The following is a 288,358-nucleotide window of genomic DNA, read 5'->3' on the forward strand; positions in this document are numbered from 1 at the left end:
AGTTAATGGGTCAGCATGGACCAGTGTCTCTGTAGCTGTTTTGAACAGGTTCAAATGTCCACTAACTGATGTACCACATTGATTGATTTGTGTATGTTGAACCATCCTTGCATCCCAGGGATGCATCTTATTTGGTCATGGCGTATGATGCTTTTAATGTGCTTTAAATTTGGCTTCCTCATATTGTTTTTGAGGGTTTTTGCATTCATTTTCATCAGGGATATTGGCCTATCATTTTCTTTCCTTAGGTATCCTTGTCTGATTTTTGTATCAGGTCAATGCTGGCCTCACAAATGAGTTTGGGAGTGTTCCCTCTTTTGTTTTTTGGAAGAGTTTGAGAAAGATTGGTATTATCTTCTTTAAATGTTTGGTAGACTTCACTAGTAAAGTCATCTTGTCCTGGATTTTTGTTTGTTGGGAGGTTTTTGATTACTGATTCAGTCTCCTTACTAGTAATCAGTCTGTTCAGATTTTCTGTTTCTTCATGATTCAGTCTTGGTAGATTGTACGTTTCTAGGAATTTATATATTTCTTCTAGGTTGTCCAATTAGTTGGCATATAATTGTATAATAGTATTCTCTAATGATCTCTATTTCTGCAGTCAGTTGTAACATCTCCTCTTTCATTTCAGATTTTATTTATTTCAGTCCTCTCATTTTCACTTGGTGAGTCTATCTAAAGGTTTGTCTATTTTGTTTATCTTTTCAAAACATCAGCTTAGTTTCATTGATCTTTTCTATGGTGTCTTTTAACTCACCTATTTTGACCATGGAATTACTGATATACTTGGATTAATAGTTACTATATTTGTTTTCCATTTGTTGTCCTTGTTTATTTCTTTTTTTTCTTCTTCCCTTTTTGTCTTCTCTGTTTAATTGGAGTGTTTTGTGTGATTCCTCTTTCTCTCCTCTCTTAGCATGACAATTATATTTATTTTCTTTAAAAAAAAGGTAGTGGCCACCATAAAATTTGCAATACACATTTACAACTAACCTAAACTTATGTTCAAGTAACCCTGTATGCCTTCACAATTAGTGAAGCACCTTATAACAAGAGTTTTCCCAATTCCTCCCTCCCATCCCTGTAACATCACTGTCATTCACTTCACTTATCCACAAGCTGTAATCACCCAATACATTGTTGCTGTTATTATTTTGAAAAACAGGTATCTATTCAGAATAATGAAAATTTTATTTTACTTTCATTTTTTTTTCTTCTCTGATATTCTTTCTTTCTTTGTGTAGATCTGAGTTTCTGATCTGTACCTTTTTTTTTTCTCTCTCTCTGAAGAACTTATTTTAGCATTTTTTGCAAAGTGGGTCTACTGGTGAAATAATTTCTCAATTTTTGTCTGAGAAAGTTTTAATTCTCCATGTGTGAAGGATAATTCCATTGAATACAGAATTCGAGTTTCGGTAGGGTGTTTTTCTTTCAACCCTTTAAAAACTTTATTCTCTTCTTGCTTGCATGGAAAGTCTGATATAATTCTTATTCCTATTCCTCTCTATATAGAGTATTTTTATTGTCTTCCTCCTTTCAATAATATCTCTCTGCCTTTGGTTTTCTGCAATTTGAATATAATATGCCTAGCTGTAGAAATTTTGGTATTTATCATGTCTGGTGTTCCATGATTTCCTGCATCTATAGTTTTGGGTATGTCAATAATTTTGGAAAATTCTCAACCATTCATATATTTCTTCTCCTTTCTCTCTTCTCCTTCTGGTATATAACACTTCTTTACTATTTTGTCCCAGTCTTTTTATTATTTTTTCCATTTGTATTTTATTTTGCAAAGTTTTTGTTGACCTGTCTTCCAGATCACTGATTTTCTTTTTTTTTTTTTTTTTTCGTTAGGGCCTATATCGTGAACTGATGAACCCATCAAAGACATTATTTGTTTCTGTTACTGCATTTTTTTATTTCTAGCATTTTTTTCTTTTTTCTTTTTTTTTGGTTAGAGTTTCCATCTCTCTGTTAACATTATCTATTTGCTCTTAAATGTAATGTTGTATACTTTTTCTATTAGAATACTAACATACTAATCATAGCTATTTTAAATTATCTATTTGATAATTCCGAAACCTGCATTATATCTGAGTCTGATTCTGATGACTGTTTTGTCTCTTAAGACTGTGTTATTTTTATTGTCTTTGGCATATATTATAATTTTGTTTTGAAAGCAGTATATAATGTATCTGGTAATAGGATGAGGCAATCAAGCTTTTAGTGTGGGGTTATATGTTAATCTGGAAAGCAGCTGCCTGCTAATATTTGCTGTGGGGTAGGTGCTAGAGCCTTCAGTTTCCTCTGATTTCTTTGTTGTTGTTGTTTTCCTCTTCTCTGTTGTCCCTTGGGCTTCCCAAGGAAACTCTCTCTTAAATAGAGTCTGTGTCTTGCAACTCTCTCATTCATAATCTACTATTGTTATACCAGAGTCCTGTCGATATGGATCTAAGGTGCTATAGAGGGGAAGCAGTCTATAATTCTATGATTAAATCTCAGGTTTTTTCAGTGGGCCTGGGTCCCTGAGCTATGATACTCAGAAGTATATTTGAGCTTTATTTTTTTTCTCCCATGGTGTGAGACAGGAAGGCTATAGAGGGCAGGAGTTGTCTAATTGCCCTTCCCCCTGATCAGACAGGGCAGGCCTTGAGGGGCAGGCCTCATTATGGAAAAGGCTCCAGGCATATTTCAAAATGGTTACTTTTCCCCTCCCTCTGGTGGAAGCACAAGGGAATTTTTCTCCCATCCTTACCATGAGAGCATGGTGGAGTTCTTGGATATAAAACCCACAAAAAAGTGTTCCCTGCACCCTAAGTTTGGGCCTCCAGGAGTTTTTAAATCCCAAGCTAATCCACGTTTACTCTCCATCAATTCGTCAATTACCCTGACAGTATTTTTACCAGTTACTGGCTCAAGTGGCTTCTGTGTCCAGTAAGCTCATCTGAGCTGTGATTTTCTGTATTCTCCTCTCTTTCTCGGGTTTTTTTTTTTTTTTTTGGGGGGGGAGGGGTGGCTGGTGGCAGTTTCCCTCTGACCTCAATCCTCTGAGGAATCTAAGAAAAGTTATTGGTTGTTAGTTTGTTCAGCTTTTTTGTTGTGAAGATTCACCTGGTAACTTCCAAGTTTCTTACATATTTGAACTGAGCACAACATTTCTTAATTCCTAAGATTGTTGAGAAAATTTGATGTCACGATGTGTATAAAATGCGTAGCACAGTACCGATCAAATGGCAAATAATAATAATTATAATAGTAGCTAATCACTTTCAAAAGTACTTTACATGTATTAACTCAATTAATTCTCACTACAAACCTATAATGTAGGCAAAAAAAATTATTATTCCCATTATACAGTTGTGGAAACTGAGAGCTTTTATACTTGATCGAGGATTCTAAACTGAAGTCAGCCTCCAGGACATAGTGTGCCGTAATCAATCCCTCCAATCCAGCCCCACTTTCACCAGATCCTGCCTTGTCCTGACCAGTTAGCCGCCTGCTTCTCTACACATCTCATGGCTGAAGTCCAGCTACTGCAGCCACATCTCCTTGACTCTATGCAGCCCCTCAGTGGATGACTCTGGAGCCACTCAATTGATTTAAGTCACTAGCCTTTCTCTATCCACCCACCGGGCATGTCTGTCTCGTAGTCTGTCTCACCCCAGATTGATATTTCAAGTTCCCACCCTGACCTCACTCAGGTTATAGACAGAACATTTAAAGGAAGACATTTAAAATACGAGTTGTGGATTAACAAAAAATGTATGTTAACAGGAACACACACACACACACACACACACACACACACACACACACACACTTTGTAACAAAGTCTACAAATGGTCCTCAGAGATCTTATTCTACCAAGGGGATTACCAGACATTTGAAGATACTGCTCAGTCACAGTTTTCCTGGGACGAGAAATGATAGAACATGAATAAAGACAAACAGGTAAATTAATCTGACATAGCATTCAATTAAGAATCTCAATGTTCCTGGCCAGTTAAAGCCTGATCTCTCCACAAAGAGAAGGCACACTTGTTCAGGGAGAGAAATTTGGTGAGGGTGAGAAACGACAAGGCCTCTCCAAGACCTGGTGCTCTGGACATGAAGACCTAATAGATTCAGCAAAAACGGCATTTTCTTGCTTTTCTCCTTGTAGATAGCACATACTTTCTATGAATTAATCTTTTATGGGAACTAAAGTTGAGGAACTCCATTTGTAGTCACACCATACCTTTGTCACCTCTCTCTGCTGCAAATTGTCTTCAGGGAGAGTTCTGGAAAAAAAAAAGAAACAGAACAAAAACAACAACAACCTTGATTTCCCATCAATATCTCACCCATTGATCTAAACAGGCCTTTATGAGGGATCAATTTACATCAGGAGCTCAGTATTCTAGTATTGCTGTTCATTAGAATTCATTAACAGCTAAAATCAATTTCCATTCTGTGTATTTTACTGCCCTGAAATCATCTGCCCAGCATAGCTTTCTTACAAGTTTGGTTCAATTTAATACCTACTATTCCATTTTTTCGCTAACAAAAAGGATCAATGTCTGACCAGTGGTATATAGTGGTAAATACTGGTAAATATTTTACAACTCACCAAAAGAAAAAAAAAAAGAAGAAGAAGAAAAGTGATTTGTAGCAATTGGCAGTTTGTATAGTATAAATTCTGCCACCATGGCCAATTTCAAGCTACCAACGTGACATCACCAAAAGTGGAGTGGGGAAGAGATGCACAGTAGCACACCATTACACACCATGCACACATGTACACAACCTCAAGAGCATACATAGTAATAAGTTGTGGGAAAATAATTTTGGACAATAATTTTGTAGTGATAAGTTTTGAGTATGTCTAACACTTATTTTAATATAATTCATTTAATTGTACGTTTATATCATTTAAATTTTAATAATGGCTGAGATTAGCAATTAGCTCACAACATTCCTAAAAACCACATAACACTCAGCAAACTAGTTTGAGTGGGTACCAGCATGCTCTTCTCTTGAAAGGCAATGTGGTGAAAGAATGCAGCAAGCGTTGCAGTAAGTAAAAAGGCCCTGGATTTTAGCTAAGAGACCGTAGGTGACCTGCTTAACTTTTCTAGCTTTAGTGGCTACAGTAGGCAATCTCTCCAAATGCATTCTATTCAAGCTACAGGGAGGGCTCTGATTTACAGGTTTCCACTGCTCCCTCAAAGAACTCTATTCTGTGGCTCATTGTACTTTACACGTGTAGATTCCTTTCTACCCAAACACACATTTTAAAAATTGAATAATGATTTTCAGTAACAATAATAGGCAACGTTTATTGAGAATATATATGGACCAGGACTATATTAACTTATTAATTCCGCACAACTCAATAAGATGGACACTTTGAGTATAACCACTTCAAAGATGAGTAAATGAATACACTGAGAGGTTAAATACATTGCTACAAGTCTGATTCCCTGGCCCCTTTGCATTTAATCATTGCACTCTTCATAAGTAAGAACATTCCATTATGGAGGGGGCATTTCTAGGACTATTTGGAGTTATGATTTCTAAAGGAAAACCTGGTAAGACAAGAAGTGTGTCTCTGGGAGCAGATATGCTGGAGCAATGTCCTATTATTTCCAGGGCAAAATTTTTTTAAAGGCATAGATTTTCAAAAGGCCCCTTCCGTTTTTGTTGTTGTTGTTGTTTTTTCAATCTAATACATATAACAGTTCCTGGCAAAGAAAATAATTCTTTATTAATTTTTTTTTAAAATACAGCCTTACTATACAATGAGAAAGATGGCAGAATTCAGTAATACAACTTCTATAAACAAATTAGATATTCCCTTAACCCCCAATAAAATGTTATAAGAAAAAAACAATTACTGTGAGAATAACTCCATTTCAATCATCTGGTTCTTCTGAACAGGGAGAGTATATGCACATGAGTCTGAGAACAAGACAGAGAACTGTTGTTATCTTGATATATTACAACATGTGAAAATAATTGCTTTTACTGTGGTGAATACTCATATCACACACAACACAACTTCAGGGTAAAATTCTTGTCTGTGTTCCATAGAATAATTTGACTCCAACATTCAACTCTCCTTATAAGAACAAAACTGACTAGACATTCTAAGACTGAATAAATTTTGCGTAAAATTTTCCAAACCAACTCAGTGATGAAAACTCATACACAAGAAGAATATGGAGTTAGTTTATTTATTTCCATAATGCGCATGAACATGTGATTTAAGGTTTTTTTAAAAAAAGATAAAGTATGTGTACTCTCTATGCTAGTTATTCTCTATATTCCCCTGAAACGTGTCCCTCACCCTGCATTCTCTGCTCTGTGTCCAGGAGGCTGGCCTCTGTTATCTCCCAGGCCCCTCTGCCCACTGGCTTCAGGTTGGTTTGGGCCAATGGGAGGAAATGACAGGAGGTCGGAAGACGGAGAAAAGAGATGTAACAGGGATTTTATGTCCCTGCCTAGCTGTGGTTCTGCAGGACTTCAATATTCTGAAGCCATAGATCCTGTCACGCAGCCCCTCTAACCCTTTTACCTCCTGGCCCCTTCAGACCTACCTGTAGAAACAGATTCCACTCTTGCCAACCTCTCAGGGGTCCAACATCCCTTCTTAGTTCCTTTAACGCTAACCACACCTCTATAAACAGGCCCTTCATTAACCTCATATAGTTAAACACTTTTCATATGCCATCTGTTCCCTGCCCAGCTATTCATGGAAACACCACACTTCAAAGAAATTAAATATGCATATCAAAAACGCATTAAATGATGGGTTTGATGATTTGTTATATATGATAACTTGTCACTGTGTGTGTGTGTGTGTGTGTGCGCGCGCGCGCGCGCGCGCACGTGCACATATATATATTTTCTCCTGTCCGAGAGAGAGTAAGTCCTGAGTTACTTGATTCAGGTAAAACTGACTTAAAACAACTTTTTAGGAGACATACCTGTTGCAAAAATTGAGGTATTCTGGAAATATAAATTGTAGTTAAATGCTGAATAAAAGAAATGTTTAAAGATGCATCTTGGTCTCTAGCCATGGTTTTGGCTACTAGGTAGTGAAAACCAACAGAGCCCAGAAAAAAATAAGACCCATTTATTCCAAGTTGTACAACTTGATTTCACAGTTTCCCATTAACACTTCTAAGAATTCTATTTTGCTGCCTTTTGCACTTTTTACCTATAGATTCCTTTTCAGTCCAACACAAATGAAATGAATTAATAATAATTATCAATAATAATAATAAATAATACCTAACATTTATTGAGCCAAACAGTACATAGGGCATATACACCAAAAATTGGTTGATGTTTATCTGAAATTCAAATTTAAGTAGGTGTCCTGCTTTTTAAATGTTGTTTTATTTTGATTTTGCTAAATCTGGCAACTTTACACACGTGTGAGGGGCTGCCACATTGGACAACACAGATATAGAATATTTCCATCATTATAGAAAATTCTATCAGCGTTTTATTCTAGATTATTATGAGCTCAGTTTACATTATGCGCTTTTTGTGAATAAAAACCAAAAAAATCCTATGCATATCATCTGGTTATCTGCAGGGCAATACATTTTGATAAAAACAACATTTGAGTAGTTGAAATCCTGAATAATTACATTTGCTTTATTTGTTTTGGGGTAAAGTAAATAGAAACTGAGCCCTTTGATCACCAGCTTTCAAGTTAGCACCTTTGGGAGCTGGATAGTCACTTTGCCCAATAATTAACCCTTTGAGATAGTTTTCGTTTCAATATCACCCAAGGCATTGTTTTTTTTGTTTGTTTGTTTTTAATTGTTGCAAAATACAATCTCTATACAGAAATGTGTATAATACATTATTTGTATAGTTTCAAAAATAATTATAAGTCTTGACATTCCTTCGTGATGTGTGTTAGAGGCTGGTTACTCTCATAGGATCATTCCAATTTCTTCCCTAAGACAGTTTTCCAAATCTGGCCAGAAATATTTTTCATGTTTTAAACCCCCCCTTACTCAGCATCTGGTAAATATGTTGTTAGAATCCTCGATAGATTATTTAGAAACTAAAAGAATAGATTGTATGAAAGCAAGGTATTAAGAAAATTGACCTCTTTTTCTTTAATAAAAGTGGGACATACAGGACCCTTTCAGCCCAATCGATGCCATTAATTAGTTATTGGAGCAAATGAATGATTCTCTTTACCTGTTCTCCTCCAAATTTAGGAGGAACTAATCTAGTCAATTAACCTTTAGCATCATGGATTTGAAGCAATTTGGAAGAAGACTATTTTTCATTTCCCTGGGCTATTCTTTTGTCCCATGTAGTTTAAGAGAAAACTCTATCCAAGACATTCCAACAAATCCAGAAGGAAAAATCCTGATTCCTCTGAGGCTTGAGAAGTGAGAATCACACACGAAGGCCGTGGGCCTTTATTTCTGGAGGGAGACAGCTGGAGCACGCTTTCTCTGAGGGGCTAAGAGCATCTTGTTCTTTATTCGGCTTCTCTGATCAGACCTTCGGTTGGGCATCAGTTTACCCATTGGTAAATGGAGTTGAATAATATATACTTACCACTCCATAGTAAATGAATATTGAAGATCTTTGGCTAAAGAGGGCTATGAATATGTAAAAGCACTGTGAATACAAATCAAGAATTCATGACTTAGTAAAAGCTCAATATGTTGATAAATCTTGAATTTTTGCAAATGCTGAGATGTTTCACTTTTATTCAGAATATATAATAGTTAGGGATTGAGGTTTAGCCAGAGAGGCTTTATGCAAAGGACACATATGTAACTACATAAAGTAAAAAAACTGTACATCTGGCATGTAGGGGAAAATTAGAGGCACCAATCAGTCAAAAGTTCTGACTAACGGTTTTTCAAAGCTTTTGGTAGCTCTCTTGTTTCTTGTCTTGGCCTCTCTACTAAAGCCTAGACGGGGGAAAGAAAGGTGGAGATTTTTCTCAGGCAAAGCTCCATTGTTTGTCCAACGTCCACTGCAGCAGAGAAGTAGCTCGGCCTCCCTCCCACCCATGTGCAGCCCAAACGGCCTAGGAGAGCTCTCTGCTCACAAATCACGAGAAGTTGTTAGGTGTGACATTCTGATGTCAGGGGAGCAAGTACTGAAATGGGACACATACAGGCAAATGGATTTCGCATGAATGTGAGCAGAGGCACTCGGGCCTATCCTGCACTGTGGTGCTAATTAGGAAAAAAGGGTCTCTTTCTCTGGACAGAAGCAGACTCCTCACCATGGCATATGATTTGGTGAGCCTCCACTTGCCTCTTTACCTGGACACAGAACACCTGTGCTGTGAACAACCTCCACAGTCACATGAGGCAGCCCCAGATATGAACTTGGGGGAGTTCTTTGGTCTCTTCAGAAGGATGGTTTTGTCTGTGTGAAGGAATTTTATTAGGTTTAATTTTTTAATGACTTGCTCCTAAAAGCCCTGTATGCTCCAAACTCAGCTCTGGGTAATTTCAGGTGTCATCTCTTTCCCATTTAGAAGTATAGGGTTAATTCAGTAGTTAGAAGTACACATAAAAGTTGACTCGGAGCTTCCTAGTAGCCAGGGCAAAAAAAGCAACTTGAGAAGTTCAATTGTTATCCTTATCAGAAAAAGAAAATAACATACCCATTCCACTGAGGAGACAACAATCTTTTTTCAGTTTCAGCTCTAAAAGAAATTTCTTGCGTGGAATTTCACTTGGGAGCCCCTGAGAGGCATTAGAGGCAACAGCTGCCTCAACAGTTTAATATCAAATGTTATGGCAAGGTCTCTGTGGCAGTGGTTTTTTGTGAAAACCCTTGATAACAGCAAGTCAGTTCTGAGAAGGCTGAGCTAATTTGGGCTTAAATGTGACTCTTCTGCAGCTTGATTTAATCAAAAGATAGAACTTAGAGTATCTGAAGCAGTAAATTTCCAGCCTATTCCTCAGACCAGCAGCTTTCAAATGTCATCTGCACTTACTTCTAGGTTATGACAGAATTTTCATTGCTCCCCCAGAGAAAGGAGGAAAAGAAGAGCAAAGCATGTCCATTTCATTGCAGATTGGTTAACTTTCCTCACGTGGATAGGACCATGCTTCTTTCTGAGATTATGCCCTCCCGACTTTGGGAGCGATTAAAGGTAATAATGGTGGAGCAGATGGTAGTTTTATATTTTGTATTGTTTGTTGAATGTCTTTATTTGCCAATATGAACTTAACTCTATTCTCCCCCAAGTCTGAGGGATGGCTATTACTGGTCCATGAAGTCCCAACGTCTGTCAAGAGGACCATGGACTATCTTCCCAAAATAGGATTTCTAAAAGTAGCTGATAGTTGAAAGTCCTAGTTGCTGACGAGAGCTTGCCACAAGTGTGCCTACTCCATGCTGGTGACAAAGATGTCACAGTCTCCACACTATTCCCAGTGCCATAGTACTCACAACCACCAGAACTGGGTCTCAAGACCACCTGCAGAAAGCAGCTTTGGGTATGTGCAAGAGCTAATACACATAATTGGTTGAAACCCCATTGCTCTCTGTTGGAGTCTGGAGGCTTTCAAGGCAGTGTTATGTGATCTGTCTTCAATGTAGAGAAGGTTCTCTTGTGTTTTGACCATTCTTCTGATATTTAGCACCCCAACTTGATGCATGCCCACTGTGGAATTAGTGCTCCCAGATGGTCTAATGAGTTGGCCTGCCATCGGGAAATAATTAGTGGTGTCCAGAATACAGGAGAACAAAGAATGATTGATAGAGGTGATTTCACCCTTGATTAAGGTCACAGAGTCACACTTAGAGGAGGAAGATGTCGGGGACAAGTATGATTTGAAGTCACTCCGTGTGTCTGCTAATAAAAGCAGGCAGCAGTACCTTGGAGAACAATGACCTTCCCTTCCCATCCATAGTGGATCGAAGTTGTTCCACCTCGGGCTGTAATATATTGGGGTTTACATGTTACCTGCCCACTGACATATTTTTCTTGAAGGCAAAAGCCATGACTTCCACAAACACTTCTACCTTGTAAAAAAATCAAACACTGCTATTTGCGACAACATGAATGGACCCAGAGGGTATTTTGCTAAATGAAATAAGTCAGACAGAGAAAGATACATACTGTATGATTCCACTTACATGTGGAATATAAAAAGGCAAAACAAAACAGAAACAGACTCATAGATACAGAGAACAAGTTGATGTTTGCCAAAGGGTAAGTGGGTTAGAGGGGTGGAAATAAAAATGAAAAAATAACCAAACAGTTTGTACCAGGCACCATCCTTGGTAATGATATGGAGATAAAGATAATGAGGGGAAACTACCATTTACAGGCAGGCACTGTGCTTTAGATGTTGGAACCATGATTGTTACACACAAAATAACTGTAAGTTAGGTATTATTTTTCTCTTTTTACAGATGTGGAAACTGAGATCCACATTAAACAATAGCCCAAAGTCATAGAAAAGTAAGAAGTGGAGTGCTCGGGATTCAAACCAGATCTTTCTGATTTCAACCAAACACCATGTTGTTTGCATAATACACAGTCTCTTTCTGCAAAGAGTTCACAGTCTAGTTATCCCATAGCTATCGGCCTTTGGGCCCTGAGCACCTCTGACTATGTCTCCTATGCTTGGAGAATTCCCCACCTACGAATCCATATTTCCCCAAGACCGAAGAAAGAAATTCACTTTCCCAACCTCCCTTACATATGACTTAGGCTCCTCCAATCAGTCACACCCAAGTGAGAAAGGGAGTGAAATGGGAAAAATGTGCCATGTGTATTCCATTCTGTGAAGGGCAATCGCAGAGCCATTCAGCCTTTAGAGGCAGCAGACGTGGAGGCTCTACATGTGGCACCCATGCCCAGGACCAAGGGACGAAACCCTGATGCCTGTGCCCCACATGGCAGCAGTGTGGGCTACACCAGAACAGACTTGGAACATTGACCCTAAACTCTAAACCTGGTCTTCTGACTCTCCCATAAATTCTCTGAGCACTCTGATATCTTTTAGTAAATATCTTGTTCTGCTTAACTGGCTAGAGTTAGTTCTATTGTTTTCAATAAAGATCCTAACTTTGTTTTCCTCATGGTGACTTCAATACTAGACACTTCATAATTTTGGCTTGTTGGTTGATGAACTAGAAAATGATTAAATAGCATAATTAAAAATAAGCTTTCAAGGGGTGGCCGGATGGCTCAGTTTGTTAGGCTCTCAACAACAGGGTTGCCGGCTCAATTCTATTGTAGGATGGTGGGCTGCACCCTCCTCCCCCAACTAGATTGGAAACTGCAACTGGACTTGGAGCTGAGCTGCACCCTCCACAACTAGACTGAAGGACAACGACTTGACTTGGAGCTGTTGGGTCCTGGAAAAACACACTGTTCCACAATAAAAGAAAAAAAAAAAAAGTCCTGGAAATACACACTGTTCCCCTTCCCTAATAAAATCTTTAAAAAAAAATTCACACACACACACACACACACACACACACAAATAAGCTTTCAAGCCCCTTTACCATCCTGGTCACCCTGAATACACCTTCATTTACCAGTATTTTTTTTCTAAAACATGTCATCCAGAACTGACAATAATGCTGTAATGTGGCATGATTAAAGAGGATAGGCTAATCACTCGCCGTGATCCAAACTGTATATCTCTATTCAGGCAGTCTGGAATGACATAAGTCCCTTGGTAGCTACAGCACAGGATTAGTAAGAGAAACCTAACAACTTATGGGATTCAGTGGTCAAAATCCAAGGTTAGCCCAAATGTGAGAGGTAGTTACTAGAAGAGCCAATGCACTCTTCGGTAGCATCAGTAATATTAGGTTGCTACAAAAGTAATTGCGGTTTTTGCAATTTTTTTTTTTTAACCTTTTAAACCGCAATTACTTTTGCACCAACCTAATAGTTCAGGGACAGCAGGGCTGAACAAAGATGGAATGGGCTGAGTTCCAAAGTCATAAGCTCCTAGGCATGGAGGGACAAAGAGAGCATGGCCTCCAGCCAAGGAGGCCTGCAACCTGAACAGGGATTTCTGCTTTGAATAAGACGATGTGCTAGACAACAAAACTCTGCGCTTCAGTGATTCTATCTTCCAAGAAGGCACAGCACCACAGACTAGGAAATACACAAATGTGGGCTTACGAATATCAGCCTTGGAGGTTCTGAGCCACAGGTACCTTGGTTAGGCATTAAAGAAATATTCAGATGAAGTTCATCTCTATAAAGTAATTTAAATCCTTAATTCTAGCTGAAGTTAGGAAAATTGAAAAATCCAACCAGAGGAAAACTGCTATGAAATTTACCCCCACTTAAATTTTTATTGGTTTTTAGGGAAAAAAAACACACAACAAAACAAAAACAGGCTTTGTGACCTCCTGCTGTTTTCACTGGGATGAGAGAACTGAGAAATAAACACAAACATGAAAAATAAGTAAATTATAGATTATGTCAGAAGCCGTGAAAAATAAATAAAGTAGGGTAGGGTAAAAGGATCCAGAAAGCAGGGGTAGGGTCTGTTTACAACTTTAAGTAAGGGAGTCAGAGAAGTTCTCATTGAGGAGGTGACATTTGAGCAAATTGGAGGAAACTGAGCAAGCAATGTGGCTATTATCTGGTGGGGAGAGCTTTCCCGGCCCAGCGAAGAGGTAGAAGAGCAAGTACCTTCAGGCAAAAGTGGGCCTGTGTACTCTGGGGACAGCAAGGAGGCTAAGGTGGCTGGAGCTCAGGAAGCATGAGGAGAACAGAACGGAAGGAGGTGAGAGAGTCAGAGAGATGATGGTCAGAGAGTCGCAGGTAAGAGATGACGGGGGCTCTGACCCGCTGGTAGCAGTACCAAAGGTGAGAGGTTGTAAGACTGTGAATATGTTTTGAAGGTAGAGCCAAAAGGACTCTGCTGAGAGAGTGTATTTAGTGTGTTGAAGAATAAAAAATAAATTCAAGGTTTTAGGTCCAAGCAACTGGAAGACTGGAGTTACCATCAGCTGGGTGGAGCCAATTTGGGGAAGAAGATAAGGTCATTTCTGTACGTGTGACGTGTGCCATCCAAAGGCAGGTGAACTGTAGGCACTAGGACTTAACAGTTTGGAGATCTGGACAAGATCTAGGCTGCAGCTAGAAATTGGAGTGCTGTCACCATATGGGTGCCTTTAGCGTCATGGTGATGGGTCAGGAAGGAGGGAAGCTCCAGGAGAAGGAGGACGGGCGAAGGGACCCTGCAGCACTCTGAGCACCAAGGCACTGGAAAGAACAGAAAGCATCAACGAAACATACTGAAAACGAGCAGCAATGAAGTCGGAGAAAGACAAGGGAGTGTGGTGCCATTCGTGTTTAAACATCTAATTTTGAAGACTTCAGAAGGCTACTGAAACTCTCATTCATTTTCTTTCTCATTAGGAAAGAAAACCATGTTATAGCTCATGACAGGAGGAAAGAACGGAGGGAGGGAAGACAAGAGATTATGATAAGAGAGAATGGAAAAAAGAGAGGAAGGAAAGAGGGACAAAAGCAGAACTATAGCATAATAGCCCTTTAGGCACAAATGCTTTAAAAAGTGAAAACAACTTTTAAAAAATCAGACTTAATCCTGCTTTAAAACGCACCTGAATTATGTTAAGTCATTTATAGCATTTTATTATATCCTGGTTCTCTTTTTCTCTTGGAAGGAAGGAAGAAAGCATTGTTCTAGATGCTTCTACCTAGTTGTTTTATTTAATCATGACAATTCTGGGATATGTGAATTATTAGCCCCATTCTATGGATAATGAAACTGGGGATCTGAAAAATAACTTAAACTGCAAACCTGATAATAAAGACTAGGATAGCTCACTGCCTCCTTACAACTCACTTGAGACAGACTAAAGCAATACAGAATTTTCCCTTTACCTTTATTTCAGGTAGAGGAGGGTTCCTAGGACTACACAGTCTAATGTGGCTACTACTGAGCTTCCCGGGATTCCCTTAGCCTCTGCTGTTTTTTGTCAAAATGGGATTGTGCTTATTAATGGATCGTGAATAAATCATAGTTCTCTTTAGTTGATCATTGCTCTGCACTATTTATTAAAATGTTTATAGGATATTCTTGTAATTATTTCTCCATATGTGAAGGTAACACTTCAAACCTGTTAAAGTGTCACCAAAGAAGTGACTTCTAGATTCTTCTGGGACAGTTTTACTAGCAGAGCATGGTGTTTTGTAAAATATGTTTTTCCGTCAAAAGTTCATCAGAAATGTCATACTCAGACAAGATTATGAAAAAGTGTGTTAAGTCAAAAGGTCATCTCACATAAACGATGTTGACCAATAAGTTGATGTTCAGCTCAGACAGCCTTTCTAGAACATTCTATGACATAAAAAGAGGTGGTGTGATACTGCAGAGAAAATGCAAACTTGGGAATCATGCAGACCTGGCTCTACTATTTCTCAGCCATACTGAGTTGACAGGGTTCTAAATCACTGAATCTTTCATTCTTCGTTTCTCTCTCTGACTCAGAATACTAGTCCAGACATGCTCATCCGGAGGAAACATTGTCACACTATCCCCACAGAGCCCATGTCACCTCCACCTGCCCACCCCTGCCCTCTGCATGGACAAATACGAAGACTCCACAGCTTCCCACTGAGCAACCATAGCAACCACAATGTCCCAAGTCCTGTAACAGTCCTGTGATGGCAGAATATCCTGGGAGCTATGTGAACGTGGAAGGATTTGGAACCACACTGGCAGAGCAGATCAGGAAGGGCTTCTTGGAAGAAGTGATGCTTTGACTGATCCTTAAAGTTATCCAGGAAAAAAACTCAGAGTGGGGAGAAGGAAGAGGTGCAAGGTAGGAGGAGTAGCATGAGGACAAATGTGCCTTTTCACTTATCCTCTTCTCATCTATTATTTTCAATCTCTGTCTTGATACTTTCTCTGGCAGAGGCTGTTAGTAGCCTACTAAATATCCACTCTCCCCTTCTCTCTGGAAATAATGGAACAGCTATAAACATTTACCAGTCTCCTTTGCATTCAGGTGTAGGGTTTGAAGAAGTCTCCATAAAAGAAAGGAAGTATGCCATTCTTTACTTTTCCTTCCATCCTGGTGTTTGGAAGGTGGGTGTGATGGCGAGAGCTCCAGCAATCATCTTGAACCAAGGAAGAGGGAACATAAGAACACAGGCAAAAGTGGAGCTGGGAGCCGGAAGGAGTGTGAGTCCCTGAAAACTTCATGATGCCAGCTTAGCTCAGCAAGTCCTTTTATGTAAGAAACAAGTAAACTCTTACCTTGTCTGGGTCATTATTATTATTTTTTTCTATTATATGCAGCCAATCCTTGGTGATCTATCTTTCAAGACCATTCTAGCTCACAAATAATTATCATTTCCTTCTCTAAATTTATAGCAAATGTTTGCACCACTCACTAAACAAATAAATCACTGTCTGCAGACAACCACTGTATAGCTACTTCACGTTTCCTGGATTTACATTATACCTTTCCAACAAATTATAAGCTCCTTGAGGGGAGAGCATCAAGTCATATATTTTTCCCTGTCACCTCAGTTCCTAGCAAATTATCTGGCATAGAGTCATGTTTAATAAATGTTTACTGTCTGATTATGCCATGATTGCACTTTAGAAAAAGTGTGGGGACTTTTAAATCTTTAAAACTCCTCAGAAAGGGAAATAAAAGTATAGAGGTATCTCTTCTAAGGGGGGAAGAAAAAGATAGAACTCAACCCACAGCATGATGGCTCTGAGATGCCATAATATGATTTAATGTATAGTCAAGAAATCTATTACTTTGCTTTCTTGAAAATACTAGTTGATAGCACAGAGAGCACCTTCTACGCTGAAGCCAACCCATCTGTGAACAGTCTCCCACTTTTGAGTTTGTCACCACTGATGCAGTTTGACCCCTAAAAACACAACCTCTTGCATGTGGAAGCTATTTGTGCTAAAAGTTAGATTATCTCACACATGCTTTCCTTCCATGGCTTTATCCCAAACACAAATTTCATTTACATTTGCATAAGTAACCTGTTTCACCCTGTACTGAGCCTATAATTTTTCTTTAAAAGGCTTCAGCACTCTGCGCTTTGGAGCTGTCTCCTTTTCTGCAAACACTGTTTCTGCAAACTGTCCTTAAAACATATCTACATGGTCCAAGAGAAGGAAAAAAGGCCAAGTGAAACTGAGGAAAAAAGGAAAAAAAATTATATCTCTATATCAAATGAGTGCAAAAAAAAAAAAGAAAAAAGAAAAAAAATAAACACAGGAAAGACAATTTACAATATCAAAAGAAAACAAAATCACTTTTTAATTGACTTTTTCTTTGCCAATTCTGAAGCTAAGCACTTGCTCCTTCCTTATTAACTTTAGTCTTTGAGCAATTTTTTCCATTGTAAGCACTTTCTAAAAAATCATTTTCACACATTTCTCAGATACATTAATCCTTTCGGCATTCCTCTATGCACACATTATGGTACCCCAGCTTTAAATATAAAAGACTTTTATTATGTCCATTAACCATGGACATATGTGCTCCAAAAGTTTCCTGACACGCAGTCATTTGTGGTTTTTTAATTATAAACAGAGAATATTCACTAAAAAAATAAAGAAGCAGTCCCATAAATACATCTTTATACATTTGAATTTTGCTTGTATACGACAAAACATTTGGATAAATGACTCTCTTGGTTGCCAGCTCCAGGATGTGAGCATACATGCATTTATAAACACACAGAGATGCACATACATTCAAGTGGACAATTAAATCCATGCATCATACAGGACTCAAACAGCTGTAATTTCAAGTACCTCTGTCTTATTTCTAAAACAAGGGATTGGGTTTTCCCTACACTCACCAGGTCTCACTCTACATGAAAAACAAAACGGGAAAGAAGGCAACGTCCAGTAAAATACGTGACAAACAACGTCATATTTATTGAATGCGTTTTATTTTAACAACCAAAAAATTCTAACAGCCTAACAATGCACATAAGTTAAAAATTAATTATCACTTAGTGATAACAAAGATAGTTGATTTACATGGAAAAAAGAACATTTACAATATGTTAATCCTTATTCACATTGTTGATACCGCAATAAAACACAATTTTTTTCATTTCACAAAAAAAAGAAAAAAAGGCGGGAAATTGTGCTTTGTCAAGAGGCACTACAAGAGAAAGTTTCTTCTTCCAAATAGATATTATATGACAGATATTGAATAAATAGACATATATGCATTGTAATTCGCAAAGATCTGGCAAGACCACAGGCTAAAATGCCCACAGATTCACTTAGAACCACTGCAAACTTGGCAGTGAAATTAAAAAATAAAAGGCAAGACTTAGCATTGAAAAATACCTAATAAATTTTTGGTTGAAGTGTAAAAGATACCAAATGCGGATGCCATCGACAGATGAACCACCTTGTAAGAGCTTGGCAAAATCAGTTTCCATTTCGTGTACAGAATGACCTTCAGCAACAGTGTAAGAAGACAATTTGGAAAAGAGTAACTCGGAGATCAGGAAGCAGCAACCATGGACTTTCTGATTAAAGCTGCAGCATACTACAGAAATAGGAAGGCTGGGCCCAGGGCGTAACTGCAAACAACCATCCTTTTGCAAAGGTATATGATGCTCATGTCAAGATAATGTTTTAAACATCATTATTTGAAAAAGTACAGGAAAATGTCCCTTTAAAAACTCCAGAGGTTACTGAGCAGCTAGAATTAGCTTGTATTGCAACATGTCTTCTCCCTGTATATTGTAAGTTCTGAGTTAATATCTACACATAGAGGTTTTTTTTTTTAACTCCTACCTTTTATACCTTTCAAATATATAAATAGTATTAACAGTTATATTACAATGTTTGTGTAGTAAACAGAAAATAACTTTCAAAGTGATATTGCATGAGGTCTTTGACAAGGTTGCATGAGAGCACAACTCAAAACATATCCAACCGTGTGGAACTTTGTGATGGCCACGTTGCAGCACGGTTAGGTTCACCAGGCCAGTCCTGAAGATGAGGTCTCCTCTTGCAATTACTGTAAGTAGAAGTGAAAAGTAATGTGACTGGTGTTTCTGATGGGAAGCTAAAGGACACTGGGAGAACTATAGTAGATTGCAGCTTTAATGCTCATTCCACTAAACAGCCAGTCAGCATTAGTTCTGCTTTACGGACGGTAATTGCTATGTAGGTAACTGGGAAAACGTTTCCGTTGGTGACGAGTAGGTGATTCCACTGCAATTGCTTCACTTACTCTATTGCCTGGAGCTGCACAATGGTTCAAAAACAGGTTCTGGTTAGGGCTGCCATACCAGGGAAGGGCTGAGGCTTGTGAGAGCAGGGATCGACAATGTTTGGTTAGGTGGATGGAATGTGTACGAAGAAGAGGAAGCCCAAAGTGAAACAGAAATGAGAAACGTCTTTTGGGAAATGGAAGGATGAAGATTTATTTGAGAGGGAGCCCCTTTAACTGGGCAGCAACTTCTTTTCTAACTTAACATTACATTGAACTATTTTCTATTTTAAAAAAAAAAAGAAAAGAAAAGAAAACAGCAACAACAAACAACTTCTAAATGAGCAGGCTTATTAATTTTAAGATTTGAAGCCACGAGCAGGTAAATAAATTTCACAACAAAATGTGGCTCATACTATGAATTCCATATGTCCAACATCAAAATGTCATTTTATCAAGACTGCACTAGTGTACAAGTGTTCTCAGTACTGAATTTCAGTTTTACTCACTTGGAATTCCACAGAAATACATCTGTTAACTACAGTAATGACAAGTTGAATAACGGAACAGAGCGAGTCATTTTAAATGTGCATTGTGTCTTTAAGAGTAATTTGACTTGTATCATTTAAGGTGCCCTGATTTTTTTCACTTTACTTTCTTCTTCTTTCTTTCTTTCTTTTTTTTTTTCTTTTTTTGGCAGTGTTGATTTATTTTGTTAAATACATACCTCAAAAATTACCTATCAAGCTGCCAGATAGGAAGCCATAGAACAAAAAAAAAAAAAAAAAAATCAGGGACAAACACAGAAAATAAATAGGAATTCAAAAATAGTCACCCCACCCTGAGAGCAGGCCGCAGTTTATCAAAAAGCCAAAGCGACTCACTGTGAAGTGGTTTTTTTAATACATAAACAAGTCTCTTCTTTAAGAACTCATTTCACAGTCTATTCTTTCCGATGTAAAGTTCTCTGTCCCATGCAATTTTAATATATATATGTAAATATATAGATATATACATATACATATACACACACACTTGTAGCTTCCTTCATTTATTTTATAGGTTTTTCCATCCTGGAACTTGCCTGCTGTCTCTCCCATAAGTGCGAGGATAAGGAAGGCCTTCGCTCCTGTGATTATCAGTTCTATGACCCAGTCAACTGCAAAAGTGTAACACTTCAGTGTCTTTGCCAAGGCGATCTCTGATTCGGAAATACTGAACTTATTCAGTCTACAGGTGTATCCTGTGCAACAAAGAAATGTCAAAAAAGGTAAGAAAAACAAAACAGACCAAAAAAAAAAAAGACAAAAATAAAATAAAGCCAAAAAAAGACATATTTTAAGAAACTAAAACAGAAAATCCTTGGACCGATGTATTGCTTTGCCTGGTAGGAGTTCACATTATCTCTGGTCAATCTCAGCAGGCGCAGCCTTGCCTTTTTCTGCACTTTCCTCCTCAGCTTCCACTTTGTACATCTCCTCCGAGCCTTCCTCGCTGTCGTTCTCCTCGGACTCCGTCAGCAGCTCCTCGTCCTTATACTCTGCCACATCCACTGCCGAGCCCAGGTGTTCCTTGAGCTTCCCATGATGCTTCACGTGGTACCGCTGGTTCTGGAAGAACTTGATGATGGTGTGTTTGGGGAGATCCAGCTGGGCAGAAAGGGTGTGAATAGCTTCCTGATCGGGGTACAGGCCCACATCATGAATAAAACTTTGGAGGATCCCCAGGGCTTCCAAGGAGATCTTTGTGCGAGACCGGGGCTTTTTGGCACAACTGTCTTCAGTTGGAGGAGGTGGGGGAGGTGCTTCTTCTCTGGGAGGGGAACTCTCCTTGGTTGGCTGAGACTGCTGTCTATGAAGAACCTGATAATTAAAATTAAAAATACATATATTAACGTTTGACTCGCGATTTTACCTTTCCAAAGCCATTGTCCCTCTGAAATATGTGGTGTCTATCCAGTATTGGAATAAGGCGATACTCATTCGTAAACTCAGGTCTTGAGAAAACTTAAAAGTATTACTGGAGATTTAGAGAATCTTATCTACAAAACAGGAGGTGAATAATAGTAATGTTTGCTAATATTTATATTCTGAGGCACAAAGAAGTTAGTCATTTGTTGCCCAAGGTCATTTGAATTTAAGCAATCTGGCTCCAGACTCTTCCTTGCTGTTAACCAGAATGATATGCCTGTCACTTCTCTGAACGCGAATGAAAAGCAACTGGAACCAGAGGGAAAGTGCAGGCTCTACAATTAGAACTCACAAGTTCAAGTCCAGACCCTTCCGCTTAGGTGGGTGTCCTTGTGCAAGACACTAAGTATCTTTAAGCCTCAATTTTATCATCTACAAAAGAAGGATAAGACACTAACTTCCTAAAGATGTTGTAAGAATTCAATGGTATAACATATGCAAAGAATAGTGCTTACCTTAGAGGTTGACAAACTTTTTCAGGAAAGGGCTGGATAGTAAATATTTTAGTCTTTGCAGGGCCATACAGTGTCTGTTGAATGACTCAACTCTATCTTTGTAGCATGAAAGCAGCCATGGGTAATACGTAAACAAATGAACATGGCTATGTTCCAATAAAACTTTATTTACAAAAACAGGTGGAAGACTGAATTTGGCCCATGGGCCAGAGTCTGTCCACCCCTCGCTCAGGGTAAACACCCAATAAGTGACAGTCATTATTATCAGCCTCACAATTGCTCTTAGCGGGTAAAAAGCAATACTTGGTATTTGAGCCAGAAAAATCAATCCTTCATAAAATTAGACACTTTTCTTTATTTTCTGTTCACTCTGATTTTGATCCTTATGATTTTTTTAATATAAAAACTTCCATATTAATCTGAAGGTAAAACTTTTTCTTAAATTATGAATTTTAAATGATTGTTTTATATTCATATTGATGGACCTTCTCAATATCACTATAAACTATTAAAACTGTTTTGCACACACTTCCTAATTTCTGATTTTTTTAAACCCTTAATGTCAAGGTATTCTAGTTGCTATAATAAATTTAAATGTCTCTTTTATCTCTACCTATTCCCCACTTATGAAAAAAAATAAACTCTAGGCAAACTTATTCTTGATCTTCATAATTGCTTCTTCAGCATCGTCTCTCTGCATGAAATAATTTCCCATTTTAATATTTATTTATGAACCGTCTTCAATTTGACAAAAGAAAAAAAGAACAGAGGAGAACAGGACAACCTGTCTGGGCTCTCATCAGAGGCGTACGTGAGAAGGGCTTCGTGGAGAGGGCAGAGGGCGCATGGATCCCCGGAGGAAGCTCCGCGGCTGCTCACACCTCACAGCAGCTGCATGTTACGTAACTACAAGGCAAACATGCTGGGCCCCACTAACAAGTGTTACGTCAACTGTAAAGGCAAAGACCACATTTCCTCTACACAGATTGTACCTAACTTCCAGAATCACCCCAAGACCTTTAAAAACAGTGAGTTCACTTTTAAAAAACACATATTTCTCCTCTTACCATTCTCTCCTATTTTTATAACATCTTTTTCGTGTTAGAGTAACAAATAAAACATTTTCTAGTGTTCAGGGATAAATCAGTCCAATCGGTGCAGAAGAAAACACATCTAGTTACATTAAAGCATCACGGGTCCGACCATCCCTACCACCATCACCATCACCACCACACATGACCCATATGGTCCATTTTCTTTTCTAGCTATAAAACACTAACATCAAAGCAAGCATTTAAGAAAAAAAATATCTGCCATCTATCCTAGTCTTAAGGACCATCTGATGAAAAAATAATTTCTCACCAATGTGAAAATGCCAGTCTCTTATACAATTTAATAAGTATTAGGGCAGATGAAATTGTTACCTAAGTAATGTAATGATAGAAGAGGATGAAACTTTTCAAATAATAATTAATAATCAAGTAGTAAAAATGATAAAAATGATAATCAAATGCAAATAAGAATATCAATCATAATAAGATGACGGCTGGTAGCAGAAAGAAATCTGAAACAGAGCACCATAAAACTGTGGCATGAAAGGTACATGTGATGTTGACCAATTAAAATGAATGTTCTTGGCTTTTTCTTTATCACTTTCAACTAAGGGTAAGCTTGTGCGGTCTGCCATGATAAGCTGGCATCAGCATAAAAGTGAGAGCTCCATTACTTCAACACGATAATTATAGCCAGCAGGAAAAGTGGGGTTGCACGGTGGGCCTGCCCTGCTCCTGGCAGCTTTGATGGCAGGAAGATATTTGCTCTGAGGTCAAACTCTGGGCAGCCTGAGCATTGTAATACACGGATCTCTATGTCAACAAGTGAGGATTTTGTTTTCTGGTGAGAGAGACAGAGAGAGAGACTGAAATTATGTATGGAATACATACTCAAAGATCATATATTGAAGCACGAGTACCCCCTATTAGAGCAATTATGTTAATTGGAAGACAAAAGAGAATTAAAATGCCCCATTTTCTAAATTATGCTTGCCTTCTGTAGTAAAAGTCAGCATAACGATTCCATTTAATTAAATAATTAGATTGGTTCTTTAGGGGTTTTCCATTGTGCATTGGTTAGATTTAAAGAGATTTTCCAAAACTACACTTTGAAGTTACTATAATCTTTCTGCATGACAGGGTTTATTCTTCTCCTTAAGGCCAACCAGTTGGTTACATTCCCTCCCTTCTTCTTTAGAACCTAGTAGTAGTAACACGTGCATATGGGGAAGCCACACGTGAAATAGAAAAACAACAATAATTAATAATAGCCGTCACTTATTGAGCACTTACTCTGTGCCAGGCAGTTCTAAGACCTTTAAATGGATTCACTTTTTAATCTTCGCAGTTCCTCCTGAAGGTGCTATTTGGATCAAGAACAATCTGGAAACATGGAGCATCTCAGGAAAACTGTTTAAATTGGATATTAAAAACACAGGAAGCTGTCGGTCTGAGAAAGCAGGTTTCCAAGGAACAGTGATATCCCATTATAGAAGAGAAAGATGTTTCTCAGAAAAGTAACAGCAATAGAAATAATCTACAAAGTGAAATGTCTTGTTTCTGGTCAGACAATATTCTATGGTGAGTTGGGCAGCATGGCAAAATTTATATGATGAAGGTTAAGTGCTATTTCTAGCATCTTCGAGCAGATAAGGAAAGAAGAGTCAAATAGAGAATGACAGGATAAGCAGGTCTCAGGAGAAATTATCTTACAAGTGACCACAAAGGCCTGCCTGAGGGTCTTCTGTTACACTGACACATTTCTTTGTCTATAATCCCCTTTCAAACACAATATGCATGAACCTCAGATGAAAAGACTCCCCAAATTATCTATCCCAACTATCTTCATTCCCTTCAAATGTTCTAATGACTCCAAGCAGAGTTGTTTATTGTCTCTGGACACTTTTTAGCAAAAAGAACTGCATAAATTTCCTCACTAGCCAATTGCAGTAACTCACTATTATGACAATCAAAGAATTCTTTATGTTGCGTAGTGGTGTAAGTACTCTGAGCACAAGGAGATACAGCCTAATGCTGACAAGATGGTCTTTCTGAGACAAGGAGATCAATCCAAACTCTCTCTTAAAATCTTCCCATCTAAACGGCGGGAACTTTTTCTTCATTTTCTCACATCTTGACTAAATAATGTCAACTCTTTTAGCCTCTTCTTCATAGGACAGGTTTCTGAACTCCCACTTAACTGAATTATAGTTTTTCTACCTAAATTTCTAAGATGTTCAAACTTCCTTGTTATTGATCTAGAATAAATCTAGTCTGGCCTCTGAGCCAAGCAAGTGCCCCAAGTAACTCAAGTGTGAGGCCATGTCATTGGTTCCCACTGGATGGACATAGAAGTGGCCCTGTTCCTCAGCTCATTTGACCATTCAGGCATATATTTCTAGCTGATGTTTTTTTCAATCACAAAATTTTTCAATTGCTTCAACAAGACAGAGAACATCCTGCCAACTGAATAGAGATATGCTCTTTCCCAACAAGTTCTTCACACACCTGGAGTATTGTTTTCTGGGATTTTTAAATGAAGTTTAGTGAAGCATCTTCCCAGACATTTATGTAAAATTGTCCAAGTCCACAGACTTTTCAGTCTCATCCTTTTTCACCCTTTTTCAAAATGGGTCCAGTCGTTGACCTTTTCTATTCCTAAGGTCTATCATCTTTCACGTGATTTTCTCAAATAACAGAATATATTATTCTGTAAAGATAATCACCCATCCTTTTACTCTTGACTTTTGCAAACTGAAGCCTGATAATTCATCCTAGCCCTATTTCGGTTTGGAATTTTCTCCATCACAATTGAACTTAAATTAATCTAGTGAATAATTCAGTTCTGATATTTTCTACAAACAGAGTTTTAAAAGGTTTATTTAAAAATCTCTTTTTCATAGCTTCCATTAATTGATTTTTCAATACAACAATTAGGGTTCATAGCACTGAAATGTTTAAGTAGCTTCAATAATAATAATGGTAATAATAATAATTAGTAGTAGTAATAATAGGTAGTAGCATTCATGGTAAAGCTTATTATGAGCCAAAAAATGGCCTCCATGCGATATAGTTTATTATTTTCATAGTATTCCTGGAGGCAGGTATTTTTACCCTATTTTATGATGAGAAAACTGGAGTTCAGAGAGTATAGGTAAAATGTTTGAGTCTGCAAAGCATGTAAGTAGCAGAACTGGGATTCTAAAACCTATCTGTCTGTTTTTAAATCCCATACCCTTAAACATTATGTTCTCCTGCCTCCTATGAGCAAGTCCACATAGGAAAATTGAACAGTCTTAGAGCAGAGGTTACAGACCATAAATAAAATATCAGGTAGTAATAAATACTATAAGTAAAAACAGAGCCATGCAGAAAGAAGAAAAGTGGGAAGTTATTTTAGATACGGTGACTCAGGGATGGCTCCCTAAGCAGGTGGCCTTTGAGCAGAGGCCAGAAGGAAATGAGGACCACACCATGGAGAAGAGCCTTCCAGACAAAGGAAACAGCAAGCAAAAATGCTGGGAGCTAGGAATATCCTTGGTATATTTGAAGAACTTCAAAGAAAGGAACACGTGAGAGCTGTGCCACCCAATACAGCAACTAGTAGCCACGTGTGTCTATCTACATTTAGCATTCAAGCCATTAAAACTACAGAAGAAAAACCTTGGTTCCGCAGTCCCATTAACCATATTTCAAGTGCTGGATAACTGCCCTGTGCAATACCATATTGCACAGCACAGACACAGCACATTTTGATCGTCACCGCAAGTTGTGCAGGTCAGCCCTGTGCTGGAGAGAAATGCCACCTGAGAGGTAGCCAGGGCCAGAGCATGTAGGCCTTTGGCATTCTCCTGTCAGGGTGACGGAAAGTCCTCACAATGAATTACAATCATAACATGAGTAGGATGTGAAAGTGCCACTATTACTAGAGAGAAGACAAAATATTCTTATGTCCACATGCTAAGTGAGAAAGACTCGGCTTGTAATATGTTACTGGACTTTCAATGGAATATCACCAATAGCAACACTATCATAGAAACAACCAGAAAGGTGCACTGGCACTTCTATCCTCAAGAAAATGGTTAATTTATATTTAGGGGATAGCTACCCTCTTCATCGGAGGCGCTTAACATGTCTCAAAAGAATTAAACATTTAGAGATAAAGACACGTGTGCTCCAATGTTCACTGCAGCTTTGTTTACGGTGGCCAAGACATGGAAACAACCAAAATATCCTTCGATAGATGAATGGATAAAGAAGTTGTGGTATATATACACAATGGAATACTATTCGGCGGTAAGAAAAGATGATATAGGAACATTTGTGACAACATGGATGGATCTTGAGAGTGTAATGCTGAGCGAAATAAGTCAGACAGAAAAAGCAGAGAACCATGTGATTTCACTGATATGTGGTATATAAACCAAAAACAACAAAAGAACAAGACAAACAAATGAGAAACAGAAAGTCATAGACACAGACAATAGTTTAGTGGTTACCAGAGGGTAAGGGGGTTGGGGGGTGGGAGATGAAGGTAAGGGGGATCAAATATATGGTGATGGAAGGAGAACTGACTCTGGGTGATGAACACACAATGGGATTTATAGATGATGTAATACAGAATTGTACACCTGAAATCTATGTAATTTTACTAACAATTGTCACCCCAATAAATTTAATAAAAGAAAAGAAAAAGAATTATGTTTAAAACCTTGGGGGTTAAAAGAGTAAAAAAGGAAGTATCCATTTATCAAATATTTATGGAGTGTCTATAATAATTGGACCTATTGCTTGACAAGGCTTTCTAATAAGGAGTCCCATCTCCACCAATTAAGTGTTGATGAATAGGTAATAGGTAATGGGTAGGGCATAAACAAATAGATAGTGAAAAGTCGACTAAGTTCCTTCTTATTTATTTGCTGACATCTCTTTAGGCTAAAATATGACATGCATGTATATAAATGGACACGAAGATGGTGACAAAGAAATAAACATAAATATATTCAAAAGAGACATCAACTTCATAATAAAACCCAAGACCCCCCCCTTGCCCAGTGACAAAGCACAATCATAACATGAACATGTTTCTCTGCCTTCAAAACGGTAATTTTTGAAAACGAGGACAAAATGGGTACCATGACAAAAGTTGACTAAGAAAGATAAAGCAGCTCTTCTTAAACTTCTCAGTGTTCAAATAGATTTTGAAGACCTCAATGAAAACCAGCTGGGAGCCATGTGTAAAATATAATGGTTTTTGCCTGCAGGGAAGGAAGTGAGATCTTGAATGATTAAGTTTAGAAAAGTATATAATTCACTATATCATTATGGGGTGAACTGAATTACTTATAATAAGCCAAGATTTTGTGGTCTTTTTATAGAGAGAAAATGAGAAATTATTAAGGAGGTGACTATAGAGGGTGGCTGATCAGTGTGGTGGTAACAGGTTAAAACAAAACTTGCTGAGGGGCCGCTTCCACCTCTGTGACGAGCCTCACCCAGCGGAGCGAGCCTCACTCACCCAGAGCTGCAGGCCGTCAGCGGTAATGCCCATCGACAGGAGATGGGGACACAAAGATGACGTTTTTGTCAGCGTTTATTTGGAGTTAGTATCAGAATTCCTTTGACTTGTTTAATTTTACCTAATCTATGACACCAAAATATTAAACAGTTGATCGAAAAGAGGAAACCATTCTTCCACTAAAAGTTGGAAGAGGAATATATTTAACAGGAATATATTGAACCACTGGGTTAAAAACCCTGTGCATAACTCAATTAGACTTTGTTAAATAAGTGACTATATAAATGCTGCTATTTTTAAAATAGACTATGTATAAAATATCGTATAACTGGGATATTTGTCTTAAATTTCAATAACCTAGTTCTACATCCTAATATTCCGTTTTTTTTCAAAATCAGCATTTAAGACTATTAATTCTGGCTCCAAATTCAATGGGGAGAACTTAGCATTAATTATTATTCATGTAAATTTTACATATCTATCTCACCTACAGTATGTGCTACATACATATTGGCACACCATGTGCCTGGCACAAAGTAAATGCTCACTTCATCTATTGTCTGCTGCACTAAATTAATTCCATATTCGCTCTTCTTTATTCTTGTTCTGCACAACTTATTATTTTTCTGGTTACTGTCCCTTTTCAGCAAAACTATTTTTTAAAAGTAAAGAAACTTTACTCATTATAGACACTTATATCTAGTGGATATATGAGAGCAAATATAGTATATTTATACTTTTTACCATTTCTTGTGTTAAAAGAAATTCCAGGGCACTGTTATAATCCATAAGATGACACTGTATAGAAATTGTGAGCAAGAATTTTGGGGTCACAAAGTCCTGGTTTTGAATCCAGTCCTTACCCCCAAAAGCACATCTAGTTACTGATCTTGTGGCTCTGAGCAAGTTACTTTCTCCGAGCTGCAGTGTTTGTTATTCTGTAACATCTTCTGTGTAGTAATATGAGGATTAAGTGAGATAGTGCATGCTAAAAACTTAGCAGAGTTCTTGTCATAAGGTTTCCGTAAGTAGTTACTATCATTAAAAATTACACATACATTATGAGAAGAAATTACACGTGCATTATAAGAAGAAATTACACATGCATGATGATTTGCCTCTTGACTTTATCGCTCAAAGACATTTTCACAGGCAAAACATATTCTCCAAGATACACAGCTCAGCACTATTTCTAACTTCAAATGATGTTACTTGAGTTGGCTCTTATGGTTGTAATTTCACATCCTAACATTATAAGACTTATTAAAACCCATGGTTTAGTTTTGTTGCTTTTTTTGGATTATACAGTATCCTAAGGTCAAAATTCAGGAAATCTGTTATTAAAAAAAAAAAAAAAAAAAAAAAAAGTTCCATGAAGTGATGACAAATTGCAGACTACAGGTGTTAGATTACATTTTGACTCCAGGCACATTTAATATAAGTTGGTCTCCTTTTACAATTGCTCTTAGCACATACAGCTATAGAAAGGGGATCTAAAAAATAATAATAACAAAAGGAGAGCGAGAATAAGAAAAAAAAAAAAGAGCGGTGCTCAATAAAAGAAGACCATGTCAAGAGAAATCAATACAAACAAGCAAAATGGTAGGAAGTCTGACATGGAAATATGTGTTCAATTTCATCCAGCCTTAGTCTGAGTTTCCTTTAATATTGTAACCAAGATGCTATTGGAACATTGTGTATGTTTTTAATGCAGTTTAATAATTGGTTCTCAAAATAAACACTTTGGTCAAAGATAAAAGCATAAAAACACTGTGACACAATAATCTGTTAAAATAAACTTGGGTGTTGGAGGAAGCACAGTTCTTAAAGCAGCCTTTGGCTTATATCATTTCCTCTTTGGTAACAAATTGAGAACAACTTATACCAACAACTTTGGTATGGTTTGGGGGAGGGGGAAGGAAGTGTTGCAGTCATTAATCTGACTATTGGGAGGGGCCAGAATCTGAAAATACTGAAGAGGTAGCTGAGTGAGCTGCTTCTGTAACATAAGGAGATGAGCTGACACTGTAAATTAAGCAGAGTCAAGACCAGTAACTATATCTTAATCAAAAAGACACCGTACAGCTTAAAAAACAATCATCTCTCCTGTTAGGACGTAAGAGAGGTAAAACATGATCATATATTGAATCTAATGGCAATTACACCTTCCCTTCATTAGTATCGTGGAAAACATGACCAAAACCATTCTATACACAGGACAGACAGAATCCATGAGATGACTCAGCAAGAGCAGACACTTAGGACGGTCCAGGCCATGACTATACATCCTTCTGCCTGGGACAAACCATCTCCCAGGCCACCCATCCCAATTCCATTTGCCTGACACCCATGAGCATTTATTTCATCCTTTTCCCCATGCATCTCCACCAGCCTTCACGATCTTTTCTCAAAACATAAAACTTAGCCTAAAAATTAACAGAGAAGGCCTATATTTTGAAGACCAGATTCACGGTACAAGTAACACTAGAGTGTCTTTAAAGAAATTACATTTGTGTTACAATGAGTAAAGAATAGCATGGACATAACCAGGGCTGACAGTTACCTCTGGGATTATGATTTTTAAATGAGGGCAAGATTTGTTTCATTGGTATAATCAAGAAAAGAGTGACTTTTGCATCAGCATGAATGAAAGAAAAAGCTCTAAGTCAAGTTTAAGATAACCAGGGTAACTAAACAAAGAGGGTAAAAGGTTAGATGACTTGAAAACCTGGAATTCATAGTATATTAAAAGAACCAACCTGGAGATTCATAATATCACATCAATAGCAAAAGGCCAAGAGAGAAAGGTGTGCAAAGGGTTCAGGATAAGAATGATCCATTAGAATTCTTAAATAGTTAATCCAGTTGGCTAAATAATTCTCAAGTACAGTAAAAATGGGACCCAAATGAAAACAACTTCATCAAATATCAGTGATATACAACCCAATGAGTTCTTAAAAACTGATTAAAGATAAGCTTAAAAGAATTGAAGACAGAGACTATTCCAGATAAATATATTTCATCCAATAAGTTTAACTGGAGGAGAATTTTTATTCTTTTTAAGCAAGAACATGTTAAGTTAAATGGAAGTAGAGAATAGATCCATTTTTATAAGAACAGACATTATGTAGCCAGCCAAGAACTGTGTCAATGAAGATTTAAATAATGATTCCTAAGATAAAACACTAGAGTTAGAATTCAAACCACTTCCAAATCTCTTAGTATTTATAAACCCAGTGATAAAAATAATAACTTGAAAATACCTATTTGGTAAAGAATGACCTAGAAACAAGGATAATATGGGGGAAAAGAACTATGTATACTTTAAGTCATAGGATCTCAATAAATTATATAAACTTCATTGAAATAAAGCAATACTCTTCCGATTTACACACAGATTATCTAATGTGACTTTGTAGTCAAATATCTATAATTATTTAAATCCTATAATTAGGATATTATCAAAACAACAACAAACTAATCTCCCAATGTCAATGAGTACTATCGCATTTATTCTTCAGAGGAGGAAATAAATACATGAAATTTAGCTCTGGCCCCAAAAATCGCAAACCATGGAGAGTAACATGTAACAAACATGTCCCTACTGCTATTTGCTGGTAAATGGAGAAAAATGCAAAAATATGTTCTGTTTAAATTTAAACTTTGAACACAAATTCATTTTTGTGAGAATAAACATTTTCCAATTAAAATGTAAAAATAACACTAAAAATGACAAGATACTATTCAGTGTTTTAAGCTTAGGGTTAAAAGACAAAGAATTTGGGAAAAGTTAGAATACATTATGGAGAGAAGTTCCTCTCCCAAATGTTAATCCCACTTTTAAAAAGCACATGCCCAATTTTGTCAAAATTTGTTACCACATAAAAAGAGACAGACTTCCTGACAAAAACTCAGCCAGAACTCAGTTTAAGATTAAAAATCCCCATAATTGTGATGGTACTAGTGACATTGTAGTTGTGTTGTTTTCCAGCTTCTCAAAGAAGGTTTAAATTATTTAAGGAAAAAGGGTGTTTGGATTACATTCTTTACTTGGAGGGTGGGGGGAAAAGAAAGAAGGTGATCCATGTGTTTGAGGCCTCACATGGGACTATTTTGAATCCCATGATAGGTCACATTTTCTGTATAATTTTTACAGTTTGGTCACTCAGAAGTCAGAACAATCTGACAGTTATGGTTAGTGAAAATATTAGATGTTCACCAATAAAATACTACCTCAGCATATTTTTTGCTTTCTGGATGTAACCACTTAATAACAGGACTTGAGAAAACTGCACTGTGTGAATCAAACACATAAAAGTACAAATATTCCTTTTATAGAAAGCAAATCTTAAGCAGTGCATTATAATCAACCATTCTGGTAAAAGACAAACTATCTGGTATTACTACACCGCTGACATATTATGGTTTATTACAACCTAAAGTCCAAACTGGGTAAACAAAGTCCAATGATCAAAGAAGGGTTTTTCTCCTCAGACTGTGAGGTAGAGGCCATTGATCTCTAGGGAGTGGCAGCAAAAATTCCTTCTTGCTTCAGCCATGACAAGGTGTTCAATGAGAGCTCATCAAACACAGCCTATAGTTTTCAACTTCATTTAATTTCATCAGAAACTGGCTTCCTTGGTATCATTTTCTCTCATGAGAAAAAGACTATGGAAAAATAAAATGATGTGAGGTAAAACTTCCCCAAGGCTAATTCTAGAGTGTTCTTTTAAATTCTAAGCCACTTGTGATTCATGGTAAAGATACTGGTTTTACATCGTCTATATTAACAATCTCACTAACTGAGACCAGGTATGGGCAAGCTTTTGCTTCTGAACTTTGTGGCAAGTGCACCTGATGAGAGCTGGAAAGCAGACAGGGCCGGACTCTCTTACTTAGACTCTGGTTTCCTCAAGAAAATGAATCTCCTCCCAGGGTACCAGGGATAGTCCGTGGGAAGAGAAATTCTCAGTTCCCAATTCCCCGGGGCAAAGTAACTGGATTGGCGATTCCTTTCCCACACGAAAGATTCCCCTCTCCAAGCTGCAGATGAAGCACTGTATTCCCATGAGGCCGGTCATGCCGCATCCTTATCTACTCAGATTCACAAAGCAAGTCCAATTTGGTCTCCATGCCCTGTCGCCTTGGCTTTTCTAAGCATAGTTGCTTACCCTGTGTAGGTCGTCCTCGGAAACGAACTGTCAAGTCATTATACTTTCAAATGTGAATTTGCTTAGGGGTGGATTTAATTTAATAGCTGAAAAGTCAGCACACAACAAACCTACGTACAGATGACATTAGCAGGGAAGTCATCATTACCGCTCTCAGTTAGTGCTCCGAGATGTTCTCAGCCAGGTTGCCCCAGTCAGGATCTGAGTGCTCGCTGACGCCTTCCCCTCACCCCGTCAACCCCAAAGGCTGCTAATTATTCCTTGTAAACAGTTCTTGGGTTCATTTTCCCCTTTTCACATGGACTCCCTTCCCTGTTATTCAGACCTTTACAATCTCTTGCCTGAATCACTACAACTTCCTCCCAGTAGGCCTCCTGCCATGGCCAACGGAGCGTCTTGCCAAAGGCCTTGGAAGTGGCCTGATGTTGGGTCAAGGTCTCTTGGGCTTCCAAAGGGCTCCGTGACCTGTCTCAGCGTACGCCCCTGCCGCTGTCCATGCTCCCCAAACCCTGCCTTTCAGGCTGTGCTCTAAGGACTCTAGAACTGTAGCCCCCACTTCTCTACTTCTGTACCCTTGCCACCACTGTCCCCGTTCCCTGGGAAACTCCTCTAATGAGGAATTCTGTAAGGGACCCTGAGCAGCACTACTGCCTGGGGGCCTCTGGGTCCTCCTCCCACCAGGTTTTGGGTACGTGTGTCCGTCTTTTGTGCTTTTCTTTCTCTATCCTCACTTACACGCTGTATTAGAGTCATCTATCCCCATACCTGCCTCTCCACAAATCTGTAAGCTCCTTAGGGGTAGACTCTGTGAGACATTCATCACCACACACTCAGCACTTAGCACAGGGTCCATAAGGCACTGTGTTCTGAGCGAATATTTAAAACTTAAAATTTACCCTAAAATGTCAAGTCTACTTCTGGACTGCTAACAGCCATATTATATAGACCAAAAGTCTTCTTAAAATGAAAAACATGTCTAGTAGCTCTAAGGGGGGGACGGGGGGGGGGAATGGCAAGCTCACCTAGGCATCATTAAAATATATACTTATTACCAAACTAAGTGAATGACAGTGGTTTGTAAGAACTTCTTGGATTCACACATACACTTTGTATAGGCTAATACCATGCAGCGACTCTTGCAGTTCTTTAATTCCCCCCAAATTGTCTGACTGAAAATCACTGACATTCAGAGACATACGTTTGGGCTGTTACTGCTCTCAGGGATAAAAATGAACATATTCATCAGTTTGCTTTACTCTTCCCCTCCCCAATCTGCAGAAATATTTCTACTAGCAACAGAACTCAAAAAGGCCTACAGCAGTTTCTATCACAAGGAAAGCTGCTGGAGGCAAAACAACAAATAACAATGAGAGAATCCATATAAGACAAAGAAAGGGAACCTCTAAAAAGAAGAATGTATAAAAACGAGATGTATATGCTTAAAAATGCATCACATGTAGCACAATAAAAGCCTGAGACAGTAATGGCTCTCAACCGAGTGAAATTTGAAAGAAGGTGGCCTATTTACACAATGCTATGGAAAGCACTGTAGATTTTTTCCAAAACACATACCATATGCTAAAATAATTATTCTTGGAGTAGAATGAATGATGTTCTTCATGTGTGAACAACCAGAAAAGAAAGAAAAGTAACAAAATTACTTCCAAGTATCTATTTTTGCCCCCATCCCCCTTTGATTCAACCTCTGTAGTCTCAATACCACAAGACCCAAAATGAGTACAGCAAATGGTTCAAAGTGAGGGCCAGAACCTTCCTTTGCTGCTTCTTATTTGCCTTTGTAGCATAGTTAGATTTTATCAAAATTTGTTTTTAGAAATATTCAGCTAAAACTAAATCATGGAAGTATAGAAAATCTAGAAACTAAATATAAACCATTTCATTTATTCTTATAGAGACCAAAAAGCATTTTGGCATTAAAGAACATTTTTGTTCTATGTTGCAGTGCTTTTAAGGTATTATATAATTACCCTTACTGAGAGTATAATTTTTAGCTTTCTCAAGGTCTCTGTTGGAATTATAACTCCAGACTGAGCAAAGAATTCTATCAAAACTCTATTATCATATTAAAACACTTGATCATGTGTTCCCTCAAGATTCCCAACTTTCTATTTCTGAGAAGAGAACAGATTTAATGAGATATTTTCAAAGTTGAGCTGGTAAAGGGAATATTTGTGAAAAGCACTGCCAAAAAGACAATTCATTTGGTAGACACAGAAAAGGCAAAATGCACCACATATACTGGAGCAATGGGTATTAAATAGTCATCTCTGAATAAACTCTACAAATCAATATGGTCCTTGTGGTCTAAACTAAAGATGACACTGCCTAAAGGAAATCTCTAAGGTCAACCAGCAATTAACTGAAAGGTTTTGATTGAAAATGCTATTGACTGCTTTTATATCAGACAGCTCTTGCTTATTATACTTCATGGGCTAAGTAGGTGCCAAGACATTAAACTGTCAATAATCTATTAATACTCAACTGTTACGCGCACTCCCCCTGAATCTGCAGGGAAAGGTATTCAAGCCAAGCGCCTGCTTCACTAATGCAAATGCCCCAATATGGAAATCATATCTTTATTACCTCCCAGCTTAAATGCCTAGGAGTGTTGACAGACTATAAGAAGAATATGCAGATAATAAATGCTTATTCAGATGAGTTAAACTAATATTTGTTTTTTAAGAAGTTGTTGAAGGGATGGGGAACATGTACTAGAATCTGACTTTCTTTCTAAGCCATATTTAACAGTTTCTAAATTGAATGTAATAAACACTTTACAAAGAGAAATGAGAAGTTATTTAAAGTGGGCTCATAGGTCCCTGCCACTCAGCATGTGGAAAGCAGTTATATGTTGGGGCCGTAGGGCGGGGGAGGGACTTTTAATGAATTTAATAGAGAAAAGCACTTTAATTAAATGCTGTCAGAGTGGATTGTATTAATGACTGTACACAGAAGAATTTCAAGCGAGCCAAGTTTATTTAGCAAATAGAAACTGGGCTTTCAAAGCCTGCGAGTATTTATGTTTCCGCAGTTGCAGTACATCTAGAAGATGATGATGGTGCCAAGTGAAACCATTGAGTTATTAGATATTGTTTTATTTATTGTGTATTATTAAAGTTTCAAAAGCCTCAGGGGCATTCATTTCATTTTCAAAATGAACTACTACACCTGATCAGAAAGGGTTAAGAGAATATTGCCCCCCACTGTTCTGTGCCCTACAATTCTGAAGCTTCTGAGTGGCTAACGGGAATGACCTTTTGGGGGTTCATCCAGTCAGAATTCACTTCATTGCATAGTGGTGGCAAAGAAATCAATGACAGTATTTCTTCTATGACTTTTTCTTCAGTTTTTTCTTTTCAGTGATTTGCCACTAAACATAATTCATTCTATTACACGTAGCAATAAGCTGAAAAATAACCAAAGCTCCTAGAAATCTCCATGAAAATTTGGTGGCCATAACTTTCTTAATGAAAAACATGAGTAGCACAAAATTCTACAAAGGAAAAGGTATCGAATGTTTGATGTGGGGCAAAGAGAAAAAAAGGGGTCTTCCTCAGTATCCTCTATTCAGAGGCTGACCACAGAAGAAACCTATTATTAATGATAATATTTTAAAAACAAACAAAGAAAACATGAGCCTTAATGCATGAAAGCTGAAAAGATTGAAAAGCTGGTCTGGCTGGAAAATACTATGTGTGTGTCAAAATGATTTTCTCTACCGTTTGTAAAAATGTAATTATCTATGATATGCTATTATCCACGATATGCTACAAGGGTGAGGGATTTCAAGTAAATGCATTGGAAGCTGAGGATTCGCTTTTGGTCTTCTGTCCCTGACACCACCATGTCTGTGAGGTCACAAACCACTGCCATGATTTACCACATCCTTCTTGCAGTTATATATACACTCCTGCAGTCTGTCTTTAGATTTTAATTCAAAACATGAGGAAGGGGGAGGAGGGAAATGTAAAGATGGAAGAATAACACAAAACACAAAACCCAGCACCTATTTCCTTTCAAGAACGGCGTAATGATCACAAATGGAGACTTTCAACTCTCTAAATAAATAATCTAATTTTTAATCCTCCCCTCCATCCAAGTTATTTATTAATATCATATGTTTGATCTGTGTCTTTGTAGTTCTGGAACTTATAAGCAACTCTGCTTTCCCCATCTGTGCCAAGATGTTTCAGACTAGTCTTTGAAATGCTACAAATGCAGATGAATATGACATAAAATAGGAACTGATTACATGCACATTCTATATGTGAGTAATGGCAACACAGAACACAGATGACATTACATGTTCACATAGTGTACTGTACAACTCTGCTTCACATATGCAAATACATAGAGATCATGCAAGTACAGCATACCCATCTCTAGTATATCTGTTCTAGGAGCTCAAAATAAAGTGGTTGATTTCTCGCAAATAAAGTGATAAGAAAACGTCTTCTCCCTGGTATATCAGCAGTTCTAATATGAAGTTATAGCAAAGAATCGTCCATTGATAGAACATACCGATGCATCTGATCCAGATTGTTTTACAAGCCAAAGAATCTGTCAATTTGCTTCTCTCCTTTCATTACTAAGGAAGTGACTGTATTAACTTACTACACACACTGTTTAACTATTTTAGCTCTATCTTGTTGGGAGGCTTTTATTTTATCTGAAGCATAAACTCAAAGATTTCTCTCAAAAGTGTACCCCCTAAATTATACCTCCATGGAACTATTTGACATTTGTCTACCATGATTTCTTTCCATTCTTCTGTCACCACACTTTTGAGTACACTTTTGACATGAATTGTCAAAAAACTGAAATGAGAAAAATGGTATTTAAAAAATAATTTGCATGTAGATATTGCACTTCTACAGTAAAGTACATGCTCACTTTAGCGCATTCTGTTCATTTAGATCATAATAGAAATAGAAAGACCTTTCCATACCCACATATATTTATCTTTAAGAGTTCACATCATAGATTTTAGCTTCCTAGATTTAGAGCACTTTTTAAGAAAATAACTGACTCCTCATTTTGAAGTGCATTGTCTTGGTTCAGCTTATTATATTTAAGAAAGAAACTCTGTTAAAATAACATGTTTTCCATTTTCTACCTAGAGTCCTTAAATCTGTTGGGTATTTTGCACTAGAAAATCACAGACTATAGACTCATTATGCTACTTGGTTCTGATTCTGCAAAATGAATCTAACCAGATACTCAAGTTAGCCTTGTATATTACATACAGAAAGAAATTACACAGAGTACTTTGAACATGAAGAAATAAATTCAAAGTAAAGGAAGCCATGTAAGGGACAGAGTAGAAACTACTGTTTGAATAAACTATTTTTGATATCTAGATGACCAAGTGAGCTGTAATACCATTCAGCCATTCAGTTCTAGAAACACCTGACCTTTCTCTTATACAAAGGTTTTCAGCATGTTTTGTTTATGAAAAATAAATACATGGATACCCACAAAGCTTCAAAAACAAAAGTTAACTGTAATCTATTCAGTGTTATGCTGGTAAATGTTAAACAACTGGCTCTCTAGAGAAAAAAGCCCTAATTGGATCATTTGCCAATTTCTGTAGAGTGAATAATCCCACCATGGCCAGTTCTATTCTATATAAGCCTGTACAAAAAGAGGTCTGCATAAAAAGCCTGTATAAAAACAGGCTTTTCAAATTCCTGAAAACTTAAAATGGGTTCCTGCAAGCTGGTCTAAGCTCACTGCAGCATGCCCTGAGTCTGCTGTAGAAAGTGATACAACACCCGTCCTCTGCTTCCCAGACTTGCTCACTGGAAATCCTGTGCCTGGTCTAATTTACCTGTCAGTTTCCCAGCTCCAAAGTGATGAGGATGACCCTGACGTGATATATAATTCCATAAAAGATTCCATATCAAAAGGGGAAAGGTTATATGATTTGTAGTGAATTAGATCTCGAAACAACTTGTGAGGAAACTGAACTTGTGACCTTAGAACTGTCAAATCTATCTAGTTTGCTTGATCTCCCATTTCTAGGGTTAAACTGAGTAATAATAAAATAAATGAATTTCAGAACTTTGGCAGTTTTCCTTTAATTGAAAGTGTGCTTTTCTATCATTACAAGGGGAAGTTCCAGACTTCAACTTAATAAAAATCAGCAGTAGTTTTCAGCTACATTAGATTTCCACACTAAACAGAAACAGCTGAGGAGCCACAGTAGGTAGGTTTGGCTACGATAGTCTAAAACTCAGTGGCTGGCTTTCCCTTGCAATTGTCCTAGCTATCAATCATAAGACAATCAACTGAATCTCTCTGAGCCCATGTAAGGTGTGCATAATCTTTTATTTTGTTGCTAATTTGTTTTTCCAAAATGAATTTGAACCTCCCAGGAGCAACATGTTTTTGGGTTTTTTTTCACTTTGTTTTTCACATTTTCATTAAAATATTCAGATGAGAATCAGAAATAGATGAACCAACTCACAGAAATGAGTATTTCAGATAAAAAGAGACTCTGGGATCACCTAACCCATGTTTTAGCAGTTTACAAAAACAGTGGGAAAAAACTAAGGAATAAAACCCCTCATCCAAAGTCACATGCCCAGTCCTGTGACCCCAATCAATGTCACTTGCAAGGACCTTTTCTTTACTATATCATCATTTTTCCCATTTGGTTAAAAGTTCATTGAAAATAGAAAGTAATTTTTACTTTTTACAAGATGCTCTAGTTCCTGAAATGCAGATTAGAAAGTCTTGGCAAGAGGTGGCGGGGTAGGGGGGTGGAGGGGTGGTAAACACAGAAAAATTTTAAATATTTGGGAACTTTTTACTTTAATAATGTCATACTACACTTAGATTTAAGCAAATTTCAGTCATCTATTTTAAATGTGCTATAAAAATTATAATCAGAAGGACCTGCTTTCAAAAGAAGCATTTATGGTTTGTAGTTTTGGATTTTTTTTTACCATTATGTAAGCAAGACGTCACAATTTTTCAAAATTAAAATCAAATGGTTATATTTATCATCAGTTTCTTAATCCTGCGGCTCTCAATCATGGAGCCATGACTCATACATTTATTGTAAAATGCACTTCAAATAATTTGTTACCATCAATAGCAAAATTTGTATTTATTTTTTCTGTTTTGTTTTGTTTTTCGTAAATTGGAGCTGATTCTATATCCCCTCTACAATGACACTATTCATACATACTTCCACTCCTGTTTATTTGCATTTGTGGGAGGGAAAGAGGTAGAATTCCAGGTGGCAAGGCCAGGAATTGAATCACTTACACAAAAACCACCCATTATTATTTTCAGTGTGAATGACCCATTAAAGAGTGTTGTAGGATCTTAGCAAACTCTGAATCTTGGCTCAACCTATCACTACTCAGTCTATTCTGCAAAAGTCTGTGTTCACTTCCCTGGTGGCCTCTACGCAACTCAAGACCAGAGAAAATTTCTTTCCTCTTGTTTGAGTCCATCAGAGGCTGGTATAGAGCTGGTGATGTGGCGGATGCTTATTTAATACTGGACCAAAGAAATTCAAATGTTGTCACTGCATGACATCTTGACAACTTTGTGGATTCTAATGCACTGTGAGAGGAACACCATGAGTCCCAGAGACTAACCAGAAGCTGAGGGGTCTTTTTGCTTTTTCAAGCTAAAAACATTAAAAAAAAAAAATACTAACCCACTTTTGTCATATCTAATGCATTTTATTATGCTCTGAAGGGATTTTATCCAGGGCTAAGAAGAAAAATTCTCACTTTTAAATAAAGTATAATGACTTTTAAAAGAGCTCGGAAATGTAGAAAGATCAAATGAAACTAGACAGCTTTGAATTTCTCAATCTGTCTCAAAACAATCGTACAACATGCACCCAGTAGAGGCAAGGCTAGTTATAAAATTACATGCAGACACCATCCATGGTTCAACTGTGAAACTTTTTGAGTAAAATCAGTTACTTTATCCTTAATATTAATACTAATAATGCTCAGACTCTACTATCATTTCTCAGGTGCCTTCCATGCAATCACCTTCTCATGTAAGCCTCAGCCCTATAGGTCTGGGATTACTATCACTATTTCCAAAAAATTGAAGTGTCCTCTGCAAGACCAGAGAGCTGTAATTCTAGTGGTGGCCTTAGAATGCAAAGCCATGTATTCTGAAGGTCTAGCACTCTTTCCCTGTTATCCACGCTCCTCCTCTGCCACACTCCTTTCCTGCCACAACACTTATGTCCGAACCATTGTTCCAACCTACTCGGATAAGCTCTTTGACAATTTACATCACTAATGTTGAAAAAGGAAGGAAGGGAAGTTAAAAGAAATCTAATTTTCATTTGCATATATTACTTTTTATTAAAATAGCTTTGAATCAGGCAATCTAAAATCTTATACAAATGGCTGTATTAGTATGTATTTGTGGATGGAGTTTGTCAGTTCCACCAGGTTCCTAGCAAGTAGCCTCTAAATCTCAGAAGGGCAACTAAGACTGAGCTTTCCAAGCTACCCTCATGCCCTGTTTCAGCTGCAACCCTCTCTCAGATTTATGAAATTGTTTGAGTGATTAGGCCTGAATCAAAGTGTGTGCAACCAGCACCCATGCTCTGACCCAACAGTCAAATGATGAGAACTTCACTGCTGTGGAAAGCCCTTCTCTGCAGATGTGCATTTCTGTTTCTTCTGCAAAGACAATAAATACTTTTCAAGTCGACAATTACCCATGAATGAGAAGCACTCTGATAGAAAATTTAAGAAGAAAATGTGAAATGGGCTCGCATGGTCCTAGGCCATGAGTTTTTCTGCCACAACAGCTCATTAGTAAAAGAAACTAGTTCACACAGCCTCCAAGGGCCACAGCTTTACCACCACATGCCCAAATGAGCCAGGTGGTTCTGTTCAAGGGTCGGGTCAAGTACCAGCAATAAATTAGCCCATAACCCCAGTGTCAAATAACAAGGTTGCTACTTGGAGAAGTCATCCTGGGTGTGGAGAATGAACATGACCAGGATAAAAAAAAAAAGTAATGTCTGTCTGTGTGGTCAGAGAAAAATTAGGAGGGGAAGAGACATACTTATTATCTATCTGTTTGCCATCAAAAATGTCTTTTAAAATGCCACTCAATCACTAATATGTCTATATATCTATATATGTATATATCTATATCTGTCTATCTATCTATCTATCTATCTATCTATCTATCTATCTATCTATCTATCTATCTATCTATCCATCCATCTATCTACCTATCTATCTATGCGATTCTTTGTAGAGCTATGTAAATCTCTTGAGACTTTATAGAATAGATTCAGAAGGTCTGTTTGCTTTGGTACCTTCAAATAGACATGCTTTTATTTTGTTTAAGATAATATTATCTCAGAGAAGCTCCACATGTTTTAAAGCTATTATCCAGTATACTCTGGAAACAGCTAGAAAAAAAAATGAAGCAAAGAGACGTCACCCAAGGTCAGGATCAGAAAAAGAAATAGAACTTATGGATTCCACTAACTCATAGTTTGAATTCTAGATTAAGGCAAGGTACCCAGAGAGAAAATGGAAGTTTATTTTAAAATGCAGTTAAGGCAGAAACTGCTCAAAATATGTGTGAAATTCTTTCTCTTTTATTCACTGTTATACACGTAGTAGTGCCTAGAATAATACCTGGCAAATGGAGGGAGTTCAACAAATATTTGTTTAATAAATAAGTAAAAATGTGGGAATAAAAATGGCCAGTCTTCTCAATCATGTCTGTAACCTGAGGCCTGAAAACAGTTTTCTCAATCAATTTTAATCATTTTCACCAAAAGTCAGACTTTGCTAGACATCTAGTAAGTATATTTCCTTCTCACAGATGAAACGTGGCAAGACCCTTGGTTAAAACAATGACACATCAATATCCACAACTCCCTTGATTTTAGTATAAGTTTATTGTTGTTTTTTTGTGGGTTAGGGAGAAGAAAGAATGCATTCTAATTCACTTTCTTTCTCTATGTTGCCTCACTCACAATTTGCTCCCTATTGCTCATATTTAATCAGTTTGCACCTTCACAAAATGTATTAGCCATGGCCCTCTGTTCTTTAACGGTACAAAAAGTATTTCAGATCATTGACAAGGAAGAAAGGAGGGCAGGAGAGAGGGACAGAAGGAAAGAAAGGGGGACAACTCAGCTTTGCGTTCAGAAGTATTATGTTATGTATGTTTAATCTTCCTATCAGAACATCAAGAAAAGGCCAAGGTGCTATAGACTTTATATTATACCTGGTTTCATTTGATCACCAGGAGGAAAGTAATACAACAATGTGTATAAGAAGTACCCTGCTGTCTCAAAACTTTAAAAAATAGACATAGAGAAAGATCGTTTTATATTAGTGATTTCACTAACGTCCGAGCACTGGAGAATGAAGAGACGTGCATCAGTAAGCAGTGTTTGTATAATATTATGGAAATGACACAGCTAACCCCGATTCTTCCCTTTCCCAATTGAGCGGCGTTGGACAAAGTACCTTCCATTCATTTTGAGGATCTACAAATCAAGGAGTGCATCAGTAATCCATAGTGTGAGCTGAAGAGATTGCACTGCCTCTCAGAAATGCAAAATATCAAAATTAGACTATTACTTAAAGAAACACAGCAATTGTGGAAGAGTAAGCTACTCAAGAAACCAAGGTTCTGTAGGTTCCCACGGGGCAGGAAAACACTGGGAGAAGTGCAACCCAGCTGTCTGACACATCATTTCCAACCAGTAGCTAAGCCTGGATGTTTAATTTGGAAAGTGGTGTGCTCTGAAGGTTCAGTCACTCTTACAGAGAACTCAGCTTGGCAAAAACACTAGAACAACCCCATGAAGAATGAGAAGCAGAAAGTGAACTCCAATTATTCAAATGATTAGCCTAGTAAAATGAGGAGCCTGCTTTAAAGAAATACATAAGCAGACCCAGAACAGATTACTATAAAATTCTAAGTTTCTTTCTATCAGTATCAATAGCATAGTACCTGAAAACATGGAAGGACATGGTAAGTGTTTTAAAAAATGCAGTAAAATAAAAAGGCATAAAACTTTGAATACACATGGAATTTAAAATCGCCCCAGGCATGTTGTCTACTGCTTGGTTTCCTATTGCTTATTTGTCCATGTTGCTTTACATAAAATATCATATAAATCTCCCTTCATATGAGAATTTTATATCAGACTTCTTAATCATACCCACAACCATGTATCCTGCTATGTGCAGGGTCCTAGGAGCCCTAAGTGCAGGGCACCACGTGGCCCTAACTTCCCAGCCCAAGGGCACCCCATTCACAAGTTACCCTCAGGTTGTCTACAGCCACTTAGCTTTCTGCTTCTCATTCTTCTTGAGATTATTCTAGCATTTTGCAAACAGAACTCTACCTTTAAAAGGTAGTGTTTTCCAAATTAAGCGTTCACATGACTGGTTGGATATTAAATGTAAAGAAAGTTTCTCTCCAGGGGAATAATAAGGTCAGCCAGTCAATTTCCCTCTTATAAGAAATTAAAGTAGTAAATATGGAGTGGGCACCAAAGCTGGATTTGATAAAGTCACAGAGATAAGTCATGAGGTAAGGCAGAGGTCATGGGTAGGCCAAGGTTTTGAGGAGGCAGAATTATAATTCAGAGAAACTATGAGTAGTAAGCAGAAGTTATAAGGTAGACAAAGGGATAAAGATCAGACGATGGTGAGAAGAAAAACTGGATAGTAGAAAGAAGCGGACATGGGTTAGAGGTATGTTATGTCCAAGACAGCAATGGAGCGGATGAATGCATGACCTGTAGCTGCTGAATTCCCAGTTCCAGGTTAAGAGCAACCTAACCATCTTCATAGACCTACACCTGAATCTTCATGAAGTTCTATCACCTTCAACTTCCTTTACTATATCGCCAATAATTCAGCCAAAATTTCTTCAGTTGGACATTCTTTGCCAGAATGTCTTGTAAAAGAAAACTTTAAGAAACTTTTACATTTCAAAAGTAGGCAAGCAACTTGCCTAAATCTCTAGGAAAAAAATGAAACCATAGCTAATGTCTAATCTATTGGCTACCAACTGCAATGAGGTTCTCAGCTTTCTGACATAATTGCTGAAACATGTTCTCTATACTTGAGAACAAGGTCAACCCAAAACAGAAATGTCCGTTTCCTAGAAGAAAAAGAATGGCTACAAATGATCTCCAAGTCTTCCCTATATTCCCAAATGACAAATTAAAAAGTTTGGACATGTTGAAAAGCTAACTGGTAACATGGAAATGAAGAATAATTGCAAGCAGGATAACATAATATTAATAGGAAAGAAAAAAAAATAATGTGGCTTCTTATGATGGTCGGAGACTCCCAAAGTTTTGCCAAGTGAAGACCTACTTATACCGAACTGCTGCAATATTTCGTTAAAAATGGCAAGTGTTCATTAGCATCTCTCCTCAGCACTAGAGGAAGGTTTCAAAACTCTGGAGCCACAATCAGACAGCAGCTTTGCACAAGAGCTTGGAATGAATCCAAGGTGGAAAAAATTCTAGTAACTGGGTTAGAGAATTTGCAAACATCCTTAATTGATTAATTAAACAGCTTATTTATTTCTTTTCTTAGAATTTGTCCTTTTGGAAGCAAATTCACAAATCAAGATATCGCTACAGCTGAAGTAGAATGGCATGATCTAACTCTTAGGGCTTAACGATAGATTTCAAGTACCCTTAAACATTAGCAATGAGAGTCAAATTCTAAAGCTATCTCAGAAAACCTTGACGAAAGTGACAATTTCAGTCACATCAGTTCTTTGACATTACATCCAGGGTATAGGTTTCAAAGTATTAAGTAACCTGCAAAAAAGAAAGCTCACAAAACTAGATCTATTCAGCAGAATGATTAAAAATTGAATTAGGCACACAAACAGATTTACATAATACAGACAGCTGATAGCAGGTATTCGGGGAATGCTGGTCGCTATACACCAGTGTTCTTTTCAGCACACAAGTCAGACTCTGAAGGTAGACAAATGAGGATTTATGGTCTCACTTCGGGCAGGTTACTTAACTTTTCCAAGCTTCAGTTATTCATATGTCAAAGTAGTTGTTAAAACAACAACAACAACAACAACGACCCCTCACCCTCGGTGTTTCACAAGGTTGGAAAAGAATAAGACGTGTAAATATGTCACGTTTCGTAAGCCTGGATCCCAAAAGGTTAGCTGCTGCCGGTGGAAATCACCATCATTATCACCATTACCATTACTACTGGAATTTGTATAGGAAAAGCTTAGAATCAGCCTCAGCGATAACTATTATTTTTTTTTAACCTTACACTGTTGGCAATGAACGGTATGTCTACTGGCAATGAACAGACTGTCTTAGCCCCAGCACTGGTGACATTGTAGGCCAGATAAGTCTTTGTTTGGGAGGCTGTCCTGTGTACTTTGGGATATTTGGCAACATTCATGGCTACTGGTCAGATAGCAGCAGCATCTCCCAGTTACAACAACCAAAAATATCTCTAGAGACTGCCAAATATCCCCTGGGGGGGAGGGGCAAAGTCACCCCTGGTTGAGAACCACTGGTTGCTGACAAGGAACCCATGACAAGGACTCGGTGACTTAGAAAACGCTGAGAATCCCGCATGGGCAGCAAGCCAGACGAGCTGAGTTACACTGCCGGTGTCGGCTGTCACCCCACCAGGTCTCACATTCTTACTCAACGTACGGCATGGAATTTTAAAACAAGTACTTGTCAGGAAACCACACAGCAGCAAGCTCAGAATTCCTGGACTTACAAAATAACCCATGGAAACACTGTGGTGGAAATATAATAAAGCAATAAAGCACAAACTACACAGACATGAACAATTTGGCAAATGCTCCCCAATCAGCCCCACTCAGTGACCTAGTCATAGCATGAGCAAACATCCTTTCTCCTCCAGTGCATCGAGAGAGAAGTGTGGTCGGAGGAAAGACTGGGTGCCAAAAACGCCCGCGTTTTCATTCAGCTGACGATTCTGGCTTCAGGCAAGGCTCAACGTCTCCGCTCCAGTTTTTCCGATTGTAAAATGGAGTTGGTAACAATGAATAGTCTGACCTAACAAGTTTTTTATTCTAAGTTGAGGATATTCATTCATAGAGGGCCTCAGGACCTAATAACCACTAGGGAGAAAATCACTACAACCACAAGAAATAATTTTGTCTCCCAACTTTTGGCATGAAAGATGGAACTGGTTTCATCTTTTTCATGGAACGTTTTAGTTTGCCTTACCATGTCATCTCACCTATGTTGGTCTCCTTTGTGCTATATTTACATGGACTAAAAACATTATGTATATTCGTATTTCATATTATTATCCCCCGAGGGAGCCTATTTAGGGATTTTTTTTTCCTAATCATCTATCCCTGCTTCACGAAATTTTAATCTCAGAGATATACTGAATATCTCCCTTTAGAGGATCCCAACCCATTGTAAATTGAAGATTTTTATGTTGCCTAAGAACCAATTTCCTCCCACTGGGGCAATATTGCCCCTACTGAGGACGCATGGTACAGAGGGATCTACTTTACAAAGTGTTTTCAGAGCCTGGAAAGTCACCTTCTACACAGCAGGGACTTAAATGGGGGTTTCTAAAGAGACTTAGAATACTGAATATAAAAGTGGAGAAACAGTAATTCAGTATGACATCAAAGCTACACATCTCCTGGAGAGATCTGAATTCCTGAGGAAGGACCACCTCACACTTCCAGGACTCCCCAAGGCTCTGGGGCTGACAATACTCCTCAGTGGCCCCAAGCCCAACCTGGCCTCAACTCGCTTCATCTCTGAAGGGAAATAGCATCAAGCGTGCACTTCTTGGTAGCATGCGAAGGATACTGAGAGGCATTAGGATTATAAAAAGCAATGGCACAAAATGGCTACCATGAAAGCAATGACAACCAAGGGGCCTCGGATATAGAGCTGGAGTCACAGGAGCAAGGTGGCCTTACAGGGCCAGAGTGACATGACAGCATGACAAGAGTAAGTCCTAAATGAACAAAGTGAATGGGATGTGCGTGCATGTACACAGAGTGTGGGTGCTGAGGGTTGTGTAGCAGGACAGTGGGTGTGTGCCCTGCATAGAAGGTATCAGCTCCAGCCACGTGGCCCAATGGATCAGGTCTTCTGATTTTTTGAATTGTTATGTGAAATCCAGATTTTATGTGAAACCTCCTGATTTTTAAATGTGGGTTTAAATTTTTAAAACCCTCTGTGGGCTTAAAAACAGAAACACATCTGCAGGCAATATAAGCCTATCAATTAGTAAACTATTTGCAAGCAAACAGCAAGAAAAACGTCCTCTCTTCTGTGAGGAGAGAGCTCTGACTCTAAGGGACCTCACAACATCACAGAAAGCACGGAAGGGCAGGAGGGGATGCATCAAAGTCCTTTTTTATCCAGTACCTCTGTGGTGTCCTAATTCAACACACCAACCTGGTGGGTAATTGTGCACAAAGGTCACTGCTTCATATCCTTACCATTGAAGAAAAATTGGGAATAGTGTGCCCCAACTACTGAAAGAAATTTCAGTGGCACTCTTCTAGGACCACAGTGAGGCAGACTTCTGCATGCCTTTTAATATACTACGGATATCAGGAGCTCTTAATAATCACTGATTTCACCTATGCTTAACAATTTAATAATGGTGCATTTTCTGCCTAATTAGACAAGACATAATTTCATAAAACAGTACTACGCTACACATTCCTAAAAAGATGTAAACAATTATATCTCCTTAAAATGGCAGTTGGTATAGGGACCCAAGTGAATTCCAACCCTGAGTCCAATGGCTTAACTTTTAGGCAATTCAGGCCTTTTTTAGTAGTTTGGGATCTTGTTGAATATAGTCCTTCCCAAATCACAGAGGCTCTGCCAACTATACTCTCCAGTCTCAGGAGTTTGGGTTACTTTCCTTCATTTTTCATGTGATGAGATAATAGATAATTAATCCAAAGCTTTGTATTTTGCTGACAAACAAAATGCAGCATTCAAAGCCGTGTCAGTCAGAGACAGGCACAACGTAAAAGAAAAAGTGACCTATTTAAAGAGTTTCACAGGAGTGATGGGCTCAAGGTCAATGGCTGAGGCAAAGTCAGTGTCGAGAAAATTGCCTTATGGGTAAACTCTTTAGCTAAGATCTGAGTGATAGGAATAACCGTTTATAAAACAAGAGAATCCTCTTAGTGATATCAGAAGTTAATGTTAATAGCCACAAAGTACTTAAAACTGAAAAGGAAAATTACAGACTGACTCTTTCTTAGCCATCAAATATTGTTAGCATGCTCTAGTTTTGACATACTATCACAAAAGGTAATAAAAACTCATAAATCAATTAGCTGTCTGCTTCTAAGATTTACTTTACTAAAATCAGTCAGATAAATGACAAAATAGTATATTAAACATCCTTTAGCTACCTAAACATGGGGACCTCATCAAGATGAGAACTGAACAAAAAAATGAAGACAGGAATGTATAGGAGCCATCATGCAAATGAAGGGAAGTCCTTGGTTATAATGGAAAACAGGTTTCAGTATTTTTATCTCAAACTTCTCTAAATTTCCAACTTTCAAATAAAAAAATAGAACAAAAATAGGATGTTATTAATGTCAAGAATCAATTAGTTTTTCACTCCTGTTCTACTTCTACTTTGCCTGGATTAAACTAAGATGGACCCTGAACAAAAAGTCCAAAGTCAATGGTTTTCCCTGAAACTAGTCCTTGGCCTTGAGTAGGTTCAACATAGAAGCTTTAACCAGTTCGCATCAACATGAGAAAAACAAAGGTGATGGTGCGTTTTTCCTATGACTGAATTCATACAGTGCAAGATCTTTTGTCTTAGGCCATCTTTTTCATTTTTTGTTATTAAAAGATATTTTATTTTATGAAATATATGGATAATAAATGAGAGCTTCCCTTGAATTTTTCGTATAAATCTATATTCCAAAATGAAAAGTTGGTGTCTATATTGGGCCCCTCTTTAATTTTAATTTCTACTAAATCTCAAAATCTGAAAACCACTACTCTGTGTGGCTCAGCATGTCGATCTAAATATTTATAGGGAGGTGCTCCGGGGTTTGGGTGAGGCCCCAGCCAGGAAAGGGCAAAGAGAGGTTGGGGGACAGTGGGTCCAGAAGGTAAGCCCTGGGGCTCAGCTCTGGGCAATGACTCACCCTGAGCACCACTTCAGAGCAGGAGAGTGGGCTCTGCCACTTATTAGCCCTGTGTCCTTATCACCCACCCACTCAGAGTTCACTGTGGATAGCGTAAGAAACTGCCTGTAGGTGCTTCTAGCTCTATTAACTCTTGCGTCTAATCATTTGGACAATTCACTCTATGACTTTGGAAACTGACCAATGAAAACATGAAAGCACTGACTGAGACATCAATATTTGGATGAAAAGTGATGCAAGGAACCAATTCATTTCTGGCTCCTCCCCCAGGTGGAGGAGCAAAGGAAAGGTGACAGGAAACCTCAGGATAGAGCATTTCCCTGCGTCCTTCACCACCTCTCCTATGACATGTTGGTCAAGAAACTGCGCCCCACACTTCTTTCATTCTCCTCATCTTATCTTCCATTCTCCCCACACACAGGCACACGTACCTGCACTCCCTCCTCAATTTTCCTCTTCTTGCTACACCAAAGGACATTCAGAGACTTTAAAGGGTCCTCTTTGGTGGCAGCTGGAATTTGTGGTACTAGGCAGTAGGACAAACATCATAACCCCCCAAAATAATCTGTGGGCAAATTTCTGAGGGGTGTAACCATGGAAACCCTAGTTAATAGTTCTTCCTGAAAATAACTGATTTTATACTACAGCAAGAGTCAGTACTTACACTCAATTACTTTTAGGAAGAAATATTCCTCTCAAAGGTAGCAAAAACTAAGCAAACAAAACACGGAACCCAAATAAATTATTACAATTAAATAAAAGCTATTACAATTTCTCTCAAAGCTTCAGTTGAGTTCAGTGGTATTTTCTGGCTCATGTGGATATTTCTTTCCTTCAGCCTAAACAAATATTCCTTGAGGAATTTTGAATCAATTCATTGGCTACTTCAGAGTTTTTTTCTTTAGAAAACTGACTGATGGGAACTATGAATTATGCTTCCTGCTTGGGTGATTTAATTCTGCTCAAGTGCTCTGGCTTCACAATCCCCCAAGTTAAACGCCCTCAGAAAAGGAGCTGCCTTTGGATTCAACTTCTCACTTTTCTCTGAGTGAGCATGTGTGCTCACACACACAGTCCCACTATGTCCTCAGGGACATGGCACCTTCCTATGGGAATGGGTGTGGTGTGGCCCCTGGACCCTCCACATTTGCTAGCATGGACAGCCCTGCCCAGACTGGGAGGAGCGGGGGCTGACCTGCACTGGCTCGGGAGGAAGCTGGACCACATGCTGCATGCGCTCGCTGTGGTGATGCCTCGACTCCTCCTCGTAGATCACATCCCTCTCATGCTGGGGAAGGTTCAGGAAGCGACGGATGGTGCAGAGGTTCTCCCAGAGAGTGCGGTTTTCTGGGCTGGGATTCTCCTTCCAGCGAAGCAGTTCGCACAGCCAGCCCTAAAGAGAGAGCGAGAAGGTCCCTTGAGTTAACCTGCAGAGTACAGAGCGGCAGAGGATGGCTGGCCTGCAGACAAGTGCCATCCCACTTTCTCATATTTTTCCGTCAAAATTGTTCCCACCAACCTGGGAAGATACTGAAACAGACTGGCAACTATGAAAACCAACCAATGACCACGTAGGTGATTTACACCAATGCTTGAGAATCTTCACTCTTGTAAATTATCTTATCAACCTTCCTATCCAATATATTCTTAATTATAGTTCCTTTGTAAAAGATACTCAGGCAAGATTATAGTTACCCAGTTCTCAGAAAAAAAGTAAATTCATGTTGGTCTGCTGCAATTTTTGTAATTACCCCATTGGATAGTATTCCATCCCAAGAAAAGAGTGAAAATGAACAAATATATATCACAGAACGGCAAATTCTAAAGAAGAAAACATGTCTAAGTGCCAATAGCATGAATTCTGTAGGGAGAAAATAGTCTTACAATTATCAATAATTCCACAAAATAGAAACAACAACCTTAGCTGGAATGAAAAACAATGTACATTTGCTCCATCTCTAACGCCTTGGGCTCTAGGCCCTCCTAACCATCACCTTCCCACCACAGCCACACCTGCAGGAAGGGAGGTAGCTGGTCAGGTGGGTTACACCTGCAAATGTCTGCCTCCCAACTCTGGCATCCGGATGCTCTCTTGCTCACAACTGCACGAGAAAGAAAATGCAATGCAAATAATGATGGATTATATGAAAATAATACAGAGGATGCTGTCAACGTCGCTCACTGACTCATGTCAAAATATTTTACCCAGTAGCTTTCTAACGCATCATTTCCAAGCTACATCGCTAATTTTAAAAACAAGAACTGTCCCACATCATGTCTCTTGCAAAAGAGTTAAGAATTTTTCTGAAAAAGGTGCATAAGTAAACACAAATGACTTTGTTAAAGATAAGCCCCAAACCTCAATACAGTTCTATAGCATAACGTGTAAGCGCATGAAAGTTCCTGACACGCATTATAAAAACCCCATATAATATCAAGCCGTTGTTTGTCTAACTCTCCACTGTATCTTCTGCTTTACCCCAAAAAAGGCAAGATTTGATTATCTCCGCTGCATCAGCCAAGACAGCAACACCAGCTGTTCTCATTGTGCAGCCTCTTCCTCACGGCCTCCATGTTAATAACCTGATCATTCCATTTTCTCCTTCAAATGCCGGCTGCAGCACCGCAAAGAGACAAAAACCCAGGCCCATCTGCAGCAGCTGTAGGCACTGAACTGTGAAGCCACTGGGGATTTATAAACTAATCTGTAACACAACACTGCCTTGTTTTTACAAGTGAGAGGCCACATTTGCTCAGACCTGATCTTTTCTTGCAATAAACTGGGAGCTGGGGAGAGTTAGAGGGTTAGGAAGAATGAAAGCAAGATATCTAATCATTTGCTTGGAAATATTTTTCCAAGTATTTTCATATATATTTATTTTAATTTCAACTCAACTGACAGAGAGGTGATGGTTGATTTTGAAGGTGCAACATAGAGGAAGATTGAAGACAATTTTTTTTTTATTCCTACCAGAAAATAAATTGTATTTTTAAAAATCTCCTAGTCCCAAAGTGTTTCCTCAAGGGTTTCTTTGTACAAAGGAAAGAATTCTTGAAATGGAAAATAAACCATCTGTGGAAAAAATAAGCTTCTATTTCTCTGTCTTTTCACAGATCTGAATAAGTCTCCAACTGAACGCTTTCAAACAGGTATGTTTAACATCTCCCAGGGGAGGCTACAGCATGGCGACCAATCCTTTAACAGAAAATAAAAACAAAAACCTACATCTGTGAAAAGATGAAGTTCTGAGATACCCAGACCTTAAGGAGGACAACACCTGCTGTTCTGCTTGAGGAGTGAAATGCATTGTGGGAAGCCACAGCTTGAAAGGAGACAGGTGACAGCTGAGTGGTATCTCCACTTATGATACTTGGAATGTCTCACACAACATTCATTGGCGCATTTGATTTATATGCACTGTTATAATCTGCACTCATTACAATCACTTAGAACAAACTACAGGCCTCGTTATGGACTGTGTGCTGTCTGCCATCAGTCTTTAAGAAGTGTAGTGCTCAATTTGCCCACTGACATGCAAGGTCCTGACCTTGAAGCTATTAGGGAGCAGATTAGACACAAGTGTGATCATGTGTGCAGACATAAGCAAACCAAATTAATTTCTGGCACAGGGAGGTAGCCAACAAGACCCCGTTCTTAGGGCACCAGAGAACTTCCTCAAATCCCTGATGGAGCTGAGCTAATAGCATGTTTAAGGGAACCCGGTTTTGAAGATAAAGCACATTCATGGTATTTAGAGGGTTATTAATCTAGTTTCCCCACAAAGTGTTTGCTTGGCTGATCAGATTAAGGGATGGAGCCTTCAACAGCGCACCCCCACCACAGCAGGCCCCAAGAAATCTGTGATACTTCACAGCCTTGGACATATTGCACCATGTGTACCCAGCTGCTTCAATAATTAGCTTATGAATGTATCAGCTGGTTCTGTGATTTTTATAAATAATAACTAACCTACAGAGCAGAAAGATTGTCAAGAGCCTTACACCAGCACAAAATTGCAAGGTGCTCTAACTCTAACTTGCTCTTCTACTAAATGCGGATATTCCCTACTAGTGGAGCTCCTATAATAATGCGTTTTTATAAACATTTATTTTGCATTTGAAATGGCAATGTATTTCTGTCAGTTTTCTTCATGGCAGCCATGATTTTCTTTCTTCTCACTGACTCACTGCTCATCCCACCTATTTTATGCTTACCTTCCGGAAATCTATTCTTCCACCTCACTTCCCATCTCACCCTCCATCTTTTTACTCACATCATCCTTCCACCAGTCCATTTGGGATGCTTAGCTCTGTTTTCACAATCGGTCTCTTATTAGCTTGCCTGGTGGCTAATGAATGCGAGAAAGTGCCACGCTGTTGCATGAACACACATGGTATGTAATTGTGAGTGAACCCATCACAGAAGAGATGAAGAGTCCCCACATTGGGATTTTTTTCATTTATATAATTTTTGCATGCCATCCAAGAAAGTTTTGCAGTATCAGGCAAAAAAAAAAAAAAAGTGTAAATGTCAAATAAAACAGTGACAGATGACAGTATTCTCTATTGAATAGCACTGTTTCTGTCATGCATGTTCAATGGGAACTCATGAATTATTAATAAACAAATCTCCTTTTTCTGTTAAAAATCTCAAGTAGGTTTTCTGTTGTTGTTCCCTATGTGTTTTGCGGAGCATTCCAGGAGAATTATTTTCATTTCAGAAATGCTGATACAGAAGTTCATCTGATTTCCAGCCGTGGCCAACTCTGGGAGGGGTATATATTGCTCAGAACTGTGGGGTAAATACCTCTCTGTGATTTCGTTTTCAGTCTGGTTTTAAGTTTTGACCAAAAGTTGGCTGTATATTCATATAGTCAGTTTAGCTTTTTCAGTATGGTAAAACTGAGGCTAAATGAACTGTAAGTGTTTGAGCACAGCTAGGAAGCACAGAGAACATTCAACTTGGATCCCTGAAACCTAACTACTAAGTTCCTCCTCTGACATTAAATAATTGGATGACCTTTAAGCAAGTGGTTACCCTCTTGGAACTTCTGGAAACTTAACTGTAAAAGGAGGGGTTTACAAAAGATGGTCTTTAAGTTCCCTCCCAGCTCTACATTCCATGATCTGTTACCTTGTCATTTGTCAGAAACAGCAGATAATAATTAGCCTTTAAAGTTAAAGTACAAAGAAAAAACACCTTGACCAAGTGATCAAGGTCAACATCAATAGCATGACCCCTGTGATATGATGCACTGTGAAGGGCACAACATATAATCTGAGGTAGACTTACCAAAAATGCATAACCTCATTTAGAATCATGAAAAACCCAAATAGAGATGATTGACAAAACAACAAATCAGTACTCTTCAAAAATGACGAGGTGATTTCAAAAAGGAAGGAAGGAAGGAAGGAAGGAAGGAAGGAAGGAAGGAAGGAAGGAAGGAAGAAAGGAAGGACTGAGGAATGGTTTACAGGCTACAGAAAACTAAGGAGAAATAATAACAAAATGCAATGAGGTTCCTGGATGGGATCCTGACAAAGAAAATGAATATTAGTGGAAAAACTACTGAAATTAAGATACAGTTTTGTTTAGTTAATAGTATTAAAACAACGTTAATTTCCTGTTTTGGATAACTGCATTACGATGTTGTAAACTGTTAATATTAGGAGAAGCTAAGTGAGGGATACATGGAAACAACTATTTTACAACATTTTTTGTGAGTCTAAAATTTGTTCAAACTGTTTTTTAAATATGGAGAATACCTGGAACTTACATAGGAAAATATAGTTGGAGCCTAAGTGTAATGATGCCAAGGAATTTATGATGAAAACTCTTTTACCATCAAAATATGACCCAGACAAGGAATATAATTTTAAAGGCTGCGTCCTCACAATCAATGGTTAAAGAGTTCCCAAGCATTCAGTACATATGCAAATAATATCTACTAACATCTAATTTAAGCATCTCGCCACCCTCTTAAACAAATATATTTCCCTCAGTAGAAAAAACAAGTCTGATCACCCTTTCCAACTATGCAGCTGAGGCAACACTCACACCAAACAAGATATAGTTTGTTTACAATCCACATGTTCCTGAAAAGTTGCATGTCAATCTAAATTTACAAAGCAAATCATGTTGTAAATGTATTAGGATCCACACTACTTGAAGAAACGTGCCATCGTTTCTTTTTGGGGTATGAAGAATAACACCATAGTTTATATTTTAGTAAGGTGGTCGTCTTAGTATATACCTAAGTGAGACAACGCCAGTTCCCAATTCAAAAGCATTACAAGAGGCAACAATAAGAACCACAATTTGCTCCTGTTTTTCCTTCAGGGTCTCATCTCCCACCAATTCCCCTACTGACTTTGTGTTCCAGCCACGGTGAGCTCCTCAGTCCCTGAATATGCTTGGTATAGGCCCATCGCCATGCATGAACTGTGAGGAATGTAGTTTTGTGATTTCTCTTTGAGAGTGGCTGTTAAGTTTGAACCAAAGGTTGGCTGAATACTCATATAGTCAGTTTAGCTTTTTAGTATGGAAAAACTGAGGTGGAGTGAATTACAAGTGTTTGGGCACAGCTAGTATTCCTCACATTACTCCCTTGGCTGGAATGTCTCATACTCAACTCTCTGTGCCCCATGAGGAGCTGTACTTCAAAGTTCAGCTGACATAATCTCACTTGATCTCCTATATGAATTGGTTGTTCACTCTCGCATAACCCCAAAGCATTTTGCTTATACTCTTTCACAATTTTACGATTACTGTTGCCATGTCTGCATCCCCATCAAAACAGTCAGCTTCTTGATGGGGGTGGAGGAAAAGTGTTGGTGTCTCATTCATTTTAGCATTTTCAGAGGAGAGTGTAGGTTCTTGGCCATAAAAAAAAAAAAAAAGCTCAATGGACGATTGTTAGATTGAACTGAAATTATTAGAGTGCACAGAAATTAGTCTAGAGGAATGTTTACAGCCTCCAATTCAAAGAGTTATAGCTGGAGAAAAGCATTACTTTTCAAAAGTAATCCTGTTCTGAGGTTTGTTGTCACATATCTAAAGCATGGATATGATAAAAACAAAAAAAATGGGGTGAGCCAAATTTACCCCTTATATAAATTTAAACAGTGATAGAATTCTCACAGAACATTAATTCAGTTTATAATTTGTGTTGAGCACCCCTCTACTGTGTGCCATCCAATGTGTTGGGGTGTTACATGTATCATTTAATTTCATTATTACTTCTTACTTAAGAGGTTGAGGTCACCAGTAAGGAAGTGTAATTATGATAATGAAGCTCAGGAAACATCATCCTAGGAAATATCATCCTAGGAAATATGACATATAAGGTGGACCTTGAAAGATAAAGATGGATTTCACCAGGTGGGGAGAGGAAGTGATTGGAAGCATATTATAAGCAGAGATAACATTAGGAGCAGATGCAGAGAATTATAAAATTGTAACATCAGGGAAATACGAAGCAACTTTGTGGGGCTAAAGTACAGTATATAAATGGAGGTGGGGTCAGATTATAAATAGTATCATGCAAAGAAATTGCATCTTATTCCTATTGGCCCTGGGAGTTATGGAAGGCTTTTGAATGATATGACAAAATTAATTTTTCTTTCTTTTTTCCTTCCTCTCTCCCTCCCTCCGTCCTCCTTCCCTTCCTGACAAAAAATCTTTAGAGAAAACACTATGATAAAGTCCAGAACACCAGAGACCTACAATGGCCTGGGAGCAGTAAAGTACCTACTTCATAAACTTCGTCCTCTAGGAGTTTTCATTCTAAAAAAAAAAAATGGCATATATCATAAGCACCAAACTACATCAATTATTTTTTTAAATCTGTTCTCATCATTTTAACTATTTTTTCCTGTGTTTGTGTGTGTTCTTTTTATTGTTGATATTAGAGTAATTTAAAGCTCTCCTGGATTAAAATGAATGAGGAAGGGCAATATCTGTTGCATTTATAAAAAGTTTTAAAGGTTTAAAAATTTCAAGTAGTCAATAAATGAGTTACATATTCTTCAAAATACATACCAAAGGCTGAGAATTTTCAAAGGGCCAAAGAGGTCTTTCCCAAAACAATAATACATTCCAGTGTCTGGGTTTCAATCCCAGCTCCAAAATTTATGGTTAAGTGATGGGGGAGGGGAGGCAAATGGGAAGACTGGGGCTCCTGTCCATGGTACTGAAACGTCACCGGGTACCAAGTTCCTTGCTTTCCTACCCCAGGGCACTAGTAATGACTTCAATTTCCCCATGTTTTTTCATTTTAAAAAAATTAAATTCTATGTTTGTGACAAATTGCCTAGTTTTATAATATTTCAGAACAAATACAAACCAGGACTTGCTCAGCAACAAACACAGGTTCACAGCCTGCTCCGATCTCCAACAGAAAAGATGGAGTAAATAACTGTTCCCAGTAAGTAGGGCTGTACTTGCCTTGTCACAGGCATTACTGTTCCCCCGATGTGTCCAACACAGAGCTGACGAGGGAATTCAATCTACCAATAGGAAATAGCCCCCACTCCCTTTGCCCCTCTAGGAACTCCAATGAATGAATAAGTCGGCAAATGAACAGTTCTTCAGGAGAATGACTCAAGGCTTCTTGCAACAGAAATGTAAAAGGCCATTTGCCTACCCACATCTTCAATACAGAAAATGTCAGCATATGTAACCAAAAGGAAATGTTTTCTGAGCGTCTCAAAAGAAAAATTCATATTATTAATCACAGACAGTTCGCTTTCTAAACGGAAGCACATAAAGTCCCCAAACAAACTTTTGTAACTGTGAAAGGATTTCTCTTCAGCTGGTTGAGACTCTTCTGAAGTGTGAAATGAGCCAGATAATATTCAGCTCTTGTTTCTTAGTCACCAAATTCTCTTTTCATGAATCCAATAAGTGTCTATTAAAATAAATAACCCCCCTAATGATTCAAGATAACCTAATCAAGAAAACTGAAATGGGTAAGAGGCTAACTGCAAGGGAGACTTGTCCAGGGCTTCAATGAATCCCTGACAAGGAGGTCAGCTAAACCTGAAAAAAGATTTGAGCTGAGCATTTGGTTACAGTTCAAGGTTAATTATTTTATACCTTGAATGTGGTAAGTAAAAATGATCTGCTTCTTTTTTTATTTTTCAAAATTGTACACTAAGTTCCAAACTGTATTTTCATGGGGACCAATTTACAGCTGTCTCCGGGCATGTCTCTCACATTTCTATGGATGTGTTTGTAAAGATTGAATCTGTAATTGAGAGTAATGAAAATTTTATTTCAGAACAACGCCTTAACCTCTGTTATAAGAGGGCTCAAATCAAGAGGGAATTCGTAAAATCCTGTTGCCTTCCTTATCATAGATATATGGGCTACACATAGCTATCTAATAGTATGGAAATTTGATATGGCTTTATATAAACATGTATGCACATAAATACATGCATATATGGGAACATGCACCTGAAAAAGCTGCCCATATTTGTCAAGAAGATGAATGAATCTAGAACCTTGTACTTCTCCACTTAAAATACTAGAAAGATATTAACAACAAAAGTACCAATTAACCAACCAATTAACAACAGAAAGTACCAACCAATTAACAACAAAAATATCAAGCAGAAAACAACGGAAATATTTCCAGTCCCTGACTTTCGGTCCAAATTCCAGCCTACCTATGACACAATATTATACATTGTGCAAACTGCCTGAAAAACTTATAAGTGCAGGGGGGAAAAACAAACACAGCAGAAATCTAGGAATGATGCTTTTTTGAAAGATCAAGGCTGGGACGAGGGTGAGACAAGCAAACAACTAGTGCACAAAATATAAGGAGTGTGGCTGTGAAGGTGTGTGGCTCCTCGTCCTTTGCAGCTACGACCCAGCTTGCCTCACCCTGGTCTTGGCCCTGCGAAGGGTGATGATTAAACAGTCAAAGTGGCAGGAAACATTCATAGGCACCAACATTCTCCAACTGTAAGAATCCTGCTTTAACGCGATATCCTCCTCTCAAGAGAGCTGGGCGAGTTCGTACAGGTGGCTTAATACATGAGCCTGACTTGCTCCAGAGTCACATCCAAGTTTCTAAAGGTGCCATGTCATAAACAGGCAAAATAATGCAACTCAAGATTTCTACAGTAAAGATGTGCTTACAACCAATACATAAACTTTAGTAATGACTAAATGGATCTGCCATTTTAAGACCTGCATGTGAACTCTGTGATTAATCTCTGTTGATACCTAATTAAGGGCTCCCATAAAAGCCAGCTTTAGGGCATGAAACCTTAACATAACTAATTGTGGGCGTGGTAAAAAAATAACTCAATTCCTCACTATAAGTTGATATAAAAACCAAGGCCTTGAGGGAATTTCTGCTGATAATCTCTCACTAGAATCTAATCCTTCAAGACTATGCTGAGAGAAAAAGGAAGAGCATGAAGGGCTCAGCTTGACAGTTAAACAGCATTGTGTTGACTGCCTATTTAGTTTAGCTTTTGGGGAATGCTGAGAAACCTAATTTCTTCACTAGTTGGCATATTATTTTTTTCAAATGGTAATTATAGTGCGAATATATTAGTTTTTTAAATCCAAATTTGGTGAACGGCAACCGTAGTGTACATGACCCAGTTGACAAGAGTAGAAACTCCTTGATAGGCTGTCAAATGATTGTGTTCCAAAGAAACCTGCCCAGCACAAAGGGGCAGCTACTCAGGCAAGGCTGCATGCCTCTTTTAAGCCCGCTTTACATGCTGAATCCAAAATGGCAAAAGCAAAATCATTAGGAGTAGGACTGAGACCCCAACTCATTTTACATGGAGCATCATATGGCCAGTACTTCCTGTTAATCTTTTACTCCAGAGAGATGGGGCAGCCAAAGATCTACTTCCAATAGCCTCAGCTATCCCAGACCCAATAAAGCCATCTCCATAAAGTAATCTTAATAATGTAAGACAGATGTCAAACCACTTTCGTGCAAAGGGGCAAACCTTTGATCCTTGTGTAATATTCGCTAAAGGCTAAAAAACTAAATAATGAGACTAAAGATAATATTTCACACTTTGCAAATTCACTCATCTATATGAAAAGTTAGCCTTACAAAAAGAACTGTAGTTTTAGCTTGTCTTGTAATTATGTGTTGTACAGTATGATCTCAGTGAGGATATAAACATGCATTGTGCACCCATATACACACACACATTAGAAGGAAAGACTCTAAAATGTTAATATAAATTATCTCTGGGTTGCAGAATTATGGGGGACTCATCTTTTCACATTTATACTTTTCTTCATTTTCCGAATTTTCTAAAGTGAGGATGTTATTACTTACTCATAAAAGAGAAGTTATTTATTTTTGAAAAACAGGTAGACCTAAATTGTGCCTGGGACATTTTTAAGAAGAGATGCAAAAGCAAAGACTAATGTCATAACCCATGACTGAAAGAAGAGAATATGTTAGCACATATACAGAATGTGGTATAAACTGCAATAGTGAAGAGCCGTACAAGGAAGAATAAAGCAAACCAAATAATATACCCATTATTTTATTTTCTGTAAAGTTATCTGTCTTTCCTTTAGTTTTGCTTTTTTGAAAGGACCTACCACAGAGACCTGTATATTTTAAATTTGTTTAGCCTATTAAGCAAATTAGATCATCTGTAAAAAGAGATTTTTATGATAAAGCAATCTGTCCATAAAATCTGAACTTGTAATCTACATCTAAAGCACAAGTAGCCTTCTAGTTAAGAATTCAATTTAAGTCAGTAGGTGAAAACATGGAATACAGTTGTTTTTTGTTTTGGGTGAGGAGGTTTGTAAACACACAGCAATAAGAAATAGAAGTCAGTACACAGAATCTACTTGATGCTAATAATGTACGTGAAACATAGAACATACTGAAACCCCATCACCATGGAGAGCACAGCTTCTATAGGGAAATGATTTCAGAATTCTGTACTGCAGGCCAGAAACTCATCTTCCCCGGCTGCAGTGGGATCACGGCTGTGCTTCCCTCTTTCACTTCTGTACATAGTAGGAGGAAGGACTTTCCTATCCCTGATCCCAGTGGGAGCTCCTATAGCTTGTGGGCCTAGGAAAGTGTGTGGCAGGGAGGGCAACTCCACGATTAGCAGAGGTCTTTAAATATTGGTGGCGAAAAGGACACCCTTATGTCATCTCTTCTAACATCGTTATGGGTCCCTGTCTACTCCCAGGTCACTCCCTTTCTTTTATACCAGCAGCCTCTGGAGGTGCCCCTTTTATTACCACCCTCTGAGGGGGATTGTCTATTTCTCCTTTTTGCAGTGACTCAGCTTTTTTCTACCTCCCCAACGTAGAAAGCAAGCAACCACTATCCTACCTGCTGCCCCCAAAACAAACCCAGTGCCCTTCTGAAGTTTTCGTTCATGTGTTTGTTTTTACTTTTTAATGGAGGCAAAGGAGAACAGAGATTAAAATAAAATAAGCCCCTTCACATCCCTCTACCCAAACCTAGCAGGAAAAGACAGTCACATGGGTGGAGTTGAGTCCTTGGGTATACAAATAATAAAGAAGGGCTCACTCTCCTTTGAAAAGAAAACCAACTTCAGATCATCCTCAACATTCTATGAGCAGAACCACCGTAGGCTAGAAAAAAGGAGACAGGGGCAGCACATGAGATGAATAGCCAACTGGTGCCCAGGGAAAGGGGTAGCTGATGGCAAGGGGAAGAACTGCAGCTGAAGAAGCTGTTACAAAGCACATGGCCAGCGCTGGGGGACTGCAGAGAGAGGGCCCACTGCTCACGGCGCTTCCTCCCTCTCGATTTCCACTTTACAGATCACATGTGAGTGATTAAGCTGCAACTGGGGAGGGAGGGGGAGAGCAACCCTACAGAAGGTAAACAGAGAAGGGAGATTGTAAAAAGCTATCAAGGGACATGGAGTTCCTGCGGCCACTCGGACGGCACGCTGGCGTGTTCATTCCCCGGTGGCCCTCTGTATCTAAGGGTCATACTGAAGTTATGCAGAAAATGTCCTATGTGCCTTTACATTACGGCTTTTCTTAAGGATCCCCACTCTTAGGTTACAGACAACATTCACTGACCCTAGTGCATCCTATCCCGTGAAGACCAACCATCTGAATATTCTGCAGAGATAATCCTCAGAATTCACACACACCTAAAATTGATCCTTAATTGAAATCGAAGAGAAAGTGAAAGGTAAAACGTGCATAAGTATAACTTTCCTTCTAATTTTTTCCTTCTGCTTTTCCTTCTTTGACTTTTCTCCCATGAAGAGGCAAGTCAGACAGGAGACGGTCAGTAGAACTGGATGACAGACTGGCCATGCATAATAAAGCAGCTGGAGTTTACCTGAAGGAAGACACGGTCTACAACCCTACAAATGCATGCTGAGGTAACCCACCAAGGAAACACACACACACACACACACACACTTTTCAGGAATACATTTCCACCAACAGGCCCACACGCAAAACTGCCAAAGTTTGTCACCTTTTCAACTCCTTTTCTGAATCCTTCCTCCATTGTGTCCCTAAACATCTATAGCCTGCAAGGAACATCTTGGTTAATCATCCTGAATCTCTGTAAATTTTTTCTTGTTCTTACTTCTCATTCAAAGCTTGCCTAACACACAGGCAGTGTTAGGTGTTATTCTTAATAGCTGATGACAGCAGTTGAGACCGAGGAGTGACTGAGGTTTAATAGAGGGTTCATTTCTAGTTTAAGAGACATTTTAAATGGAAGGGAGGAGTGGGAATGTATATTTGAACTGGGCCTTCAAGGTTCCAAGCCTACCCCAGTTCACAAGAGTTCCTAATTAAAGGTTCTCTTGAACTCACCTCCAAGACAATGGAGAGCCCTCATTTGTTTCCTCAGCCACTCCAAGAACTTCTTACCCGTCCAAAGAAACAAAACGGAGGAAGGAAAGGAAATGCAGGAGAGGAGGGGGAAAGCTTTATCCTCTCAGTCCTCACAATCCAATGAAGAATGTGTGACGACTTCCCATGGCAGTTTGGAAAGGCCAAGCACTTTGGCCAAAGTCTCACTATTAGTCATATACATACACCTTATGAATTAGCACCAAATACACGTGCAAGGTTGCAAATCACGTGATTGATTTCATGAAATATGCTTTTCATGAAGTGAGTGCTGGTACTTACAAAATGGAGTGAATAACTTACGTAAAATTGCCTTTGATACTAGTAGCTAAGTTCATTTTGTTTGGCAGTACCATTTTTAAAAACCTTGCACCTGATTTGCCAATCCCGACAGCTATTTACAATACAGTTCCCAATTCATAAATAAGAATGAGACCATTGTCCCAAAGGAGAAAAAAAAAAGAAAAATTTCAAAGCACCTTATTCGTACCTAGGTTCAATCGCACCTTCAACATGTAAATCCCCAGTACTACATTTCCCTCCAGGTTCTACAAAATCAGGGCTACTAAGTTCTTCAGGAGGCATCAAAAATTTGGAGAGCTAAGCTTGGGCCAACTGGCAAGCGCAGCTTTCAATCAACCACCTGAATTATTTTTGGAGGCTGGAGGCAGCACCGTTTCCAGCAGCCACGGTGCCAAGTAGGTAAATAGGAAGATTACAGGCATTTTGAATCAAGTTCTGACTGTGGTCTTCAGTTTTTCTTGAAAGCTTCTTATTTAAAAAAGGACTGAGTGAAACTTTGATATTTACATCGAGTCACAACTAAGGGGCAGGTTTGCAAAATCAATTGTGTAGCTTTTATACTCACTGCACATTTACCACATATGTCCTTTATTACACAGTGGAAAACCATTAAATGCACAGTAGTTTTGCCAAGTGGCATTATGCATTTAACAGCTTTATTCGTTTAACAGCTCCAACTCTCATTATATTTTGCCATGTGCTACATGGGATTTTATGCATTTAACAGTTTAGGAAAGCTCCATGGTGTTTTCTTTTCATGTATTTCAGGCTATGGTTGGACATCAAACTGCATTTCAATTATTTCATTGATGAGAGATAATAAGAATAATCTAGAAAAACTACTACATTGAAATTGAAAAGAGAAACAAATACTTCAACCGTCTTCAAAGTTCCTTGATATTCTACTCTTTTCCCTTTATCAACATCTGAAAAATAACTTAAGTCAGAATACTGTCAAACTACAGGTGAAAAAGGCTAATCCCAAAACTATCTAATTAGTCTAAATATAGCATTTAACTATATATCATTTTTAAAACTTAATTTTTATTGAAAACCTTCCTGCTTAATGGAGATACAATATCCAGTAAATCCTTTCTTTATGGTTAGGGAGATGATGAACCATTGGACCATTTGACCACTGACATATGTAGGGATGAAAACAGAGGAAATCAAGCTCAGAACCCAAGGACTCTCAAAACAATGCTTCCACCAACTTTACTTTCCTCCACCCTGCATTAGGTAATTGTTTCTCTCAGGGATAAATAAGTAGGCCCCTCAACATAACCCATTCTGGAATAGGGTGGTAGTTGTCTCTTTAAAGGAATTGAAACAGATAGTAGATCCCATCAACTGTTGCTGCTTTCAGAAATAAAAAACCTAAGCATCTGTCTACCCTTTTCCCGGGAGCATTCCATTCCCCACAATCCCAGCACTTTGAAAAACTGCACTGGATAAGCTTCTGTGTTTTTCTAGGTACGTATTAAAGATTTTAGCACTCACTCTGGACTCCCCCACGTGTGTTTTCTCCTGGAAAAACAACGGTATTCTATACATAAAAGAAACACCTGACATCACAAGGTGTCTCTGTGGCTGGGGCAAAGTGGTTATTATAACAAAGTCAGCCATTCCCCTGGAAGGAATAAGAGAGGCGATGAGACCTGGCTAAAATATGGTCTCAGAAAGATGCTGTTTCATACATACTAAGTTTTGTGCAAATACCAAAACAATAAAAATACGTAAAGAGAGAGAAAGGATACACGGCAGTGTTTAGAATTAGGAGACAAATCATTCAAGGCTGATTCCTTTTCAAAAAATTCTTTGAAAGAAAAAAAGAAAGAGTCTGGGTTTTGAATTAGCCACTATTTTGAACTCCAATGGGAATACAGGCAAACCATAGAGCAAAAGGTGGAACATGACAGGTTCCCTCGGGATTATTATTGTTATTATTATTATGGGAACAGATGTATTTTTATTGGTGGGAGGAGAACAGTCTAATTCCAGCTCTTGCTTTCACTCTTTTAAAAACCACTCACCTGACTTTTATTTGCAGCCACTTTGGCAAACAGGGCTTGAGACACCTTGGCCCTTTTCATCTCCTGTTGGATCTCGTCATAAATGGCAGCTGTGATGTTGACGTTGGCGCCGTCCACCTTAATGGGGAGGTCTGTTGTCGGTGTCGAGGTTTTGGCCTACCAAGAGACCATGAAAATAATAATTTAAAAAGTGCTGCATTCAGCCCAGCCATCTGTGCAGAAATTATCAAAGGATTTCAGTCAGCTGATGCCAAAGAGCATTAGCTACAGAGGGACACTTCCTGTCCATTATTCTAATCAGGTTAATTGTGATTGGAAATAATTGCAGTGCATTCCTATAGGACATGCAGAGTCCTGTAAACCATATTCCCTCTCTCACGGTATCCTAGACAGTTCCCAGATAGGATGGCTACCCCGTAACTATAAGCCACCACCTAATTGCAAAACAAGCATGCAGAACACACACACCTTGGAGGACGAGCCAATTCTTCCAGAAAAAAAACGAGTAAATGGGTAGAGGTCTCTAAATAATAAATTATTACTCAATTTAATGCACTCCCCTGAGTCTCTCTCATCCTTTATTAAAGCTTTACGTATGTCATTCGAGTATGTATGGCGTCCCATCATTATCATCATTATGCTACCCAGACAGTCACCTCATTTCACCTAGGAAATCAGTGGAAATGAAACAAAATTTCATTTCATAAAGCGAGGCTTCAGAAAGCCTTCACCGTGCTGTTTTCATTTTCTTAAACTCATATTGTGGTTTTATGTATTCTGCCGTGCTCGTTTTAATTGAATGATTTCCCATCAGCTCCAGAGACAAATGAAGGACAATATGGAAGGTGTCTGCACTTCTTGGGGTTACGATAACCCTAAAACGTTTGCATCTACTTGATCCAAAAGACTGACAGAGCATTTGCTCTGGTGTGTAATGAGATGGGGCTGGACAGAGGGAGAGGGGGAGAGGGAGGCAGGGAGAGAGGGAGGGAGGGAAAGAGGGGGGGGGGGAGAGAGAGAGAGAGAGAGACCCCACACTCACCCCACCCCAAACCAAGGCGTTTGTCCCCGAATCACTACTGTCCCTCTGTGGATGCCCTGAGCTGTTCCCCCACTGGACCAAGCAGTACACAGGTTTGGGGAAAGACATGGCATGTAGTCTGGGCACTGCGGCATCACTGTCAGTGCTGCCGTGAAGCTGGAATTAATGTCCGAAGCTTCCACGAAAGCTTTGATGCCTAAGCACACTCAGTGCCTTTGCCGTTCTCCTTTGACCTCCCTATCTCTCTTTTCTAACGATTGCAAAGAAATAAGAATCATTTATCATTTTTATGTGCCAGGCATTCTAGAAAGTGTTTTACTTTTGTTATCTCATTTCATTCTTTTAAGAACCCAATGAGTTAAATGAGTTAGACATTATTATTTTTTGTTTTCCAGATAAAGACAACTGAAAATAAAAGAGGATACTTCACTTGCTGGAAAGACATGTAGCAGCAAGTAAGACAACCATAATCTGAACTCGAGTCTTTCAGGCTCCAAAGCCTGGGCTGGGAACCACTGTGCTAACCTGCCTCCAAAAGCTCCAGTTGACACCAGTGCTATTTTTACAGGTATCTTCTAGACCCCAAGTTTGGAGCCTTCTCATAACAATCCAATTCTGTCGTTTTTTGTGTGTGTGTGTGTTTTGTTTTGTTTTGTTTTGTTTCCCAAAAAAACTCCTTTTTCTTCTCAAAATTTCTAGGTAACCCACAATACTTTTCCTAGGTGCATGTTTTAGCATATTATTTCTGCCTTTCTCAACTCAGGTTTCTTATTAGCCGCACTGACGATCTCACCTTATCTGGCTGATCTAATTTTTTCTAGAACCCTGGGGCTAAAATGAAAGCCCTCAAGGCACTAAACTATATGGTTAGGAGCCCAGATCTTGGAATCAGAGTAACCAGAGTTCACATCCTAGCTCTCCCACTCATCCATGTGACGTTACACCAGGAATGTAACCCATCTAAACCTCAGTTTTCTGTACAATGTGGACAACAATGCAAAATGGTGAAGATCCAATTCATGCAAAATACTCATAATACCTGATACACAGTAACTGGTCAATAAATGATCGTTCTTAACCTTGTATTGTTGTTTGGTTATTATTAAGTGCATCAAGGAATACTGGCCAATTGAAGGATTATGAGAAGAGACCGTGGCGGTTTAATTTGAAATTTGCAATTTCTTCAATTTGTTCTAAACCAATAATAAAATGCTGACAGGGTCTGGAAAATAATCTCCATGTACCTATTTAAGGCTGCCCGTGTGCCTGAGATTACTGACTCTAACTAAAAGGCTGAGTCAGTGGGGACCCCTCTAACATTTCTCATAATGAAAGCTTTACTGTACTATGGATCTTTACTATTGAGATATATCTATAAAGAATTTTGAGTGAGTAGGTAATCATGAAATGTTTTAAAAGACTTTAATAACTTCCTCTTTCTCGATGTTTAGCCAATAGAAAAAGGAGAATGTTCCAGAGAATGTAAAATGCCAGTGCCATGACTGTATTCTCAAAAACATTTTGAGGAAAACATTTTATATTTATTTTCAGAAATCTCAAAACTGTGAAGTTATATGATTAATTTCCCTGTTATACTTGCCCGAAATGGCACGTTTATCTAGGAATTTTCTAGATGGGATTTTCAGTTATTGCAAAAATCAAAATACTAACCCTGTGTGGCCTTGTAACTTGGTCTGGTTCTGAAAGCTATCAGGACTTTGAAAAGATGCTTAAGATATAATCTTGCTAGAAAAATAATACAAAGGAGCAGAAAAGAAAATACACAGACCTGTGTGATTTTCTAACAAGAGTTGTTTGAACAGTTATGAAGTATGGCTGGACTCTAACGGTTTAATGGACTTAAAAAGTGGCAAAAATAATGGTAAATTTAATAGAAGTAAATATTAATGCAAATTAACAACTCACCCAACTCAATAGCTCAATATGTATGCCCCAAAAATTGAAAAAAAAGAAAAATCCAATAAAAAGGCTTGGTTACACTCGTCCAAAGTAAGCAATCAAGAGACTTATTTTTGGTTTAACAGTAACTAAAACTCATAATTCACTAAAGACTAAAGTGTAAGTATCACAATTTGGCAGTGCATCATAGAAAATGATCTTCAATTAAAAATCTATTGCAGAGTGCAAAATTATAAAGTTAAGATGTGTGAAAAAAAATGGATGTATTTGAAAAAGCTCAAATATTTCTACTAGAATAAAATTTTGCTTCTATGCTTAATCAGTTTCTTGGAACGTACCAAAAACCACACTCATAAAAAATCAAAACTATAGTATCTAAGCAAAAAACCCTTTGGTTTCAAAGTACCCATTTTTCTGATTTGTACAAATGTGTATCAGTTAAACATTTTGAAAACCATCACTCCGAGGGAACTTGCAACCATCCTAGCAACAGTAAATGAGGCGGCTTTATCATAGATACACTGTGTAGTAAAAGTTTAGGAGAAATAGGCAGTAAGCTAGAAACGAATGGGCTCTGATCTGAATTGGAAATGACTCTTGAGTGACTTCAGCCTTTGACCCTTCAAAGGCAGAATCTTTGAAGCACACAGCAGTACTAGATGTCTGCGTTTGCAGGAGAAACTGAGCACAGAATGCATTTAAATTGTGGCGAAAGGGGAAAGCTGAGTCATAGAGTCCTGGGGGGAGATCACCCTAGGAAGCAAAATAATGAAGCCTTAACTTTCCACTACCATTTTCCAAGGGATCACTGAATGGTCTCCTAGGCATTCTGATCTAGCTGCTGCGTGTGCACGCTTCCGTCACACACAGCCTTCTCCCCCATTTTGTCTTTCTCAGATTGCATAAAGCAGAGTTAGGGCCACTCTATCTGTCCCCTGCCCCCAACTACCTTACCGCCACCCAAATAAATATACACTGAAGTAAAAGCAGTGTGCCTGCTATGCAAACTCAGCTTCAACACAAATCCCCTCACGCCTTCTTTGATAACTAAGCAGCTGTATAGCCTACCCCTCCACCCACTCCTACTCTCCTGCCATGTGAGGAAGAATGGTACTTTCTGTTCCTAAAGGGACAGAAATGGCATATGATACAGTACAGAAGAACTACTCTGATATGGTCAGAGTTTCATATCCTCTGACCAACATGTTCAGTGGATTCAGAAATCCTTGAATTATGTCTCTTAGTGTTCGAGGGAGAACACAGTGTCAGTGAAAGCAAGATGTTTCCAAGGCAGAGTGACAAGTCAGTGGAGCAGACATCTCACCTGAGGGGTTCGGGAGGAACTGGGGCTGCTGGAGGCCGATGAGACCATGCTCACATTGGGGTTCATGCTCCGTTCCCTCTCGTCCTGGTATATGCGATCCCGCTCCACTTCCGGCAGATTGAGGAAATTCTGCATGGCCCTCAGGTTTACCAAAAGAGACTGAGAGGCTGTCCGAGGGTCTTCTTCCTTACGCAGAATCTCAGACAACAATCCCTGATTAAATGGAAGACAAATAATAGGCCACGTCACATCTGCAGGCGTGTGTGGTTTCCGTCTTCCTCCCCTCTCCCCCTTTGTTTGGTGTAACCAGCTGGCTGTGATGCCAAGAGCCTCAGTCTAATTCCTGAGTGTTCTCCAGCAGGAAGGTTTGGTGGGAATGTGCTTGCCTTCCGGGGTCTGTGCCTTATTTTGGGCCGTTCTGTTCTGACACTTTATCATCACTAGAATAATCATTGGTATACAGAGATGCCAGCTAGCAAGGTAGGCGCCCGGGAAGAATTGTGAAGCTGCAATTACCACCAGGTGCCTCCTACAAGTATTTCAGGAACTGTTAGAACTCTCTCTGCTTGAAACTGGGAACACTTGGCAGTCCTGCACAGCTTTAAAAATCTGCCAAGTTTGGTAAATTTAGTTCCGACATTTAAACAGCATGGGAGATTTACATCGACTTAAAAAAAAAAGTTTGGCTGAATTTCTATGTGACCGGCCACTGTTTTCAATATAGATGTTTCTTATGGAAAAAAATAAAAAAGAATCATTAAAGGAATGGAAATATAGTCACACCCGGTGAGGGGCCAGAGCACACATCGGAGAATGCCATGATAGGCTCAGATACTTTCTGATGTGGGATTTATCCAAATAGAAAGCTTTAGATAGGAAATTAGTGTTTTCATGTTCTCTGATGACAGAAATCACAAAGAAAGGGAAAAAGTTGACAAGTCTAGAGAAAAGTGGTATAGACTTATAAAAGGGGCTGGGGACCAGAGCTGGAACACTGTAGTACTTGGAGCAAAAGCAGATCCATTGCCATTCTGCACACTTGTTTGATTATCACACAGAGGTACCTCTTGACATTCCCAACCAACATTCCTTCTCAGGGATCAAGGCCTGGGATCACCCATGAGTAAGAGCTGAGATGCTAACCTCTGTATCTTAGAACAGATGGGGCAACCCCAATCATGAAAAGTAGCCAAGGACTTTTCCACTGAGGGGAATATTCATGCAAAGTAAACATCAGATTTGTACTATTTGGCTTAAATATAAAAAGACATTGGATTCAAGAGAAATAGACCATCTCTGGTGAGCCAGAAATCCTTCGGGTAAGGTAGGCGACCTTTGAAAGGAAAGCAATGCGTTACAAAATAGTGAAGCAAATGGCACTTATGGGAATGTGCACCCACAGTTATCAGCCCTCCAAGAAGGCAGTCACCACCCAGAACATGGAAGATAACTGTACAGAAAGGAACTAACAAGAGGTATGCCATCAGGTAGTTCTGCAACTTGGCTGTCATGTTACTTTGATTAGTCTCTACAAATGAGAATAAAATATGCCATTCAATGAAGCTAGAAGAAATGTTAACAAGTGTGTGTGCGTGTGTGTGCGTGCATGTGCGTGTGTGTGCAAGCTCAAGGAGAGGACATGGTGGGATGTGTATGTGAAATTACCTTACTGGTAAAACGATTCTAAGAAAATCCCAATTTCTTATCATGCTTTTGGAAGCAACAAGTGAGACATTTGTCTTCCAAAAAATCTTATGCAGTCTAAGTACTGATTCTCTTTCTAAAATTAAAAGTCAGTTCTGCCTTAAGTTATCCTACTTCCATGAGCACTAAGCAACCTGAAATATTAATAATGGATTTGTTTCTAATATAAAAATCTCCAAATTAATGTGTGGAGAAGCAAGAGGGATGCAGATGTAAAAATCAATACTAATTTCCAATACCAATAAGACACAAAGGTTGATATTTTCTGAGCTTTCATTAATGATGAACTCTGCTCACAAAGGATGAGTTGGTCTCTTCTTCCTCTACCTCTTGCTCTCTCATAAGTACTTTATGCATTTTAATAAATCTCAGACTCCCAAATTTGGAGGAGTTTTAGGATCTGCATAAATATAGGTATATTCTTTATGGTAGTTATTATGATTATACTTAAATTTGTAAACTTCTTCTGTTTCTGTGAAATTATTTTCACAAGTTGTAGAGGGCAGTATGGCTAAGAGTTTGAATACAAAGTAGTGAAATAACAAAAACAGTTGTTCTAATAGACCCAGTTCGAATCTGTAGGTTCATTCATTCCTTATCAATAATAATAGTAACATATACATCACTCTGAAGCATAGAGTAGTTTTGTTTTTTGTTTGCTTGGTTTACTTTTTTTTTTCCACATTGAAATTGTGTGGAATTCCTTCCACTGCATTTTCTGTGTGTTGGACAACCTTACAGAGAAATGAATCCATCTCTAGGAAAAATCAAGACAAAGCATTCTTGCAAATAGCTGCCCATCAGCATCATTTCTGAAGTGAAGGAGACACAATATTTGTATTTTAAAGGGCTGGTGGAACATACTATTGCTTCTGTTTCATTTGCCTAACTGAAGATAAAGTCTCAGACCAACACGTTGGGCAGCACTGCCTCCATGTATTGTCCCGGAGAGTGAGAACACTGTTCCAAATTATTTACTTGAGGACTCATCCATGTAGCCGTGGTCCCAAAGCAGATTCTTTTCACCTCAGACATTTTCAACAAGTGACTGACTGGTGGGCACAAGAGGTGCCTTCATTGAGCCTTTTTAATTTTGGTTATTGATATGCTTTTAACTATTTAAACTGGGATTTTTAAAAATAGAGTCCAAATTCGGCAGGCTCATAAATGTAAAGGGAGTTTACTTACTTAGTTGAAAATCATCATGGGGGAAGAAAATCTATGGCATAACTTACATACACCACAAATCAACCCCATCTAATTATCAAGATAAGCAAATATTTATCATATTGAAACTGTCTTGAACAGAACATAAATTAATAATTTATCTCACATAAATATTTCTAAAGTCTTTGCCACTATATTGTCTGGCACTTAATTATCAATCAGTCAGGCAGCAGGTGTCACTTGAACATTTCCATTACATAGCCTGAGATATAGAGAATGTGACATGGCACCTGGGCACTGAAAAAAATAAAAGTACTTTTATGAATAGAAAGGTCATGAATATTGAGAATGTGAAAAATGGAAGGAAATTAATAAATTAACCAGGATATTGCTTATTCAACTTTCACATCAGTAATCATCTTAAAACATATTGCAAGTATTGAGTAAAATGGTCATTAAGAATTTTCCTCATCGTAGGCAACAGAGCCTTCTCAAGAGAGAGATTAAAACAATTCCCTCCTCGGTGTGAGCTGAGGTTATGTAAGACCAGGAAACGTGTTGACTGAAAAGGAGTAGAGCGAAGAGCTGCACAGGATGGAAGGACACCGTGCAGAAATAGCTCTCAGGTCATAAGTTGCTGAAAAAAGAAGGGAGTAGGGAAAAAAGAACCTCAAATTGGCCTTCTCCCTAGCCTTTTAATGAAGGATCTTGTAAGCTTCATATTATTTCCAGAACCAGCAAAGAGTATATGAGGTTGGCAGAAAATTCCACAAAAGTGAAATAATTCAAAATGCAAAACAAGAGGTAATATTATAATGCCATCTTGCTTGGTTGCTAATATAGGTTATGTCCACAGACAAACAGTCAGGCTAATTTTTAAAATAAAATAAAAAATTGGCATCTTTATTATTTCTACTATTTAAAATAATATTAATCTGCAACAAAGTAAATGACCTTACAGATTTCTGAATTTGCAATTTCTGTTGATGAGCTTTCTCATGGATGTTATTATGATTTCTTCAACAATTCACATAGTTTGCCCCAAATGGTTAGTGTGTAAAATACATGCTGGTATTCAGAAATATTTGGGAAACATTGCTATGACCGCCTCTATAATATTTACTACTAAATTTCTGCACTAGCCCTAAGGCTTTGTCTGGGATGGGTGGGCAAACTGCCTTTGATGGGCCTTTAATCCTTTAAGAAAGCAATAAGAGAACCCAAACCTAGACAACATTTAAGGAACACTGAGCTGGAGCCCCTCAGGTGTCTCCAGGCCACTCAGGGGCTGACAGCAATAGTTCAAGTCATTACTGACTAGACTTTAACAGATATCCATTCTTCATAGCACTCACACCTTTGATAATTCTCTAGGATTAGGCTGTATCTCCCATTGAATATCTAGAGAAGCCCCGAATTCAATATACAGACCTATTACCAAAGAATGACAGGTCAGTGTCTTCATTCATTTCTAATTTATGACTTAGTACAAAGCTCAGAAAGGAATGAGAAGATTAATTAAGACACACATTCTGCTGCCAAGGAGTTTCCTATATGATAGTTTATAGAAACACAAGGTAAAAGATGACAAGTGTCATAAATTCCAGCTAGAACTAGTGCTATCTCAGTTCAAAAGAAGATGAAAGTATTGCCAACTGCAGGACTCAGGGAAAATGTCTTAGAAGGGGTGGTACTTAACTTGGCTGGGATTTGAAATATACATAGTACATGAATACAGAGATAATGGAGAGACGCGGCAAAGGGGGAGGGTGAGTGAGGGATTGGGCAGTATTAGACATTTGAAGAAAAAGAAAGAACGTGACTAATCCAGAATGACAAGAGAAGCTTCTGTTTCATTAAAAGCTAAAAGAGAGAGAGAGAGAGAGAGAGAGAGAGAGAGAGAGAGAGAGAGAGAGAATTTAAAAACTGATAAAGTGGTAGGAGACATTCTAAAGTGAAAATAATGAAGTCCATGTTAATATAATTTTGAACTACTGGAGTATACACAAACTAGCAAACATTACCCCCAAAATGAAGTGATATTAGATAATCTGTTCAGCCTTTTTGTCACCTGCAACAAATTAGGCTTTCAATATGCAAAACATCTTCCTTCCAGAAAAACAAATGATCATGATTCCATTTAATTGTAATTTAATGAGGCATAATTTATTTTTTAAAGTGATATACACCAGGTGTGTACTGAGGAAACTGGCCCAGCCAAACCCCAGTGCTTTTCTTTGGAAAAAAAAATCCTCAAACTAGCCAGAGACTGTTTTCATTCCTATAACTTACATTTGTTTGTGGTAGTTGAAGTTGAATGTATAAAGGGTAACTTGCAGTGTTCACATATTTATTGTAACATACCTTTACCTTTAAAGTAACTCAACCCACCAAAATACTCATTTATCATATAATATAACTAGTTTGAAGGTTGCATTCCAATCTAAACAAAGGGAGATATTAGAATGTCATATAAATCCCAAAGATAGCTTATGCGATTGCTATACTAAAAGTAAAACTGTACGTTTGACACTTTTCTAGAAACATTTAGACTGTGCATTTTAGAGAAAATAAGCCCTATCCCCTCATAATATATTTTAATTATTAATTGTTGGATGTATGCACAAAGTACATAAGCTATTTAATGACAGTCCTCTTTGGAAATCAAGTTACATCTCCTTAAGGCTGTATGAATTGAAACATATTTACTATGTAGTGGTAAGTCTGGGGCAGAAAATATACTGTTTTAGTTCATAATTATATATCACTTTAAACAAATGATGTCATAACCAATCAGCAAGGCTAAAAGGCACAGAGACCCTTATTTTACAGATTAAAATTACAGCGGGTCAGAGATGGAAGGGGCCCTGGCACTCACCTGGACCAGCCCTGCATCCTGCCTCTGAGTATGACCTATCACACACTTCCTTTGAAATACCAAAAAAAAAAAAAAAATAGTCCCTCTAAAAGTACTCTTCACATTTCACCAACCCTTTGGCATACTTATTTGTTAGCCTTAATTTTCATAGTTCTGAAGTGTTTGGTTCCAGCTGACATGAGAACCAAAATCTGGTAGCCCCTTAAGAAGACCATGTAATACCAAATTGCTGGCCTTATCATACAAAGTGAACTCTTCAAATTTCAGTGGTTAATGCAGTTCATTGAAGCTGTGAAATCGGCGGCATGGCTGTAGAAAGTATTGACGTCCTACCATCTGAAAGCTAACAGAACCGGTTCGCCCCTAATCTCTGATCTCATTGCCTTCTAGACGCTCCGGAGAGGCATTTTCCCCTCTGCTCACGAATATAAACAGGTGTCCCTGGGCCCCATATTCATAATCTACAACCCCACTATGAACCTGACTGCTGAAATTCATTTGTGTAACTCTAAAAATACTCATCCTGCCCCAGAACACTGCTTAGCCATGAAGCCAGAGTATTTAGTCTGATTTGAATAAAAGATATACAGGGCACAACAATGACAATTTGATTTTTATTATTAAAAATGATGTGTTAAGTCCTCAAAGAAAATGTCGTTATTGCATTAGTTTAATAAAACCTCTCTTTTATTATAATATTTCTTTATTAGGAAAGGCAGCCTATGCATGCCGCATTTTAGTAGGATGGGTTGGATAGAATTGAGCACCTAAAGGGAATTAATGTACTCTGCAAATATAAATGCATATACAAGAGTAACCTTTGCAGATAAATGTTGCTGCAGCAATGTATTCTGTAATGCGGTAAAAGACTATGTATTTACATGTATACGTATATATACACTGCAGTTGTCAATACTTTCTCCCTCCTTTGAAGGGAAATGACATTAGTTCTAGCTCACTTTTGTGACACTTATCAATAACCTTTTGCATTGTGCTATTGTAAACCCTCTTCCCGTCATACAGGAAACTCCTTGAGAGCAGAATCTATACATTTTTGTGTATAGTGGTAAATTGGGGATACATTCCTATATGGGGCTCTAAGAAGACACCAAACGCATATTTTTCATTTTTCGGAGAATTGGGAGTCCTATCTTTGCTTAACAGCCATCAGCAGGCCTTGACAGACCACATATTAAAAGCTTGATTCACATTATACTCAAGAATTTGCCATCCAATCTATTGAAATTTGGGGCCACGCAAACTCCACTTTAGAACAATATTCCATAGACATCAAATCTGCAATTTATTAAATGACACATTTCCCTCACAGGTAGCTCCCTTTCTCTAGTAAAACTTCGCTTGTACACCTGACACATCAGAATACAGAAAGCAGGTAACACAAAGTGAGTGAGTGCAACAGAACATTCTTGTAACCCCAACAGTCTGCACTTTCTTAAGTGCCATCCTCTGTCCAAGCCACCCTTGAACACGTACCATTGAGGAACTTAGCCAAAAACAGATTCCTGGCAACTTTACCATTTTTTACCTACTTAATTTATGCAACGATAGATGCAATTAGATAAACCAGCCCATCTTAATTTTCCTCCTTATTCCTTCTCTCCTTATCTTTAGAACGTCTTAGGTACTGGAATCGGGGGCTATGCACAACCTAAGTCAAATTTTCTAAACAATTTAGCACCCAACGGCAAAGCAAATAGGAAACTGAACAGTTCTCCTCGGAAACATGTCACCAGTGGTGTTCTCAGCTCTGGGCACACGCATGGTTTCTGCTAACACCTCACGTACCTTGCCCCATGACTACAGCATTCACAAAATCCTGGGCCCTGGTTATTCAGAGTTTCCGTGAGTATTCTGTGAAACAGCCATTGGCAAACTGCCCCCCAAATTTACTAGCTTTGGCTACTTTGTCAAAACATTGGCAAAAATAGTACTTTCCAAAAATAAAACAAAACACACCAAAAACATACATTTATTGACTCTTTATATCTCAAATGTATCAAATGCCTTCAGATACGACATAAAGCAATCTAGTAACATACAAAATGACTCTGTCCTGAATCAGTTATAAAATATTATTTTCTTTTCTGCTGAACTATTTCTGCATTAACTTCCATCACCTCCAGAGCCCGAAGCATCTGTTCTCACCAGCCCACGTGACATAGCACAGTACTTACTATACCTCAGTGGGATTACTGCTTTGAAAGTCTGCGTACTCCTTACACATTACTCCTTGAAGGAGGGATTGTGTCTTTCATCTTCTGCTCTGTGACTATACAAATATTGAGAATAAAGTGATTCTGAGTGTGAGCTCTAAAGTCAGAATTGCTGGGTTCAAAACTGGGCTTCAACTGGACAAGGATTAATTAATCTTGCTAGGGCACAGCTTCCTCACCTGTAAATTAAGGTAATAATTGTACTTCCCTCACAGGGTTCCTGAGAGAGCCTATAACTGTACCTGATACATGTTAAGTGTTCAATAAACGTTAGCCATCACTATAATGCCTAGTACAGTCTCTGAATGCTTAAAAAATATTGTTAAGTAAATAGATAAATAAATACAGAACTAACATCAAAGTACAATTCTAATTTTAAATTTGTACATTCAAAGATTCAAGGCTCTTCACTGGTATTTTGCTAAGTCTCTTCCCATACAGAAGGAAGGAAATACAAAGAATATATTTCAGGAAGTAGGATAATTAAAATTATTTGGGATAGAGGAGAATGTAAAGGAAAATTTAATAAATTACATAAAGTGAAATGACCATGTTGATACTCAGGATAGCACTAAACTAAGATATTTATTTTATACTTCACAAAAGTAAAGCAACCTTTCTTCCCTAAGTAACTTTGTATCACTTAAAATAAGCTTTAACCTGCATCATTGCTTAAACATGGTCATAATTATCAGTGGATGATAAAAGTAATTTAGCACATCATAACTTTTTTATCATGAAATAGATTAGAGATTATCAAAGTGCTTCAAACATGGTGCAAGTATTGTTTCATGAAGGGTGTTTTTTTTCCTTTCATGAAGATTTTGCTTTAGAAACATAGAGATAAAGATTTAAGTGAAAATGAAATAACTCAAGATAGACATACAGACATATGTATACATGTGAGTGTGTGTGTGCCAGCTCATGATGTAAAAAGTATTTCTTACTGGGTGTTGCAATCAAAGAAATTTGAAAGTAAATGCTGTAGTCTAGTGATGATTTCAGGCACAAAACTTATAGATAAAATTTAAACAACTTTGTAATTAATTTCCAATTGACTTCAGATTGATTCACTTTTATTTTTCTCACAGCATTTCTGGCCTTTAAACTTAATTCACTTTATTTGAACAAACATGCAATTAACCCCAGGCCAAATGGTCAGCATTTCAATCAATGGCCATGAAAAGAACACTGCTTGTGTATTTTTTTTTTATTACTTAAAATAAGCAATGGTGAAAAGTATGTAAATAGTGAGATCTAAAGCTACTGTTTCCTGGTATTTCTTCTATAAAAATTCTACTTTAATTATAAACATCACCCATAATTTGGGGAGACGAGTTACGTAACAAAACAGTAGGCCTTCACACAAAAGTTCAGGTCTCTACGGAGACACACTCACGAGAGGTGAAAGAAAAAGTCTTGTTGAAGATAGAGACACCTTATCTATATGAAATGAGTCAATCACTCATTGTTAGAGAATGGAGAAACCCGAATTTTCTATAATTAGTTCAGTAATCAATTTTAAGGACTTTGCACACTAGTCAGGGATAAAAAGAATAGGGTGCTCTATTTGTTTCCTCGGATCCTTTGGTACGAGTTTTGTGAAGAAGGAAAAAAGAGTCTTCATATTTTCTTTTACATAAAATTTTCTATTTCAAGTGGATTTAGTAACGGGGAGAGAGTTATATGGGTTTGACAGCTTTGAGTCCATCTTCTCTTTATCCAGAGCACAAACAAAGCCAACATCTCTCCCATGCTTTTGGTTGAAATTGCCTAAAAACTACAAATTGCTGAGAGTCTTTCTATGTACAGGAGGAACTAAGGTGAGCCCACTGTCTAGAGCGCCATCGTTAAGCCACCTAATAACTTGGAGACACTGCTGTCCTGGAAAATATTAATATTATTATAATCTTTCAATCTATGAAAGTCAAGCCAGTGATTCTGAAATGAAAGATTGCCTATGTTATGAAGCAAGCAGGGCCATCTTTTCCTACTTTATTAATTTAATGTTGAAATCAAAAGAGGGTATATTATTTGCTTCAAAAGCCAATAACATGTTCATGCCTGATCTGCGGCATTTCATATTTACAGCCCCTCTTTCAGTGAGTGGACTTCCTTTTTCTCACAGGTTTCCTTGTCATTTTATAACCAGCTCACTGGACCAGAAAGTCAAGAGCCCTGGATTTACATTGTATTCTATTCCTCTATGGCTTGCTGAGGGTCGTTTTGCTATTGGATAGTGAGAAACAATGATGACGGAGACCAGAGGTTGTCTGAGAAAGAATTCTGAATATCGGAAAGGTCAAATTTCTACAAATATAAACTGTACATGTAATTAAATCATGCCTATCTTTGACTAACAAGCTGTGTAAGTCAAACATAAGACTTAAAAAAAAGAAGTTTCTCCCCCAAAAAACTGACTGGCAATGCACTGAAGCTCAGGTTTCCAAATATTTCGGTTGCTAAAATTTTCATTTTGTTACTCCATATCTCTTCCTAACTGCCCCACTTCAAAATATGATGTTAGCAAGTGCTTAGACAGTTTGAACGTTATAATAATATGGGTGTGCATATACTGTAAACACGGTGCCAATAAAGCATAAAAGCAAAATCCATGTCATTTCACACAAAGACATTTATATTTGTAGCCATTGACCTTGCTGCCAACTTTCCTGATACATCATTCAATCTAATTTTCCAATCTGCCGAAACATTCTCCAGTTGCTGAGCGAGTTCATAAATTGTATTTATAACCCTGGCCTTAAGTTTCTTCAAATGATGTGGCTTTGATAAGTAAACAGCAGATTTTTGGCAAAGTCTTACAAAAAACAAAAAGCAGTCAAATAAGGATGGGACAACCAAAGGAGTTCCCAAAGGATTTTTTTTTAAATCCTCTTCTCTATCAGGTAAGACCAGGATGAACAGCTTTCTCAAGCAAGGCCTTTGACAAAAGGTTGCAAATTGGGTAAACTCTATGACTCTTTCCTGGACCTTAAGAAGGAGCAAGATCCCAAAGGAGAGGCGTACTATTACGAACCAATAGCCCATTTTGCAAAACATATCTGTGCTTCTACAGAAAACATGATTCCAAGACCTGGCTCAGGAGACCTACCTGAGATACAAAATGAGCCTGAATGTTCTGAGTTATGGCATAATCTGCTAGAGAAAAATGAAAAACAACTAGACTATATAAATAATAAATGTGCCAAAAGTCTTGTTTGCAAATAATACAAGCTTCTTATTGCTGGTTCCTTGTGAAAGGATGTTTCCTGAATTCTACCATCAAGGTAAGGGGACAATGCTTCCGAGAGGGGATGAGGCTCACACCTAAGTCCCCTTTCCTGGCACTCTAATGCTCCCACGTACACGTGGCAGGGCATCCGTTCCAAAGGATTTAGCCTAGTTTGGGTCAAAGCTTCCTCTACTTCATCTACCAGATTTGTTCAGATGGAAGGTCTCAGAGGAGAAACAACGTCAGTAAATGGGGGATTTCTGAACATATGAATATGTAGGTCATTGGATTTTTAAATAAATTGGCGAATAGTTTACTTATTAAGGAAGATTCACTGTACATATTTTATCATGCTTATCATAGGTCACTGGACAGCCCACAACCATTCCTTGGAAATATTAAGTCTTTTAAAATACTGTCGTAAGCCTCTTACGATTAATTTTTTTAAGTCCATAAAAGTGACAAGGGGTAAAAGAATGCTTAGGGTTACGATTCATAGTCAAATTGTCAAAATACAAAGATGTTAACACAGTAATCAGCCAAGCAACTCATTTCATGTCCATAGGCCGTGTAAGTGAAAGTATGCCAACACTAACATGAATTCAGGACATAAGCAAGGGTAAATAAATATGCAAGAAAAAATGAAACCTGACAGAGCACAGGCCCCATTACTTCTCAAAATTATTAGTCCTACAAATACTATCGGAATCACTGACAGAACACTGGAAATGGGGCAGGGCCAAGGAGCAAAGCTACTCGGAAAGTCACGCAAATTACATAATTCACCATTCAGGCTCATTAAGTATGGTTTTTCATTTAAGTCAAGTTTGGAAGATCTCATAGGGCCTCAAATCCAATGTCTGTTTCTATCTCATTCTCTCTCTCTCATTCTCTCCCTCACGCCCCAACATTCAATATCCATGAGTAAACCTGGCCAATATTATTATCAGTCCATGGAATTCCAAGGGCTGAATTCAAAATAACTACAGTGATAGTATTTTCAAAAGAAAGTGGTACAGTAAAAACTTCGATACTATTTCCATAACATCTTGCTTTAGATTTGTGAAGGTAGTAGGCATAAAATTGAACATAGGTTTCATTCAAACTGTTACCCCATGGCATAACCAAATGCCAACTAGGCCAGCAGTGGCATTGACCTATAACCTGGGATAAAAAGCACATCCTGTATAAGTGATTTATTAAGGAAGTACTTCTGAGAGAAACCGGTAAGAGAGTAGGAGAAGCAGGACAAGCAAGGGAAGAACCCAAGCAAGGTCCAAGCCTCCAGCCTGAACCTGCAGAGAGCTTGGGAGTGGAACTCATACTTCAGAGCTGTGCCTGCAACAGGAGTCAAGGGAGCTGGGTTTTCATCCCCCTGCACCTATCAGACGTTGGTTTAGCATTTCCACGTCTCTGTCAGTGTGAGCAAAGCAAAGTCCAGTAGCCTCAGGAGAGCCCTTCTAATGAAGAGCTAACCAGCAGAAACTGGGTTTTAGAAGTAAAAGCATGAGGAATAGGGGAAGCAGCAAAAACAGAGCAAGCACGTTATCTGCCTCGGCCTCCTCTGGCGTATTGACCACACCACATCACTTTGTGACCATAAGCCACAGAAATGCTTAGAAATCTATCACAGGACTGTCTGGACAGTAGTGACCAGGTCAGGAAACATCTTATCACATCTACCTTACTATTCTCATCGGGTCCCATTGGTCATAAATTCTTCAGAGACATGAAAAGTAGGGCTAACCACTTATTTCCAAAGACTAGTAAAAAGAAAGTGATTATATATTTTAATATAAGAAAGCACTTTATATAAGGTCATAGCGACAAAAATAGGCTTCTACCATCCTGGTGGCACAGAAGATGTGACGCTCTGCCGCACTTTGCGTCTACAACTACATCTGTCTCACGCCCATGCTGAAGACTCATGTCCTGGCCCTGCAGGACCTCACATGTGCAGCTGCCCTTGCCCAGAACACGGGCAAGAACATTTATGTTCTTAGTTTAGACAGTAGATGTTTGAATTAACAAACCAATAGAGAAATATAAGAAAAAGATAATAAATAATAAAATCAGATTGGTAAATGTTGTCTGTCTCTGATTCGGGCAGAAGTCATGACCTTGTCACGAGTGTGCATAGGGCATCATTTTATCAAACAAATGTACTTTATCTTTTTAAAAGACACATTGATTAAAATGAAAATGTATGAAAAGCAAGCCCTTTGAAATACAGTTCTGTTCCCATAATTATGTTATTTTATATCACCAAATGATAGACTTATAGTGGCAATGGATCAGATATACAAAGAAATTAATAGTTTCACTTTGGAGAACTGGCATTTTCAAATGCTATTTATTATGAATTTGTGTTTTTCATCTGGAGTCTTAAATATGAAAACCTGTTGATGAGTGTGTGTGTGTATGTTTTTTTACAATTCTACCTTCTTTTATGAATGCTGATGCGATTGTATTCTACACACACACACACACACAATAGTTGCCAGATTTGTTCTTGATTCAATCATCAAGCACAAATCTAGGAACACAAAGTGTAAGGTGACAAATCAAGTTGCTCTTTATTGACTTTGATAATAAATGAATAATAGACATTATGAACTATTTCTGGAAAACACTCAATGGAGTAAGGATATGCTACGTTTCAGTGAAGCAACCGAATACAAGACTGAGATTGGCCTTACGTATCCACCTGAAATAAAGAGTTCTGATTTTGTTTGCTTTGAGGAAAAAAAAAATGTTGAGATTCTCTTTTCTACCCAAAGATTAACAATTCATTTATGGTACTATCTATAAAAGTTAATTTTTTTTTTGTTTATGATAGCTGGCAAATGATTATATCACCCATAATTGTCTCATTCCATTCGAAAAAGCCTAACATTTAGGAAATCCATGGCTGGCTTCACAGAGCACAGTACACCACATTTTCCATTTAACAATGCTGCTGGTGAAACCCAGCTGTCCGACCCTGCTGCTAGTGACTACAGTATATACAGCAAAAACAATCTGCCTGCTGACCCCCGGCTTAAGTTCAAACTATGTCATTCTGTCAATACCATCTACCTTGATTAGGTTGGGCTTTATACACAACAGGTTATGATCCCAGAGGGATGAAAAGCTTTCCCAAATTAAAAGCAGAATTTTAAAAGGAAATACTCATACATTCCTATGCAGTTTCCATTTGATATCCTCAAGGCTGGCCCATGAACTCAAACTCATGTTGATTGAAAGTGAATGTTTCTTTCTGGGTGTAGCCATCTTACAAATTTAATGGCAGGAGGAAAATAATAAAATGTGTTCCATGCTTCAATTAGACCTTTTATAACTTGGCACTTGAAAGATGACAATGCCAAAGGAAAATCATTAATCCATAAAAATAGACAAAAACGACTGTGTAGGAGAAGACAGACCTCCAGGAGTCGGGGGTCTTGGCAGAGCATTCCCTCACACCAGCATGGTCTGTCTTTTGTCTAGCCTCATCGTGAGTCTTTTCTCATGCTTCACGCTATTTGGATAAAATGTATACTGTATTTGGTTCTAAAATCCAAAGCAATACAACCATGCTTTCGATTTTATCCTTAGCCAAAGGAGCTGTATATACAACCAGGCAATAAAACGTTGGCTAGCCATGAAATGCCTATTCATCCACATGAATGATAGATGAAAGAACACACACAGAGAACTGCAAGATACAGACTAAAAGACGCATCCTTCCACTCTGTATTTTGCAACAGATTTGCTCAAAAGGACCAGAGCTTTTCAAAACAGCAGTCCAGATAACGCTGGACATGCAAATACTGCCTGAGTGCTTTGAGTCACAAGAGAAAAGTGCAGTGATGTTTGGAACATGTGCAGACCTCTGTGAACCTCCGAACTCATTTTCAAATGATGTAAACAGACTCTGTCAATAATAGAATGTATAAATTTGCTAAGAGTCAAGGGAGCAAGAAATTTCACCTCTCTTGGTCTCCTGCCATACTTAATCTGTCAGCACCAAACCTCAAACAATCCCACTGTGTTTCTCCCCTGCTCCCACTCTGCCGTTCCAGCCTTGCTAAAGGCTGTTACCAAACTACAGTTGTTGGTTCCATCACTACTAGTTCATGCTGTTTAAGTTCAGCTGAGGCCCCAAACTACCTCACAAATCCTTCTATCTCAAACTGATTCCTTATCACATTCAAACTGTCAATCCACTTCTGGACTCCCTTTCAACACCAAATTTTGGAAACAGTAATTTGCAGCCCCTGCTTCTATAGCCTCAATAGTTAATCACTCCCTAACGCCTAAATTCTGGCTCCTGCCTTCACCACTTTAATGAAATTATACTTTAACGTTTGCAAAAATCTCTCCCAACCAATCACCAAATTTCTTGGCATGGTTTCGAGCTTCTCCCTCCCACACTTCTTAGCTTTCCACACATGGACAAGCCTCCTGGAAACTCTTAATTCATGTCCTCTTTGCTCTCACTACTATCACCCTATTCTTCCATCTCCACCTAACCCATCTCTCCTGGCATTTTTCCTGTCTCTTCCTGGTGGGAGTAGTGGTGATGGTTTCTCCCCATCATTCCCTTGACTCTTTAAATCCCAGGCCTTGTAAATCAATTTCTCATCTCTCTTTAACGTTCAAAGTTCTTAGCATGGCCCAAAGATCTTTTCTGATCTGTTCCCTCCACCTATAAGTTTTATGATCTAGCTTTGCTATCACCTACCAACTATTCCCACATTTTTCTGACTCAACACTTTTCTCATGAATTCCTTTAGCTTAAAATATTTCTTCTCCATCTTTGCCTATTAAATTTTTATTTATCCTTCAAGGTTTAACTCCCCAGTAACCAAATACTCGTCAGTTGTTGACATATGTGTGGCCTACGATCTCTTTCATCTTTGCACCAACACAGAACTTAGATTCCTGCCTTGCATTTAGTAGGGTGGCTAAGCTTAAACCCACTGTCCTCTTAAAGACGTACCATATTCATTCTATTGTAAGCATTCCCTACTCCCAACTCCTGACAACACCCACTGCAACCATTGCTGACACTCTCCTATACTACTCACTTTACTTCACATTTTACTCCAGTTATCTGGGCACATTTTTTCACGGCTAGGTTGTTAGCTCCTTGAGATTAGCACTTTTGCTTCTTTGTTGTTCAAATAAGGGCTTAATTAGTGGTTCTCAAAGTAAGGCCCCTGGACGAGTAGGAACAGCATCAGCTGAGACCTTGTTAGAAATACAGATTTCTGGGTCCCAGCCCAGACCTATCACATAAGAAAGTAGGAGGAGGCCCCGCAATCTGTGTTTTAACTGCCTTCCAGCTGATGCTGATGCACAATTAAGTCTAAGAACCACTGATGGGAAAGAATATCTTACTTCTAAGAACCCCTCAATAAAGTAAGACATACATAGATAAACTGTTTATCTTTTTTATCATTTAATATTATATTGGCATATAATTCCCCTAAAACATTAAAAAATATGAGTGAATTATCCAGCACCACTGTGGGGACAGAGCCAGGAATGCAGTTTCCAGGCTCTTGCCCTCACATGGAAAGTTGTTCACTTGGGTAGTAAATGGCCAATTGTGATTGGATGGCCATCAACTGTGGCTAGTTGGCCATAAGCTGTTAACCAGTGAGCCACTGGCCACTAATATAACTGCCATGGCTACGCTAGCAGCAAACGGGGGCTAGCAAGAAGATGGTGGCAGAGCTAGCAAGCGCGGATTGCAGTTAGCACAGCGGACTGCAGTTAGCAAGGGGTTGGTTGGTTGGCAGAGAAGAGGACAGCGGGTTTCGGATAGTGTGGCTCCTGCTTCCTGTGTCTCCAACCCAGCTGCCAGTGAGAATATAGTGGTAGGACTCCCCTATCTATTGCTCCGTGGGTGTTCCTTTTTAGCCTCACCATGTCCTGCATTCTTACACGGGGAGCGGGACCAGAGACCCTGCATGACAACCACTTTATCAATCTTACATCTAACTCATATATTTTAAAGGGTCTATAAAAATTATTACAGAAATTATGACATATAATGATACTTTTTATAAAGTTCAAAAACAAGGTAATAATAGATTGGGCATGCATAAATAATTTTTGAACTAGTTTTTGAAAAACAAGGGAACGCTAACCACAAAATTCAAGATCAGGATTAAAACATCGGGAAAAGCAGATGACAAGATGAGGCAGGAGATGAGCACACAGACCCAGGGCATTGGTAACATTTTGGGTCCTGATTTGGTGGGTTTACAGTTGGTGGGTTCATTACATTACTGAAACTAATTAATTAATTATACCTATGCATGGATCAATGGTGATAGTATTTCATGAACTAAGGATTATTAATTTAATTTTATGTGCCCTGAGAGCCATACAAATTTTTTAAAGAGATGAGAAAGAAAATGTGTCACAATTATGTCCCTGGTATCATTCTTAAGCACCAATTATGTTCAATGCTAATTGTACCTGTGTGCGGTTGAATGCCACTCTTGCAAAGACAGCTTGGGACACACTGGCCCTCTTGAGCTCATCTCTGACTTGCTGGTAGATATCTGGAGAGACTTCCACAGAAGAGTTGGTTGGCTCCGGCTTAACTGCTCTGGGAATGGGCGGATGGTTCAGGAACTGCTGGTTGATGGCTTGAGGATGCTGGTGAGCCAGGAGCCTGCTAACAGCAATCTGTTGGTTTATCAGATGGGCCATGGCTATTTGTTGCCTGACAAGTTGTGGACTGAGCTGGGGAGAAAGAAGACCAGGACTCATGATGGGTTGTAATGCGGGCACTTGGTTTCGGATTGGAGTACTGTGGTGGATTTGGCTATGAGGAGACTGTTCGTTGGTTTTCCCCAAGGATGCCAGCTGGTTCATATTTGGTAAATGCATTGGACGCTGGCCCAGAACACAATAGTCTGAAAGGTTTTCTCGTTCCACTCTTTCCACTGTTAAAAGATAAAAGTGATAATTATCATTATTTTCATTGGTATAATTTATTGCTACTATCTGTAGTATTATACTATATTGCATTTTTGGTAAATTAATGGCATAGACATTTTTTCATACAAAGCTGGAAGCACCAAAGTAAAAGGAAATTATCCTTTCCTGCAAAATGTTAGAATAATAGATTTTTTTGTCGGTGATATAAAAATTATACTTGCCACTTCAATTTTCTTAAATTCTTAAAAGTAGGCATTCTATTTAATATCCAGGACAGAAACCACGAGCCATTACAAACTCTAAATCCTCTCATCTTTCCAAGCTCTACCATCTCCCTCATCATCCTCTGTTATAAAAATACCAGGTGTTTTCATCTTCTGTAGTTCATGGTAATGGTGGTGTTCATGGTTATCAGGAAATGATAAGGATAACATCTCCTGCCAAAGTAACTACTACCTCCTAATACAAATCCACATAAATACTAGCAATACAACCATGGAAACAGTCACAGAAAATGTTTACCATATATTATATCCTTTTATATACTCACTTGCCATCTTTGTTATAGGAATATTTCTTTAAGAAATGGATATTTTAATGATTGTGATATGCACTAGGATAATAAAAACAAAATTAAAAACATCGCATTGACTTGCCATTAAATAAGGGACGTTCCCTCTCCAGGTTACCTACTTTACTGCATCCTATTGCAGTTTAGTAAAAATTTAAGGAATAACCTTGAAAGGGGGAAGAAAAAGATAGTATTGTACATGTTCAAACATAAGGCAGATTTTTTTCTTCCCCCAAGAAAATTTCTCAAGAAAGAGTGAGTCACGAATAGTCAAATCCTTATCTAAATCTCTGTATTTTATTATGTAAAACAAAGTTTTGTTTGGAGAAAATACATTAGGCTAAAACAACCTCCACCACTACTAGTTTTAAGTGCTTATAGATGTAATCTAACAAAATCTTTTTTTTAAAGCAAAAATTCCAAACAGATTTAGTATCATTTCTTAGAATTGAAAATGTTGGCTATGATTGTGTAAAAGCCGGTTAAGATAACTTTAAAGAACATTATTTTTGGTGGTTACATGCTGGAGATCAGAAGTATTCCCCTATAGGATAAATTTTAAAAATAATCATTCTCCCTATTATGTACCATTATTACAGTTCTTGTAGTATGGCATACGATTTACAGTGACAGAATCATATTCGTATCAAAAAAGTACTGAGTCTAAAAAAAAATTTAGGCAGAAGTGATATAAGCTGGAAAATTGGATGAGATGAGATGACTCAAAATGGGATTTAATAATGAGAAAGACAATAATGCCAGATCACATGTGAAGAATTTGAATAATTAATTATGAACTGCAAGGATAGGGAAAACTAATATTTCTAAATTAATATTTTATATAATATGTGATTTTAAAATACATATGTGAAGGTAAATTAAAACATTAGAACTTTAAGTAGATGTTTAACCATTGTACCTACATGTCTAAAGGTTTGATATATTAAAAACTTCTCATTGGGAAAATAAACACCCATATATTGAGATCACCTTGTATTCAGACATATGCAGTATTTCTTCCTGCTAAAAAAAAAAACAAAAAAAAAAAACTGAATGCCTAACTTTCCTGTGAACCCCTAAATAAGTCAAAAGTTTACCTCAAACTTCTTTAAGTATTCAATTTCTAACTTAATCCTTTCAATGTAATTCATTTACTTTGTATTCACCTTTCCTGCATAAGGTTCAAGGTGAACAAATTATTTTAATCTTATCCTCTAAAGGCAAACATTTTTCATTCATTGTATTAATTCAACTTTAAAGAGTCCAGTCTTAAACCAAACCAAGCAAATGGTTAACAGCCTTCAAATAAGGTAAATCTAACAGTTTCCCATGAACAAAAGTTACTATTACAATTTCCTTATTGAAAGAAGTGCAGAGACCATAGACCGCTTTCAGAGTTAAGTCATATTTTATATGCAGAAATATTTGGCCTTGGATAGACATTTTATTCACTTTTGTTTATTTGTTTTTTAATTCAGCCAAAGTAAAGACAAACTCAAATATTAAATGATGTTTTCAGGTACTTAGCAAAAGTTTTATCCGTTTCTTTTTCTACTTAAAAAACATAGGTCCATCCTAGCACAGCATACATTCTTTGACCAAAAGCTACTTTTCCAAAATTTTAGCATTTTCATTTTTCAATGATTTTAATTATATTTGAGTGAATTATTTTCTTAAGCTATTATCTAAATCACATCTTCCATAAATAAAACACTCCACTCACAGATCTAGTCATAATCATGCACACAATTAAGCGCAAATGTCAGAGCGTCATGAAACCTCCATGAACTGGTGCAGTAAGAATCAGAATGTCAATCCATATCCCTTTAAGATTATACATAATAATTCTGCCTTTTCTTATGAGTTCCCAGGTCCTTATAAATTCATATAGTTAAGAGCAGTGACCGTGGGAGTATCCTTAGAGACATGTGGCAACACCATGAAGTACTAACTACTCAGTCCACCATAATGAAGAAATTGCAAATGCAAAAGCCTCCACATACAGGTAGACAACACCCAGAGAAGCCAGCTACAGCGGTACCCAGTGGAGCAAGAGAAAGCCTGCCCCATCCAAAGGGAGCAGCCCCTAACTTGCAGCCAGTTTTAGTCTTCCTCATATTGTCATTGCTTCAGACTTTTTTTCAAGAAAATGAAAAATCTGGATTTTTACGTGACTGCTCCTAATGTTTAAGTGTTGGCAACTAATGCCATTTTCAAATTGCAATAAAAGCCAAACAAAACATTTCCGAAAACCAGATCCTGCCCACGGACAGCCAGTCTTAAATTTTTGCCTAGGAGACTAACGATACCCCCTATGTTGTTAAACAGAAGACAAAATCAATGACACTTGTTAAAGATGGTAGGGCAGACATTATCCAGGACCACTAGGAGATATAGGGGACACCGCAATGGGATTTTACAGTGCGGAGAGAGTGTGGGCCCAACTCCAACTACAGCTTGGGCAAGTGGGAATTTACAGCCAAGGAGCAGGGTTGAGGGTCAGTGAACGGACAATTACTAAGAGGAAACATCAGAAGTGAGGGGGTTCTGGCTAAACCGACCGAACAGGATTCTTTGCTGAAGACAGGCCAGGGTGATCAGACATCACCTGGGGGATAGTGAAGGCCGAGGAACCTGATGAGATATCGAGGGTGATCAGATATCAAGGGTATAGAGGGCTCTGGTGAAACTGACTTCGCAGGGTTCTTGCTAAAACTGGATTTTACAAGGAAGTACACAGATGGGCGTAGGAGAAGGTTCAGGAGCCCGTCTAACGTTTGGTCAAGCCAAGAACCTTCGTCGGTTTTTCAGTCCCTGACAGCTCTAGTAAAAGCCAAGTTCTTTACTCCTAAGAGTGAGGGGAGGGAAGTCATCACCATCCCAATGTTACAAACGCCTCAACATCAAATGCTCATCCACAGGCTTTTCCACTGACCAAGGCAACACATGATTTCAGTAATGCTTTGCACAGAGTTTTGCCAAATTTAAAAACTTTAGTTTTTCTGCTGCCACTTGTATAAAAGAAATATCTGAATAATATTTTAGCCTCTTAAGTCAGAGCAGATGAAACACAAATGCTTTAAAAAAAAAAAAAAAGTCAGAGGAATATCGCAATGCACCAGACTCCATCAGAAAATTGAGTTGGGGCATTCATTATTTCTATTTCCTCCTCCCTCCCTCTTTCTCTTTCTCTTTCTCTTTCTCTCTTTCTCTCTTTCTCTCTTTCTCTCTTTCTCTCTCTCTCTCTCTCTCTCTCTCTCTCTCTCTCTCTCTCTCTCTCTTCCTTCACTTCCCATCCTTTTCCTTCCCTTCCTTCTTTTCTTCCTTCTTTTCTTTCTCCCTTCCTCCTTCTACCCCTCTCTTCCTCCTGTTTTTTGTTTGTTTGTTTGTTTGTTTCAATTATTTGAAAGTAACCACAGTGGATGAAACGCAGACTTAACAGCAGTGCCTGATTTTGTGCTTTGCTTTTTCACTCTGATAGAAAACATGATGTTAAGTCTGTCTTAAACTAAAGCAACACCAAAGACAACACCTGGGCTGTGAGGGGCCATCTTACCTCTGCTATATGGAGCCATGGTTCAGAAATCTTGGGGGACAAAAAGTGCAGGATCAAAGGCAGTGCTGCCTCTGATGATGACAGTAATGTTCACGTTCACCACAGAAAATGTCCTCAATAAATCTAAAATGCGCCCTCACTAAAGTAACATTTAAAACACAACTGCTTCCAGGGCTTTAAATCGGAGGTGAAATTTAACTCATTGTGAATTGGATTCTACTATTGTCGAAGTCCTGAAGGTGATCTCTGGAGTGGAAAGTGCCTGGGAAGGAATGCTGTCCCAGCTTCAAGTGCAAATCCCCAAACAGGATGTGGCTTGAGGAGCTGTCTAAACTAGTGGGGCTGACACACTGCTAAGTAGCTGAGAGGCTTTCTGTAGCTATTCTAACCTCTGGGGAAAGATTCCAGTCCAGGGGCTTTGCAGATATGCAGTACAGATCTGGAATCTGCTCAGGTTTCTGAGACACTCAGTTCCAAGAGGATCTTGCTGATTCCTCTGAGCTTTCTGGGACTGAGTGAAAAGCGTAAGGAACGAGAAGCCCTCATACAACCACCCTCTGAGCTTCTGGGATTCCATTTAACTCCCAAGTAGCAGAGCCTTTCTAGGCCTGTGTTAGAATTCCAGGGGCTCCAGAAGGCTTCCCAAGTTCACAGCTGATGTTCTAACCAAAAGCACCCTCTGACCATTAGCTATTCAATGCTTATGATCTCTGGCTATGGAAGGCTGGTCATACCCAGGAAGGTTACACTCCACCCAAGGGATTTATCTGCATTACAGTGAAAAGATATTTGGTTCAAAAACTTCATTTTATTTCAAGAAATTTTACAGTACACCCAGGAAGCCAAGTATTTAATTATTGCAAATCCCTAATATATATATATATATATATATATATATATATATATATATATATATATTATATAATATATATAATATATAATATATAAATAATAATATATATAATTATATAATTATATATATATATATATATTAGGTGGTTGCAAGAACATTTTCAATTATATACACACACACACACACACACACAAATCTTGTCTTGTATTCACATCTGACACTTTTTGGGGATAACTTCATTATAGTTTTGGGTAAATATCTTTTCACATGTTGGGAAAGATGTATGACCTAATGATTATTAGCAGAGACTTCTAAGCCAGATTGCCAGGGTTTAAATCGTAGCTCTACCCCTTGGTAGATGTGCGACCTTGGGCAGGTTACTTAATTTCCCTGTGTTTTAGTTTCATCATATATTTTTTGTGGGTTACTAGCTGTGCCTACCATGAAGGGTTATTGTGTGAATTAAATGAGTTAATATTTGTCGACACTTAGAACAGGTCCTGACTATTATGTTCATCTTGTCTTTGTGTGTGGTGCGGGGGGCGGGGGTTGTAAATAGAGATGAACAGATGTACATTGTACACTTCAGGTCTCTCCTGAATGTTCATTGTACTCCTTCAGAAATAACTTAAAATATGGTCCTTGAACCATCAATATCCATATCACCTGAAAGACTGTTAGAAATAGAAATTCAGGGGCCCCGAATTAGATTCTCTTAGAGTTCTTCTGTGCACTAAGATTCCAACAATTCTCATGTACACTTAAGTTTGACAAGCAACATCTATATTACCTTTGCTTTTATTTACTGTCTTTTAAGAGCATACCAGATACTTATTATTATCCCAGAATTGTAAGAGTAGAATTTACATGATCAGTGTCTATGTGAAATATGTTTGGTAAAGTGCTATTGTAAGTTTCAGAAAAATATCTGTGTAATTATGATAACAGTTCAGGCTTCCCACTTCAAAATTTCACGACTAGGACATTCTGACCGAAGTCTACTATTTCTGAGAGGTCATCTAAAGATTTGCAATCTTTTCTTTTGTTTCAAGTAACTATGCCATGTTACATCATATCAAGTTTGAAAAACAGACCCCTACAGTTTAAAAGAATTCATTATCAATACAGAATCACATGCTTCTTGGTATATGCAGAAATATGTTGCTATTCAGTTTCTCCAAATGAGGCTTGATAGTTCACAATCTGACTATGAATTAGGAGGCAGAAGAATAGATGGAAAATAAAATGACATGATCTCACAACTCTTGAAATTAAATTTATAGTAATACTATACAAACACAGCTTTAAGTTTCAAAATTTATTTAAAAATGGGGAAAAAAACTTAAGAAATAAAATAAGCTTTAAATATACACACATACCTCATTTTACTATGCTTTGATTTGTTGCACTTTGCAGATATTGCATTGTTTTACAAATTGAAGTTTTGTGGCAACCCTGTGACACGCGATCTATTAGCGCCATTTTTCCAACAGCATTTGCTCACTTTGTGTCTCTGTGTCACATTTTGGTAGTGTTTCAAACTTTTTCATTATTATGGTATTTGCTATGGTGATCTGTGATCAGTCAGGAGCCATCAACATCGAGGTGAGACCCTCCACCAACAAAAAGATAACGACGTGCTGAAGGCTAAGGTGATGGTTAGCAATTTTTAGCAATCAAGTATTTTTTAAAGGTCTGTACATTGTTTTTTGAGACATAATGCTATTGCACACTTAACAGACTACAGCATAGTGTAAATATAACTTTTAAATTCACTGAGAAACCAAAGTATTCATGTGACTTGCTTGATTATGATATTCACTGTATTGCATTGATCTGCAACCAAACCTACAATATCTCCGAGGAATCCCTATATACATGTTACATTTACATCAACCAAAAGAAGGAAGAAAAGTGTCCTATAGTATTTTTAAAAAGCAAATGTTTCATGGCTTGTTTTTATTTTCCATGGAATGAGTAGGCATCAAAATGTTCTAACTTAAAAAACAAACAAACAAAACCAAATTTTTTCCTTTTCAGTTTAGTGCTTCTCTTAGATTTTATTATTTTTATTACATCTATTTGCTACATATGCTATGTAAAGTAAACCCAGTAAAATTTCCATACTCAAAATACACTCCAGTTACTAAGTGCCCCAAAGTGTACATTCTGAGGATTTATGAGCAAAAGGAAAAGCATCTGATTGCACAGATGTCTGCCAATCAGAACAAGATGGCATATGATAGGTGGAAAGAAGAGCAAACTGGGATTTTTAAGGCCTGAGTTGTAACTAGCTGGGTGATTTAGGGGTTACCTGTAACTGGTTTTAAGGAAACCTTTCAGGGTACTTACCTAATAGCATCTTAAAGAGTACTGCTAAGATTTCTGAAACAATTCCCTTTTTCAGAATACTTCCTTCAGCTTTTTGACTCTTCGGCAAAAAATTGAGACTTTCCTAAGACATCTTTGTGAAACTCCAAACAGCAACAGAATATTAGCAGTTTATATAGTGGCAATAGTGGGAGTTGTAGTTTGCTCTTGCAAGTTTATCTATCAGTACTGCTTAAAAAACTGACAATGTTTCCAGAACTATGAACCTAGTGTTTTAATGCAAATCTTTACACAAGCGCTTTTGTGAAATAGCCTCTGGGGTTTGTCCATAGTTATAATAACTGGAAAGCAATGAATTGGGTAAAAGGCTTTGCACTGAGAAATTTCTGGAATATCTGGCCTATGGATTTTTCCTTACACTATTAAGACGCTTATGTAAATGTAAATAGGTTAGCATGAATGAACGCTATAACACTCTAGTATTTCCCCAGAATATCTCCTAAAACCTTAGATAGAAGAATATAAATGAAATTTTAAAAAAACAATGGTGAATTTTTCTATGACTCCTTTAGCCTCAGAAAAGGCTCTGGAAGTGATTCTATAAAGGTAAGACATAGATTGGCCCTTGTCACTCTTGGTAGAAAGTTGCCAATGAAATAGATAATTTTGAATGGGTACCCAAACCTTTGAGCATAGAGAAAAAACACATAAACACATCGTTGCTTTGGATTGCCAGACCTGCATCCCAAGTTCCTTGCTCCCCCACCCCCAGCCCCAAAACCCTGGAGCCCAACTTCAACATAGTGATGCTGTCTAATACCAGAGAAGTCAGATAAAATGTTCAAGGTAAATAGCTGTCTAAATGTAGATAAATATTTAGGAATATTCAAAATGATTAGGGCTGCTGGCTCTAACCTCATAAGCATAATAAACCACATGGCCTGTGAAAACTAGTTTGTTTGTTTTTTCTCTTTCTCTGCATAACTCAAAGTCAAGTTCTTAGGGCCTGAATGTTTCACAAGTACTCTTCAATGGACTTCCTTTAAAGAAAACTGTTTTTATTATAAAGTGCTGAAATTTTCATATCTGTATTGCTAATGTACCTCTTTTAAAACATGTTGCCATTGCAGGTGACATCAGTCCCTACCATATAGGTATACAGTAGCTGAGGCACTGAGCTAAACCCTTTATACCTTATTGTCAATTAATTCTTACAACAGTGGAATCACATAGGTATTATTATGCCTACCTTCATGGAAGGAGCTCAGAAAAGGCAATGTCACAAAGCTATCAAAGGAAGAATCAGAATTCAAACCTATTTCTTCAGGACCTTAAAGCCTTTATGTCACTCATTATGCTAAACTGCTTGACTCGGGTTATGTGGTTATTATTAATTTTAGGGCTTGAGTCAGAACGAATCAACTTTCCTACAGATAAGTCCTGCTTTCTATTTGTATACGTGTGTGCATGCATGCGGCATGTACATGCATAAGTGGCATGATGTATGGATGAATTATCTGTACGGTGAGGGCTCACCTCACGTCTCCATCCTATGTCCTATAAACCTTCCCAATGTGACAGACTGAAAAATCTCATCAGTTCTAAAAAGGGATGAAATCACTGATTCCTCAACAACGGCATTAGCTACTCAATAAAGTCAGGTTATTCACATTTGTTCGTTTATTTTTTTTTAATTCATACAAAAAATATTCATTAATCAACTATTATGTGCTAGGAATGATATCAGCCCCTACAGACACAGTACTGAATAATTACCAGCTTTAAAACAATCCCACCTACAGATTTGCTTCAAACAATTTAACTGTTTGGTACACACAGATGCGCCTGTAACATCTGCCTATGATTTCAAATGCATTTCTATTTGATGATAAAACAGCTCGTTTTAATCTCCATTTTGCCATTTATTATCAGTTCATTCCAGTCATCTAATACAAATTCACACTCATATTTCTTGTCATGAGACCCCACATTTGTTTATTTTTCTTATGGTTAAAAAAAAAATTTTTTGTCCCAAAATGAGTGTCATCAACATGGATTCTCACCTGACTGATAGGAATCACACAATGAAGAACTTTAGCAAGGATTCTTTTTAAACTCTGGAAACATGAAGTGCTTCTCTTGAACAAGTAGCCAACAAGAAGTAAAATGGGGAATGCACACTCACTTAACATGGTAGTAACCTGAGAATCTTAGGCAATCCCAACAAATTCGTGTTTGATTGAACTATATGAAATTGGTGCTATGTAATAGTTGTGACCTGTAAGAACGGCAATTTCATATGGTTCTCCCTGGTATTTATTTTGACTCCTCTCTCTGAACTGGATTATAAATTAACACAAAACAACCCTAATGTTCACCCAAAATCCTTCACTGAGTAAAATCCTCTTTAAAATGTAAACATAACACTGATTTCCCTGACAAGCCAGAGCAGTATCCCTCTGCCAATCCTGAATATGCCCAGTCACGGAAAATACTTGTGATTTAGTCTCTCCTAGTCAATAACTGTAGGTATGAAGTCAGTTTGTTATATAAAAACCATTTTCTGTTAACATAGACAGACATGATTTCAAAAGCGAAAGCTAATATTCCATATATAACAGACATAAATCCCACATCACCGGGGGTGAGGGGGGACAATCACCAGAAGAGTTCACTAAATATAATTAAAGAAAATATTAGGCACCTGAAAAGGCTGGAGGGCAAAAGAAAAAGGAAAAAAAAAAAAAAAAGCTAAGTCTTTTAGGACTACAAAACCTAAAGATTTTTTTCCTCTAAATTTGTTAAAGAGAATCTGTCTCTAGGTTAAGAACTTGCTGGCAAAGTCTCTGCCTAGAGCAAGATATTCAGAGCCAACTTGTTAACTCCTAATAAAACAAGGTTTGAAAGAAAAATGCTTCCAGCCCTTATAAGCGAAGTATACCAGCCAGTATTGTGCTAATACCGAATGACTGATTTTCTTAGGTGTATTTTCTGCTTATTATCAACTTCCTTCTTCCATCATAGTTAGATCCACAGAAACATGTCTGTCTACCATAAAGCAACTTGAATATAGACACCTCTGGGTTTTGGGCAAGAAAAGCTCATAGGACCCATTTTGTTCCATGGAAAAGATGAGCATTCTCCACCTTTACCCTGAACTTCATCTGAGCACCATTGTCCCTTTTGGTTTCAAACAATGCTTTATCATAGTTTGATATCACTGATCATTTCAAGTATTCCTATAACTTTCTACATAGGTTAAAGCTATTTATATCTAATAATATCTTTATATTCTTTAGTTGAATCTGAATCTATAATTTCAGAGGTGAATTCACACATAATAGAAAAAAATCACATTTCAGAAACTCAGCATTACTGTTCAGGAGCATTCTGCCTCTGCCAGTTGGCATTCTACATGTATTAATTCTTTATTTCAACCTACTGAAGAAAAACTAATCAAGGAAACAATCACCCCATGATTCACTCTTTTCATTGGCCATTCTTTCAGATTTTATAGAACTTAAATGTTTTAGGCCGTTTTTGTAAAGGAAAATACTCAATAAACTAGCTGGAAAAACCTCAAAGGGATGTTTTTCTTAGGCTACATAAATGGTCCCTAATTTTTACTTAATAAAGGTGTTACTGTCTCTGTCAGTGGAACTGACTATTGATAAACCTTTTAGCTCAGTAACTAATTAGTAGGAAAAGAATGGTTCTAACAGACTACCAATTTGTTAAGGACATTTGTAATATGATTTTAAAAACCAAATATTTTCTTTTTTCTCTCAATTGAGACATCAGATAGAAAATAAGATCAGTATAATATGTGGAAAAATAAAATGGTCCTAAGTGCATACGCTCAAATAAGTTCATCTATATAATACAATTCTATTGATATTTACTACCACACTCAAAGTCTTATGCTCACAGCTCTGAGAAAGACACTCAAGGGACGAGTTTCCCAGATGGTCTTTTGAGGAACTTTTGGTCCAGTAGGGGGTTATTCAAGATGAAGAATTACTGTGGGACATGGAACTAGAAAGGTGACACCTTGAAAGAACCAATGTTAGAATCCACAGCCTGACTGGTACTCCAGATGATTCTAGATTCTCCATTGTTATGTCCATTCCCTTGGGAGTTCAGGACTCCAAGGTCAGATAATCTCAATTCTTGCAAAACTTAAAATGAAGGCTTATCATCAGTCAGGCCAATAGCTAGTTAAACAACTGTCTACCAGAGGCAACTGTCACATTAGTCCTAGCATCTTACACGGCACTTGTATTTAAGAGCTTCGAGCACCTTGCAAACTTAAATGCTTTTTAGCTTTTCACTTTGGAAATCATCCTTAAGGAAAATTTTTTAAAAATAATTTTTATGTAATTGATCAAGAAACCAAGAGAATTCTCTGATTTTAACCCACTGGTTCCCCCCCATATAAGAGGATGTCACCACAATCATACCAGATTTTAAATAAACTGAACATTTCCTGGTCAACATACAGAAATTCTCATTTCATAACTCTGTAGATTCTTCATTAGTCACCACCAGATCTATCTTTGTTTTTGAGTTTTAAATTTTGTTTCTGGGCAGGACAGATGGAAATCTGAAACTATAGGAAATCTAAAGCACATTGTAAGGAAATGCTAAGAATTAAAGGGACCTGTACGACTTACTCTAAAATCCTTAACTATGTCACTTCAGTTCGACCGTCTACTTCTCTCTCATTGTTTCCCAAACACTGTTGGTCCAGAACCTATTTCAAGTGTTCTCCTCACCAAGCCCCCATCCCAACCATTCTCTCCTTCACCACTAGATAATCACGTCATCCTAAACCCCTACCATATGCCATGAGCTGCCTCTTTCCTTACCATTCACTCCATCTTCAAAACTTGCTTTCTGATCTATCTCCTTTCCCTTCCTCCAGATTCTAAAGAAGACTTAGCTATTTTTCTTTGAAAGGCTAAGCATCATCTGTGCCTCAGATCCCATCCCTTCCTAGTTTGTGAACTCTTGCATATCACCCCTCTTCCTCTTCGGCGCCTTTGGCCCCCACTGGCCCCAGACTCCCTCTCTTGAGTTATTGGGGTGGGGAAGGGGGAGAGTGTGTTACACTTAACCCTAATGCCACAGTTAGCTGTTTTTATATCCTTTCCTCACTAGGCCAGTAACTGCTGTCCTCACTTCCTTGCCACCTTCCTTTCTTAGACACATAGATGGTCCCTTTGTTCTCACACTATAGGGAAATAACTCCCTCCAATGTCATTAGGGTCCCCTTTTTGCCCAAGCTAAGGCCTCCAATGTTATCCTCTTCCTCCTGGTATCCTTAATAACATTTCTTCACTGGTAACCCACACTCTCTTTGCTTCCGTGAAACCTCACCTTCTCCTTAATCATATCCTTTTAAACCATGGCCCTCTTTTTCTCAAAGCTTCTAATCCCCTCTTGTTCTCGCTGTCTCCTTTAGGAATGTTCCTTTGGTATCATTTAACTATCACATCCAAAAATAAAAAATAAAAAATGGATCCAAAAATCTATTTTCTAGTTCTGTCTTTTTGTTAGCTGGCTCCACGTACAGCCCAAAGGATAGTTCTACCTAGCTCACCATTTCTCACTGAAGCACCTTCCTCTCAATTTATATTGTTGTATTTCTGTCAAAAGCACCACTTAAGCTCAACACCTTCAATTTTATTTTGATTTCTCTTTGTCTTTCCCACACACATATTGCATTGGTCACTTTTCTCCCTCTCACTGCTGCCACCCAAAGCCAAACCTCACCTCCTTCACTGTCTTCACTTCTATATATCACTGCAGTGGATTCTATTTTGCCTACTTCCTCCAGGGTGTACACACTGACGCTTTTCCCTCCCACCTGCCTCCCGGCCTGCCAAACACACACGCCCATTCATACAGTTTCAGGTGAGTTCTACAAGAATTGTTTTTTTAAACCACCATTTTCATAACATCGCTTCCTTGCTGAAAAACCTGCACTGATTCTCAAAATGCCTCAGCCAGGCTTTCAGAGTTCTGTAAGGTGTGGTCACTACTTTCCCAACCTTATTTTTCATTATTATAACACAAATGCTCCTCAGCGAGGTCCCAAACATTTCTGCTTGTTCACCAATGTCTGGTGCCACCATCAACCCCACACCCAGCCATGCTCTAGCTTTTCCTTTTCACAATCAAAAATCTTAGCCATTTTGGTCATCTGTTATTGTGATAGTATCATGATAAATGCACTGCTATTCTAGGTATACTGGGCCACTCTACCCATAATTTTCTAAACACAGCATGCTCTTCTGCACCTCTGTATTTATATAATGACCTTGCAGTTGCCTGCAACATTCTTCCTTCTCTTTTCCTCCTTGTAAAACTCTACTTGTCCTTAAGGTATAAATCATGTGCTACTTCTCAAATTGCTACCCCCTGCCTCCCAAACATGACACTCGGCAGGTAGAATTTACGGACCTTTCTCTGTGCTATCATTCCACTAGTTTATACCACTGTTACATATTTGCCACATATACTTACAGGGCTCCCTCCCCTGCTAGGTTGAGGGTAACACAGCTAGAGGTAGGAAACACACCTTATATGTTCCTGGATGTCTCTCACTGCTTCTAATACTGAATATGGCCTGTGGCAGAGGCACTTGCTAAACATTTGTTTAATTAAAATTAGTTATTTAATTGTGACTGTAATTTTCTTGCAAGGAGGGACTATGTAATGGTCCCCATTTAGAATCCTGCCAGGTTTATAAAATAAATGATCAAATTTATTTTTAAATTACAAAATATGTGTTACATTATTAATTATTTCATATACAGTGTACATTTTCTGAAACCAGAAACTGTGTCTTATACTTTTTTCAAATAGTAAATATATATGATGAATGGATGGATGGAGGATGGATAGATGGATGGATGGATGGATAGACAGACAGACGGATGGATGAATGGATGGATGGGGAGAAAAGGAGGGAGTTAGGAAGGCAGATCTTTTTTTCCTTTCCATCCTTTTTTCAACATGTATTTAAAATGGCTTATAAAGACTATAAATATGAGGAGATAGCAAGTTTGTTTCTTTTAATTTACAAACCACATTGTTGACAAACAACTGTTTTTTACTTCTTTAAGCATTCATGAATAAGCACTGTCATGCCGAAGCAGCAGCTACCAGTACAGCTAGAATGTGCTTCATAAGATCCACATCTGAGCTGAGGGTCCAAGGCATTCTCCACGCATCATTCTTCCACTTGCTGACACTATCGATAAGCTTCTAACAGGAAGGCCAGTTAGGGGAAGGTGATTGATGAATAAACATCAGCAACTGTCACAATAAAAATGGACAAGGCTCTTCCCAAAGCTGGAAAACCAGTACAATAAAAGGTGGCATGGTTGTGAAAGTGCTATTTCTATTTCCATGAATCCAATATTCATATAACAATTTAAGGATTTGATGTTGGCATTACTTCACGCAAGGTGCCATACAGACAGAGGGCAACAAACTTCCTTGCCAAACGCCTTCATTTAGATCCCCAGCTGAGAGCCAATTTCTTTCATAACTTGGAAGAACGAGGTAGACAAAAGTAAGTTCCTTTTTCCTCATCAGAGCTAAACAACGGCAGCGGCACAAGTACCGGCAGTTGATTAAAGGCATTGTCCTGACCACCGTTACCACCACGGCTGAGCTAGGGCTGCCTCGTGGAACCAGGTCAGAGGACATTGATTTCTCTATTCAACTCAGAGGCACCACTTTGTAAATGACACAATCATTTTTGGGTACAAGAGGTGCTTTAAATGTGGTAACATTATATCATTTCAGCTATAATGATCATAATTACTTATTTCTTTTAATCACAACCCACTTAACCACTTTAGTACAGAGGACTAGTTCAAGGAGTTTAATTTTCATTCAACATCTAATCTTTGTGTTTACTGAAACCCTTCACGGGCTTTGTTTACTGTCTGCTTGCTGGCCTGGACGTTTGATCTTGCAAGACTAGATCAGACAGGGTCAGATAAAATCCTGATTACTAGAATAAACCAGACTTGGAGAAGTAACACTGATTTTTATAATCTTCATTTCTCCCAGCTTTTTAATATTTTGCAAAATAAGCTCAAATAAACAAATAAAATTAAGACAACTAGCAATCAGGGGGTTCTTGAGCAATGATTGAGAAAAGGAAAGTGATGGGGATAATTTTGCTTTCTGGCCCAAATATGGGGTTTGGTTAAGTCCATTTCATTCTAGTGGTATTATTTTATGACACAGATAATTTTATGATATCCACTACTATTTATGTGAACTTTCAATGACCCCTTAATTATTGTGACATATTAAATACTTGAAATTAACCTAACCAGACAACAGGTCATTTTGCTTTTGGTGCCACATGAAAAACACTTTAGATAAAAAATTATTTTCTTTTAACATCAATTTTAATTAGAAAACACTTAAAATATATGAGCCCTTCTTTGTTAAGGCATTATTTTATTCTTATATGATCCCTTGCAAAAGTAGATTGCCATAAGAATATAATTTTCAATGGTATGGCATACATAGTTGCCACTGAGTTTCATAAAAATGATGGGGCAAGTTTGTATCTGGAGTTAATACAAAAGAATTAGTTTTACAAATAAGTGTTTTATTAAAATGTACAGAACTTATGAAAGAAAAACTGATGTGATAAATCCCACATAATCCCAAGAGTTCTGGAAAATGATTTTGTAATAATGTGAATGTTTTTAAATCCTGTGGATTATCTCTGTGTCCAACACTAAAACTCCTACATATTAAGCAACTGTTAATACTGGTCATATCTTTTTCTTTTACACAAAATGTACACTGTTTTATATATATATATGTACATATATATCTGTATATATATACAGATATATATGTGTGTGTGTGTATACACACACACACACACACACACACACACACACACTTTGGGGCTTATGAGTTCTACATTGTAAAATCTAGGCCACAAACAATTATAGTACGAGATGAAGAGCAATCAAAAACGCTAGCTAAACCAACCCATCTATCTAAACCAAAAAACACTATCGAAACCATCCATCCACTTCATTTTCTTCAATATCAAAAACTTCTGTGAAGCAGGTTCATGGTTCTGGACCTTAAAACCAGAGAATACAAACTCTGTCTCCCCATCTACCCTGAATTAACACTAATGTTAACTCAAATATGTCTCTGTCACCGTAATTCTCTTTGAAATTAAAGAAAAAGGGTAAACAGAATGTGTTCTGCTGTGATCACTGGGGAAAATAAAGTTAACATGCTAAGCCAAACCAACTTAAGACTTTTTAAAGAATAAGTGTAAATAGTTTAGCTATAATAACAACAAATACAAAAAATGCACATTAAAATGTTTACTTCAAAATTTAGACAATTCCATTTGTATATAGTTTTTACATCTGTTTTTAATGATATCAAATTATTGATTGTTCATTTTTCTCATATTTATTTAAGCATTAACTATAGAATTTGCAATGTGATCTTTTTTTTTTTAATCCTTCCAGTAGACTTTTATTTTTGCCAGGTTTTAGTCATATTTACTTTGATCTTTCAGAGTATATAATTATTTTACTGTTTATTTATTTCTATGAGAAGAGAAAAAAAATTTGACCTAGGAGATCTATATGTGGCAATTTGTAACAGAATCACATAGCTTATGTTTAGGAAATCATGGTTTTGATTAAGAAGCAACCATTTAGTTCCCACTGTTTTATTAAAACAGACATTAGCAGATAATAGGAAACATATTTAACAATGTAGCCTGAACTTAGTCTGGGACATCAGTAAGTTCGCTCAAGATTTTCTTCTCTACTGAATATCACCCATGGTACATGTAAATAGGTAACTTGGGGCTGAAAACAAGGTGGGAGGGGATGGGGGGAAGGAAAACCAGAAGGACCGTGGAACTCTAACTCTGGGCTCTCAGGAAGGGCCTTAAGGTAGAATTCTGGGTTTGCTACGACTAATGTCCACCTTTTTTTCATTTTGAAAATAGATGGACAGAAACAGAAATTTTACAAACAAAATCATAACTTTCTCATGAGAAATGGATTCTACTAGGAACTCCACATCTATTCATAGCATGAAGCTTCCATCAAATGAAACAGGCCTGGATAGGTCCAACACTTCCTTTTCTCTGAGGGTTGAAAGTTAATAAAACGCTCTTCTTTGGGTGTTTATTTTCTGTGCACCATTATACCTGTCGTGAATTCTTTGTTTTTCCTCCCACTCCCTTGGCTGATGAATCAACACCACTTGAACTGTTTTACAGCAGCTTGTGTTTACTTCACACATACCTTAACCTTCCCTTTTCTCCTCCTACTGACACACACACACGCACACACACACTTTTCAACAGCAGTGACGAGCTCCATCTCTTTGAATAGCATGTGTACACAGTGTCTGGCAGCCTCTTCAGGTGTGGGTCCCTGACCTCCTGACTGAAATCAAGGTCTCAGTCTGCTTTTACAGCACTTAAAGATTTAACTGTGCATTTACTATCTTGAAAAAAAAAAATGGAACTTGAAGAACTGATTTTCTAAGAAAAGAGAAAAGTAGAAGACATAAGTGTTAATGTGTGTGAACATACAAACACACACACACACACACACACACACACACACATACACACACACAGAGTTTGTAGTGGCAATTCTGAAAACACTATAGTGAAGGGTTCCCAGTCTTTCTGAATCTGGAATTATCCTCTAGCCTATTAAAAGAGGACGCTCTCTTCCTTTTTCTTATAGGAAGTAAATGGGATTTAACAAATGACCTTGAAGCTGAGTGATTCTTTTGATTTTTAACCAAAGAGGATATGCTCAAGCACGTTAACAATCTTATTTTAAAAGAAAACCCTGGAGACAACACTTACAGAAAAGAAACCCTTCTGAACCACACAATTACGTCCTATAATGAGAAGGAGTTATTCATCTTATCCTGTACAAGAGTTAATATTAATAATATTCTAAAGCAAGTGCCCAAACCAGAATTTAGAAGTGTCCTAAGAATTTTAGAATATGTTGAAAAGAAATGGATCTTAATTCAATTTTCAGCGAATTTAATTTCTCCTGGGTAGTTCAGCATCTTGACTTTCCTTATAAATTGTGTATTTAGCATAAAATGCTCTCATTCCTTTGTAATCAGAAATGTGCCGCCAATCCATGTAAAGCTTATTTCCTCACAAAGTAACCTTATAAACAAGCTCCTAAATACTCAACCAACAAGCATTACTTTGAGACACTCTCTCCCAAAGGAAACCTGCAGGTAGCAAAACAAATAAATTCATTCTTTACTTCTACCTACCCACCATAAATGTCATTTGGACCTCAGATGGGGTCAGTGAATTGTCAGCAAGGCTATGAGAACCTATAACAAACTGCGATGGATGATGTCATAATCATGTAAAATATGGACTGGAAGACCCTCAAACATCAACCTATTATGTTGCCAGAAATTCCCCAAATCCCTTCAGAAGCTGGTAGCATTTGAATTAAACAGCATTTGAACTGGGATGAGAATACCAGAAGGTTTCTGACATATTTGCAAAGGCAAAATAATCACTGATATATTTAAAGGGCTAGATGGTCTAAATAGCACGACATTTATTATATAAGAGAATTGTATATTCAGGACCAGACATAATTTCATATAAAATACATTACGACTAGTACAACTACTAACTATTAATTATTGTTATAGGATGATAGCTATTATTTATTAAATGATTGCTTTGTGCCAGTATTTACTTATTTAATCTTCACAGCTAGCCAGTGACTGACATACTTCTATTATTTCAATTTTCAGATGAGGAGATTGAGTCTTGGTGAAGTTAAACACTTTGTGCAGGCTCACACAGCTAGCAAACGGAAGACAAAGATTTGAACACAAGTCTGCTTGACGGCAGAGTCCTTTTGCTTTAACTCCTGCTACAGTATTGTCTCCAAATAAATACATCAAAACTCCATTTCTGACCAAAGGTTTCCTGATACAACAGTCCTTCCACTTTGTTAGTTGGTACTTAAACTGTAAGTGCTGACTTAACCTAGAATGACTGCCTTTAAATTTCCATTAAAATATTAGTGGCAATGATTTATTGATTGAGCTTTCTAAATAAATACACACCTATCGGAAATAAACCATTTTAAAATATTTTTAAAGATCTCAGCCTTCACAAGCATCACTTGTAAAAACTACAAACTTATATATTATCTTAGAATTTTACTTTTATTTCTAACAACATCGTAGTTTTAAGGGAGCCAATTTGATCTTTTAATGAAAATGTTAAGAATCTTATCTTTATAAAAAATTATATATATTTTTATTTAAAAAATTATTATCTAAAATTGGCATAAGTTCCAAATAAGCAACAACTCATTGGTCTAAGAAAATAGGCTTTAAAAATAAAAAGTTTACCTTTAATCTTCTTGTACTTTTTATACCATCTCCCAAACTCCTGGCACTTGGTTGCTGACACGTTGGCATAGTATGTGCTATTTACAATGGATGAAATCATACTCTGTAAAGAAAAAAAAAAAGTTATTTTCCATAAATATCAGCACTCCCTTTTAGGGATAAGAAAGGATACATTATAGCCCATACCAATCTCCTTTGTCTTTTAAATTTGGAGTCACCCCCCTGCAAACTAAACTATTAAACATCAAACATGATTATCTAAATTCACTATCCCTTTAACTTGTATGATGGCAGTGCTTTCTCAAAAAAGAAAAGAAAAAGAACACAACCTGGAGACAATGTCAAAAATGGAGGGGGCAGGACATACAGATTAGATGCAAAGCGAAAGAACAGTTGTGATTTAGGAACCAGAGCAAAAGGTGAGATCAGATGATCCAGCATCCGTCATCCAAATAATGCCTTTCAGATGTTTCTGTTCTGTTTCCAACTGCAACAAGCTTAGGGAGCCAAGAATCAGAGAACATCCGTGCTACACACTGCAGAACAACATTTAGGGAAATAAGTTAAATTAATATAATTTATAGAAACGTGTGATTAGCACTTGTGTGAAAATTCACCAACGGAAAAAATTAACAAGCGCTATTTTAGAGCAGGGGAAACTAAACATAACACTTAGACTGTGTTTCAATAAAAAAATAAAATCAAAGCTAAAACTTTCTGAGTGCTTAAGTACTTGATTCCTTCTTGCTCTTCACCCTCCTCTCCTTCATCAACTCAAGCCCTTAGCTAATTGGTTTGTAAATCTCATAAAAAGGAAAGAGAAGGGGAGCATAACTTGATTTACCAATGAAAAATTAAAATTATCATCACACACCTTGAATTAAATTTTCTACAGAGATATGTTTTCAGTCAATATGGCATGTTTGGACCAACATCGGTGGCAGATGTTAACTTATACCTGAATGACAGATACTACATGTGTATGTTTTATACATAGATTGTATTTCTGCAAATTCTGTCCAAAAACAAATGGTCATAAACAATTCAAGAGATCCAAATGACCTACATAAGGGTTTGAAATCTCCCTGCCTTGAAATCTCATCTTTCTTAAAAAAGGTACCCCAAATATGGAGCAGTTCAGTGAAATCTTAGAACTTTTAGTGGCATTTCTACAAAGTAGCTGAGATTAAAAGGATAACAATAAATCACGGTAATGGCAAGTTATTTACCAGGAGGTTCACACTCCAGCAGATAGCCCTGTATAGACTCTCATTTGAAACAATTCCCTCTGTGAGCTCACAGTCTCCCTCTTTCTTAATCAATACACAGTACTAGTGGGAGAGGAGGGTCCTAGTGCAATTCACAGAAACCTCTTTGCCCCCCCCTTCTACATAGCAGATCGCTCTTCTCCCCCCAGTTACTCATCTCTAAATGACAATTATGTTCTCTAAGGGGAGATAATAAGGAGATCTTATTTTAATCTGAGGATCTGAACCCAGCCCTAGGAACGCAAAGAGCCAGTAGCACCCGAGTGTATCATAGGACTTGCAGAGCTTTGCCTGCTGCTTTAGAAGATCAGTGGAACTCTAATCTTCCCGAGGCACGGTTCTTTGTATATTATTAATACGTAAAGGAATAAGGAAGTTTGGCTTGCTGAGCCACTTCCGTCTCTGGGCTGAGCTTTTCTCTCTGTCCTAGTCTGTGAGACCCTGGAGGGCAGTGACTATGTCTGTTTAATATGTCTAACACAGCTCTGATGTGAGATATCTGAGTCACTGAAATATGACAGATGAAAAGGGACAGAGATGAAATTTTAAAATGCCAAACTGAAATGTCATAACAATGAAAAATTTACCATGAAAGCAGCCTAGTAATAGATGTACCAGCCACACTGGTGTACGTGAATAATTGCAAATGTACTTGTCATCTCCCTTTGTTGTTTGTAGGAATGTTATCCTCTGGAAAGGCATAGGATTTATAGCCATGGCAGGAGTCAGAGCTAAACCTTCTATTGCAAAGTGGTCTACAAAGCAGACTAAAATGGAAAGCGTTTCAAGCACTGCCTGGAGCTGTCCTTCAACCCTTCTTGGCCCATAAGACCAGGCCACAAACCCATATCACTCTGGCCCCAGATAATCTGCATTTCCCTCACTCCCTGGGCTCCTGACTGCCTTTGCTCCAAATGCATTTTCATTACCACTGCACAAGACCACTGTCAATCGATGTGGCAAGGAAATGAATATCAGGGCTACTACCAGCTCCATCACCAGGTCCTATACTAGAGCCACATTTATACTCCTTTAGAAAGGAGTTGGCTTCCCAGAGACTCAATCAGATTTGTTCTCTTCCCCAGATTACGATAAAAGAGTCTCTGTCTTGACTGATCACAGAACAAAAAATAAATAGGTTTAAGGTAGGAACTGAGCAAAGGAACTGTGTAGCAAGTAAAGACAGTTTTCTAGATAATGAGACTCTTTAGTCACCAGAAAGATCTCTTCAAATTTGTGGTACATTTTATTGATTTTAAGTCCCTGCAGGTCTTTATATATATAGTTGACACTCAAAATAGCTTTACTGATGTGAATTGTTATAATTCAACCTGAGAGAGCTTTAAAAAAAGAAGACGTACATCTTGGGGACATTTTAAATGAAAGGTTATGTTATGTCTTACTATTGCAGTTTCAAATATGAATATTCTCTTATCCTTAATGGTACTGTTACATTCTCATAGCCTGAGTTGGAATCACTAGGTCTCACTAGAATATTCTGGACACATACTCCAAGGTCTCTTAACATTAATATCAATTGATGTTTTTAAAATCAAAACTTAACTGATTATAAACAAAATGGAAAGGGGGTAACATAGACCTAGTACAAGCTAACCTTGCCTCTATAAGGAATAATGTCCTCCAAGGTACTGGGCACAGAAAATCTGTATTTACATTAATCCGTTCTATAACCACATTTTTAAAATACTTTAATGTCATTGAAATTTGGATGAATCTTACAATCAAGAGCATCTTAGACCTGATAAGATACAATTGCTGCAAAGTGGCATGAGCAATGATTAAAATCTCTCTCATCTACTACTCTGCCAAAAAGATCTAATTTCCATGTACTGCTTTTTAAAACATGTATATGATTTTGTAGTTTATGTTGCTCTTTTATGTTTTTCAATCATTCTAAACCAACCATACAACTGGACTTTCAGGATCCCCACACCCTGTTGATAAATGAACATGATCTGAATCCATGTTTTTAATCCAGAATGTAACTAACTCCTGAGTATCCATGTTAACATAAAGCAATTCTGATACAAACAACCCAAGAGATCTCTGCGTTGTTATTTTTAACACTTACATAAAGGGACTATGTTTTACTAAGGGTAAGACAGAGGGTGCCTAAAAATTGTACATACATTTTAAGAAAGGAAAAAACTGTATTAAAATTATGCTGGTGGTAACCCCTTTGAGTACCTCTTATCATTGCAGAAGTCAAACGTGACGTGTATTCATCTTTTGTTTTCGGTATATATTATTACAATTTTAATACAGTTTTATTTCCTTGCTTAAAAGGTGTATACATTTTTTTGGCACCCTCTGTATTAAAGTCACTTTGCATTTGCTAAGCACACTCCCCTCTGTGTGGTGATGGGCTGTGAGGAAGAACGGGCGGGCACACATACGATGGGCAAGCGAGTCAGCCCCTTCAGACCCTTAGTCACAGCCATACGCACCATGTGGACAGTAACGTAGACAAAGCTAGTCTATGAAAAAATTGTATGTATTAAAGTAAACAGGAAGGTTCAAAATGTCTTCCCAACTACAGAAACGTTATGGAAATTTCAGACTTCTTTGTAATTAATCATGAAATTTTAAGCATGAAGATTATAGATGGAGGAATGAAATCTAGGTTTCCTCATTTGCAGTCATGCTGACACATCATTTGCCACTTACATTTGAAAGGTTTCTTTTTTAAAAAAAAATAAAAAAAGGTATTTAAACAATCAAAATATACCAGAATTAGTTACTCCCAAGTTTACTAGCTGATTTGAATTTGCTCTAAGCTGAACTGCAAGAGATTATTATAATATTATTAGTAGTACTTAGTTCAGCTAAACAGATTGCCTTATTTAAAAACACATTTTCTTTTAAATTCCTAAGACAAATTTTAAACTCGTTTGTTGCTTTTGATTAGCTCAGAGAATACATGTCACCTGTAATTATAAGTAGGGTTTCCATTTTTCAAATTGAGGGCCCAGAAGCCCCCAGTGAAGAAGCAGCTTGTCCAAAGTCAAACAGCAATACCACATACAGATCCTACTACCAGGCCACACTAGTCCATGGGTCTCCAAAAGGAACACCGATTAATGAAAGGAAGGAAATATTCACCGCCACCTCCATCAGCTAGCACAAGCTCAATAGCGGATACTGCAGCCAGTTCTTTATACAAAGAAACAAGGTGACAAAAAAATATCAGGTCCCTCATGTGAGTTAATTAAGAAGGACAGAACCAGAGAAAACTAGGGAATCTAAGAGTTAATTTAAAACTTAATAGAAAAAGCAAAACAATAAACATAGGTGAAGATGATTTGTACATTTAGAAAGACAGAGATCTGAGTATCCCCTCTTCCTTCCCAAAAAGGAAAGATAAAATAATTAGATATCCTTTGCCATATTCCCCTTGGCTTAGTGAGATTTATTTGTTTGAACAGCAACATTATACTAAGAGTCACTAAGATGTGCATACATAATACGCTCGCTATAAAAGAGAATATTATAAAACCAAAGCGAAGGCTTACGTGACTGTCAGTGAGAACGCCCTGCCTGAGCAAGAAGGCTGTCAGAAGTGTGGGGGGCGGGGGGGGGGGGGCAGGACTGGCATCCCAGGGCCTCCCTTTGCATGTCAACATAGAGGATAGAGCATGATGCAGGCAATGAGTAATATACGCATTCTTTGTTCATTTTCAGCCTTTTCAATGTGCTTTGTGATATGCTAAATAACATATTGAACATGAGACTATAATGATACTTCAATTAAGCATGGTAAAGGGAAAAAACTGATTTGGAAGAACTACTTTGTCGAGAAAAATTCATTTAATGTCATTTGGCAGCCTTCCACTATCCCATTCTATCCCTATTTCTGAGCTATACTATCAGTACCAATAGTTGAAAGAAACACTTCTTCTGGGCTTCGGAGTATGAAAAGACAACATCTGAGAGCTTCTCTCCAAAGTAGCTGTTGCTGAATGGCTTGCTTATTTGATGGTGGCACCCTCACCAGGGGGCTATAAGGTTTCGGAGAAATTATTTGTGGGAAAGTGCTAGCACAAGAGGTGGGGTCAATGAATGTCAACTCTCTCCCCTCCACGCAATCATTTCATATGGTCACCACAATCACCCAGTTAGGAATTCTTTTAAAGCTGTCACTTGTGAGCCTCCTTCAACGTGAGTTCATAAGGTTGGGCCTCGAACTAAAACAGGCTTGCATGAAAATAACTTAAAGGGACAGTTGGCAACTGGTAATATGAGACAGGATGCATCCTCACTATATGCATGAATTTAAGAGTAAACGAAACAGACAGTTGGCAACTGGTTAACACAATACTGGGCCAGCAGTTGATCAGCCACTTGTCTGTAGATGAGCACACGATCATTTGCTTTTCTACTGACCCAACTGGCTGCTTGATTTCACTGTCCAATGATTTTGGCACATTGTACGTTGTACATAATGATACCCAAATGGACAAGGCTTGCTTAGGGTGACAGAAAAAAATTATCCTACAGTCCATTACTAAAAAAGACTATAAATTCTATCTCACCATCATGCTAGAACTCTAGTAACATTTTCACAGTTCAATAACGTCAGTCAGTCATTTTGTTCCTCAAATATTCGGCAAAAAAACCTCAACTTAGGGGCATGGAATTTTAAAAACATATCTACATGCTCAGTGAAAGAAGCCAACACAAAAGTACAAATATTCTATGATTCTACTTTAGAGCAAATTCATAGAGACAGAAAATAGAATAGACAATGGGCTGGAGTGGACAGGGGAACGGGAATTATTGCTTAATGGTTATAGACTTTCTATTTGAGGTGATGATGAAAAGTTTTGAAAATAGGGGTGACAGTCGCACAACATTATGAATGTAATTGATGACACTTAACTGTAAACTTAAAAATGGTTAAAAAGATAAACTTCATGTTCTGTATATTGTACCACAAAGAAAAAGATTTTTTAAAGCACATCTGAAGTCACAGAAAACATTTAGGGGGGTGGGGGGCGGGGGCAGAGGGACATTGGAAGGTGCATGCATTTGCAAGTTATTTGTTCTTTCAATGCAATTTTCAGTTAACAAGACTGTCCCTTTAGTCATTCCATTTGATCTTCATAATAACTCGTGAGGTCAACAAGTTAAGTACTGTTAGCTCTCCTTACTTTAATGGATCGAAACCCTGAGGACCTGGAGTTTTGTCTTTTAACTCTTCCTCGAGTAAGAAGAACTATGACACAGAAATACGTTTTCACAATGTTTTCACATTGGAACAGTGAGAGAAGCCCATTTCATCAGGGAGACCTGTGCCTGAGGTAGGATAAATCAGGCTGCTTGGGGCTGCTGATGTGCCTGAAGGAAGAGGTGAGAAGCGGTGACTCAGGGGGACATCAGAGGGAAAGGAAAAGGCCGTCAGCATGTAAACACGGTTTGAAAGGTGAAATCAAAAATAAATACACAGACACACAAACACAACCTACACTTTCCAAGCATCTGGCCAGACAGAGAATACCTAAATCATGACTTCCCTTTCTTTAAATATATATGCCTCAGGCTGCAATTGTTGTCCTTTTATGGATTTTCCCCCTCTTTTCTTCTGCTTTCAAGGCTGCTCTTTTGAATAATAGGCCACTGGGATGTTCAAGAAAGTGTATACTAGCCACTGAATCATTCTTTTATGCAATTGCCAAATCTGAGTGAGAAAAATCCCTAATATGGTTTGGCTTAGGGGTAATAAGGAAGAATTATTTCAAAAACAGACATCTTTTACTCATGAGCTGAGTCTATTTTAAATAGCCCAATTGCCTACCTTTTGAAGTAAACAGTATTGGGTGCTTGACTGTCTTCTTCCTAGATTGAAAGTTCATTCCCTCTCGTGTTCACTACTGTGGCCTCAGCCCATCCTATCCCATAGTGTCGACCTTAATTGGGACGCCAGTAATGCTGGTGGAGAACACTGCTGAATTATTGTTTCACCTTCTTAGAATAAAAAATGCATTCTCTTTTTCACATTATGTAGGTTGAACTTCAAAAAAGGTATGTACCTGTTCTACTGCAACCACCAACAAAATGGGCGAGCTTATCTCCACACTGAAATGCAATCTAGCTATGCAATTTAAGTGCATAATCTGGACTAGTTAAGGGTAATAGCTGTCAGATTAATGCCAGGGTCCACATTACATGCCCGTGCTGGCTGAGGACTACTCCAAAGAGATGCCCCATAATTACACAGCATACCACAAGCCCTAATCACATCTCCCCCAAATCTAAACGATAGAACTGAGCCCCTGTTGAACTAAAAGTGAGCTGAGCATCCATCAACGATCAAATTATTACGTTCACTGTTTCTAGTTCAAAACATTTTACAGCTGCCAAGAACACTGTAAAAAGAATAAAACTTTATATTTTACAGCATTTTTATATTTAATTCATTAAACATATGAGAGCAATGGTTCTCAACCAAGAGTGATGTTGCTCCCCCCATTTTGGTTGTCACAACTGGGGTGAGGGGAGATGGTGGCAGGCTACTGGCATCTAGTGGGTAGAGGCCAGGGATGCTGCTAAACACGCTGCCATACACAGGACCGCCCCCCACCACAAGGAATTATCCAGCCCAGAAGGCTCATAGGACCAGGGTTGAGAACTCTTGCATTAGAGCAACAACTACATGGAAGACATGCATTGTGCTGAATGCTGAGAACGTGAAGCTAAACAAGAGTTGGCTTCTGCTATTGTGGGCAACCCATCGAGTGACGGCAACTGGCAGATAACACTGACAACAGGCTATGATAAGTGCTGTGACAGAGGTGTGTACAAAAGGCTACTAAGAGCAGGAGAAGCAACTACTTCAACCGGGAGGTCAGGGTACTTCACCAGCAGTGACTTTCCAGCTGGAATTTGAAAGATGATTTCATCACGTAGAAGAGAACAGCGCGTGCTAGAGAAACAACACATGCAAAAGCCAGCAAGTGGCAAACTGAAGGACTACAGCATCATCAGCATTGAGGGTAACGGCTACCAAAGCCAGAGATTAATACGGTACAGCTCCCTGGAGGGCCAGTCTCATGAGGACACAGGAAGGTTCATAATTTAACGGGTAAGGTAATTTTTATGCCATCTTTAAAACTACCGGAAACACAGGTATATGGAGTAGAAAATAAACTCTGCATGAATTTTTAAAATAACTCAAGAAGCTACTTTGTTAAACTTGAAATACTCAGGGTAGAAAGGTATTAGTTAGATTCCTTCCATCTCAGCAATATTTTGGTGACATTTAAACGATGACTAGTGTTCCAAATAATTAATTCCACATGTTTGGAACACAGAGTGGGGGCAGGTAGGGGGAGGAAGGTGGCTCTGGTGGGAAATTAGGCTGGACAGTGTCATCTTGATGATTTTACAGGCAAGGCTACGAAGTCCGTACTTCCTTCAGGCTGGGAGGGGGATCACAGACAAGGAAATGGCAGGAGAAAAGTTATGATTCTGGACGACAACATTTTTCAGATGAGAGGTGATGGAAGTCTAAACAAGGCAACGACATAAAGAGGGAGATTTTAGATGTGGAGGCAGTGACATTTATAGGAATAAACAAGAGAGTGCTGGAGAAGAAAGTTTTTAGGTTTGGCAACCAGGACAGCACGCAATGAAACAAAAAACTGGGGGAGAAAGGTAAAGACGATCTCATCTGAACCACAAGACAATCCTGGTGTAAAATACGGGGATACAATCATGCCCAGTTTACAGGTGAGTTTCATGGGGCTCTGAGGATGGCAGGGCTTGCCAGGATTGCACAGCTGGTATAAAAGAACTAAGATTAGTGCTCAGGGCTCTCAGCTCCTGATATGGGTTCTTTCTACGCACGCTGTCTCTCTAGTCTCTAGTTGTAATCAAACCTGGTCATCAAGATAGATCAGTTTGTACTGGATTTCCATGGGCCTTGAAAGCCCTGGATAAAATTTTGAATTGGTGATATTAAGTTAGGAGCTTGTATACTTCTAGGCAAAGCCCATTTTGACTTCCGTGGGAATCCGAGAGAAAATTAATAGTTACTGATTGTGAAATTCAGGACAAATGATCAAAAGTTTTTTTCCTAAATTGTTCTTTATCCAGTCCCTGTGTCTGATCAGAAAGATTCAAAATATTTGTGTTTATTGCTTCATAAATATTCACGTTGAAATAAATCAAAATCCTAGCAACAAGCCTTAGCACCTACATCCATACCTAGAGGCAGATATTGAAATGGCCTGGGTGAAAGCTGTATGTGCAAGAGCAGGCACATAATTGATGGTCAAGAAATACTGGTGTCCCTCTCTATCTAGCCACCTACTACTCAGGTGCATGCCTCCTTGACTTTTGGGGAGCAAAAATATTAGCAGCACGCTTTGTCTCAGAGGATCTAAATTCAAAAACATTCTCCAAGATACTCATTTAAAAAAAAAGAAATGTTCACACCAACAATATCATGTCTCAATAATAATAGCTGATACCATGTATGGAGCATCATCGCACACCAGGTACCAGGCCAAAAATGTATGTGATTTATCTCATTTACTCTCATTACATGATTTAGAACTATTACTCTCCTTGTTTTACTTACAAAGAAACAGGCTCATAAAGGTGAAGTCATAAAGGCTTGTTAAACCAGGACATCAATCCAAATCTATCTGATTCCAGAAGGCACGCTCTTAACCATTAGGCTTCCTGCTTCTCCCCAACACTCTATCATCCTAGAACACAGCTCAGGGCACATCAAGTTTCTATGGTTCTTGTCACCTTACTTTGAACTTGACAGACATGTAATTAGCTCATTGCCTTAAATCAAGCGTACAACTCAAACCAGGAAATGGATTTCCATTCATGGCTTTAAATAATGTCAACCTGAGTTCATTTCACAGCATTCCTATATGCCACTGCCCATAGCTACCAAAACATTGTTTCATCATTCAAACAAGTGGGGCCCTTGCCCATGGACACAAATGGGAAAGGCAGCCTTTACCTCTGCTGTTCCCTCCTTTGAGCCTCTCAATCTCTTATTTTTGTGGCGTTTTCTAGTTTATGATCAGTTCACTAAAAATGCAGTATCACTTTTCTTCCCCATGCATTTTCTCCTGGTGAGTTCACCACAAAATTTCTGCAAATGTATATGATGCAAAGATCATCTCTCTCTGCTAGACAGGGAAAAGGCTCACTAAATAAATAAAGATGGGTTTCACATGGCCGACTCATACCATTGACCAAGTAATGCAATGATTTGGAGCCTCGGTGGTCTGGATTAGGGTCTCAGCCTGTCACTTATCCAGCTGAGTAAATTTAGGCAGGTAAAGTGCTTCTCCCTGGATTTGCTGAGTTGTAAAATGGAGACACTGTTATAATATACGTTATAATATAACGTACATTATAATATACATTAAAAGTTAAAGATTATGAATGTAAAATGTTTTCATATACTCCCATTACATCAAAGCTTTCAATAAGTAATAATTTCTACGCTATAACAAAAGCACCGCAATCTCCATATTTTTTCCACCTCAAATATAATGACTGTATAAACAAAACACAGCTGTCTAAGCAGGTGTGCCCCTCCTCCTAGGTAGTCCACCAGTGGCTTTCCGCATGTCCGAGAAACCCTCCTGGAGATACTGACCTGGGAGAGAGGGCATTCTTTGGCTAATGTGCTCTGGTTCATCTCTTTGAGCAGTTCCTTTAAGGCATTGCGGACTGTGGCGTGGTTCCACTGCTCTGCAGGCAAGTCTTCCAACTTTGAACAACTGGAAATGAAAGCAAGAATGAATGACATGCAAACCATAATAAAGGGCCCCACCGCAGAGGATTATGGGTACAGCAGTCACTCCTGGGTCCTATGTCAGCATTAGGAGAACTGCTCAAGAACGGGATGTAATGTGGGCCCCGATAAGGGAAGGGCAACAAAACTGCTTCTCTACAGGACCTTGAGAGAGCCCTAAGGTCACTATAAGTTGGTTATCATACCAGCCTGCAAAAAAGTCACTTTGTATAAGAAGAAACGCTAGTTTTTTTAAATAAGATTTCTCTAATCTGCCGACAGAAACAGTTTGGCAGTGTGATTATAAGCTTCCACAATACAAATGTAATGACTGAACACTCCTAAGGTTAAATGTAAAGAAATATTCCATCAGATTTGTAGCTTAAAGGTCCACCCTTCACCCTCAGAAAAATTCAGAGATTTCACTTTCCTAACTAAAAAATAACTTTTAAGAGAAGATACCAAAGCATTCCTAGACAAGGATGGAAATGTTGGGTTCCTATTTAAGTACAAATAAGTACAAATTCTCAAAAAAAAAAAGGCAAATTCAAAATCTGTACACTAAAGGACAGTGTTCCTTAAATCACATGACTTGCAGGCATTTTACAATACGAGACTCTGCAGAGAATCTCTACAATCTTTAAAAGAGGCATAACTTGTCCTGGATGCTGTATCTAAAAAGAAGAAGAAGGAGAAGGGGAAGGGGAAGGAGGAGAAGGAGGGAAGGAGGGAAGGAGGGAAGGAGGGAAGGAGGGAAGGAAGGAAGGAAGGAAGGAAGGAAGGAAGGAAGGAAGGAAGGAAGGAAGGAAGGAAGGAAGGAAGGGAAAAAGGCTTCCCGAATCCTCTGCAGACCACCAAAGAGGGAAGAAAAAGAGGTCCAGTGCCAGAGCCTTCTTGCTAAGCCTGCGACACAGGCATAAAACTCATCCCTCACAACACAAACCTGAAACAGCCGAGCTGTTTATTCTTCAAATACTATGTGCTAAGCATTTAACTAAAGGACCCATTAAAGTAGGGGGGCTGTGGAAAGTTCCCCTTTATGGGCTGCAGATTTTTAATGATTTATCAAGCTTCCCCGAGGTTACCACTTCACTGCTTCTGAAAACAAAACATAAAACAGTTGGAATGTGGACTATAAAGATGCCTGGTGAAGTGCCTGCCCCTCCTTCCCTCCTCTCCTTTTCTTCATGTCATCCAATGTCTAGAAATTAACAGACAGGACGCGCTGATCTCTGCAGTTACTCTATGATCGACAGAGCTGCTCTGAGAGTAAGGAAGGGCAGATGTTCAGAGACACCCACCTTTGTAATTGGATTTTCAACGTCACAACATGATAGACATCTTGCAGCATGTCGGCCACTGTCGCGTCGGGTGCATCTGTCACATAACTGAGGGGGAGAGGGTTCCACCTTCCCAGCTTGATTATTCCTGCACAGGGAAGAAAAACATAATAAACACGTATCTGCTATTTATTAAACCTTCCCATTGTTTGTTCAATGTTAAGAAGGTCATTCAATAGTCAACATTCAAGGCCCACTCGGAGATATTTTACAACCCAGTGCAACAGCCTATTTCTTTCTGGCTGACAATTGAGTTGAGTTGACTATACAGGAAGATGAGAAGGAAGGGATGAGGTTTAATCCTGGACAATCAGCTCTTTTATGTTTTCCTGTTTCTTAAATTACTTCGAAAACCATAAGGATACTTCCTTCCCCCAAAGTCTTGTTTCACACTAACTTACGACTGATGCTAAATATATACCGGACTGCTGATTTCATAGACAAAAAAAAAAAAAAAAAAGCCTTAAGTAAATATAAGATTTGGTTTTGAATTGTACAAGAAAATTCCTGTGTGTGGGCTCAGCACACACAGTCACATCCTGACTGTGGTGTGATCCCCAGTGCGAACAGCGTTCGGAGCTGATAAAGCAGTTAGAGCTCACTGCCAGATTCACATTTCACCAGGCAGAGGGGTTTTTTTCCCAATAGCACAATGACTGACCACAGATCAGAATAGAGATGCCTTCAACTTCCTTTATGTATGTATGTATGTATGTATATATGTATGTATGCATGTATGTATGTATGTATTTATTTTAATTCTTCAGCTCTTTTTAGAGTGACAATGGTAACCTTTCCCTGTGGGTTTCCTGCAGCATATGGAAAACACATATGACAACAGAGAATAAAAATCCTGGTCAAAAGTGGGCTACACAAGGCAGTGATTTTAGGAATAGCCTGGTCACAGGAAGATTCATAAGACAGTTTCAGCAAACATGTGGTGAAAATGCTAACTTATTCATAAGAGGAACCCATCTTATCTGGGCATATACCCTATTTCCCCGAAAATAAGACCTAGCCGGACAATCAGCTCTAATGCGTCTTTTGGAACAAAAATTAATGTAAGACCTGGTAGTATATTATTTATATTATATTATATTATATTATATTATATTATATTATATTATATTATATTATATCATATAAGACCCGGTCTTATATTATAGTAAAATAAGACCGGGTCTTAAATTAATTTTTGCTACAAAGGACGCATTAGAGTTGATTGTCTGGCTAGGTCTTATTTTCAGGGAAACACAGCATAACATTGATGAAAAAAAATAAAGATAAACTCACTTCACACAAAAAATAAATAAAAAAACAGAGTAACAAAAATTGTATTTGCATGCTATGAAAAATTCAATAGTCCCCAGAATGTCAAAAATTGTCACACATTAAAAAAAAGCAGAAAAAAAAAAGCATGTTTTAGTGATAGAAGAAAAAGCAGCATTTTTATTTTTATTTTTGACAATACAGGTGAGTCCCACTACTCTGTTCTTTCAAAAAAAAATTTTTTTTATCATCAGAGAGAAGATACCTATATAGCCAAATGAAATTTAAAAAGCTTCACAAAATGATGCTTTACAGCTAGGGGCTGAGAGTCCAATAATAGCAACTGAACTGCCTGGTCAGGGCATGTCCTGTCCAAGATGAAACAAATGAATGCACAATGCTTGACATAATGCTTGAAAACAGGGAATAAACAGAACAAAAATATTAAAATGATGCACTGTTTCAGTATTAAGATTTAACAATCTGGTGCTGAATATGTTGCAGTATAAATAGTGCCTGGACTCAGATCCAATAAAGTAACACAGCTCTCATTCATAGTACCGTATGTCTCTAGTTCTGGCTCCGTAAGTCAGATTTCACTTGCCAAGAAAAGCTGTTTTCTTGTGGGGATAGTTTTCCTAACATTCTCTCTCATGACAATGAAAAGTGCACAGCACGCCGCATGCAGTAGTCATGAAATGAACACCCAGGGCCCACTGGCCAGCCACCCACCAGAGGCCGGGCCTGCTGCCTTGCTTCTTTCACTCCTCCTGACATTTGAAAACACTAAAAAGATCCCGTGCAACATGTCTAACATATTTCCTTCTTTAAAAATCACTCCGCGGTTTTAAATTCCTTTTAAAAATCATTACCATCACAGACCACGAGTTGAGTATAAACTGACCATGTCCTGAAGATATGATATTTTATCATCAGAGATCAGAGGGGGGGAAAATAAAGTCAGCAATTGTACTATGAGAAGCAAGGAGAAGAAGCCGATTTGGTGGGTCATTTCTGTTACTAACAATACGAAGGTCATAGGAAGCACATGAATCTGCAAACTTCAGTGCACAACCCGAGTGGATTCATCTACGCTGCTGTGTGTGCCAGTGCTCATTCCTTTTCATTGCTGAGTAGTGTTCCACTGTAAGAATATACCAAAATGCAGCCCAACACAACAGAATTATCTATGTATGATTTCATTTATATAAAATACAAGAACAGGTAAGACTGATCTACGGGGCTAGAACTCAGAAAGCTGTCCCTCTGGAAAACTGTCCCTCTGGATGGCAGGGACAATTGACTGGAAAGGAACATAACGGAATTTTCTTGGTTTGGTTGGTGGCTGCATGGATATAAAAATTGTCAAAATTCATAAAACTAAACATTTAATATGTATACATTTTATTGTCTGCAAATTATACCTCAAAAAAAAAGGGAAGGGGAGGAATCTCTACAGGAAATGATGGACAAATAACTGTACTGGAAATAGTAATCTCTATTTAATAAACTCTCTCCCCACTTTGATAAGCCAGAGGAAACTTGTTTGGGCTGGAATTAGACACACACAGGTGTCTTCACAACACTTAATACATCTACCGAGAGCAGCTGCTACAGGTTGGTTTCTACCTCTTGGAAGAGAGCTGTTGATGGATGCTATTTTCAGGCAATGAGGAGAGGCATGTGCTTTTTCCTTTTTTGCACCCTACTGACTAACCTGCACAAACCTAACAGCCACGTCCTCTTCCACTTGTACCAGGTGCAAGAGCTGCTAGGACAGCTACGTCCAGAAGGCTGCCCTCCTCTAGCCAGGCAGGGACTTGGAGTAACTCTTTGTAATAAGACTTCTCTCCAAACAGGGTTTCTGTCTAATGTATTAACCCTCTGGAAATACATTCCTTAGATAAAGTCCTGCTTCTCTGATATAAAATACACAAGACGATTACTTGGGCTAGGAGTCAAGTGTTAATTGAGGAAATCAAATTGGGAAGCAGCACACCTTAGTGACTCAGAATGCAGGCTCCCAAGTCAAATTGCCTCGGTTGACATCCTGGCTCCTCCAGCTACTAATGACGTAGCCTTAGCAAGTTACTTACTTTCCCTACACCTCAATCCTCTCATCTGTAAAACGGAACAACAAAAGTACCACAGGAATGTAAGACAGATTCAGTGTAAAGCCTCTAGCACAGCACCTGGATATAATTAACCTCAAAATGTATTTACTGTCATTATCTAGACATTTTTAATACTTCTTGAAAGGAAGATACAGTCCATTTATTTCAAAAATCCTGACTTAAGGATTATTGGTGACCTCATTCTTGCTCAATCTTTCATTTGGTCATGTGCCTGTAGAAGGCCCTCCTTATTACATTATCACAAAGGAGGACAGTGTATCAATTACGTCTGTCCGGCCATTCCCCCAGCACCCTCTTCGTTCCTCCCATCCTTGCTCCTCAGGGCCTCCTTTCCTTTTACCTACGAGTAGATTCAGATCGCCCCTTCTTTCACAACAGCATCACAATCTCTTTCCCCTCAGTCCCTCATTTTCTGCACAACCAAATGTACTGAAGGTGCACCTCCAGTTTCTCCCGTAGATACCTAGTTTCAACACTTTCTAGGAGGAAATGGAGGCTCAGAAAGGTTGGGTTAACTGGAATAATGTCACTAGGAAGTAACAGAGCCCAGGCTCACCACGATGTTGCTCTTCTGAGTGTCCTATAAGTCACACAAGTTCATGTGTGAGGCACATCAGAAGAAAAGACTGGAAGAGAATTGGTTCCAAGTTTGGAAGGCCTTGCATGCCTGACTTAATAGCACATGGTGTAGGTCAGAGGCCTGGAGTCAGAGGTGAGTTTATGTCCAGCCTCGTCTGCTTTCAGCTGTGAGACTCTGAATAGGTATTTAGTTTCTCTGAACCTCAGTTTCCCTTATCTGTAAAATGGGGATAATAATAATGCCTACCTTTAAGGTTGTCATGAGGCTTTAAATGAAAATGAGAATTTAGCACTGGGATTGGCACACAGTAAGTGCTCAGTAAACATTAGGGGGAATAGATCCTTCAAAGTTTTTGAGTGTAGATGTAATCTAGGAAAATTAATCTATACTGAAATACAGGTGGATTAAAAGACTGAAGCATTTTGAGGAGAGAAGAAAGATCTGAAATAATACACATAGATGTGTCTAATTACAACCATAACAGCTTCTTCCTGTCTCCCTCGAAGGAGGGATACAGACCCCACCAAATGCTACAGTGCAATAAGGAGGACAAAGAAGAAAGAACAACAGGCTATGTGCCCACAGGGCATATCTGACTCACAGAGACGGAGAAATCTCAATAAAAATGGCATAACTATAAATATACATATATTATTTCTAGTGTTCATGCTCTATGAGTAGGTTTTGTAACCCCAATCAGAAAAATGAGAAAAACTAATTATGATTAAATTAGATAGTACTACATTCACATACATGCATGTGTGCACTTGTACACACACACACACACACACACACGAACACAGCCATACCTCTATCCCAAGCACATAGTAAATATCAGTTCCCATTTCTTCTCTGAATATATATCACACTCTTATTCTGTCTGGAATATTGATCCCCAATATTCACTTCTATAAATCACACATTCTTCAAACTCTGCCCTGAGAATAATTTTACCCTGATCCACCTGGCTTGAAGCAGTCCTTTCTCTACACAGTTGCACAATAAACATTCTTGGTCAGTATGTAAGGCACTTACTTTATCACAATATCCTTTTAGGTTACTTTACAGTTTGCAAAGTGCTTTCTGTTTTGTTTTGTTTTGTTTTGTTTTTCAAACCATTAGTTCATCCTCATGAGAACAGCAAGGAGTCAGCATTCTAAGGGAAGTGAGTTGAAGATCAGAGAAGACTTTTCAAAGACATTAGTGGGTTACAGTCAGGACCAGACCCTAGGTTTCATCTGACAAGTTTTCTAACTACTGGACCAATAATCCTCTTTCCACTCAGCTCTACCCATATGCCAATGCCCAACCACAAGATGAGCCCCCAGAGGCCAGGGCCACGGCTCATTCAGTCACATCAGGCAGGGTCTTGACATTTAATGTCAAACAAAGGAACAAATAAGGCCACTGAACAAACAGGTGACAGGCCCAGAAAAGCCAGCTATACTTGGAACTTCTCTGGAAAAAAACTGTCTCCCATAACAGTGCCATTTCAGAAATAAACATTGTTTCCTAAGTCATCTTTCCTATTTCCAAGGAATTTATCATCTGCAAACATTTAGAAAATGCCTGGTGTTGAGGACTATTACAGATGCAGTTTCAAGGTCTTTGAGTCACAAATTACGGGCCTTTATTTTAGGGTTGAAATTCATACAAATGTTAACATGATTGAATTGAACACAATATAAATATAATTGTTTATATCCAAACAAATCTGTTCACTAAAATACAGAGAACCAATCCACTCTTTGTGTAATGCCTTTAGACCAAATAACAAAATGCAATTGTAGGTAAATTTCCCATTAGTGACATAAAATTAGGTTGGGAATGGAGGCAATCTTTGTCTAAAATTAAAAAGATGCAATCATGGAAACCAGTTTTTTACTCTCTCAATGCAGTATTCTGCCAGAGTCAAAGAGTTCACATTTCTCAAAAAGAAATATCAATAGTTTTTTGTGTTGATATGTTTTTGTTCTTTTTATCAGTTTGTAATCTATTGCAGAGAAATCAAATAGTCTTCTCAGTAGATGCATAATTCATACCATTAGTATTATTTACCTTTATCTATGTAAAAACAAGAGCAGTGATAATATACATTTTAGTTCATCAGTATTTGAGTCAAGTTTTTAGGAAGTTGATCACTTCTGAGGATAAAATAAAATGTGGTCATAATACAACATAATCAATAGAACATCAGAAGGGTTTGTACTAAGCAATAATCATTCATTCAGTCAACAAATTTTTCTTTAGCACCCCCAGCATAAGTCACTAAGATGCAAAGATAACTCAAGACACAATATCCCCATAATTATGAAGCTCACAATTGAGAAGCTTATTATTGCTAAACAAACAGCTAAGTGAAACCACTCTTAAAATAAACCAAAATGATGGCATTTATCCCCTGTACCTCAAATATGAGAAATATTTACTTCATGAAGTCCTGCAACAGAGAGCTTGTAAAGTACACAAAAATAATTCTCACAGTTTGCAGTGGCATATAGATAGATGGTGATAAAACAGATATATGTTGAGTATATTGTAGAATGCAGCCCACAAATCAATCTGTGAGACAAAAATAGGAACCCACCAAAGATATCAGCAGTATTCTTATAATGCATCTCAATGAATAATTTTCTTTTATTCCAGGTGCATTTTAACATTAATTTTCAAAACAAAGTGAAAACTCAGCCAGGGGAAAAAAAATGAGACATTAGCTTTAACATCCAAAGGCTGGGGTTTTATAACTCATAACTCCCTGGAAAAGATCTCAGCAAAAGAGTATCAATAAAAAAACCCAGCCTCAAAGTAAGTAAGCCTTGGGGCTTCTAGTTCATGGTATTATTTCCACAATACACCAACTGCTGATGAGGCCCATTGTAAAAATAGGAGAACTCATGACATCGATTGCATCTGTTCATCCTCCTCAGAGTAGTCGTGTCCCTCTGCTATAGTGTATAATTTTCTGTCGTTCAGCTATGCTTTATTAAAGAAATTAAAAACTGTCTGTCCTATATAACAAGAACATAGAATTATTTACCCATAAATCACTTCATGGGAAATCACTACCCGGCAGTATATAATAACTCAGCCTGTTTCAAACCTGTGGCTGACTGTGGTATATCATCAAATCGTATAGCATAGAGGCATAAATTGTAGTTATTGTTAAACCTGTGGTGGGAATGACTTTTCAATGAGGAAAGGGAAAAAAAGGCAAAACAAAAATGATTTTTAATGCACAGCTTAGCAGTGCCCCCAATACAACTTACTACAACTCCTCTATACCTTCTGCTTTGATTTTAAAGACTATATTTCAAATATCTTGCATTGAGGTAAAAGTAAGTGGAAAACGAAATAGCATTCTTCTGGCATTTTACATTATTCCAGTGCCAGTATAACTTACACAAATTAATGAAACCTCACAACATACTTGTCTGGGAACCTACAATACACTTAATCCTGTATTTATAACAATACAAAAGAAAACACCAGACAAAAATAAATAATTCAGTGATTCAGAATAAATGTTGAGGCTATATTGTTACATAGATTATCTAAAAAATCAACACACACACACACCCCTCATCCCCACAGACACCTCCTCTCTATCTGCATCAATGCAGGTATTATTGACAAACACAAACAAGGTGGTTTTTCTCACTCTTTAAGAAATTAACTTTTATTCTTGAGTCATATCTGTATCTTTCAGGGGAAATTATCATCAGGAACATTATTAGTAATAAAAAGCTGAAATATGAATTTAGAGCACTTTCTGAATAAACTATAATGATATACAGCTGTCTATCAATCTTTTCTTGAGCCGCCTATCCTCTTATGCTACAGAAACATTCTACTTAAAAAATATATACAGTACCATTTGGTGTCTTGTAATTCTACACATGGTTTTTACATTTTGCAGCACAAAGATTTTGTCTCATGTAATAGATGCTGCTTCACATTTGGGAAACGTTATGTTATAACCCTGACTTTTATTAGATTATTTAATATAAGCACTAAGTAACTAGACTAAATTAATAAAGGCCCTATTGGAAAAAAAGAGAAAGAGAGAGAGAGAGAGGGAGCGAGAGAGAGAGAACAGAATTATTCCACAAATTAAATAAAACTTTCTGAAGTTGTTATTTTAGAAACCTTTATTTAATTTTCAAAATTCCTAGTCTTCTGAAAAACAGCCAAAATATTGGTCAGGATATTAAAAAAATATGGTTGGTCTTTAATTATTTATTTCACAAGAGTGCCACTTAAAACTATTACATGGGGGAATAGGACAAATGAAAAATAAAAGTGTTATGATAAATTATTTGGGATAGGTTCTAAGTTCCTGTCACTGGTTAAAAATTATTTCATCTGGTATGTATTTTCTTATTATTGTTCTCAGTTTAATCATTATCTAAAAGAATTTGGAATTAAAGGATTAATTGTGGCAGGTAACACAACCAAACTTCTCTTTTTTTCCTCCTTTCTATTCAGGAATATATTTGCATAAAGAGATTTCCCTCTAGCCTTTGTCCCCCTAAAATATTTTCAATCAAAGACACAGGGGGTAGGGGGGTCCTACTCTTTTACATAGATTTCACTATATTCTAGCAGATGCTGTTCATGACTTACGTTGTTTAGCCAGTGTTTCTGCATCCTCTAGGGTAAGAATTATCACTAAAGATCTACAAATACAGTTGCTGCACATAGTTCCCATCCTAATTAATGACACGTATTCTTTACAGATGGGGACTCAAATGTTGTACCAAGTTTTCCTGAGGACCTAGCACTCCACATACTTGACTGCTGGGCTCAGCAGCCTTGGAAACCCTGTCAACTGCATGCTGCCAGTTATACATTCCAGAATTGTCCTTTAGGCATATTCTGTTTCCTATAATTTAAGGTTACATAATATCTGATCTTAAGGGCAACATTACGATGGCATGTTGATTATCAAAGAAAATGTCGCCATGCAACATGAAGGTGAAAAGCATCCCCATTTATGTTGTACATTTTCATTCATGTTTCAACTAACGTGATTTCACAGTAATTTGTTAAGAAACTACAAGTCATGGAAGCAAATATGGGTGTAACTATTACAAAATGGCAACTGCTTTTGGTGTGGAGGGTTTTCATTTTGTTTACTTTGTAGTTTTGGTTCCTTTAAGAACATTTTAATAATTGTTACTTTCAGTACATCTTCATATATACTGTACTATTAAATCTGATAATTTACATGGTTTTCAGGTTTCAGATATTTACATTCAAACAAATCTGACAGTTCCTTGGTTTCCATTTTTTTTGGAAATGTCGTATTTAAAGGCAGCAAACCAAATGTGTAAATACGGCATTAGAGTTTTAATGGTTATAATAAGGAAGCCATGGGCCAATACATGGGAGGTATTCTCTCATTAGGCAAATGTTTCTTGAATCAAACTGAAGGCAGATCTATAGTCCCTACATCTACAGTGATAAATAATGACAGTGGTCTATTTGAGACCCCTAAAAAATTCATCCCTGTCACAAAAGTATCATCTGAATCCATGGGCAACTGTGGTAGAGACAAAAGGATTATTCCTGAAAGACTATCTAGTTACCCATGGTAGCTGGGCCAAAGGGTTAGAGATATAGGGGAAGGATTCGTTTTCTCCCCATTCTCAGGAATTTGCAGCTTCGTAAGGATGGTGCTGCTGAGAGTGGTCCTATTAAGTGAACGGGTTCCAAGTTCATCCCGAGAGCAACTGGACGCCCCACCCCTGGCTTCTAGAACAAAAGCTCCAGGGGTGGATCCCATGGGATGCTGAGGATGAGCCAAGGGAGAAGCACCGTGCAGCCTGCCCAGTAGAATAAGGACCTGTAGCACGGAGGAGACTAATCCACTAATCCTCCTCCACAGAAGGGCAGGCGATCAAAAGATCCCCAGGTTCCTTGTTTCCCAACTCACCAGCAAATATTCTCACTACTGTCAAGTAGGTAAGTGAAGGGAAAGGAGAAAGTTATTGCATGTGAGGGGGAAAATGGGGTTTGAAGTGCATTGTCATGAAGTTTTCTTTCTTTTTAAATTCGAAGGCTAAATAGGTAACACGGTGGGGGTGGGGGGAGAGGGAAGGGACGATTTCCTGTATATGCAGAAACTCTTTACCTTACTTAGACTATAAACTGCCGGAGGGCAAGGGTCATATCAGTTTCACTGTTTTATACAACCATGGTCGCTGCAACCCCATAAGCATCATGAGGCCTAAAATGCAGTGGGCGAGTGACGTCACAGAAGAAGGAAGCCTCTTTGTTTGAAACAGCAGCAGACCGGGGATCAGGATATCCAGGTCTGCTCTTGGATCCTGCAGCTCTGTACCTATGGGCAACTCACTTAACCTCTCTGGGCCCCTACTTTCTCTTCTATATAATGGGTATTTAAAAGCCAAAACAGAATAAAACCACCAACAACAACAAAAAACAGCTCCCCTGTCTGATCAGAAAAATGGTAATTAAAATAACATGAGCTAAACTGCACTGAAAATTATAAAGTGCTGTATAAACATATGCTAGCATTCATGAATTGTAAGTTAACATAAAAGAGGTAAGCATTATGTTTTTTAGAAGGTTTTTAAGGGAAAGTTTCCTTTCCTTAAGCAAAAATGTGAATCTTCTAAAATGTCACTGGCTAACATGGCAAGTCATCTGATGTAATCAAAAGAACCCGGGCTTGGACCTTTGTTTTATCTCAGTAACTGTAACAAGTCACTTCATCTGTCTGAGCCTCCATTTATTATCTATAGGAGTAGCCGAGAGGAGGTACCCACAGCTGCATCTCACCGCCCACCCTCTGCTGCAAAGCATCCCAGCAACCCAGTGCACTTGTAAATACCTATGGTGTCTATTCCTCACTAGACTCTAAGCTCCACAATAGCATAGCACCTGGCAGACCGTAGAGGTACAGAAATAAAAGGAAGGAAAAGAAGGAGGGAGGGAGGGAGGCTGAAATGGAGGGAGGGAGGGAGAAAATGAGGGCCACTCTGCCATGGCCCACAGGAAGCACCAGCTCCATCGCAGGTTCACCTGAGCTCCCTACCCAGACTCTGTCCCCAGCATCCTGCTAACCCCCCAACAAGTAGAATACTGAGCTCCCACGCTGTCGGCACCCTGGACATGCAGGAAGACCAGCAAGAGAGATATTCTAGACAGCTGCTGAAGGCACAGAGGAAGGCCTGAGAAGATGAAACCCTCAAACCAAATCTTCTCATGGAATCCATGCCACCCCCAGAAATGTATTGATTATCTCCCCCTTGCAGCTCTGACGTTCTAAATCAAAACACTGCCCGAATACGCTGGGGCACAGTAATGGAGGCTTTGATTACTGTCATTTTAAAAAACACTTAAGCCTTCAAAACTGAAAATAATCTCAACATTGAATTGGTGGATTGATTTTTCTTTCATTAAAATTCTACTTTTCAATTACAAGAATGGCAAACACCCAGCTTTTTGTTTCTCAGGGAGGGCTCATTTTTAAACTTTCAAAGTATAGTAAACAACTTCCAAATTCAGAATAATTGAAGGTCTGCCAGTTGGTGAGCAAAACAACAATGGCTTTCATATCAACCACAAAAGGAAGCATGGCTCAATCAGGATTTTTTTAACTGAATATCACTCTGCCAATTGCACGTCTTACTAAAATAGCAAAAGCTGCTGCTTACAGACTACTAATGGACTACTACCTGAATAACTATAGCTGTGTTCCTTATTCTTCACAGTAAAATTGTTAGCTAAGAGAGACTTTCCTGGGGATTCCTTTATTTAATAAAAGATAATAACACAATTATTAGAATGAGTAAGATATTCTCCGATCAATTTTGCACTTCCATCGCACCAAACAGAAGAAATTAATTGTTTATATGTCTCCACAAATAAGTAACTTCCTCTCCTGAAAGATACATTTGTATGTGGCCAACAAGGCCTCGAGCATAACCCACATAAGTAAATAAATCTAATTCATTCAGGAAGTATGATGCGCAAAATTAAGAGCAAGGTACTAAAATCTCAACACTATCTAATTATAAATACTAAGAAATTCCCTAGGAATCATTGACATATGAGACCCTGAAAATGTAAACAAGACCTACTTTTATTTGAGCTTTAAAAACTAAAAACTGGTAAGGAAGATGAGGAGAACACAAGAATGATATGAGAGCCAATACTGTAAATTTCTATTGTGTTCCATTAGAAAAAAGGCTAGCAAGGACTCCCAAGGGCTATAGAATCAGGAGGGTGTTTTTTTAATTCAACCATCCTTGAAACAACTTGAGTGGTGTTCTGTTTTCATTCTAATATCAAGCAACCATCAACTTCCCATCTCTAAAAGGAAAAAAAGAGACAAATCTCAAAAACATATTTGGTCACTGTGGTCACTAAAAAAAATGTGAAAAAAAAGGATCAGCTTATTTCGCTTTTCGTTATTTTATTGGTTGTTTTAACACATATATTCTAGAACACCTGGGAGGAGCACAGAAAATATTCACTACAAGAAGACTGATTTTTTTCACGTCTGAACTTTTATATAACGATAAGCAGGCAGCATGGGCCACTTTTTTTGCTGCCCTGGAGGCGGCCAGCTGCTTCAGGATGAAGCCAAACATCTCTTTCCCAGCCACCGGATGCCAGAAACTCATTGAAGTAGGTGATGAACTCAAACTCTATACCTTTGAGGAGAAGCGTGTGGCCACAGAAGTTGCTGTTGGCGCTCTGGGTGAAGAATGGAAGAGTTATATGGTTCGAATAGTGGTGGGAACGACAAACAAGGTCTCCCCATGAAACAGGGTGCCGTGACCCATGGCCGTGTCCGCCTGGTCCTGAGTAAGGGGCATTCTTGTGATAGACCAAGGAAGACAGGAGAAAGAAAGCACAGATCTCTTCAGGGTTGCATTGTGGATGCCAATCTGAGTGCTCGCAACTTGGTCATTGTAAAAAAAAAAAAAAGAGGAGAAAGATATTCCTGGTCTCACTAATACTACTGTGCCTCGTCACCTGGGGCCCAAAAGACCTAGCAGAATCCACAAACTTTTCAATCTCTAAAGGTGATGCCTGCCAATACATTATGAGAAAGCCCCTAAACAAAGAAGGTAGGAAACCTAGGACCAAAGCACCCAAGACTCAGCATCTTGTTACTCCACACGTCCCGCAACACAAACGTGGGCGTATTGCTCTGAAGAAACAGCATCCTAAGAAAAATAAGAAAGAAGCCATGGAACATGCTAAACTTTTGGCCAAGAGGATGAAGAAGGCCAAAGAAAAACACCAAGAACAGATTGCCAACAGACAAGTAGGCTGTCCTCTCTGAGAGCTCCTACCTCTGAGTCCAGTCAAAAAGGAGATTTTCTAAGAGTGACAAATATGATGAGACATCAAATCTCAAAAAAACAAACAAAACAAAACAAACAATAAGCAGCGTGTACCTTAACAGGCCAAATTTTCCTCTCTTACTCATTTTCAGTTGTTCAATAGTGTAGTGTCATATTCACTTCATAATAATCCATCAAGAAACTGGGTGTTTCTTTTATGCTTATCATGGTATCGCGATGTTGCTACACTAGAAATAAGTAGTTAACCAAGTCATCCACTATCACATTCAAATTTGTACCAGAAACAAAGACTAAGTTACTAATTTTTAAGTTCTGATATAACACTTTTTAGTACAATGAAATAAGTGAGTAAACTTATTTAACTTAAAATGCTCATGGACATTTATGTATCAGTTTGTTGTTGTTCTTACAACACTTGGGAAACATCTCAAAACCTGTCATAATCAATCAGGAACGATCTCATTCATCTGAGTCCCTAGCTTAGTGACTGACACTTAGTAGAGGCCGCCCCAAAAATGCTTGCATAATAATATTGAAACATGATTGCATTCATGTTGGACTATGAGTCCAAAAATGACTGCAAATTTCCTCCCCACTCACATCTATGTATCGTATAACTTTAGCATTTAATTTGTATTTTTCCAAGTAAAATACATAAGAAGCAAGAGTTTTACAATTCTTGCCCCTGCTACAAAATTACTTGATGACACAAAATATTAGGTCAGGATGGTACACGTTATAATGCTTATAATAAACCAGAGTAAGAGCCCTGAAACACAAATCTTTTACTCATCTGTAAACCACTCCATGTGAAGGAAAATCATCTAAATGATTTATTCCAGTATTTAAATAAGTCACAGCAACTTCTCTTTCCGGTCTAGTCATGATGATGCAGTGTATGATGCCAACAGTTTAATGTTTCTTGTTCCTTCATTGGCAAGAATTAATTTAGGTTACAAAATGACTTCACATGAGCTATTGCTCATGTTAAATATCCAGCAATTTTCAATACGGGCTGCATTTAGACTATAGCTATTTATGTACCCAAATCTGGATCGGGCCCTAATTTTCTGTCCCTGCACTTCCAGCCTCTGCTTGGTTCATACAAAACTTTTTATTCTTTTCCCACATAATGCAATTATTGGTATCAGGATATTTTCTAAAAATCTGCCCTAATAGAGTCATAAGAGATACTTAAGCTTTCCATATTTGCCACCTCTATTATCTCTTTGGAAGATAATTAATGCCTCACCCCAGAGCATCCAAAATAACTGTTGCGATAACCCAAAAATTCAATTGCCCCAGTGGGCATCCTTATACAAACATTCATTCTGGACAATTTAAGGTATTTCCTTTTGCAAATATAAGGCCTAGAGATGTGTTTTACAAAAATGACAATAACATTTTGCATTTGAAATGTAGAGGAAAACGACCTTTCAAAGTCACCACAGCACAAAGGGAAGTAGTCACTGTCCTGTGGATCTCTGGGAACCTCCAAGTCCTCTGGGAGAAGCCCAGTAAGGGGAGAAGAAATCGTAAATGCCCGGGCTACAGTGTCTCGTCCACACTGAGAAACTGCCCAAGTATAATCTGAACCATGGTTATTAGTGAAAATATCACCTCTGTTGTTAACTTATTCCCAGCAAATACATTTCTGTTTCTGTGGAAAAGAAGATTTGGGTTCACACTCATCGGCCCAAAGGAAGACCATATTAGCAATTTGGCAGGTGCCTGAGGGCCATACCTAATCTGCATAAAATAGAGCAGATTGCAACCGCCCTCATCTTTTTTATTTTTAAACTGGTTTTTGAAGCCGAGCATACATAAAATCTCAGAAGGAGAGACAAAGAGATGGTAGTGCATACATTTTCCTGCATGCTTTTATTTTCAGTATTTTTGTACAAACCATCTTCCCGAATGACTATTTACTGAAACAAAGATAACAGAATAAAAGGTGCTAGGAAAAGGAGTAGGCAGGGATCACAAATTATACCAAAAAAAAGTCCTATATCTTTTAATAGATCTCCATAATCCTCTATGGTATAATTTTTAAATCATTTTTAATTTAAATTTAGTGTTTTTATATTTTATGAAGACATACTAAATGGAAATATACTCTGAATTTGGGAAACAGGCTGCAACTAGCACAGATTCCAAGACTAATAATTATTTATAAACCTATGATCTGTCTAATAGAGTAAAACATTATATCAAGTGTCACCCTTATCATCTCAATGCTGGCTTCTGCTGCTCACAGAATAATTTAAAGTGACAGTGCTCTTTATATCCTAGGAATTTATCATCTAAGTCATTCAATTCAAGCTTGGGTGAATCTGAAAATTATCTCAGCAATAATAAATGGTGAGTAATATAAGACACACAAAATCTGGAAAAGAAGAATAAATGCACAGAGGTAAATATATCAGATTTTTTTTTAATGGGTTAATGTAGACATGAAAGTCACAAGACAGAGCCATGAAAGAATTTGGTTTCTGTTGCTTTAGAGAAACAGAAGCTGCTTAGCAGGGTGCTAGAGAGCCCAACGATGTTGCATGTAAAATAGTTTCCCCTCAAAGAAGCCATACTTATGTACATTCCATCCCTCGGCAAGATGGTGGAATTTAAGGTCAAGAAATAGGGGATGCCTGGTGGATTTGAGAGAGAATATAAGAGGACCTAGAAGTTGCTTCACAGGGAAATGAGAAGCCACAGTAGAGCATTAAGAAATGCTAGAGAAATGCCAACCTATCCATATCTACAAAAGGTAGGCATAAGCTTTTCTAGAGCTACAGAACCTAGGTAATGAGAAACTGTTGCATAATGTGGGACATATAGAAACGAAACAAAGACTACTGAAAAAAAGAGTAAAAAAGAGGATGAATGCTGGCAACTGTGGGAGGAACAATGGCACCTGAAGACAGGCAGAACAAAAAGGTATGTATGATATAAAGTGAAAAGTACTGGATTAGAATCCGAAGACCGAGTCACCAAACTCTCAGTGCCTCTCAATCTCTTTCCCCTGTAAGTAAGATCGTAGTGGCCTCCATCTCATGGGTTGCTGAGGGCATAAAATGAAGTACTATGAATTCAGATTATCTGGGAATTCTAAACTGCTAACCGACTGTAAGCTTCTATTGTTGTTGATGTTAAAAGAGTGGACACAGTGACAAAGAGTTTAAAATGACTAATTTCTTCTTTAGAATTTTAGAGGAAGGAGGACATTATTTTCTGTGACAGTGGGTGAGAATGAAACTCCTAAAGCGCTGAGTAAATATTCCAACAAACTGAGTTTGAAGTGCTGATGAATAGCCAATCTTTGAACTTTTAAAGACAAAGATATAGATAACATTTAACCAAGTTAAAAAAGAAAAAAAGAAAAAAAAAGGTTTGACTAGGTAAAGTTATAGAACTATGGATTCTTGGGAGAGGAGGCTATTTTGTAATACAGAGAAGGGAACAAAATATCAGGTGATTGCAAAGAACCCACATTTGTATGTTCTTTCTATGAGTTGGACACTTTCTCATTGTATTAATGCTTTACAAAAATCCTATGACACAGATATGAGTGTCTCCATTTTAGATTAGGCTAGGTAACGTGCCTAAGGCCACAAAAATATAAAATGGCCGAGACTGAAAACTAGGTTTGCCTGACTTCAAAGTTCATATTCCGCCCCCCCACACACACACATTATGGCACCTCTCACCCTCTGGAAAACTCAAGCTTAGTCTTTGAGGTACAACTGAAACAATACCTCCAGATAAAATAACACTTATCCTATTTCCCCCAAAAGAATTAATCCCAGTGTAGTTGTACTTCTTCATAAGGTACATAGCTATACAATTCATGTGAAATCCTTTCCCCATTAAACTGCAGGCTCCTCAGTGGAGCTCATCTTGGTCATCCTGTCACTCCAGCACTGAGCTGAGCGCCTGGTATAGAACAGGCATCCAATTAACATGTAGTGAATGAATCAACGGAATTTAAACACTCCCAATTGCATGCAGTAACTTGATCCCAACTTGTTCATGCTATTATTTTTATTAACCACCCTTATTCATTTATCAGAGGTCAACTATGAGCCAGGTAGAGTTGCTCTAGGTGGCCTATATCAACAATGTATTATTACATTATGCATAATAATTATAATTAATTATGTATGGTATAAAAATGTGTAATAATGTATATGTATAAAATACATTATGTAATTTAATTGTCAAATTATTCCTCTAAATAAGAATTATCCTTATTTTACATATTAGGAAATCATAGCAGAAAGATTAAGCAACTTACTATAAGCACATAGCTTTTAATAACAATGATAATAATACAATCTAAGTGCCTGTTTCGTGGCAAGCACAGTGCTAGGATTTAATACATATTATCTCCTTTGATCTTCACAACAAACCAATGAGGGGGATTTTATCACATTTTGCAGATGAGAACACCAGAGGACAAAAAGGTTAAGTAGTTTCCCAAGATTACACAGCTAACAAGCAACAGAACTACTCTTTAAACTCGGGTTTTATGACTCCAAAGCCCACATTCTTTCCACTATATCAAGATCCCTTCTACTATGTTATGTTGCCTAAATCTTTCTATTTTAAATACCTGAGATAAGCATTTGAGATAAAAATAAATCTCTAATGGACTATTTAACCTAAATGGGTCACATTTAATAAACGGGTCAGTCAGAATTAAAAATAACATACATGCAGGTAAAAGGAGGGATGAAGGCCTCATTCAATGAACTGAATCAGTTGTATTTTGTTGGACCCAAAATATCATATATTGCTTTTGAATATAAAAAGCTGTGTAGTACTAATATTCTCTCCCAGATGCATTTTTTTTCACTCATTCATTTGTTTTAATATTTGTGGTTTACCCAGGTACTAGAAATACAGGGTGATGAACAAGATACGCACGGTTCCTACACTCATTAAACTTAGAGTCTACTAGCTCGAACCAACAGGCAAAGATATAATTAAAAATGTAACAAGTGCTAGCCACAAGAATAATAGGCTGCTATGAGAAAGAATTATCAGACAGCCAGGGGAAAGGGCCTGAGGGATGCATTGCTGAGCAAAATTGGCGGAAGGAATGTATGCTGGTCATGAAGCAGGCAAGGCTTGGCCTAAGCTCAGAAATAGAAAGACCCTTGTGGCTAGGAACAGGAATGAGGCGAATAAGTGGTGAAGGATGAGGTCCAGGGCAGATTAGACAGAGCTTTGCAGGTCATAGCAAATATTTGGATTTTACTCTAAACTAAACAGAAAACTGGGGAAGGGTTTTAGGCAGATGAATGGCATTATTCAGTTTATATATTTAAGCCATCACTCAAACTACAGGGGGTAGATCAGAAGTAAAAAGCAGAGAAGCCAGTTACAACTGTTGCAATGAGTTAGGTAAGAAGGGATGGTAGACTGGACCAGCTGGAAGCAGTGGAAATGAAAACAAAAAGTAGACATTTCCAAATCTTCCTCAATGCAGTATCACCAAGCTCTTTGGCATTAAAAAAAAAAAAAAAATTTGATTATATTGAGAAAAAATTAAGGAGTTTCACAGGTATTGGCAATGTTCTATTTCCTAAGCAGAGTGGTACATACAAGGAGCTTGTGTTTGTTTGTTTTTAATGTTAAATATACATTGTTTATATTCTTGTGTAAGCATGGCATATTTCATAATAAAATATTTAAAGATTATCAATGCTATGCGTTTTTTAAATGACTGCTATATTTTAGAATACTCAGATATAGCAAACAGACTTGTAGTTTCAGGCATGCTTTATAAATTTCTCAGTTTGACCCTTAATCAGGACAATAAAGCTCTTCATTGAAATTCTACTGAAATAGGTATTTTCTAACTTCAGGTTAATTTCAATAACAAGAAAACTATAAGTCAAACTTAAAATATGAAATTTGACAATGTAACATCTTAGATATAGGTGAAAACAAATCATGAATCAGTCAACTGGTAATAGAATCCAGAATTTAAAAATTATTGTCCATAACCCTAACTAATCATAAACACAGAATGACATCTAAATACAAAGATATTTATTAAAGAGTTAGCTCTAAAAATAAAAAAACTCTAACAACCTAAATGTCTAAAACAGATGGTTAAGTAAATTATGGTATACTCACACCATCAATGATTAGGAAGTCATTAAAAATGAATGCTATGGAAAACGGTTGTTATATTAAGTGAAAAAAAATGTCATATGGTATTTCCCCGAAATTAAGACCTAGCCAGACCATCATCTCTAATGCATCTTTTGGAGCAAAAATTAATATAAGACCTAGTCTTATTTTAATATAAGACCGGGTATAATATAATATAATATAATATAATATAATATAATATAATATAATACTGGGTCTTATATTAATTTTTGCTCCAAAAGACGCATTAGAGCTGATGGTCTGCTAGGTCTGATTTTCGGGAAACACGGTATACAGATACAATCCACTGCATATGAGGGGGGAAGGAAAAAGAGACTGTGAGAGATGTAGAAAAGACTTTATCAGTAAAATTTTTAAGACAAGAAATAACTTGTACCACAGGTGACATCAAGAGGGAATGTTACTTTATCCTTCACACTGTTTTGTATTTTTCAATTTTCTACAATGACTGCATTTATTACTGTTATCTCAGTGTGCTTTCCTTACAAATTATTAAGCAAAGCAACCTACACACAAAAAGGAAGTATTTGCATTCAGCAATCTCTGTTCTTGTATAAATTCTTGACTATTTTCAGACGAGAAACCTTCCAATTTAGAAACCTTTAGACAGAAACATGAACACTTACAATGTTGCCTAAACGACTATTAACCAAGAAAGCCTTGATATTCAAAGTGGCTGGATAGGAACACCAAGAAATTAAATCAGTGTGGTCCGTTAGCAGAAATGTCCTATTCTGCACCATCTATTCAGCCAACATCTATCTACTCAGTGTCTTCTGGGGTGTCAGGATAGCAAACCACAGGGGGACACAGGCAATCAGAAGACAATCTCTGTCGACAAGGGGTTACTTATCACCTGGCTGGAGAAACAGCAGGTAGTGCTGGGACACCAAGGACAAATGAGCAAAGAGAAAATGATCCCCCTGCAAAAGCCAGGGAAAGCAAAGTGAGGGAAAGAAGCGCCTCTGAATGCCATGCTGGGAAGCTGATGTGGGTAAGACTTCTCCTTCCCAAATACTAAAGAGGATTGCCAAGCGGGACAGGTCGCAGATGCCTACTCAAGGACAGCAATGCTAGCACCACGACAAGAAAGGAGTATGGATTTTCACACAAAAACAACGAACTCAAAGGCTAGCAGTCCTGATTTCCCGGTATGGGCCTGCTTGCTCTGAATTAGCTCTCTTCCCCGTGGGCTGCCTAAGGAATCATGATTACGTTAACAGATAGAAGACAAAATATAAGTGGCAGCTCTAATTGACATATCCAGTAACTCTCAGTTAATGGTTACTTACCTTAATTAAAACAGTGCACATTATTTAGAAGAAAGTTTTAAAATACCATAGGAAAAAGCAATACAGGATATAAAATGGCTCAGAATAATTTGGGGTGCAACCACAAAAGAAAAATATGTCATTTAAGCCAGAGATTATTCATTTATCGTGTATACTTAGCATTAAAGAAGGTATACTCATTTTTAAAAAATATGAACATTGTGAGTATTGCTTTAATGCCATGAGAGTCACTTTAGGCCCCCAAAATAAATAACATTTATAAAAACATTGCTATAAATTAAATGACATTTTAAATAAAATCATGCAAATTTCAAACAAGTAATTTTTTTTTAAAGTCATTTGGCATTCTTTACTTTTGTCTCCAAAGTATTATATTACATCAATTAGAATACTGGACAAGCCATTCGTTTTTCCTTTTTGTTTATGCCCTTAAAACAACTGTGATGCTCCCATAGCTAAGAGCTTTAAACTTGTAAATAACCCCTCCCAGAAGGGGAGAAATAACCCCTCCCAAATCTCCATTTCTTAATATCATGAAAGCTGGAACTGTAAAATAAAATCTGTTAGCAGCTGAAATCTTAATGAGGTTCTACAAAGAAGCGGCTTTCCTGCAATGACTCAATGCATGGAAACTGTCGTGTAATTATAAATGCATGGGCTGAATGCAAGTTGGCAAATATAATACCACAGAATGTACCCAGAAACAGGGTTGTCCCAGTTCAAATAAGACTCTATTTCTTTACCAGTGCAGGCACACGACTAACCTGAAATGTCTTTGGCTGAGAGACAGGTGTGAGCCCGTAAAATTATGTCCCTTGACTCCCCATTTACATGGTGACAATCTGTTCTGGCCCACCAGCAGCCTGTTCTTCAACAACAAAGCACTTCAGAAGAAACACTGCATAATGTTCGTTTCATCTGACATCATAGAAGCCAACTACAATTGGACTGGAGCAGTGGTTCTCAAAACTTGGGGACATTAGACCTCCCCCCATAAAGAACTTACGAAAATAAAGATTCTGGGGCCTGCCACCAAAGGACCCAATGCACTAGGTCAAGATGAGCGCCAGAATTTGTATTTACAGAAACACCCCGCAATGAAGCAGGCTCTCTGAGAAATACTAGAACAGGAAAGGTAAGAAGGCCAGAGGGAAAATACAAATAATAGGTGTGGAGAAGGGAGCAATAACTGGGTGGGATAACTACAACTATCGTTTTTTTAGGGAAAAGGAAAGGAATTTCCTCAAAAGTATTCTCTGAACCTTCACACATATAACTGCAAACTTAGAACATGCCCTAGAAGTATTTTAGTACAATTATTCATGGTAAGGAAATCAAACTCCACATGCTTATTTCTAGTTGTCCTTAAAAAGGAAAAAAGAAGAAAAAAGCTCTCAGGGCCAAACTCTCAAATCCATTCTTACTTAGGAATTTCAAAAATGTAAGAATGCTTCATTAGATGAATACTGCATGGGCCATGGTGAGTACTATTATTTATTCTCTGCATACCGCATATAAAAACAGGCAGACTCATTACAATTAACACACCTAACGACAAGGTAGGAAGTTAAAATGTAAACACAGTGAAACCCTATATTTTCATGATTATGTTTCCACAATTCTCACTTATTTTTCCCTAAGACCATTAAATTCCAAGCCCTACATGTTAATAATATGTTTAGTTTTCACAATGTGCAGTTCTTTGTGAGAAAACCCATGGAAATAGCAACACCTTTGGCAGACAATCTACCCCCCTGAAGAACAGAGGTTTCCATAGAGGCTGAGAACTTAGCATCTTGAGAGGGGCAAGCAGTCCCCTAAGTCATCTGGCTTATGGCACACACCATGGAAAAGAATGAACACTTGTATGAAGGTGAACTATGCTGGGCTTAAATCGGAAGAATAGATTTGAGAGCTATGAAGCCACAGAAATCCTGAAGATACAAAAGCCCACTTCTCCTGAATCTTACAATAGTTAAGCAACGGCGTACTTATTACACATACGTACTCTACAGTTTAGGAAAGCAGACATGAGAAAGATGAAAGAAAATATGTGTGATTCTATGAATAGAGTCGTTTCAGGGGATGGTTTAAAAGAGTTGTAAGGTTGTAAAAACAGTTGTATGGTCCCAAAAATGTGAAAGAATATGAGTGGGCATCATCATGAGAAATAAGGGTAGAAATAAGATTAACATTCATTGAGTACAATATCAGGTTTTGGTCATTAAAATAGAATTTTACCCAATCCTTAAAACAGTCTTAAAGTGGCGGGCAGGGGGGGGATGGCGGGGGGGGGGGGGGGCTCTTAACCCATTTCATAGATGAAGTATAGAGAAGTTAAGTAACTCTCCTTAGGTCGGATGCCCTAGTAAGGAATGAAGCCGGGATCTGAACACTATACTAAAAAACTTTCTGTGTTCTCCCATGACCTTAAATTTGGAAGATTCCATAAAAAATGTGGAAAATGGAACAGAGAAATAGTAGGAATCTCAAAGAATCTTAATAAAGAGGTCACAGCTCAGAAAAACCTTAGACACATGAACCTTGCTAATTTTAAGGAAGTTTTTTAAATGAACAAATGATAATCAATGAAGACAGGACAACTGTTTAAGGGACATGATATTATGTTAAAAAGATGAAAAGACAGAAGGCAAAACTACCCACATACCCACCTATCGCCATTTCATCTGCTAAAGCAAAAGGAGCTTCAAACTGGAAATGCTAGAACAATGAGTAAGAAAGTCTTGAAAGCTAAGATAGGAAATAAAGCACTAAATGGACGTAAGTTTCCTGGCCCAGAGAATTCACATCCCAGGGTAGTAGAAAATGTGTAGAAGTGATATCTGATGGTATAAATAAATAAAGTTATGAACAGAAGAATTCCAAAAGAAGTCAAATTTTAACTCAAAGTTCACAATTTAAAAAGTGAAAAAAGTTTAGTCCAAAATGAAAATGTAATGCCAAACTAAAGCATGTCCTTTGATCAGGGGTACAGACACGGCAGGAATACTTGAGAAAATCTTTCCTGATACCTTAGTGGCTCTGACAGACAGTGCAGTCAGGTAATTTGTGCCTTGTGAAGTAATAACTAGTCTCAAAGTAAACTACCAGCCTTCAAGGTGGGCTTCCAGGTCATGACCCAGTGTTCTGTCTTGCCCGTTCCACATTTTGCCAATGATTGTGATGAAGATGCTTGTAAAATTTGTAGGGTTCACAAAGCCAATATAGTGGATAACATAATTTTTATTCAAATTATCTCAATGGGCTATTAACACTTGACTAGATAAAACAAAATGAAGTTTAACAAAAATGAATACATTAATGGCTTTAAATATATATATATAATATTTCCACCTAAATTCATGTCGGGAAAACAACTTGATTATATTAAGGTGACTTAATACGAGCCACTATTGTGGATATCTGCTAAAAATAATTAATGAATTTATAGAAAGTGAAGATCACATAAGAGGTAAAGAGATGAGTTAGTTTCAGAAGGTCCTAACAGCTAGAGAGCACCCCGACACCAGGGTGATACAGAGAGTGAAAGGACAGAAAAGGGACCAAAGCTACACACCGGCTTCTGTAGTCGGCTAGCCTACAAAAGTCTTAGAGAAGGCATGGTCGTCACTTTCCAAATACCTAAGTTGTCCTACAAACAAACGAAGTATTAGTAGTACACTTTGAAGACTATTTTCTTTACAATCCTCAGGAATGATAAAACCAGACCAACTCGTGACAGACATCTATAGCCTCACAAAGAAGTGAGCTCCTCATCCAAGTGCAGGCTAGATAATATTCCACCCAAGAATTTGTAGAAATTTCAGAATATGGTGGGGAGCAGCAAGAGATGATCTCTAATTATGATGTATGACTTAACTATAACCCCAAGAGTCTATTCCAGTTTTTCTCTTTTCATAGCCAGCCCTATACTCTACTCAGCTCTGGTATTTTAAAAATAATCTACACTGTACATACAATAGGGGAAGGAATTTACATTAGATGTATTGATACACAAAAGGCATTGATTAAAACAATAGTTCGAAAGCTGAATGTAGATCATGTGCAAACTTCCAACATTTTACAGAGCAATATCTAGCGGTGAGACATTGCATAGTTAATACCATTTCCCTGAGGAATAGCTTTTTCCATGGACAAGATGGTGAATTAACACATTTATCATGGAAAAATTAATCTGTGCCCTACGAATCTGCCTACTTTACATTTTTCAAGACCTTACTTTAAAAATTAAGGCTAGATGTTTCTATGCCATGGTGTCCTAACAAGTGTCAAGTTTTTAGGGAAGAGGAATTTTGTTCAGAATATGCATGCTGTTTAGCATTGTTTTGTTTTTAAAGATTGGTCACAGTACAAATGCCCTTTCTACTGCAGGGGGTTATGTTAAGAAATACAACTTCAAAAGAGTCTCTAGCTCATCTTCACAATGTAATGATACTGCTGCTAAGTCTGGGTTTAATTACCAGTGGGCAAAGAATGAGGGAGGGAGGAAGTTTGTCAGTATGGCTCCCTCTCTCTCCATCACCGCCTCCTCCCCTTGTACTGACTTTTTTTTGAGGGGAGGGCAAAAGGGGGGTGAGGTGGTTGTGTACACTCTATAGGCCAGAGTCATTAATAACCTGTGCAAACAGACGATTACAGAGCTGATGAGCTGCCTTTCTCCATGTGTGTTAGTTTAGCAGTTAAGGCTATTTGAGAGACTTTGAAAGAGCTATAGAACAAAACCTTTGTTTAAAAAAAAATATCAAGAGCAAGTTGTCTTCCCTGCTCCCTGAAACAAAAGCAGGACTCCTTGAACTCTGACCTGAAAGGACCCTTCGTCAGCCAAACCTAATCCTGGGCTCTGAGATTAGTTTAATGATATTTGAGGCAGCTGGGATCCACCGCGCTGCATGTTGTGGCCACATTGTAAAACGAGCCATTGTTCCTTGGGCGCAGAATTCTCATCTCAGTGGTATTTGACTTCAACTGCTATTACTGATCACCCATTCCTCAGTGCAGGTAACTTGACCATCAAAATAGGACCGATTAATAACACTTCATTTATCAGAACTTAATCCTTCCCGTATAATCTGTAAACTTTGCTTCTTCCCAAAGAACTGAATGAAGAATGCTGGTAATTATCATCTTGACCAATCTCTAATCTTGAAGTGAGATTTTTAACTCTGAAAACTGACCTCCCAGCGCATGTTGCCATAACGTTAACTATGGAATACCTTGGGCTGCAGTTCAAGAAGAATGAATGTGCCATTATTTTAACCAACTGCTCAGGGTGGTCACTCTATACTTTTAATGCAATGTACTACACAGGAATGACATCATAAGGCTATCATAAAAGCAAGTGTTAAAACCTATGATGAATTTTCCTACCATAACTAAGCAGTTAATAAGTGGAAAGGAGATCAAAACATACACTTATGGTCTGGTAAAACATTTACATTCACCTTTGCAAATACAAAAATAAAAAGTGTTTTAAAAAGCCATAAAAGTCCTTCTTGCCTCTTACTTCTAAAGCTCTTTGGTGATTTTTTTTTTTCTAATTAAGGAAGCTCAAATAGCAATTGCTAATAAATGTCATTTATTAATCTTGGGTTGTTTCTTCTAAGGATAAAAATCTCATTTGGGCCAAATTACTATGTATCAAATTCAAATCACATTGAATTACTTTCTGTACTCTGCCATACAGCTTCCCTTCTCATTCTCTAACAAAGCTTCCTTTGCCACCTCTAATAAGACTTCCTTCCAAGTCACTCTTTATGTCTAGAAAAAAAGTTTTTTCTCTTTTCACCTTTGTCATCCCGACTCACTGAAAATTTTACTCCATCCTTATTAAGTAGAGTAAAACTCATGATCCAGAAGCTCACCAACTATATGCATCTCAACTGCCTTTAATTGTCCTTGCTTATATTTACATTCAAACAAGAAATGAAAGAGGAAGACGGCGGTGTTAACACCAAATGAATATTGTTCTATTTTATTAATACATTTTAAACAAATATTCTTTTAATATGAAGACCCACCACGTTCCAGGCACTATGCTAAACACATTCCTTGGATGTCATTTTATCTCCACGTCATTATGCGGGAAGGCACTATTTTTATTTACAGATAAACTGAGGTTCATGGAGGTTATTCGATGTCACACTTATTCAATGTCACAAAGCAAGTAAGTGGTAGCGTCAATGTATACGAACTCCTGCAGTGTGACACCAAAGCCAGTAGGTTAGCCATAAGAGTGGAGACAGTGTAGTGACAATATGGGAAGTAGTAGGTGCAGCTAGGACATGGTCCCTAAACTAGAATAACGTATAGACCAGGGAAGAAATGAAAAGTAAGCAGATAAACCATAATCAATTGTGTTACCTGCTGCTACAAAAATAAGTATTACAGGAGCATAAAGAAGAAAACAACGAAGGCTGCTTGGTGAAAGAGCAGTGGGATGCTGGGGGAATGATCCTCCTGAGATGCTAAGTCCAACTGTAATTGGGTCTTCAGCGTTCCAGGAAAACTGGAGAGGGGGCAAGCATTTCAGAAAATGCGTAAGGACAGAGATCCATGACAGCATATGTGCCTCTGAGGAACGAGAACTTCAACTCTGAAGCAAGGTCCCAAAAAAGGTGAGTCGGCAAGAAGAGAGGAGAGCCTTGGGCAGACAAAAGGACGCCTCACATAAATGCACTCTGCCACTAGCGCGCACACGCAGACGCGGGCGCCTGCTCCCGCACTTCACTGTTTCATCTTTTGTGCTGGTCTCTGTACGTCCTACGAGGTCAGACCATCAAGTTCACAAACTCATCCTAGAAAAAGTGCTACATACCTCACTGCTGAATATCACTATGGTCACCTTCGAAGTAGTCCCCTTGGGAAGCTATGCACTGATGCCAGTGCCTAGTCCACCCTTCAAAGCTATTTTGGAAATCTTTTTCTGGAATGACTATCAGAGCTGTCGTCTTATTACCCTTGATGTCCTGAATGTCATCAAAATGTCTTCCTTTCAATATTTCCTTTATCTTTGGGTAAAGAAAGAAGTCATTGGGGGCCAGATCAGGTGAATACGGAGAGTGTTCCTATACAGTTATTTGTTTACTGGCTAAAAACTCCCTCACAGACAGTGTCAGGTGAGCTGGTGCATTGTCATGATGCAAGAGCCATGAATTGTTGGCGAAAAGTTCAGGTCGTTTTCGCCTTTCTCACACAGCCTTTTCAGCACTTCCAGAGAGTAAACTTGGTTAACTGTTTGTCCAGTTGGTACAAATTCATAATGAATAATCCCTCTGATATCAAAAAAGGTGAGCAACATTGTTGCAACAAGTTTGCGAACTTAATTGTCAGATCTCATAGACATCACTGTCTTCTCTTCCCACCTAGGTAATAAGTCCCCAAGGGGAGGGGCCAAATTTTATATTTCTTTATATCTCCCTCCATACTTAAACCAATGCAACTGTATCTGAGCTACTTGATATGCCTAATAATGGTGCTCTGAGGAAGAAATAAGAGGGAAAGCAAAAGAGGCAACACCTCCCCTAATGGGGACAAGTAAGTCCCAGATGAAAAACAGAAACTGTGTAGCTTCGCTTTGTATGGTACAAGCTGCCCCAGATGGAACTGCAAAATTCATGGAGATCGTAACTGAGCTATTTATCAGGAAAAGACCATGTAATAAATTGTCACATTCTGAATAATCCTGTCAGAGCAGGGGCTCGAGAGTGAGTCTGTTATCTCCTTCCCTTACAATAACTAACAGCAAGAAGAGTCGATAACAGAAAACATCAGTTCCAAGGAATATTACAGTGTTGTTTTTGAAATATGTTTTCAATTAATATATGAAACACTTTTGCTGGCTCTTTGGTTCCTCAAATTAGGAGAAAACATTTTTAAATGACTCTTCTATCTTCTCATAATCCGTATGTTTATTTTTATAACATACTCAGTGTTTAATCTGAAAATAATATTCAAAAGCACAGATGCAATTGTTTCTTAGCATCACAGACTTTGGTTCATAGGCTTTGAGGTCCTCGATTTTATAAATAAGAAAACCAAAGTTCAGAGAAGTGACTTCTTCGAACACGTACATGCCTAACAATGATGCCAGATTTAAAGCCTACTTTTTCTAACTCATTGTCCCATAATTCTTTCATTCAACAAATCTAAAATTGAAAGTGAACTCTAGTTATTCTCTCTGAATCTAATCAGAAGTCCTTGCTGGCACGATTAACTTTCTGCCCCTCTGCTCTGTCTTCCCTGATTTCCCACGATAGATGCACAAACAAGCTGCCGCCAACACTGCTACTCATCTGTCCAAAATCCACTCTCCCCTCTTTCTTTTTGGAGAATCCCAACTTTTTTTCTGAGCAGCATTGTGTCAAATTAAAACCTTGATTTCCCAGGCTCTCTAGGCCTGGAACTGAGATGAATGACCAAGTCCTGGGGGAAGGTGTCCCTTCCACCATAATAAAGACAGAGCTTCGTGAGGAGAAGCATTTGGCCTTTGTTCTCTTTCCCCACCCTCTTCCTGCCTGGAATCTGAACTGGATGTCTGGAGGTTCAGCAGCCATTTTGCAACCGTAACAAGAGAAGCAGGAGGAGAACCAGAGCCCATGTCCCTACAGGCAAACACTGTATTAGCCTGCACTCGTCACCTACATGAAGCAAATAAAACCCCTCTTTGGTTAAACCACTGTTGTAGAGTTCCTGCTGCATGTAGTTACTTGCAGTCTTAGCGGATGAATACGTAAACTAACATCTTACTCTGCACTCACATATTCTTAACACATTATTCCCCTGACTCAAAACCTTTCAGTAGCTATCTCAAGCAGGAGACTACTAAATAAAACTTTAACCTTGCCTCCAAGTTTCTTTACAAAAGATGCTTGAGCCTGATACGTCCTAAGCATATCCTGCATGCCAACCAAACAGAAGTCCCTGCCAACTGTCTCTCTCACCTCATCTCTGCCCATCACAATCCTCCAGGCTCGTCAAGGCCCTCTCATACATCAGTTCCCTCATCACTCTAAATGGATCCCTCCAACCTGATGAGATGTCTCCCTCCTTTGAACTCTCACAGCAATTTTGTTGGCCTCTCTCCTACGTTCTTTTCATAACAGCCACTGGACTTGTGTGCTCTCCTAGGCAAAAGGTTCCTTGAGGGCAGGACATTGTCCTTTTGGTACAGGTGGCGCAGTGCCTGACACATGGCAGATGATTAATAATCACTTCGTAAATTGAATTAATAAACACTTCCCCTCTGCTAATGCATCTCTGACTGAAGAGTCCACGCCAACACTCTAATGACTTAGGAGGGAGCCTGTGTGACAGCAGGAGTGAGCTGAGCTGCAGTTCAAACTGCTGTATTGTTTTGACACCAGCGCAAGTGATAATGGGCTGTTACTCGGTGTGTCAAAGCGCTCGCTCAAGACTCCTGCGCCAGCCTCTCCTGCCTGTCACAAGCCCCAGTCTGCAAAAGTCTTGCCATTCGAAACACCATGTGGCTTCTGCTTAAGGAAAGCCTGTGGCTGGTCACTCCACTCCCAGTGGATCACAAATAAAACAGCAGGAGCAGGGTCTCACTGGGGCCTGTCTCCACACACCTGTCACTCTAGGAATGATCCCCAGCACATGTGCGAGAGAGGGGTGAGGGAGCAGGATGCTGTGGCAGGGAACCTGTGACCAGGACAAAACAGCAGAGTCTTCTGATGAGGTAAAGCCTATACTACAGCAATACTAAGGAAGCATTCAGTTCAGATTGCAAAAAGCTGGGAATAATATAAGGAGGAAAAATCTACAGGATGAGAGGTTGTGTAATTTGAATACAATCTAAAAAACAAAATAAGTAAGAATGAGAGCCATAAAATTTACATATTAAAATATAGGGCCTGAAGTGAGAAATATGCTGTCCTTCTTCACAGAACAGGCTTAGAACAAGCACACGCCCCATGGCTACAAATCCCAAAGAAAACGGAATCTTCAGTGATAGAAGAGTTCTAAGTTTGTCATCTGCCCAATGACCAAGATCTTAAATAAATAATTGTTCAAAATAAGATAAAACAATGTCACTGTTACATCGGCAAATTTATTATGGAGACTGTCATCAATATTACTATAAATCTCTCAGAAAAGTAGCTAATCATTAGCCATATGAATCATTGAACATGGTACACAGTATTGTTTTAACTTCTCAGCTACTATATATACTATTATAATTAAAAATGATATAAACGTCTAAGTTTTGCTTTGTCTTGTGCACCTGAAACTAATTAAAAAAATAAATAAATAAATAAAAATTAAAAAAAAAAAAAGAAAAAAAATGATATTGGTTTAACAAACATTTAATCCTACTGAAGTGTGCTGTTAAAAAATAAATGAGTGAACATTAATAAGATAACAAAAGGATATTGAAATCGCACTTAAATGCTATAGGTAAGTTATTTAATTTGATGGGAAGGTGAATACTTTATTCATGAGAAACTTGATTAAACGAATTAATCCCTCACTCCCTGTCATGCCGGGTGTTATGCAGGGTCTCAGCTCCCGCTCCCCGCATAAGAACACAGGACATGGTGAGGCCAAAAAGGAACACCCACGGAGCCATAGATAGGGGAGTCATACCACTCACTATGTTCTCGCTGGTGGCTGGGCTGGAGACACAGGAAGCAGGAGCCACACGATGCACAATCCGCTGTCGGCTTCTCTGCCAACCAAACTCACTTGCTAACTGCAATCCGCGCTTGCCAGCCACCATCATTCCCTGCTAGCATAGCCATAGCAGTTATATCAGTGGCCAATGGCTAACCGGTAACAGCTGATGGCCAACTAGTCACAGCTGATAGCCATTTGCTACCTGAGCCAGCACCTTTCTCCATGAGGCCGACAGCCTGGAAACTGCTCTCCTGGCTTTGTCCGCACACCCCCCAGTGAGACTGTGTTTGATGGGTGCCCAGTGGCCCCTCAGCTCTCCGACGCCTCCTCACACAGGCCTGCTGCAGCCATGTAAACCGTTACGATTAGAAGCCAGACCTGTGGCCTCCTTCTTGACATGATGCCCCATCCTACTCGCCAAGGCCTCTGAGGGCCGCATCCAGGCCCAGCACCACTCCCTGCGAGTTGTCCGTCCCTGCAGGGAGACTTCCAGCCCCACCAGGACTGCCTGCCAACTTGCAGCATCGCGTTGCCCCTACCACCATGGCAAATGGCCACAAGGTAAAGAGGTACCGTAGCTGTCCTACGCACAGGCCTGGGCAGGGGTGAGGACTTGGGAAAGATAAAAACAGGACAACTGTATCCAGAAGGGAGTGGGCACCGGACCTTGGCAGCGGTCACGTTATGACATTTGGCAGAAGAAACATTATATTTCTATTTTAGTGTGTCTCAGTTATTTTCATACAGGTGTGGTTCTATTATACCAAACTGGTTATTTTGCCTACGATCTAGCGTATTAACTTTGTGGGAAATTGAATGAAATTAAAAACTACACAATTTTAAAAATACTACTTTATGTACAAATCTATGAATGGATAATTATCAAATAGGGGACTATCCACTAATAATTATAGTTGACTTAGAGGTACACCGTGCAATTTTTGATACAGATTTACCTTCGTAATTATACTTTTCTTAGAGTATTATTAGCTTTCAGCTGGTAATTCTAATATTAAAATAAACACACACCAAAACACATTGGGACCACACATCTACTAGCTGGCAGGAGTGAGCGCTTCAAATGCTGTGTTTTCCCACAGGTAATTGAGGCTTAATTTTTTTCTTTTTTTCTTTTTTTTTTTAAGAACAGAATATTGCTCAAAAAAAAGGGGCAGGGATAGGGAGAAAGAAATATTTTAAATACTAAGAAAAGGCAGAGAAATAGTGAGAATGGAAGAAAACTGCAGAGGTGAGGTAAAAGAAGTCAACACATCGAATTAAATTAAAACTGCTACTTGAGGGTTCACCACCATTTCATTTCTTATTTCCCTGTTTACAAGCTAATTGCATTATGCTACAAAGGAACTGAATATAACATAACATGACCTAATGTCTTTATCTATTAGGCTTTTTAGCCACACAATTTACTTTCTTTTTTTTAATCCCTGTTCACTTATCCCAGGTAAAAGTGCACCAAAGTAAGGGGATTCCGAGGGGAAGCTTTCTCCTAAGAGATGCTCCAGGAAGGAGAATACAAAGAAGGAGCTATAATTCAAAGGTGACTTTACAGCCAAATTTTCCAGGATACAAATACCTACTGACAATGTGTCCCCCCAGGGAGAAAACATTTACGTTCCTTCCCCTCCACACAGGCCCTGATTCTCGCTTTGAGGCAGTTAGTTTCACAAGTGGAATCACATCAGAAGAAAAGATATGAGCAACCATTTCGGAGGAGGACTGGTAGGCAAAATAGCCTATGTTTCAACACAACTGTGAAAAAAGTTGTGCTAAATAACATGGCCTCACTGTAGTTAAGTTGCTTTTTGAACTTAGGTAACTCGATATTTAGAACTCTAGAGAAGAAGATTGAACAAATTGTCAGCTGACTAAAAAACTAGCTCATTTGATTATAAAGCCATCAGTGAACATTCAAACTTTCATTAGTCATTAATAAAGACTATTGTATTTTTTTAAAGTCACAATTTCAACCAGATGATTGTGGGGGGGAATCTTATTACATCACCAGAATAGATAAAATATACATTAAATGCTTTGAAAAATAACGAGGAAAGAGGCAATATATTACAGAATACTTCGTCTACAAAAAGGAAATTAACTCTTTGCCACGGAATAGGATTTTGCTGATCAAAACGTGACTCTCAGAGGACCTATTCTTTTTATATCATAAGAAAATCAAAGCGATGAAGGAAACAGTATTGGTAATTCTCATCCAGTATCTCAGAATGAGAGGCTATATGATTGAAGCTACAGAAAACAAATCGACATATTCCTCGTGTATCTGGCCTCTGCCTTGTAAAATAATAACAATAATTACAATAGTAATGAACACGTACCCAGCTCTTACCCTGTGTAAAGCACTTTACATAGTTTGTTTCATTGACTATTTCTAAAAAGCCTAGGGGGAAGGTATTGTTGCCCCTGTTTTATGATGAGGAAACTGAGGCAGAGAGTCACATGGCTGGGACGGAGTAGCACCAAGATTAAAAGCCCGCAGTCAGACTCCTAGGTCCACAACACCTAACCACCACACTCCACTATCCTGTTCTCAATAAGAACAAGATTCTGGAAGACACAGAGCTGGAGACCCAAGCCCCTGTTACACCATGTTAGACAGCTCTCAGCTGATCTGACAGTTAGATACGCAATTCCCAACCGTGCCTTAGAGAAATGAAACTAGCAAATCAATATGCTTTTAACCACTTATTTTCATTATGTGGGAAATTACACATTTTGTTGAAAACTAATGTAGAGCTGTGAAATCTTATCAGTGACTTTTACATTCAAGTCTTAGCCTGGTTTACTCCTACCTCCTCACAAAGTTGTACAATACTATTTGTTGTTTGATGTGGTTCGTGGAATAAATTTTAACATTTACATCAGATAACCATTTTCAAGCAATTTTTTGTTACACATACTAGAAAATGCACCGAAAAAGAAAACATCGCATAAAGCATTTAATACACGTCCCGTTCGCCTCCTGTGTGTCTGAATTCATCAGGCTGGAATCTGATGCAAAACAGACCAAGATCTGCCTTACGGAGTTCTGTTTTTGTCTTTGACCCCCAAAATATGGTTTTTGCTCCTGTTCCTACCCACCCATCACAAATCAGCTGTCATGGATCACAGATGGGACCAGGTGAGTGATTCTGGCGGACTCAGGGAAGAATCCATCACTGCCCAGCAAAACCAGCACCACTGGCAATCAACCCATTATCAATCCTCTCCCACACAGACGACAACGCTCCTTATTTTCTCAGAACCCCTAGGACTACAAACAGAACTATTTTGGTCCCACACATTTCAAAGCCTTTTTTAAATTCAGGACAAGCAAATGACTGTGGCAGCTTGGGGACACAGGTCCTTTGAGAAGTGCTTAAACTCAACAACATCCAAATTTTGATTTTTAGCCTTCCACCACCACAGGGACCCACAACACACTCTGTTTTTAGTCCAGTGGGAAGAAAAGAGAATTCTTACTCAGTCTTACTATGAATAAATTACCCTCCAGGAGAAGTCAACACATACCTTCCAGGAAATTATTAAATGCACTTAAGAGAGAACTCTCTAAATGCTACCCTCCAGTATCCTGAAAATGGTCCCTTCTCCCCACAGGATAAAACAACTTACTTCTGAAGAGTAAGTGCATGCTATAAAGAAGGTCCATTACAAAGACCTACCTGCATTCCATGACTTTGGAAGTTCAACCTGGGCTTTACTTGACTGTGTGATTTTAAAAAAAAAACTTTAGTCTAGGTTGTAAATCACCTCAGGATGCGCATGTGAGAGCAGTGCTGCCTGGGAACGGCTAGTGTCATATTGTAGCACACTCAGCGGCTCCGTCCCCACAAACGGCACTTGTCATGAGAACACTGCCATATATCTCGATTTGTCAGAGAACAAATCAGTGTTAGCTGTTCATTTTGTGGTTTAGTGTCATAGGTATTTTAGAAAACATAATTTATAATTCCTCATGCAATTATATATGAAATTAAATCATCTCACTTTTCCAGAAGCATCAAAATATTTCAGATTAAGTAAAATACCCCATAATGTCTCTGAAGTTCTTTCCCCAACCTACTGCCAGAAAGGAAGGAAGGGAGGGAGGGAGGGAGGGAGGGAGGGAGGGAGGGAGGGAAAGAGAGAGAGGGAGGGAGGGAGGGAGGGAGGGAGGAAGGGAAGAAGGGAGGGAAGGAGGGAGGGAGGGAAGGAAGGAAAGAAGGAAGAAAGAAAAGAGAAACATGTAGCATTTTAATGAGCTGCTCTAGTTACAGTAGGTCATGCCCTGTAGAAGTTTTTATTTATATTCTTAATAATAATCCACTGTCACAACAATGCCTAATCATGCCATAGAGAGGCAGGGGTGTAGTGGGTAAGCCACTACCTCAAGAAGCAGAATGACTGAGTTTGAACATTTGAATTCTAGTTCCATCATCTATCTGCTGTGTGCTCTTGGGTAACTCACTTAACCCCTCTGTGCTTCAGTTTCCTCAGCTGTAAAATGTAGATAGTTGTACCTATGCCACACGTGGTTTGTCAGCATTAAATGAGTTAACATATGTAACACACTTAGAGCAGTACACATAGAAAGTGTACACTGCCTAGCACATAGAAAGCTGTGTTCACTAGCATTTTAATTAGCAACAATAGACATACCACTTTTTTAATTTTTTTAAGGACTAAACATACATGAAAACATAACCATACTATGTCTTATTAATACTGAAGCATTCTGATGGGAGATAAGAGAAAAATATCCTATTCGTGGGTCTTTCTTTAGGTGTTAAATTAGTTATTTTAGTAAACTTCAAGACCATGCAGCCAAGATCCCTTATTAAGTTCTAAGAGACACCTCACTCGCCTGGAGAACGTGCCCCTCCTACAAATGTTTTAATCCCTCAGATTTACAAAAGAGTTGCGTCTATTCTTTTTAATTTAATTTAATTTAACCTGGATAAATTACTATCTGCTGAGACTACACAAATTCATAATCTTATATTAGTCACAACGAAAATTTTCCCCTTAATAATACAGAAAAGCAGTTGTTGATCCTAATTGCATTAGTTTAAACTGCAAATGGGTGCATTTTAGTATCAACTGGGGGTTACAAATAAAAAAGGAACACAGTAGCAAATTACAACTTAATATGTTACATAATATATCTCCAATTTGTATAATTGATATGATGCTGGTTTCATAATTTAAACTCTTCTGTCATATAAATTGATATTTTGGGTTACATGAGTACATTTTAATAGGTAATCTGAGTTACATAAATGCTGACCAATCATTACTATGTCTATTATGAACACCCACCTAAATATTTATTGAAAGCAAATACTTCTCTCTATCCAAGGACCACCAACATAATCACGTGGGAAGAGAATGACCCCTACCTCAGAGTACAGACCTCAGTGTGAGTTGAATGACTCCAAAAAAGCATACAAAAGGGAGACAATCAGAATGCTGTCAATGACAGTGTTGGGAAAGGGTGCAGGGTAGGTGACCAAATACATTTGAATTCTAACTCGGCCCATCTCACACCTGCTAAGCTCCAGGGAAGACTGTGAAAAGAAATTGGGTTGATCTTAGAACTCTAAAATTCAGAAGGGAGATAGAGATGTCATCTCCTTTCCATGCCCAGAGGATCCAAGGTCTGATACAAACATATCACCAAATGGGATTACAAACCATTGCTCCTGCAAGCAGGGAGCTTTGGTGATCTCTTTGACCAATTCCCTACCCCATAATGGGCTCTCCTCAATCAGTGTAAACACAGGAAAAACCTTCCCTAAGAGTTTCCCCCAATGACTCTTTCATAAAACCTCCATCCTGTTGCATCCTGTAGCAAAAACCAGAGGCTAAAATAAAGACAGTCATCTGGTATTAATTCCTGGGACATCTTTAACACAGGAGTGTCTTCCTGACTCTAGTAAGCACTCAGTAACTAACCCACACAATGCTGTGTATGTGCTTTTTAAAGAGGAGAAAGACCAAAATGTGGGTGATCTAGAACAGACTGCCCTCCTCACTTGGCTCCCAGAAGAGTGAGCCCAGCTTTTATCTGGGAGATTATTAGGCCTTGTAGAGGGCAGAGGTTTGACTGTACATGAGCTTTCCAGCATCTCATTCTTTGATTTACAAAACTGACAGAAAGAATATGTCAGAAGTACTTCTCTGCCGAGTGTGAGCTGGAAGCTGAGAGGAAGGAACCTCGGGTGCTGTGTGTTTGCATATAGCCTGCAGCAATCTTTTCCAACCTGAGTAACAAGCTTGTAAAACAGTACTGCAGATTTGCTGTTCTGTCCTGGATGATAGATATTTCTTCAAACCAATAAGAGGCAGACAGATAGAGGAAAACCTCTGTGTTTTCTCTCACTGACACACATAATTTGCCAACTACTGCTTTTGAGCAAGCAAACGGTATGCACTGTCAAGCCTTATGTCAGACTCTTTAGAACTCTCAAAGCTGCCATCAAAAAAAAAAAATTTTGCGTTTCAAAATGCTGGGTTTGAAATGCTCATCACAACCATGTGAATTCTACCTGGCACCTCAGAAACCAAACCGAGGTGCCTATGAGTGACCAAATGGCCAGCTGAATGCTGGCTTTTCACCCCTGCCTCCCAATACCACGGAGCTTGTCCTGTATCACACTGCAGATAGAAGAGGTCCCTCACCTCTCAGGGTTCCCCTTCAGGTGCCAAGCTAACTAAGTGATAACCAAACTGCCCGCTTACTGACCCGATGCAGATGAATGGATTATTATGCAGCTGAGATCCCATAAGGATTTTAAAATACAATAATATTGTATCTGAGAAAATCTGGACAAAGTATAAATGTAAAATGTGCACTAAAATAAGACGTTAAAAACTTGTAATTCTGATAATTCACAAAGAATTAACTGAAATTATAAGAATTAGATGACAGAGCTCTTTTCCATATAAAAAAGAAGAGAAAAAGGAAGTAGGGCGTTTTTAAAAAAACATTTTAATATTACAAAATGCTCCATGGCCAAGGATTTTTCTACTATCATGAATGTCAAAATCGACTTTCTTTAAAGTTGGAGTATGGTGATATAGCACCAAGACAGAGAGTTGTATCAAAGGAATGCTTTAAACATAAAGGGTCTACCCAACAGGTAACAGCACTATCTACTGTAGCATTTAAGTGTTTTAATGAATGTGTTTTTTACCAAATGAGTTCCTCGAATGAAAACTGTACTGTATCTTCTTAAATCACAAAATAATCTGGGTCTGTAACATATGAATGTACCATGCATTTAAAATCGATACAGTAGTCAAAGACAGTTACACTTTGGAAGGGAATGAAATAAAAAATGACTCACAATATACACTGTATCTACTCCTAACTCCTCAAAGTTATGTATTTTTAATGGGACATTCTTTAATTATTAAATAAAAGTTGTATATCACGGTGAGTCATTCGGTTTAACCCAAATCACTGTACATGAACGACAAAATGTAGAACCAAGATGATCATTCCCCCCCAGGTGATAAGCATTCAAGCCTCAAGTCTGAGAAAAAGGACTTTAAAAAGTTTAAAAAATACACCAAAGCTAATGACCACTGTGTCCAATATCCCCAAACAAAACAGCTAACTGAAAACACTGCTAAACACTTCTATGATCATGAAGGAAATAATGAGCTAGTTTTTTCTAATAATTTCCAATGATACAATTTTTTTTTAATGGGCAGATAGAAATTGCAAGGTGAGAGGTAAAGTGAGATCAGATCATTTTTTTGTGTGTTTGTTTTTTTGTACTTCCTACTCAACTATTTCCTACTCAACTGCTAGGCATCATCCAGCAAATGAAGATGGATAGGGTCTTCATCTTCTACAAATTTACATACAGGCAATAATGTAAATTGCCACGTGAGCCATAGTTACGTATCTATATATTTCAAATAACACATATTTGTGACAATAGAAACAAATATAAGGAATACAGAACGATAAACATTTATATTAGATATTCCTTCTTAAGTATATATTAAACAAGAAAGTAAGATGAGCACTATTTTCCCCTTGGCATTCAGTTAAAAAGCAGTGTTTCAGGTTTTGTTGTCTGCAAGGGAACAAATGTGTTCATGCATAGGAATATTTAATTTTATGTAGTAAAGGAGGTAAAGGGTACAGGCGGCATGCTAGAGATTTGCGTCCGCCCAGCCAGTGTTTCACATTTTGGCCCATCCTGCTCTAATGAGGGTTGAGACATTGTTAACAGCAATTTGGGGTAGCTTTTTTAGCTCTCTTTTGAGAGCCACAGAATTTTTTTAAGAAGCAGCTTGTTTGTTAAAAGTTTGCTCCAAGGCCTAAAATTTCTGAATATGCACCTTTTTTCAACATTGCCCTTATAAAGAAAAAACTGCCGAGAGTCTCCCAAACATGAGCGTTTAATTAAAGGAAAAGGGGGGAGGGGAGGAAAAGGGGGAGAAGAGAAAGAGCCAAAGAAAGAAACCAAAGAAGCAAGACAAGGCAAGAGATCATTTTAAATGTTTTCAACAGGGAGACTGTCAAACTTTTAGCACATGAAAAACTTGGCTTCAGACAACCTATGTCTTTTAACCATCCTCCCTCAAAAAAAAAGTGTGATTTTCTGAATTCCTTTCCAAGGTTATGATTGAGCTTACTAATTGTTTATTTGAGATCATAGTATTTGCAAGCATTTATAGGGTTAGGTTGCCATTAAGTTTAGCAAAACAAAAATAATTCTGAATTAATTTAACAGCAAACATAAGTTTAATTTTATTTTTTTCTAATTTCAGAGTATGGAAAACCCATAGATTCAAAGATTTAAGAGACACATCAACCAAGTGTAATACATAGATTTGTATGGCTCCTGATTTGAATAAGCAAACATTAAATATATACACACACACACACACACACATATATACACATATATATATATACACATATATATGTATATAAACATGGCTAACACTAAACATATATGTGTTTTTAAAATAGGCTTTATCTTTAAGAGATACTTAGTAAAATATCTGCAGATAAAATATGAGGTCTAAAATGAGCTTTAAAATAATCCAATAAGGGAGAGGTGAGAAATGGGTGGAGGCAGAGATGAAACAAGACTAACCATGAATTGCTAATTGTTGATCCTAGATGAATTCCTGAATACTTAATATGCTTGTCTCTCTACTTTTTACATGTCACATGTTTCCATAATAAAACATTTTAGAGAATTTCAGAATAAAATATTAAAACACTGAACAATTTAAAATGAAAGTGTATTCATTTCTGAGGATGAAATTTACCTTAAAGTAGTTACTATGTAAAGTTCTTCCCAATAGTATGTTGTAAAGATCTAATCCACTGGAAAGTATATAATAAATAATTATAAAATAATAAGAAATAAACAATAAGAAACTAAGCCATTCTTTTTTATATATAAATATCATTACTATTTTGGTTCTAAATCTTATTCTACTTATTTTTATCACTGTTTCTAGTCATAGACTGGAATTATTCTCCTAACATATAATGCCTTCAAACAGATGAGGTCCAAGTAGATACTGACAAAATATCAGAAGAATTTGGATCCCAGCAATCCCATAAGTACCTTTTGCATAACTACCTCTTATTATTCCAAAAGTTATTACTGGAGTGTTTTGCCACCACGAGCATAGCTAAAACATCACTGACTACGGAATGACAACACAGAGTGTTCTGGAAATGGTGATAGGTGATCAATAAGGAGTAAGATTATATTTCACTTCTGATAAGAATAGCTAATTCATGAATGGGAGCCAACTTCACAGCAATGCACAAGAGAAAAAAATTCTTCATGGATAAAGTTCAGTAAAATGAACCTTAAAAACTGTTTTCATTCAGTCAACAAACATTTACTGAGTTCCCATAGACTTCACATTGTGCTATATATTACTATTATAAGGAAACAAAATAGTTGCCAGTCCATGTGTCCAAATGTAATTATTGAAGAACGTAAACTGGCACTTTTTAGGAATGCATGTACTGTATCTCCAGGGTGATAAATAATACCTTCAAGTTCATTTATTCATTCTTCCTATATCAAATGAATGCCTACCGGAAATGCCATGCAAGCTCCTTGAAAGCAAGATTTTTTTTTCAGTTCTTTATCCTTAGAACCTGGAATTGTGACTGGCACAGAATAGGCATTTAATACTGCTGATTAATTATTTTGAAGATTACAATTGCTAAAGAATGGGCTTTATTTTCACTTCAGGAATCATTTTGGCCTTGTAAACAATAATCGTTACTGGAATTACTCAACCTATTATAGGCACTACTATAAAGGTTAGGAGTTGGCTTAATAGACAATAATTCTGTGAAGTTTCTGTTGTTGTTGACTTGTTTGTTTTTAATGAAGTCTGTCTCAGTTACCTGGAAAAAGTATCTCCATATATTTCATCATGGAAATTAAATATGTATAATCTATCATTATTGAATATATGTAATTATTAGCAAATAAATGTAATTATTGTGAATTCACTGACAATGCAATCTGAAAGGTCCTAACTTGTGCTCGCTTTGACAGCACATACACAAAAAAGTCCAGCTTTTTAGGGTTTATGTCAAAAAGTAAAACAGGGGTATTAAATAATTGCCTGCTACCCCAACTCTAAAGGCCCAGTGATCGAGTCTCTCACAGGCCAGCACTGTGGTTAAGAACCCTGGCTCTGGCGGTAGGTCACTGGGCTTCAAATCTCAGCTCTCCTACTCTCTAGCCCTGTGCCCTCTGAAAGTTACTTCCCCTCTTTATTTGCTTCAGTTTCCTCAAAATGGGAAGCAAAACTTACTACAAAGAGGTGTTGTGAGAATTAAATGAGTTAGTACATGTAAATCTTTTAGAATAGTGCGGACTACAGTATTTGCTCAATCAAGGTTACCTAACAGTATTAAGACTCTAAGAAATGCCTTGGTTTATACATCACAGAGGCTCATTAATGATTTATTGATATTTTTATAAATCTTAAACTGAAAAAAACAACAGGAATATATCTATACCACATACAAGTTTTCACACAGATAAAATAAGGACAAATGAACTGCTTATCAAAATTGGAGAATAAGATAGAAATAACTTCCAACTTTTTCAGAGAATTCATGGAGGAGGTAAAATTTCATACTTATTATATATATTTTTTTCTGATTAGAAAAATAAGATTCCACATACTCCCACCATCCACCCTGTTGACATTAATATATTTCCCTTGTCATTTTTTTCTATGCATATACAAAGCTGTAATCGGAAAATATGGTGAATGTTTAAATAAAAAAAATATTACAGTAAAAGACACATTGCCATTAATCCCCCTCAAAATACTCCCCCTTGTTTTAAATACACTTATCCCATTGTTCTTGCCACTTTCTGGAGCAGTTCTGGAAGTCCTCTTTTGTGAGTGTCTTTAGTTGCGCTGTCGTGGCTGCCTTGATGTCCTGAATCAATTCAAAATGTTTACCTTTCATGGTCATTTTGACTTTGGGGAAGAGCCAGAAGTCACATGGTGCCAGATCCGGTGAATAAGGTAGATGAGGACACCCTGTAATTTTTTTAATTGATAGAAATTACCGAACCAGAAGCGATGTGTGACATGGAACCTTTCGTTGTGACCAGAAAATACGTTGAATGCTGCTGCCAAGCACCATCCAACAAAAAGGCAGGGATCTTCAATACAGGAAGCGGCACACTGAATCTTAGTAACAGTGTATGTGACAAGTTTCAACTTGTTCAGTGCAGTCAGTCGAGTGTGAGCTACGGTTCAGAGAAGGTGTGCCATAAATCATCCTCTATCATGACAAGACTCCGTATCACACATCGCTTCTGGTATACAGCAATTTCTATCAAATAAAAACATTACAGTGTGTCCTCATCCACCTTATTCATTGGATCTGGTACCATTCGACTTCTGGCTCTTCCCCAAAGTCAAAATGATTCAGGACATCAAGGCAGCCAGGACAGCACAACTAAAGACACTCACAAAAGAAGACTTCCAGAACTGCTTCAGAAAGTGGCAAGAACAATGGGATAGTGTGTTCAAAGTGAGGGAGGGAGTATTTAAGGGGATTAATGGCAATGTGTATTTTACTGTAATAAATTATTTCCTTTGCTTTCTTTTTTTTTTTTTTTTTTAAGGAGGGCACAGCTGACAGTGGCCCACGTGGGGATTGAAAAGGCAACCTTGGTGTTATCAGCACCACGCTCTAACCAACTGAGCTAAAAGGCTAGGCCACCCCCCTAATTTTTTTAATTTAAACATTCACCATATGTTTTATCACACCTCGTAAATGGAATTTTATATAATCGAGACTGTACCTGGCACCCTGCTTGATTCACATAATACTGTATGAAATGCATTTTTCTATTGCTTTTTAAAATATCTCTTAAATAACTGCATAAATTTAATTACTCCAACATTAATGAGAAATAATAGTGATTAATACACCTCCTCTTGAACCCATAATTTTTATATACCCATGATACCAAAAGTAAGCAGCCAGAAAGGATTTTTGTTTATTTATTATTGTTTGGCATATTTATTTTCAGTTACATTTGCTGATCAAAACTAAAATTTAAAAGTTATTTAAAATTTACAGAAAGCAGTGGAGGGAGACAATGCCCACTTACAAATCAAAGACACACAGGGAGGAATCACATCGCCATCAAGGCCACCACCCAAAGTCCATCACCCACACTAGCAACTACGAAGAGCTACTTATCAGTAGGATAAAGAACTCTCTGGACAATGGATGAGGTCCATGGCTATTACCAAAAGCCTTATGGGACAAAACTGAAAGTATGAAAAGGAATGAACAAAGAAGAAAGCGAGTGATGAGTTTAATTGGGGAGCGTGGGCTTTACTGCACAGCAATACCCTAGGTTAACCCAAAGACTAGAGTTTTGATTCAGAAACATAGACTCATCCACCATATAGTGTAAAATACACTTGCTGTTCATTAGACCTTAGCCTATCTATTGTGGGAAATGCAAAGAGCCTGCCATATTTCAGCTTTTTTGCATATGCAAAACAGCAGATCAGATGAATCCTGCATCTCATGTCCTTGAAAATCACAGTTAACGGTATGTGTGCTGGGAAATGCAGGGTTTGGGTTGGTTAGAAGCATAGTATCCATGATTTATGACAGTATCTTGTGCCCTTATCCTGTCTTGGGTTCCAATATCTGGTTTGAAATAAAGAAGATTATTATTTTAAAAGGGGATGGGGGTGAGGGATTGGAAATCCCTGAATTCCGTTTTAGTGGAATTTCTATCATCCTTTACAAGCAAAACTCCAAAATAATGACATTACTATTGTTTTTGTTTTTTTTTTTTGTTTTTTTTTTTTTTTCTCTTTTAAAGGCAATCTGAATAGTATTCCAAGTCCATTATTGAAACTCTTTGCTGGTCACATTAAAATGAAAAATCCTGTTTCAAGAGCTTCAATTTTTAAAATAGGCTCAAGCAACCCACTCTCCTTGCAGTTTAGTTCTGCCCAACTTTTCCAGCAATTGAAGAAGGGTTTAAGGACACTCAGTTTCGCTGCTATGAATGGATTTGTCAGTGACTTCCCCATCGTGGGGGAATTACCTAAACACTGAACAAACAAACTAAACCAAACCAAACCAAAAGAGAAAACTAGACACATAAAACCTCAGGCCTTGACTATGCCGTCATATTTTGTTCTACCTCCTCTTCTGGCTTTCTCCCACCCTGCCGTTGGTCCAGCACATGAACCACCGGTCTTATCATGCATTCTGTTTGTCCTGTAATAAACATGCAGCAAACTGTACACATTTGATGATCTGAATGACAACAAAGATCAAAATAAACAATCTGAAGTTTTTCCATTTACCCACGTCAGAGATCAGTAGCATAATTTAAAACAAAATAAACAAACTGCAATTTTTGTTTCCTTCTGTGAGATTACCGTACAGGACCTAGTGATGAAGCTTTTGCTTACCTACAAAATAAAGTATATCTGCCATCTACGTCGATATACAATCAGAATGTTGACTCAACTTTTAAAAAGTTTAATATTTAGTATTCTTTAACCATGGTTTTCAAAAACTGAAGAAGCAAATATTCGCTTTTGACTTTTCCATTGTTTAATCCTCTACTGTGGACAATATTTCTTGCTAGTGTATCTCACCTGGGTGTGCAGAACTCTCGGTTCACGCCACTGAACGGAACAGTGTGGCTCCCTAGTGCAAGTTTCCTGAGAGCCCCTTCCCTGAGCCTGTGCCAAGAATCAAATCTTGGCCACTTAGTGCTCTGGGCTCCACATGTGAGCTCACGGCGCGTTGAGCAGCCATGCTAACTGAGATGGATAGCCCTGTCAAACAGGAAGCTGGCACACCAGGATGCAAGCAGTGGGATACAATGACCTTTACATTCAGAGAAAAATATCCCTAAAATGGCATGAAAAGTTTATGGGGGGGGGGGGAAGGGGGGGGTTCCTTTATTTCATTTAGGCCAAGTAGCATGAAATAAAAGCAATGGTGCCAGTATGCAATTTGCTTGAGATCAGATTTTTGAATCCCTCACACGAGGAAAAGTCCTCAGAGAAAGGAAATGAATCATCCTTTATTACACTGCTTTCAAAGCAGTGGACTCTACGACTCAGCTGTATTAAGGCACCAGACAGGCCAAGCGTTCTGGTTCAGGATGCACTTGGACTCACAATAATCCATGGATACTACCTGCCCTAGGAAATTATTCCTGACCCCCTGGTTTTGGATGGGTTGCCTTCTTGGTAGAACTAAGATATAATTTAAATACTTAATTAAAGCATTTTTAAAAAAGTAATGATCTGCTTACAGAATCACAGTCTAGAGCTTGGGAATTTATACCCCATGTCCTAGGTCACCATATTTGTAACTTGGAATAAATTGCTTAATCTCTCATCCTTCCCTTATTTAAATAAACAGACTAATGACTGCTAGTTCTTAGGAATTATATGAAGAGGAACTCATAAAAAACATAGCAAAGATCCTTGGCACATACACAAAGGTTAAATAAAGATGATAAATTATAAGAATATACATATGAAATACGTAAAACAAAACCTGGAAGTCACATATTTCTCTCCTTTAGTTATAACCATTATCCTAAACACAATTCAATCATTCAGCTTTACAAGAATAATTCCATCGGGTAAAAAAATTTTTTTCCATTCTTCAAGGTTTGGGAGGTATTTTTGTTATTTGTTCTGTCAATTCTTTGGCATGAAAGAACAATGGGCTATGCTTCAGAATGAAGCAACACAAGCTAACAATGGGCTCTCCAGTGCTGTACAATACACAGTGAAATAATGATGCAAATTTAATACTTAATTAAATAGGTAAGAGAAATTGATCGCAAAGTCACTGAGATTTTTTTTAAATGAATGGATTACATCAAAACTACAGAGCAGTTTTCAAAGATACAAAAATACGGAAAGATGTATCTACGTTTTTCTATTTAATTAAAACGTGGATTGTAAAGTGCAGAAGCTGCAGTAAATATATTTTTAAAACTGAATGTTTATAAATCATGTATTAAAGTTTAAGTTAGGAGTCAAATATGTCTGCACTGGCTCTGAGAATACCAATTTGGGGACTTAAAGAAAAATAACAATTATCAATGCAAAAAGAAAAAAAAACCTGTGATGATCACTTTGAAACTCAAGTTGATTTGTGTGGCTCTAGAGGTGCTGGTCAAATTCTTCCTATTCCCCAAAGAAACCAGGAAACAAGACTCTGCAAAAAATATTCTGCTGTTCACAGTTTGGGAAAGATGCTAAATCTGACCTTTCTCCTCCAACCCTTGTTTGGAGAATTATTTCAGGGAGCACATTCTTCCTCAAATCATGACACAGGAAAAGCATGAAGAGGAGAGGGAGACGCATTAATACCTTGTGCCTGAGCTGCAGAGCTGTGGGAGTACCCCAGGGCCAGGAGCGCGGTCTCCACCAGCTGGCTAAAAAGCACGTCTTTTCGAACCAGGACGAACTCAGCGTGTTCTTCTCTGTTGTCATATTCAAGAGAGCCGTCCAACTGCTCCACCACACAAAAGACAGGAATCATCAAACCTGGAGGGACAAAATTCAAGAGCGAAACACAAACATTACAAAGCAAATCTCAGTCACCATGATGACAAGGGAAGAGATAGTTATAAAAGTCACTCATCTGTGATCGACAGTGGTTTAGATTAAACATGCCTCTTAGTCAGTGGGACTAATGGGAAAGCTGTGGATTTTCTCCCTTCCATTATTATTATCAGACTGCAGCAGAATTGCCCTGGGCCATGGCAGAAGCCCTCAGATTCTAGGCGTTAAAAAGTGAAGTGTACCAGGCAGAGGTGCCCTGAGAGACCTCAGGTTCATAGGCTGCATTTAGGTAAGGGCGAAACAACCTTCTAGACACTTGCACCCTTCCTGTCTATGGTTTTTATCATTAACTTAATCAGGAATAGTATTTTTCAGATCAGATTTGCTTTTGTCTGGAAATGCTGTAAATTACCTAGTAGGAAGACAGATTTGCTTCCAGGGCCTAAACTAGTATGTGAATATGTAAAAGAAAGTCAATGGGCATTTAAAAGAAGTTTCTCCTGTACCTTTTATTTTTCTAAATCCTGATAAATAGGTCATCAATTATCCTGAAAACACCTTTTTCATGAAAGGCCTAACTGATGGTTAACTAATGTAAAAATATACATCCAAATACAAAACTTTGTCTTTCTTTAATTATTATTTTATACATTAACACCAGTTACCATTAGAAAGGGATTATCACTTCTTGTGTTTTCAGAGAAAAGAAGTAAACTACGCTAAAGAATAAAGCAAATTAGTCTAGTTGAAAATCTGTTGAAATCTGTTGTCACTGAAATATTTCTCTGCTTTGTATCAAAGTGTGAAAACCTAAAAAATGTTTAATTTGCCAAAGATTTTTTATAAACTGTTTTTTTTTTTAAATTTTTTTTAAAGTTATGCAGGCATTTAAATCTAAACACAGCCAAGGCGTAAGAAGATCAAAGTTTTACCAACATACAAGTAATAAACATGGACTCTGCCCTATTTAATTTACACAAATTAGTATGTTGTGGGTCTGTTCTGAGTCTTCTCTTTGTGCAAGAAAAATCAAAAGTTACGAAGGATGGATGGGCAAGCAGAGAAATGGGGGAAACAGAAGATCAGCTGGTCACTGCAAAGGCACTTCACACTAAAAATAAGACCTCTGTGTGAAATGACAGACGCAAGTACAGTCTTTGACACATAGAAGGCATAAGATTTCTTCTAGAAGCCCTTCCCTATTGCACAGACCCTACAAGCCTCCTGACTCACTCTGATCTGAAAATCAGAGGGTGGGAGCAGACACTCTGCAAACTACCAGTTCACAGATTTAGATTTTTGTTCTAAAGATAATACAATGGTACAACTGGTTCCCATGTGCTAATTATTATTATTAAAGATAATAAGTATTGGGTGTAATTATTAAATATCATCATTATTAACAAGAACAATACTCATTAAAAATTGTTATCATTGAAGATCATGGTAATTATTATTAAGCCTGACAGTCTCACAAGTCACACCATCCCATACCTGAGACAACCAGTGACTCAGTGTTCACTCCTAAGAACAACAAAACAGCACTATTGTCTATCCAGGGTATAGATATATGGAAAGAAGGAAATAAGGGTGGAGCAGACTGACAGTTTTAGACAAAGAAGAGAATTTAATCTGCCCACATGGTGCCTTATAAAATAGCTTTTTATATTGTGAACAGTACTGGCATATCAAATGCTTATTTATTTATGCCTAGTTTATCCCCACATCTATGTAAGACATGTGATGAATAATAAAAATTGGATGTCCTCCAAATATCTCTGTGGCCATTCATTTACCCAGTTTTTGATTCCCTGAACACCTACTGTGTGCCAGGTAGCCCTCACGGTGCCAAGTGTAAAAGTGAGAACAAGTCAGAGGTGGGTCCTGTCCTCAGTGCAGTTGCAGGTGTTGTGAACTCTTCCTAAGCAAGCACAATGACATTTTATACGGCCCATTCCTGACCTGCAAGGAATAGCCCCCATTTAGACCTTTTAACTCTTAAATACTGGTATATGATATTTGTCCGAGGAAGCAGGTGGATTTCTATTTTTAATGATTTAAATATATGCACACCTAGGGCCATGCAGTCAGTGGTGCCATAAGCTACTTCACCACTAATTCCTGTGTGTACATAAGTTTCGGGGCTGAAAATCCATGTGCAGTTCCTTATGTCAACACCTGAGTGTCACACATCTGGGAATTACAGATAAGACCTTTAAATGAATCCAGTTGCTCCATAAGCGATCATGTATCCATGACTTAGGAACCATAAATCCTCTTCAAGTGTATAGTCAATTGAAAAAACTTAAGACCTTACCAATTTTTAAAAATAATATTATCAGTTCAATGAGCTAGATACAAAACACATTAAAGCACAGGGGTCTACACCATGTAGGGATTCATGTTTTGAAATATTTCCTAAACATGTTAGGTAGTGACTGAAGTAAGCAATTGTTATCTGACATAATAACAGTAATTCCTTACAGTCAAAAACCAAGCAGCCATCCCTCAGAGGCATCGCCTACTTTGAAAAAAAAAGGGGGGGGGGGGGAATAAAGGAGTTTGAGGTCACTTATAAAATAAAACAATATTAACCAGAATGTACGATGATAAAATTTGTTCGGAAGGCCCATGCGTACGAGAGGCCAAACAATATCATCAACAGGTTACATTTAATCCCTAGAAAAATGTACCTTTTTACTAGAATGTAATTGATCTAAACTATTATGAAATTTTTACAATGAAATGCAATTTTTACAAAAGAGGGAACCAGGAAAAATAGATTCAATTACTAGCGACAATGACAAGAGCAATGAGAAATAGTAAAACACTGAAATTGAGGTGAAGTGTGAGGAAGAAGAAAATTAAGACACAGATTTTAAAAAGGCTTAAAAACATCAAATCCCCTGGGAAAGAAAACTATAAAAGGATGATTATAAATATATACCAAAAAAATGATATTTATCCATTTGGTCCCCCCACTCTCTCCAGGCAAATATAGGGGGGAGAAAAGAAAAAAAGAAAAGAAAGAAAAAAAAAGTGACAATGGATGAAAAGGAAAAAAAGTGCTTGGAAAGCACCTCAAAAAATAAGAATGGGAAGAATTAAAAGATAAGTTCCAATAAAAGAAGAGCAATGTAAAACTAAAACGTATTTACAACAAAATTTGGAAATAAGAAGAAAAAAGAAACTCTTTTTCTAGCCTATATCTAGAGCTTATGGCCTTATTTTTTCTTTTATTGTAGCACAGACCCATTTCCAGATGATCAAGAAGAGAACTTTGAACCCTTTTCATGGTAAGCCTCGCTAAGCCTTTTACAATTGTGGCAGGTAAGCAAGTAGCTTAATCTAAAGGACAGGCACACAGCCCCAGCCATTTGCAAAAAAATTAAGAGTTGTTCTGCCAATTGGGATAAATGGTGAATTCTGTTGTCATAGAGGCAAAATACGCCTGGGACTCTCTCTAGTACAAAAAGGCACTTTCCCAACTGTCGTTAGTTATGATGCTCAAATTGTCATTTTCATTATGACATTATTTCTGATGTGTGTGTAATTATATAGAGTTAACCTGATCTTCCCCACTAGAGCCATGCGAACAGAGTCCTGTGGGGAGATGGTTAAAGGTGGTGGTGACCAATTCCACGTCAGGAGGCAGGCAACTCTTGCATCAAATCCTGGCACCACCACTCTGCACCTGAGGGGGTGACCTTGGCTAACTTATTTGACATCTCTGGGGCTCACATTCTTCCTAGGCAAAATGCAAATAATATCTACATCGCAGAACTGTTGTGAGGATTCCACAAAGTAATGTAGTTAAGGTTAAGTTTGCTAACAGATAGCCTTCAAACAATGGAACCTATTTGTTTTTCTTTTTTTCAAAATCAGTACCATTGTACAGAGGAAAAAAAGAGACGAATAAATTTTTTCAGGGCCCACAGTCAATGCCACGATACTAACTAAAAAGCATTTCTGCAGAATAAAAATGTTATTAATAATCATTGAATGGTCTGATGATATAAGATGCAAATAATTATGGCTTAATATGTTCAGTGTGCCCCATCACAAAAAGGTGCAAGTGTTAAAAGCACTGTCCTTTATACTCCAAAAGTGCCTCCCCAAGATAATAGCTATTAGCCACATGTGGCCAAGCATGGGCAATGTGGCTAGTCCTGACCTGAGATATGCTGTAAGGATAAAATACACACTCGAGTTCAATGATGTCATATGAAAAAAGAAATAAAAATAAACATACCATCCATCAATTTTTCAATTAACTGCATATAGAAATATTTTGGATATATTGAGCTAAATAAAATATATTATTAAATTATTTCCACCTGTTTCTTTAACTTTTTTTTAAATGAAGCTACCAGAAAATTTAAAATTATACATGTGCCTCATACTTTCTTTCTATCAGAGCTGCTGTAAGCAATCTGTCAAACACCAATCTACACAACGGTTTTCCTGACAGGATAGATTGATCCAAAACTGATAGCTAGGACAATGGAGCAATTGTCTTGAGCATTTCTGGAATGCCCCTCAGTTAATTTTCCACTGTGTTCCAGATCTTAGGAGCACTGAGCACAGATACACTCTTGATTATACTCCACAATCTAACGTGATATCTTCTCTGCATCATCAAGGAAATTGTATGTTATTGTTTCATTCCAAATTACATTAATCCAACTTCATGAATAGGAGAAAGGCTTTTTTCCCCTTCCCTTCATTTTAAAGAACAATTATAGTTTTCAGGAAATGCCACAACACTGGCAAGAAAGGGACCTGAGGAACAAGTATTCTTTAATTCTCTGGGTGTCTAACCTCAACAATGAAAGACAAAAGAAGGTCCAGTGGTGAGGGGTCTAAATGGCAGGATTCTACTGCCTCCCACAAAAGTTAGGACACAAAACCCACCTCTCATTTGCATAGCTCCTCCTAACTCACCCCTTTCTCTAACATACCTACGTCCCTTAATGTTCCCCCCACATGCACCCTGGGAGAGGGTTAGTCTCATTCTCCTTTAGTAAATGAGGAAATTGAAACTATGCAAAAATAAGTAACATGCCCAAGGAAACCCAGCAAGGCCAAAGAAGAGCAGTTCAGATTAGCCAACTCCAAATTCCAAGGATGCTGTTTTCTTGGGGGTTGAAAACAACACTCCCAAACCCACACCCACAAAAATGTAAAGGCTTGGCCTTTTAGTGAAGGACCCCCTTCACCACTTGCTAAGTCCAACGGGTGACTTGCATTACTTGCAAGTGCACCTGCCTTTTGAGGGCCTATCACCCGTCAGGCTAGACACAGAGGAAGAACCAAGCAGGTGCCTAACCTTCAGTCACTCACAGACAAAGAAAGACTCATCCTAATGTGGGTGAGCATGGGCTCCGGCCTCCTCCCCAGCCCTTTTGGATCCTCTGTTCGCTCTTTCTTCGACCTGCCTCCTGAACTATAAGAACTAGTCTCCTCCCCTTTTTCAAAGGGCTCCTGAAACCAGGTACTTGGAGAAGGAAGGCGACCAGAGACGCTACTCCCTGCCCTCTGGCTGGCAGTATATCTGGTTCTATCCTGAGAAAGTCCCACAGCAAACTGAAGATTACAAAGGCTTTAGGGCAGAGCCTCTCATATCTGGTATTTGTACAAAACTGGACCTGAAGTAAAGCACCACACTCAGCAACCACCACAATCAATAAATCGTAGAACCCCTGAAACACTGAAACAAATTCTACCAAGTAAACCCAGTGAATAAATAATACAGGGTCTTCCAGAAGACGGGGAGAGAAAGGAGTGACGGGTAGCAACTATCTACTTTTTTTCCTTATTGCAAATTTACTAGAAAAACAACACAACCACATACCTGCTCTATAACCTCATATTCATTCTCTCTTTTTCTCTCTCTCCGCCCACTCCCCTCTCTCAAACAATCACAGTCACACAGACAAAAAGAGAAATAACCTGCCAGCATTAACCTCTGGACACTTCTTCCTACCCTAAAACAATAAAGGCAAGTCTGAGCACCAAGAATTGCAACCAGAAACAGAAAGGAGGAATGAGGTGTCCCTCACCTCCTCCTTGGGGTCCCAGGCAAAATTTCCAAATGGATCAAATGTATCTTTCCTCACTCTTCTCTTTCCGGGCCCTGCTGCCCTCTCCCAAGCACCCAACCTCCTGAGCTCTGGTAGCCAGAGGCTCCACATTCCACCATTCCACTCCTGCCACTCATTTCCCCAGGGGCTGAGCTCGAAAATTCCAAAGAGATAAAAAGATGCTAAACTTTACTGTTTGAATGGTTTAGTAGTGCTTTAATCTCCTTAGATACATTTTCATTGTAAAAGAAATACACTGTATCTTTGTACAGATTAATTTCTAATAGAAGAAATTTCAGGTAATGAAATAAAGACAGACATGTTTTCACCAGTCTTGGGATGGAGGGTGAGCAAAAACTTTGGGTGGGGGGTGGGGGGCAAGGGAGCTATCCATAGGTGGACCAGAGGTCCTCTAGGCTCCCCTAAGCCACTTTCCATCCTTTGCTTGCAAACTACAGATTCTCTGAAGGATTAATTCATTTGTTATTGTTGCTTGTTTTATTTTTAACTCTTGTTGAAGACGAAGCTGGAGCAGAGACAGAGGTGGGACACGGAAAACCTGGGTCGTTCACAGGTGGAGAAACAGAGTCAATACTACGAAGAAGGCAAAATCTGCTTAATAATTACTCTAAGAGACAAACTGAGCTAAATATGCAGAAATTCAATTCCATGTTCATCCATGACCCAGTTGCTTGTATCTCAGGATTAGACCTCCAACGAAAATTTCAACAGTAAAGCTCCTTGATGCCTTTCTCCCTGCAAGGAGGTGGAGTGAGAAGGGGATAAGATTATCCTCAAGAAATATGTTATCCTCATAACTCTGTCTAGTAAAACCAAAAGCTACTCTGCAGCCCCTGAAGCAGATCTTAACTTTGGAAGATAAGAACAAAAAAAGGCCAGGGGTGGGGATGGCCAGGTAAACTCTGGTCCTCTCTCACTTATTACCCCAAAGGCTCAAATTGACCTTAAAGTGCTAGGGAAGAAAGATGGATCTGGTATTCCAGACCTGATTTCAGGCCTGTCCCCAAACAAAGAGGTCACAATGCAACCTGAAGTCAGATCTGAAGGCTGAAGGATAAATTCCAGGTCTCTCAATACTCTTCAGTTACAGAAATGTGGTGGCAGGATCAAGTTGGCCTGGCAGTTTGCAAAACAGGATTTTACAGGCACACAGAAGGCACAGTGTGGCTACTTATCTAAACAAAAAAGCCTGAGCTACACCTGGGAACTTGGCCATAGCAAGCCCGACCCAAGAAACTAAATTCCCTGATGTCAGAAACATCCAGTTAGAGTGAATGAGAGGGCCGCCTTTTCCGTCTCCAACATGGGCTGGACTTAGATCTTCTTCAGGCCCCCACTCCCCTCTCCACCCACAAGGTTCACCAATAGCCAGCTCCAAATAAAGATTGGCTCAGTTTAATAAAATGTAATTCCAGCTAGACATTAATAACCACCATTAGTAGGCAGTGTCAGTTCTGGTTTTTTTCCCATGACACCCCAGCGGTTGAACTTATCTGCCTCACTTTGGCCCTACTGCATTATATTCAGCACCGGCAGACAAGGAAATCTTGCCAGGAAATGATCCACACAAGTGGATTCAGGAGCGTGTTCCACGTTCTCTGGGGGAAGCACACCAGACCACAGGGCCACGTACCACCACTGCTAACAGACCACCAGGAAGGCCCTGAGCTGGACTGGTATACAACTCAAGGGGCTGGCAACACGACACCCTGGAACTGTACACACCCTGGGGGGCTTATCTGCAGTCCTACTCATGTCCAGCCTTGAAGCACCTCAGCATCTTTTCTAAATTTAGTAACCACAGAGAGAGAAACAAAATGTGTATTGATCCTGGATTCAATTTTTTTTTTTTAAAAAAAAAGGACAACAGTGGAATGTGCAAGTTTCTATATCACAGAAGAGTTCAATCATATGGCATATTGTTTAAGTATCCGCTACTTCAACACTAAATTCTTGAGGTTCTTTTCCCAATGGATTAGAAACGCATATATTCATAAATCTTGAGACTCGATGGCATGTTAAACTGACTATACCATAGTTCATTAATACCAGGATTTCTGTCCTCCATTAAGTAAAATTTTATTGTGGCGGCTTCTCAGAGGATAACATTTTAAACAGTATTTAAGTAGAGATATATTCACCACTCCCCTCATTCTCATTATCATCTCTGGAAAAGGAATTTGCAAATCAGAGTAGTCCCATTAAGTCAAAAGAGAGTCAGTAAAAATTGTCTTTATACTAAGATTGGCTTTATCATCTCAGATTTTGAGCTCTGCCTACATGTTATTTTATCAAATTTAACAATTAAAATTTAAAAAAAAATATGTTGATTAATTTCTCCAGTGTAGTATTAAGGAAAGGTTAGCTGTACTGAGGTTCTCCAGCAAGGAATTAATAAAGGAATCAAGCACTCAGCTCTCAATAAGACAAGACTGCTCAGATTTCTAGTGGGAATATTTCATAGCACAAGCATGTTTTCTTTGGGGAGTTTAACTTACCAAAATTATTAAAAATTGAGATCAAACACTGGTGCAAAGCCCCATAGGAAATCATACTAGAGTGGAGAGAATTTTATAAAAAAAAAAAAAAAAAATTTACCCTGAAAAGGTAAAGTTTTTATCGTGAAAAATGAAAGCCTTTCTCCCTCACAAAAGGAAATTCTACTGTCTATGTTTAGGGTTCAAACAGCATGTAAGGATATGTAATGATGTTTAGTAGATGTGTAAAAATCATCACTATGAAATAAATGCAGATTTCACAAAGCCGACCTTAAACACTCAGGCTGCCATCACCATCCTCTCCCAGCTACTAAAAGCCAGTCTCTTTCTTGTACCCAACAAATGCCTCTACTGAGATGTAACAGCAACCAAGCTCTAGAGAAGGCTAACAATAGGAAGAGAAAAAGAAAAGACTAGGAGGAGAGAGTAAGAAAGTGAAAATCATAGTGTGTATTCTGCAGTTCCCTAAGGGGACACTGAAATCTGTGGATTGCAATACATAGGATATTATTGTTGTGACTGAGACGAAGTTAATAAAACCCAGCATACAGACTGGGGAAACTCGGATCCCCGCTGATGGACTACTTCCCAGACAAGATATTTTAAGTATATATGTATGTACCTGTGTAATTTATAGGAATTACTTAAATAAGAAAAACAGAACAGAGAAAACTAGTATATTTTTTCACTTTATGATTCTAAGACATCCCCTTTATAATTTATATAATTTCCCAAAGAAAATATTAAATTTAATGTAAAAAACCTAAGAGACCCCTTAAGCCACTGTATATAAATTCATTGAAAATCTTTTCATCCTTCATATTATGCAAAGGATACCACCCCGCCAAAGGAGGAATATTATTCTACTTTGAACTATCTTTGAGAAGTGTCACCAAAACCCAAAGTGATTTGCCTCCTGAAAAAAGTGATAAATCTTTATACTAAAATACAAATTTCTACCTTCCTTAAAGAAAACAAAACAAAAAAAAACAACAAAAAAAAAAACCCTATTCTGGAAAAGTACTACACCATTTTAAATTTGGGGTAATCCCAGATATGAAAAATTTCAATTTCAAAAAGATTTCACTCCCATAAGATTCCCTGGATTCATAAATTCTTTAACTCTAAAATAATTTCTTAGCCTCAAAAGGTGGCGGTTTCGAAATAGCTCTAATCTCCCAAAATCAACACAAAAATAACAGAAAGACAAATCAAAGACTCCTTTTCAGACTCCGCATTAAAGGAGAAAGAGGTTCCTTTTGGGGTTATCTTAGAGGTATAGTGTAGGTTTGGGTGTGAACGCCGCTGAAGGAGGCCTGGCCTGTCATGGTGAGAGATGCATCTTAGCACCATCCCTGCCCAGATCTAGATAAAAATGATAAAAGAAATTATACCTAACAGTTTCCATGAATATAAGTTCATTTCTTTATTTTAACAGAAGTAGGATCAACAAACAGATATGTTTTCAAAGAGCAAGCCTGTGTTTATTATATATACATATATATACATATATATGTATATGTGTATATATATATATGTATATATATGAAAAGCTGGCTGTGAGCAAGAGGATGTCACTGAGTCATATCACAGGAAGAAAAGAGCTGCATCTCAGAAGCTTTCTTTGGTTAAAAAGAACTGTCTCCCTCAAACTCACTTTCAAGCTATACATCAATCTTCAATATAATTATGTTTGACAGAATATAAGCTCTTGGCAGTTAACTTGTTTACAATAAATGCTTCGTTTGGGTACATGGACTGTATTTCAGTCTTATAAATATCAAACACAAACCTACAACAGTCCCATTATGGGGCTGAGAATTATTTTGCTATAAATCTTTTTATTGGGGGGCCAAGGGAATTACTTTGCAGCTTGTTTTCCACTAACCACTTGGAACAGTGTGAAAAGAGGTACATTTATACTCTGACCCTGTGCTAATTGGAATTCTACGCATTTCCATCGGAGAATGTACAGTATCAATCCTGAACGTGCAGGTGGGTCCCCAGGCAGTTTTGCCATGGCGGCAAAAAAAAGTACACGTGCAACAAAATGGTTCTTACAAAAGTCACGGCAGTTTCCTACGGTTCTTTTTCTCTTCAAAGTCTCTAGGGAACTAATGACCATTTGTGACAGCATTGGCAGGCTTTCAATGGTAAGCTCCAGTTTGAGGAGATTTATAAGTTAGCTGTAAAAATGTGCTTAAGGCTCAAACTTACTATATGAATGGGCCAGTAAACAGAGTTCGTTTTGCTGAATGTTACCTAGAGATTCATTTGAAAAGGGAAAAAAATCAGGATCACCTTATTTACCCTTATAAAGTACCTTTATGTGGGTCTTAAATGTGTAGTAACTTCCCTTTCAAAGAACAATTTGCTCCTCTTAGATGCCCTCAATAACAAAGGGTGTTTGGTCTCTTAATACCACATCTGCCAAATCTATGGGACAAAATCTTGTCTGACTGGAGCCTTGTCGTAAGCTGAAAGCCAGGCAAAGGGTCGGCAATTCCCTGGCTTTCAGCACCACTCTCCCCCATATACACTTTTTTCCACGCATGTACCTTCACTTGCATTCTCAACACCCTCTGGTTTTCAAATGATGGCAAGGTTTCTTCACTTGTTTCTTAATTTCACAATTTCCTTGTAGTCAGTTTCCTATAGTAATTTAACTTTAACATAGTATTAATATATAGAAAAGATCATTTTAAGAATCCCAGTTTAAGTGTGTTTTCTAAAATAACTAATACTGCGGAATACAGTCACTTTTGTACTTTATAGTGAGATTCCAACTTCTTTCCTTCTAGTCAATGTTATAATTTCAGGTGATGTAAATAAAGAATTTTTTGTCTCTCAGCTTCTAGTAAAGACGACAAGTAACTGATTTATAAGTTTCAAGGGTTATCAAATACAATTTTGTAAAAAAAAAAAATTTTATCACACAACTTTAGTACATGAGAGAGAAAGAAAGAAATATTTTCATTGCATTATCAGCCTCACAGATCTCTCTTGTTAATAGCAAAAGCACTAGTTTGCAATGTGAACTAATGGAAAATTATTAAATTCACCTAAAATAACCACTACTTTTTTAAAATTAAATAAGCCCTTTGAAAACCTTGACTATTTAACTGCTATTTACTCAGAGGAGGGGAAACATGGAGAAGGTGACTGCACGAAAAAAAAAAAAAAAAAAAAAAGCCTTTTTTTTTTTTATTGTACAACAAAAATCCCCTCCAAGGCAAAAAAGACATTATGCCAAGTTCCACCCAGAATTAATGTTTAGGTTTAAGTTATAAAGTCCAGAAGAACAGAACCACTAATAGACCCTTAAAGCTCGTGGCATTCGTCAATGCTATTAGGTTATGTAAATGTTAAAATTGAAAAACGTTTTGCTGACAAAAGTATTTTAATGAAAGCACTATTAACTAGACTCTCTGGACTGATTTTTTTTTTTTTTTAAGCCTTTTGAGCTGTTAGATATAAATTCCACTCTGAAGGGGAGTATGCTTGGGACAGTTTTGGGACTGAGACCTCCAGCAGGAACGGTTTACTGCCTATCTTACTCCTTTCATTTTGCCACCCTCAGAAAGGTTTCTAAATATTTACCCCAAGAAAACTCTTAGCTGCAGATGACAGAAATATTGTCCTCTAACTCTGTCAACAGACGCCAACCTTGGGCCCCAGCTGTTCTGATGGCCAACATTATTTGCAGTTTTAGTAGAGCAGGGGTTAACTCCACTGTCTGGGCCAACTCCACTGTCATCACCCAAGTTTCCAGGAGATCACAATTTCTATGAATAGAGTAAGAAATACAGCCTAGAGTGAAAGAACACTAGCCACTGATTTTGGCTGCTGCCGGCCGGCCCGCTCCAAGTTGCTGAAAGCTCCACTCTGGGGACTGAGGGCTTGGAGGCTCAGCAATGTGAAGGATTATCAATGTAACGGTTCCAGGGATTGCAGATGGAGGCCGGAGCCTGTGCATCTCGGGTGACAGTCTATGTCACCTGAGTGAACATCAGGACATGCTAACATTTCCATACACATGGGAACTCAGAATGCTCCACAAATTCATGTGGGCCGAGAAGAAATAAGGGTGCTCATTATTCACCTTCAACTCTCTCCCTCCCCTCAGCCTGGTTATGACCTCCAGAGGAGAAAGAACAGCAGGCCCGGACACCTAACCCTTACTTGGCATGGATCTATAACAAGAGGAACATTCATCACTTTTGACTTCCATTTACACAGGTGAAAAAAAAAAAGAAAAAAAAAAAAGAGGCAGTTATACCTTACAGGGACTCTAAGAAAATGTGATTTTCCTTCTCAAACTATATATGAAGACGAAATCAGTGAGCACTTTTCATGTCTCCCAAGCAACCACCTCCCAAGGGCTCCACTCAGCACTTCCCAGGGACGAGCAAGAACTGGATGATCTCTCCCCAAAACAGAGTTGAGCTAATAAACACGACAAAGTGAGTGAAAAGCACTTCAGTGATTCTGCAGCTTCTCCAAGACGAAAAATTTGTACATGGTGTGACAGGTCCACCTCATTTTTCTTAATGATGTTTTTATTATTCTTTCACTCAATTAAAGCAGAAATGGATATTGCATCTTCTGACTGTATAATTGTTATTGTAATCTGTTTTCGATCACTGCTTGGGAAATGGGTCCAAAACAACATAAACTCTCCACTGCCTCAGAAGGCAAGTCATTTTCTTTTACTACAACACTTAAAGAGACATTTATCATGTTGCTCTCTTAACATCTTTGGATTATGACAAAAGAAAGTTCTTCTTATTCTGTTAACCAAAAAAAAAAAAATGTTTTGAAAATACTGCTATTTGAAGAGTTTTGATATGAATGCATTTTCCTAATAAGCTATCAATTTTGCCTTTCCTTATATGTAGAAATAATTGGAATCTATGCAATAAATGTATGCAATTTTAATATAGGGAATAAGGAAATATGAAAATGGATCTTACCCACTTATAAAAGAGCTGATACACTTACTTTCCAGCCAAAATAAGTCAAAGATACTTTTAGAAGGAAAAAAAAGATGTCTGTGTTGATGTGATGAAGTTCAAATTATTTCTATGAAAAGCACAACTCATCTCTGTCAAATCTTAGTTTTTGGAAAACATTTGCTCTAACTAGAGTCTCTACTAAATTTTTTCATACCTGTGCAAATCTTCAACAAAATAAAGGAAGTCCCCAAGCTGCTGTGCACATTTTCGTAACTGTGCAACCATGAGTGGGCACCAGTCTGATATGAAATGCATCTCTTTTCATAAGTGATAGCTTATAGTGTTTCCCCTTAATTTTTTGATCTTTGCATTACGTTATACTACAGTTTAATAACCTACTGTGCTAAGTTAGCACTCCATGCTAATGATAAGGCAACTAGTTAAGAGCAAAACCAAATTTGCTTATATACTACCAAATAGTAATAATACCGGGAGCAACTAAAACTGAAATATATTTCCCCGAGTTTTATTATCCTAAGGTGTCATAACCACAAATAAAGAATATTCTTACTATAAGACTGGCATAATTTGTTGATAACTTTATTTCAAGGTTCAAATTCTTGAAATTTTTGTTAATGCTTTTTTTCTTCATTTTAAGCATTTGCCAAACTAGTAACTATTATATTCTCTGATTTATTTTTAGGTTTTAAAGGTGTACACCTCAATTAAAAATAAAAAAACATATATATATATATATATATATACCACAAATCCAACTGCCATAATTATATATCTAAGGCACATTTAGTCCATAAGGTCATTTTTACCTAGTTTTTTAAAAATCTGGAATATGTAAGACTTTGCAAATGAGAAGCAAAAGATTCAAGTTGTAGAAGATAATTTCTAATGCGACCTTTCACTACCACTTAATTATATTGATTTACCCCAATTTTTAAACCACTTGCTATTAAACAGCAAAACAATTCTGTTAATTGAAAACAAAAAAAATTATATAGATAGACTTCCATGGTTCTGAAAACTCCACCAGGAACATTTTTATATAAACACTGTGTAGCATCAAGTGCTGTGGGGCTTGTTTCATAAAAAAGAAGAAAATAAATGTTTGGTTGATCACTGACAATAAGAGAACCAATGTGACTATAGAAAATGGAAAATAACACACTACAGAGGCTACGTCTGCGCTTTTTTGGAAATCTGTAAGTCCTCAACTGGCTTTTGTTTTAACTCATACCTCAGTTCCACTCAGGGCCGCCTGCTTTGACTTTGAAATATCTATCACGTTACTCGTAAGTAGTAGGATGATGAATCCTTTGTATATAAAAATCCATTTTTAACACACAGACATTTTCAAATCTCCGTTGCACTTTAAAATCAAAGGAATGCACAGCTCTCCTTACTGGCACCCTAAATTAATGCTGGAGAGCAGTGGTGACTGGAAGTGAGAAAGGCTCCATACAATCAAAGTCAGCTGAGGGAAATCATTCATTTTAAAATTGCTATAAAGAAAAGAATGGAAACTAAAAGACAAACTCTCTTCTTCATTTTTCCAGCTAAGCATAAAGGTCTCCTACTTGAAACCATTTTCAGTTCTTTCTTTACTTTTTTTTCCCCCAAAAAAAATAATGAGTTAAAATGTATGGGTTAGATCCAACATTTCACTGCTGTTCTTATTCTTGGGGAGTTGGGAGGTAGAGGAACTTGCTGCCAAAGCTTCTGAAAAGAGAGTTTGGGCTGCTAATTTTCCGTTCACAAAATCTAAATTTCCTCATGCATCTCACACACTCATGAAATAATATGAAACAGTATTATATCACTGCAAATTGAGACATTTTATCAAAATAAAGAGTGATGATGCCAACATTTCATTTGTCATTTCCCACTTGTCACTTTTCACTGACAAACTGTTACACATACAACTTTTGTCAAATGCTTCATCTTTAAATATGTTCGAAAATGCCATTGTATCTCAGTATTCATGTAAGGAAGATAGTAAAAACTACTAGGTCACCACACATTAGATGTACAGCTTTAAAAGAAAAGCCTCCTTATTAGATAAAAGAGTATAAAGGACTTTTTATTTGTTTACATGCTATATAGGATAAAGTTTGGCTTCCTGAAATAAAACTATGTACATATTCAATGCACTGAATGTGAGATTATTAGTGATAAAAAACTTTTTTAATGGTGAGAAATTGGGTCATTTTTATCTCAACAGAAACCTAACAACTCTAATAAGACCAAAGAAAATAATACAATTTGCAATTCATCTAGCACTATTAATTTAATATGTCTTTTTTGATATATACACATAAACTGCCTCTACACTAAATTCGTTTAAAAAAAAAAAGTTGGGGGGTGAGGTTTAAATTATCAAAGTGTAACTAACAAACTTGATTGCTTATCGGATATACCAAATAATGACCGTGTCTTGCCAGTGATAAAACTGATTTTCATATTCTTAAAATAACTCATTCATAATTTTAGATAGCTAATAAATAATGATTATTCTGTTTCCCTCCCTACAGGTACATTCAAAAAAGGAGAGAAGATAACATAGGAAATCTAAGATATAGAAACTGATTCTGTTAGTTACAACCCCCTGGGAAAGAAGGATATTGCTTATTTTCTACAAGGGTTAAAAAACAGATGCCTTCAGGGACATCTATGTAGTTCCAATGCACACACACATACACACACATTTCACTGCAGATGATTTTGAACATATAATGGTCAGTGGGTTTCTGCTGATGGAACATAAGGCTTCCAAAACTACTCAAAACATCAAATTATGCTCAGGACTTGAGGGGCGGATACCCTATGTTCTGTTTAATGTGTATGTTCCATTGCATATATTTTTTTTAACCAAGTATATCTTTATTTTAATAACAGGCCAAAGACTAAAAACACTTTAGAGAAGGGCTATTTTTCTACCTCAGCAAAACTACAGAGGACATGGTAGATTGTTGGATGACCCCAAAGCCTAAGTTCATTCTATTTAAAAGATCTTAAACCCTTAAAAAAAGACAAGTGGAGTGGAAGAGGAAAATACAATCTTTTCTCTTTTGAAGTAATAGCATGATTCCTCCCTATAAGCATAATGGTGTTCATCCTGGGCTAAAATGAATTTAATGCTTTCTCCATTTTTCCCATGTTAACAATAGGTTTCTAAATTTCTAAGTATTTTACACATTTCAATACATCAATATCTATACCCTTTCATATCTGCACCCCTTTCACACTGTCTCTCTACAACTGCTAATATGGTGACTACACCTAACCTGAACTGCATTTCTTTGCTTAATTGAAAAGGAAACTTCTCCATGTAGACAGACTAGCCATTGTTGTAGACAATACAGACATCTCTAAACGAGGTTTTGCCCAGCAATCATGATCACATTCGCTTTCCTATTTGAATACATCAATGTGCATTTAAATCGTAATTTTTTTTCTCCTTGCAACAAGAGTTATATTCTTGACACAGCTGCCTGGTAGCAAGAATAGGTCTCCTTCTGGTCAACTAGTCATAAGACAACTTCAACAGACAATTCTTTAACAAAATTCAATTCTTTTAAAAACTAATGCTTTTTCCCCCAAACAACAAAAATCTCTAAAAGACATTCCCACTGTTTAAACATTTCCCCCAAAAATCTAGAACATTTAACACCAATAAAATCATCAAAATTCACAGGAAAATGAAAAATATCAAAAAGATTTCTGATGTTTAATGCCTCCTATCAGCAAATACACCATCTGGTATACTCAAGCGCTGTTCATTCAGTTTAAATAAAGCTGTCTGAAAGTTCTTTAAACCAAACATTAAAAAATGAAACTGCTTGTGTTAACAATGAATGAAGCACAATAATGTATTGCTATTAAAGCACAACTGGCCAGTGCCTTTCAGCAGTCCAGGAGAAAAGCACAACACCTTGCTGCCTTTGGAAACTTGACTGGCATCACTTTCCTTTTATGCTGTAGGATGCATGGCTGAAGCATTACATACAGCAGAACACTTTAGGTACCGTTTCCCCAAAAAATAAGACCTAGCTGGACAATCATCTCTAATGCGTCTTTTAGAGCAAAAATTAATATAAGACCTGGTATCATATCCTATCATATCATATCACATCATATCATATAAGACCCATCTTATATTATAGTAAAACAAGACTGGGTCTTATATTAATTTTTGCTCCAAAAGACACATTATAGCTAATGGTCCGGCTAGCTCTTATTTTCGGGGAAACATGGTACTTATGCTAATAGTGATAAAAAGGATCTTCCTAATAATCCTTAATAATCTTTTCATTTTCTAAATCTTCAAGTAGATATGTAAGTTTTAATCACCAATTTCACACATATAAATTTCCCTACCATTAATCATCCTTTTTCAAAATCCTTATGGAGTGAATTACTAGCTGAGAGGGGACGCCAATTCTAGTAAGTGAATGTTACCCAGCAGGGATATAAAGCTGTCAACACCACCGTGCTCTTGCTTGCTCTAAACTCTCTCCCAGCCTTCATATGTTTTTTAAAGAGATATTAGCTTTTTTTTTCCTAAGGACCTTCTATAAAATCTGACTGTCATACACATCTGAGCACTTATATTTTATTACATACATGCTTTAAAATATTGCTTAGATAAGAGCAAAAACATCCTAGAAAGTGTTGGAAAGACAAAGCAAAACTGATCTACTTTCCTATAGTCTTCTAAAGCTAACCACATTGTAAACAATTCACTAACTTTTAAGTCCCCTATTAAAACGAAAACTTGAAGTCTGTTATAGTGTATCTATCACCTCAACTAGTTAAATCCAGACACTAAAATAATGTCTTTTTTATGAACACTTAGTTCTCACCAAAAAACATACCAAACTCTCTCTCTCCCTAGAAACAGTAGAACAGCAAAATAATTTACTATTGCAACCAATGCATTCAGAAACATTTACTCGCCTGTTTATCAAAAGCTACAGGAAGATAAACTGCCATTTTATTGGGCAACTAATTAACTTAATGATTCCCTCTATTTTTAGGGGGGAGCTTTTAAGAAAGAAAATCACTAAAGATTAACAAATACACCCTCCCAAATTTTGAGCTCTGTTTTAAAAACATATTATTATAGCCATCTTTACCACATTGATAAGACTGCAATATATCTGAAAATGAAAATAAAAGATGCAGAGCTATAAATATTTTTGTCGTTGTCTATACTTACTATATTGCTTCATAAAGAAAATTTAAACAAAAGGACGTAGGGTGATAAAAATATAATCTATTTTTAATTACCCTGTGTTCCCAAAAAAGAAAATCAATTATCAAGAACTGCTAACTAGAAATATATTTTAAACATTTTTTTAATTTAGAATGTGCATTTTTAAAAGCTTTGCTTTTCTCCAATCTATATATATGATTAAAAGTTACAAAGAAATGAAATCATTAACATCTCAATGTACACGTGGAAACTACTGTATATAAACTTAAACCCCCAAAATAATCATTAACATTCAATAAGAAAACTTTGTATTATTGAAATTTTATGTTCTAAGTTGTTACAGTTTTAAAGCTTTCTAAATTAAAATCTTTCCAAACAACCTATTATGCTATATATAGAGTAAAATCTCTTTTAAAAAAAAAATCCTTTAAAATCTACCATATGTATTTTAACCACTTTACTATTAAGCATTATAAATGGTACCTGTTGAGACAAAATAATGTCATCTTTATTTTCAGTTTAGGAAACAGCTAGTAAGAACTTTGATATTACTAAATGAAGTGGAAGCACAGAAAAAGTGACTAAAGCAGCTTTTTGAAACAAATCTATTATTCATCACCAAGATTTAATAATTTCAGTTTATAACAAATTTATAATAAGTGGTCAGTGTGAATTATAGTCTCAGAAAACATGAAAAGTAATGACTATTTTACACTAAAAGTAGCCCTGGGTCAATAAAATTAGGCAGTTTCTTTCATAGTTCAATATAACATAGGGGGAAAAAAACTTGTTTTAGGGAAGCATAATTGTTAATAATTACATTCTAAAATATTTAGAGATTTCTCTCAATTTAGTGAATTTTACTAGGTCTTCAGAAATAAGCCAAAATTGCAAGCCCAAGTTTTTTCTTTATACATCCCCTCCAAAGATTTCAAAAGGATTTTTAATCAAACGTTATCAGCACATTTCACGTCATCTCACATTTGGTTCTACCATATTCACTATATAGTTTTCTTTCTTACATGCATATACTAAAAGGTGAAAAGTCTGAAGTTATTGTTCCAGTCTCAAGACAACACTTTAATAAACACCACTTTTAAAAAGTGGGTCACAGAACTATCAAGTTTTCTTTTGCTTCATTAAAGTATATCTTCAAGTCCATAAAATGGAATATATAAGCCATAATCTACAGCGAAATCATTTTTTTAAAAACTTTACAAATTGAGAGAATGCATGTTTCTCAGGGGAGATGATTAATATAAGGAACTAAGGCAAATCATCCTGAATGTCTACCATTAAGAAATAGTAATTGCAACATAAGTAAAAATAAAAACCTGTTCCTTTATAAAATGCCTATTTTTAACTCTTTAAAAGAGAGGGAACATGGTAGAGTTAAGTATTTACTTCAAAATGTATACTACAGCTATTAGAGCATGAGGTTGGAGCTTATCACCAAGTTTTATCAGGGTTTTGTATCATTTCAGGCAGGCTAGTATTAAGAATTATAATTAGGCTACTGTTTAAAATATTAGGACAAAAAAACTTTAGAAGCAAAAAATTTAAACTAGTGATTTATCCTGAACACAATAAAACTATATACCATGTAAAACTGTGTTTTATTTGTAAAAAAAAAACAACTAAGCAAATGGCATATAAACCTCAAAATATTTTAATATTTAATTTTTTTGCATAGCTTCATTTTATAAAATTACTTTTTCTAACCATGTTAAAAGAAAAGTAGTTGTTTGAGTAGTAAAAACTACAAAAGATTTTGTTTAAATAATATTACATTCTTGGAAAGGGAACCATGTCTCCCCATAAGGCTACTATGCTATTTTTACCTGCTGTGCTATAATTCATAACAAAGTTACAAATGCATATGACTTTAAACTTTGTAGGAAACAGTAGCATTAAAGCCTCTAAGGGCCTGATAGATTCATAATGATTCTTTATCTCACACTTGAAACGTGGTAGGAAAAATTCACACTTGTTACTCATTTGTCTCAAAGCACTGACCTGACTACAAAGTAACAACACTCTTGCTCCTGTACTAGCCCGACTATTAAAGACCAGTCCACAAAAGCAAATGCACCTAAACTTCATCCCTACAACAGATACTCTGAGGCAAGGAAAAAGAGTTAAATCACTAAAAACTCTCTAGGAAAATCTAGAAACAGTTAGCTGGCTGTGACATAAACCTGCCAACACCTCAGCACACAGTGGCAAAGTGCCCAAAAAATGCCACCCTCTGGGTAAACCACTTTCTTGTTTTAACTCAAGATGAAGCTACCAGTTGCAGATGAGAGGCGACGGGGATATTATTTGGCAACCTGGAATTCACTTCCTGTAATCCTACACCGCGACAGCGCCTAATCAACCTGAACCCTGACACCCGGGCCATTATCACCGGGCCGCCGGCTGCGCGCGCCTCCTCGCTCGGGGCTGTTACCTCCCACGGCCTTGGCCACGGCGCCGTTGGGCCTCCCGCGGGCTCCCATGGGGCTGCCGTTCTGCTCTAGCCGGGCCACCTTCACCGGAGGAGGCCCCTTGACGTCGGGGCTGCCGCTCCGCCGGTCGGGGCTGTCCCGCAGACACGGGCTCTCGCTCCGCCGCTCCATGCTGCTCCGACTCGGAGACAAAGTTCCCACCGGCAGGTCGCAATAAAACGCGCAGGGACCTAGGGAGGGGGCGGGGGGGGGGAGGGAAAGGGGAGGGAAGAAAAAAAGAGGGAAAACCGCTCACACACGTGATAGACGTTCAGGCCAGTGGCAGAGCGATGCACCACAGCCACACAAACTTCCTCCCACGCTGCCCAAGGGGCCCGAGCCGGGAAGTCCCAACCTTACACTGGGCAGCCCAAAGTAAGCCCAGAACTTGGGGTGTTGCGACTCTGCCCAGTCGCTGTCCCCAAGAGTAACAACCCTCCTTGATAACTTTGGGGCCCGCACCCAGGGGCACTCAAATGTGGCCCATCCATTGGGACAGGAAAGGCATAAATCGTTCCCGGGTGCGACACCCTCACAGTTTGGGGGTCGGAGTTTCCAAAGAAGTGAACTTCATAAAATGACATCTCACCCACTCAAGGAGGGAGTGGGAGATGTACACAAGTCAATAAGAAGCAGAATAAAACACATGGCAAATGCTCTGTGAATGGCGAAGCAGGAGCCAAAGGCCTGGCAAACGGACTCCGAGTGCCCGCGTTTTACCTTTACGGAGCCAGTCTTGAGACACACGCACACACATACACACTTTTTACAAAATTAGCCCGAATTCTACATTAATAAGCATCCTAAAACACTTGGAAGTATTTATCAGAATAACCTCCAGAATCACAACCTTCATCACAAGGGCGGAGGCTGCAATTGTTATTATTTTGTAACGTTCTTATCTTCATCCGATCCCAAATGTGTTAAAAAAAAAAAAAAAAAAGCTCTTCAGCATGAAACACAAAAGCCAAAAAAGCATTTAAATTATCAGGTGCAGGAGCAGCAAGTATCAACCCCAATTTTTGAATCTCGCCAAAGTTTTCCTTTGGGTCGCTTGGCTGGCAGCGCTCTCCTCATGGAACCCGCGGATCTCCGCACCCCTGGATTTTTTTTGGGGGGGCAAGGATAGAGGGGGGAACACCTGATGAAACAGCATTCACACTGTCACTGACATCCCGGAAAAGCAGGAACCCGGCACAACAAAGTGCGCTGGGAATCCTCTCGGGCGCTCTCGCTGTGGGAGAAGCTGCGTCGCTACGGCTCAAGAAGACAAGGTGGGGGTGGCAGAGGGGAGGTGAGAGAAAAGATGCGAGAGACACAGAAACCAAGCGGCAGAGTTGCGGGAGAAGATTCCACCCGCACTCCCTGGCTGCGCTGTGAGCCAGGGCGAGAGCTGCGGGGAGGGAACTTAGCCGGACCCGGGGCTTCCCCTGACTCCCGAGCGCGGCGCGGAAGCTCTCGCCCTGCGTACTTACTGCTCACGGTCTGTCTGTAACTTGGCTGGCTGGGGCTCTGTCCATGGAGCAAAAGTAGAGAATCCAGGGTGGAAAGTTTCTGGTGATTTGCTGTGCAGTGTTCTCCTAATCTTCCTTTCTCTTTAATCCTTCCCCTTTGCTCTTCCCCAGGTCCTAACGCTTACGGTCCTGGGTCAGGGTGTCTTCTAGTGCGGAGATGGTTGTTATGATGATGATGATTGGGGGGGAGGGGGAGGAGGAGGAGAAGGAAAGGAGGGCTCCTTCAAAGGGGCACCCGAGCGAGCGGGGGAGGGGACGGCGGAGGAGGGGGAGAAGAGAGGAGGCTGAAAAAGCCTTTTCACGCCTTCGGGAAGGAGACCGGTTCTGGAGACAGAGGGCTGAGAACTGGGACGCGGCGCAGGCGGGTGGGGGCTGAAGCTCCGAAAGGCTACTAGCTCTCGAGGAGGCGCGGCCGGAGCCTTAGGGCCGGTGCGACCCAGAGCCCAGAAGGCGCAGGGACCCAGGACCGCGCGCAGGAGGACACGCGGCAGCCGCCCAAGCTGTCACCTCCAGCCTCTCCTCTCTCCGCCGCCGCCGCCAGCAGCCGGAGCCGGACTCACTGACAAGCCGCAGAGAGAGACACACTGAGAGGGAGATGATTATTAGTTGCGTTGAGTCATCAAGCAAAGTGAGTCCTTTTGGGTTGTCCTCGGTTTCCGATTTCTCCCCCTCCCCCTTTCTGTCCCCAGATCTAGCGCCTTCAAAATAATAATTTGGGGTGGGGGTAGGGAAAATCTCTGGGTTATTTCGGGATGGGGGTTGGGGGGGAAATGTCTAAACCCAAGCCAGAATGGTCCACCGCAATGAAGGAGAGTGGGGGGCGGGGAGGAGGGCTGGGGAGGTTGCCGGGGGAGGGGGGCCCCGCCTGGCAGGAAATTAAACATCAATCAATCAATCGCTGTGAGCCCTGCGACCCAACAGCGGCGGGGCTGCGGAGAAGGCAGAGGGACCCGCGAGGGGCGGGTGGGAGGCAGGGGCGAGGGAGGAGGAGGAAGAAGAGGAGAGTCGCCTGTGGGAGAGCGGTGTGGCGAGGACCGCGCGCGGGGCGGTGGAGGACCGATGGGAGAGAACCAAGTGCCGCGCGAAGCGGTGGCCGCGGCCGGTGGGTGGGTGCTCCCAGTGCAGGCGAGCTCCGGGGCCCGGGATCTGGTCCTCCTCCGCGTGGCGGGTCCAGGGCGCGGCTGCCTCGCCCAACCCCTAGGCGCACTCGTCCCGGCGCGGAGGCGGCAGCGACAAGGCAGGCGCTGGTTGCCTGGTCTCCTTGAGGAGGCGCAGACCCGCGCGCAGGAGGCGGCCGCGGCTGCCTCCGCTCGGGATTCTGCTAACTGCGCGGAGTACTTTCGACTTTGGAGATAGGAGGGCTATCGCCTCCCCCACCCACCGCCTCCGCCCACCACCCACCGCCTCCGCCCCTCGGAGCAACTTTTCCCGGTGCCTGAGAGCTCCCCCTCCGCGCGGAGCCAGCCGTCCGGGCCCGCCGCACCGCCGCGAGCGCGGGGAAGGCCGCTTCTCCCTCAGAGCCGGCACCGCCTCGGGTCCAGAACAATAGCCCGGGTGTCCCAAATGGCAGGAGCACCGGCACTGCCTGCCGGGCTGCGGGTGGCACGGGGGAGAGAGCTGTGTGGGGGGCTCAGGGCGGGGGGCATCCCTGGCTGACGTCCCTGGAGCGCTCGCCGCGCCGGCGACATCTCGAGCAGCGCAGCCCAGGCCGCCTGGAGGCTGTGACGAAGTGGCGGCGAGGGCGGTGGGACTGTGTCCTCCGGCTGCGGGGCTGGGGCTCCTGGGATCCCGAGGGGCTCGGGACCTGGGCTGCGAGCGCGGCAGAGCAGTGCGGTGAGGACCCAGACGCTCCGTCCCTGGGGAGGCCGCGCGGGGGCGTCTCCAGCAGGTCCCGCGAAAGCGTAACTGAGCCACAAACTTTTGCAGACTCCCGCGGCCCCGGCGGTCCGCAGCCAGGCTCCGGCCGCGGTGTTCATTTAAGGTGGCGCGGGCACTTGCCGAACAGGCCAGGCTCTGGCCGCGCTTTTGTCCCCGAGGTCCTGCTTAGGCGCGAGACTTCCTTAAAGAAAAGCACGTGGACAGGGGACGCGGCCCCCGCGAGACGCCCGGGGACCGGCTGACACTCGCGGTCCCGACCTGGGGCGGGAAAATGTGGACGCGATCCCGCTTGCCTTGAGGCCGGTGAAGCCCTCTCCGCTGGCCGCACCTTCTGTCCTTCCCGCACACCTTGGCTCTTCTTCCTTATCCCCTGGACCCCGAGGACTCCCCACATCTCGCAGCCCGAGCCACCGTTCCCCCTTAAGAAGCGTTGACTGTACGGCGGCGCCAGAGGGCCAAACTAAATTCGGTTTCGGGAAACGCTCTCGGGGACAATTCTGGAAATTCTGTTCGGGTGCACCGACAGCGGGAAATCGCGTCAGTCTAGCGTGCCCCGGGCCTGGCCGAGGTCCACTATCCGCACCCACCCGGTGGGCGGCGTGCGCACGGCCATCCCCTGAAAAGTAGGGGCCTGGGAGGCGGGGAACCCTCTGGAAGAGAAAGGGTCCCAGAAGCGAAACCTGCCCCTGGCCTAAGTCTCAGTGCCCAGATCCCGGAGCACCCCGCATCCAGGCACCGCCCACCAAGTTCCATAGGAGCCGGAGGCGACTCCGGAGGCGGTCGGAGCCCAGCCGAGAAAAGAAGCCAGCTGGACTGTAAAGCTTCGAGGAGCCACCCTGGGAGTTTTAGGCAGCGTTTTCTTTTCCCTGATTTTTATTCCCCAAATCCCATCCCCCCCACCTCCCCAAACGAACGGGTTAGAGAAAATGCACAATTCAAGTCTGAGAAAAAAGTGGCTCAAGTAAATCAACTCGTGGTGGTAGCTAAAAACGTTTTGGCTGCAAAGAAACAAACTGTAAGTTTGATCAACAAACTTTTCTTTATATGTCATTTCACGTCGGAATGGGAAGGGGATGTTGCAAAAACCAACTACCCGGTCAAAGTTTGAGCCCGTTCTCCAAATGGGGAACGGCGCATTTCTTATTAATATCTGAACAACGATAATAATGCTGTTTCTTTCCTTACCTTGATATTGAACTGCAGAATCCTCCTCCGGATCAATGTCCAGGAACTTAGAAGAATTGGTGATATTAGGACTTCAGTACTTCTGGGAAAAAATGCAAATGGTTTAGCTAGAATCTTTCCTGTCTGATTCGTCACTATTATTATATCTGATGATGCGAATGGTTGGAGCGATTCAATCTAAGTCATTAATGAGATATTTTATAAACACCACTGTTGGAAGATCATTTACATTTTGCGAAGGAACACTTCGCTAACCTCGCAGGCTTATGTCAACAGCATGATTACGGGACTTCAATTACACTTTTATAAACAACACAACCGTATTGTTAATCAGTTAATATTTTATAAAGTGTAAATATTTTATTATGTTTTGAAGGGAACTATTGATTCTAAATTATTAAACCCCTGAGAAGGGCGATTTAAATAGAGTATGCGATTAAGTACAATTAAATGTATGTTGTGGCTAGTTTGTTTTCAGATTCTGCACCCTTTTAAATTCATTGATTTTCTCTTTATTGGAGTTTCCTCTTGTCCGTTTTTGGTAGTGAACAAATCTTATCATTTTGGGCAAAAGAGCTCAAAATATTTAAAATTGCATTTAACAGAAACGGAAATATCGAATACTATGAATTATTACCAGAAATGTATTTTGAATGCTTGTAGATTTATGTTTAGTAGTAACACATTTTACAAATTTCTTTCGATTTAAAAAAGAATACTCAGAAGTTTTGTGATATATACCCAGTGGTTTTTTTTCTTGAGTTTTATCCCTAATAAAGGCCTTTTCTGTTTCAAATTGCATAAGCTTTTTACTGCACAATTTTTGTATTAACCTTACTTCAAACGAAGTAAGCAATTATTTCCAGCATGTTTAATTTTGACAATAAGAAATTTTAAATAACATTTTACCTTTCACTAGGATTTTTCTACTTTTTTAAACAGTAAATAAATTGTGATGATTCAGCAGTTTGGTTTGGTTTCGTTTTATATTCCTCAAGTGGTTTATTTCCAAACATTTTTAAAACAAAATCATACTCAAGAAAAAAACTGTTTTTAGCTACTTTTTAAAAAAATTGACCCAAAACGCATTTTTGTGCATTATGCGGTAGTTTGCTGCAATATTCAAAGCATAAAGTTCACATTGGGGGACACTTTTATCTCCCAGCTCTCTTCTCCCTGACGTTTTTATCCGGAATCTACTCAAAGTTTTCTCCCTTTCTCCCCACTCCCAGTTTTTTCATATGTCATTTAGTCAAAAGTCGCCTGTCTTTCATAATCACACAGAGATTTGTTATTTTAGAAATCAACGGATCTTTAAACGCTGGGCTTAAATATGCGTGTTTTTTCTTATTTCTATGTTCTCCCCTTTTCTCTCTAGCTTTTTTCAGGCCTTCTCCTTTCTTTTATGGCCTGCACTTTTAATGACAACATTTCTTGATTTCTGTCTCTGGACACCGATGTTTTGGCCGTGCTAGCTCCATTCTGGCCAACTTTCCGTCCCCAATGCCGGTGCTGGATGGCCTAGGCCCGACTGCGGGCGTAGGGTGCCTGGTGCCTGGCTTGGATCTCCTGCTCTCGGCTGAGCCGCCGGGGTTTCTGAAGGCCCAGCATCCATAACCAGGTTCCCTAGATTTCAAGTCCGATCACCCTGGCAAAGAGGACTTGCCGGCCGTGCGCTGCCCCTTAGAGAACACTGGAAAGTTGTGCCGCGTTTTCCCTCCACTCCCGCACACACAAGGAAAACTCTATAGAAATTGCCAGCGTCAAAAGCCTTCGACGGTTCCTGGGTACCCACACTGGCCTGCCTCTACCCCACTCCCATCCACCCCCACCACCACCCCGCCCCGGGCTTGCTCTCTGCTGGGGGCAAGAAGAGGGCGGGAGGGAATCGTTTCTTTCACAAGAAACCCACAGCACCTCTGAAGCCAATTTCCACTGCCGACTGTCCGGGGATAGTTGGGCGACCAACATTTTCGCGGATCGCTTAACTGAGTGGGGCCTGGATTGGCATTTGGATGCGCCAAGGGGACGAGGGCCCGGGGCCAGAACGCCCCGAGGAAAACGCTCCTAGAAAGCCAGATCGACTAGGGTGGGCTGGAGCCCTTTCCCAGATTGCTCCGGGGAGTCTGAGGACTGACCCGAGCGCAGGGGGCGGGAGACACTTACTTCGTTATCCGCACGCCTTCCTGGTTGGCATCAGAGCTGGACAAATCCCAACCCTCGCCAGGCAAAGATAAATTACTCCTGGCTCCCGCAGAGACTCAAGGGGCCTCGGCGGGGGCGGAGCGGTGTGGAAGCTGTGGGACAGGGCAGTGGAGGTCCTGCTCTCGTGCTCAAATGAATGAGCCCCTGCGGCCTAGACAGAGAGATGAGTCCCAAGGAGACAACTAATTGGGGAGGAGTGGTGGTCAGCGTTAGATGGTGAGCCGAGCACCCAGGAGGCCAGAGGGTCGGGGGTCAGGGGAACGGACAATGCAGAGGCCCGGAAGAAGAGGATGGAAGGGAACGCGCGAAGGTCAGCCAAAGAGCTTCGGGGTCCCAGGTATAGGCACTGCCTGCCCAGAGTGAAAAAAGAAGGTGACAGGTTTCGAAGCTAGGGTAGTCGTTAGGTCTAAAGTGTGGGTGGGCTTTCGCCGCGGCTGCTGGCTGGGAGACCTGAAAAGGTGGAGTGACTGTGGGCTCCGAACACTACTCCAGTGACACATGACAACGATCCGGGGGCTCCTGGATCCCTTCCTTCTTTTCCAGAGTCAAACCCTTAATAGCTGAATCTCCTTCTGCAGCATCGCAGTGAGAGAATGCCCTGCTAGCACAGTTTAAAAAAAAAAAAAAAATAGAAATCGACTTTAAACGACTGGGTTCACGAGGCAAAGGTGGGGGGAAGGAAACGAAATGCCAAAGAAACCACCGCTGCCTCCCCGCCCCCTTCGGAGCGGCCGGGTTGGAAACCAAGTCGCGGTCGGGACCCGCTACATTTTATGTCGGGGAACACGGAAGAAGGCAGAGGGGATCGGCCCAAAGTAGTAGCAGAGAAGAACCCCGTGGCCTCCACTCGTCACTGCCCGGTCACCTCCGAGCCCGGGTCACCGCCGGGGTCCAAGACCGGAGCTGAGGCGTCTTTTCCCGACAGCGCCACCGCGTGGGCTGCGACCCAAACCTGCGGCTCCTATTCAGTCGGTAGCTTCCCGGAGCCGGCCCTTCCGCGTCGCCTCAACTCCTCGGGATAAGGATGCGGCGGGGGATGGGCAGGTCCCCGGCCCAGGACACAGCTGGACCACCCAATACAAAAACGCGCGGGGCAGGCAAAACGTCACCGCCCTCAGTTTGCCCTAAACCCTTGTATGAAAAGAACACCTGGAAAGCCCAGGCCACAGCGCCCCATCCGCACCCCAAACTCCGGACAGGCCAGCCTGTATGGTGAAATCCGCTCCCAACCATAGCAGGGGCGAGCAAGCCCAGAAAGTCACTTCTGAGGCAGCCCAACCCTCAGCCGTTCCGGGAGCGCTTTGAGGCTCTGGGCCCGCGCTGGTCTCGATCCGCACGCAAGAGAGCCAGAAAGCCTGCTGCGGGACCCAAGGTCACAGGCACTTACTGGGACCGAACGATGAGGGTAGTCCGTCTATCCGGCGGTCCAAACCTGTCCAGAGTGGCGGAGAACCTCGAGGGCTTCCTTGCCTGGCGACTCGCAGATTCTCTTGGTCTCGCGAAGCCCTACCACACCCTTTTAGTCCGTCAAGGCTTGACCCCCAGGCTAAGGCCCAGGTGGCTGTGACAGTGATGTCCTGAGGCTCAGTTCTTCCTCACCCGGCGGCGCCTTGCCTCTGGGCCCTGCGGCCAAGCTCAGCTGAGCTAGGCATCACCTTGCGCTGCCCTGGAGCTTCGTCAGGACTTGAGAGGCCACACGTCGGGCTCAGAGGACTTCAGTGGGTAGACTGGGGATTATTTTAAATAACTTCAACTGTTTAAACGCGCGCGCACACACACACACATTTTGGGACTGTCAGTTACTGAAAAAGCCAACGACCTAGAAAGGTGTAAATTCACCTGGTATTCACCCAATTACGAAGCTCCCAGCCCCACACAAAACCGGAGGGAACCCTGGAAGCCTGAACGGTCCCCCGCCTCGCGGCCAGCGAACGCATTTCTGCAGGACAGCCGGTTTGCCATGCACCCGGGCGGGAGCAGAGCCGCCCGCCCGCCCGCTGAGTTCCGGCGCTCAGCGTCCGCCTGGTCTGCTCATCCACACCTCTGTCATTGACTGTGGCCTGTTCGTATCTAAATTCTAATATCCATGGGCCACGCGGACCTATCTCCAAGCGTGCGAGGTCCGGCACCCCTGCCAAGTGGCTCACCTTAGCTCGCTGCGCCTGCCTCTGCCCGGGTGCCCAGTACCCAGCGAGGGGCTGCGGGTCAGGGCTCGGACGCCTTCTGCTTACCTCCAGGAGCCGACAGCGGGTGCCTGCGGCGTCGCTTGTCCAGCCCTCGGGCTGATTTAAATAACTAATAAGCTTAGAGAAATTTTACGAGGGGAACTTTTCCTTTTAGTATCAATAAAGCCTAGTAATTGGGTTTGTTGGTTACCTAAGCTCCAGTTTCCCAGTCTTTCTCTCTTGCTCCCTGCTCTCTCTCTCTCTCTCTCTCTCTCTCTCTCTCTCTCTCTCTCTCTCTCTCTCTCTCATTCAAAAGCAATGTTTTTAAAAACCGGCAACTATGTGTGTGTTTGCATGTGGTGTGCAAGTGTGAGTATGTGAAAGAAGTTGTTTTTCACAAGTCCTTTGCCTGGAGAACAATCATCATTGCTGCGCTGTAGTGAAGAGTTTTGAAAGGTGAACTATTGCTATTTCAGAGGAGAAAAATGTTGACAACAATTCGAGTATCACCATACAAGTATAATATAAGGGGTGTCTAAAGATTTTCCCCTTTGGATGTGATAAAGACATTTGCAGTGTCTCCCTAATAGTTTGCGTTTTAATTAACTTTCACTATATTTTGACTTCCCCTCCTGGATTGTAGTACTATCTGTTGTTTTCAGTAAAGATTTATATACTACGATGTATCCTAAAGTTTTTTTTTTTTCCTAATCTTTTTGAAAGCATGCTCTTACTTGTGAAGAATTTTTCCACCTGGGAACCACGTCTCAATTTAAAAATATGAAATACCTTTCATGAATAGTAATTGCCAATAGCCCCTTCCTTAGTGTCGGCAGAGTTGGCGCCTATGCAAAATCTCAGAAATCTAAAGGCAATCTAAATATGTTTCTCTCCAATCATTGCGATGTATATTTTTTCCATTTCTGTTGTATGGAAGTAAAAAAAAAAATCTTTTAAAGGACATTTTAGAAAAGCATTACGCTAAAGTTTTCTTTAACTGAAATTCCCTACCAGACAAAACGTAACTAGTGCCTGCCAATGTCAGCCAAACGAAATGAAGAGTATTTCTGAGTCAGATTATTGTTGGGGACAGAAACTAGTCAATGAAAAGCGATGAGAATTCAAGTTTGCAAACCGAGGGGGTGGGGGGGCCAGGGTAGGGAAGCCAGCTCCTGAGGTTCCCAGGAACACACCCAAACATGTGCGCTCATATTTTCAGTGTTTACATATATAGAAAAGTTTTCCTTTCCACTTTTAGTCGGAAAACTGATGAGCTTCCCTTAGTTCATCGTGTTTTAGGCGGTGAGTCCCAGAAGTCAGCCGAGGGTTGCGTTCTGCGAGGTAACTTCCGGATGCCCAGAGTTATTCATTCGGAGATAGACCCAGTTCTTAGCACAGTCGCAGCGGAGAACCATTTCCTGCCCACCCTTCTCAGCGCAGCCACTTCCCCAACCTCTCCACCGCACCCGCGGGCTAAGGGCACCAGAGCGCCTTACCCTCATCTCCCTTCTCGAGATCTGCCCCAGTGTTGGCACTTGGCTGTAGAGGAAAGGAACCTTGAGCTGTGGGTGTATACATCCCGTTTGCCGCTTTCTCAGCGAGTTACAGACAACCTTCCTTCCCGGCCAGGCTCCTGTTCCCACCCATCCTCCTCATTCTTGCCACCACCAGGATCCTAGCGCCCCACCACAGGGGCCACAGGCTGAGGCACTCTCTGCAGCAACCCCTTGTCCCCCCTGCCCCCCAACTGGCCTTGTTAAGGACGAGTCCTCCAGCGCTGTCCTCCGAGTGCCAGGAAGTCGAGTACAGTGGCAGGGAAAGATGAAAGGATTGGGAAGGAAAGTGCAGGGCTGAGAAGGATAACTCACAGCCTGGGCTATGGTCACCTCAGCCTCCCCAAACAACCCAGGGCCTCTCCTTCCCTCCCAGTCCTTCCACTGCAGTTTCCCCACCCCCAGCCGTGGGTCCCTGAAGGAGCTGCTCTGTGAACCCAGGTTGTTCCCTAGTTTTTAAGCACCCCCCCTTTACCTCCCTGCTATCCCATGTTTTGTTTTCAGTTAAGCTGTTTTCTGACGTCGTGGAAATTCCACTTTTATTCTTTTTCTGTCTCTGCCTCACTCAGTCCTTTTTAAAAAAAGAGTATCCTCTAAGCCTGGCTTCTGCCAGACCCTGTACACTCTCCCTAAGCTCTACGTGCAAGAGGAGAAGAGATTTGTCTGTTTATAGCAAATTTAATTAAGACAGTTATGTGCTTGAACTCTTTGGGCCCCCAATCAATGCATTTTGATTTGGAAAGTCAAATAGAATCATATCTTACACATGTGTTACCCCTGATGACTGTCCAGGCTGGGGACAGAAGCTGTTGTTCTCTGCATTGGCCTGCATCCGGGTGAGTCCCCTGCAGAGCTTGCCTCCCTGCTTGTCCCTTTGTGACCTCCAGTCTTGTCATCTGGCAAGATGGAGGCCTTCCTGGTAACCGTGTGAAAGTCTGAACACCCAGAGCACTCCTGGTGGCCCTTAACTAAGGAGCCAAGCACAGGACTTCTGGGGACCCGGCATCCCTGGCTGTCAAAGCCCCAAGCCACGGGCCACCGCTCACCGCCCACCCAACCTCCACCCAGCAGTTTAGCCTTAAAGAAAGCGGGGAAGGCAAGTCTCTCCTTTTCCCCAGTTGTGCATCCAGTAGCGTTCCCCGCCCCCAACTCAGACTTAGGTGCAGGGCTGCAGCCTAAGCATTTTTTCTAATTTGTCATCATTGGAAACCTCAGACAATTGGAGTGTAAAACTTGAAGGGTTTCCAGGGATATGCTGACATCAGGAACTCAGTGGAAGGGGGGTGGTGGCTAAGGGTAGGGCATAGGGATGTGAGACAGACATCCCAACAAGCTCTCCTGGACTTGCCTCGCTCTGCAGGGCATACACCACTTTCCTACCCTTACCTGCCCTCCTCCTCTTCGCTAGCATCCTGTCACCTCTTTGGCCTTCAAAAAGTGAAGTGGGAGATAGTGTCAATGTTTCTCTGCCTCTTTCCCTCCCCCAACATTGTCCTGGGACCCAGGACAAAGAGGCCTGGGCCATGTTGCCTGTGCTACTTGCTGTGTCACCGTCTGTGGTGTGTTCGCTTCTATTATTCTTTTCTGTTCCCCACTTGCAGCCTCCAGGACCACCGTCCATGTTCTCCATCCCTGAGATTCTGACCCCTGGGAAGCTGCAGACCAGCCACTGACTTAATCATACCATCTATAAAATGATCCCTGTAGTTTTCAGTAGATTTGGATCCAACAAGGGTAATTTTATTTTTTAAATTATTTTTTAGAAATTGGGGCACTTGAAACATTTGAGCATGGATGCCAGGGCAGGGGCGGGGCGGGGAGGTCTCAGGGGAGTTCTCCTGAGAGCTGCTGGGAGCAGCCACATTTGCTGTCCCCAAGGCCTTGACTGGGTTGGCTCTGCTGGCTTGTGTGCTGTATCTCCCGGGCACTGCCCCCATCCATGGCCTCCTGCAACTGGGGGAAGGAGGATTGGGTTGGAGGGTCGAGTTTGGGGGAGGGGGGCACTCTTTGTTTTAATTTGTTTTTATTTCTGTGGAGGACTAATCCCAGCACTAGAAGGGTGCAGCAATTGTCCCCACAAACTGTCAGGCAGCAAGAGGTGACAGTGTGGTGTTAGCTCTTGGAACGCAGCCTGGAAGGGCATTGGGCCTCTCCTCTGAGACCCAGTCACCCTGCTTGTGTGCGAATCTTGCCTGGAGTGTTTGTGTCTGCGTGTGAGTGTGGGGGAAGCTGGGCCGGTGCCGTATCCAGCCGTATCCACCCTCGCGCGGTCCTCCGGAGCAAGGCTGCAGTATGGACGCAGTGAATGAATCCATGAATCAGCTCTACAGCGGAGGGGCAGTCGCAGTTAAGTGGGCTGTGTGCAGCTGCGGCCGACTGCCCCCTCCCCTTCTCTTTGCAGGCGTGAGGTGGCCCGGGAGCTCCGCCAGCAGCCCCCGCCCCTTAGGCCCTGGCAATCTCTGCATTTTGTCATCACGCCCGAGTATTTGACATTCGCAATTATCTGCAAATACCCTGATCGGTTTGTATATGAAACACTTTTTTTCCTGCCTAAAGGTTGGAATCTGGTAAGTTTCAGACAAGTGGTTGCGGGGGGGGGGGGGGGGGGGGCGGGGGGGCGGGGGGGGGCTGGGGGGGGAGGTGACCCGGAGAACCGCGGGGGACCGGGCCGGGTGAACCCAACTCAGCGAGGTGAGCGACAAGAAGGGACGACTATGCGTGCTACCCCCCTCCTCCCACAGCCCCATTCCGAGGAAAGGCCGCACTGAGGTAACGAAGGGTCCAGGCAGCTACCCCGGGGTCCTCCTCTGAAAGAAGCGCCCCCTAATCCCTCTTTCCAGTAAACTGTAGGACTAGTGGGGATCTCACTAGAGGCAAGGCCCGGAGGTTAATCATTTTGATAACCAGAAAGGGCGCTGCCCGGCCTGGTTGCCATCACTAAGAGTGTCAGTCACCAGCTCTCGACCCCGTCGCAGAATTACCTGCTCAAAGAGCCATCCCGGAGAGCCCTTTGCTCCCAGCTCTTCCAGCCCGCCGGCTGCGGGAAGTAAACCGCGCCCTCAATCAAAGAAAGCGGATGTCCCTTTGACCCTCCTCCGCCAACACTGTTCCTAAATTCAGTAGGGCAATGCCAGCCCGGGATCACTCACCACTCCTACATCGCCGCTTCGGGCTACCTGCCTATTACACAGCCGGTCTACAAAAAGAAAAGTGGTGGGGGCAGGGAGAAGAAAGGAGCGAGATTACTTGTCTGATTCTTCTGCTGCCTAGGGAGCCTGATTCTGGCCCCTGGCTGAGACTAGGGGTCTCAGGGGCCTCGGGGGCCTTGGGCCCAGGGACTGGGAAAGCAGACCTTGCCTGCGCCAGGTGCACACAGCCTGGTTGCCCCCTCCCGCACCCGATGCCCCGTTAGGTGTCTCCCTCGCCAACAAAATGAGCCCCTTTGCAACAGGAGTTATCAGCAACTTTAGAAACACCAGACCCTTCAGTGAAGCCTGCTCCCCATGCACATAGCTTGTGACTCTGCTATAGACACTGGGTTTAGCTGCTTTTCACACATAGTACTCACATTTTCCGGGAGAGTGCACAGGGAAGGAGGTTAGAGAAAGTCTGGGGGAGGAGGTATAGCAACACCTTTAAGAAAAATTGCGAGGGGAGGGGGAATTTAGAATGTCTGTCTCTGTAACAGTCCAATAGCCAAATCACTGGCATATCCTGAAAAGGAAGAGAGATGGGAGAAGCTCGCGGGAAACAAATCCCTCCCTCATGCCTTGCAAAGTCCCCAGTCCAGATCACCCAGGCTGGGAACCCAGAGTGTGCTGCTAGGAGGACATCAGGTCTCCCTGCTCCTGCTCAGCCCCTGTGGGTAAGAAGGCACCGGCGGCTTGACAAGGTCGTTACAGTCTCCTGTGATGCCCTTGACCCACGAGAGCCCAACGCAGAAAAAGCAGCCAAAGCAGCCGAGGTGACTTCTCTACTCACAAGTTGCATTCCCCTGCCCGAGATTTTCCAAGAAGCATCCCGCAACGCTGGGACCATAGGCCTCCTTTCCCCGGACTCCTTGGAGCTTGGTCTGCTCTTTGAGTCCGGCTGTGAACACCCACCTAGGCCCTTAGATTAGGCCCCGCCTTGGCTGTGGATGCCAAAGTGGGGTACCGAGGCCCCAGGCTGCGCCAAGGCCAGTGGGTTTCTGCGTGGGTAGGATTGGGGGACGGTCATGACCTCAGCGGACTGGTGACACCCACTGTGCCTTGCACTGCCTCCCCTATGGCCCTCCGCCTGCGGAGAGGGAGGCAAGGGCAAGGTGCCCCGTGGCAGGTCACTTTCATCCCTTTATTTCATACTTTTTTTTAGATAGATGTATGACTGCTAGATTCCAGCGGTCATAAAATGCCCCAAGGATTGGGCGAGACTGCGAATTTGGCGCCTCAGGGGACCTCTCTTCAGTATTCTGCTCCCTACCCAAACAACTCGCCCGTGGGTACCCACGGCAGTGCTCACTTTGGCAGAATTGAGGGCTGTTGCGGCCCCGTGGAGTGCGCATTGCCCCAAATTGCGCCCCCAAAATGCACCCTTGCCATAGCTCCTACACCGCGCACCCCTAAATGAGCTGGCATCCCCAAGCAAGTGCAAGCATCCTCCCGCTTTGAAACCAATTCACCCTGGGTCTTTCATCCCAAACGGCTTTGCCTTTGGGCGCTACTCTGACCAAAGTCCCAGGAGAGAAGTCCTGAAGGTGAGAACCAGTGGCTTAGGGACTTCTCTGCTCACCTGGGCTTGAGACATTCGAAGGCCTCAATTAACTGTCAGTTGTATCTGGGCAGATGGATGCAAAGTGGCTGCGCCCCGCAGAGGCGCTCGCTCGAAGGGTCCAGATCTCCGAGGGCATATGGAATCCGGGTGGGTTGTGTTGACTACCTGCAGCGCGCACACGGATCCCAAGTCAGGAAAAAGGGTGCCGTGTAAAGGGAATGAATGGTCGTTTACCTCTCCAGAGAACAGCCATGACTTTGTTGGTAACTTAAGAAGCGCCTCTGAACTTGGGGAGAGCGTTTTGGGGAACCTCCTCACACATACCCCACCCCTGCTTTCTGGGCCTCTTTCCCTCCACCCTCCTGCCCCCCCTTCCCCCTTCAGTTAGAGGCGCGCAGGGGGCACTCGGTTTACAGAACCGCCATTTCAGACGTTTATTCGCAGCTAATTGCTTATGCAGGAAAATGCTCGTTACCCAGGCCAAAAGCTTCCGCCCTGCGCTGGCCGACCCCACGGCTGCAGCTCACTGATCCCACCAGCGAAGCCACGGAGGAACGGCCTGCAGGGAGGCGGCTGCGCCGCTCTGGCCCCGGCCACCAGCACTGCTCCGGACTCCCGGTAGGGGGAGCAGTCACGGCCACCACGCCAGCCTGGATAGGCCTTAGTTTGGCTCTTGCTGTCCGCGCCAACTCGCAACGCGCAGCACCGGCGGCCTCGTTACCTGCCTTCCAGGTGCTCGCTGCTAACAGAGAAAGGAACACAGGGCCGAGCCCGCTCCTAATCCCTGGTTCCTGTACAGCAAAGAACATAGGCGAGACCGAAGTATATTCTTTAGTTATAAAGAAATTTGTTGGTGAAATCAACTCCTTTGTCCATATTCAACGGAAAGGAAAAAACCAGAACAAAACAAAATATAGGTTTATGTATATAAAGAACTGCTCTTAGTTCCAAAGTTTGAGCTTTATCTAAAAAATTTTAGGTGATCTAACCCCTTTTCTCTGTTTCCAAGTCGTTTATTTCCAGGAGACTTAGATGTTCCCAGCACAAAATAGGAGGTCAGGTGAGACCTACTGTCTTTGCTGGCTTCTCTGCCTTTCTGACTCCATATGCTTAAGTAAGGATTCAGAAGCTTTCATTTTACGATATGACCAATATTTAGGGAACAACCATAATCCAGGGCCAAGGGGAACCCACAGACCACCTCACTGTGCCCAGTGTGGCTGCACAGCTGTGCTGAGTGAGGGGCCAGAGATTCCTGGTCAATACTCCCATAGATAAAAGCCTGCAAACTCTCCTTCTACAAAAACCCCGCAGGAACCTACAACTCACAAGAGCTCTCCAGAGCCCAAGTCATCAAAGTCTCTTCAGAGAGAATAGCCAAAGCCAAGAATTTAACCCTTGGAAGGAAGCCTAAAGACCATCTAGTCTAACAGTTGTAGTTTACTGGTGAGGAACTTGAGCTGAATAAAGGCAAAGAATCACATGTCCAGTGAGAAAGCCCCTGAATGCTGAGCTGAGAGGAGCTTTCCTCTTCTGTCCCTCAGTCCAGTATAGATTTGACTACAGAGTATTAGAAATGCATTTTACCGTTGTCATTATCCTCATAATTATTATTATGTTTCCACATATTTTAGGGTTCTTTGTAAGGCATATGCCTTTAATAATATTGTAATAACAAAATCTGCAAGGTCTGTGTGAGAAAAGTATTACAGTTGGCTCGAGGGAGGCTGAATTTTAGAAATGAAGTTACATATAGCATTGAAGCAATTGTGGGAAGACTAAACAAAAATAGTTGTACTGTTTTATCCCAATTTAAGAACATTGAATATGTGCAAATATACGAATGAATGAACAAAACAGAACAAAAATGTGGTATTGTTGGTATTATAAAGGCATCCTTCCATGTTGTGTAATTTTTCTTCAAAAATCAGAGCTAATTCTGTGTACTTAAGTATTTGTTTATAGACTTTTTTAAGTGTTAAATTCTTGTGTCATTTTTATGGACCAAGAGGAAAGAATATAAACATTTTAAAAATCGGATTTGCAAAAAATAAAAATCAAATTTCTAAAACGTTGATTTAGCCATAGTAAGGGAAATTTTTGGAATGAAATATTAAGTGATAAGAAAACACTCCCCACTGGTTTTGTAATAAATCCTGAGATATAAATGATATTTGTATCGTTCTCTCCATGATTACCCTCTTTGTATTTTTTTATAAAGTCAACAAAAAAATTATTTACAAGGACACTCCACTATTCCTTTTTGTATCTGGTTCACAAAGGCACAGAGATACATTATCAAATGGAAATGTCTCAGTCTCTTTCCGTAACTAATGTCTGATCTTTAGCAAATGGCGCTGTGATGTCATTGAAATGGGTATTGGACAAGGTACCAATTGATTTATTGATTTCCCTTCTTCAAGTCCTTTGGGAATTGGGGAAAAGGCAAAGCATAGGTTGGCTGAGATGTGCAATACTTATTCTATCATACACATGCAAAAATTATATTTGGCTGATACAATTGACAATTCAGAAGCACTGCTTACAGAAATTCATAATGGAAATGACGTGAAGACCACTCAACTGATCAACCCGCCTCTCCCCCATCCTGTCATTCTATTTGCCCTTCCAATTTTAACCTTTTAGAAGTCAAAAAGCACCAGGTTTTCAGTTAGCTACATACAATAGGAGCAGGAGGGAAGGAGGAGTTTCGTAATGAGGGGGCGGGTGGGGTGTGGGGGGCAGAACAGGCATATTTGCTTTCAAACACATAACTCCTTAAGTCCTGCTCTACAGCCCTGTAGTGTTACTGATGACTACAACTTGCTGTGGATCTCACAAGGGATCTTTGTGGCCCTCAGGCCAGGCCGGGGTGACTTCCCACCTGGGGGGTCTAAGAGCTTCCTGTAGCCTAAACCTGTGATGGTTCACAGCAGACTCATGGCAATAAAGAAAATAAGGCTGCGCTGATTGTCTTTGGTTTTGTAGGAGAGGATTTCAAAGCCAGGCTCCTTTCAGCCTCAATCACTGAACCATTTTTTTGAGGAGAAAGACTTTTAATTCCAGTCCTGTTAAAAATGCCAACTAAACCGCCTGGAGAAACTCTACATTGTAACATTTGCCTAGGAATTACCACACACAACAGAATCTACAGCGAAGCTGAAACTATAGGAATAAAAACAAACCTCAGACTTCCTCTCCCTTGGCACTCAGTATGGGTAAGCTGCATTGAATAACAGGGAAGATTTATTATAATGCATTCTCAACACAATTGCATATTAGCTACTTTTTTTCCCCTGTTCTCTCCCACTACTCCAGGGAGAATTGAACATCTACCTTCCAGAGTTTTCTACACATTTAGCTCAGTCCTCTGCGTTTAGCACCATGATCTAAGATCCTCCTTGCTAAGGTGAGTCGACTTTCCTGGGCTTCGTGTCTGTAGGAGAGGTCAGAAGATCTGGTGAAGAGAGCTTCTCTCTCCTACCCCCCAGGAGAGGGGTGTGCTTCCAGAATATGTGGTTCATCTTACTGCAGTCATGAGCTCCCTGTTGAGGCTGGAGTCTAGATACTCTCTTCTCCAAGACAAACTGGATGGAGACGCCCATGAAGGATGGAGCATTGTGTACTTCTTCTCCTCACCCCAGGGAGCACTGCAGGTGAAGAACTTGTTAGCTAGGCAAGTCTGATGGCGAGAAGAAAAGAGAACTGCGACTACATTTAAGGAGGTTATGCAGTGTGCGCTTGAAGCGGGTGCAGGAAAAAAATCCTTTTTTGAAAGATTAAATGTATTTAAACAATAGTATCCATCATCCTGCAGTGGGAACTTTAATGACTATTAAAAATTCTTAAAATTTCTGTAAATATTGGAGGGGAAATGAAGCACTGTGCTTCAGAATTTTAAACCCGCAGGGTAATTACATTCTGTCTTTGCCACCTACTAGCATAAAACTAGGGAGGTTAACTTATCTCTCTGAGCCTCATTTTCCATTTTTTGTCAAATGGGCATAATAATACCAACAGCTAGCTCATAAAATTGTGAGCATTCAATGAAATAGTACATGTGAGTTGCTTGAAACAGTTTCTGGAACATAGTAAAACCTTGAAAGTGTCCACTATATTATTATGATGTGGGAATTGCTAATCCAGTTGGCACTCTTTCTCTTAATTCATTCTGCAAATCCCTGAATACGAATAAGGAGTTGAAGGGTGGATTACATTGTTCTCTTAGATTCATTCTTTTTAGACAAAATAATGCAAAGTATCTTATATTACTTCATCACCAATGAAGTTTTTCTGAATCTTATTAATCATCTCTCTAGAACCTTTTCCTTAACTCTTTTGCACTCTTTCTTCCCCTACACCAGAGGCTCCTCAGCTGGGCGAGATGGGCAGAGATTACCAGGACTATCTGCTGAGAGGTCATTTCAAAGTCTTCCATGGAAGGCTATGCTCAGGCAGGTAGAACGTTTTATCATTCAGTCCCAGTGATAAACAGTATTCTCCACCCAGTTTATATATTCCTATGCCATTCTCATCGTGGCCAGATTTTTCTCTGGGCTGTATTTTTTTTTTTTTTTTTTAGCTACACTGAGAGCACTAGCAGCCTGAGAAGGGGTCAGTGAAAAAGCAGAGCATTCAAGAGCAGCAATAACAAGCCAGTCTCTTCACTTACCTGGAAGACCAACTGCCAAACCAAGAACTCTGCTTGAAGCCTCAAAGGAGCTGCCTCTTGAGCCTTTTGCAAAAGCAGAGCAGACTGTAGGAGTGACCCCCAAAGACCTAGTTCCTCCCTCCTGCAGCTTTGTGCCTCTTATCCTGGGGATTGCTTGAAGTCCACATATTAAGCCAAGTCAGTTTTCAGCTGGCTAGCAGGCTCATTATACACCTGGCCTACCACTGCTTTTGACTAGAGATGTAGATATTAAAACGCAGAGCTGCAAGGCCCAGGAACAGAATGCCAGAAGGGAGACACCCAAGATGCTGTTCTGTCTGGTTCTCTCTTTGATTCAATGTTTTGTCCTTTGTGAGCTCTGCTTAGATATTTACATGAGTTTGAAACATTCATACAATAAAATTTCAATGACCTTCCAGACCACATTCACTCCCACACACTAAACACAATTTAATCGCTTTTTATGAACCAAATCTACAGCAGCTTAAGGGAAGATGCCACCATCCAGCTGGGAGCCCTTGTCCAAGGATGAAACCCTCTGGTTCTTTGGGGTGGGTTGGGTTACTGTAAACTAAAACAGTACTATGGAGTCTGAGGTATCAACTCTCTCACTCTTTCCGTCCCCTCCTGCAAAGCAGCCATTTGTTTTTATTGCTCTTGTAGATCTTTTCAGTCCTGGTAATATCAGGGACGGATCGGGATAGGTACTAGCCACCAAACCGATTGGCTAAAATGCTCAGGCTTCTACTGACATCGAGGACCTCAAAACACAGACGGTCTACTGACATCACAGAACCAATTCAATTCAAAAACTATACTAAGAAGCTATTGGCTTATACATTCTATTACTCAGCTACCTTCAATCTCAGGGAATAATGAAAACTACAAAATAATAGCTATGAATGTTACTAGGCCCTCTACGTGCATTATCTCATTTAATCCTTAAAACAGTTCTGAGCTAGGTACTGTTGTCATCCTCATTTCACTTTCAAAAGTGAGTTCTGAGAAGTTAAATAATTGGCATAAGGTCACCCTGCTAATTAAGAGTTGGGTTTAACTAGTAGATCTGAGCTACTCAGACTTTTTGTTTGGTTCTGTCATCAGCCTAACAGTGTGAAGTCAGAGATGAGTTTTAACTCATGTGACCTTGTTTAAAGGCGCCATTTAGCAATCATTTCGAAGTGTGTTTTCAGACCAGGAACTGCCCCAGGCATGTTAAAAACTACGTCATGTGCACCCTCTAAGGACTTACAATCTAAGGTCAACTACTAATGGGACTATGTTCTGTTTAACCACTCAGATGGTGGACAAAACATTGGTAAACAAACAGATTTCATAGCCCGAAGTACTATGATATAAGCTTATATTTTGGAGTGACAATTGCAGAGGAGTAGCCTATTTCGAAAGCATGGCTTAGAGGAGAAGTGATCACTATCTCACTGACGGCATTTAAGAACTGTTTCTTGGAGAAAGATACCTCTGAGCTGATGGAATTGAGACAAATGAACACAATGGTGGGGGAAGGAGCCTGGTGTAGATAATAAAGTGCACAATCTGCTAAGGACATAAGATGGTCTCATATATATGGCAGTGGTCAGAATAGCCAACAAGAGTCACATAGAGAATGACTGGCTGGCAAGTCAGGGCAAAGGTGACGTTTTCCAAGTCCACATAGTTAGCTTGTTACTGATACCCCAAATCCCCCCTTTAGTTTTTACTTGTTTGTATTCATGATTACCATCTCTTTGATATCGTCCTTTGAATATTTTGTAGGAAGGGGGACCCTGTGGTCTGACACATGTTAAATCATTCAGTTAAGATGTGAATAAAGTTCTCAAAATATAATTATCAATGGATTGGTTACCTATTATATACATTTAGAACTATGCCAGATGGTGTGAGGAAAGCAAGGAATTTAGAAAAACTCACCCTTATCTTCAAAGAACTTGGAATTCATTTGTGATATAAGATTCACTCCAGGAAAAGAGTTGGCAACAACTAAAAGGGCATCATCAATTTTCTAAGGGGTGTGGTACAGACATAAATAAAATGTTATAGAAGTGATAGATATGTTTAAGAACTGAAATAATCCAGGAAGGTGAAATTTTAACTAGATCTGGAAAGCTGATTAAGACTTTAGAAGGCTGGGGAGACATGGTTTGATAGAAGCAGAAGTGGGGTGCCATGGGGAAACTATAACAGCCCAGATTGAAGAATTGAGGGAGAGTATGTTAGGTAAATAGAGTAGAACTATTTATGGAGACCTCAATTATTACCCAAAAGGATACAGATTTGATGAAGAAAATATGAGAGCCACGGTAGCTCCCAACTGCCCACCTCCCTTCTTTTGAGGCATTTAAAAGTGACTTCAACTTTTTATTATTACAAAAATCACACATGTTTATGGTAGAGAAATTTAAAAGTACTGGTAAGAAAAACCCCAACCCCAACAAAAAAGAAAAAGAAAGAAAGAAAGAAATAAAACCACTAGAATAACTCTACTTGGTAAATTCTGAGGTAAAGAAGGCTCATAATACAAAGATCTTTGGAGAATTATCATGGCAACAATATACAGGGTGGTTTTGAGGAATAAAAGGTGTGTGGCAAGGAGACAAGTTGGAAGGGTAGCAGGATAAGCCTGTCAGAGTCCTGAGGGCCAACCCCAGAGTAGTACCATGTTTCCCAGAAAATGAGACCTAGCCGAACCATTAGCTCTAATGAGTCTTTTGGAGCAAAAATTAATATAAGATCGGGTCTTATTTTACTATAATATAAGACTGGATATAATATAATATAATATAATATAATATAATATAATATAATATAATATAATATAATATAATATAATATAATACCGGATCTTATATTAATTTTTGCTCCAAAAGATGCTCAGAAAGCCCTCCCAGCCTCCTGGAGTCCCAGCCCCAGGGCATAGCCACTGGAATCCTTGCCTGGATTTTCCTATCCCAATCATTTTCTTCCAGAGCTTAGATTACCTAGCATCTCACAAACTAGCCTGATCGCCGTCAAGTGGCCCTAAAGTAAGCTAAGAGGATGCTAAAATTCTAGAATTACTATCTGCATGAGGGAAACTGTTTTCCAGCTTTTCAAAAAAGTGTTCATGGATCCAGACTTTTGAACTAACCTCCTGAAGCCTTCTCCAGACTGAGCAGGTATAGAGGGGCTCCATGTCAACCCTGTGCTGGAGGGGCATCTCCTTCACGGAAGGGAATGTAACCCCCTAAATGGTCAAAGCAGCGTCCATAGTTCCTACTGCAGCACAGCGCTTTCTTGTTTATTCTCTCCGTCCCACCAGCAAATCAGTTTTCTCAGTTGCTTCATGGTTCTCCCACTCATTTTCCAGCTCTGTTTTACATTAGTAATCCTTTATCACTCTTTCTATGACCACCAGCAGCCTCCTTGCCTCTAAATTACTTTTGAATCACAAGCCAAAAACCAAACCGTTTTTGCGGGAAGTTACTTTTCTAGGCAATTAAATTTTTTCTTTTCTGTGAAAAGTGGGGTGAAAGGATCTTGAGAAATATCACCACTTACATTAATAGTAACGCCCATGTCTGTAACAGTAAGGAGCTTGTGACAAACTTAGGCTTTCATCTAATATTGTTCTTCTTTTCCCAGTCATGTGACTTCCCAGCTGAAACCTATATTTCCCAGTTCCCATTGCAGCTAAGTGTGAACATGTGACCAAATTTTGGCCAATCAAGTGAGATAAATGATGGGTGCTACTCCTGATTTTAATTTTAAAAGGAGTAGGACTTTCTGGTCCCATTTGTCAGCATGAGAAAATACAAGAACTGGAAATGACACTTTGAACCTAGAAAAGAGATTGAAATGTAACGGATGGCAGATTGTCCTACTAGGCCTGCATTGCTTACCTCTGGACGGTTACATCAAAGAAAAACAAGCTCCTATCTTACTCAAGCCACTCACTTAGGACTCCTTTTCTTATACCAGCTGGCCTGTAGCCCAACTACTTTTACCTTATTTTATATGCAGGGAAACTGTGCAGTCAAGTAACTTCTTTAATGCGATTCATAAATCTTCCATGAAGATATCAAGCAGAACTAATAAATTGGGAACTGCCCAGGCATGCAAAAGACTTGAGGAGAATCGGGGAAGGCTGAATCGTATAGAAGGTCAAGTCTGGCCAGGGAAGTCAGAAAAGCTGAATTCTAATAATAATAATTTTTATCATTCAGTGACTATTTACTAAATCTTTACAATGAGTAGGTACTATGTAAATGCTTCATACTTATTATCCCACTTAGTATCCTTGAGGTAAATACTTTTTTAAATTCTTATTGTACAGATGAGGAAACTAAGATCAGAAAAGTTAAATAACTTGCGCAAAGTCGCAGGACAAATAATTGTCAGAGCCCAGATTTGAAGCTATATCTGTTTTCAAAGCCTGTATTCATGACCATGATGTTGATGCTTCACTGTCTCTAGTTCTTATCCTAGGTCATTACTAACTATGTGACATTTGGCAAGGAATTTTCCATTTCTGGATCTCATTTTCCTTAATTATAAAATAAGGGCATTGGACAGGACCATCGCCTGGGTACCCTTTCATTCCAGCACTCTGTTGAATGATTGTGGTTCTAAGTTTGGCTGTGCAATGATGTGCTGGGATCTAGACAAAAACTGAACCTATTTTTCCACCATGTACCATGGCAGTGATCATGGTGATCTGTAAATAAATCACAAAAAGGGCAGTCCAGCCTAACAAAATAACCTGTGGCAGTGCCCCAGATATGATTGCTACTATTTCCCCAGGCCTCGGATTCCCTGCCTCACATTTCCTGCTCCTTGTTGGCTGCCATCTCAAGATTAACTGCTTTAACTCAAACACATGGTAGAAACTGAGGACTTGTTCCAGACCCTCTAACATTTCCAAAGCACACCATACCCACCAGGTGAATCCTGGCCCCTACTATATGGTCATCGTCATCGCCATCATCATCATCCTACTGATAGGAGACCTCTTAGAACCCTTGTTTCCTTAGGTTTCCTCCTCTTCCAGCAGTCCAGCTCTGCGGAGCTGACTGTTGTCCCGTCCCGCCCTAAAGTAGTAGGCTCTCAGCACCCTCTGCTGGGCTCTGCCTGCAGCTCAGAACCTCTTTCCGTGGAGGAACCGGCTGGGCCTTCCAGCGAGCTTCCAGGGAGGTCGCCTGAGGGAATTACATAGAGGCGCCGACTTCAAAGGCATTCCTGCGGAGTGGAAGGCGGCTCCAATTATGCTCCTTCCCTGGATCCCCAAATGGCAGTTTTCCAAATCTTGACATCCAGGCCTGGTAAATTCATTTCTTGATTCTAAAGAGGACAGAATTCCTTGAATTCAGGAATCTGTGGCCCACTCATCCACTGGCCCACTTGGGTGACCCTCTACATACCAGTAGAAGCCAGCAAAGACCAGAAGCCAAGGTTTCCAATGAGATCATCCCCGATCTAGCCCTAATTCTGTCACTTAACAGCTTTCAAATGTTGGTCAAGGCAACCTATTTTTTGTTTGTTTCTTAGCTATGACATATGGATAAAAATCTATACATGCCTTGCCTGCCTCACAAGATGTTGTGACAATAAAAAGTGATAATGTGCTGAAAAGGACATTGAAAACTGTAAGCTACTATGCAAAATCCAGTTATTTCTGGTTTGATATCAATGTCTATGCACTGATCCACAACGTCAGTTTACGAAAACAATAAAACAAGTTCTTACAAATAAAATGTATTATCTGAAATGTTTAAATCAACCACATCAATAGAATTACGAGCCTTCCAAGCCTGATGGGGGATATCGAGGTCCTATCAAACATCTCAGTAATCTACAATGTAGATTCTTCCATGTAGAAACTGGGATCCAAAGGTACAAGGATCACTTCAGAAGCTAATCCCAAGCCAAATCTAGTTACAGTCACAGGGCTCTGCACCCCATTCTTCCTCTCTTCTTCTGCAGTATGAGTCAACAGGAGGGAAATTAACCAACTGATTCGAAGTGCCTGGAATGGAAAGGGTGGATGGGAGTCCCTATGTTCTTAGCCTGGCTGCCAACCAGACACACAGGGGAGTTTTTGTTACCACCCCTGCGTGGAAGCCTCTCCTAGAAGTATTTCTGCCTTTGCAGTCTCATTCCTTGGGCCCCCCTGCCCATGCAGGGAGGGACTTCAGTGTCCTCTAGGGTGGGGTCTTTTCTCCCAGACACTAGAGTGGCACTGTCCAATAATACCATGTCTGTAATTTAAGCATTTCTAGTAGCTATCTTTTAAAAACTAAAAAGAAACAGGTAGAATTATTAGGTTGGTGCAAAAGTAAGTGTGGTTTTTTGCAATTATATTTAACCTTTTAAGCCGCACTTACTTTTGCACCAACCTGATAATTTTAATAGATTTTATTTAGCCCAATATATCAAAATATTTTCATTTCAACATGTTATCAGTATAAAAAAATGTCTGATGAGGGGAATATGGGGAGAAAATTAAAAAAAAAATTACTGATGAGGTATTTTATGGGTTTTTTTTTTCCATGTTTAGTTTTTGAAAACCAGTGTGTATTTTATATTTACACCACATCTCAATTCGGACGATATGAATTCCAAGGGCTCAAGAGCCACATGTGTCTGGTGGCTACTGGATTGGACAGCATAGCACTTTAGTGATATTTTCTTTCCTATATCTTCAAAGCCAAGTTTCCAGGGCTTTCAAAGTGCTAGTGAGATATCCTGATAGAAAATGTCTGTGGCCCAATGATATTAAGAAGGAATGAGAGGCGTCCAGCCTCTCTACTCTTCCTTTTCTCTTAATAATCACCCCAAATCACACATATGCACACCCCATACATGCACACTTGAACTATGCAGGTTTCTCCCTCTCCTTCTAGTAACTTAAGTATTTGAATGGGAACAGTGGCTTAACGTCTCCCAAAATGTTATTAAGGTGAGAATTTCAGGTTAAGTTGTGAGGAGATAGTAGCAGGTGTGCTGGGGGTATGGGACCCCTACAGGGCTCCTCAAAACAAAAGGTGTGGGTGGCTACTCACCTCCTTGTGAATAGGGACAGGCCTATTCAGCACAGTGGCCCAGACTGGGGATAACTGAGGGTTCTGGTGATTTAAGGACTGTGAGTGAATATAATCACTTCCGTGAAAATGATCACTTCCGTTTCTTGGCTCTCAATTTACTTCAACAAGCATGTGTGAAGTACTTACCAAGTCTCCTGCTAGACAGTGAAAACTCTGAAAATAGGACTCTCTCTTCCTCATCTCCGTATGGCCAATGTCTCAACTGGTGAGTCTATACAATTTCAGCCAAAAGCAAAAGACATTGGATGTTTTCATTTTCCTGTGCAGATTTCTTTCAGATAAATAAACATTTGGGAGGCTTTCTCAAGCATGAAATCCACTGGTGGGCCCTGATGCTTCCCTGGGGTTTTCCTGACTGTATAGGAGGGAACCCCACAGTGAAGGGAACAAGTCAGCCTCCATTGTCTCACACAGGTGTGGATTGAGGTCACCAGATATCTAATATATCTACTGAGACTTTGACAATCCGGTAATTTTCACAGAGAAAAGGGTGGGCCATTATACTGGAATTTTAACAGATCCACTTCCCTGGAAAGCGTCAGGCTGGGCTGTAGGGAAGAGACAGTAGAAAAAAAAAGGAAGACCCAACAATCCTCACTCAGGGGAAGCCCTTGGGTTTTGTAGCCCAAAAAGCCAAAGAAGATGTTTGTACTCTTAGAAATGCTTTTAGTCCTTACAAGCTGCCAAACTCCATGGATCACTTCGTAAACTACAAAATCACCTGACTGAAAAGCAACCTAAAATAGCCAGGTCAATCCATAAAACTTCCCACACAGTACTTGGTAGCTTATTACAGAAGAACCTGGAAATAAAAACTCCCTGTCCTAGAACATTTCTCAGGGAATCACAAACCGGAACTTTGGAAAACAGAAATCTCTGTTCATATGATATGTGGTTCATGTGAACAGGGCACGTCAGGAATGGATTGTGCTCCAAAGTTTCATCTGTAAATCCACTGTTGGAAGCCCCAAAGCATTTTCCCATAGAAACATTGTTGATTACGACCTCAGCCTACCCGTAAGGACTGTTTAACCCACAGTGCTGCTAGGATACATTTACCATGAAAAGTAGAGTGCTATGTCATTGCCACATTAGATATTAAGCACTACAGGAAAATAAATACATTGACAAAAAAGCTTGATATTCAGAATAAAAGGTGAGGTCAGAGGGAGATCCCATCTATCACCTGCCACCTCCACAACCGAGAGTCTTTGACCCAGAGCCCCTGCCCCACCCACCCACTGAGGGCTTCACTGCTTTTCCTGTCTTCTGCCAGATGACTGAAGAAAAATTTTCCCCATTGTTTGCCACTTGACAAATGCAGTTCCTTCCCCAATACTGCCCCCTCCCGGAGAAGGTCACTCTCTCCCCAAACTGTGGTCCTCAAACTTGCATCCATCCTGAAGAGAAGAAAGGAACCCCCTTAAAAAGACACCCAGACCCGGGGAGGGAAAAAGAAGCCCTGAAATTATTTTCTGAGTCAATCTCTTCCCAGAACGTGGGGAAGACAAGCCAGGAGGTCGCGTGCTGATCTCTCAACCTAGGAGTAGAGCAGGTCAGGAAAAAAATTCAGGAGAATTCTGGGTTGTTCAATCATGAAACCCTTCTAAGTACTAATCTAATATCAATAAAGTTGACACATGCTTCTTGTAATTATTTAATAAACCTGTGTTAACCTCAATGTTCTAGTTTTCTTTTTCTTTTTTTTAAATTTTATTTTATTAAATTTATTGGGGTGACAATTGTTAGTAAAATTACATAGATTTCAGGTGTACAATTCTGTATTACATCATCTATAAATCCCATTGTGTGTTCATCACCCAGAGTCAGTTCTTCCATCACCATATATTCGATCCCCCTTACCCTCATCTCCCACCCCCCACCCCTAGTTTTCTTTTCATATGGTGAAGCAAATAATTTTTTTTCAGTTCTTAAACCTTTCAGCAGGCCCCAGAAAAGCTAAAAAGCCCTAAGAATTGTGCCTGTGGCCAAACATTCCTGTCCTAGCCTTCTGAGATGCAGCACAATTATCAGAATCATCACTGGGCTGTCCCTGGATTGGTGCTAGCCTTAGTATAGATCATGTTGAAACAAATCTGATGCGACAATTTCAGGACATTTTCTTGTTTCAGTACCAACAGCTGGAAGCCTCTACTAAGATGGGATAAAAAAACTGGCAGCATATAGCAAAATTAAAATGGAATACCTTTAGGACTGTCCACCAATTCTACCTGCAGGAATCTATCAGAGAAACATTTGTGAATGTATACAAAAGAAAGTATACAATGATACTAACTAGAGCACCATTTATAATCTTGAAAACTTGGAAGCAACCCAAAAGTATCCAACAGAAGGGGAATGATTAAATGACAAATATATATCTCTGCCATGGACTACTACTATTCAGTAGTTTGAAAAGAAAGAAGTAGATCTACACTTACTGATGTGTAAACCTTGGAAGACAGATTTTTAAGTGAAAAAAGGTTTCAAAATAATCTGAGCCCAAAGATAGCATAAAACCACGTATTGTTTCTATATGTAATCTCTCTCTCTGTGTCTCTCTGTCTCTCTGTGTCTCTCTCTCTCTCTCTGTCTCTCTCTCTCTCCCTCTCTCTCTGTTAGAATAAAGGACTGAAAAGAAACACATCTTACTCTTCAGAGAGAGAGTGGGACTTTTTTGTTTCAAGGAGGGGGCGTGAAAAGATCCTCTCAAGTCTTTCTGTACTTTTGTATTGTTTGCATTTTCTATAATGAGAAAGTATTCATGTATTCGTTGTATAATTTAAAAATTACATACAAATAATAATGGAAGTCCAATAATATTATATATGCAGTTTGAGTAGGTCCAGGCTTGAGCTTAAGTCTTGTTCCCCTTGGGACTTGGCATGTCTAAGCATGTCTGGTGGGGCAGAATTTGTAGAAATCTATTTTTGAGACAAAGAGCCACCTGGGAGAGGTTTTGTCTTAAGGGAAGAGAGAGGCAGGCATCCAAGCATGACCTAATGACTGAGGCTCAGTGGGTGGAAGGGAGAAGCAGGTGTGAGCCCAGCCCTGTGCAATTTGCTGCAAAGCAGGGGCAGGTGGGCTCCTCACTAACCTACAGCTGGAAAGTTGGAAATGGCTACTAAGGGGCTCAAAGAAGGACACTGGACAGTGCATGACAACTATTCTTCTTCCTTGCTCCCTGAACTTGGGTTTCCATCTGCATTCCTTAGCAGGATAAAGGAGTAGTCACCCAAGTTTAAAATTCTGCAAGCTTGTTTCTCCTTTTCTATTGTCGCCCACCTCTACATCATCAAGCCTTCTCAATTCTCTCTCACAACGCATCTCCTATCCATCCTCTTCTCTCCAGCCTTACTGCGATGACTTGGCTCTTGCCAGCAGACAGCAAAGCCTTCCTGCCTCACGCTATCCGCCACACAGCTGCCAGTAAACTCTTTCTAAAACAGTGAAGATTATTTTACCTTCTTCAAATCCAATGGCTCTTTCAAGTTCCCTGGAAAGTCATTTCTGGCTCCAAGCTGATTAACTCATCTCTGCCACTCTCCGCTCTTGTCCCTCTGCAGCGTGCTTGTGTATCCTGCTTTCCAGGAACAACAGAATGACTCACTTCCACACTACCTTACGGTTTTTACATGCAGGCCTTTGCATCCACCATGCCTTATGCTTGAAATGTCTTCTGCAGACTTCTCCATCTGATGAACTCTTACTCATCCTTTCAGATGCAGATGAAAAACGTCCACCCTTTTCCTCCCTAAGAAGAGTCAGTGACTCCATCCTCTGTGCTCCCCAAACACCTTATACATGCATCCGTCACAGCACTGTCACATTGTATGGCCATGGCTGCTGCCAAGCTTGCCTTTCAATACAGACCAGACCTTCGCCAGGACAGATTTTCATTCATACATTCATTTAACAAATATTTATGAAGTATTTACTATCGGGCAGGCACTGTTCTAGGTATTAGGATTATAGCAGTGAAGATGGAGAAAGCTCTTGAAGTTTCATTTTAGTGGGAAAGAAAATAAAAAATAAATATTTAACATAATGTTGGCTACTGAAAAAAGCTAGGAAGACAAACAAGTGAGGGTACAGGGACAGAGTGAGGAACTGAGCATCTCTGCTAAGTTAGCTATGATATTTTAGGTCAGGGAAGGGCTCTCAGAGGGAGTAACATTTGAGCAGAGATCCAAATCAAGTGAATATCTTGGGGCAGGAATCCAGGCAAGGGGAAGAAGATTCCAAGCAGGAGAAACAGCTAGCACAAAGGACCTGAGCTGGACACAAACTAGGTGTGCTCCAAGGACCGCGAGCAGGTCTGTGTGGCTGGAGTGAGCAAGAAGTGAAGCATGGAGGTGAGGACGCAGAGACAGGCAGAGGCCTCGAAGGCCACAGTAAGGGGTCTGGATTTTGTTGTGAATGTTGATGGAGTGAGCTGATTTCATTTTTACAACATTGTTCCTGACTGCTACATGGAGAACAGAGTGTGGGGTGGGGTGGGTGGGGTGGGGTGGAAGAAGGGCAAACAATTAGGAAGCTCCTGTCATACTAGTCTATGGGAGAGGTGGTGGTGACTTGGACGGGGGCTGGTGAGGAGTGTCTGGGTTAGACATACTCAGGACGGTGGGTTCTATGCCTGTAGCAGTTACTGAGGGCTTGGGAAAGAGAGACGCCAAAGGGAGTTTAGGCTTTTGGCCCAAGCAGCTAAATGATAGGAAACGAATGATCTTATTTCTTTTCATACCTCCTTCTCGTGTGGTGCTTAATATACAGCAGGTTGTCAAGAAATTTCTGTTGCAATCTTGTCTGTAACTATAAGGTGTCATGACTTTCATCTTAACAGTACTACTAATTTAGTCTTATATAGTATGTTTATGAATGTTCTTATCTTGATACAGAATTTTAAGTTAGAAATCTGGTGCTAGGACCCACCCTTGGTGCTCAAGTTCTGAGTGCTAAGCTGTGTGTGTGTGCACGTGTGTGTGTGCATATGTGTGTGCACGTGTGTTTGCACATGTGTGTGCGTGCACACTTACATGCATGTGTTTTTATTTCCACAGGGAATGTGGCCAGAAGGAAAATCAATATCTTAGCTTGAGTTGTAAATGGTATTTGGTTTCTTTACAGTGTTCCTATGTTTTGAAAAGGACTTAACGAAGGGGTGATGAGAATGCAAGTAGGCATGGAAAAGATTCAGAAGAGCATCTGAATGACAAATCAGCCCGCCCCTCCCCCATTCCTCTGGGCATTACGCCAACTGAAACGCTTTCCATGTCTTCAGCTCACCCTACATGCAATTCTCTGTCATGCCACATATGTAACAATGTGCTAAATTACTAAAACAGAAACAACAGTAATCTGAAAAAGCACTTTCCCAATTTCTCCTCGAAGTAAATCTCCATCTTCATCACAGAAGATCAGTTTTATTACTGCCTCTTTGTGGCAGCTTCTGCTTGAAGAGTGAGTGTTGTTGATATAACGATGTACTTCTCTGTATTGGGATCAAGGGGTAAAATAAGAGATTGGGGCTTCTTAAGAAATGCTGGGAGTAAGCAGAACCCTGCAAGACTCAATAAAGAAGCTACGACTGCAAGCATATTCATTCACAGGTGTTTCTGCTGTAATTGTGTATATGTGATATATGTATACCTGAAAATGTTGAGTTCTGTGAAATGTTTCACTCCAAACAACAAAGTTTGTGGAGAAAATATAGTTGGTGCAAAAAACCTATGGAATTTGACAAATAGAGTACTACCTAAATAAATAACAACTAGCACAATTTAAAATGAATATACTATGACAACTGAAAAAGATATGATAAATTCCTAATAAAAAGTAAATATAAGAAATATGGAATTTCAATTTTAAAAAGTTAAATTATTTTGAGGAAAGGGACTTTAACAGAGAAAAGGTATTTACAGATTCTTTTTGCTCTTCCTCCCATTGAGAAGTAGTCTAGTTCCTACTCCTTGAATCTGAGCTGGACTTAGTGACCTGCTTGACCAATAGAATGCAGCAAAAGTGATGTTCTAGGACTTCTGAGGTTAGATCATAAGAAGACTTGGAGATTCCACCACAAACTTAGGGAATGCTGGTATTGGGAAAAGTCAGCTACTATGTAAGAAGTTCAACCACCCTGACATCAACATGCTGTGAGGAAGCCTAAGCTGTTCATGTAGAGGGGGAGAGAGGAGAGAGGCGAGGAGAGCAGAGAGAGACAGAGACAGAGAGAGAGAGAGAAGGAGAGAGGGAGAGACAAAAATTCAACCAGCCCCCAGCTATTCCAGCCCCCAACCTACTGGAGTCATCCTAGCTGAGGCCCCAAATGCTGTGAAGCAGAGAAGAGATGTTCCTTCCAAGCCTTGTCAGAATTGCCAGGACATAAGTAAATAAAATATTTATGCTGTCCTAAACCACTAAGTTTTGGGGTAGCTTGTTATGCAGCAATAGGTAAATGAAAGGAAGAACTGAAATTGCTGAACTATGGCAAAAAATGCAAAACACGCAGTACCGGAGAGAAGCAGCCGATCAGGTAAACTGGGCTGAGGGGAAGACTGTAGGGGCATTGTACTCACACCAATGGCTTTGTAGGCTTCAGCTGTATTAGGGACTTTACTTTCAGTCAACGTTACTTGTTGGCACAAAATGATAAAATGCTCAGAAAATGACATTGAACACGACTTCTGCATTATATTGACATCCTTACCCTAATTACTAACAGCATAATAATTACTTCTTATTAAAGAAAAATAGGCTCTAGAAGAGCAGATTGTACTTGCTTTAAAAGCTCATGTTGTCCACACTGTAGAGACTGAAAATATGTTGATTGTTTCTTTGGATTTTGTACTTGGTTGAATTCATATGAGTCACTGAGGGCAAATGATAGCAGGCAGAAAAAAGCTGCTGAAACCAGGAGAGATAGAGATGAGCTCTCTTACACAGATAGGGTGCCCTCTCTTAATTTACAGGCAAACAAGGGATAGAAGAAAAGTTTCCCAACCAGATAAAAGGCATCTATGAAAAACTTACAGTTAACATTATGTTTACTGGTGAGAGACTGAATGCTCTCTCCTGATATCAAGAACAAGGCAGGAATTTCCAATCTCAATGCCTCAGTTCAATATAGTACTAGAGGTGCTAGCCAGTGTAATAAGGAAAGAAAAAGTTAGAGGCATGCAGATGAAAAGAAAGAAGTAAAACTGCCTTTATTACAGACAATATGATTCTTTGTGTAGAAAATCTCAGGGAATCTATAAGAACAATTACAACTGAAATACAGGACTAACAAGGTCACAGTATACAAGATTAATATAAATTATCAATTGTGTTTCTATATGTTAGCAACAAACAATCTGCAAGTGAAAACAAGAAAACAATTTCATTCACGTTAGCCTCAAAAAGAATAAAATACTTAGGAACAAATTTAACAAAATGTAAGACCTGTATACTGAAAACTACAAGACTTTGCTGAGAGAAATGAAAGATCTAAATAAGTGGAGAGATGGTACCTGTCCATGGACTATGGTTAAGATGCCAAGTCTTCCCAAATTGATGTATAGATTCAACATAATCTATAAAAATCCCAGGCTTTTATTTTTTTTAAGAAATTGACAAGCTGATCCTATAATTTACATGAAATGCCAAGGACTTAAAACAACCAAAACAATTTTGAAAAACAATGAAGTTAAGGATGTACACTACCTGGTTTTAAAACTTACTATAAAGCTACAATATTCAAGATATTGCATAAGGAAAAAATATAGATCAATGTAATAGAAAATCCAGAAAGAAACGCTTACATTTATGATTAATTAATTTCCAATAAATATGTCAAAACAATGGAATGGGAAAAAGAAAGTTTTTACATTATGCAGAGAAAATTGAATATCCACATGCAAAACAAACAAACACTTAGATCCTCATTTAATACTATACACAAGAGTATAAAAAGACAGCTCCCTGACTGTAATATAATATTTGCAAATCAGATATCTGACAGAGAATTGATGCCCAGAATATATAAAGAACTCTTAATGCTCAACCATAAAAAACGAACAACCCAGTAAAAAAAAATGAGCAATATTTGCAGAGACATTTCCTCAAAGAAGTCATAAAATTGGCAAATAAGCACATGAAAAGATGCTCATCATCATTAGTCATTAGGGAAATGCAAATTAAATCCACCCTGAGAAACCAGTACACACCTTTTAGAATGACTAAATTAATAACGCTAAACAAGGAGCGAACAGAACACAAAGTGATGGAGATAGATATACCATCTTCACAATTTTTGCTATTTTAGCACATTATCTGTATTACTATTTATGTAACATTAAAAAATTTAATTCAGACCATGCCTACTTCAGTATAACCTAGGAGATAATCCCCCTGAAACCATAGATTAGATTTGCTAGTATGGAGCTTTTTGATTTCCATTTTTGACACACCTCCCTTTAAAAGGTGTAGGCCAATGTCTCTAGCCTTGCATGTATGTCGGAGTTACCATTTCACTTGTAAATAAATGGTAAGTGACAGTATGAGCTTCAAAGACTAGGTCAGAAAGGACACCATGACTTCCTCCTTGTTCTCTTAGATCACAAACTCTGGGAAAAGCTAGCAGACATAACATGGGAGCAATCAAGTAACTCTACAGAAAGGTCTGTGTAGAGCAGATCTGAGGCCTCCTCTCAATGGCCTTGTGAGTGAGCCATCTTGGAAGTAAGTCATCAGTCCCAGTGAAGGCTTCAGAGGACTGCAGCCCTGGTCAACGTCTTAACTGCATCCTTATGAAAGTTCCCGAGCCAGAACTGCCCAGCTAAGCTGCTCCCGAATTTCTGACCTACATAAATTATGAGGTAATAAATGTTTGTTGTTTTAGCCACTAAGTTTTGCAGTGACCTTTTATACAATAATAGATAATTGTCTTCATCAGTTTGGGCTGCTATAACAAAAATACCATAGACTGGGTGACTTCAGCAACAAACATTTATTTCTTACAGTGCTGGAAGCTGGGAAGTCCAAGATCCAGGTGCCATCAGATTTGGTGCCTGGTGAGGGCTGCTCCCTGCTTCATAGCTGGCTGTCTTCTTGCTGTGTCATCATATGACAAAGAGAGGGGGAGAGAGAGAGAGAGAGAGAGACAGAGGGCACAGACATGCTCTGGGCTCTTCCTCTCCTTATAAGTTCCCCAATACCATAATGGGACCTCTACCCCTAGGACCTCATATAAACATAATTACCTCTCAAAGCCTAACCTCCAAATACCATCATATTAGGGATTAGGCTTCAACATATGAATGGGGGGAGGGCATAAATATTCAGTCCATAGCACTAATTAATACTGCTAGTTATATATTTCTCTAGTGGATATTATATAGTACAACCAAATGTCCCTTTTCAACAGGGGTTATGTGAGAGAAATTTAAGTGAAAAATGATTTTGAGTGACTCTCTGAAGTCACTGGGATGTACACTGGATACCCAAGGATGGTATGTAGTAGTTATAACTATTCTAGGTGCATAGGTGAGAAGATAATTCATTATACACAATGGGTGCCCCAGAACACTCAGTGAATGCTGGTTGAGAAGAGCTGGAGAGGGGTTGCTTGCATAGACACTGGAGCTAGATTGTACAGTAGTCCCCCAATATAGGAGGTTTCGGTTTCGGCAGTTTCAGTTATAATTGTCAACCATGGAAGAAAATAGGAAATGGAAAATTCCAGAAATAAACAATTCATAAATTTTAAATTGCACACCCTTCTGTAGTGTGATGAAATCTGGCACCATCTGATGCCATCTGACCAGGACGTGAACCATCCCTTTGCCCAGTGTATCCATGCTGTATATGCTCCCTGCCTGTTAGTCACATAGTAACATAGTAGCTGTCTAGGTTATCAGATCAACTGTCAAGGTATCACAGCACTTATGTTCAAAACAATGGCCTCATCTCTTAAGAGTAATGACACGTGCAATTTGAATATGCTAAACAGAACTCATAAAGTGCTTGTTACATCAGTATCAGGTCAGTAGTAGCCTAACCCTACATTACAATGGCTACGTCATTCACCTCACTTCATCTCATCAAATAGGCATTGTATCATCCCACATCATCCCAAGAAGAAGGGTGAGTAGAGTACAATAAGATATATTTAGAGAGAGCGAGACCACATTCTCAAAACTTTTATTACAGCATATTGCTATAATTGTTCTATTTTATTATTAGTTATTGTTAAGTTCTTACTGTGCCTAATTTATAAGTTAAACTTCATAAGTATACTTATAAATTATAAATTAATTTATAAGTATCATAGGTACGTACATATAGAAAAAAACATAGTATATGTAGGGTTTGGTACTATCAGTGGTTTCAGGCATCCACTGGGGGTCTTGGGACGTATCTTCTGCATATAGGAGGGACTATTGTAGAGGTTCAGATGCAGGCTTTCCCTGTAACCTCCTAAACAACCAGGGATAAATCACTTGATCTCTCTGTGCCTCATTTGTAACAGGGGACAATAATATGATTAATACCTACCCTCTTCCTAGAGCTATGGGGATTAAAGGAGTTAATATATGTAAGGCATAATGTCAGCACATAGTAAGTGTTGTTTAAATGTAAGTTATTATTATTATAAACACTTAACTATTAAAATGATAAATGTTAATGTGTCACCTAAAATTATCTTGCATTATACTCGTGGTATATTTTCCACACTAACCCAGGTGATAAATAACTCCCCCCCTCCCCGCCAAGGCTACTCCACTTGACTGAGGTTCTTCAAAAAGCTGCATTAAATCTTTTAAGCTGATATAATGCAATTCAATAAAAAAAACTGCTTCTGCTCAGCAAGCCTCAGTAACTGCCACCCCCAGCCTGCAGAGATGAGTGGGGAGAATCACAGGTTTGCAATGTGCGGGGAGAAGGGGGAAGATAAGAAAGCCCAGTGCTCAGACTTTTTTCACTGACCCCAAATGGGCTCTCAGGCAGAGAAAAAGCATGAAGTATCTGTCTCTTTCTGTCTTCATTTCTCCTTAGCAGTGCTTCTCAAGTTTAAATTAAATAGAAGTTAAACTCCAAACTGAATTGACCTTCTAAAGTTCAAGTTTGTAGCATAGGTTCATTAAAGCTTGAAAGAAATCCTGGCGTGTTACTGAAAGCCTGACTCCTGGAGAGCAGTTTTATATACAGATATAGTCTGACCCAGGGTCTTAATATAATAACTATTATACATTAAATGTACCTACTTATCTGTAATGTAAGCATAATCCTATGATTTAACTGCTGATAATACTTGTTTTGTGGATGAGAGCCATGTTACAACTGTGTTTGAAAAGAATTTTAAACTAACCCTACTGTGGGCAGGGCCCTTGGTGGGCACTTGAGTGCTAGTTTGAAGGAAAAAAATGTGTGTAAGAAGCATGTGATGTTTTTGCAGTGGTTTGAGGGCAGGGTTTGGTAATTATACTCTCCAATTCGAAAATCCAATGTGGCATAATGAAAAACACACCTCTGTTCTCCTTCCAAAATAAATTCCAAAGACAGGACAGTCTTTGCCCAGGCTGACTGTTCCGTGAAGTGTGCATTTGCTCCACTCGGTGTCTATATGAGCACCAGGACAAAAATACGCTTAAGAGACCATCAAAACATGGGCTGTCTCCTCCCTTGTGTTCTTGTTAACTCTTTTCCTCTAAACTACCCTCCTCATCACTCTTACTGTGCAATCAACTTATTTGAAACACACACAAAACCAGTCTTAATAGAAGGAAAAGTAGACATGTGGGTAGCAAATCAACTGTGTAGTTCAAATCATTATTACAATAAAACACTGTTCATTAAATACCCTGCAGAGTTATAAAAAGGATAGTTTGTATTGGGTAGGAATAACAAGCCAGCAAGAAATCACAGAGCCCAATAGGAAAGTCCTTTTTTTGCTACAAAACTCTTATCCAAACCCTCCCTGCAACATCGGATATTTGACTACAGGAACTCAAAGAAACCGAAAATCGCCTCATGGATTTTGAATCACATGTTATGAGCAGTCATAACATCTGTCTTCTTTTATCTAATAGAATTTGCTAATCAAGAAAAGGGAGACATTTTCAGTCCTTTTTGTATGAGAATCAATGGATATAAAAGTAGCAAGTACTCCCCTTAGCTGCCTCCATGGAGGGCTTATATTATTTACTGTTTATATGATGCTGAAGGCCTTATCAACTGGGTTATGGAACATTATTCTCTTTATGCTTACTCCATGGAGAAATTCCTTTCAGAACTCAGTATCAGGAATGACTGTCATTTCCATGAACAACTTTCATGAAAAGGTTCCACTCTTTTTGCTTTTGATGCTAGGCAACTCAGTCAAATTCCTGCCCTGTTTCACAACTTGTACTGAACTTTTAGATATGCATTTTGTGTAATAATGTTATCCCTGGTTTTGTCTTATTCATCTACTCTACTTTTCCCTTTTCCACAATTTCTTCACCCTTTTTATCTTGCACTATATTTTTGGCTATGTATTTTGGACTAAGGCATGGTTTAAATTTCTAAATGAAGTGTCTAGAAAAAGAAGTGACTATATTTTTTCAGCAGTTATGCTGACCAGAGAAGTGTTATTGCTTTCTCTACTATGTGACACATTTCAGAAGGTATCAGCCTGGTGGTCCTGGATCTATTTTGGTTTATCTTTTCTTTTTTGTCATAACAATTGTTGCCATTTATAGAATTCTTACTGTGGTCCAAATACTTTTTTATTTTCAAAACTATGCATGCCATCCTTGTACAAAGGCCATGCTAATCTTCTTAGTAGCATTTCAATTTTAGTATATATGCTGCTGAAGCAAGCACTATTTTGGTTTATCTTAAACATTCCCAGCAGGTTCTAACATCAAAAATTTGTCTTGCACATACGGTTCCCTTTGATTTGGTTGTTTACTTTCTTCCCTTGTTTGCCTTGATAGAATTATGTTCTTCTTGACCCCACTTTCCCTCTCCCATACTTCTCTTACCTCTTAACATATAATTGACTTAGAAGTTTTTTTTTTCTGTTCTTGAACATTAGCTCCAAGCCAAAACCATAAAAAGACAGCTATAGGGCCAAAACCAAACCAAATCAAATGACAAACAAACAAAAAACCAAAACTAACACCTTATCACCACCAGTAGCACCATAATAAACAGAGTTAAAAGACAAATAACAAAATGAGAAAAATATCAGTAATATATGACCACAGGAAAATTTTACTAACATATGAATATTTTCAAAGAGTCAATAAGACAAAATAACAACAAAATGCCAGAAGAAAAATGAATTAGTCATGAATAAGCAGTTGACTAAGAAGAAACACAAATGAACAAAAAAACATTAAAAACGATTTAAAGTTACTAATTATTTTAAAATGCCAATCAAGACTGTATGTGGAGATTTTTTGCTTATCAGATTGGAGAGAAATGAAAAAGAATTATGCAACCTGGTGGGAATGTGATTGAATTTTCCTGGAAAACAAATTTATGCTAAAGATGAAAAGCTTACAAAAATGTGCTTAACTAACTCTCACAAATCCATAAGGAAACCTGCACAGTTTGTGGTAGTAAAGAGTGGGAGGCAAGCTGGGTGTCCATTATGAGGGTAATAAATAAGTAAAATGCACACGTACAGGGGAATGGTGGGCAGTAATTATAATACGTTAGCTATTTTCATATATCATGAATATATCTCCAACTCACAGCATTGACATCTAATATATAAGAAACAAAATGAGATTTTTATCACAGTGTCATTTGTAGATATTAAAAGCCCATATACACACCACCACCATGAATTTTTCAGGTATGTACATCTTTCTATGTAGAAAAAATTGAAAGGCTAGATATTAAATACCTGAGGATGAGCACTTGGGAGGGAAGAAGATAAGGGACAAAGAGAATAAAAATAACATGAAATAAAATATAAGAGAGGTCTTGCCTGCACTACTGGGCCACGAGCTGAAATGTATGAGAAACTTTGGGCAGCTGAGGTGCCTGTCTATAGAATCAGAAATTGTACTTCTGCTAGAATTTATTCTAAAACAATAATTAGTTTCTCTTGACTTTCTAGTTTTTTTTTTTTTTTTAACTGACGTTAAACATATTTCACAATCGAAAATCATATACGTAAAGCCTGATGACTTTTCACACAGTAAACACACTCCTGTAATCACTTCCCAGATCAAGAAACAGCATTTTCAACTCCTAAAAGTCCTTTGAGTCCCAAACAACCATTACTGGCCTCCATCAATGGTAACCACTATTCTGATTCCCCACACCATATATTAGCTGTATCTGTTTTGACCTTCCTATAAATGAAATGACCCAGTAAGTACTTACTTGTGTCTAATTCCTCCATTCTCTATTATGTTTGTGAGATTAACCTATGTTTTTGCAAGAGACAGTATAATATTTTAATGTATAAACATATCACAATTTATTTATTCTACTATTGATGAACTTTAAGTTGCTTTCAGTTTTTGATTCTTATGGGTAAGGCTGCTATGAACATTCTTGTTCAAGCCTTTTTGGACAAATGAATGCTTTTCTTTTTGGATAGGAGGAGTACCAAGGAGAGGAAAAGTTGGGTCATAAGATTTGTATGTGATCAGCTTTAGTACATGCTGCCCATTGATTTTACAAAGCGATTGCACCAATTTTTACTTCCACCAGCAGTATACAAGAGTTCACTTGCTTCGTATCTTCACCAGCACTTGGGAATTGCTAGTCTTTTTAATTTCAGCATTCTGGTGGGTGTATTGTTCTCACTATTTTTTGTTTATGTCAGCTTCTGGGTTTCATATATTTTAAAATCCTGCTTAGCTTTCACAGTCTAACATTTTATCACTCCCTGAATAGTTCCAAGCCCCAGTGTCATCCCATCATACTTATTGGTCAACATCCCAAGTGAGGATCAATCATTCTGCCTTTTCTGTCTTACACATTACCTCCTGTTTACTGCTGGAGGGAATTACGCAGTGGTGCACATTGGTACCTCTATATACTGAAGGCCTTACGTGGGCTCTCTCTTCATCCCCACTGCTACTCTCCTAGACCAGAGCATTTTAATCTCTTATGCATTGCTGCAGTTGCCACCTGAGTAGTCGCCTGGCTCATCTTTAATCTTTTTTCTAGTGGGGTCTTTCCAAAAACACAAAGCTGATCTTACTGCTCCCTGAATTACTCTTCAATGGCTCTCACTGTCTTTGAGAATATAGTAAAATTCATTTCAGAGCTCATCTTTGATACTACCTGAGCTGCCTCCCTTGACATTCTTACTCAGTGTTTCTCAAATAGTTTTTGACTTGGTTCACACACATAATGAAACAAAAAAATTTTAAAACAAGATTTAACCTTTCTATAGTGATGCACTTTGATATTTTCCATTCTGTTTTATTCTACCTCACTTTACATGAAATATTGGCCTTGACCAACAAAATTGGTTTTATAACTGACTAATAGATTGCAATTAGCATTTTGTAAGACGTATTAGCTCTATTGTAGATCTTTCCGTTTCTGTAAAACCATCCCTTTCTTCTCTCCAGGAACCCTCTGCCACCTATCTTTACCAGCAGTCTCTCAACTTTCAGCATTCCACTCTAGGAAGCCCTTTCTGATCACGCCTATGTACTTCAATTATGTACTCTGTAATGCAAATGTCTATTTACTTAGTCACATCTTCCAAAGAACTGTAAGGTCCTTGAAACCAAAGGATAGGATTTTCTTGACCATCTTCATACCTCTACTACCTGGCACATTGCAACAACTCAACAAATATTTGTTGAATGAATGAATGATATATATAAAATGTTCATTAATTCATTATACTATTTTATTTATGTTTACATATATAGCATATATGTCAATATTTATCCTTCTAATATCATAATATTGAAAACACATTAGCCAATACTTGGACATTTAAGAATATAGGGAGATGAGGGTAAGGGGGATCAAATATATGGTGATGGAAGGAGAACTGACTCTGGGTGGTGAACACACAATGGGATTTATAGATGATGTAATACAGAATTGTACACCTGAAATCTATGTAATTTTACTAACAATTGTCACCCCAATAAATTTAAAAAAAAGGATATAAATACTGTTGTGATACAATGTAGGGAATGATTTAGATGAATATGTAAACATTGTTATGAAACAATGTCATTGGTCTATTGGGAAGATTAAATGAAATAGAGCAGGTAAAGTGCTCCTTGGCACACTGCAAGTACTCATCCAATATTTAACAGCCACTTTTGTTATGAATTAATGAGATGCATTCAAAATAGATAATAGGATAAAAGAAAAGTTGGCAGTAAGGAAAGGAAGACAGTTCTAAAAATCCAGACAAGAAAAGGGGAGGAAGGTGTCTTTGTGATTTTGGCTCTACACTCCCATTTTACAGATGGAAAATGAAATCCACATGCATAAAGGGCCCATTTTTGGACACATGTTTGGAACCTACATCCTGATCTCCAGACTGAGATTCTTTAAAATACCAAACAGAAAGGGTACCTGTGGCATATCTTCCAAACAAAAATATTTCTGGATGTGTCTGAGGGGACTGAGAAGAACCTCCTGGATAGGCTTTGCAGGAGCTTCACCTTTATTAGGACACAGAGATTTGCAGAATTCAGTGCATTCATTGTGCCATATTAACTTATTTTTTTCTCAGATGGAATGCAATGCAAGTACTTTGATTTAAGCTTTCTTAGTTATAAGCACACTTTAGTTCTGCATTATTGAGGTCACCTTGATTGTATTTTGCATACTCTTTTAATCACATATTAACTGACTTGTTTTGGGACTATGTTAACAATGACTCATCTCATCTTTTACAATCTGATCCTTCCTAATTTTAATCTGAAAGGGTTCTTAGCCTTATTTTCAGCTTGTAATTACTTTGCTGATGCCCCACTTTTAATATTAACACTATAGTATAAAATCACCAGTGTTGTTTCTAAACAAAGCTTGATGAATGGCAAAGATCATATCATTCCATCAATACGTGTTTAAATATTTATATTTCTGAGCCTACAAATGTAATTAGATATACCAGCATAAAGTGTGAAATATTTGAGTTGTTGTTTTTTTCAGTTCTCTCTCTCTCTCTCTCTCTCTCTCTCTCTCTCTCTCTCTCTCTCTCCCCCCCCCCCCCTCTCATTTTAAACTTTGGCAGGACCTAAAAGGCTAGTTTACATAGCTTTTGAAATCCAATCTCCAACTGATAGGAAAGCAACATCATTCTGAAAAGGTAGGAAGGTTAAAAATCAGCTTTAAAAATGATTTAAGTTTTGATTATTTTTATATTATTAAAGTAATCTAATGGGCACAAATAGTAGTCATATAAAAGGGATAAGGTCAAGTGTAATAATAATTTCATTCAAGCAATACTTACAGTGCAGACTCTCTCTGAGGACACCTTCCATTTCTACTAATAATCCAGGACTGGCCTGTTTTAGTATCTTTCCTGTTTTCCTTCCTTTTGTTGTTCTCATCTTACCTCCTTTTTCTCAATGCCTTCCCCACATTCATTCCTTTACTCCTTGCTTTATATCTCTTTGCAGTTGGTGGAAAGAATGGAGCCTTCCAACTAGCAATGATGGAGTGCCATCTCCCAGGATGCTCTCAGACATGAGAAGGGAGAATGTGGACTCCACTGGGGATTGAGTCCAGTGCTCTTCAGAGAAACCTCAAGGCAGCTTCCAGCACCACTTACTTCTCTCTCTTCTTCCCTAGTCTCAGTTGACCCCAAAATACTAGGTTTGGCTTTTTAAAAGTAATACTAATTACCATCCTTTACATGAACGGCTATGCATTAAAATCTAACTAGAATGCACCACAAAGATGATTATGCATACCATTAAATATGTGTCAGGCTAACATTGTTTAAGTTATATTTGATTTCATCTCTCAACTATATTCCCCATGCCCAATTATCAGACATTTTTTCTTGTGTAGTATGCTCATGTACTCAAGTTTGACCAGAGGACAAATTAGTCCACAGTGCGTTAGATCAAATAGATTTCAGAATAATATATTTTCTATTCTTGGTTTGGATCTCTGAAAAGAAACTCTTCCAACATTTATGTCAAAAGAATGACTATATAACTATTTCTTCTAGGTACTATTTACTTGTGTGGACATTTAATAGAATACCTAGTCTCATAAAGAATCACTGCATGATTTGAGTATATAATTATACAATGTACATATATAAGTAGAAGACAAAAATGAGTATGGGAGTGTGGAAACCAAAATTCTGTTGCTACTACAACTGTATATGATCTAAGCTTCTTTGCGTCTTGGGTATATTTTATCCTCAAAACTAGTTTTTACATTTAAATATATAATTACTTCCATTTCTTTATGGTCATGGAGAAAGTTAAAAATATATATTTATTGGGGCCGGCCCAGTGGCTCAGGCTGTTAGAGCTCCATGCTCCTAATTCCTAAGGCTGCCAGTTCAATTCCACATGGGCCAGTGGGCTCTCAACCACAAGGTTGCCAGTTTAATTCCTCGAGTCCCGCAAGGGATGGTGGGCAGCGCCCCCTGCAACTAGAAAGGCAACTGGACCTGGAGCTGAGCTGTGCCCTCCACAACTAAGACTGAAAGGATAACAACTCGACTTGGAAAAAAAAAAGGCTTGGACGTACACACTCTTCCCCAATAAAGTCCTGTTCCCTTTCCCCAATAAAATCTTTAAAAAAAAAATAAATAAATAAATATATATATATATATATATATATATATATATATATATATATATATCATTGGAATCTATTATGCAGAATTTTTAGGTATTATGAAAAAAGTTTCCTATTCTTTCATCGCATAACTGCATTTTTTGTTTGCTTGCAATTTAATAAAATGCGGAGAGAAGATGAGTTGAGGGTTTAGTCTCTGCTAAAGATCTATTGTGCTTCTTATGATGTGTTGTAAGACTGATGAAGTGTTTTGGAATCTTTATAGAACTATGGCTGTAAAGTTCCTGGAATCAGATATTGGATCTTCAATGGACAGCCACTGGGCCCAACATACGGAAGTGGCTCAGGAAATATTTCTTGAATAAATGATGCTCTATAGAACTGATTCATTTCCTTAAGTAGCCAACCAAACCAGTTTACTCAATCTCATTGATTTTGTGGTCTTATTGAGATATAACCTATAAAGTAAAGAGTCATAATAAGGGAAGGGATAGAAAGGTTCCCATTGTTGTATTGTAGTGAAAAGATGGTGTGAAATATTTCATTGAATTGTGTTGCACATAAAAAGAAGATAAAAATATTTCAGGACTATGAAGAAAATACTTCCTAAACTTTTGAATCCCTGAATAGCACTGGGGGGTGGGTGGAAACTCCAAAGACAATAATTTTAAAACAAAAACAAACTAGTCCTTTAATTATAGCATAATTATCCATATTTCAAACTGTGAATTCAGTTTTGCTTTGGTCTTTTAAATAAATTATGCATGTTTTCCATATGAGGCCCCACACCAAAACTCCTTTTTAATCTGGAAAAACATTTCCAAAATCCAAGTTAGTATCCAAACTCTGGGATATTAATTTGACGTTGGATTCCTCCATAAACTTTCCATGTTTAGCAATCTTTTTGAACTGCCCCTTGGGATACACATGTTTGTATTACACATATTCTATGTCTTTTAATAGTAACGTTTAGGAATTCAGTAGGAAAAAAATAATGCCTTGTAAATTTGATCTCTTTTGCAAACATCAGAACATGAAATGTACTTTGGTTTACCCCCCACTAGGTTTACATTAATAAACCATCAATTGTAAGCCCAACCAACCAATTCCAAAGAAACTTCCAACTTCAACATTATATGCTGTTTTATTCTGTTGTGCATTTAACAAAGGATTAAGGCATAATGCATTTTTAATTAACTTAAGTATTAATGGCAAAAGGCTTTTAAGAGCAAATTTTTAAAGAATTGCTCATCATAAACATGGTTTCAATAGAATTTATTTATAAAGCTGGGTAGAGGAACAGGAATGGATAATTAAAACTTAAAAAAAAATGTTTTCCTTTTATACAAAATGGTTAACTTGAGGAACTTCATAGATAACAGCAAAGAATGTAGGAACACCATTGGGGGCTATGTACTGATTCACAAATGCTGAGATTGTCTACTTTTTTTGGGCCGAGTTTTTGTGAAACTGCTTCTATTAAACATGTACAGCCTGGATTGCATTTAGCCAATCAGACTCCTTAACGGGACCACACTCCACCATCACAAATGTCTTTGTCAGTAGCCACTGGGATTCCTGAAACTGCAGCTAATGAGATGATGAAGAGCAACAGGACTTGGCTTTGAGCCACAACACTGATGAGGCCAGTGCTGTCTTGCTTTTAACTCTACTGTGCGCACGACACAAAGCCACGACGACATTGTGTACTTTGTCCTTGATAGCACTTCAGCATTGACAATGGGCTGACTTTTATGGCTTTGAAAATTGTGAAGCCAGTTAGTACAGTTAAGGTGTGTCACGTTAAATGTAACAGAAACCCACCAATAGTGGATTAAGCACCAAACTTTTGTTTCTCACATACATAGAAGTCCAAAAGAAAGCACTACAGGCATGAAGGAAATTATCAAAGACTGAGGTTCCTTCTTGTTTTCTGCTCCATCTTCCATGATGTCTGATTTTCATGATGACAAAATGATTGCTCCATCTGTAGACAACATATCTGTGTTCTCAGCTGGAAGGAGAAAGTCCATAGGACCAATCTGCATGCCGGTTGAGTCTGTGTCCCTTTTTAATAAGGAAAATCACATTCCTAGAAGCTCTGCCAGTAGAATTCTGCTTATATGTCAATGGCCAGACAGTCCCTGATGAGTCACCTCCAATTGAAAAGGTAGCTTGGGAAATCAAATTCCCTTTTGTTTGGGTACTTTGCTTCCCCCAGTAAAATCAACTCTCCATTGGTGAGGAAGAAAGGAGGAAAAAGTCTACTCGGTAGACAAGTAGGAGTGGTTGTAATACCTAATGTGGCTTGTTATGGTGACCAAACAAATGATCCGTTTTCTACTTTACTTTGTGTTGTATAGATACAACCTCAAATATGCCCTCTTATAATCAGAAGATCCAAAAACATTTTATATCACAACAACAAACTTTAGCTCTCAAAGTCTCTATTCTTCCTCACAGGTCTAGCCATAGCTTCAGGGACTTCCCAGGTGTGTCACATGCAGTTAGCAGCAAGGGCAGTGCTTGGTGGAGTGAGTCAGAAGGATAGTTTTGGCATACTTATCTTTGTCATTTTTTTCACTCATAAAACCTGAATCCATCTCATTTTGGCAAAATGAATTGTAAGCTGATGACCACACACTCCTAACTTCTGGCCTACTTCTGTTTCCAGGTTAAATTAGAAAACTCCTCTTCATTCCTCAATGTTTCTACATCGGGTAAGTCCACGACACTCATGTGATAATGAATGATCCAGATTAGGGGTCCGCAAACTGGGGCTCACAGTCAACTCTGGCCAGCTGCATTTTTGTAAATAAAGTTTTCTTAGAACATGGCTGTGCCTCTTCCTCTATGTATTGCTGCAGATGGCTGCTTTCACACTATCAGAGCAGAGCTGAGTAGCTGCAACAGAGACCATCTGGCCTGCAAAGCCTAAAATATTTACTATGTGGCCCTTTACAGAAAGAGTTTGCTGATCCTTGATCCAGCTGGTCAATATATAAAAATAAGCAAATATTTGCATTGTGCAAGGATCACTTCCTACTAGATATGTGACAAGTACTTTTTCCTCCTGTTTTCTCCCTGAGCCACTCCCCAGAGCAGAAGCAAAGGACACTCCTGCAGACACCTTTGAAGGAATTGATATAAGTAACGTGAAGTGAAGCCCAGGGACTAATTAGTTCGAGAGACTTGAATGAGTGAAGAATCAAAGTGAGAAGCTTTGAAAAGTTGGGACTACCCATATCAATGCCTGGTGCACCGTCATCAGTCCTCATTTACAGAGGAAGAAGTCATTTTTCAAGAGAGAAAGATCTGATTTTCAGGATAATAACATCAAAATAAAATTCTCTCAAAGAAAAACAATTTAGTGTTTCCCTACAATTCCAAACAAAGTTACATATTTTCTTCACTGGGCTCCTAGAATAGTTTGGTGGATCACACTGGAATTATTTGTTTAAACATCTGTTTCTCCCACTAGTTCATTAAGGGCGGCACTGGCTTATTGAGCTTTTCATCGCCACTGCCCATCATGGTGCAAGGATCATAGTAAGTGCTCAAACTATGATATCTAACAGAAGACTTAATTAATCGGGTTTAAAATCTTATTTTGGTGATTATGGATAGTGCGAAAGAGATCTGATTATCAATACTGTGCAGTAAAGGATTAACTTTGCCCTTAAGAGACGTTTAGCTTTTGTTTTCAGCTCCCGAGCAGTAACCTTTAAGCTCTTGGAATGTCCTGCTTGATAAGTGTTTTTGTTTACTTGGTGCCTTGGGCCCCACCAGACAGTCTACGCTAACCACTAACTGTGTAATTTATGGCCCTTAAGCCATGAAGTATCAGCTTGACTTCTGGAGGGGCTGGAGGCTGGATTCAGTGAGGCAGCCAAGCGGTCATGTCTATGTGACTGAACCCCAATAAAAACTCTAGACATCAAAGCTCCACTGAGTTTCTCTGGTTGGCAACACTGTGTGTATTGCTGCACATAGTGCTAGAAGAAATAGGCACTGGTATGACTCCACTGGGGGAGGCCAACAGGACCGCTTGCACCAGGGACTCTCCTGGACCCTGCCCTGGGCATCTCTTCCCTTGGCTGATTTTAATCTGTTACTCATCACTGTAATAAACTGTAACCACGAGTATAACAGCTTTTCTGAGTGCTATGTTTTTAATCTTCATTTTATAGATGAGGAGATTAAAGCTTTAAGATCAAATACCTAATCCAAGATCTAAAGGGTGGAGAAGACTCCAAGTTCAAGCTCGCTGACTCCAGGGCCCATCACCCATCCATTGTAACAAAACTGTGCTCCGTTCTTCACGATATAGAGAACAGCCAGAGTTAACCTCCAGTCTTGTTCTTCCAACTTTCCATTCATAGGACAGGGGTCACAGTGGGTGTTACTGTGAGAGCCATTGGCTTCTGAGCAAAATATGTTCTTTGGTTTTTTGACAGCTCCATGTCTCTCTTTGCCCCTAACAGCTTCTATGACAATAAGTTCATAACTCCTCCTAATCAGTCGTCTTTGTTTCCTCCTTTGCAAAAAAAATAATAGCCATTTAGAAAGTTGGTCTCATTCTTGCCAAATAAATATCTCAAGAAGCCATGTGAAGAATTCACATATCTAGGGTGGGAAACTAGGAAACCAACAGTCACTCAATGGGGGCTTGATGAGGGAGCATGATTATTTTGTTTTCCCTTTGGAAACTTCAAGGTCACAGGGACAAAAGAGGAACTGGGGCTGGAATTCCCTGGCCTGACCCTCAGTGTACAGGTAGTGCTGACAATTGGGCAGTATGAAGCAGATTGGTCAAGGATGCCCGTCACTCTGCTCTCCAAGACTGCCAGCTCAGACTCACAACATGTAAGTGGCACAGGCAGTGGCTGCTACGTGTGTGCTGCTAGGAGAGTAGTTAAATTAACCTTTCCATTCCTACTCTGGGAAGCCAATGATGTCTGGCCGTGGCATGTGAGTCAGAGGCAAGCCCATGAGTCCAGAGTCCAAGTAGATCAGACACATAAAAACAGCTCTTTCAAGAGTAAATTTCAGTAGCACTCAGATTCTAGAAGTAATCACTCCACAAGTCTTTAGGATGAGATACTAAGATTCACTTCAATTCTTTCCCCCCACTTATGTCAAGCACAATGAATGTTATATCACCCAGGGCTAAAAATCAAATTCAAAACAAGAGGAGCCGGTAACAGCTTATTCGGGTAGTCTAAAACCCAAAATGTGGGGTCTCTGATTTTTATCTTCATTTATAGATATAATTCACTCCTTGACCAAATGGATTTCTCCTTTTGTCACATTTCAATTCAAATCTTAGACATTTAGAGTACAAAACCTATGTGGCAAGTTTCCAATGTCAATATGCCTGAGCGGAAATTTGATATTTGGTCTCTGCTTTTCCCTGAATGGATCTTTTCTAACTATCCAGGAAGAAAAGCCTTTGATTTATTAGAATTGGGTCAGTCAAATAAGGCCCAGCAGCCACTATAGACACAGGCGCAATGGATTCATATTTGAGATGGCTCCCAGGGCTGAGTTATTCCTAAGCTCTCATTAAATTGGCATCCTTTGGACGAACTTTGCCTTGAGTCATCCTTCAAAACCTTACAAGGGCTTCTTCAGTCTTGTCTTTGTTTACCTGAGAACTATTGTTTTAAAGTTTCATCTGCCCAGAGCTATGTACAGGTTTGTCAATCCCACCATTAGTGATGGCTGGCCTTTGTTTCTATTCCAGAAACCTGAGATTATAGAAACACCATTACTGACTCTGGCCGTGTACATGGGGTGGTCTCAATCTAAGTCTATGGTCTTTCTAGGTCAAATATCTGATTTCTTAATTTTTTTGAATTATACTTTTACCTCATATGCATCTTTCAAAATGACATAATTTAATCAAGAACAATTTGAAATTGTAAGTGGCCATTTTGGAGAATTTGGGACACGAACAGAAAAGGAAACAAAATCTTAACTATCCATTGGTCTTATTTTGGAATTGATATAACAAAATTTCCAAATGCAGTTTGGATTCTAAAATTGCCTCCCTAAAAGATTTGCCAAAAACTAGAATTTGAAATAAAAAGTTTATTTAAAAGTTCAGACTTATCATAGGCACGTTCATTCTAGGCCTCCCTGAACTCTACCAAAAGGGAAAAAGAACTAGAAGCCTCTGTGGAACAAAGAAGAAGCTTCAAGCGAGACTTCGGAACCCAATTTCCAACAAACCCCTAAAACAAGCAAGGAGAATCACCTCTAATTATAGGACAGAAACAAACCTTTTGAATAGATTCAGGCATTTCAATTAGAAGTCCTACCACATTGTCTATAATTGTACCCTGGAGTTATAAGATTTCTTAGGTAATAGGGGTTTTAAACACCCCTGAGACTCTCCCTCTCACCCAATCTATAACTTCTATATTTACCTGTAACTGGCTTTCTCTCATTTAATTTTACTCCCATCTATTTGCAAACTTTAGAAATTAATTAAAAAGTTGTCATTCTAGAAATGTCTAGTTCAGATAGACAGATCTAAGCAAAAGGAAAAGTTATTTAGCTCTTGGAAAAAAAAGTGCGGCCTTAGTTACTGGGTTACAAGATAAGGAAAAAAGCAAAATGACAAGAGGTTTTAAACGTGATGTATAGTATTTACAATTTTGGTTTATAAGTACACATATTTATAAATTGTATTTTCAAAAATTTCATGTAATATTATTATCAAAATGATTCATTGGAAAAATAGCTTCTTTTGTCGCTAGTGCCAGGCTCGGTGCTGCTCAGCCAGAGGTGTGGGACCCATGAAGCCAGATGCTGCTTGTCTGGGTTGTGTGAACCCCGTCTCCACTTCCTGCCTATGAATAAAATCCAGCAAATACTTGCTGAGTATTTACTTTGACCAAGGCATAGTGCAGAAATGACCCATGTGATCTTTTATATTAAGTAATACTAACTGCAAAACTATTTCTCATTGTATTGTAACAAATGCAGTAATGACATATATATTTGAGGAACACTTTTAAATCCTGTATATGTATGGAAAAATTTGTCTGTGTTTTGCCTCTTAGCTTTACATAACAGACATTAGGGTCCCTGAAATTGCCTCCAGATTTAACCAAAATGGTTAGGTTTGAGGACCTCATGGAAGTTTGCATTTGTACACCATCAATATCCTTGGATGTTTAAGCAGGCAAATCTATAGAGCACGGAAGTGTACTACAATGGTTAAGAGGCCAGATTTCAGTGCTGAGCTGCATGTATGCAAACCTCAGTTCTCTCAGCTGTGAGACTTCAGCAAAATAACTTAAACCTCCCCGTGCCTCAGTTCACTCACCCATTAAATGGAAATCATCATATCAATAGCACTCTTCTGATAGGGTTCTTGTGAAGTTTAAATAATTGATACATGCATATCACTGACATCAGTGCCTGGCACATTTGTTACTATTATGCTCTAGGCTTCAATGTTGAAAAGCTTCATGCAATTGCTTTGCATACAAGAGCTTTGAAAAAGAATGTGATCACTGATTTGCAATATATCCTGTTGGTCATCTTGTCAGTCAAGGACTGTTAATCTAGTACCCATTTGGCAATAAAACGTTCTGAACCTTTACTATCTGATTCAAAGAACACAGAGTGTTGATAATGTAAGAAGGTACCTTAAAAGGTATTTTTGTCTTTTACTGCCCTCTACTCAGGGCAGCTACGAATTCTGAGACCTCATTCATTCAAGGTGGAGTCATGCATCTGTACAGAAGACATAGAAGGTATCTCTCAGTGTATCTGAGGATTAGTCCTTGACAGGAAACACAAGATGCAAATTTGAGGCTGTGAAAAGGACAGAAATGCTTAGCAGTATAGATGAAGGATATAAGTATTTATGAGTAGCTTTTTTAAACAAAGCACCCCTTTGAATATAAGCATTAGGGAGTTCAGGAATTTTTAGTTGTACAAGAAAGACTTTCAGCAATTGTTTTTCCTTTTAATCACACAGCTGGACATTTGTGCAAAACTTCAGGGTTTTCAAAGTAGGAGACCCACTAGCATCAGGACCCTTCCTAGCTTTACTCTGGAGAAAAGGATATATGAGGAGAACGATGGAAGGACAACTCCAGGTAAAGGTAAACAGATGAAACCCTACAAGAGCAAAACCTTCATCCATAGAACATGAGTAAACTTGAGCATATTTTGCTGGGGTTTGAATTGAATTACTCATGTCCTAAAGAGTTTCTGAGGTGAATTCTGGCCTCTCAATAAGTAGATAATTTAAGGAGTACATGTTCTGTTATTGTGGGAAACCTAGAACAAGGATAAGGAATATGTCTATCATTTTTAATCTGTCCTTTGCAATTGGGTCAACTTGGTCTAACCTATGAAGTCCTCCTTGCAGGGCTAGATCGTCGCATATTAGGAGCTGTGAATGGACAGGAGCAGACCCCTGGGGCTGCCTAGAGACTGTGCAGTGAGGCCAATCGGAAGCCCTGAGGCTTCATGTTTGCTCCTCAGTACAAAACTCCAGACGCTGGCATTTCTTCAGTGTTACTCTGATAAGGCTTCTTTTTTCTTTCTGTACATCAACGTTTAAAATACACAAATTGAGATTTTACTGTATGTGAAGTCTTCGAAGATCTCTTTTTGGAAAATGCTTTAATGGTTCAAAGTTTGATTATGGTTTTTTTCAGGGTCATAAGTAGGATTTCATTGCCTAGTTTGGGTTTCTCTTGGCTGCTGTGATGGCTTTTTATTTGTTTCCTTTTCTCAGACTCTCTCCATGTCCTTTCCTTCTGTTGTCAGAGTGCTGAAGGACAGATTTAATCAAATCACTGTCTTAAGAATATTTATTGTCTCCCTGTGGGCCTATAGAATGAAACCTTAATTCCTTATGAATATATCCAAGGCCCTTCTTCCTCCCACTTTTTCCCAGGAAGTCTTCTACTCTCTGTGCCCCATGCAAACAAGAATCACGACTGTTTTGTTCATCATTCTACCCTAGTGACCAACGGATTCAGAAGTGGCTAGGTATATAACACACAAGAGAGAAGATGGCAGGGTGGAGACTGGGATGAACTGGCAAGCACATGCCTCTTTCAAAGAGGGAGGAGGCATAAGAACTGATACTCAGCTCCAGTCATTTGTTGCCATGTGGGAATGTGGGCACAGTGTTGCCAGATCTTCCATTTTTTTTTTTTTTTTTCAAGAGAAGCCAGAAATCTGGAATTTTATAGAAATCTTCCAATTTTTAAATCTTGGCAACTAATTCAAAATATTTTTAAAACACTGTACGGGCCAAAAAAAAAAAAAAAAAAGACTCTGCTAGCTAAGACTGTGACCTCTTTGGTAACAGCCAGAAAGTGTTCGTTATCTACCTAGCCTTGGGCTCCACCTCCACTACACGTTCTGCCATTCCCCAAACGCGCCATGTATTTTGTACCCCTCTTCAGCATTAGTCTTGCTGCCAGAAATGCCCTCCTCATTCGCCATTTGGAAACTCCTACTCATCCTTCAGGACCCAGCCCAAATGTCACCTTCCCTGAGGAGGTGTAGTCGGGCTCTGCCCAGACTCTGTTATAACACGTAGCACGTACATGGTGATCCTTAGAGACCAGGAGGAGCTCTCTTTTGAATCTTCCCTGGCACCCAGAACAGGATCTGGCGCATAGTAGGCTCTCACTAAATGTTTGCTGAATGGATGTGTTCCCATCAGAATGAATATATGAGATTTCCTGAGGAAATAAACACTTTTCATTTCCTCTCATCTTTGCCATGTTGATTTCAATGTGGTAGGCAAATCCATCTGTGGATATTGGTGTCCTTTTTCAGTTCTACACTACGTGCAGACTGTACGCTGTTTGGAGCTCTCCACTGCTACCACACTTATTGGCTTAGGGTTAAAGCGTATCTAGGCAGATGGTTATGTAACTATTCCTTTTAAATGGGCTAAATTATTCAGACTGGTTTTCAAGAACTTAAGGTGTGGAAGAGTTCTTTCTTCAATGACTTGGGAATCAGTTTTATAGAAATAAAATTATTACATGCTGGGTCAGGTAGTTCCAATTAAAAAAATATGCCCACTAATTTTGTTGTTTTGTAAGCTTAACTTCTTTGTGAGAATTTCATTTCTTAAAACTGTTTTGAATTCATGTTTGATGTATATTGTAAAAATAATGCCAGCTTAAATGATTTCATATGAAAAATGAAAGCCACTCCAATCTATCCTTACCTCTGTTAAAGTAAAACCATAAGGGCTTCTAATTCCTAATTTCCTGTATACACCCTATACTTCCCAACAAACAAGCCCATCCACATAATTTGACCACATATCCACCCACACACAAAAAAGCCCACAGATTTCATACACATACATGCATATAAACAGAGAAATATAATAAGCAATTTACATATAATAATTCTGTCTACACAATAGTATCCAAAGTAGACTTCTCCCTCTGGAATTCAATGCATTCCAATGGTAATTAAGAAACTGTATTGCTCCTATATCCATAAATCCATATACTCCCTTGGTTTATTTTTCTGAAATTTCCTATTTATTCAGATGGAACTTCCTAATATTCAGATGGAACTTCTCTGAAAAATATGAAAGTGTTTTGAACAAAGGGCAATGTTTTTTCCTAAAGTTACAAACAGATATTTACTCTTATTTAGGGGCTGACTAAAGAGCTGCATCAAGTAAGATTTTCCCACTTATAACTACTGTCATTCCCATAAAATTTCAAGATAGCAGACATCAGTTTTTTTTAAAAAAACTGTGCATTGGTTGGTATAGTGGTGAGCATAGCTGCCTTCCATAAAAAAAGACAATAACTTTTCTTTTATAAGACAGTTAAAATTTGATATGATCCAAAGAATGACTAAGATTCATGAAGTAAAAAATTCCAAATAGCAAAACATGAAAAGAACAAAGCTTTCCAATGATTTGTTTTCCAAGTCAATAAGATATGCCATTTTTGCATGATGATTGACAATAGATTACTATCAGATGAAGTTTACACTACATGATTATGGAACAGTATTTGTCCTTTCCTCTACTATATTTTCTCCTAAAATACACCACTAATAGGATTACTCAATTAGGGCCTCAAGAACTCCAGAAAAGGGTCAGAGTAACACACAATGCTATGCTTGGCAGTGAAGCCCAACCACAATCCCAGTCTCCCTCCTCTGCCCTCACTTACTAGGCTCCAGGGGCTAAAAGTATGCCAAGTCATCAAAGTGTCACTGATTAACTTAAATGGCCTCTGCAACCGAAGGAATCCAAGTGAACGAGGAACTGGAAGCACTAGGCAATGAACTTGAAGGTCAAAATTTTGAACTCCAAAGCTGGCGGGACCTTGCTGACCTAGGACAGCATTGAACCTCAATCCCCTTACCCATTTGTTTATGTTCTCTCACTGTCCCTGTGAATGCAAACATGACTGAGATGTAGACTTTCAGACCATGGGGACCCTAATCTGAAGCCAGGGAGGTCAGGCCCCATTGTTTGGGTTGAATGGATTCCAGACTCTTCTGAGCTCTGTCTGTCCCTAACCTTCTGTGCAGGACAGGTCCAATGTCCTAAGGAGCTGTGCACCATGCTTTGTCCTAGCAGCTTCCTCGTCCTTTCTGGCTCTTCTTGATTCCTATTCACTCATTGGAAAACATTTGCAAGAGTCACTGTGATGGCAGAAACATTACAAATGCCTCAGCTGTCAAATAGAAAATATACTACTGTCCTTACAAGTCAAAGGACAGGAGGAACAGGATGCAGTGGAGTTAGGATGAAATTAGCTGTTAGTGAGAGAAGAAAGTACTTTCACCAGGAATCTCTTGCTCTCATTCAGTGGAGCTTGTCCATAATTTAAATTTTCTTTTTCTTTCTTTTTTTTAAAAATTAGAACACTCTTTTTTTTTCTCCCAATTTTTTTTTAAAAATTAGTTTTAGGTGCACAAAACAAAGTAATAGACGTATATCACTTATATCCCTCACACTGTGTCAACCCCCTCCCCCCATCCACTATCCCTCTGACATCGCACAGAGCCAATACATCAATACATTTCCACTGTCTCTATTCCTAATGCTGTACTCCGCTTCTTATAAGTACATACATATGTGTGTGTGTGTGTGTGTGTGTGTGTGTGTGTGTATATATATATATATATATATATACACACACACAAGTTTATATATATATAAACTTGTAGTTGACATTCAGAGACAATAGGGAAACATCAGATAATGATGTTGGAAGGTCGTTAGAAGGTAGTTAGAATTTCCAGAATGGAAAACTATAGCAGGTCATTTTCAGACTAAAAATTCTTGCATCTTTCCTTTTAAGGGAGATAAAAATCCTTTGATATGATGCAGTAGTATATACATGGCTTGTTACTAGGTTGTAAGCTTTTAAAACCTTATTAGGTTCCCCAAACCAGGAATATAAAAGTGCAGTTTATCCACTTCTCCCTAAAGACATATTTATTGGCATCTAAAGTGAAAAGAGAAAAAAAAAAAGGTTTCTGAGACTCCCAAATGTATCTAAATAAGCAGTTAAGAATACACAATGTGCATATGCCACATCAAAAGATGTATTGTAATTTAAGGACTGTAGGGTAAAAATAAAACCCAAATCTGCCACAGTTGCATAGAAATGTGTTTAATCCTCTGTCTGAGTTATTTGGTATGAAACATTACCCTGCCCCAACAAACCTTGACAAAAACTTTGGTGGAAAGTTAGCCAGGCCACTGGGTTCCTGCAAGCTCTGTGGTAGGGTTGGCCAATCTTCATACCCCTCCCAGCGCTACCATGCTTTAAATAAACTCATCTGACTTTAAAGGAATGTTATGCAGATGGACAGATTGTTTGTTTGCACTTATATTTCTGAAATGGAGATGCTCGCGTTACTATTGTGTCAGGAAGCTTCGTCGTAAAGAACAGGGTCAGGGCAATCTCATTTATGCCTCGTAAAGGGACCCCAGCACGCCTCCATAATAGATACACCTTTCCTTGGGCCCACAGCTGTCCTTCAGACCAGTCAGGAACTCTGGGCCCATGAGGCCTCCACATGGTACTTGGAGAAATTAGGGGCGTTTTGCCCCAAATTATATTAGTCATGCTTTGGTGTCAAATGAGTGATTTATTATTTTTTTTTTAGAACCAATTGCACATGCATGCAATGATCATAATACTAGGTAAAAAATTACTGACATAATAATACAGCTAAAATTGGCCTCTACACTTTCACGTGTGTATTAAACCTCTACTTCGTGCCAGGCCTTGTATTGACTCAAACAGAAATGTGAAAAAGAGCATGCACGAGGGGCACTGAAAACTGGTCACAAAGGCTAGACGGTAAGTGCTAGCAGGGAATGGCAAAACGCTAGGAACTCGAAGCGTTGCGATCGAATCTCAACTTAGCCAAAAGTCAAGTGGTTAAGGCTGGAAGCCAGAAAGTGTGGGAAAAAAATTCAAAAAACTTTATCATCCTTGACATCTTTTACGAAGATGTCATGTTGGTACCCATGTGCCACCTCTCAATAAATTCATTTTAGGCAGGCCTTCCTCCCACCTTCATGGAGAGGGCTGTTTCTCCTGTTGAGAACCAGATGAAAAAAAAAAAAAAACTGCCTTCCACTCTGAATTCATGTTGTACAAGAAATGCATCTGTTTAAACACTGGCATCCCATTCAGTGTGGTGAGATTTTTTTTACCCCATGAAAGGCACCAAGTAACTCTCTAGTGAAGAAAAAGTGGAGTCACTTCTCCCATCTCCCACTTAATTCAGGGATGTGCTCTTACTTAGTGAAATGGAGCATAAGTTTTGCCTGCAGTATTTCAGTATTTTAATTGTAATTTTTGTCACTCTTGTCTCTTGTATCAGCTACTAAGACTCAAGTTTTAGAAAATTAAAGGTGAGAGTGTGAACATGATTACTTGACCAAGCATAGTTAAAAGAGTATCAGCAGCACAACCAGACTTATGGTTTAGAATGCTTAAGTTGTAGCTCAGAGGAGGTATATAAGGAAGGGATATAGAAGACAGGCTTGGATACTGCCACAAAGGCTTGTAATAAAGCAGAGGCAAAAGGAAATGGAAAGGAAAGATTTCATAGAGAAAATGTAGGTGGTATAAGTGACAGGGTTTAGTGATTACTGACATAAGAAAGATTAAGCTAAGAAAGGTAACAGTTATAAAAAGATTGACTTTTGACAGGATATGCAAAAATTCGATGTTATTCTTACAGACAATTTATAACTTGAGCTAGTAACCCAGAAACATATATAAAAAAACGGCATTTACGGTGCAACCTGTATGTTTTCCCCAATAGCTCTGCTGTGAAGCACCTATGAATTAGGGTTTATGATTCATTTGTGTGCCACATTTTTTATATTGCTAGTACTTAATGCTATGCAATAATTTTTTTTTAAAGTCAGATTAATTCTGATAACAAGGATATTGAATTGGCACGAGGAGGTACAGTGCTGGTGACTAAGCTGTCCTTATGACTTAACATGTTTCCCATGAACGCCTAACATTGACAAATCAGTGATCTATAGATTCCATCAGGTACAACAGAATGCTGCTATTAGCAAGTAGTAATTAGGGTCAAAGGTGGATCATTATGACTAATATGGCCCTTTGCATGAAAATAAAAATGTCAGCCCTGACTCAAATTTAAGGAGACCTGGCACTATAGAGTTTTTTCTTCCTTCCTTCCTTCCTTCCTTCCTTCCTTCCTTCCTTCCTTCCTTCCTTCCTTCCTTCCTTCTTTCTTTTTGTGGTTTGTTTCTAGCATGATCTTGAATCCTTTAGGATTAGGATCTGGTATTGGTACTTGTGTCTGCAGTATGTGGAGAATGAAAAATCAGTAAAATTCTAGCTCAACATTCTGACTTGTTAAACATAATACTGCCTGTATTATACCTATTGAGAACTACGTCCTCACTCTTCCTGTACTTGAGAGAGTGTGTGTGAGTGTTTGTGACATTGTACATTACAGTGAAAGTGGAATTAATTATGGTTGTTCAAGTTATTTCTAGCTCTTCAGTGATTTTGACAAGAGACATGAATGACGATCGCGTAAGCAATCACGGTATGTGGCAGCGTTGAAATATTCAGGTTCTTGTCAGATTTCCTTTGATAGAATTTTGTTTGGAGTTGAGATATTACCTAATTTCACTAAAGTAGAACTTGCCATGAATTTACTCTTCTGATAATTGTAATACTGTGTATAGCGTTGTCTTTACATTCCAAGACACACATCCTTTCAGAACTGAGTAATGTTTACTATCAACTCACGTTACAAAAACTTTTTAAAAAATAGACACTTCATCTATAAGATGGCTATACTAATAGATAACATTACTCCCTCAATTAATCAAAGATGGCTAAAATTTAGGAAAAACAGCAACAAAAAACCATAAACATTGGGGAATATTAAAGGCTGAAACAAAGTACATCTATCATTTTAATGTATCAAATTATTTTCTCTTCAAGAATGCCTAAATATATTGAAATATATTTAACACAATGGAAACATCCTCAATTTGGCTATAGTGAGTACACTACATTTAAGTAAACTTCTCTTTTAGTGGTTGAAAATGATGCCTTAATCCCATAATGGATACAAAATTAAAATACTATTTATACACTGTAAGCAATTATTCTTAGGTACAGCCAATTTTGATTTCTACCATTTTAGAAAGAATGCAGCCCAAACCTGAAGTAAAACCTTCTTCAAGTTAAAGTGCATTTCTGGAATATTCAAGTTTGGTGGGAAAACTGGAGAAATACCTAATATCCGTTCAATAATTGCACATCCAAAGGGACAGATCTTAGTTTTGACCAAACCCTTATTAAGAGAAAGACCCCACACATATGTAAGGAAAGAAACATGTTAGAAACATGTGAACACAACTGAAATGTTTCCCCAGTGCATCTGGCCCTGGCACTGTGACCACAGAGGCCACTTTGGAGCGTTTGGGGAGGCCTCCCAAGGCCAGGGCACAAGGCCCCATTTCTCCTTGAACTCAGGCAAGTCATGTGTTTTCCCTGAAAATCTGGGCCCAGCTCTTGGTTTCCTCCTCCGAGGATTCCATACCCTAAGTTTTCTCTGTAACGCTAGAAGTTGGCCCAGATTTCCAACATTTCAACATTCCTAATTAAAGAAGGATTGTCTTTATCGGGCTGGCAGATGGTGCTGCAACAGAGTCTGCTCCAATTGAAACGTGTTTGCGAGGCCTTCCTCAGGAGAAGCAAATGCACTGGGCGTACCTTCCATGGCAAGTAACTAGGTAAGTGGACAGGTTCTGAAAGAGGGAGAGGGGAAGGGGAGAGGGAAAAGGAGAGGGAGAGAGGAGAGGGAGAAGAGATAGCAACAGAGATCTAAGGATAGAGACAGAGATGGGCTAATAGTACAACTGCAACGTCTTTCCAGATTGAAGCCCTGCTCTAGATTTCTGTAGGAGCCAGTCAAGTGTAGTGGTTAATATCAGAGACCTCAAGTCCAATAGATTTTAATTTGAATCCCTGTTCTGCCACTTATAAAAAGGTAAGGTTTTCAACTTTGCTGCACATTAGTTTTCTGATGCATAAGATGAGGACAGCATACTCTCCCAGAGGGAGCTTTTCAGAACCACATGACATAATATATTTAGGAGATTATTTTACAACTGACATTGACATAGTATAAAGTTCCCATAAATAATTTTATATTATTAAATATCAGTTAATTGAGTTTGTATCGATCCCAGATATTGGAGATGTAAAGAAAATTATTTTTATAGAGTGCTGACCCAAATATTACTGATTTTGTTATGCTCAGAGGTGGAGCTCACCAGATTGTGCTGTTAATATAGAATAAAAAGACCGGGTTGATTGGTTTCTGTTTGGGATACAAACTTAATTTTGGCCCTAGCAGCAGCTAAAGATTTTGTTTTCAAGGAAATATACTCTGGGTTTTAAATATCAGCATAAAGGTTAAGTTCTCCAACTGTTTATCTTCTTTCTGGTTTTATACTTCTACAGGCCAAGTAAACATTCTAGGAAAAACTAAGCTATAAATGTGAGGTTGCAGACAGGCACTCAGCCTACGGGTGAGATGATGGTGGTCTTCTCCCTAGTCTTCATAACCTTCATGCTTCTCTTTTTTCAATCAAGGTCAAACTCTCAACCACCAAGCCATCTCAGAACTGTCATCTATGGTGTTAGATAACAACAGATCTTTGTTTCTCAATAGAGCACACCTGAAGAGCCAAAGAATTCAGGTGGCAATAGAAGTCATCTTCAACTGCAGCATTTTAGCTGTGTGTATGCCAGGAAGGCTTCCAGGAGCTGACTACTTAGGACCCTAAATTATACACTATGATCATCTAGCTAAGGCTAGATGGGGCAAATGGAAAATATATAGGGGTTGGGTCTGAGAAGTCTCAGGAACAACTGAAAATATAGAAGAAATTGGGGAAAAAAACCCACTTCTTTCTTCTCTCTCCAACTCTTCTACAAATGGAAGAAAAGTAACTAAATTCATTTCTTAAGAAAGGCATTATTAGTGGCAAGTGTTGTCAAGGAATTGGAACTCTCGTGTACTAGTTGTAGAGGTGTAAACTGGTACAAACACTTTGGGAAATCAATGGGTGGTTTCTACTAAAGCTAAACTACACATATCCTGTGACTCAGCAATTCTATTCCAAGAGGAAGCAGGCATTTGCCTACCAAAAAATGGACACACATGTATGCATAATAAATTTTTCCATTTATGAGTAATAGAAGACAACTGAAAGTATCTCAGATGTCCATCAACAGTAGAATGGATAAATTGTGGTAGTCATACAATGAAACTCGTACATGCCAAAAAAGGGTATTGTTACATACAACACAATAGATGAATATCATAAACATCACTTTGTGTGAAAGAAGTCTGACACCAAAGAGCATACACTGTATGACCCATCTTCCCTAAAGTTCAAAACGAGGAAAAATGAATTTATGGTGTTGGAAGTCAGAACAGGGGCTACTCTTGGGGAAATCGTGACTGAAAAGGGGCACAGGGTAGAAGAGGGTTTGGTGACTTTTTGTTTCTTGACCTGGGGTGTTTGGTTATATGGGTGCAACACCTTTGTGAAAAACATCAGGTGTTCACTTAAGATTATGCACTATTGTGTTATATTTGTGTTATATTTCAATAAAATCTGCCTAATAAGACAAAACAGTCTCTTACGAAGACCTAAAGACTACGGTTTTGAGACACTGGGGTAGTTCTGCCAGTTCTCTGAGAAAGAACATTAAAAACAAGGTCAGAAGACATGGATGCCTCTCAAAGCATTTGAACAAATCACTGTTCCTCTCTAGGCCTCATTTTCTACTTCTGAAAGAGGGGGGAGTCACTAGAGAGTCCCTAAGATTTTAGGGGGAGGCTCTAATGTAGGCACACTGACCTCAGAACCAACACACTTAACCACTGAACTTGTTGTCTGCCTAGAATGGACAACAGGTAGTTCACAGTTTCTGTAGTTTTCCGAAAGGTGAAGCCTGCTTCTTCCTCAGATTCTTGGACAGCCTGATGGAAAACTTCATTAGAAGAGATTTCTAGAAATCTATTTTTTTTCTCTGGTAGACTATATCCTGTCAATGTTGGGTCTCATTATGCAATAACCCCCTGAAGAGAATTTATCCTTGATTATAATAGAAGTGACAAGGGTTAAACCAAATTAGAATTGAAGTAATCAACCTAAAGACTGTAAGTAAACTATTCTGAGGAGAGTTATGTTCTTGAAGTGGCCAAATAAACATTTGGATTTTTGATTGCCTACTGTATCTGACCTCCTAATAAACTGGGGTTATCAACATCCCCATGCCAATTGAATTCTAATAAGGAGGTCTAACTGAAATTAAATGCAGATAGTTTAGAGGAGGCTTTCTTTATTGTGCTAACCATAGCCGCCACTGGGCCACAAGCTTCCCTAAATTGTAGTTTTTGCTTTGAGATGACATTTCCCCTTCCCTTGCGTGGGGATAGGGGAGAGCCCTTTTCATCGGCCCTTTTCCCTTTGACCCTTCTCTTCTTACCCTGGGACAATCTAGAAAAGTTATTAGGATGGAAAATATTTTGCTGAAATTTTGGGGGGAATCATTTCCGAGAATTTTCCAAACCAGCAAAAGGATGCTGACTTCCCATTAGGACTCAATAGAGTGTAGCAAATCAAACAATTTTCCAAAAGGCATTTTCCTACCACTCATCTGACCACATTTGCCACCCCACAGAGAAGGATTGTGGCTGCAAACGGCATTATATCTGAGATTCTCACATTGAAATAGGTATATTTTCAAATCTTGGCGGGAGAAAGGAGCAGAGAAAAATTCCAGTATAGATTTCTGAGTGGGGGTGGGTGAGTAGGCAATGACAAAGGAAAAACAACAATGTAATCAGGAAAGAAACAAATCCACTTACTTTCTGTAACTGAGTAGAGACCTCGGCACTCTGAAGAACGTGGAGAAAGACTTCTTGAGCAACGCAGAGAACAGTTTCAAATTCTACTCCCAGTGCTCTGCGGGTCTCGTCTAATCAGGGAAATTTTATTTTTCATCATTCCTTGCTGAGCTGTGACACATGAAAATAATTACTGAGGTTAGAGATGGAAAATATTTATTAGGTCAGCTCGACCATCCTTTCCACTATGTAGGCCGGCTCCCCGCTGGGCCTGGAGGGCAGAGCTGTGACAACAACTTGGCATGTCCGTGTCTCCCAGCACCTGAAAAGCGGGTTATTCTTCCCTTCTTGATCTTTGCTGGGTCTCTGAATGCCAAGAGGAGAAAAAGGAAGACAGCAAGATGTAATCCAGCAACAGGAAGTTCTGTCTCCCAGCCACTGACCAGCTATTAACATGGGAAGTTGTCCAACTTGGCTTCAAAAGTTTGAGATCCAACCTCTCCTGGAAGACTCCCTTATTGTTTGTTTATGACAGATGCGCAAGGCCATATTTAAGGTTGGGAAGCTTTCTTCTGATGAGCTGCATCCTCTGCTCATCGCTTCTCCTTGGGTAAGAACCGGCTTCTCAGAACTGATGCTCTCCAGCTCCTTGCTTGCTGAGGGGCATGCATGCCTCACTGGTTGTTATTCAGCCAAGAAAGAGAAAGCTGGTCCCCTCTCAGCTTGCCTATTCAAGGCACTCCCCCTGAGCTGTCTTCCTTTCGGCTGTTTTTCTTCTGCATGACTTCCAGCTCACTAACACTGAACCTGTCCTAAAGAGACCACGGCAGCACTTAGCAGTCTAAAGGTGGTCTCCTCAGAGCCATAGAGACAGGGTCGCCCCTGTGCTAGACCCCCCAAATAAACGGCCCTCCTCAACCCCCTACCAGCTCCAGTCTATGAGCCCTTGTTTCACGCGGAAGTAGAGGGCTGGTTCTCTACAGGACTCAGTGCATAGAAGCACTTCATATGTGTAAAATAGTGCTCTCTGCTGCCCTCCCCTCCCCCTGTGACCAGGGAGTGCGAGGGCTAAGGGGGCTTCCATCGCCTCAAAATCGCCTCATACACTGACAAGTTGCTCAAGGGCCCCACACAGAACTGGTCTAAAAAAATAGCCCAAAGAATTGATTCAAATTCCTATCCAAGCCCCAGAACATCTAAAGGCCTCCACAACTTGCTATAAAATGAAGGAAGTGATTGAGGAAAAGGTTATAATGATTGAAGAAATTCACATCGAGTGCTAGGGTTGCTTGTACAGGTGGTGTAGGGTGGAAATAAGCATACACGGAAAGACAAATGATCCATACAGTCTGCTTGTCTGTGTACAAGAAGGGCCTACACGGGATGTTTTTAAGGTAACTGAAAACCGTCCACAATTCTCCTGGGCGATTTCATAGGTCTGTGGAGAGGGAGATCTTTTACAGGCGCTAGATAGGGCCCTAATATGACCACGAGTTATTTACATCCTTCAGGTCTGCCAAGCAGGAGCACTGATAACTGGGCGCTCAGGTCTATACTGAGACACTGTGTTTAGTGGTGAGTGGGGTTTTACATAACAGATCTTCTCACAGAACTTTGAATGTGCTGAATTTTAATTCAGTGTATCACTGGCTTCCTCACTCCCTTGTGAACATCCACCAGTAGACGGTACACCCAAAAGCTTTCCAGTCCTTCCCACACTTGAGCTAGGGAACATAGCATCCAGGAGAGGAATGTTCTCCAGCTGGGGAACTGAGGCATTGGTATTTAAGGCTGTGTCAGCCTTTTACGAAAATAGCTGATCAGTGTAGTTTTAAAAAGTGAGGGAAGTCATATTGACTATTTAAAAAAATCCAACTTATTATTTTTACTACACTAATTAGTTAACTGTGCCCTGTGGAGGCTTCTCTCCTAAAAGATTATCATCAGCTCTTATGACTGTGAAGGGACCTGGGAAAAACGCAAACATGAATAAGATGTCACGTGATTGAATACATGTAAAGGTAACAGTTTTAAAACAAGAATTTCTCAGATTCAAAAAATAATAAATATTTTAACAGTATTTCCTCTATGTCCAAGCTAAATTGTATATTTTTTAGTTTGACCTTTTTTATATCTTTTTTTTTTTTTTTTTGTCATTGCTCCATATACCCTGAGGGGACTATATGGTAGGGGATTTGCTAGCCTCATTTCAATATATTTTTCTTATTCATTTTAATATCCATAAACACTTCAATTTTCTTCTCTATTCTACCGGAAAAAAACCATGCTTTTCACTTTTTCTTTTTGGAAAATAAATTAACCAAAATGTAATATGATATTTAAGTGAAGAGTGCCACTGACATTAAACGGCCCACATGGCATTACATTATGTTTTTTGTTTTATTCTATGCATCTTTCTAATACAGGCTAAAGCTGGTATTCACGTAAATTGCTCTGGTTTTATAAAACAGGATGCTGCATTCTTTTTGAAACCCAGGGCTCTGGTGCAGTAATAGAAAAAAAGGCAGCAACAAAATAATGGGCACTGGCAATCAAACTATCATTATAGGTACATTATGTGCAGGGTGCTAAATTGGTAGAAGGCCTTTATTTTTAATTTCTGCTCATCTGTTCACCATTATTAAGCAAGCTTAGACACCAGAGGAGATTTAAGAGTGACAGAGGGTAATTATACACTTTAGGAAAAGATATCTGTCATCATAGGGTTAGAACTACACCAAGAGAAAAGACCCCTCAGAATTTCATACAGGGCCTCAATGTACATTTTTGTTTGGACAGGTACATAATTTTTACTTTATATTCCTGTTTGAGTTTCCCATAATTCTATTCCTACTAGATTTTTATAGTCTGGCAGCCACTGTATATCATTTCATAGTTGTTTTTAAAGGGCATAATTTTAATAAATAATTGTTCACATCGCACTCTGTATTTAAAAACAATTCACAATGCAGTTAATTATCAATTTCCCAATTACGGTGATGAAAATGTGGCCACGTTAAACATAGTTGGAGACTTTGGTTAACTCAAATGACATAGAAACTATAAAACAAAGACATAGAAACTATATAACAAAGACATAGAAACTATAAAAAATTTTTAGCAGTTTTATTGATGTATAATTGACATAAAATAAACTGCATATATTTAAAATGCATACTTTATGTTTTGATATATATATATATATATTTCACATATATATGTATGTGAATAAACACCCTCTAGTGAAATTGTCACCACAATCACAGGATAGTGGACATAGTCATAACCCCTAAACTTTTTTTATGCTCCTTCCTTTATAATTCCTTCCATGCACCCCACTGTCTGCCCAGGTAACAATTAATCAGCTGTCACTATAGATGAGTTTGCATTTTCTACAATTTTGCTTAAATAGAATTATATGGTATAAACTCAATTTTTTTACTTCATTTATTCAGCATAGATATTTTGAGATACATTCATGTTGCTGCATGTATCAATAGCTCATCCCTCTTTATTGCATTTTATGGATATAGCACCATTTGTATATGCATTCACCTGTTGATGGACATTTGGATTGTTTCCAGTTTTTGGCTACTACAAATAAAGCTGTTACAGGCATTTATGTACAAATAACTGTGTGTGCATATGCTTTCTTTTCTTTGGGTAAATACTTAGGAATGCTATAATTGATTCATATGTTAGTTGGGTGTTTAAATTTTTTAAAATCTTGCAAATTTTTTTTCAAAGTGGCTGTACCATCTTACATTCCCAACTCAGCCTGTGAGAGTTCAAGTTGCTTTTCATCCTCATCAACACTTGGTATGGTCAGTCTTTTGAAATGTAGACATTTTATAGCTATATAGTGATATCTCATTCTGTTTTTAATTTGTATTTCCCTAATGGTTAATGGTGTTGAGCATCTTTTTATGTGGTTATTTGCCATCCATATATTTTCTTTGGTGAAGTGGCTGTTTAATACTTTTGCCATTTTTTAAAATAGGGTTATTTGTTTTCTTATTATTCAGTTTTGAGATAATTCTTTATTACGTATTTTAGATACAAGCCCTTTATCAGATGTATACTTTGCAAATATTTTTCTCTCAGTCTGTGGTTTGTCTTTTCATTCTTTTAACAGTGTCATTCAAACACAAGTTCTTAATTTTGGTAAAGTACTATTTGTCTCTTTTTTCTTTTCTGGGTCATGCTTTGGGTGTTATACCTAAAAAATCTTTGCCTAATTCAAGGTCATAACAATTTCTCTTGTGATTTTTTTTTTCTAGAAGTGTTATAGTTTTATGTTTTACATTTAGGTCTGAGGTCCATTTTAATTCACTTTTGTATATAGCATGTGGTATGGATGGAAGTTTATTAATTTGCATATGAATATTTGATCATTCCAGCACAATTTGTTGAAAAAAACTACAATTTGCACTGTGGTGAAAAAAAAAAAATCTATTGTCCATGTATGTGTGTGTCTATTTCTGGATTCTCTATTCTGTTCCATTGATCTGCCTTTCTTTACACCAATAATGAGTCTTTTGACCCATGAACATGGTTTATCTCTTCATTTATTTAGGTCTTTTTAAATTTCTCTCAATAATGTTGTGTAGTTTCAGTACACAGGTCTTTCAAGTCTGTTGTCAAATTTATTTCTAAATATTTCATATTTTTGATTTGTTATAAATAGTATTGCTTTTCCATTTCAATTTCTACTTGTTTGTTGTGTATATATAAATACAATTGATTTTTGTATATTAATCTTATAACCAGCCACCTTGTTGAATTCACTTAACCTAGATCTTTGTAGAACCTATGAGATTTTCTACATAGATGATTATGTTGTCTGTGAATAAAGACAGTTTTATTTCTTTCTTTCCAACATAGGTGTCTGTTATTTATTCTTCTTGTCTGATTGCACTGGCTATAATATCTAGTATAATGTGGAATAGAAGTGGTGACAGTGAACATTCTTGGCCTGTTCTTGATCTTAAGAGGAAGGCTTTCAGTCTTTCACCGTTAAGTATAATATAATGTTAGCTATAGGTTTTTCAATGATGCCCCTTATCAGGATGAGGAAGTTCCCTTCTATTCCTATTTTTCTGAAGGTTTTTGATCAGGAATAGATGTTGAATTTTCTCAAACCTCTTTCTGCATTTACTGAGATGATCATATGCTTATCTTTTTCCGTTTGATTTTCAAATGACAAACCAGCCTTGTCTTCCTGGGATAAACTCCATATGGGCATGAGGCATTATCCATTTTATATACTGTTGGATTTTATCTGATAACAATTTATTAAAATACAGTGGTAGAGGCAGGGCACAGAGGATTTTTAGGGCAGTGAAATTACTCTGTATAATACTTTAGTGGTGGATACCTGTCATCATACATTTGCCTAAACCCACAGAATGAGCAACATCGAGAGTGAATCCTAATGTAAACTATGGACTCTAGGTGATAATATTGTGTCAGTGTAGGTTTATCAGTTATAACAAATATACCATTCTGGTGGGAGATGCTGATAGTGGGGGAATCTATGTACATATGGGGGTAGGAAGTTATAGGAATATCTTCCATTCAATTTTGCTGTGAACCCAAACTGCTCCAAATCAATCAATCAATCAGTCAATCAATCAATCAAACCAATTGTTTAAAAAAACAGTTCTGGAGATGGACAGCAGTGGTGGATAGTTGTGCAAAACAATGTGAATATACTTAGTGCCACTGAATAGTATTCTTAAAAATGGTTAAAATGCTAATTTTTCTGTTACATATATTTTACCACAGTAAAAAATTATCATAAGGTGTTTCATGCACTCAAAATAATATATCATATTATGTAATGATAAAATGAACACCCATTTACCCACTACTAGATTAGGGAATAAATCATTATTAAACGTAAGCCTTGGGCACCCCTCTGATTGATACCCTCTTCCTTCAAAGGATAACATTCTTTTGATTTTGTGTTTACCATTCTTATGCTTTTCAACTTTGATATATCCCTAAATAATATGTTGATTATTGTATGCCATAAACTTTATATGAATTATATTTGGTAAGTATTCTGCAAGTATTCCTTCTTACTCAAAGCTATAATTTTTTGATTTATCCACATTGATATATGTACCTATATCAATGTTTTCGGAATGCATTAAGTAAATATGCCACATTTTATTTATCCAAAAATAGTGTTAAATAATGTGATACAGTGACTATCTTAAACAAAATTGGGACTCTGGTTAACTCTTGAATGATTCAGAACACAAAATCTATAGGATCCATATAATTCTTAAGAAAAAAATTTCTTTTAACATAAAAGTTGATATTGAACTCTTGTATTTATTATCTGTACTACATACTAAGCAATTGTGCACTGTATTGTTTTTAAACTGTAGTATTTATTAGTATTGCTTCTACAATTAAATTATATCTATATATGTATATATAATTTTAGCAAAAATCACATTTAATCTACCTTCTGTGTTTGTCTCAGCACCTAGCACAGTGCATGGCTACCAGAGCCCAGAATTTCACCTGCCGGTGCTTAGTAAAGACACTCGCAAACTGATTAAGTAAATTAATTCCAGCTCCTCGGTGTCCATCAACATTGATAACTTAAGTATTGGACTTTTAAGATTAACGTGAAGAGAATAAAAATTACACTTTTCTATCCTTTCTAACTCCAAGTCTTTTGTCTCCAAGCATGAAAATAGCCAGGGGAGAGAGAATGGGAGGCATTGAAAGTTAGAAATGGGGGAAAGTGAAGTGGATTCTAGGCAAGACTGCCACTGAGTGCCCTTATATCTTGGGTTCAGGTCGCCTTTGTATACAGTTCAATTGCATGGAGAAAACCCGAGTCTCACATACAAACATTAGAGTGGCATTTGAAAGATTAGGTCACTGCAGTTAATGTCAGTCTATTGAATTCATATACATGCTTGGGAAGTAATAGTCAAGAACTGATGACATTTAAAAACTGTTCTTTTCTTAGGTACTGAATAGGATTCTAGAAGTCCAGAAGAGATAGGGAAGCTTATGTACAGTCCAATCCTACTTATATAGGATTTTACTAATTCTTCTGTTCTTTTGTTCTTACTAATAAATAACTATAATTTTTATGTTCATCCACTCATAAAAATAGAAGAAAAGGAAAAATAACTGGAAGTATATTATACAAACTATTAACATAATTGATATAATTAATTATGGATAATTTAATTGATTTCCTTTTCGTGATGTTAATTTTCTGTTAGAAACATGTATGGATTTCATAAACAAAAAAAGTTTTAAAAATCCAGTTAAATACTACTAGTAATCAAGGTGCTAGTCATGTCAATAGCTAAGTCCTTGGCTAGCTTACCTGCTAGAGCCCACCAATTCACATCTTATGTTTTCAGCTTGCTTCCCAGAAATCCCTAGTGAATGACACAAGTTTGCCACATTTGTAGATGAAGTAAAATGGTAGTTTGGAATGTAGTACTAGAATTTATCAAATTCCCTTTACAGAGTAAAGTAAAATATCCATGAAAAAAAAAATAAACCTACCAGAGTACATTGCCTAGAACGTAGAAACTCAAAAGAAACAAAAGAGAAAAACAACTATCCACTATCACGGGGATATCTGGCAAAGCAGTGGGGCAGAGGTGCTACCTTTGGTCAGAGGTACATCAGCTAAAGCCAGAGGGACAGCCTGAGGGACTGATCAGTTAAAAATAGTTAACCCTGCCCTGATTCACAATAAGTGTCACACAAAAAATAACACAGTATTGCTTTTCCTTCCTAAGCATGACAGAAATTCTGGTGTTTCTCAGTAAATGCTGGTATCCAATGACACTGAGGAGTGATGAGCAGTGATAATCCATATAGGTCTGTTAATAGTCACCATATTTTTCTTGTATTCATTAACAATTATTAAAGAATGTGAATATCAGAAAGTATACCCTCAATTGTAATATATTAGGCATAATTTATTCTCTTACAAGGCAAACGATTTTTCAAGTCTTAGCAATGATTAAACGTCATTGGGATGTACAGAAATTCTAAGAAAGTTAGTTATACGATGTTAGATTGAAATCTTGCTGCAACCCACTTTGTATGAAAATACAAAAATCCTTGCATTTGTATAATACTACTTCTTTAAAATATGTAATTATGAAACATAATACTTATAAAATATATAACATATATGAATGGCTGATACAATAAACAAAAACACCTGTGCACCCACTACCGATATTTTGAGTCCCCTGTGTAGCTTTCCCAAATTATATTCTCTTTTCTCTGTCCCCATTTTTGTGTGTACAGTTCCCTCAGGGTTTACTGTGTAGGTACATCCCTAAACATTATATTGTTTGGTTTGAGTGTTTTTGAACTTTATATAAATTGAATCATTATGTATTTGTTTTTTTAACTCCACATTAAGTTTGTGACATCTGCCTATGCTGATATAGTCAGCTGTAATTCATTCATTTTTCTCAATAATGAAAAGTACTTCATTATTGAATATACCACACTAGGCATTCTAGAGATAAAGACTTTAAAAAAATTGATTCATATTTCTATATTGTGTCCAAGTTAGATGCCTCAAAAAACCCCAATCATTTCCTTCTTGAGAGACAGTGAAGGGTGTATGGCTAAGAGCCATTCTCAAGGCTTAAACCTTGGCTTTACCGGTGTGACTTTGGACTGTTTACTTAACCTCTTTGAGCCTCAGTTTCCTCATTTGTATCACAGGGTTAACAATAGTACTTATCTCATAGAGTTGTTACAATGATTAAATGAACTAATACATGTTAAGTGTTTGAAACAGTGTCCGGTTCATATTTATGTGCTCAATAAACATTATCCACCATAAGAAACAGAGATTTGGAATGAAGTCTAGATGTTTCTGCAGATTTAAGTGTGTATGAGAAGCTATTTTAAGAATTTTTAATTAATGAACTAATAAAAAAAGCATTGTTCCGAATAATTCTGGAGACGAGATGACAAATTTTGTTTCTTCCTTGTACTGTCTGAGACATTAAAGATAACACTAAGTGAACAAAAAAAGAAAAAGGAAAAGGGATAAGCTTTAAAAGAGGTTATATTACTGGGGTCCAGCCCTTAAACAGAGGAGATGAATATTTCTTATCTATATTGTAATCATAGACTTAATGTAGCGAGTCCATTAGGATATAAATTTATGATATTCTTTAAAGAAAATGTATCACCATGAAGACCTCTAAGTGAATTGAAAGCTCAGGGAGTAACTAGAGATTAAATCATCATCTAATGGAATGAGGCCAATTTACTACTAAAAAAACTACAACCATCTCCACCCTTACCCTGGAGAAGAAACAAACAGAGGGAGGGGGAGGAAGTAACTTTTGACTACAGGAAACATTCATGTGACATTTGTGTAGGGAAAATGACTATTCCTTAGCTGTTCACAAATGGGAAATAAAAGTTAGGATATTTTTTAAAGGTAGCTTCTTCATTTATTATTGGTTACTAATTTATGTTGAATGCAGAAATTAGACAAGCAAATATTCACTTTTCCTTTTCAAAATCTGTTATCCTTGCTATTAAGTGGAAGATAATAAAATCATAAGAATGAAAGTGATCTCACCTGCTGAGCATAAATTAGTGTATCGTTACTACTAGCCACTGAAAGACTGTGTGTGCCGTGATTCCAGAGACTGTACCTGCCTCGGCCCTATTGTAGTTCCAGGCTTAGCAAAGTGCTTGATGCATTGACATATGGGTGATGCTTGGTGAAAAACAGTGGAATAAATAAATGAATAAACACATTCCTGTCACCTTGAAACAATAATGGCCTCAATTATTTCATTGGTTCTAGCAAAATACATTTCAATGCTTGTCAGTTAATAATTCTGACTGCTAGGAAATTCATTTTTATACCACACTCACATCCTAATACTATATTCAAAATCAATAGTTCTCGACAAATAGTTTCACTTTTTATAGTTAGTATTTGATAAAGTAAAATAAATTTGAGGATTCCCTTTAAATAATTCAGTGGCAGCCTTCCTCCCTGTCCTTCCCACCAGGATTGGAGTCCACAGATTGGAAATCAAAATTCTAGATTTAGTTCTTGCATTCTTACTCAGAATAGAAAGAGAAAAGGATTGCCCTGTATCCTCTATATGAAAATCTTCAATGTAATCACGAATCACAGCATCCGTCATTCTTAAGTATTTTTAAACCTTAGCAAAAATAAATCCCTTTAATCTTGACTCTCAGGCTTTATTTTTCCAGTACTTTTATTTTTCATAGTCTTTTCTGAACCTTCTCCAATGTTTCCACATTTTCAAGTTGCAGAACCCACAAGTGGTCACAGCTCTCTGGTAGTACTCATTTAATAAGTGTAACGGAGTGACAGGCTTCTTAAAGATACGCACTTTTAAATGCAGGAAACAGCGAATAAAAATCTGAATCGAGAAATAAATAGCACTGGACAATTTTAGCCTATGATGTTTGGTGAAAAAGATATCACAATACAATCCGTAAAGTTACTGTATTTCTTGGACCTTATCTCTCCCGTACCAGTGTTATTCTGCTGTGTAACGGGATACACAGTTCAAGTCTCTAACCCATAAAAATACAGGAATGAGTCCCATATGTACCTTTGCCGAGTCTTTATGATGTAGACTCTGATTAGCCTCCGGGCCACACAAGTTGAGTTAACGTGTCTTTCCAAACAATTCTGTTATATTTCATTGCTCAGACTCCTGTTGGCAGGCTGATGAAATGAACAGTTGTTGTTCTTCTTACTTCCTCAATCCAAGGAATCCACTACAGTAGCTTGGAGTATGTTCCTGGGAGCTAAACTATCACTTCCTTGCTCAGCCTTTTAAAGCATTAATACAGCAAAAAATCATGTCCTTTGTATCAGGGTAGGTGAAAGTTATGAGTTAGCTAGAGATTTCCCAAATCCTGAATTGGCTGAAAGTTGATGTGGCAGTTTATCTAAACCCGGAGGGCCACTGCACTGTGGAAGAAGTGGGGAATGTATGCTTTTGGGGTTTTATTTGCATTAAAGATGGGAGTCCCAGAAGACAGACATATTAATTGTCAGTTAGCAGCTTTCTCAATCTGATTTTCTTTCTATCAGTGCTTCCTCTGACTCAATCTGAGTTTAATATAAAGAGCAACGAACTTGAATCACAAGATGCATTCATTCCTTGGCTTCCCCCCTTATCATCTGTGTAGTTTTGGGCAAGTCGCTACTTCTCTGAGCTTGTTTTCTTTTCTCTAATGTAGGAATAATGGTGTCTGCCATAGCGTTATTTTGAGGATCAAATGGGGCAATGTTCAAGGACATACTGGGTAAACTATAAAGCAGAATAAAAATGTAAGGTATTATTGTAATTATCAGCAGGCGTATCTCACAGCCTGATGACTTATGTGTGACTTTATCTTCCAATGATTCTATCAACGGGTTGGCAGAGTGAGCCCAGTGGGCCAAATCCAACCCATGGCACGTTTTTGAACAGTCTGTGAGCTGAGAATCGTTTCTACATTTTTAGAAAATTGTAAAAACAAGACAAAGAAGCAACATGAAGAAGAAAAAGAAGAAGGAGGAGGAGGCGGGGGAGAAGAAGGAGACTCAGAGACCATATGTCATCCACAAAACCGAAAATAATTTACTATCTGGCCCTTTACAGAAATTTTGCCGACTCCTAAGAGAGTAGAAATAGCAATTTACATCCACAATGTCTCTACCAAATTCTGAGCATATCACCCTCTCCTGCTGCCTCATTTCATCTCTTCAAAATCTCCCCCAATTCTACACCAATGGGCCATGGATGCAAACAGCCTATTATTTTGTGATTAATAGGTGGGAATAAAGATGCTTCAATCACATATGAAATATATTTTTTTTAATTCTCAAATCACATGGTTTGAGAGGCCAGCAAATCCGCATACTCAAATTGAGCTGTGGGCACAGATTATTTTAGAAAAGACCAAAGGAAATCACATTTCATGTTTGCGCCCCTAACCCCCAATAAGCCACTGCAAAGAGAATGATCGAATCTCTCTTTTTCTTGTATCACCACAGTCTGCAAAACCTCTTAATCCATACTGATACTGGTAGCAAAGAGCTTCTGACATAATTAAATTGAACCATATGGATTCGGAATCAAGATTAAGAAAAAAAACTAAAGCATTTATTGTGTTGAAATTTCTTATGCCAATTTTCTGCTAAAAAGGAAGATTCAAAAGGTCAGGGATTCTGCAGCACAGACTTAGTGGTATATTAGTTACAGTAATTCAGCCTGAAAATTCCAGCAGAAATAAATACAATGGAATGCCATGAATTACAAGAGACCACAACTTTAATCAGCTCATGGGAAAAGCAAAACATGCATTTGGCTATTGACAGTTGATAAACTCAATCCTAAATCTTGTTTGGAGGCTGAAGAGCACCAAGGTCTTACCACCACTGCTGTTATGTTGAGCAAACATTTTGAGCTTCCATTTTTTTTTTCTGCTGCTGGTTGTGATACAAAGGCACACAGAGCAGAATCCTATCTGCATTTTTCTTGCAGCTATTCATTATATTCATTTAGTGGGTGTTTTCTGAGTCAGACAATACCCCAAAGCATGAAAACCAATATGGATAGATCATAAGTAATGGCATGACAGAAACTTTATGAATTATTTTACTTTAGTTTCAGATGCAACATTATAAACCATAGTGCAAACTTGTCCTTGCTAATGTCACAAATCTTATTTATACCAATAAAAGGTAGAAAACTCACGTTAATGAGAATACTATGCCAGACATATAAATATTCATTAAAAACGTTTTACCTCAAGAATCTTACAGAATTCTTGGGCTTTTATTGAAATACAGTATCCAGATTTCATATGAATTTTGACCCATAAGAATAACGCTTGAATTTACAAATCCTTTAGCTTCTTAAAATTAGTTAACAATGCCAAAAGATTTTTTTTCAGTTCCTTAATAAATTGATTCCAAAACTCATAAAGAAGGCAAATGCATGGTAAACATGACAATTTCTGGAAAAGAAAAATAATGATGCAAAAATTCTCCTTTCACGTAGTAAAATATACTCTAAAACTGTAGTAATTAATTTGGTGAAGCATCATTATAGGAATAGGGAGATACCTCACTGAAATAGAACAATCTAGAAACATACCACAGAATATGTAAGAATTTACTCCATGAAAAAAAGTGGTATATCAGTAAATTGTTTGGAGACAAGTGGTAGAATAGTGTGAAAAAAATGTTTGGACAAATAGTACATATATGTAAATTTCTCAAATAATATATAAAGATTACAGAAAATTATTATATTTAAGTTTTAAAAAATGAGTATGTAAGATACATTTTAAAAATAATACTTGAATGGTGTAACCAATGCCAAAAAGCCATAAAAGGAATTATGGAAAAGATTTGATAACATAAAATTTCTAAACTGTTTTATGGTGAATGTGCCATAAACAAACCTGAAGGACAAACAATAAACAAAAAAATAACTTCAACACATTCTACAAAGAGATATTTTCCTAAATATATAAAGATCTCTCACAGATCAACTTAAAAAAACAATGAACACTGAACAACACCAAAAAAAAAAAAAAATGGATAAAAACACGAATAGGCAAGTCACAAAAGAAAAAGCACAAATGAACTATAAATATATGAAAAGATAATCAGAGAAATATAAATTGGCAACAGTGAGATAGAAAAATTTTCCTCTCTTAAAGGCAATCTGGAAGTATAGTATATTGAAATTTGATCTAGAAATTTTACTCCTAGAAGTTTAACCTAAGGAAATTATTAGACAAATGTATAGTTAAATATATTTGCACATGGTAACAACAAAAAACTAGGACTAAAGAGTTACCCATAAATAGGGAGCTGGTTACCTAAACTATACAGCACAATTATTTAAGAGAATGATAGAAAATGATATATATATATGGAATATTTAGAATTATGTTTACTTAATATTAACACTTGTTATTTCTAAGTGGTGCATTTGTTTACTTTCTCATTTGCAATAATCTGATTAATTGATTAAAATAATAATGCACACGATCATTTAACAAAATAAAATCTGTATATACTCTCATGGAAATATATCTATGATTTTTTTTAATGAAATAAGCAGTTTACAGAATAGCATATGTATTGTGATCCCATTCAAGTAAAAGTATAGAAGGATATGAGACAAAAAGAAAAAAAAAAAGAAAAGAAGAAGCCAGAAGGAGATCTATACCATAGGGCTTGCCGTGGCAATCTTTGAAAAGGGAGATTATAAATGTTTTCTCCCGTTCTCTTTTCTTTTAAGTCTGAAATCTGTAATTTTCTTGTAATAGTGAAAAACAGAAATACTTTTAAATTTAAAAAGACTGAACATTTTAACACAAAATGAAGACACCTATGAAGATGCTTGGCCTGTAGTAAGTCATCATTAACTGTTTTTGTTTGTTTATTTGTTTGAAAGAGAGACCCTTAAAAGCAAACATTACATCATCAGAAGAGCTCAGGCTTTCCTTCTATCTCTCTCTGCCTCTCAAGTGTGAAATGGGGATGGTAGTATTAGCTAACCTATTGAGTTGCTGCAAAGAATAAGAAAATACGTTTCTGTAAGTATAAAGTTTACCTAGTTTCTCTTTTAAATGAGTAACAATTGTAAAATTAATAAATGACAAACCTTCTGATTATATACTGCTGCTGTCCAGGGCCTTCCTGTAACTCAGGCCAAATTTCCATTAGTCTAAATAGGAAACATCTTCAGAAAAGACTGAAATGTTGGCATAAGAATCATTTTTTAACATGTTCCTTCCTGGGTAAGTTACTTTGTGAAATAATTAATAATTGGCTCCATGTCTGGAGTCCTGAAAGAAGGGCTCTATGTAGCCTGCAGTGAAATCTACAATGCTAATGCTTATTTAGGCAGTTAATAAAACATACATGCTTATTATCCAATAGCCCATTAGTCCTCCTTCAGAGCGACCACTGCTGCTTTTGAATCCGCAGAAGACTGCACTGTAACTATGTGTTGTTTCCTTATAGAACAGAGGGAGTTTTTAATTGTTACAGAGTGTCATTTAAATTTCTACCCTGGCTATTTAAAAAATGGACATCTGGCTAAAAAAGAGTAATAGTTCCTCTGTTCTATTGTGTAAAGATAGATATTGGCACCTCTCTGACACCGCAAATGGGCAGCCAAACATCACATTAAATGGTATTACAGAGCTTGTAGTATGGAAAATGAGTCTAAATGATGACTCTCCATGGCCACAAAAATTATAACTGACCTGAACTCGTTTGAAACCATGAAGTTTATTTTGGTCCAACATCATAGTATAGTCACCCTCATCATGTTACCAATAATTAAATACCTCTCTGTGGAAGGTATCCTATTTTGAAGCGCTACCCTCCCTCAAATTGGAAAGTACTATCATGAGCTCAGGGAGCACGATCTCTGCCTGTGCAGTATTTCTTCACAATTCTTAGGAGTCGGGGCATTGAGAAGGTGATATGTTCTCTGTTTTAGTCACTAAACTAAGTGTATGCAACAGCAACACTGAACCCCTTAGGATTTTATTGGTGCTACCCAAGAAAGAAAATAGTGAGGGAAAAGAAATGGACTCCTTAGGGGATGGAAGGTGGATATGTGGGTAGAATCAAATGGAAAATGAATTGTACACTAGGGAGATTCCAAAACTACTTATTGGGACAGAGAATAAAAATAAATGAACCCAGACGGCAAGAATAATCTTTACCAAATTAAGTAAATGAAGAAGAAAAAGAAGGAGGGCGGAAAGGTAGGGAGTGGAGAAATAAGAAGAAAAGTAGATTTTTTCCCCCTCTTTCCTGGTGGAAAAATTTAACAAAAATTTTCTTTCAAATGGGATGTGCTTAACTTCTCTAAGCCAGAGCCACTGCCATCAGTCAACCACATTTATCGAGCATCCATTTTACACCCTCTTTTAAAAAATTTGTATTAAATTTATTGGGATAGCATTGGTTAGTAACATTATATAGGTTTCAAGTGTACAATTCTATGATACATCATCTATATATTGCATTGTGTGCTCACCACCCAGAGTCAGTTCTCCTTTTATCACCATATACTTGACCACCCCTTACTCTCTTTTACCACTCCTTTTCCTCCTTACCCTCTGGTTACCACTAAACTGTTGCCTGTGTCTATGAGTGTTTGTTTCTTTGTTTGTCTTGTTCATTTGTTGTTTTCAGTTTTATATCCCACATATGAGTGAAGTCATATGGTTCTCGACTTTTTCTGTCTTTATTTGGCTTAGCATGATAATCTCACATCCATCCATTTTGTCACAAATGGCAGTATTTCTTATGGCTGAGTAATATTCCATTGTGTGTGTGTGTATATCTATCTATCTATCTATCTATCTATCTATCTATATAATATGTATATATATATATATTATATATGTATATATATACATATATATACATATATATACATATATAATATATATATCACATATTCTTTATCCAATCATCTATCAAAGGACACTTTGGTTATTTCCATGTCTTGGTCATCGTGAATAATGCTACAGTGAACATAGGGGTACATATATCTTTACGGATAAATGTTTCCAGATTTTTTGGGTAGATACCCAGAAGAGGAATTGCTGGGTTGTATGGTAATTTTATTCTTAATTTTTTGAGGAAACGCCATACTGTTTTCTGTAGTGGCTATACCAATTTGCATTCCCACTAGCAGTGTATGAGGGTTCCTTTTTCTCCACAACCACTCCAACATTTGTTATTACTTGTGTTGTTGATAACAGCCATTCTAACAGGTGTGAGGTGGTATCTTGTTGTGGTTTTGATTTGCATTTCCCTAATTGCTAGTAAAGTTGAGCATTTTTTTCATATATTTGTTGGTTGTTTGTTTGTCTTCTTGGGAGAAATGTCTCTTCAGGTCCCCTGCCGACTTTTTAATTATATATATATTTTTTTTTTTTTTTGCTGAGTTGTATGAGGTCTTTATACATTTTGGATATTAGCCCCTTATTGGAGGTATTGTTTGCAAATATCTTCTCCCATTCGGTTGGTTGCCTCTTTGTCTTGTTGATGTTTTTTTTGCTGTGCAGAAGCTTTTTAGTTTGATATAGTCCCATTCATTTATTTTTGCTTTTACTTTCCTTGACTTTGAGGTCAAATTCATAAAACCTTCTCTGAACCCAAGGTCCGTAAGTTTAGTACCTATGCTTTCTTCTATGCAATTTAAGTTTCACATATTATGTTTAGGTCTTTGATCCATTTTGAGTTGATTTTGGTATATGGTGACAGAGAGTAATCTAATTTCATTCTTTTGCACATGACTTTCCAATTCTCCCAGCACCATTTACTAAGGAGGCTTTCTTTTCTCCATTGTATGTTTCTGGCTCCTTTGTTGAAAATCATCTGAACGTATATATGTGGGTTTATTTCTGGGTTCTCAATTCTATTCCATTGGTCTGAGTGTCTGTTTTTCTGCCAATACCATGCTGTTTTGATTACTGTCACTTTGTAGTACAAATTGAAGTCACGTAGTGTGATACCTCCAGCCTTGTTCTTCTTTCTTAGCATTGCTTTGGTTATTTGGGGTCTTTTGTGATTCCACACAAATCTGATGATTTTTGTTCTATTTCTTTAAAACAAACAAACATGCCATTGGTATTTTAATGGGGATTGCATTAAATCGGTATATTGTTACTCTCTTTTAAGCTGTATTACATCATTAGCCTCAGGTGAAACCAAATACTCTGTCAGGTCCCAGAATTCCGAAGTCGAAAAAGTTTGACATCTCATCACCAAGGACAAAAAGATAACAAATTTCTGTACAAAAATCAGAGTAAAGAGCATGTTTAAAACTATTTACCTATGATTATTTTAGGTAGTTCAGAAGCATGCATATGTGTTATATACTAGAGTTTCTTCAGAGTTGTCCCTCTTGGTCTTGTATGTCAGAGATTAAGGGATTGTTATCTCATGTTTTAAATCATACCTTTTGACATTTATTTTCTTGTTTAGCCAGTTGCTCATTCATGTATTGAGCCCCTGCTATGTGATGGCCCTGGTGTTACGTGCTAGGGAGATACAAAGCAGAATCAGACAGAGCCCTGGCCCCAAAGAGCCACACTTTAATGGGGAAACAAATGGATAAATAGGTAAATTCAATCTTCGTGGTAACTGCCATCATAACATAGTATGTCCTTTTCATCATTCACTCATCAAGATCGAGTATAAAAGCAGCCATCTCTTAAAGCCTTCAAAAACTTCTCTGACACAGGTGGAATTATTCACCCCCAGGTGGAATTATTCACTCCCATACTCTTTTTCTCTCCATAGTACTTTATCTTGTTTCTAGCAGAACCCAGATTTAGCATTATGGATTACGATTCATTTTATACATACATGAATCCTTGGTAGACTGTGAGCAATCTGAGATCACACAGGGGCCAGGTATCCTTTATTCTGTATTCCAGATGCCTAGCAGTATTTGGCATGCCATGGATATTTAGTAGATGCTTCCTAAATTGAACTTTCAATGAGTATTTTAATTCTTAATGCACTGGGTCATCTCTCTGATTACGTGTTCCCTCCAAAACAGCCATACAAATTTACAATGGTCCAATGAGCCAGGAAGACAAAAAATTAATCCTTTAGGGGAAAAACTGCCTGTAGTCAACAGTTTGTCAATACATTGCAAAGGATGTCATAGCTCTAATATTTTTTTCCTTTTGGTTAATAATGAGCAGGCCATCCATGGTAGTGAGGGTGTAAGTAGTCACTAAGAATTAAAGGAGCTGATGTTTCGCAGTTATGACTTTAATGGATGTAAAATTTTTCCCTGTGGCGCTTTAGTTTACTATCTTAGGATTTATTTTCAATCTTCTTAAAATCATTATTTTAAAAAAGAGTTAATACTTCCAAGTGAAATAGTTTAAAAAATAAGGTGAAAGTTTAGGATAATTTTTTTAAAAAGCAAATCGTATTGAGAATGTACTAATATTAATGCTTGTTTTATATATTTTTAGAAATAATGTCTTAATAGAACAATTGCTGGAAAATTAAAAGTCTAACAAAAAGTAGGCAATTGACAGGAAGTCTCTTTTCCATTCTTACTATATTCGGATAGCTCCAGAACCTTTGGCTCCCATTGTTACCAAAGTTTAATTTAGGAGCTCAGCATATGTTTTGTCACTTTTATTTATGAAATAAAAATCAGCAATTACTATTTATTATCATATTATTTCATAAAATGGCTTTATAACATTCAAAATATAGAAGGTCCTAATCTCTGAAGACAGACATTTAAATTGAATAAGCTTCGCTTTCAAAAAACCCACTTCCATGTCCTTACTATTCTCATATTGTTGTTGCATGGTGAAAATCTTGGCATAAATTTGCAGTGTCCACTGTTCAGTCTTTGAAGTTTCTGTGCCATATCCTGCTCTTTCACTCATGCCTGTGTCATTTCGCCATCCAACAAAGCCAGAGGAACCCGCACTACGTACCAGGTGCCACGGTCAGAACATTCAGCTTGTGTGTCCTCACAGCTGTTTTGAAGCAATCTGCTTCTCAGAGATTAGCTCTCAGTAAGCAATCGTTTATTGCTTAGAACCAAACTGGATAACTATCACAACGAAAGCTGATCATTTTAACAAATATTTCCTGAATTAAAAATTCACCTCATAGCATTATCAGTTTGTTTAATATAAAAAACTGACAGGATTTTTTGAGTCTAAGTTAAAGAAGTGTAACTGTACATATGTGATAGCAGTGTAGCATTCTAGAAGAATAAAAATAATAGAACATATCTTACTAAAAATTTCATTTTTAAAATTAACTATATCTGTATTCTGCACATTGAAAAAAAATTCAAGCAGTATGAAAGAGCATATGGTGAAAAGTCTCTCTCCTTCTTCTGACTCCACTTTTTCAAATCCCCTCCCCAGAGATAACTACAGCAACTATGGTTACCAGATTTTTGGGTATCTTTCCATAGATACTCTATGATTAAGCAAATTCATATTCTCATCGTTTTCTTCTTTACAAAAATGATAATACACCATATACGTCCTTCTCTGTCTTGTTTAGGTTAATAATTTTATCTTAAGGCTGGTCCATATTAGCACCTACAGATCTACCTCACTCTTCTTAACACTTGTGTAGTATTTCATTGTGTGGTTATTTAAACCCCATACATAACCCCCATACATAACTTATTTAACCAATTGCTTTTTAAGGTTTTTCACAGCCTTTTGCTGTTGCAAACAGTAATACAACCAGTATCCTGGTACCCGTATATGTGTACCCCTGTAGGATATCTTCCTGGAAGCAGAGATGCTGAGCTCTAGGGTGTGTACATTTCTGGTACTCTCCCTGCCTTTCAATTACAATTTGGAGATTTTTAAAAGACCCACACCACTCATCACCTTGCCATTTGGCTCTTCCCCAGACTTGATGATTCTGGTTCCTTTATCCCGGCAATTCGTAATCCTTAAAAAAACATCACAATCACCATGGGGTTTTTAAAAATATCAATACCAAACTCAGAGATTCTACTTTAATCCATGATTCTAATGTGTTGCTGGTGAAGTCTACTCCCTACACCCACTTCTCCTTCTTGGAGCATCCTTCAATTTGTCCTAGGCAGAAAGTAACCCTAAAACAGTGAAGAAAGCACAACAAATTGTTCTTGAAATCTGACTGAAGAACTGTTGAATCGTTTGTGAGAAGGTCAATTACTTATATGATAAATATATAAATTATTCATATGCCTTCAGGAGCAGAATGGAGGTTCCTCTATTTTTCTCCTTGCACTTAGCTCCCTCTTTCACCCTCTTAACTTGTTCACCTTAAAGAGTCTCAGAGACATTGCTGAGTCCTTTCCTGTTTTATTAAATATATGAGCTGAAAAAATAAGTACTAGTAGAAGTCAAGAGTAAAATCAGGAATGAGGTATAAGAGTCTATTATGATCTGAACTCCTTACTACACAGTTGTTAGAGATTCTTAGGTTTTTCTCCTTTTTACAAATATTTATTTTTCTTTCATTCTTCCTTACCTTCCTTCTCCTTCGCTTTTTCATACTTCTGTTTGTCACTTCTTTATAAGCTACCTAGAAACTCATTGCAATGAGGATTAGATTTATGGCTAATAGTGTCCATTCTGAAGAAGTCCTTAATTTTTGTGTCTACTAGGGTGAAGCCATTTTGTAAGTTTTCCTGTGCTTAATGTTGCAAAGCACCTATCATTATTCTCCGATAACCATTCATGGTTAGAAGCTCATCGGCTCCAGAGAAAAGCTGATGAAATACAAAACCCTTTGCTTTAGCTGTTCATTTACAGATGCTAGAAGCTCTAGTCAGGGCGTCTTTATAAGGCTGCTTTATATCGATTAAGCTAGCTGTGGTAGGAAATTAGTTCCAGCGTGTTTTATGGGCAACTACAATTTTGGTTCAAAGGAAGGAGCACATAATCTCAGCAATTCTAAAAGGGAAATATTACAGGCAAATTCCGATGCATTTCCATCTCATAACTATTTGAGAAACCACTGACACCTCACATCTGTATGCTTCCTCCTATGTAATAAGTTAATAGGAGAACAATAACGGAAAAATGGGGGTGGAAGCTGTTCTCTGCTGGGAGTGCAATGATGTGCCCTTAGTATGATAAGCCGATTCCACTCCATTAAATCACAAATCTGTCTCTTCTCCGTGCATCCCACATGAACGGGCTAAAGAAAAATCATGGAATTGCTAACACAACAGGCTGAAGAAAAATCGTGGAATTGCTAACACTCGCTGCAGCTGTCAGGAAATGATACTAATTAGTTTAATTTGCAATAACACAAGCACTTAACTCTCCAAATAATCTAAGTTAGTAAGTCAGTTTTTATATTATGACAATGACATGTTTAAGAGACTCTGGAGCACTGCTTTTTTGACCTTTGACACACATTTCTGATAAAGAAGCACATCAAAGATGTTTTATTTCCCTTCTCCATTATTCTTTCATCTGTTTCAGTGCAAATTATTTGATAAATGAGACGGTTGGGTAGTTTTACATAACAGACAAGAAGCTGAGATTAATGTCTTAAAAAGCATACATTAACCAAAGGGTTATATTTGCAAAAAGAAACAATTACTCTACTACGAGGATGACACCTCTTAGATCACTAAATCCTCTAGAATTCACATGTTCACACTGAATTCTATCCATTTTTTTTCCCCCTTTGCCCTTTTTTGGTGATTGTCAGTTTGGGAGAGGGGAGCTCAACCAGTGAGTTTCACTTTCTCCTCTTACTCCATCTCCTCTCGGTTCTCAGGCACAGCGGGCTGCTACTGTTTCTGCTACTTCTGCTGACAGGCGAATGTTTAATGTCTCTCCCTCCTTCCCTGATACATTTGGTATCAACATCTCTTAAAGAAGCCGAGGAGGAAAAAGCCCTCAAAAACATTCGTATACGTATTGAATGATTTTCATCTGGGGTCTCCTGCGGTTCCTCTGACTTGGGATTTGCAGTTGGACGCACTCTGTTTCTTTGGGGTGGCTCCTTCTCTCGTGTCATGTTCATTTTCATTCCACACAAGACCCGGGGTTTGTGGCTGCCATAAAGCGTATGAACAATTTCAGATCCTAATGGAATCCTCGTCTGTCTGATTAACTGCTTAGGTCCGGAGGATTCCTGCTCTCGCTCGGGTCCTGGGCTACGAATGGCTTTCTAGAGCTTCAATTTCTCAGCCACTTTCAAATTTTTGAAAAATTTCATTACAAAGCTAAAACCTCTCTCTGTGAAGCCTCTTAAGACCTTGGAAAGAAAAGTATTAGGAATTTCTGTTGTTATTCAAATGGACGAAAAGTAGTCTGGCCTCCTGGAGAAATTCTTTTTCTTAGCCACCCAGGTTTGAACTCAGATAGTGACTTTTAAAGGAAGGGCTGGATCTGAATTTCTCTTTCCCCCTCCTAATTGTGGTTCAAAGGTAAGAGCAAAATGTCACTTTCTTCTGGAAGATTTAATTCTAGTCAATGAGAGTTAAATTTAAGATAGAGCAACAAATGGCTGTATGATACTGCTCCGCTATGTCTTGCTTTTAAAAATCAATTTATTAGGGAAACAGAAACAAATTTTACAGTTTAAACAATCTGCAACATTAAGGTCCTTCTTTCAAGGGCTGTATAAAGTCTATGTCAAATCTAAAAATTCATTCTAAAAATGGCTTGGACGGACACCCTTGACATAGGCGGGTGAGTGAGACAGAGCAGGGAAGGACATTAAAATAGACACTAAATAATTTCAGCATTTGCCCAATTTGGAAATTCTACCTCACTGGTGTATGTGTCACTGAAGCCACTACAGTTAACATTCTGTCAATGTTTCCATTATAAATAAGCCTCAGTGTTGAAAGCTTTATAATTTGGTCATAAAAATTTGCTTTCTACTAAAATTTGACAGGATAAACAAGATCCAATTGTCTCAGAGAGAGATTGTTTTAAAAACATTTGGGAAGAATAAATAAAGAAAGATTAACATATTATGAAATGAGAATCAGAAGTTTTATACCATATTTTTTTTTCAGTGGTCCAAACAGTGACATATTTAGATAAACCTTGGGCCCCAAAGTAAAATTTTAGAAAGCATTCACTTATCCACTGGTAACTGCTGAATAAACATATTTTCAGTGCAACTCTCCTGCCCCCAACATTCAGGGGCATCATAGCTCGTACTTAGCAATACAGAGAAATATAGACTATGTATTTATAGACTAATATATAGAGACTGTGGAGAAAAAGGGGCTAAGACTTTCCCCCCCCCTTGCTCTAACCTGATTTTGCTTTCTGTTGTCTATTTTTTTTCTCCCAGACATTTTAAGTAATTATAATACCAAGGACTTGGTTACTCATTGTCATTCAGTCTAAGAGTAAATCCCAGAAGTTTACTAGATTTCGCTAAAATAAGGTTAGTGTAGAAAAGTTTTGGAAAACCGATTGGGCAGCAGGGGCCCAGGAATCTAACAACCAGGGTCCTGCTGCCAACTGGTTGTGTCACCTCAGTCATATCATTTCACCTCTGTGGAGACTTGAGTTTTCTCAACGGCACAATGGGAGTGTTGACCTTCTGGTTCTTGGTTCCCATCGACATGATTTTGTCATTGTAGGTGGAAGAGGCATGGAGGCTCAGAGTTCCCTCAGAACACTTTGCAAATGCCTCCTGTTTAATTAATAGACACTGACTTCCAAAATGGTTTGGGGAGGGATTTTCTCTCCTAGGACCCCCAACCTTTATAGGGAATGCTTTGGGTTTTAGTCACATGGATGGCTGTAATAACTGGGAAATAACCAGGCCTGGGTAAATTCTATATTTTATGAAGCACTTTGAATGTACAATCTTGTTTCATTCTCACAAAGCACCTAGGACATAGGCATGGCCTCCATTATACAGACAAAAAAACAGATCAGCCAGATTCCATCATTTGGCCAAAGTGGGGCATTCTGAAACTGAATTTGGTTCTCTTTTAGCAACTTTTATTTCGGCTCCCTAACTTTAATTTCCCTGAGAAAAGCTCTTTTAAAAGTCAATAGAACTTGTTTTTAAAGATTTATAGACGTGAGAGGACACATCTCTGTGTGTGCATGTTCACATGTGAACAGGTGCTTTTGTTTTTGTCCTGTGGCTATGATATTATATTCTCTAAAGAGGCAGCCAAATATCCTTGTGCTTCATTCACTTCTGTGCCTCAGCACCTATCAACATTGAGATGTTTGAACTAATGTTCATCTACAGGCCTATTTAATTCCGGCTGGTAGGACCTCTTCAAAGCGGTCTAGAAATAGGAAAGCTCTTAGATTCTTATAGCTGAGTGAACTTTCTGATGTTATTTAGGCCCGGACTCTCATTTTTCCAGAGGAAGAAACAAAACCCCCGAAGACCTGAGAATTTGCTGCTGACTGTTGGAAGAGCTGGAACCAGATCCTATCTCCAGTGTCAGACCCAGTGTCACTCCCAGGACTCCAGTCTCACTATCTTCACTAAACAGTCCAACCAGACCTTTGCAGAGAGAGCTTTGGAGGTCTATTTAAATGAGTGGATTAAGCTACTCAGGTGAGGCCTCGCTTTGGCACCTGAGACAGGCCGGTGTGGCTATGGTTTACGAAGCTACCTCCACTCCTCCGTTCCTCCACGCCTCATGAGCACTATTCTATTTTCCTGAGTATCATTCCTCTTCAACCCCGGTTCTACACTTTTCTCTGTTTCCTTCCATCCTGTGCCCAACTTATACACATAGATGACATAATGACCGCCTACCAACATTTGCAAATCTTACTTAGTTCTTTAAGCTTATATACATATAATTCTCAATGCTCTGATCTCTAAAACATGAAAGAAATTCAACCTTTAATTCAAAACAGCTGATTAAGGGTTCTTAGTGTTCAGAACAAACAAAAAAAGCCCTCTGTTTTCATCTTTGGTGCCCAAACTGACAAAAAAGATGGGTTACATGACTTGCTTCGAATACAGTAGGACAAAGGGCGGAGTGGAGTAGAGGAATAGAATAGGGGCAATGGAAACCAAAGAGCCATCTTTGTAGAGTGAGTGAAGCAACGATACTATCTAGAATGTATGACGGACCTCAATATTTCTGGTCACATAGTCAAGGGCTTGACTTTAGAGAGAAACAAAAAAGAACAATGCATTCCCTTACCAGAAATATTCAGCAGTTCTGCATCGTAAATCAGCTGTTTGAAACCAAAAAAACCTAGCTATTATCCTCTCTTATTACAACAGTAACCACAAGTAGTGCAGTGAAACTGACATTTTGGTCTTCTCCGGGGGGCAAGACCAGACCTGCTGGGAATGGTACCCACAGTGGACAACATTCTGGTTTTGCTTCTTAAATCCATTATTATTCAGAACCTGCTGTAATCCAGATAACATCCCTTGTTTCTGAAAGGTATCACTTGCCTTTGTGATTTCATCTACATTTCAATAAACAGCATTCAAAGATTCTGAGGAATTAAAGAAGGTCTTGGGACCAGGCAAGTAAATTGAAGAAAATAAGTGAGGTGTTGATTACATAGACTCATTCAAAATACAGGGCTATTAGGCAGCACACATATAACATACGAAATATCCACTGGACGGAGGAATCTCAATGCCACCTTAATATCTATGAGTCCCCGAGTTGCCCTGCATTTGTCAAGCTCTCTCTGGGAAAACAATACGAGTTATTTTCTTGCCTTTACTTCAGAATCTACATCACTCTCAGGAAATTCACCATAATGGAGCCCCTCGCAATTGGGACCAGATAACCTGATCTTTAGGTCAGGAAAATGAAATAGAAAAATCAAGGATAGCTTCTGTTGGCTTGCGGGGCTGTGGTAAAACTATGCTGTGCATCTCTATGAGACGAAAACTCAATTTGGGTATTGTAGTTATTACTGATAGATACCCTAGGGGTTCTCTCATAGTCGCAATTAAGTAACTTAATAGGGCCAACTTTTTCCAAAGCAGAAGCCACTTTGCATATTGAGGTACACAGGTGATCTCTGTCTGTCACTCTTCCCCTTTTACAAAGACCAGCTTTAAGGCTAAATGTGTTTGTTCGAAATGCCTCCTCTCCCCAAGTCACCAGGCCTGCTCACTGTAACCGGTAATTTAGAAACAATAAGAACACTTTTCAGTAGAATTATAATGCGGTTGTCTGATACCCAGAATGCCCCCTTGTCAAAGCTTCACTTATAATCAACATGAGAAATGAAGGGTGAGTTGGCAGTGGCCCTGGAGAAAGGGGTGGGTGGAAGGGGGAGTTTGTGCCACATCAGTGCCTGTCTAATGGAACTTTATTTTTTCCTCCTTGAACACATCAATACAGAATTATCCCAATCTAGGCACCACCACCCCCAACTTGGATTGCTGTCACCTTTCCTGGCACAAGAAATCAGTAACAGATGTGCCAAGGCTTGAGTAGGAAAACAGAGATTATCAGGTACTTTGAAATATGCTCAAAACTTATCCTAGCACTTACATACAGTTAAATTAAACTACGTCGTGATTCATGCCTCAACCGAGTCTAACACATTGGATAATTCCTTCTCTTGATTTTAATAAATACAATTTTTAAATATCTCTTGAAATACCTCACCATACCTAGATTTACTCCATATCCCATATGACTGATTAAAATTCATATTACTGAATAATTACTGTTTATTTCAATGCAGTATACGTTAAGATGAGACATAAGCACTCAGATTTTTATCTGCATAGGTCTGAAGGTTATTGGCGTGTTTGTTTGTTTGTTTGTTTGTTTGTTTGAAGTGTCTTTCATTAGAAACATGAAGGATAACATTACTTAGAATATGAGAAACCAAGTGCTGGGAGAAGCTGGAAGCTGTCAGCAGGTGTTAGGTTACTCTCATACAACAGGAAGGTTTATTCCCACCTGCAGTGCTACATGCAGTTCTGGTCACTACATCTCAAGAAATACAAAACAGACTGTAAATTTATCCATAGAGGGATATGGAAAATTATTCTGGTTTTTAAGGGGTTTCTCTGCTGAGATTAGACTGTAAAAGTAGCACATTTCTCTCTGGAAGAAATGAAAGCCGATTAAAGCTAAATCATGAAAGGTGTCAATACCCGTTTATCAAAGCTCAGATTACCAGATCTATGGAAAGAATAGTTTTAGATCAAGTATAAAGAAGTTCAAGTTTCATAATACTCTTAAAAACTTTGTTACCTCAAATATTTGAGAAACCAATTTATTCAGGGTTTAAAGGGGATCACAGATGTCAGTTTCTAATTGGTTGTGAAGGTAAGATGGGGCTACCTGGGGAGTTTCTTTTAAATTTTCTTATGTGATCTCATGAGGACGACAATAGCGCCTGACAGCCCTACCTACTGGAGATGCATGGAAGTCCTGACCCGGGAGGGTAGTCCCTTTGTTGCTATGACTTTGGGGAAGAAGGAAGAGTCATAATTTCATTGAGCTTTCAAGCCACTGTATAGTAAGGAAACTATAGCCCGGAGGCCTTGGGGACTCACTTTTTCTAGCAGAAATAGAAATTGTCACAATATATCATGTGTCACAGTATTCTTACCATGGCTATTATTATTTCCCTTACAAAAAGGAATAATGTTCAGGTCTGAAAAATCTCGCTAATAACTTCTATATAAATGCAAGAATTGTAGGAAAATGCATTTTTTAAAAATGAATAAGTAAAAGCCAAAATAAAATAAAAGCTTTTGTGCCATTTTCTTTGCCTTAGTCAATGGAAGCCTATGGATCATTAATGTAAATTAAAAACAACAAAGATTAAAAATGCATTGTAAAGTATATTCGAGAATAACATAAGCCTTCCCTTTTGAGCGTCATTTAGGGTATTTTGTCAAATTGGGCATTTGGGGCCTGTCCAAAGAGGACAGAAAGACAGTGATTTCGAATGTCTCCGCTAAGGACTGCTTTGACAGGCTGCTGCCACTTCTGTGGGAGAAGAGTGACAGTGTTGCTAGGGGTTCACCCAGCCCCCAGGGCTCTCCAGCCACTTCCTGGGCTTCTGGGGACCTGGCAAAATTAAACCCACATTTTCACTGTGGCCTCCCCTTCTTGAGGTCCCATTGGTGTATGATATGGGACCAGAATGGGTCATTGTCTCAGCCGTTCAGCTGCATGTTTTCAGGCTCACAGTCTGAAGGCAAAGAAAGTGAAAATCAAAACTTTTTAACGACTTGTCAAGTTCCTGAAAGAGCCAGATACCCACTTCTTCCCGTGAAAGAAAGATGCTCTTTTAACAAAAAGACCATGAGTAAATGCGAAGGAAAACAGAAAAGTGGTGGGAGATCAGGAAGTCAAGCAATGTCTCCATCTTTCCCCCACCATCCTATGGGGAAATGGAAGTATCCTTTAAACCAGTAACACCCAGAAAGGATTTAATTTCCTCCTCTGGATTTGAACTTTGTGATGTTATTTGGAGTGCAAGTACTGCTACCCTGAGCCCCACTGTATTAGGGATTTTAATTTGTGAAGATGTTGGTAGAGGCTCTGAATGTCTTATTTCAGAAAAGTTGTAAAACTTGGTTTCAGCAGTACTGGGACACTGGGGTCCCTTTGACCTTCAAACTCCTGGCCCAATTCACGTGGCCATTCCAGTCGGCTGCCTTTCAGTTACATGGAGCTGGAAATCTAAGCCCCTTTTGACAATTGCTAGGGAGAGGGGGAGGGGATAGAGTCCATAAAGAGATTTTTTTTTTTTTCTAAATGTTAACTAAAAGTACCTTATCTCTGCCGCTGCCCTAACTACCTCGCTAATTCTGGAAGCAAAGTCATGCTGTTAACGAAATAGCTGATTTAAACAAAGCAGGAGTATTTTTAGAACAATAAAAAAACCTATTCATGATATCTAATTATGCAAACTGTGAACAAGAAGATGCTAGTCTTGCATTAGCTGAGACTTGACTCTTGTTATAATTTGCTCTTTTCTCGCAGCAGAAAGCGGCTCTTTTTTGTCACTGTGCTGCCTTAGCGTGGCGTGGCGCTTTTGGCAGACACAGTACAGGTCACCGCAAAGTGTCTCTGTTGCCGCAGTCGACTGCAGTTAGGGAGCGTGGCAGGATAATGTATTGTAATGCAGATTACGGTGGTTTGCTGCTGCGTGATTCACAGATATGATTGCATCTAATTTCAGAAATAAGTGGAACCGTCTGCTCTTTTGTGTTAACTGGAAAGCTGTTCGACGGCATTTAAATGACTGCTGCCTTTGCCACCTAGCAAGAGAAAAGACACCCCCTCCCATATCACAGCAGTAACTTTCCTCATTGTACCCCTCAAATTCAGCACCATATTGGTTTTTATAAGAATCATAGTTCTTTTATCTTTCCTCCGAAAAACAGTATGGTCTACTGTTTTGGGGGACTGGGTAGATTTTGTTTTATTAAATTTTCTCGTCTCCTTCCTCTTGGAGACGCACCATGCTAAATGTTCATTGCCTTCCCTCTCTCCTGTGGTTCTGTAACAATGTTCCTCTGACTCTTTGAAGAAAACGTCTCTGCGCAAACCCTTCAGTGAAAAGTTCGGGAGGAATGACTTAGCATCTCAATATTTGGTCACTCTTATGAGGTCTGTGGAGAACTAGAGACTTGGCAACTGAGAAATAATTGTACTTTGGATTATTGGTCAGATCTGTCTAAGTTGGTCACTTTTATCAGTCCGTAGGTTCTTGTTTAACTTTCCAGCTCCCTGGACTCCACTTCTAAAGGAGGCCGTTCTCCAAAAGCAGACGAATCATGCACATACTCTTTTCCTCTTTTTTTGACCACACACAGTCATCTCCCCTTTATGAAATCAGCCTCCCCAGTTTGAGTTTGCATCCCCCTAATTATGTGCTTTCTTAAATGTTTGTTTTCCGTTGCTCTAACTTTGGTTTTGCATATCACTCTAAAAAAGCCCACAGAAACAAGTTAACTATACTTTTCATTCCAAACAGAAATTAAACCTAGGTAACAAACACTTTGGCAGGAAAAGAGTGGGATTTCCCAATGAGCCACATGAACGCAGAGGATGTTGGAAGCCAGCAGAGTCAGTAGGGACCCACAGAGCACAGAGGTTAACATGAGGGGACATCCACCAAAGGTCTGTAAAGAAGCAATCCACGATTTAACCCTGACACTTAATTTTGCTTGGACTCTTCATGCGACAAACCCAATCACAGACATTTTTCCTTTACTCATTTAACACGGAAAAAATTCAAAGCTGTACATAAGCTCAGGACTATGGATGTGGAAGCAGAACGGGAAATTTTTAAACAGAGGCACCTCCTTCAGCCTGACTCACTCTTCACAGAGGCTAATCCTATTTCCCCAAGCTGGAGGTTTTATGATGATAGGCCTTTACTTGACCCACAATAAATATGAATTTATGTAACAATGAGCTCTTGTGAGTGAAGCTATTGTGTGACTCTATTTTCTGGTATGCTCTTGAGGCATTATCCTGTATTTGGTTTTTAAGGTTTATTCAAGTGACATTTCATGTAGGTGGAAGAGAATATAAGATATTATAATTCACGTAAAATTCTAGCAGGATTTTTTTAGATGCAATTGTTCATGCTGTAAACTCTGAAATTGTCTGATGCCTGGGTCATTTGTACAACTGTCTTCACTGATCTTCACAGCAAAGAACAAAAGGACTGAGGCTGTGAAGCTGAGCCAGAACTTTTGGTAAAATGTCATGAGAGACGTGTAGTCGAGCACAATGACTTATGAGAAGGCCCTGACAGGCATCCTCAGTATTCAATATGGAAGATCCAGTACCCCTCTGCTCTTACCCACCAAGGTCTCTGCTGTGGGAAGAACACAATTATTCCATTGATACAACACTCTAGGTAGGAGAAGCAGCTCATTTGGAAAGAACAGACTTTTCAACAAACAGAGGATTTTGTTCCCTTTATATTTTGAAACTAATTATAATATTTATGTATCTGTTTCTCTTATTCTACTTCAAAGGAAAATATTATAATCTAGAAGTAGCTAGAGAAGGGTGTAACTCCCATAAAACACCTTCTCCCACCTTCACTTTGTAGATCTACCTACTTTGAGGCATAAAGCCAGGAGAAAAACAATATGGCTGGGAGTATGGGGGAGGAATCAGTTCTTGTCTTGCAAATCCTTAATTCCATTAAAAAAAAATCATAAGCTATGCTCTTTCTGTAGACACAATAAGAAAAAAAAAGTATTCTATAGTAACTCAGTGATACAGCTTTCTATAATGCAGAGGTGGAGTCAAGAAGGTAACCAGGACAAGAGGCCAAATCCACAGAAACAATAGTGCTTTGAATCAGGAGCTAAGAAATTTAGGTTCCCTCCTGGCACCAGTTACTAGGGAAGGCCTCAATTACACCATCTGTAAAATGGGCATGTATTCTATTGTCCTTCACAGAGAGAGAAAAATGAAGAAGTTTCTCTAAAAGTGCTTAAAAATATCTAATATTTTAACCTACTGCACACCACTGGGCCCAGTGCACGCAGCTGGGATTTAAAAGTGGAAAGGACACCAGCAAAGTGATTCTAGTGGGACAGGATCTGCAGATTCTCTAGTAACCATCAGAGGAGTGATAACAACATGATAACTTGAGGGAATGCATTTTGTCACTGACTGGCAATAAAATTGCCCAAGTTACAAAGGACAGAGGACGCTCTCTGTGGAAAACTGAGAGCAGGAGGATGGACAGGCGTGTCCTGTCTCTTTCCTTGCTATGTATAGGGGTAGCCATCTTATCAGCATGGCCAGGCCTGAGCCTGCATATATAAAAGCATCCTCATGTGGAAAGAGGTATTGCCCTCCATACACAAAAGAGAAACAGCTCAACTCTTAGTGAAGACTTAAGTCCATGCACAATCTTACTACCATGTTTCCCCGAAAATAAGACCTAGCCTGACCATCAGCTCTAATGTGTCTTTTGGAGCAAAAAGTAACATAAGACCTGGTCTTATTTTACTATAAGACCAGGTCTTATAATAACATAACATAACGTAACGTAACGTAACGTAACGTAACGTAACGTAATGTAATACAATACAATATAATATAATACAGGGTCTTATATTAATTTTTGCTCCAAAAGATGCATTAGAGCTGATGGTCTGGCTAGGTCTTATTTTCGGGTAAACACGGTACCTGGTCTGCAGAAACCTATTTGGTGGGGGTGGATTTTCAAGTCATTTTCTTAAACCATACAAAAGATGCCCATCCCTGCCACCCCCATTTTCTTCCAAAAATTTTGTGGAATGAGAAGGAGAGAGGGATTAATCTATTTTACGAAATGCAGACCTGGAGAGGCAGCAGAGACAGCACAAAAATATTGAGATAAAAGAGGGGCAAACAGAACCACAAACACAACACAAAGCTAAGCCGTGAGGGGCTGCCATCTTTGC

General features: G+C 38.9%; 1 protein-coding gene, 1 long non-coding RNA gene, 1 other non-coding gene and 1 pseudogene across 4 annotated transcripts; 2 read left to right on the forward strand and 2 right to left on the reverse strand.

The window, feature by feature from the left end:
- Window positions 1–17,682: 17,682 nt before the first annotated feature.
- On the reverse strand, window positions 17,683–196,997 carry SATB2 (SATB homeobox 2). 2 transcript variants are annotated; one of them, XM_074339724.2, is made up of 12 exons: window positions 196,980–196,997; window positions 194,814–194,895; window positions 190,200–190,427; window positions 168,769–168,945; window positions 121,344–121,470; window positions 119,905–120,028; window positions 108,988–109,090; window positions 88,762–89,234; window positions 71,073–71,285; window positions 66,787–66,942; window positions 51,773–51,970; window positions 17,683–21,077 (listed from the first exon to the last, which is right to left on the reverse strand). In XM_074339724.2, exons 3-12 carry the CDS (start codon window positions 190,366–190,368, stop codon window positions 20,616–20,618), a joined length of 2,202 nt encoding a protein of 733 aa, XP_074195825.1. In that variant the 5' UTR covers window positions 190,369–190,427; window positions 194,814–194,895; window positions 196,980–196,997; the 3' UTR covers window positions 17,683–20,615. The 2 variants fall into 2 exon arrangements, with proteins under 2 accessions (XP_074195825.1, XP_019602040.1); XM_019746481.3 differs by lacking the exons at window positions 194,814–194,895; window positions 196,980–196,997 and adding an exon at window positions 191,712–193,107 and having other exon boundaries at window positions 17,685–21,077.
- LOC109455127 (small ribosomal subunit protein eS6 pseudogene) lies at window positions 133,974–134,792 on the forward strand (annotated as a pseudogene).
- Window positions 192,241–207,656, forward strand: LOC141573009 (uncharacterized). The gene is made up of 4 exons (XR_012498599.2): window positions 192,241–192,378; window positions 202,338–202,470; window positions 203,138–203,303; window positions 205,090–207,656. It is a non-coding gene; the product is annotated as an uncharacterized LOC141573009 (long non-coding RNA).
- A 22,337-nt stretch (window positions 207,657–229,993) lies between these two features.
- Window positions 229,994–230,100, reverse strand: LOC141568022 (U6 spliceosomal RNA). Its single transcript, XR_012491037.1, has one exon. It is a non-coding gene; the product is annotated as a U6 spliceosomal RNA (small nuclear RNA).
- Between the last annotated feature and the right edge of the window lie 58,258 nt (window positions 230,101–288,358).

The sequence above is a fragment of the Rhinolophus sinicus genome, chromosome 17, assembly GCF_057876585.1.
Source record: "Rhinolophus sinicus isolate RSI-liver-muscle chromosome 17, RSI-T2T, whole genome shotgun sequence".
NCBI classification, from domain to species: domain Eukaryota; kingdom Metazoa; phylum Chordata; class Mammalia; order Chiroptera; family Rhinolophidae; genus Rhinolophus; species Rhinolophus sinicus.

Coding starts and splice junctions, on each gene's coding strand:
- SATB2 (XM_074339724.2), bottom strand. CDS start 190,368: ATGGAGCGGCGGAGCGAGAGCCCGTGTCTGCGGGACAGCCCCGACCGG. Junction 168,946..190,199: donor CGTGGCCAAGGCCGTGGGAG/GTAACAGCCCCG, acceptor TTGTCCCTCCAG/GTTTGATGATTCCTGTCTTT. Junction 89,235..108,987: donor AAAGTACAAGAAGATTAAAG/GTAAACTTTTTA, acceptor ATCTTTTAACAG/TGGAAAGAGTGGAACGAGAA.